Source organism: Dromaius novaehollandiae, chromosome 3, assembly GCF_036370855.1.
Source record: "Dromaius novaehollandiae isolate bDroNov1 chromosome 3, bDroNov1.hap1, whole genome shotgun sequence".
Taxonomy (NCBI): Eukaryota; Metazoa; Chordata; class Aves; order Casuariiformes; family Dromaiidae; genus Dromaius; species Dromaius novaehollandiae.
In genome coordinates, this window is record NC_088100.1 from 18,063,165 (window position 1) to 18,351,522 (window position 288,358).

Consider the following 288,358-nt stretch of genomic DNA (forward strand, 5'->3'; position numbering starts at 1 on the left):
TGTGAACATGAAAGCTCCCGAACTGGCAATCATGCAGTATATCCAATCATTTTAATTATTTCCAAGTAATTTAGCATATCTCTAATTATAATATGAGGTCATCTTGATGCAAAATAATGTCTAATTAGTTGCAATCCCTTTTCAGAGACTTGTAATAGATTCCAGTGGAAAACCTTTTGGCGCCTGTTATTGGGAGCTTTTTATCCTTAATTTACAATTTTTTTTTGTAATTAATTTTTTGAACAAACAGGGCAAATCAATCTATTTCAATTAATTAGCATTTCTTCTTTGGATTCTCAGTGTCCTTACATGTAACTTCTCTTTTTCTTCCCCTTATTTGCATATTGCATGTAACTTCTCTTTTTCTTCCCCTTATTTGAATATTGCTCTAATTCATTCATGTTTTTTTGCAACCAGTGCATAATGATTTCAAGCTATAGGTGGGCAAGAGACTGCAGCGGGAGAAAGGTTGCAGCTCTAGGAAGGATGGTCTGTGGAAAGGTTCTGTTGGCCACCTTCATTTTGTTACAAACATCTTGCCTCAGGCCTGGTAAAGGCAGCAGTAGAGTTTAGCAGCATTGTAGAGCTAAGGTAGGACAGGGTAACAGAATGGTGGAAAGGGATGAGAGGATAAGAGGAAAGAGATAAGAGCAACCACAGAGAGGGAAATTGATAAGCTAATCAATCTGCATTTTTATGTATACATATACATACATACGTACATAAACTGAATATTGTTTCACCTTGACACTTTATAAGAAAGTCCCTGTGAGATCAGATTTGCAAAGAACATCTGGGTAGTATTCACAGAAACATCTCATTTTTATTAGTTGGTGTTTGTACAGCCACTTTCTTTTTCCAGTGTTTATACGTCTGCTCTTTTAACTTACATAGATGTACCATACACTCCATAGCTGGCAGATTTATACTCTAATGTATGCTCTTCCTTTCTCCCCTTGGAGCTGTGAATCTCTCTAACTGTGAGAGTCAACATTGTCCAGTGGTTTGAGCCTTAGGCTGGGAGCCAGGAACTCCTGATGTTTTGTTGTCCTGGTTCCTTTTCTAACTTGTTCTTCTGTGTCTGTCAAGGAGTTGAAACTTTTGTCAGAACAGTGTTGTCTCAGTGTCATGGAAAAGTGGCAAAAAGCTGTTTTTCACGTGGTCTTTGACATGAGACACTTTGGTTTGATCACGGGGGTGCTTGAAAACCAAGGAAACCTATATTAGCAGATGATTTTGTCTTGTCTTATTCTTGTTTTCCTCATCTGTAAGAAGTGCATAACACTACTTACATACCTAACTCCCCAGGCTACTGTGAAGCGTAATTCATATTTGTTATGTACTTTGAAGATAGAAATTGCTAAGGAGTTTTAGCTCCATCAGAAATTGTTTTTCTGTTAAACAAGGTCTTTATTTTTCCTATATCTTACCTCTGTTGATCTCAGCTTGTACTTAATGTATTTGGAATTAAGTCCAATAGGAGAAGTTTAGATTCAGGGACAGAATGACCATGAGGGAGAAGGAGAGTTTTGTGAGATAGTAGATTGCTACTTGGAGATGCAATCTACAATCTCAGTTTGAAGACCAGATCAAGGTGAAATAGTGCTCTGCCCTAATAGATGCATTCATCTAATTTTCTGGTCAATTAAAAATCAGCCCATACAATGCATGAAGACTGGGGAGATTAAATGGAATTTGCAGAAATATCTCAGGGAACAAAAGAATACAAAGAAACTGAGTTTGCTATGTTGAAGCAGTCTGGGCTGTCCTAATAAGAGGCAGTGCGCATTCTGGGAACTTTAGTGTGCTAAATGTATCATGGTATTCATGATTACTTCTACACTAGTAAATAAAATAGGCCAGGGGACTGTTCTCTGGCCCCAAGGCCAGCTGGCATGTCATGGCTTTTGGCCATAAATTCTCCTCCCCCAACCTCCCCCCCCCCCCCCCAACAAGGTGGCCCATCCAAACCATGTATTGGGACTGGTCCCTGACTATTGCTGAATTGTGTCCAGGCATTGTTTGAGAGAGCACTAGTTGCCATGGGACAAATCTGTGCCAAGGACTGCACAGACAGTGTAACAGTGGGGATGATCTTGTGCCGGTACTTTGGCCCATGCCCTGGCCCTGTTTGCCTATTACAGATAGCCCATATGTCTCTGACTCTTAACTGCATCCTGGTGTTCCTTCAGACCTTTTTTCCTTGAATTCTTGGCTTAAATTCATATTTATTTTCATCTCAGAAAAGTAATGCTAGGTTCTGAACCGCCTTCTGGGAGGGGTCAGATCACCAGCCCATCTCTGAGCAGAGGGAAACGTGCAGTCCTTTAGCCTGGTGGAAAGCACAAGGCCATATACCTGGTGGGACAGTGTGCGAAGGATAGAAGGGTCCTTGCCCTGCATCAACAGACTAGTAGTGTATAGGGACCACAGAGCATCAAACCCTTATGAGGAGATGCTTTCACTGTGCTTTCACTGGGAATTCTCTGTGCTGTTATTTCCCAGTCATAGCCAAGCTCTTAGAGTGTAATAACTCTTCCTTTGAAGCAAGGAAGTAGGTCTCAGCTAATCAAATGCCTTCTATATGCACAAGGCAATAGAAGAGTTTGGTAATACTGTAGCTGTGGAAAGTGGGATGGAAAGTGATTATGAAACCTGAATGACTTACTCTAGAAGAACTAATTTCTTCTAATTTGCAAACCTAGAGAGTGTCATGTACATAGTTTGTAGGTTTCTGTGTGTAGTTACACATGCAAGTGTATTTGACAAAACACTGAGAAAATGGGATGATGATCCGAAATTAGAGGCTGACTCAGACAACTGGAATATAATTTGTTAGTGAGTGAAATTAGTAGCAATGAATTTAAGACATAAAATGACTTTATCATATTTCCTACACAGATCTTCTTTTCCAGGAGAAAGAATGTACAGCACATAAAAGCAGCTCAAAATATTACAATAAGTGTAGAGGGATAGTCACTTTAAGCATATGGCAGAAAGAAATCAAAAAGACCCCAAACCTCTATTGCTTTCTAGGAAAGTTCAGATTGTGGCATTCATCATTAAGCTCTCCCAGTTCCAATGAAATGTGGGGAGAGGCCTGAATTTACATCCTTCTTGTCTACTTGTTAAAAAAAGCTTGTCAGTACTGCAGTTTATGGAGCACATATTTAGATTAAGCACACACTTAACTGATCTCCTGCACAGGGCTTCTTTTTCTGACAGAAGTTGATAGCAATTTTTCCATTATCCCCAGCCAATCTTCAGATAATTGTTTGGGGGTGACCCTGGTTTCCAGACAGCACCTGTTGTATGGCAACTTTTGTTTTTCATTAGGAGAAAGGTGTTCTCTTTGACCAGAGAAAAGGGGGCTTTTCAGTTGAGGGCAAAATGTTTAGCAGGCTTTGACAAGTTCTCTTCGGGGGAGTTCTAAATGCCTGGTAAAATGCATAGACTCTTTCTCCTCTATCTGTGCCAATAGAAATCAATTGGTGATCCATATTGATAATAGCAATTGAGAGACAGGTGACTGGAAATTTAGTAGTAATCTTTAATTGATATAGAATAGAATAAACATAAGGAGTCTAATAAGAGCCTGGAAATTTTGTTAAAGGCAAACTGGGCTGGAGTAAGTGTGATGTCTCCAACTGGGACAACTAAAATGTTAAAACCCATCTGGATGCTAGGAACAAAGTTTGGGCTAAGGAAAAATAGAAACCAGTATTCGCTGGCCAGGGAAGCAGATGTAATCATGAAATGATGTTAGGACAGAGAATTATGGTTTCTCTGCAAGTGTGTGCCCTCCAATTCATCTGAAAGATGCCTATCTGTTTTTCCTCCTAAAGTGTGCATACATAAGTAGATTATTTGGACAGATTAGTTTGCTTTCATTTCATGCTTAGAAACCTATATTTTACTGTTGCAAGGAGGCTTTTGACTTGTGGCTGAAAATTGCTGTGGAGACTGTTCCAAAGTAGGTCTGGTGTGTGTATCTGGACTGGAGTTCAGGCGTGGAGATGTATGTGATCTTCAGATTGGAGAGACAGACCCAAGCTGAGAACAGGCACTAGCAGACCTCTGAGATGGAGGGGGCTGCTCTTTCTCACTGGGGCTCCTGTGTGACACCCTTGCAGTACTGGCTGAATCCTTTCTGCTCAGTTGCCTGTTGTGGGAGGAAGAGGAAGAGGGTGGCAAGAACTTGTAAACTGTACAGTGCCCTACACAGATAGGTTGACAGGCCCTCTCCCTGTCCAGTCCCATCTCTAGCATGAGAAATGTCTCTAGTTCTCTCATGTGGTAAATTTTCTTGGCCCTGTTTGCAGTCTGCTTTGGACATCAGACAAACAGCTTGAAACCCCAACTGTGCTCCTCAAAAGTGGATCATTTGAATCCATCCCATTGCGCTGGCTCTACGACCTCGCTGAAGCCAAAGATTGAGATGGAGAGAAGGTGCCAGTAATCTGTCTTTAACTCTCTTTAAAACAGCTGGATTGAGTGCTCCTTTATCAGATGCTATAAGATGTTAAAGCTGGTGGTCCAGCAAATAAGCAGGAAATGTCTGGTGATCACGGAGCAGAATTGGGTTTAAGGCACACAAAATGAAACTCTGAGGAGCTCTTTGGGACTGATGATGTGAGTAGGGAGCAGGCCCAGGTAGTGCAGATGTGCACCCTGCTTCCAGGGGCCATAGAGAAATGCATCCTGCTTCCCTGGCCAGGTGAATGGGTGAGTAGGGAAAGGAACATGGGTCCCTTTCACCCTGGTCTTCCTTTTTTCCTCTTGGAAGAGGAAAAGGCCCTCCACCTGGACAGGACAGGCCCTCTTTTTCTTCAGGAACACATATTCTGTTGATAGGCCTTGTGTAGAATGAGCAAAGATGGGAATGGTTTCTTCTGTCCAAAGGCTAAGAGCAGTCTTGTTATTTATTAAATGAAGTGATGGAAAATATGCCTTTGATATAAACAGCTTAGATCTTCATCCTAATGTAGCCGCTTCTGTATCACACTGTGTGTGATACGGTGTGAGCTTCACACAGTCACCAACCCTTTTCCTTTATTTTGTTGTGTTTTTAAAGCCATTTCAAGTGTGCCTGTGAAGATTTCAAAAATAAATATAAATAATTTTAAAATATGTTTCTGCTGTTCCTCTGCAGAGTGTTCTTGGCAGAGGGCTGAGGAGTTCAGCTACAGCTGTCCAGGCTTGCCAAAGCCAACTGAGCAGCAGGTTCCTCCTGCCTCTCCATCCACCTCCAAGAAGGAAAAAAAAGTCTGTCACACCCTAGACATATTTTGAAGATATTCACAGGAAGATATGGAAAATGGTCTAGAAAGTAGTCTCGGTAGGGAGAGACAGGAGAAGATACGGGCAGTGGGTAAATGGTAAAGGGGACAGGATTTGTCATGGGATGGTAGGAAAAGCTGCAGACGGGATGGATTAAAAACAGTCAAATGAACATTACTGGAGGCTGATGATATTACAAGAGAAATAGCTGCTTGCTGCTGGCTGTGTAGGAGGCTTGTCAGACTTGGGGAAGTAAAAGCATAGTGCTTACATCAACAAGAATTTTTTTTTATGGCATCTGGTCCCGTGCTGCATTTGGGCATGATATTTAGTGACCTACCTACATATGACACATTTGCTGTAGGCAGTTGTGGTTGCTGCAGCTGGCAGGGACAGGGAAACTTAGAGAGGGGAGCACTGGAGCATGTGGCTCCAGTATGGTCCAAACTTGGAATAGGACCAAGCTGGGTACATCAGTGTCAGCACCAGAGGTGTCCCGCCAGCGATTTAAGCTGTGTGAATTTCAATATTCCCACTTGAACATCAGTTCCTGGAAGCCACTGTACTGAAAAGAAAATGTGTATTTGATTATGAGTGAAAAGGAATGCCTGAGCCATCTTTGGCAATTTGAAAAAAAAACAAGGATTTGATCTGGTCTTGTTGTGCAGAAAAGTGAGGCATGGGGAAGCAGAGAGGGAGAACTCCTGTCCTCTCTACCTCCTCAGTAGCTACCTGGGCACAACCTGTAATTGCTGTGCCCACACAAATGCCACAACCTGAAACTGGGCTTGGGCTAAACTGGGCCAAAGGACAATAGTCAGAATGAGGTGTGGTGCAAATAGCGCCCTATCACCCCCTACCCTAAACAAGGCCACAGGAGGCTTCACTGACTGTACAAGGAGTGGAGGTCCACCCTCTCTCTGGGCAATCCCCAGAGGGGAACAGGTGACCTCTATTCCCTCAGCACTGCTTGAGCTAAGCAGGAACATCTTCAGCCTCTACTGCTCATTAAGGTCTTTTGGTCTTTATCAAAAGACAAGGGGTTTTCAGGCTGCAAGAGCCACTTTTGTAAAGCTTTTGCAGTAATGTTTCATCACACTGTGAGCCATATTTGGGATTGCCCAAATCCTTTCTCCCTCACAGATGTTCTTTGGAGCTCGGATGTGGTTTCTTTGGTAGTGATGCTCTGTTCTTTTCCTTGAAACCCAGCTGGCATTTGCCTAATGTGGACAGAGGCCATGGAGTTCTGCAAGTTCATTTCAGATCATCAGATGTCCTGTAAAGGTCTAAAGTACTAATCATTCAATGACTTTGCAAGAACATTTCAAACATGCTGCAGAATTAACAGGTGAGATAAACAAAGAGAGGATCCTTTTTACTATTATGGGTCACAGACTCCCTTTTCTTTCACTGGGCCTAGTGTTTTATTGCAAAAAAATATTGGACTCGATAAACCAGTGGCCTTTCCAGAGAACTTAATATAAAGGGATAATTAATACTGTATTGTAGGGAACAGAGAGAATAGCAGCAATTGTATCCAGTACCTGAGTTATTGGAACATGATTGCATATCCGTGTGAGCCAGGAGAGAAAGACTGTTTTTCCTTTCTGAAGAGGGAAAATTGAAGGGAAACTGTGCCAGAACCTTTCCAGGTTTAGAGAAGTGGAGGAAACACCTGCTACGCCATCAGCATTCTTGTTAACAGTGACTGTACGAGTGACAGAATCTGTCCCTTCCGGAGATGATTCAGACTCAGAAGACTCTTGGTAGTGATGACACAAATGCCTGGTAGTTCCTGAAAGCAGAACTAATGAGCAGTGCCATTCACTTAGCGTATGGTTTGACAACAGATGCACATGTTGGTAATTAAGTATTTGGCTGCAGTACATTATTTTATTTTTGGATTTCTCAAACACACACCCATCACAATCTCTAGACACATTTGCGTGATTTAAAAGTGTTAAACTTATATCATAAGAAAGGTAGAAGAATCAGCATGGGGAAGCTAAAAACAGCTTCTCGGAAGGGCTCAGTAGGCCAGAAATGTGCATAGGTCATCCTGTGTACCCCAAACCCAGGAAACATAGGCTCTGTCTGGCAAAAATATACATAGGGAACAGTCTCATGGACTCCTTGCATGTGTGAAGTCGAGCAGGGCTATGTCTGTGGTTTTAGACCAAATGAGCACACATGTCTTAAAGTAGGTATTTCTTCTACTGCATGCTCACATCCATCACTGGCTTGTGACTCAGCAAAGGCTTGGAATGGCTTTGGTTCATGAACTTAATGAATACCTAAATTTAATTATTGTGGTGCTAGAGAACAGATTCAAGTGCTTCATCTTAGAAGAGATGTTCTGGAATGTTTTATTCTGTTCTTGCATGCCAGTATTAATGTATGTTGACATTTTAATGCTGACCTCAGCTACAAGCTGCAAAATATGTAAATAATGGTGCTTATTGGGGCATCTAGCTCCCAAATTGTGTACCTTTTCTAATTCAGTCCAGATACTCATTAAAACTCTCCCTTGGAGCCCATGCAACTTTGCTCCATATACCAGATGTGTTGGCAGGACAGTAGCTCCAGAAATGATGGAATTGCTTCTCAGCCCATTCTGTCTAGGTTGCTGTGGTGGGTTGTTAAGGGTATGGAGGAGTAAGGGTGCATTGTAAGGACATGATGGAGGAGCACATGATGACTGGGGGGGGGGGGGGGTGAACCTGGCCCAGGAATATTGCATGACATAATGCCTTTCCCTGGAAGTTATCTTACAGGACTGTGGTTTCCTTTTGCATGGAAGTTAAGAGCTGGGCTATGTCGAACTTCTGAACTCAGAGATTTTGAAGGCAGGAGAAGTAGTGAGAAAATCTGTCCCCTGTCCTGATTGTTAGTAACGGAGTACAGAAGAGTCTCAAAATCTATGGGAATGTTCTTGTAAAACCACCTCTGAAGCTTGTAAGTATTTTGAATGCCTGGAATGTTGTCTAGAATTTCCCACCCTTGTTTTACAATTCATAGAAATTCTAAGAATTCATCACCCCTGCCTTTCAAAGGCATAATAGTTCACTGATTGTGCCATCTTTCCATGGAAAGATAAAGCAAGGTGTCCTTTTTTTGCTCTATATTTTTAAGCATGCTTCCAGAGCTAAAATTGTGAGATGCTGTTAGAAAGACACTACTCTACTGACTGAGAGCTGTCTCTGAATATCTTTTGGTGCTCTTTTTTACTGGATGAAAAGTCTGTCTTTGGCCACCAGAAAATGATTATAGCTTTGACTGGTACAGAGGTTAGCTATGCTTAATGAAAAAAGAATTTAAGTCAGCTGAGACTGAGAAGAGCATTTAGGAGGTTGAAGGAGAAAGACAGAAGTGAGAATTCTGAGAAGTCAGATATGACCAGGCAGCTCCACCTACAAACTGTAACCCTCCAGGGCAATCTCAGATTTCTGCTATGTGCTAGCATACAAAACAGATTACATCCTAACATAGACTGCAAGCATGAGAGTACTGAAAATATGTTGCAGGTGTTTGATGGTAAACAGTGTTTATAGCTGCCAGGATGGAAACATTTATGTGCCTGAGTGAGTGCAAGTGTAGGCCAGGCCTCAAACTTTCACCCCATTACCTTTGTATTTCGGTTTTGCTTTGCTGAGTATTAGATGCCCTGTGATTTCATCCTGCCAGTGAATTTAAGAAAGCACTGACAATTTTACTTGAGTGTGTCCTGTGTTAAAAATTCAAATGGTAGAATCACCTGTGAAGTAGTGGGCTAATTTATCACAGCAACAAAAATATACAATAGAAACTGAATGGAAGAGGATGATTTCTGACAGGCATGCCTTTAATTTTTCAAGCAAGTATTTTTTGCTTGGGTGGGTGGTGCATTAGTTATATATACAACGCATGCTTTTAGCTACAGCAAAATGTGAGAAGGCATAATAATAGCTCTTCACATTAAGGCTTCCTCTTTTTTTTTTTTTTTTTTTTTTCAGTTCAGATAGTTTGAGATTTTAGACCATTCGCTTTCTGAGAACTGGGGGAAGTATTTTTAATACCTTTCAGTGTGAGTGGTGACTGGGTTGCCCCTTGCCTAAGATGAAAATAGCACTGAATTTACTAGGGAGTTGAGCCAGAACTTGCAGTGGGCTTGGGCTTGCAGTGCAAGGCTCCTGATTACTGCCTTGCAGTGGTTCCCAGCCAGTCAGGAAGATAAAGAAAACAAACTGATCCACTCCAAATACCACACGAATTCACCTTTGATGACTTAATGTGTGTGAAGGGCTAAATATGCTCTAGTGGTATCTTTATTCATAGAAAAAAAGTGGTATTACTACAGACCTAGCCAAAAAAGCAATGTGTTTACAAACTTTTTGCTTTGCACATAGTGGCTGGCCATACAAGTAGGAAGGGATAAACCTGTCAGTCTCCTCCAGCATGGCTACGTGCAGGGTGGTGGGCAGGGAGGGGACAAGAGGTGTTTACCACAGCCCCAGCACACCCGCTGCCCCTGTGTTTTGTGGGTGGGGTGGAGATTCAGGGAGGAAAGGTTAATGAGCTTGTCCAAGTGATCTTGCATGGCAAACCACTGTGGGAGCATTCTGCCTCTTTGGGATAAACCAGCCCACATTGTTTTTTCACTTTTGGAGAATGCAGTTCTTAACTCCCACCTGTACCAGCCTAGAATCAAAAATACAAGAACATAAAGTGGCTGGCCCAGCCTATCTATCTTTTGATAACGTTCCTTTGATAAAAGTCAATAACATGCCTAGGGAGGAGTATAAGTAAAGGACAAATATAGGAATATTTCCTTCCTTCCTAAGCCACAGAAGTCTTTGCGCCCAGTAGCTTGCGATGGACTTCTGTCTTATGAATTTGTGTAATTGCATTTTGAGTCCATGTAATATTTTAGACTCCACAACAGCCTTTGGCAGGGAGCTCCACTACTTTAACTGCTGGTTCTGTTGAAAAATACCTCTTTCTGTTTGAGCTCTACCTCCTGATTTTTACCTTCAATGTCCCTCATTCATAGTGAACATTTCCGATTCACCTCTTCTAAAAGTCTTCTTGCAAAAAACCTCATATACCCCTTAATTTTCTGTTGTTCTAGGATATGAAATATCTGAACCCACTCATGTGACAAGTGGCAGCTCCCATGTGTTACACCATGTGAACACCATTGCACTAATGAACTTAAGGTAGCTCCTTCCTTGACTGCAGAGCAGCCCTGTAGTTGCTTGTGTTCCTTGTCTCTAAGGGAAATGTGTAGTTGGGCTGGGTGAGGTGCATCTGGCCTCGAGGAGCAGGGAAGAAGCCATGGTCCTGTGCTGCAGGTGTGTGAAGAAGGTGCAGTGATGAGGAAACACAGAGCAGGAGCCATACCACTGAGCATCCTGCCCACTTCAGGAGACTCAATAGGTCTGTAAAATCATCCTATTAACAAAGTATAGCTTTTCTAAATACTGTGAAGGTACAAGCATTTTAAAGACCCCAAACAATTAAAATCCAACACAATGAAATATAAAAAGTGTTGACCCTAAGTAAGTCAGAACTGATTAGAATTCAGGACGCAGGTCTGCAAAGCTTTATTCCTGCCGAGACCCTGTCTCATGTGAGCTGCCCTCTGGAGCCCTGTGGGAAGCCAGGCAGGATGAAAGGTGGAGGGTTGCAAGCAGGCTTTTCCACAGTGCACTGGCTGAGAGTGTTTGAAATTCAGAATGCCCAACTTTTCAGCTTTTTCCCCCCCTTTAATTGGGCAGATGCTTTAAAAAGCAGACATTTCTTTAATTTGTAACTGTTAATTCATTTATAAACTACATGTGCCTCATGAGTGATTATGCTAATGTACTTAAGACTATTTAAACCCTTGCACTGATTACCCTAACCATTTATTTTAACTACATTGTACAAATAAGATGTTATCTTAAAGATGTGTCTAACAAAACTCTGTAATGACAAATATGCTATTTTACTGAATGTAACTATTGGCTTTACTGAATTTAGCCACTTAACACTTTTATTTTTAATGTTACATTTTGCTTAGTATTCAAGTATACTGTATGGTGGGACTAGGCTGGAAAATGCATTGAATGAGAAAAATAACCAGTTAACTTGATATTTCATCCTGTCTCCAGGCAAAAGAATTTTTGGGGTCACGCTCAGCTCATGCACCAGAGGAGCAGACAGGCTGCAGCTCCTCTGAGGCAGGTGAAAGGCACCGGCTCTCTGCAGTGTATTAGTGCAGCGTGGGCCTGGCCCTGCTTTCTGCTCTGAGGTCTGTCAAGTGCTACAGGGCTGCAGACAAACTGCTTCGCCTGCTGGGCCTGGTTTTGCCCGTCTGTACAATGGGGTAATGGAGCTCAGCTACCTTTGACGTTTACAGATGAGAAGTGCTATTCAAGTGATAGGCATTTGTATTAAAGGTATCTGGAGTGATGATTTCTCTGGGCAGCTTTATCCTAAATGTGGCTCAGGCCATTTGGAGCAGGTTTGGTGTGGCTGTTACGGTGCTGAGAGGTCAGTGTCATTGTCTGGTTTCATTTCTCCTCCCACGGTGATCCAGGGTGTACAGAAAGATCTGAGGACCCGTGCTCCCTATGCGCTGCTCGGGAAGGAGCAGCAAGGGTGTTTCGATTGATACATCCTGTATAAAAAACCTGTGACACAACTTTTTATGTGGAAAAGGAGCAAATCTATTTTGCCATCTCTGAGGCCAAATGACAGAGCTATTTGATGTTTTTCTTGGAACATCTTTTAAAATTTTTCTTGAGGAGAATTTAAAATAACCAGTGCTTTGGACAGGTATTGCTAAATAATCACTGCACACCATGAAGTCATCTATCCCTTAGCATAGGGCCATTCTTTCGGGCACGGGGCCGTAGAGCGGAGCAACCTGTCTCCGGCCTGGCCTGCCAGCATTATAATCACATCATTTCTGGGGCAAGGCCCATGTCTCCTCATGGGCTCTGAGAAAGCTGAAGAGCACCAGGGGTTATGAGGGCAAACATTTCTGAATCCCTCATTCCTGGTTGCTTGTTTGGGCTGGTTCATTTAGCTCTGTCAGCAGCAGACATTAGAAACGGTTAACTGAGCTGTGGGCTTTGTGTAAAATAACTCTGAAGGTCAGAGTAAAACACAACATACTTATCTCAACTCATCTGAAAATTACCCTCATCAACAGCGTTGTTTATGCCTGCGAGATAGCCTGTGCACCAATTACGGTTGTCACTTCCTGAGGTGCCATCGGGGTAGGTGTGCAGCGAGGAGACACGGCGGGAGCAGAAGGGGCTTCTGGCAGGGCCCGGAGACTGGGCTGCTGTGGCAGCGGCTCCCCAAGGGGCAGAGGGACAGCAGCTCCTGCCCTGCCCCGTGAGGAGCAGCGCTAGCTCCTCTTGGCACCCTCCAGCCTCATTGTCTGTGCAGCAATCGCAGAATTATCACCATTGCTTTTTTTTTTTTTTGATCTACTGATGTTGCTTATGCTGACGGTGCTGCGTGGAACAAACATATCGAGGCATTTCCTGCCCCAAGATGGCCACTCACAGAGGCACTGCCACTCAGGCAGGGTGCAGAGAGAAAGCTGGCTGGCGCTGTGGTCGTCGCTTCCCTTCGCTACCAGAGTCACATTCAGGCAGCCATCGGGCAGACAGGGGTGCTTCTCCTGCTCGTCCTCCTCTTCAGGGGAAAATTGTGCACTGGAGAGATTGACAGAAGACACAAAAGAAAACAAAATATGGGAAGATAGAGGCTGGGCTGATCATGGAGGGTGGGATGGGAAAAATACAATGATAGAAAAAAAGAGTGAGAGGCAGAAATGAAGCAACGTGAGAAATCAGGGCCTTTAGGGGTGATAGACAATGGCATTTTTGATACTTACATCTTTTCCTGTGCCTGAGAGACAGTAATGTGTTTCTGGGGGGCTCTTCATACCTGGTGCCCTGCTTGGGTACACATGCAGGAAATGGATCTAATCTTGTCCTAAAAATTTGCAACTTGCATTGAGCTATTTTAAGAACTCTGTTGAGCAAAGGAGAGCAAATTCATCCTGGGACCCATCAGTGGCATAAAACTGTAAGTTCTGCACAGTAATGTCAGATAGTACATGTGGGAAAAAAGATCTGAGCTAGACATCTGTATATCTAGCACTATAAAGATACTTTCAAAAACAGGCTGTGAAAGGAGTGTGTAGAAGAAACTACACTACTTTGCTAAAATATGACATTTAGAGGCAGGTTTGCCCAAAGGGACAACTGCTTATACACATGCAATGCTGTCAAGCAGAACCCCTGCACCCGCCCGTTGGGAGCAGTAACACCTGTGCAAGTGGGTGCTGACTTTTGCATACACAGGAGCTGCTCTATGGGTGCATGAGTGCAAGCGCTCCTCCCTGAACATCTGCAGGTGCGGCTGCATGCAAAGAGACAAAGGGAAGTTGAAAGGAGGCAATAGTGTGTACCATGGTACATGGTAAAAAGTCATGAGTCACACTTCAAAATATCAGCAGATTCCAGGTTTTTAGGCTTTTCTCTGCAAACGGCAAGACCAAAGTTTCAAGGACAGCAGATAATAACGCCCAGAAAAGAGGAGTGTGACACTAGCAAAGCATGAGAGCTGAAAACTCTCAAACTTTGCCCCCAGATGTCTCAACAAAGCTGCAACGAAACTGCCCACGGCTTATATTCTATATCACGCTCTATGTCACAGCTGAAATGTAAACCAAGGGATCCTTTTGTTGCCTGTTCATGTAAGAATGAAGAGCGCAGCCCCAGTGCAAAGAGCTGCGTACTTTGTGGTGACACAACTCCCACAAGAATGGCAGCACCAACGCAGGGATACCACACGTCAGCACGGCTTCCTTTGTATGCACGTGTGCAAAGCGCTGTGCAAAACGTGTGTACGAGCTCGGCTTGTCAAGGCATGTCAGGGTTAAGCTGGATGCACAAGGGTTAAGCAGCCATGTCACTGCAAAATAGGTAGCAGTTGCATTTTAGCGTTTATGCATTTAGTGTCATAAGAGATTGATGTTCTCTTAAGTAGAGACACGCAAAAAGCGTGTTGGATCTTTGTATGAATTACATAGCAAACCGAAACCAACTTAACCATTAACACAAAACTATATTGCTTTTTCTTCCATGCCATAAATGGAGTTAAATATCTTACATACTTTCTTAATTAAAAAAATAATATAGAGATTTGCACCTATATGGATTTCTCTGAAAATTTGTTATGATCATGAGTTCACTGTATCCCAGGAAAACTTACTACTGAAAGGCAGATAAAGATATCTAAAAAAGCAAGTAAGTAAGAAAAGCAGGGCCTCATTTATGATTTAATTGTAATCAATGGGAATTGTGCCATTTGCCTTTGGTGGCAAGAGAATCAAAGATGAAATACTGACTGTAGTTTATTTTAGATTGCTGCCTGTCTGAGTTTAGATTTCAGATATCTCCGCAGGGTTCCTTTTCTTTTAGCTGTCTACAATTTATGACAGCAACACATATTTGTGTGAGTCTAAAGGGGGAGATGTCACACAGCAGGAGGATGTGCCTTGGGACCAGGCCTCCAAAGCTGCGTGAATGCAGAGGTGGGAGATTTGAGCAAGTTGTGCTACTTGGTGCTTCCTAAGTAGAGAAAAGGGGAGCTGGAGCCAGCTAAGTGGTCTGGAGACAGAGCAGCCTGCTGGGTGAAGGTCTCAGCAGGTCTTTGGCTAAAAATTGAGCTCTAAGGGTGAGGTACCAGTGGGGAAAACTGTGTGGAAGACCCTGCTGTTGCCAAATCAAGCCTTAATCTCTTGGAAAGGGGGGTGTTACTGCAAACTTGAGGACTGGGTGAAATATCTTCAAAAGGAGGATAAGGAAAAAATAAAGCCTGAAGTCAAACAGGCTTGCAGAAAGCAGGGAAATGGTATCCATCTTGGTCCATGTAACAGTAACAGTTCTTCTCAAATCTGAGTAGCAGTAGTCTTGCTTGCTAGAAAATAGTTATCCTGGGGTGTGAAGGAAAAATAGTAGTCACTTAATCTTTGAGAATAAAAAAAGTATTTACTGAGAAGTCAGCATCTTGTGCAGCCCCCGTGTGCTCTTCATTACTGGTTACTGGGAAGGGACAGTCAGGGATCTGTGCAGGATGATAAGACACTTGGACAAACAGGGAGAAACTAGTGGTGAGCACCAGGTGATCTGAAGAGCAGATAACTTCAATGTAGGAGGGAGAAGAGAAGTGTTAGAATACAAAATCCAAGAAAAAAAAACGTGAATGCTGGGTAGAAATGTCTAAGAGGTCAGGGCACAAAAGTAGGGTTCTTTTGGAGACATATATGGAAACCAAACATGTTGAGCTTTGCAACAGCCTAGTTGGGAATCACTGAAAAAATGAGGTAAGATGCATCTCAGAGAAAAAGTTGTGGTTTACAAAACCTCAAATTCCCTTTCCAGTAGTGCTCCTGCTCCAGGTCATTTTTCCTGACAGGTTGCTGAGACAGGGGGTCAAGGCTGCATTTCCTCTCTGTCCCTTTTTATCTGGTCAGAGGAGAGAAATACATAACATATGATATCCACTCAGCTCTCCTGCAGTCTTGGCAATGGCTAAGATCAAGCTGTTGATCACGCTTTCATTATTCAAGGGAATAGTGGGGATCTTCACCCTCTTCCCCGTATGCACTGTCTCCCACAGATGCATGTTACTGAAGGTTCCTCAGAGCAGACATTATATGACATTATAATAGAAAGCAACTGATAGGCCATTCGCTCTGCTAGAGCAACCAGCTGAAGAGGTAACATAACCTGCTTATGAACAAGGACAAATGCCGAGTGAGATGCTTCTCTCCCAAGAAATTGTGCAGCACTTGCTCTGATACTCTTGGGTCTGGTCCTGCATTTCTTGAATATTCTAGTCTGCAAGTGATGTTGAGAGGAGTTTTGGGCATGTGAGGAATAAAGCTAAGGCTCACCACATAAAAGATTTTAGCAAATTATTGCATGAAACACAAAGGCCACCTGGACTTGTGTCCATGGAGGTTCCAGTGACAGTAACCAAATTAGGTTTTGTTAGGAACTTCTGTAGGAAGGACATTTTTGCTTTGCTAAAAGAAACAATAGGATTCATAGAACTGAATGTTGATGAGACCATTCAAAGCTAAAATAGGAGTAGTTTGTCTCTGTCAATCAATTCAAATAATATCATACTGAAGGTAAAAAACCCAAAAAAATACAAACAAACCAAAGCAAAGTGCAATGTATCAATATTTAATTTGTTAACATTATCTGAATATGTTAAATGCTCTCTACATATCTCTGAGCCACAAATAAATGGATGGGATCAATCCCTCAGTTATCTGTGCTAGGTTCTCCTTCCTCATTTCCAGGTGATTGCATCATGTTGAAAATGTTTGAATGCATGCATTCAGATGCTCTTACTGAAGACTTGAAAGAACAAGAACAATTAGCAGTATGGGACTGTACTATTTACATTATCTATTGTTCAGCCTAAAAATGTAGTTTCTCTTAAAGGTTTTCTTTGAGTGATTTCATGAAACACTTTTGGAGTAAAGTCACACAGGAAAGGAAAGGGCTCAAGAGCAAAAAAGAGATCTCTATGAACTGAAATATAGCTATTCGTTGTGAATCAGAGCCTGAATATTGATTATGACAAATGTATTAACACAGAGGTAAACATGACACGGTTTATTAATATGGGTTGGTGTGATGGGCATGAAATAGAAGTAGTACTTAGCATTTATAAGGTATTATTTTTCTAATGAACTTAAGCAATTTTCTTATGTTAGTTTAAACAGACAACTTCCTTTTTAAAGATAGCTAAACTGAAGTTTATTAAGGCTTAAAGATACATACAGGGTCACAGAGCAAGTCTGAGGGAAAAGCAGCAAAATTTGAAGACCTGACCTCCATTATAATGCTCTAGCATCAGATTACAATCCACAACAGAAAAGAATGCACTAAAAAAAAGAAAAGACAGATGGAGAATGAAAGGAAATGCACATAAGAGTTTGAAATAAATATATGCAGCGGGCGAGAATGAAACTGATAATTGAAACCTTTGCTCACTTTTAAAGAGAATTAAATGTATTTGCTTGCAGTGCATTTGGAGTAACAGGCTACTGAAAGGGATGATAGGGCCTGTGAGAGAAAGTGAAGGGATTTATTGAGGATGTTGCTAAAAGCTGCATTTTTGTCTCCATTTTCAGGAAGGAATAGAGGACAGATGGCAGAAATTTCCCAAGGGAGAAAAGAGAATTACTACAGAAGATCAGGATCAGACCTGAACAGGTGATCATGAAATCGAAATGCCTGAAAACTCAATTTCTCAAGGTCGATATAACCCATACCTAGGTAACAAGCTTTTCAGAATTCTGAAGCAAATGGGACAAAATGAAAAAACAAGAGGTGCTGGAAGATTGGTAAGAGTGTAATGTCACTGGTGACCTAGATGAGAATCAAACTGCAGCAGAGTATTATCAGCTGGGTGGTTTCTATTTTGTGTGTGTTTCTGCACCATAGTCATTGCTGGAGTATCTGAGCACCTTCCAGTAGCATCTGTCATGTGGTGTTAGTTCTCTTAGCCTCTCGTCAGGGGAGAAGTCTGTTCACATTGGAGGACCTTGTTTTGGCAGATATTTGGCTGTTTTTTTGTAAATGTATATATTGTAGTGTATCTGTTGCAAGAGGATAAGCTAAGAAATGTGTCGGAAGTGGAAGGTTTGTAGGTTAGGGAGAGGATGGTGCATTTCACGGTATTGGTTGCTCCTGGAGGAAGTGTGTTTTCACACAAAAGGGCTTTCCACTTGTTACAGAAATCTCTACATTACCTGAGGACTATGGCTCAAAATTTAGGAAAGTAAGGACAGGAGTTATTCTTCCCTCCCCATGGCTGTTGAGCTTATCTGACTTGGCTGCTTTCTGTCCACTTGAAGGGTAAAGACCCTGTTCACTTCAGCCATGACCACCAGACTCCAGCTCTACAGAAGAATGCAGTTCTGTTCCAGTCCCAATCTAACAACCAGATTTTTAGAAATGTCTTGTTTTTAATGTTATGGGAGTGAAATATCTAAGCATCTTTAAAATCTGTGTTGACTTTATTCCAGTTTTGTCCAACTAGCAACTTTATTTGTGCAAGTGTATAGGCTAGTCCCTATGCTTTTGTATCATTTAGATAAATACTCTAGTATGAAAAGAGACAATTGCCATGGGGAGGATGCTGGAAAAGCTGAAGAAGAATGTAGTGAGACAGCTTAAATACTGTGATCTAATTATTCATAGTCAGCATGATTGCGTAAGAAATATTATGTCTAGCAAAGAGAATATATGTGGCTTTGACTTTTCTGGGGAAATAAAAAACTTCAGTGATTGACATTGTGATTACAATTTAACTGAACCTTATAGAACAACTGGATATTACAAATATAAAACAGGATGATCAAGCTTAGTCAGTGCTGAGGAGCAGGTTGCTAGTTTTAGGAAACCTCTTCTAGATGAATGCCCAGTGTGTTATGATCAGAACAGGACCTTTCCTCTCTTTTCTTAGTAAGTGTCAAGGAGACTTACGAAGAGAGACATGAGCTCTAGGAGGTGCTCAAAAAGTGTTTCACCTCCCATTTTGTTGGTAATGACTGTTCCTCTTGCATCTAATCTTTGTATCCAGTCATAACTGAAGAGATGATGGGTTCAGCAGAATCATTCTGCTGGATCCTGATTGGACTGCTCTGAAGGAATTAACGTCCAAAGTAAGTACAATTTTTCAACAACTAAGAAAAAGCAACAAGGATCTTGTGAGATGGAACAAAAAAGTTACTAGCACTGACTACTGAAATGAATTAGAGACACATTTGCACTCCTAGATTTCATATAATCTCTCAAAGTTCACAGAATTTTTTTAACACAGAACATTTTTTTCTGGTATTCAGAAACCTTTTAGAATGCGTGTTGTCCATTACACTTGAGTTACTACTAAGCCTAATTTATAATTATTGAGGGGGTGATGTTACTCTCATCAAAAAGGTACAACTACAGGTGCAAACAGTCACTTGCCCTGCAAGCATGCCTGGTGTTGCCTGCAATAAATGTCTCTCTGAGACAAAGAATAGATGGAAAAGATGGCATGCATAGCTGATATGATTGAAGGTATCTTTGTGCCCAGTTCAGTGAAGAAATTGTTTAGTACTTAACTTTCTTGTGAAAATACTGTTCCTGTAGTAGCACCAGTGTTTCTGTATGTGTAGATAATCTCTCATACAAGCACCAATTGAGGAAGTTTGTTCTGCCTCATGATATGTGTAGGTGCTACCACTTACCTGTGTTGAAAATTACCCTCATATATTTTACATGAGTGTTCAGTTCTCGCCATGGTCATGCTGCTCACCCTTCTAACTTGATCTGTCTTCATTTCTTTAGTGTACCTCACAAGGCAGTGTTTCTAGCTGAAACATTGCCCAAAGGTACTCCCATGCTCAAGATTAGGTTGGGACATTAGGCCCAACTGTGAGCCATGTATGATACACAACGTTCCTAAACTGAGGACTAGCCCTTGCAAGTTTTGCAGTGTGCTTCTGAGCCCCAGTTCTTTCCTGCTTCCAGGTTACTCACAATGTTTAGTGGTTTGCTGTCACCATCCATAGCTCTGTTCACACGGGCCTTCCCCACTCCCTTCCCAGCAGTTCTGAGAAGGAGAGAGTATGCACTCGCTTACCCATCTACGTCCAGATCAAAGGTGTAGGTGGTTCGAATAGGATGTAGGTGGTGGGAGTGTGAGTGTGCGATCACTCACAATCTAGCTGTGTGACAGCTAACCAAGACAGCTTCCTCCTCCCACACACAGGCCCAGCTGAGACGTGCTGTGAATACAATGCAGCATGGATTGCTTTGCTCTTCTCGCTTGCTGTCTAGACGTGCAGCAGGTTCTAAGTCAGGGCGACTTAGCTGAGTGGGTGGCATAGAGAGACATCCACTGTACCAAGTCAGAATGGGAGCGACTTGCATCTGCTTTGCTCCGATCTAACTCCTTACATGAGGAATTAGCTTCCAGTGGTGTTTGGTGGCACTGACAGTTCTTGATGTGTCATCATCTGTGGAGTGAGTTCCATTTGTTCAGACTTATTCCTTACATATATCAAAGTTATCTGTTGGTCTACACCAGCAATGAATTTGTCCCTACGCTTTTGATCCTTCAATTGTTTAAACCATATTCTTATCATCTGAATGATCAGTGTGAGGTCAGCTATGAAGAAGAAAATTCATGCTATCTTTGTTCAATGTAAGGTATTCTGTGTGCTTTAAATCAGCTGTACAAAAAATTGATAGTCTATTTCTTATTCAATGGCAGGATTTAAGGGCAATTTAAAATAATTGATGTCAGTCTGTCTGTTCAGTCTGATGCACAGGTACATGGGGATGAGGAGTGAGATACAGACTGACAGAGCACTATTCTGATTGCTCATATGTGTACAGTTTCTCCTGGGTTAGTTACAGTGTCTGAATTAATGTGTGCTAAGGCTGGATGAATAGACCATGTTATTATATTTACTTGTGCAGTAGTTGAGATCAATGCCCACTGAAATCTCAGCAAGAGTTGAATGAAATTTAATTCTAGTGCAGTCCAAGTTGCTGCTTTCTATGGAGCCCAGTACTGTGGTCCATAACTGGGACACCTCAGTGCACTGGTAATAAAAATAATAAATAACACAGCTACAATTGATAATGGTTTAGTGAGGGTGTGTTGTCTGAATTGGGGCTTAAAAGAAGAGACTCTTACCATGTCTCTTGCCTACCTTTTCTAGGGAATCTAAAAGACCTGTTTTTGCCCTTAACTCTATGTTCTTTTTATGTCTGTGATTCTGAGTACATTGTGTATTATGAAGATCAAATATGCACCTCACTTCTGCACTGCAAACTTCTACTATGGATAGAGTACCAGTTGGGATAATAAATAGGAACTAAATTTACATTATTCTTTTTTCTCTCACCCTTTTTTTTTGTTGCAAGCAATTTACATGTTATACTGTTGGATCCTAAAGCAAAAGGAAATGTGCTTGACGCTAAAATTGGCTTCGTGGCTCCAGTTTTCTCAGCTCTGCACCACCTGCCTCTAATCAAACTGTCCAATTACAGGAAACAATTGTTTTCTTGCTTTCTGTTAAGTGCAGAAATTCATCCACTAAAGGACTTTTTACCAAATGTTGCTTTTAACAAAACCACTTACACAATTTGTTCGAAAAAAATGTACTGATGTTTATGTCCAGGATGCATGTTAGAATTCAAACATATGGTCACCAAGTTCCACACAAGGCCATTCACAAAATAGTAATATTTAGCTTAATTGATTGTAGGCTTTGGAAATCTCTGATACATCGGGAGCAACTTGGTGGACATTGATAGAGTTTCACTATTGGTGGCAAACTGAGAATCAGAGCCTGACCTATAATTATCACATACAGAGACAGCACTGATAATACAGAAAGGAAACTGGTCTCCCTAGATATGCTACCTTAATGTGAGACAATGGCTTCAGGCTGTTTCTGAGCTGCGAATCTCCCAGGTGAAGTCTTGCTGAAGTAGAATGAAGTAGAATAAAAGGCATACGAAAGGAGTAAGATGATCCAGATTTGGTTAACAATGCTTTCCTTGCAAAACTGGATCTCAAGCCAAATTACAGCCTTAACACACTCAGTCCTACAGAGATACATGAGATCACATGGAGAAGTGAATACATAACTTATTCTCTCTCATTTCAGCAAGAATGTTTACTCGTCTTCACCTAACAACTGCTTTTTATCAGCAAAGGCAGAGATTAATAAGGAAAATATTAACAATAGCATCTAAAAATCAGGATTTTATCAGTTATACTAAAAATCATTGATCACATCACAAATTCTGCATGAAATAAAATAGATGAAGTAGGAGTGTAATGATCCTAGTTAAGATGCCTGTATAAAAAGAGATTTAAAACACTGTAAAATTTCCTTGAGAAGCATATGACAGTTATTGGAAATAACTGAATAGTGGAAACATGGGGAACTACTGTTCACTGTCTCATACCATGAGGACGGGGGGGTATTGTATGAAACTGGCAATTGATAAATGCAAAACAGGTAAATGAGTAACTTGTAGGCATTAACTAGTAAGCCATCAGCATGTGAGGTTAATTTCCATAGGAAATCTATATAAAACTACAGCACAATTGACAGCATTGCTACAGCCATGTTTAGAGGGATGATATGCTATAAACTACTTTTTGTTTCCAAAATGTGTTTAATATGTGTCTGTGTATGCACATCCAACTTGTAGCTATTCCTACTGGATCAATAGACTATGATTCTCTCTATTGGATCAATAAGGAGGTGTTTGATATACTCTAGAAAAAGCTTTGGAAATTGGATAGAATGCAGTGTATGAGAATTTGTCCTCATACTTGTGTATGTTTTTTTCCCCCACATTTTGCTATTTTTCTGCCTTTTAAATCGGGATCAAGATGGGAACAATATTGGAGATGTCTGTGTTAGCCGACATGTAGTGTTTAGCAACTTTTTGTTTGTGTGCTGACGTGGGGGTTGGGCAGCATATCACTTTATCCCTGGTATTTCCAAGATTGCTTTAGTCACACTCGAACGGTTAATCTTGCTGCATTTATGTGGATAGCACATTGGTGTATATGATAGGAATAAAAATTCAGCAACTATAGAACAGATCTCCATTGCTTTTAAGAGAGAGTAAAAGGGAAGAGTAACCTAACACAAAGCAAATGTTGCTTGCAGTGCAGTAAAACCCAGACAAAATCTGAAATGCTTTATAAAAACGAAGCCAGCGTGTTTACCAACCATTATTCCTATGGCATGGATGGCTGTTTCATTTTACTGTGTAACTGTTATTTATTACAGTGCCCATCAACATACTAACGTCCATTCTTTATATGATGGGTGCAAATGTGTTTTATATGTATTAGTCAGTGTAAAATACAGGCTTATTTTTCCCCCTTAGTTCCATGACTTGAGAAGACAAGCCAATACCCTGAATGACAAGTGCACAGGTAGAGCAGAAAGTGGGTATGAAGAGATGCAGTAGCACTCTTAGTGTCACAGGTTTTGCCTACATCTGTTTCTGGAAGAAGATATGTGGTTTGGTCTGAAATCTTGGGAGATGCGTGGAAGGGGATTTGGAGAGCAAAGGTAGTCCTGAGTAGTGGAGAGTGTTGCCTGAAGGTTTTTCATATGGGTTAAAAGGAACATATGTATGTATGTGTCTGTGTGTGTGTATATATGTATGTATGTATGTGTAGTTTTTAGAGTTGTAATAAGCGGGGGTGATGGATATGATGGAAGTGGAGGAACAGTAAAGTTAGTGGGTTGTAATGCAAGGGTGTGGGGTTGGGATGAATGACTATAAAACATGTGTCCCAGGGTAGAAATAGGAAATGCTGGAAATTGGCAGAAAAAGGTGTCAAAGAGGGATAATACTCTTATTCTCGCACCTTGTTACTTATTGTAAATTGTTCCTGTTTTGCCTGCTGAAACAGGGAAAGGTTGTCCTCTTATTTCCAAGTTTCCTTTCATATATTCCATTTGGATGGTCACCAGTTGTTGATGTCTCGCTTTTCAGTTTGCAACACAGTCATCCTGCAAGGTGTGTGTGTACCCACATGGGCATGCACAGATGGTTACCACCAGCTCTGCCTTGCCTCCAGTGACCTGACAATCTTTGTGTGCTTGAGTGCACGGTCAGGACTGGGGAATGAAAAAGAAATTGTATGCTCAAAGAAGAAATCAGACCAAGGCTTCCATAGTGAACATTTTCATGTCTTCATCATGAAAAATAGCTTCATATTTTACATAGGGTATCTAAAATTAGTCAGTGCTTTGGCTACAGAACATAGCTGAGGTACAGCAAGGGCCATCAGCTGGTGTTGCCACCTGCAGCAGTGAAGTTTATCGCTGCCTAAGGATAATTTCAAAGCCTCGGGAATTCTGCAGATCCCACAGGAGAGGAAATACTGCAGTAAATTTACAGTTCATTGGTGTTTACACAAGGTCCTTCCTGCCTGGAAAGAGGCGCTCCAAATCCTGTGTGCCTGATAGTGGTGCCACCTTTCCCTGCTGCACAGCGTGGAACGGGCGGTAGACAGTTTGGCGAGCTGGGACAGAGAGCAGTGAAAACCCCAGCCCTGCTCTGAGGATCCCCAGAGGGGGAAGTAAGTCTCTCTCTGCACCCCAGGAAGAGCTTTTCTCTAGACTTTCTGTTATTTCCATTTGTTTCAGGTCTTGGGGTATAAACCTTCCTGTGTACTACACAAATGGGTCTAAATTACACAGACCTATCTGTGCAGGAGGAATATACTCATCAGTATGGTTTCCCACCCTGCCTCTCGCTGTGGGATTTTTCCTGGGCAATACAATTTTTGCATGGAAGAGAGAGGCACATGTGAACGACCCAGATACACCTTCTTTGCTTCGGGCCCTTCATGACTCATCTTACTGCATTTTCGCCACATTTATTACCAACCAAGAACATGTTTTGGTGTGGGTTTTGTAACTCACTTAGCTCCTGTAAGAATAAAATCCCTGAGTCTAAATATGCAAGTTTAACTTTCCACTCCAGAAGAAAAGAGGGAGGGGGGATTTGACTTGTAATTGTCATGCTACTTACTTAGAAATACCCAATATCCTGCAAGAACTGACCCATCATCCAGCAAGCCCAGCAGCCAGTAGGAACCCCCAGATGGCTTCAGAGGCAGATGCAAGAAACTTGACCTTAGATGCAGTGCAGAAAATGGGCTGAGGTGTCTTGATGTTAGCAAAGATCTGCGATGAGATTTTCATCTCCTAATTGCCATACCACCACTGCCAATGACACAACCTTGTAAGAGGCTGTCATAGAAGATGGTGACTGTCCTTTTGAACTAAAAGCAAGAATTATTGGTCAGACATCCCTATGGGAATTTCCCTGTGGGTCAGAACTGTATTTGCTTTTTTATTTAACTGCGTTAGTCAAAATTGCAATGAGCAAATTTAGCCTTTTTATTCTGGTCATGGGGTAAGTACTTTCTAGAAAGAGACATAACCTGAAAGACTATGATACTGGTTACGTGGCTTTTTGAGTGGGCAGCTAAAACATTTTAAGTAACCAAGAACAATAGTAGGGAACATACAATACCTTTTTGTTACGATATTTATTTCATAGAACTGTCTTTAGCTAGTTATTTGTGCTGAAATTCATTACTCGCAGGACTCTCAAATATATTTTATGACTATCTAACAGCTTGTCTGCGTATTGGAACACAACCTCACAAATAGCGACACAGAAGCATTTGCAACATTAATTTGATTAGTATTCTACCAGCTCTGGAGCTTAACTACTGTGAATAGGTGTTGCATAGGCAGTATAGTTTAATGGTTCCTAGGGTATAAAGTCAGGACTCCATAGTCTAGTCTTTCAGCCTCTTACTTGTGGAAAGAGGGTCACAAAATCTTTCAGTCTGCCCAGCTGTAAAATGGCATGAATATATTTAGGTAGCTTAACTAAAATTGGTAGAATGCGCTGGAATATTTGGAAGAAAGTTACTTTATAGTGTAAGTGCAAAGCACGATTACTACAAACATTATTACATTATCAGCAACGTAGCTTACAATGAAAAACCATGACTTTCTGTCTTTTGGGGTAAATTTTTTTTGTTTAAAACATAAGTATTCAAGAAATGTAAAATGGACAAAATAAGGACATAGATGTAAAGCAAATAGCAGTGATGTTAACTTTATTAAAAAGCTTCTTTGTGGTATCAGGCAGGAAGTGAAACTGCTTTCAAACTGCAAATATTTCTCAATCATTTCATGCACCAGCAATCTTTGTAATAGGTTTTCTGTTGGTTTTTGCAAAATGTTCAGATGAGCAGATAAAAGTTCAGACACAAGGGGAAAGGCAGTCACTTTTCTTGGATTTCACTAGCTGTGTAGTTCATTCCATGATTCAAAGTGACCTTAGGAGTATGCCTGCAAGAACAGATGCGCACACTGAAAGTTTGAGCCCAAGCTGCCTTTACAGGGTTATTCCCTTTTACAAACTAGGAAGCCCTTATGCTGGCAGCCGGCTAACTGGCTTTGGGTGTTGACTCATGTTTGGTGACAGAGTTCAATCAGAGAGAGGTGAAGTAGAAACTGCTCCCAGCTATTTTCCCCACCCTCTGCTGGGGGATGCTGCCTTGCCAGGGGGGTGGCTGAGTGAGATGTGTGTCTGCACCCAAGCCAGGACAGCTTTATAGCCGGGGCTATTCGCTTAATACACAAATTCTGCTGCTGACTTCAGGCTGTAAACTCTGCTGACTCCAGAGGGGATACTTGTTCTGCTTAACTGTCCCTGGGATGGTCACTTCCAACAGAGGGACAGAGGAGACAGCTGGCGGTGGTAAATGCTTCATCCATCCCGGTTAAATCTGCCAGTGACTGTGAATCAACACTTTTAGGTTTTGTGCTACTTGGAACTACTTTTCTGGCTCTAAGTATCATGTTATGTTGATCCCAGAGGGTCAAGTACAGAAGTATTGAGCACTTAGAGATACTAAATGCTTTTACTCAGTGAATTAATGGGGCTTGAGAGCACTTGGCAGTAGGACTGCTCAAAAAACTTCCATTAAAACTGTTGTTTGACACAAAAAATAGGGTTTTTTTTTTATTAAAAACTGAAAGCTTGTAAACTGAAACTTCAGCTAGCGTACTCACTGCTGCACCTGGGTCAGACTCAGAAAGCACAAGGACTAAGTGTTAATTAGATATCTCCTGACTCAATAATACTTGCTAAAAAAGCTGCATGTGGGGCATCTAGAAAAGCAGCAGGTGTTGTGGTAGATTTTACTTGTCTAATCTTGTACTTTCTAATCACCATACCCCAGTCTCTACGTCTGTTTAACCAATGAAAGTTTATTCTTGCAGTACAAAAATGGAAAAGTCAAAAGGTAGAAAAAGCACATAACATTTTGAAACTTCCAAGGTAATTTCATTTCACAGTGTTCAGAAGAGATTGAGTCTGAATATTTTTTTGTTTAAAGTTTTCAGTCAAATATTTGTCTAAATTTTGACAAATGAAACTTTTGATAAACTGGAGAAAAAATTAAACTTTTGAAAACATTTGCAAACCTTTACTTTTAGGATATAAACACCTTATTTTTTGTATGAAAAGATATGTTAACAATGTATACCAGGTCTAGACACTGGCCTGGGATTTGAGAGACCTGGATTTGATTCTCTGTGCATTGTATGATTTTAGACATGTCACTCTTTTTCCAGTGCCGTACTTCAGCATCTGTAAAACAGGGGTGATTACCTTGCAGGGGTGTTGTGGAGATCAGTACAGTCGAGAGTGTTATATGCTCAATTACTATGGTTTCCTAGGACAGTGAAACATCTGAGAACTGTACATTGGTTGTTCCCTGGATTTCTGTCCTTGATATTTTGCTTTGCCAAACAGGGAAAAATCACAAAATTCTCAAAAATCATGACAATCTGTTGTTCCTGCTCTGCCTGCTCCAAGGCCCATAAAGTTTTATTAGATTCTTTGCAGTGACTTCATATACTTTGTATTGAATTCTAATAAACTCAGGACCCTTATGGACCAATATATTTATTGTGTGCTGAATGTCCTAACATTATTTAGAGTTCAATCTGAAGACTGATGAGAGCTTGTAAAAGTCTGCATTTTGTTAGACATTAGGTATTTGTTCGATATCCAGAAATTTCACAAGCATGAAGCTAACAGGAATGAAAGCATTTAGCCCTAAAAAGGATTGCTTCATTGCTTGCAAGTCCTGGCCTACAGCATGTGATATGTAGAACTGGAGCTCTGTCACAGGTGAGGTGCATTTATCTACCTTTAGCTGCTTAAAATTTGGGCATCTAGTCTGAGTTAGACATCCAGGCTTCTGTCAGATGAATGGAGAGGCAGAGGAAGCTGCAGAAGGTGATTTGTCCCTTGGGTCTTAGAGAACTTTCTTAAGATGGGCTGAATACACCCATTGGAAATGTCTATCTTTCTATGGACAACTGAGGGAGACTAATTATCTAGAATGCTAATGAAAACTTTTAGTTTGTTAACATTAAGCAGGTGAAGCTCACCTCCATTGTCTTTGTCACAGAAGGGCAAATATCAGTGTTATAGGCAATATCATTCATAGGACAAGACTAAAGGACTAAAAGGAGGGAGTGAAGCTTCTCCAAGGCATGTCGGGAGTCAGTGATTGCAGGCTGTGCTCTGGATGCTTCAGGAACTTTGATTCATTAGCATGAGTGCACTGTTTGTACACTGCAGGGGTGAATGCTGTAGAAATGTTTATAAACAAATGTCAGATAACAGAAGAGCTCTCTGCTTACACAGACTGCAGATCAAGATGCACTGATGATGAGGAGAAGCTGAACAACTTCTACAACTATTGGGAGGAGATGAAAGTGGATGGTGTGTTTTGCACCTGAATGATTTCATCTGCTCCCAATGGTTTGGTTCTCAAAACTGTGTTTGGTGAAGCTGCTTGAGAGTTTTAGGATCTTAGAATCATTCAGCTTGGAAGGGAGGAGACCTCCCACTCAGGAGGTCTCTAGTCTAAATTCCTGCTCAAAGCAAGGCCAGTTAAGAGATCAGGCCAGGTTGTTCAAGGCTTTATTCCATCAGGTCTTGAAAACTTCCAAAGATGGAGACTGCACAACCTCTCTGGGCAACTTTTTCCACTGCTGAGCTTCTACTACTTTTGTTCTGAAAAAGTTTTTCCTTATATCTGATCTGAACCCCTCTTGTTTCAACTTGTGCCTGTTGTCTCTTGTCCTTGCACCATGCATAGCTGTGAAGAAACTGCCTGCATCTCCTTAATAACCTCCTGGTAGGCGCTGTTAGGCTGCTGTTTGGTTCCCCTAAAGCTGTCTCTTCTCCAGGCTGAAAAAAATGCAGTTCCCTCAGCATCTTCTCACAAAGTGAGTGCCTCAGTCCCCTGAAAGTCTTGGTGGCCTTCTGCTGAACTCACTTCAGTTTGTTGACATCCTTCTTCTCTGTCATACTGATTTTCAGGAAGAAAAATGTTTTTTTTTTTTTTTGCAGTATAAAACATTTCCATGGGATATTTCAATTTTCCCTGTAGAAAACCATTTCCAGTTCAATAGAGAGGTCTGTGCAGTCAGTCAATGGGTTGCAGGATGTCTGGCCTTGCTGCCTCTGCAGCGCTGCAGCCACGCTTCGGGCAGATTGTCAGCTGGCATTGCCAAGGAGCTCACTCACTTCCAGGGCAGTTGCAGCATTCCTCTGGAGTTTCCAAAATGAGGTACTGCAGAACTTCAGGGAGAAGAATTTCCAAAAAATGCAACTGTTTCTCCTCAGAACAGGCCTTCCTTTCATTCCTTCCTCCCTCTCCTCCACTGCCCCCGATATAATTCTCTTCGAAACTGAGTTTGCATAAGGTGAAGTCTGAAACTACAAATCCTATTGTTATTCGCCCACAGGATTGTGAGAAATGGACTGGAGACTCTGTCTTCAGTAAGTTGTTTGTTTACCAGAAAAAAAATAAGTGTTTCCCTCTTTAGTGTAGACTTCAGATTCTGAACAATTATTAAATTTTTGCCTTGCCCCTTCCTTCCTTCCTTTTCTCCTTATAGTAGGACCTAAGATTTTGCATCTCTGTCTTAATCTCCTATTTTCAACATGCTAATAATGGATTTTCATGGGATTACAGAGGCTGAAAGCAGAGCATGTTCTGGAGGGGGACATCAGAGTGACAGTAATATAATTTTTTTTATTAATAATTGTTCCATTGTAGATATAATCATATTTTTTTCATGCGGGCAATCCCGGAGTGTCCATTTTTAAACTCCCAGCCTTGTCTCTATACCTATAACATGAGTAACAATGTGATAGCAAAACCAGCTAGCTCTAAGAAGAGAGGTAGCTGGAATAAAAACTTGACTAAGCACAGTATTTTGCTTTCTGGGGAAGCTTGAGGAGGGGCTGTGTTGCTACATTCCCCAGATTTCCTGGTGTATCATGGAAATTGGCCTCCCTTCCTCCTCTCACCTTCCCTGCTCTGTCACTAGGCTAACAGCCATGTGGACTTGGGAGTGATGGTCTGAGACAGGTGACATCATCAGAAAAAAACATACATTTCTGTTTGGTATCGCTTTGTATTAAGAAAATAAGGCACAGAGGCCAGTAAATTTCATTCATCCACAGCAAGTGCCTCACGCTGTGAGGTGAGCCGGTGGACTTCCGTGCCACAGGAGGTTGTAAATGTGAATACCGGGCTGGATTGAAAAGGGCCTAGAAAATGTTATGAGCAGTTGTAACATTTGAAGTAATAAGACAGGCTTAATTAAATCTCATATTTCAGGACATTGGCTAGTCTCTGTAGGGATCAGGAAGGATTTTCCCTTATCCATATACAGCGTTTCATAATTGGCCAGGTGCATTATGGGGTTATTGTCTTTCTCTAAATCCGAGGCAATGAATAAATGCCTCTGCTAGGAGTAGGATACTGGACTCGAGCTGTTGGCCTCATTTGGCATGGCAGATAGTGTGTTCCCTTAAATTTTCAGTTATCTTCCGTGTGATTTTTATTGCGATTCTTACTGTATTTGACATTTTTCCTAATGCCTAGCTCGTGCATGCAGCCAATGGCATGAGAATCTCAGCTTTCACCAGGACACATTTTTAGCATGCCTATGGGTACAGAAAGGTTTGTAAACAACACCAAAACTTCAGAAACAAAGAAAACCTAGGCCATATTCTACTGCATTGTATATTGCACTGGCTGCCAACACTGTCTTTGCTTGTCCCAACTCTGAGCAACTAGGTAATCCATACATTGTCTTGTAATGAAAACAAATGAATAAAATGGCATAATGCTCCTGATCTTTGTGAAGTGGTCTGAGAGATGGTAAGAAGTTGTTTTTATGACTGCATATTCCTAGTGGCTGTGCTAGTTGTGACTGCAAAGTTGTTTCTAGCCTAACACTCAGGTTCACATACTTAGAAGTCTGGAAAACTTTAATCTTTGGGGATGTTGGAGAGGAGAATTGAGGCCCAACGCTAGACATGTATACCTGTGTGTATGTATACCTGCTTAACTTCTACCTGGCATATGATCCAGCTTTCCCGGTGACTCATGTTGCTGTAGGGATCTCCCAACTTCTCAAAGTCCTAATGTTTATGACAGGTCTCATAAGGGAGGCAGGTATCTGAAATGGTGGCTCGGGTGATGTAGGACTGACACATGAAGAGTTGGGACTTGGCTGGGCTGTGCCTCCAGGTGTGTTGTGTTCTCCTAGTGCAAAATGCTGAGTGCACCGGTTGAGAGCTTATCTACCACTGAGTACAAGATGCATCTGTCAGGCACACGTTTCTGGGTAAAGAAACAGAATCTCCTTAGTTCTGTAGCCCCTGCGCTGGGGCAGCTGCCTGTTGTATCCCTCAACCAGTACCAGGGATTGGAAAGGCAGGAGAGTGTGGAAGAGGGTCAGAGAAAACTTGACTAGTCTGTTGTATCTTGCCAAGTTGAATAAAGCATGTTAAAAGCCACCTAATTCCTGTGCTATATTTCTATAGAAAGCAGAAGATTGCTTCAATTAAAAGACCTTTCTTTGAAAGACTTTTCCCTAAAATCCTTCATAAAGGAGCATTTACAAATGATTAAGCTAGTTACTAACTGTCACTGTATCGCTGTTAGTAACTGTCACTGTAACAATGTAATCATTGTTCACACTGAACTAGGGGTAAAAATATATACTAGCCATTTCTTAAATAAAGAAGGACCAATCCCCACCCTGGAGAGCTTACAGTTACTGCCTAGCATATGTCTCCTGTGATGCAAGGAGTATGAGGATGGTCCCCAAAGAGTTTAGTGTGGAAGCTTGTGATAATGTTTTAATAATATGGACTTCATGGAGAAATTCAGCTTTCTTCGCAATAATTAATGCTTGCAAAAGGTTTAATGTGTATTTATTGAGTATGTTGTGATACTGGCACATGAGCAGAATAATAAGGGGATGTGTATGCATGAAGGGGTTCTCACTTGCAAGTTGACTTTTTTTTTAATGCTGAACAATAAGGTTTATTCTAAATTAAAATAAGAAGATGGGTTATTCCTCCAGAGTGATGGCGGTAAAAAATTTAATTTGTGTTGTATTAGATTTCCTCTCACCTGTTTGCAAGACAATGCCATGGTGAAACGTTTAAGTTCTGTGGAGAAATCAAAACCGTACTGTTTGCTTGGTACCTGGAGGTCTTTGTAAAGTGAATTTTAATATATGATTTTTTTTGTGTGTGTGTAATTTGCAGAGGCATGTCTGATGTACATATGCATCTGTGTATTAGACAAATTATTTGCTTATAAGTGAAAGTAAGTGAAGAAAAAACACTAATGAAATCCAGAGCCAGTGCAAAATGGTTTCGGTTTCTTGGACAGGGCACTTTGATGTGAATCATCGTATTTTCACTGTTAGAAAAACCTGAGTGGTTTTACCTCAGGGTAACAAGGGTACGTGTCAACTGTCTAAATATGAAAATGCAGGGAAGGCAACATGCGCTACTCTTACCATGAGGTAAACTCCCTCAGGTCGACCCCAGGCAGCGGTACTACACTCTTCTTGGCAAGTCACCATATGGTAGAACTTGTCGTGCCTCATCTTCACTATTTTTTCACCCTGAGGTAGCTGACGTGCACGTTAGTTACCCTGAGGTAAAAATGCCGCCTCTTTATCAGCAAGCACCAGCCCTTGGATGTGTACGTGCAGGCCAACACCACGTTGCCTTCCCCTGCCCAGGAATGACATTCAGCCTTTACCTTTGCTCGCCCCTTCTCTTTCTTCCTCTCCCATGCTTTTCACTACACAGAGTAAGTCCAGCTTCCATCGTTACTTCATTTTGGCCAGTTTTTGGAGCAAACCTGCCTTGTAAAAATTTTGCAGGCTGTCAGGGGCCAGCTGCTCATTTTCTTGGGCTTTCCCTGAGGCCTCGATACAGCGCCTGGAGGAGTGCACCCCTGTGCGATGCTTCAGTGGCCGCCTCCCGCCAAGCCTTGCAGTGCGAGGCCCTCCGACTGCCGCTGACAGCAGTTTGTGCAGTGAGCAGCCCTTCGAGGAGCCGCTACCCAGTGAAGGATTTACGGAGTGTTTTTGCAGGAAAGAGAGCCTTGTATCAGCAGGGTTTGAGGGGCACAGATAGTAAGGACAGACCTTTTTACTAATTTGACAAAGATGTCATACTACTGGAAGTCACCACTTGGTGCTGCTTCCGTGGCCCCAAGGGCACTGTGGGCACTGAGGGCTCCTCCTATCATCCTTGTTGTCTCCATGCTACTGTCCCATCTACTGCTTCTTCAGAAATTTCAGCCTGCTGCTTCCTTATGCGTGGAGTATCCCCCTTTTCATCTCTGCCAGGAAGGAGAGACTGCCTATGCCTCTTCTCTCTCTCTCTCTCTCTCTTATTTGCTGGAGGTCCATTTTTGTTCCTCTGCTAGGAGCTAGGAATACACTTTTCCTTCCCACCAGTCTTATCTCTCAGATAGAGCAAAAAGAAGTAAATTATTCGGTTGCCCAGATTTTAACTGTAATGGTGAGGGGTGAGGAGCAGAGCTGGTGTAGATAGTGTGTTAATAGCAACTGTTATTTTTCTTTTCAGAGTAAATTGCAGAGGGAAATGAAGTTATTGGTTTGGCTAGTGAGAGGCAAGTGATTTCCTGCATCCTGCACTTTTCTCTTTGGGTGAACAGATTGTCAAAGTCAAATGCTCTGTGAACTTCTCCTGAACATCCAGCTTGCCTGAATATGACATTCAGAAGTTCCCATAATACAGGAAGACAGATGAATGCCCTTGAGCTGCAAGTAAGACCTTGCTTGACTCAGAAAACTAATGTCACTTTCTTGATGTCATTATTGAAGGTAGCATTATACTTCTGTGTATCTGAACATGACAGCAGTTACAGCATGGATAAATGCTTATAATCGGCTGTGATGATGTTTATTTTAGAACTTGAGTGAATCACTGTAAAGCTTCTTGCTGAACGATTTTATCGGCAAGAACTGTTGCCTTGAAGCTATGTAACCTTGCAGAGAAGCGGAAAATGATGTGGCTCTAAGGCATCATGACACCTTAAATACATTCTGTATTCTAGGTATTGAGAACATCTTAGTTTAGCTGGTTTTGATGAGTGTCCTGGGAAACTTTTCTGTGTGCTTGTGAAATACTCTTTTTCACTTCTGTCCTAATTTTCCTTCCCCTTGTGCGAAGTTGTGTTTTCCTACCTCTTCTTTCTCTTCAACTCAAAATGTCTAGTGTTCCCCTTTGAGATATCTCTGCCACCAATCTAAGTTCATGCTATTTTGTTATGTGCATTCCTCTTCTTGAATATTGATCATTGTCTTCTCTTACTATAAAGCTTCAGCAGAAAAGAGCCAGCTAATTCTGATTACCGCTGTTTGACTCGCTAGATGTGACTCTGAGCTCTGTTAAACCTGTCCAAGATCAAACTCTTGATTTGTTTGTGTGTTCAGACTTCTTATCCTCGGTCCTGTGAGTGATCTCTTCATGTGGGTGGCCTGTGTGCTAAAAGGCTGGGCCTTGCATTTTTCTAGCCAAGTCACGTGTGTACCTCTGGAATCTCAGAAATTTTCCACTTGATAGAAGAAGGGGACATCAGAAGCACTGGTATAAATACTTTCAAATATAGGGTGAGAGAATGTTAATATCCTACTTTCCTTCCCACTCTCAGAAAATGCTGGTCTATGAATGTATATGTCTTTGAAATTCCGGTTTGGCATACTAGTATATCTAGGCTTGTTTGGACCAGGGATTACTTGTCCATCAGTGGAAATGGCACTAGGGCATGGATAGCTAAAAGAGGTAACTTTAAACTCTCATCAGTTACATCGGAATTCTTTTTCTTTGGTGAATTTGGAATTGGCCCTTGTATCATGATTAGTGTTTCCTGACTTTTGGATTGCTGTGACAGGACTTCTTCCCCTTAGAAATGGGTATTTTAAAGGTTCAATAGCTCTATGTATTGGACTGAATAATGTGTGGTTTCCTCAGATTATGATCTAACTCACTGTTTCCGACGTAAGTTCAGGCTTATATAGTTAGACACCCTCCTCAGCAAAAACAAAATACCATTTGCAGGTAAGAGAAATAGGAAGATTTCCTTGCCTTTAAGAAGAACATTTTCAGATTTTTCACAAGTCAATAAGAGTTTACAGTTCTGTGAAAAAAACAACTTATATGAAGGCTTCTGTAAGTAATATGATGGGTCAGTAAAGGTCCTCACAGGAGGCAATAAGTGGTGACAAGTATCTGCAGGTGAAAGCCAAGTAGATAAATATAAGGTACTTTGGCACCTGTTTTCTTATCTAACCTTTTAAGATTGTCATTAACAGTTTCCTGTTTATCCTTCAGTTAAAATCTCTGCCTCACCTTGAAGAAGCCGATTGTTCTGTGGGAAGACTCATTATGAACTGCATCTCGCTCCATCCCAGCAAGTGGGCAGTCAGCCTGAGGTTTTATTCCCAGTTCTGGATTGGACTGCTGCTTTATGTAACAAAATGTTGTTGAAGCCTGGTATCTTTGGCCATTAGAACTTACTTGTTTTAAAGCTAAAAGTTGTATGGTTTTCCTTTTTTTTTTTTTTTTTTCCTTCTTTTTTCCTGTTTCTTTTTTGGTCCTGTTTTAAGATTAAAACCATCAGATATCTCATGGGGTTTATGGTTAGCTTATGCTATACAAAATTACACACAGTAAGAAATCTGGGGACTTCTCTCTCTTGCTTCAGTGACTCCAACAGCTTGCCTAGCAGTCCTACAGTGACATGCTGTAAGGGTCAGGGGTTTGGAGCAGAGCCAGAAGTGGTGTTAGGAAGCAGAGTTCCTTATGACTCTGTCAGCTTTCTTTTTTCTTTCTTTCTTTTTCTTTTTTTTTCTTTTTTTTTTTTTTTTGCCCAGCACAGGTAGCAAAAGCAGCATGTCTGAAGGTGTTTCCTTGTCTCTTGTCTTGGCTGCCCACTTTTTTCTCCCCCCGTTCAGGGAGAGTGGGTAAGAGATGTTTGCCTGTGCCCAGCAGCTCTGCAGGTGTCTGTCCCTCTGAAAGAGTCCCAGTGGTGTGGGCGTGCTGGAAAGAAAAATCCCCAGTGACTTCACCCAGCTTGGCTTGTGGTAGTTACTCACAATGAGGTCATTTTTTTTTTTTTTTTAAGCTCTGCATGTTTAATGCTACATCTGGGTTTTTGCATATGAGTGAAACTGCAGCTCTGGGACTGATTCAGGGAGTTTTCTCTGCAGAGTAGTTTTGGTGAGTAAATACAGATAAGAGGAAGCTGGGTTAATCCAATAACTTCTCCCTCAAGGGCAGGTGCAGCAAGGTGGCTCAAGGTACAGAACAGAGGAAATGCCTTGTTGACACAGGTGATCAGAGCAAAGTGGTCAAAATTGATCTAATAGTGTTAGTTTGCAATGCAAAGCCCTGTTGTCTCAAGGCTGCTAATTTCACCTCTCCATAGCATATCTCTGTTCTTTAACCTCCATTTGGTCAGGCATCCTTTTGTGGGTGAGTTCACAGTTCCTCTTCATGATCTTGCAGTAGCTGCATTGCTGCAGTGCAGCCTGGCTTGCGCCATGTTAACCTATGAGAATTATTAAAATAAACTCTGAGTCATACTTGAGCCATACAGGGGATAAGATGGTTATCAAGGTTTATTTTTTCTTATAATTAGGTCTTTTAAACATTGCCTCATTAGATATCTTCTGTAACTGTTGGAAAAGTCCTCAGGGGGCTAGTGGTTGTTTGTTTTCAAGGGAAGTTCATGTAATAAATGGCATACAGAAACTCGCCAGTCTGTGAAGATTTTTTTTTTTAGTGACAATTAACCAGACATTTTTCTTAAATCCTTAGTTCTTGTTCTGAATTCTCTCCAGCCTTTCCACGGTAATTACAGCTCTGGTGTATAGCAAGTAAGAACATAACATTAGTACTGCCCATTCACAAATGGAAGAAGGGAGAACTGCATTAAGAGCCCATCAGATAGGGAGGTAAGAGGCTGCTTAGGTTTGGATGGAGCCCCTTCTGAGTTTGGCAAGCTGGACTGGAGCAACTTGGCCCAGACTGAGCTCTTATTCCTGCAGCACTACTGCATTTTTAATGGCTCTGAGCAACTCCTTCCCATTGTGCCCATGAATGTTTAGCACCCAGGGTTTCAGGCATGGCCAGTCTTTGTCTTCTGCGGTGTTCCTCTGCCCTCTTTGTGTTTAAGGGGCTGCGTGGGAAGTAGGCCTTATGTGCTTTCCATTACTCTGCATTAGCTTGAGCTGTTCCCTCCCTCTCTCCTCCCTTGATCACGTCCCTGGCCCCTGGCTCACTCCCATTTTTCAGTACCTCTACCTGATAACACCTGATAAGTGCTGTTCAGATATGTTTCTGGGAGGTGTAGCAAAATATCCTAGGAGACATAGTTCTTTCTTTAGTCATCCTTTCTTCTAACCTCAGTCAGGAAATCTCACTCTTCAAATTCTGCTTCTCCAGTGGTCACCGCTGTTCTCTCCTCCTCCTGCCTCTGCCTTCACTTCCTCTTCAAAAACAGGAATAACTGGCTTGCTGCTCCCTCTCAGAGCTTGTTGACCATTGGGTGTGTGGGGCACCGCACATGAAGTAGGAACTGCTCTGAAAGAGAAAAAGGGATGTTGCTGATACTCTGAGACATACCTCTGCAGTTCTGCTTCCACTGTCAAATTATCTCTAACTGCCACAAGTTTTAGGTGAGGTGGTTAGATAAAGCTAACTGAATAATATAATCTCTCTAGTGATGGTTTCTACAGTCAAACGTTGCAAGTTTTTTCCATTTGCTTCTTTGTCCTTTTCCCTCTGTAGGCCACTAATGTTTTGTTTGCTAACGGTCAGATATCTGGGAGGTATTGGAAACATTGGTGAATCTGGAATGCTCACAAATTTTAGTGGAAATGACTTTTTGTCTGCAAAGCTGTGCCGAAGGCACATTATTTAATATTTGTCAGTTATTCTCCTCCATTCAAAAATTTCGGTCGTCAGGGACGAGAAGGAAACAGTGTGTGATGTAAGTGATTGGTCTCATGTCAGGAACAACAGGTAAGGAGGAGAGTGACTGTTAGGCTAGGAGTTCTTTCTCTGTATGATATGATGGACTGTTATGTGAACATTTCTGGAAAATAGGGATTGATCTGTGATTAGTCTGCACACAGGAAGAAAAAGGGGTTAATTAACAACAAACATGAAATGTGGAATGAATAATTTGACTAGTTGTTGCCACAGATTAGCTGTATTTTCAGATTCGGAGACCATTTGGAAAGGTTAAAGCTAGGAGGAGTTCTGGAATAGACTGCATCAGCAAACTGGTACATTATTTACTCTGGCAAGGTTTTCAGCGGTAGGGAAAGCTATTCCAGGAGGTGTTAGTCTGGGCATGGTCAGCACTGGCTCAGAGTTTGTATAAAATGCAGATTCAGGAGATTATTGGGCATAGAAACAGACTTTAAGAATTTTAAGGCACCTAAGAATGTTCAGCCTGTTTGATTATTCAATCTGCTGAAACGCTCTGTACTTCTCTCTGGAAAAGGGAAATTGGCTTGTGCTATGGAATGACTAACAAATTGTCTCTAAGGACTGGCCAGTTAGGTAGGAAAAAGTTATTTACCTTAAAAGCACAACATTTTTTTACATTTATTCAAGATACTAATAATAAACCTTCTGTGGAGCTCTGCTGTCTGTTCATAACTGCGGTCATCCCTTCTCCACAATATGACTGCATGTTAGCGTTTGTCATTTCACCCAAACTACTCATTCACTAAAACTAACAATTTGGCTGTCAGATCTCTCATGGGAGGCTTGGACATGAATCTTGGAAGAGGTTTTGGGCCCATGCCACAAGTCATGGGAACTGTGGAAGGAAATTATTATATGCAACATTTGTTTTATAGTAAACTGCATACTGTCCTAGAATCAGGCCCCTGCTTTACGTTCTTAAAAGGCAAGCTGAGGAGTTCTAACTCAGATGAAATTCTCCTTGCAGTTGGGAAATTTGGCTGTCCCGAACATAATCTGGGTTTTCACTTGGCTTCTTTTTTTATGGGTTGTTTTATTCTTATATGGTCTTCCTCTTCAGAGTAAAGCTTATTCTTTCACATTAAAAAGTTGCCTTGATTCCCTGAGTGGCTGGTCAGTTCTCTTTTGGTGTTTATTTCTCCTCTCTTTCTTATAGTTGAAGATATTTGGGTAGCTACCTCACTTCACATTCTGGTCCACGCTCCCCCCGTCCCTGCTAGGGCCGTGTGATGGAAGCAGGAGGCTCTCACAATCTGACAGGGGAGGCAGGGGATCTGTTCATGAACACATTTCACGTACAGAGTAACGTTTGTCCACAGCTCGGTTTAGAGCAAAGGCTTTAGCAGGAGTGCTAGCAGTGCTCGACGCAACTCCGGCACTGCGAGAGAGCGGGGGCTTGGCAGGTTTCCTGTGAGGCAGCAGAGGATGTGTCTCTTAGAGCAAGTGCTTGCAGGAACATGGTGGGGAGCTGTGGGTTAGTTGTTCTTGTTCTGCTTCCTTGTAAATGTGCTCTGAATACGTGGGCAATACCTGGGGTTAGCCCCAAACTGTATGTGGCTGTTCATGCTTTGCTATAGGTGCCATCTGCACATCCATGTTTCATGTAGGATATTTATAAAAATGAAAATCGTGGAGTCTGTGAATGTCAGGGTGGCAGTGACAAATGGTCAGTCTTATTGATATATCCTGAAATTGGAAGATGATCATTTCAATTTTCTGATTTAAAAATACAGTAATTGGGTATAAAAGAATAAAGGAAATGAGAAATAAATGCAAATAAGGGATGGAACATTTCCTTGACCATAGGCCAGCCTCACTCCTTTGCAGCCTGGAAGAGTGTACTTATTCTCCTGGGCTTAGACAAGATAGCATTTGCTAAAGGCTAGATTTTAATACATAGGAGGATGCAGGAGGTGAGGACGTTCAGTGTGTCACATAGAGAAGCCAGCTGAAGAGCCAATGGACTCAGCTCCAACAGAACCCATTTGCCGTGTGGCTGTCCACTGGGAGTAACTCACTGGTGGAAAAAGTAGACTGATAAACCCCGTGCACTGATTTCCAAACTGCAGTAATTTCACTAGCATGCTTAAAAAAAGAAAATCCTTGGCAGAGGGCATCAAATCTTCCAAAGAGATAACAGGTTCAGTCTGCAAAAATGTATTGTCTGCAGTATCTCAGGTAAGATTTCATGTAAGAAAATAGTATGTGGGAAGAAGAATTCTTAAATGAGCCTCATAGAATCAACATGGCATTTTATTACTTTGTAGAGCCTGCTTTTATATGTGAAAAATAATTAAAAGAGGAATACAATTAAGCAGAAGTTAACTAAGGCTGGATATATTCACCATAGGAAGTGATGATATCTTGGGCTTAACAAAAACCAAGCTGTCATGCTCATCCAAATGGTATTCTGGGAAATGTACTGAGCCTAAAAGAGCTAATATTCCATTTGAAAGGAATAAAAGGTACTATTTTGGATTAAATTCTTTGCTGAACAGAGTTGAATGGTGAAACCAAGCTTTTCCATCAAGATATATTAGATAGAATTCATACTCCACCAAATGAGACCTTTACGCTTCCACCTGCATATTATGGCTCTAATAAACACGTTATCAGCTCATGAAAATGATGGCAAACAGGTGACTGGAGGATTTGATAAGTCAGCAGCAAAGATTAACAGATTTTTCTCAGGGAAAAGCTATGAGAGATTCCCTTATTTAAAACAATTGCAGCATGTGAATTTACTGCACTTAAATCATTACTGGCAATTAGTATGTGTCAGAAAGGTTGCAGCTGGCTCCAATTACAGGTAGGGCTTTTAGAAGCTGAACTTAATTGTATGTGTGATAGCAAAAGGCTGAGCAATGCATACCAGCATAATGGAACTCCCAGTGCAGAAAAGAGGGCAAGATGTTATGATCTGGGACTTGATTATTTTAACTAGGCCTAGTCCCTGCCTCCTGGGAAATAGATGTAGGAGAAAATTGCTGGGAATGCAGCAGAGTTCACCTTACTGAGTTTCTCTGAGTGGGGAAGGGCTTAAAACTATGCAATATATGCAATATTTCCCATTCATTTCTCTGCAGTAGGTTTGCCTGATTTATGGTCTTGCAAGTTAGAGCCAAAGCTTGCTGAACAATTCATCCAGCTTGAGGCCTGCTCCTTCCTGTCTCAAAGTGCCCCCATGCAGCTGCAGGCAGGGATTGATTTGGAGGCTGCCTGGGACTTTTGCTGGGGCATTCCTTGTATAATTGCCACATGCAACTAACTCTTTCCCTGCTGCATGTTGGCAGCAGGTTAGACTTTGTGTGGGCTCATTAGCTTACTGCCATCTGCTTGGGATGCTTCTGTGCTAGTCATGTGTCAGGATCACTCTCAGTTGTGTGATGGAGTTACGGCCATGCATCTCCACCCTGGTCATGGACCGAGGGGATCTTTCTTTTTTGTCATTCCAGTTATCTCTCTAGTTGTATGAGTGCATTTCTTGCCATGTGGCAAAATAGTGATGTTTTGAATAGATGACTAGGATGTGTTTGATCATATGGTAGGAAAGGAGATCGTGGTACATTGGCTGCCTTTACCTACTTCCATAAGAATCAATGGGGTCCACCTTGCCAGAGAAATTTGGCTCCAGTGATTCTGAAGTTTCAGTTATGTCATGGATTAGTATCACCTCATGAGCTGTATTGTTCTGGCTAACCCCTGTGCCCTCTTTAAGGAGTCTTGAAAGTGCAGAGGGTAAGTGTTAATATTTCCATTGAAGGACTTTATGCCATATGCTATGTATAAACCTGGTGTGTATCCCTATGCCAAGATGGTGCCCTCAGCTGGAGCCAGAGTTTACTGCTGGCTTGTGGAGGGGCTTGTGTACATTTAGTGGAAGGAGGCAGCAAAGATGCACCTTATTTTCCCTCTCCCTCCCTTTGTGGAATCTCTGCTGGAAGAGAGAGACCAAACCTTCATGATCCATGTACCACTGATTTTTCAGCTTCCTTTCTCCAATGGCAAAGTTGCATCCAGCCTATTACATTTTGAAATATTTTGTTGGACAATTTCATTTGTACTCTACTTTCAGTTGATCTTATTCATGAGCTTTGCTATGACTATATTTGTGTCTCCCTATTCATTAGCCAGCAAGCAACGCCTTTGTGGGCAGAAGGCAGGCCTTCTGCAGCACGCTTGTACTTGGGCTGATGCATGGAGCGCAAGCATCCTATTGATTCTTTGTATTGCTCATAAACCCATGTTTGATCAGCAGAACATCTACCATGAAACTCATTAGGGCTGCTGTTTTGGGAAAGCAGGGTGATGTTTCACATACCATGTGCTAATGTAAAAAGGATGCCATGCTTGTAAAACTAAACTGAAACTTTGTTACAGAAGCATTAAACATTCCAGCAGTGCAAACGCAAATTGACTTTTCAGTAATTCCTCCAAAATCTTCCTTTCTACAACCTTTCTACTTAGCTCCAAGTTCCACAAATGTTGCTATAATGTTGATAATCCATTTTAAATCCCTAGCACTTTCTCTAGGATTTTGAGATGATAATGATTATAATCATAAAGTAATGTCGGGGACCTGGGAAGAGAGAACCTGTGATTTGCAAACTATTCCTACGTTGAAGCACTTTTCTTTGTATCAGCATCAACATAGGTACTTACTGTTGTGTGATCAGCTGGGGTAGTTATTTGAAAAAAAATATTATTTTGTTGTCTGAAGCCTTTGCAAACAAGAACACTGCTGTCTCTCTTGCTGTGATTTGTTCAAAAGAAGCATACCCATTTTGACAGAAATTTATGCTTCTTCTATAAGAAATGATCTGTCATTAATTCAGTAGCTAATGACCTGTTCTGCCCCATTTATTACAGTTCACAGAGTGCCCATAGTATTGTGGGGCCTGCAGTTGGAGTTCCTAGGCAGTACTGCATTGGAAATTAATAATTTCTATGTAGCAGGGGCCCCTCTAGCCTCACATCAACTAGGTGGTTCGCTGTTTGTTACTGTCAATTCCTGAGCTCAGAAGTGCTTACATAGGAGACAGAGAGCCAAAAGAAACTTCAAATATGTTAAAGCAACATATGCTACATCCCTTTTCCCTCCTTTGTCTCTTCTCTCAGTGTCCCAAGATAGAGGCCTGTTGTATGTGCTAGAGGCCGCAGACACGTCGTGTTTGGGGCACTTAGAGCTGTACAGCAAAATGAAGGGGTTGGAGAATTTAAATTCCTTGTTCATGTGTTGCATGAATATCTGAATTCATAGAGAGGGTGATCTGTATTAGCCATTATTGGTGCTAGACTTAATATTTTATTCTGTGTGTTTAACTGTGCACAGAGAGCTGAAATTCAGCATTACTGGGCCCAGGCGTGAGCTGTGGAAAATGGGAAAGGTAATGAACGGTGTTTGTCAGGCATGCATGCCCCTCTCACTGTCTCCCGGAGGCCACCAGAGGGTTAGTGCCCTGCTGTTCGGGGTACAGGAGGGCCATGGCGCTGTCTCGTGGTTGCCTCTCCAAGTGCCCTGTCGGCTTTGTTGCAGCGTTGGACCCCGGAGGGGTGTGAGGTGCCTCTGCTAGACCTCTTGGTGGTAGATTCAGCGTGTTGCCAACTCCATGTAATTCTTGCTGCTCTCCACATGTGCCAGAGCATGGTGGCTCCTTTTATTTTTTTTCAGTGAAAGCAGCGATGCTCCTCTTATCAAGTAATGGCAGGGATGATTTTGCCTTCTCAGAAAGAAAGCATTAGCTTTCTTAATGCAAATTCAAGTGAAGGCAACACTTTTCTCAAAGGAAACTGCAATGGGCTATGCAAGAAAGTTCATGTCATGAGAAAACCAGGCTGCTAATGGGCTGCCCTGCATCTTGCTGGCCACATATTCTGACTCCAAGAACTGTATAGGTGTCTTATAATTATACTTCCATAGTTGAATACCTGCTCACTTTGTAGGAGCACCCTCTATTATAGGTCAATTCACTGTGAAGAACGGAGGTTGCAGATAGATTCCTTTCCTGTAGTGGATTTTTTAATGGAAAAAGGGGAAATTTTTAGAAACTCTGGGGGAAGTAAATCTAACCTCATACATTGGCAATATTCTTTCACGTGGAGGACTCCAGCAATCTGTTCTGTTCTCCTACTGCTCATTCACTAGATGAACATCAAAGCAAAGCAGTACAAGGGACTTTATAACACGTAGTAGCATTGGCTGTGCAGATATGTTGGAGACTTTTGGTGAGATTAGGGGTCCTGGAGGAGGTTTTTGTACTTCTGCTTGCTGCTCTGACTTTGTGTCCTGGGGTATGGCATTTTACCTGTCAGTGCCTCTAAACAGCATGCCATAAAATAGCCATAGGAGTAACAATATCTAGAGGTGTTATGGCATATGAGAACTGCAGACGTGTAAAATTACCTGCAAGTCCTTCAAGGAAAAGCACTCTCTAAATATAAATTATTGTTATTATTATTATTGTCTTTGATTTGAATCCTTTTATGGCCCTGAAAAGTGTATACCAACAAGGAGAGCTTTTTTTCTCTGCAGCAATCCTAGCTCTGTGAAGCTACTCTCAGTTCTAGCGATTCAAAACTCCTTACATGGCCCTTCTTCCTCTCCCTCGCCCACCCCCAATTGAGACTGTTTAAAATAACTTTATTTCTAACAGTTTGCAGCACCTCCGTGATTATAGCTTGTGTGCGAAAAGGAAAAAGCTTTAAAACATGACTTGGCTGGACTGTAATCCTTTCTGAAAAATGAGTGCTCCAGTCACAAGGCACTAGGATGGTGGGGCTCTGCGAACACCACTGGCTATTGCAAAACTGGTTATAAAACTGAAGAGCTAGTAATACTTGAGGTCACTTTATCTTAATGTCTGTTTGTCTTTTCTTTTTTTTTGGCCTCACCAAAGATGGCAGAAACCAATGGGATTCTTATTTGCAAAGAAGCCCCCTGTGCTTTCGTTTTGCTTTTAATAGCCCCATCTTTTGCCCCTTTGTGCCTCAAGCAGTGCTAGCATGGGGTACCCCTAATTGCCCAGGTGGCATTTTGAAAGCCATGGGGTCTCTTTAAAAACTTGTCTAGTGAAAAAGCTGTTTCTTATTTGCCCAGATTTGTTGTCCCCCTGTGTGGGAGGCAGTCCCTATTTTGTTTTCTCCACTGCCATTCTCATCCCCCATATTTCCTTTACAATGTCTTCTCTGTGTTTGGGCATCAATAGCTGGGCTTCACTCTCCTCGGGGCTCCGACTGGTGGGGATTTGCCTTAACAGCCAGCCCTTTCGAAGCAGGGCTTTCTCTAAGACCTCTCTCTCCCTTGGGAGTAGCTGTCAGCCCACACAGCTTGTGCCGAACAAGGGAATATTTGAAGGTTTTACTTAACTCACTTTCACATTTTTTCACAGATTAGTATTTTTTTAAACCCCGTTATGTTGTTTTAATTGAGTCTTGCCACCAAAACAAATGAACATTGTGTCACCACATCTCAGTTCCTTTCATATGACCGCAGCTAGGAGAGTTTGGAGACGGTGCTACCTGCAGAAATGTTGAAACCGATGCTATGTATAATCTTGATGGATTACATTCAAGTTACTCCGTACATAAATCTGGTCACACCAGAACAAGAACTGTGGAAACTATATAGCATTAGTGTATACTCATTACATTCCTCCTTTCACAGCCTCCAGGCTGTCAGGCTGGCAAGGGGGTGGGGAACTTCGAGTAATGAGGAGTTAGATTTAAACATTTTACTAAAAATCATTGCAGTTCTTCATCAAAAGGGCAGTGCCCTTAAAAGCAGTGCCTCTGTCATGTAAAATGGTTGCTAAGAAATAATGACTTCTACATTTCTTGTCTTTTTATCAGTTGCAAAGAAATTTTCCTCATTTTGTAAGTTTATAGAAAATGGAAAGATTTAAAAAACACCTTGCAAACTGCATTTAAAATGTATAGTACAGCCTGTGTTCCCTTTGAAACAAATCTTCTACTGATTTTATCAGGAGCAGTATAAAGCCCTGAAAAGATAAGTAATGTTTTTCTTCCTCATGTGTCACTGAGTTCTTCCCTGAATTGTACCTGTTATATCTATACAAGCATACACTAAGGACTGAATTTGGCCCTACAGTTGACATTTTGCTCATGCAGTTCATGGAAACTTAACTAAAAGTGCCTATCTGGCCCACAAAGTGGGGATGAATACAGAATAGGTAACCATGCAAGGTAGAATATCTCCCTCCATGACTGCAGTGAGGCTGGATTAGAAGATCAGTACCTGGATCGACACTTTCGAACTGCAGTGCCTTGTGTTGGCACTGCACTTTCTCATATTGCTGTCCTTTCTGAGCTGCTGAGCACTGACTCCTCACAGTCCAGCCCTCGGAGGTGGTCAACACCTCTAAAAAATCCTTCTCTCTTTTTTAGATGATTAAGTGTGAATTTAATCATCTAACTTAAGTCCCAAATTTGAAATTTTTGCTGAGAAGCCCTGACTGGTTCAGGAATAAAATGCCATCTTAAGCCTGCTATTTTTCAGAGAAGGATGGTGCATTAACAGCTAGCTCAAAAGGAGGGAATTTCCTTTCCGGGAAGAATGAACAGGCAGGTCTGTTGCTGATCATCAAGTCTGTGGTTTGCTTAACTGTTTTTCATGTGCCGAAGGCACTAGCTGGTGATAGGGATACCAGGTTCCATTGCCAGCAGCATACTGATGGCACTAGGGCATATATCTTATTTCCTACAGCTGCACACACTGCCAGCACCCAGATTTCACAATGCCTGGGACACAACCTCTGGGATGAAGGGGAGTGGCTTCTAACTGAATTCGGGCAATGTCAGAGGCTGCAAGAAGAGGCAGCCTTCTGGAGAAGGGGAAGCCACCAAGCTGCAGAGATCTGTCTCCTGCCTTTCATTTACAAAGCCTGTTGGCCTTGCTGGGCTTATTATTGGCATCAAGTGCCCTAAAATGCCTCTTTTGCAACTCTAGATATTTTTTTGACTTTGCATCTTCCACTTGGCTGGCACTTTGTCATAGTGCTTTGTGTACCTGTTACCTTCAGACTGAGTTACTGCAGTTGAAGATGGGGATGGAAGCAGCTTGTGCAAATACAACACCTTTGTATCCTTGGAAAGATCAGCCACTATCACTCCCAATATCTTAACCTCCCTACTGGCTGCCAGGCTGTTGCTTGTGGTCTGGCTCATCAGTGCATTAGTCACCACCATCCGTGATTCACTATGGCCAAGCCTTCAAGGCCAGATCTTGCTTGTGAAAGCTACTGTTAAATCACGTTTATTCTGTGATGTGTGTGATTCATACATCGGTATTGGCATGCAGTTATGTTTCTGCCTCTGAGCTCAGCCATAGATCGCCTGTCAACATGCTGTTGTTATGTTAATGGTAGGTGCATGGCCTATCTATGTTGCTCATCATTCTGCTGAGGTTTGGTTTTAAGAAATGCTCTCCCTCCCTCACTTTAGCTAAAGCAAAGAACTCTATTGTATGAAAAGAAAGAAAATTTCACAGTCCCTTATAGACCTCAATGTGTAGAAATAAATAATATTTTATGTGCTAAATATCATGAAAAATTCTAGCGTATTCGTAAGCTTCATCTTTTAAAACTTTTGTGTTCCTTGATGCTCAAGTTTTGTATCCAGTCAAGAATAGTTATTTTCACTGCTGAGATGTTTAGGGGCTGCACTTTCTGGTGTGTGCTCTCTCACAGTGATCCACTTCCTTGGGCTCTTAAGCAGTTGGTTTGCTGCAAGGTATTGTAGCTGTTGTTATCCTTGAGAGTAACACACAGGTCATGGCTGATACATAAAACAAAACAGAAACTGTTAACCCCCCACTCAGTTCTGAGAGCTGGTGTTGTTAATCCTTGATCTTCACTGGGTGCTTGCAAACTTTATAGTGGGCTTCAAGGGTAGACTCTCTGGGTTTGTGGTTTTAACTAACAGGCCCCCATGCTATGGGATGCAGGTTGGGATATTGTTAGGACTGGAATTGCTGAACCCTTGTTATAATCCAATCCGGGATCATGTCTAAGATTTCACAGTCAACGTCAGGCTCCCTCAGATCAGGCACCTATGGAAGCCCAGGTTGGCAGCCACTGAAAAGACTGGCCTAGATGTGAAGACTGTTTCCAAGTATTTCTGATCCCTCACACTGACTGTATTCAATTCTGTGATGCTAATGTGGTCTGGGAAACACCTGGGAAACACAAGGCAAACACCTATCATGTTGCAAGACCATATGGGCAGATTCAGCCCTACCTAAATGTGGGGGCTGCACCCTCACAGAGCCTCTGCCATGTCACATCATGGGAATGGTGCTGTATCCCCTTGTGATGAGGAGAATAAAGTCCTTTTGTTGTCCACCCCCCAGTGAAATTGCATCTGTAGGATAGACTGTATTTATTATGTGTATATTGGAAAAACATAAAGAACTGTACGCATTTGTTTTCCATAGCATAACATATAACACTGTCTGGCTAATTGATAGAGTCTGCATGATGCTAGACTCGGTTTGAATTCTGAAATTTCAAGACATGAGAGTTTCTTTTGAATTCATTGAATGAGACAGACTGAATTTTGAACACATTTGAAGTGGTACCTAATTTCGTATCTGACCCCTGCAACATAAACGTGCATGATATGAAGGACATCTAATTTGTGACATGCCTCTGGGTACTTCATTCTGTGGGATAAATTGATAATGAGCTCAGTAGGCACACACAATGTGTTGTGTACCCAAATCAGAACAGATATGCAAGGATGGAAATGATGTTGAAGTGTGCAAAAGTTGAACAGATTCTCAGGCTTTTCCACATAGGCTTGAATGAATCCCTCGAAGCCCTGCCCCTTCTAATTTTAGTGAGAGAGATGGTGCTTTTGGAGGAATTTATAATTGCTGTTGATTTCTCTACTTGGAACTCACGTGACTAGTTTAAACAGCATCACAGTTCTAGTGTTCTTTTGCAAATCTTTGGAGGGCATTAAAGCATTGCAAGATAAATAATGCCTGACCCTGGGGGAGTTGAGACATGGGTTCAAGAAGTCTTATTTAGTCATTGTTTCTGTAACCCAGGGACAGCCACAGTCGTCATGTTCTGCACCTGGAATACTAGCTTGTCCAAGGTATAATATATTCCTTTCCATCTTCATGCCTTTCTATGGATCAGAGAGGAACTACAGGTATGAAGTGCATGTCTTCTCTAAAAAGATGCCTTTGTGTTTCCTGTCACTGCTGTGGTTGCCTGCTTCCCTGTGGGTCCTAGGATGTAGGAAAGGATTGTACTTCTCCAGGAAGTAGAACATCTAGTACTTCCTTTGCACCAGGCTAGGTTATGGAGAAAGTGATGTTAATTGGCTATTACTGTAATATGCTCTGTAATATGCTTAGTGCAAAAGCTGGCGTGTTTCTGAAATGGAAGGATAGTGCAGAAACTCGGTATGATTTTAATTCCCTGGTCTGCCACAGCCTCCCAGTGTGCCCTTAAGCAAGTTAGCTGGTGTCTGTGTGACTCAATTTCTTATTGTACAATTGAAATAAGGACACTTCCCTATCATCTTTGCATGGTAGGGTGAGAAGTGCATTAGAGACTGCAAAACATTTGTAGTCTGCAGTGTTCCAAGCCATATAAATAGCTAAGGTAAGTTTCCATGTTAAAATACATGAATAAACAATCTAACCAGAAGAGACTGACTCCCCCGTGAGGTGTTTCAGCCATTGCTTAGCCTGCCCCCGTGCCAGCATGCGCTACCACCCTGTATGTCACTATTAATAAACATTTCCCTTCCTGAAAGGATTAACTGAAGAAGCATTGCTTTACTCCATCTCTGACAATGCAGATTGGCTAAAATCTCTGGAAATGCTCATCAGAGAGGGTAAGCTTTGAGATGATGATAATACCTCGAAAGGGCCCACTAGTCAGAGGATGCTGCTGGTACTTATGCATTAACTGAAGATGGTCAGGGCTTCTGTACTGTCCTAGATCAACACACTTCATTGTAGTTCTCTGCATACTGCATCTTGCATCAGATCTGTCCTGTTAAATCAACGGAATTATTTAAGTAAATTATTTTTATTAATTTATTATATGAAAAATTTTAGCGCAAATCCCTTTGATGTGTGATATCCTAATCACACCCGCAGGGCATTAGCAGGCACAAGGCACATCTGAGTGTCTCTAATTCCCTAGTGGTGTGATTATATCTCATAATATTCACAACCCCCTGGAGCTTCTTTACTGGTATAAATAAATCAATTATTTAAGTCAAATACTTTGATCATTAGAAGCTGCCAGTGAGTGCTAGAACGCCTGAGCTGTGCAATTCACAAGGAGGGAGCCTGCTTCTCAAAATGCTGAGCAGCCGAGCAGAGTGCTACCAGCACTTCATTTCAATCTGCTTTATAAATTAGATTAGAAGTCAGTTTCCAATACTTCATCCTGGATAGCAAGGAAGGGAGAACTTTACAGGGGTGGAATTATGAGATATTGCTGCCAGCAGATCCTTTTATCATTTAACACTGCTGTCATAGGTTAAATATGAGCTACTGTTCATATTAACTAATAGCTATTATACAGAAAACTGACACAGGGATTCTGGCTAATGCACCATGAACCTGATTCACACACACTGCATCATATTAACTATTATTTGCACATATGGATGGAAAGGAGTTTTGAGTCACTTGGGATATATGGCAAATTAGCATTTTATATCGTATTAATGAAGTGCTAATTGCTCCTTGCAACCTTTTTTTTGTGCAAATTGAATGGGTCCTATTTGCATTGTCATGTAACTGCTGTATTACCTTGCAGCACTTTCATTATGAAGAGGCAGCACACAGTTCATCAAGGAAAAATATTAGTAATTGTGAGATAATTAGTTATGAAACTAATATTGTTTAAAGTAGAGCAGAAATACTGCAGTTGACTTTGGTTTAGCTTGGGAATATTTTTTATTAATAGGTTTTATAAAATAACTTTCATTTTGCATCCATTAAACTGACAAGATCTTTACAAACACAACTCCCTGCTCCAATATTTTCTTCTTCAGTTACTGTGTGGCAGGGTGTTTTGCATCTTCTAATGAAACATAACAAAAAACCTAAATAAGGGAGTTGTTTATTGCTGGCCATTTATCTATAAAATGAATCACAACGCTGGAACCCTTTGAAAGTGTGAAATAGGAAAATACATCTGAAGATGTTGAATTTATGGGTGCCCGTGAGTCTAACCAAACAGCAGCAAAGTCTGTAAAACAATGCAGGAAATGTTGGATATGTTATATAGTCTTAAAAATCATTTGCATTAAAAATCTTATGAACTATCACAGGTGAAATTCTCCGTAAGAGTGAAAGATAGTATGTAATATTTTCAGCCAGGACAGGTATTTGGGGGATAGGGAAGAGGTGGCAAAAACGATGCAGAAAATTGAAGAGGAATTTCCTGCTAACTCAGGGATGTTTTCACGATTGTGGAGTAAACGTGACTAATTTCTGAAGCCTTTATGGAGGAGGTGCCCAGATGAAATGACACAAATCTACATTACAGTATTTAAATGCTTTTGCCAAGGTAAAAGTAAGCTGAACTTAAGGTAGAATGGCCCCTTGCCAGTCATTTCATCCAGATTTAGGGCCTGCATCTTTTCCTTTTCAGTGAAGTACTGGATATGGACAGATTGCAAGTAACAGCCTAAGGCACTATGACAGCTTTACTGCTGTTGCATGGGCAACATGTTGTCTTTGGTTGGGAAATAGGCTGTGGACTTACGGAAATGTATGTTCAAATACATGTTTTCAGATATTTGTGTTATTAAAACAAAGGCTCCTAATGCAGATAGACTAGTATTTTAATTCTCTCTCTTTTTGCAATGTATGCATACAAATTTGTGTAAACATAGACCTATGTATTTATAAAAAAAGGTAGTATGAGCTTCCAAGAAAACTGAATGAAGAAATTGTGCATAATATAGTCTGTCACAGACTATATTCTCAAGTGTCTGCAGGGGAGGGGAATTAGGACTTGCACCTCAAACAGACATCCTGAATGCTTCATCCAGCTGTACAAACAATTGCACCGAATGTTGTCCCAGGTAGGCGTGAAGCAATGTAGCAAGTAAAGACCTTCTTGCTGACTTAGACCTAAGAGTGTTTCCGAACAAGCACAAGCAGCTCAGCATATTTTTCAGACCTGAAGTCTAGATAGGGCCCTATGCAGATTGCTTTGTTTTGCCCTGTATGTAATGCTGGCTTACTTGATGTAAAAAATGTGGATCATCTGGATTTCTGCTATATTCTGTCCACCCAGGGGCCAAACCAGAAATACCTGATTATGATGCTACTTGCATCCAGTCTATTCAGAAGTCAATGAATCTTATAGCGAGCTGGACAAAACTGGCTTTGTGACAGCATCTGCTTTTTCCCTTTGCAAAATGCTTTATACCCTGTCTATATAAGCTTAAAGTTGCTGAAGACCCTATGGGAGAAAATACTTTCCTTGTTTTCTTTTTTTCCTAAAAAATAGCTGGTAGTTCTTTCTATGGCATTTTGGGAGAGTTCAGTGGATGGCTGCAAGAATACAAATATTTTTTGTATAGGTAAAGTCTGAATACATCAGTAAAGTCTCACCTGACAGTGATGCATCAATGATTGCAGTATAAAGCATGGGTCAGGGCTGAATTTTGAATGGAGTTGCTAATTTTCTCAATAAATGTGGACTCTGCTAGGAATCGTTTACCATATGTCTGAAGATGAGCTCCTGGGTGTGGGCAGAAGAAAATGGTGATGTGGCAACCTCAAGGATTTTATGGGTTTATGTAAAACAAACAGCTGAGGTAGCATCAGGAGGTTATCAGAAGCCTGAGGAGATCCAAGAGCAAAGCCGTGGTGGAGAGAGATAGAAGAATCAGACGCACAGACATTCTTCCCTGCTGACAGGTAGGGCTGTGCTGTTATATCCCTCTGCTAGTCCAAACAGGTCCTGGAGAGGAGCTGAGCAGAAAAAGGAACTGCTGGTAAATGAGGAAGGCTGCATCTTGCTTCACAAGCCACTTCCTGTGTTACATGCTCATCTCTTTCCCAGACATTGCTGACAGGAATCCTTGCAGAGCTATGGAGAATTGTACTAGACTATGGAGCTTTGAAGCGCTAGTTAAAAGTGTAGCTGAAGCTACTGTCTACCAGAAGTCAGTGTTCGGTGTCCTGTGAGAACTGAATTCAGCTTCACTACTATTCCCTATGGTTACTTTACCTGCATGAAAAGCTGCCCCAAATATCCTTGACTGGCACATTTGTTTGCTGTTCCTACAGAAAAAAGGGCTTTTGAGTGAGTGGCAGGCAAAGCCAGCGTCTGTTGATGCTGAGAGATGTATCTTTTTTTTTTTTTTTTTTTTTTTTTTTTGTCAAAGAAGAAAGAATGCTGCCTTCTATGGCCTGATGAGTAAGAAGCTTTTCAGACATCTAAAATGAGTAATGTGAAAAATTAATAGTTTGGAGTCCAAAGCAAAGTTTGTGTGACCTCGGAAGGAGAGGGAGAGAGAGAAAGAGTGTCTTGAAGGGAATGAGAAGAATCCAAAAATATTGATTTCAATTTGTCATGGGAGGGAGCAGGAGAAACAACCCATTGGAACAAGTTCCTGAAACTTCCCACTAGCTGGAATGTCTAAGAGCAGAATAAAAACAAACAGTTCTATATGGTTTGCCTTCCCAGAAAAGATTAAGTCCAGTCCTTCTAGTCTTGCACGCTGTTTCTGGCAGCGTCTTGTCCTGCTTGAAACAGCAAAGAGTATAGAACTTTTGGTGTGTTGCTCTGGTACGTGTAGTTTCTGGAGAAAGGTGAAAAACTATAGGGGACATTTGTGCAAGAGTAGGGTTGGCATGCTCACAATCGGAATCCTTCCTTTAGAGAGAAGAGGAGGAGCAGGGTTGCCTTCTTCAAAAGGGCTGTGCTCAGCCTGTGGGGCTGGAAGGGAGAAGGGGGGAGAATTGTGCTTGGTTTGGAAACCAAAGGCAGCACCCTGACTTAGTCAGACTCCAGTGGGGGTTCCCACTTCAGGCAGCCCCCTACCTCTCCCCGAATTTGGAGTCCTTGCTGTAGATTTCACATCATGTCCTGAGCCTACAAGTACTCTGGAGAGGGAGGAATCACATTTTGAACTGCCTGATGTGACTGCATTCTGTGATGTGTGATTTGTGTCAGATCACTGTCTCATGAATGTTGTTCCTGGGTTAGGAGCCTAAATAAATTCTGCCTCAGATAGCCAACCTTTCCATTGATAGAAAAAAGTACAGTGTATGTGTGTGTGCAGCTCCAGCAGGCCAGGGAAGAAGGAAGCCTTGACATTTGGCTTGACTTTTTCCTTTTTAATACAGAGCCCAAGCAAAATCACAGTCTTTGTAGCTCGGCATCTTTGAGAATGGTGGAATGACTGAAATAAGATGATAAATTGAAATTTGGAAATGGAAATGGGTTAAAATCAATGCACCGTAAGGTGACTGGGCTATTAACATGAGATGAACTTTCTTGTGACCTATAAGCATGCAAAGATTGACACCTATACAGGATCAAAGGAGCTTATGAAAGGCTAAAAAGTACATGAGAGGAAATTGAAAATGTGTAGGTTGTCGATCTCAAGAGTGGCTTTTATTAGTTATTGTACATAATAACTATTGTGTCAGAAATGAAAGGGATTAACTCTCACCCAAGGTACTGCACCTGAGCAAACATTGTCTTGCCTGGGTGAAATCTGTGCCAGCACAAAGAGGATCTGGTACCAGGCTATGCACTGCTTAAGTCTCACTTAAGTCTTCAAAATGAAGAATTATGCAGGTGTTTAGTGGTGCAAAAATATAAGGACAAATTTCAACTCATGTGTTACGACAGTGTATGTCTCCAGGGCTTTTAGAGTAATATAGAGTCTCACCAGAACACATCAAAATAGTTGGAAAGTATTTTCTCTGCAGACTGACCACTTTCCAGATTTGGGAGTTTCTCATGTCACTGAACTGAAGCTCTGAAGGGCTATTAGAAAGAAGCATAGAGAAACTGACTGGTTAAGTGGATTTTAACAGTTGAGTGTTTTATTCTCTGCTGTATTTTCCAACGGCTTAAATGCTTTGGTCTATGTGGACAAGCAGGGGAATATTTTGCTGTGGTCAATAGGTTTTTCTGAAAAGTACTGTAAATATGTGACTGAAGTTAATAGTTTGTTGTCGGAAGTGTGAATTGAAAACACTTGAAATTTCAGACTAAAAGTAACACACATTTTCAGGCCAGACAAAGAAAATTCTCAGTCTGAAGGACAAAGGAAATATTTTTCATACTAAATCCTTGTGTCTAGATCTGCTTTTAGCAGATGGCACCCACCTTTCAGTCGCAGTCTTGCATCGGTACCCAGTTTGCACACCTCTTGCTAAATATTTTCCTGTTTGTGGAAGAATGGTGAAATGATTTCACAAGAACACAGACCATTTGCTTGACAGACGTTCCCGTATTTAATTGTCTGTCTTCAGTGATAAGGCATGCCTACGTAATCTGGACTGTAACCACCAGAGGGGAAAGGCCAGAAGCTTGGTAGGATATAATCTTGTACATACAGTATTTTCAGAACCTGTCTTACCTTTTTGGGGAATCCCGTATTCATTACGTTTGACCTTTCTCTTGCCACTAGCTGTGCTCAGGGCAAAGAAATGGGGAACCTCATCATATCTTTCTGTAAAGCTACCTCTCCTGTGTATTAGACCTTTTCCAGTTGTTTGGATACCTTCTTGAGAGGTTTTGGTATTTTTCATGTATATTCCAAGACATTAACATTACTGAAGAGGTGTGAGAGGCTTGGGGGCACTGTCATGTACAGCTGTTCCTTCTGAGAGGATGCTTGCAACTGCTTTGAAAATGTCAATGTTTCTGAGGGGCTTGTGGCACCTCCTACCCTCCCTATAGTTTCCACATCATAAAAATACTTCACTTTCCTAAAAAGCCAGAACTGAGCAATAAGCCATTGCTATGTGGCTGACTTGCTAGATTATAAGTCAGTTTGGGGGATCATTTTGCACTTTTTTCCAGATTTTTTTTCTGAAGTGCTTTGTAGCTCAAATGCATTCTGATCTGATTTTTTTTTTAGAATCAATTGTCCTGTGCTCTCCTCCTTCCCTTTCCATGTTTAATTTGCTCTTACATATATAACTATAAACACTGTATTTCAATATTTTGCATCGATATGTTGTCTGTGTTCTTATCTGAAGTAATTAGTCATCTGAGGAAGTCAAATCAGTGCTGGTTTAGGTAAAAATTCGCAAATCTTTCCACACTGACTTGTATGGTTCCTTACCTGCCTGTCAATGTGGTGTAGAGCACCAGGGGAATGTTCCTCCTGCTGAAAGGAAATCTAATTTAGTAGGTTTTAGTATCGCAATTTCAAGAATCAGCATGTTTACAGTGAGTGGTAAATGTATCAAGCTTGTTGGCTGATAAATTGATCCTATCCTACTCTTGTGTCTTTGGTTATTGTGTTTCTTGTGTTGCCCTGGCCCATGTAGTGATTACAGTGTCAACTGTTTTTGCTCCATGGCCACTGCTGGCAAAACCTTGGGCTTCTGTTTTGCTGCTTTGGATTGCTGATAAGCAATAAACAACGGTCTTCAGAACTGAGAATGAATAGAGCTGATTCTCAAGCCAAAAACCCAATATGCTCCTGTGAAGTGAGGAGGCCTTAGGTGGTGAAGGGGTCCCTTATCCTTCATTTAACACTGCAGAACAATTCATTGTCCTCACAGAATCCCTGTGAGGTTGGCAGTATTACTGTCACCATTTTATAGATGAGGAAATTTTTGGGAGAGCACAATCAAATGACATAATGAGCATCCCTCTAACAATATATGAGATAGCAATATACAGAATTTGGGAATTCTGCCTTGCAATACCTTATGCCTCCTTCCCAAATTTGGCTGCAGACTTTGCATTCTTCTTGATTTCTAACCTAGTCAGAATTGTTCTGTCATCAGCTCCAAATTAAATTCTGTAGGTTATCCCTAATTTCCCAAATAGAAATATTGAAACAACTTTTTTGTCATGTTTGCTAAGTACATGGATGTGAGGGGAGATCTCAGAGGAGTCAGATAACAGATATTAAATCTTGCACCTGCATGGCTCTGACTAAGCACAGAGTAAAGCAAGAACCTTTTTGTGCTAGGTAAGTTTCTAGGGAGTCTGTCCTCTCCATGGTCAACCTCAAATTTTGGAAAGCAGTGTGGTTTTCCTTCAGCATGTTTTTGATACATCAAGGGAAAAGTAAGGGAATATCCATCTCTTAAAGTTTTATTGTTAGCAGGAAGAAGTTGCATTTAGGTTTTTGTTTTGACCAACTTGCTTCCATGTTCATGAAGAGGAAGAGAAAGAAAGAAAGAGGGAAGTCAGAGGATTTCTGTCCTATTTATTTCTAGAAATCACAAGTGAGCTTATTAGTATGGTATTTCTGCTGGACAAAATGCAAGAATGTTTTATCTCATGGAATTTCCCACTTAGGGATGGAACAGTCCTTCATCCTGCTTGGGCTGCCTCAGCTCCCAATATGGATTTAGCAAGTAGGACAAAAATACCGATCAGGACCCAAAAACACAGCTGTTATGGTGGCTTTTCAAAACCTTAAAGGGGAAACTCAAAAATGTCCAGATAAAACTCTTATAAAAATTCTTGCTTACAAAGTAAAGGAGCCTGCATTTTGCCACTGAATTATCAGCTCTTCTTATGGATTTCCATCACAGCAGGTTCTGCCTGTAATATGCTATGAAGTTTGTTTTGTTTTTATTTTGTGTTCACTGAGCCCAAGCAAAAACGTTCTGTGAAGATGTGAGTGCCGTTTTGTTCTTAGAGATTATAGCTTTCAACTTGATGTTGTCTTTTAATGACACTTCTCTTGTTCATCCTTGTGTTGATGCTCTTATGATATAAAATACATTTTCTGAATGAATGGGTATGTTCTGTTTATAATTCAAATTGCCAAAGCCTATTTTCACTAACTTTTTAATTATGTAGTGCTTAGGTCCAGGGTTCATTTTCTTTCAGAAGAACCTTCACAGACCTGTTAAATACCGAGAAACCACTTTTGGTTCAGGAAGTCCCTGAGTCACAAACTGCTGGAAGAAAGCATACTGAGGAAGCACCACTGTAGGCTGGCCCGATTTTGTACCGTTTCCTGTTTGTGCTGGATTACTGCTTGAGGCGCCGTACCTGTAAACATGTTGTAGAGTAATATCCTAGCAGAATGCCCAGATTTTATCTATGTTAGTAAACGGAGCAGGGTCAGGACACAGATTTGAGCAGTGGCATGTAGTGATCTGTGGTGTTTAACTGTTAACACGCTCCATAGCGTGATTTTGCCTGTGCCAGCCAGCACTCTCCCTGATGATGTCTGGATAGGGCTTAGAGTAATAGCATGAGCCAGGGATTGTTCCAGGCAGGCAAGTATGGATGAGGCCTCCTTTTTGGGGGTGAGCAGAAGGAGATAGTTTAGCCATATGATCATGGGCTGTGCCATAAAACCTGTGCTCAGGGCAGGGAATTGGCCCTGTACTGTTTTATTTTCTCTTCCAAAGCAGCCCTGTTGATTTCTGTGCCGCAGTGCCAGGCCCTAAGACAGAATGCATTTACAGCTCTCTGTATACAGGACGTGATACTAATCACTGGCTCTCACAAAAAAATACATCACAGCGAGCTTCAAGAGGATGGTTTATGACCCCAGAACCTTAAGCTGGAATAATGACTCTAATTTATTTATGCACATTTTGACAGCTTGTTATGTTTTATTCCATAAAGCTAAATGTGGTCTGAGCACCTTGGAGTTACTGCTACTAAAGTAATGACACAAGAGAGATCAGGATTTTTGTTTGTGTCTGGGCAGAGGAGATCTTTCCACTTTGCAAAGATTTGAAACTACTTTCCTAGTGTCTGCATGTCTGTTTAAGAAAGGGCAGTAAAACCGAGGAAAGAGGTGACCTAGCTGAATAACTGAGCAGGATCAGATTGGTGTAATCTATATCAACAGTGAATGCTTGGATAACCCAATAACCAGTGACTTTAGTGCGGGACCGGTTACACTCAGATGAGAGCTGTGGAGCTCTGTCTTATAGTAGTGACCTGGAAATACTTCCCTGCTCTCTAATATGACTCAGTTTTTGTTTCAGATCTGCTAAGTGATACAGTTTAGGGCACCCCCTTAGGAGATACTCCATCTCTTCTCTTTCCCCATGAAGGTTCAAAAGGCAGCTAGACCCCTCTTGGTTTGAAATGGTTGTATAATTTATATATGGGATAGTATAATTTATGTACTTGTTGTGTTTCCTGTGTCTAATATTATCAGTTACACTTGATAATACATTTACAGCTAATCTTGGTGTTCATGGAAGCATCGAATAATTTCGGTAGGATATGATTTGGGCAGGTTGGGAGGCTGTCTTGATCAAAGAACTGGCTGGTGGGAACATTGGTGAGGAGGGCTGTGGTTATTTTCACTAATATGTGTTGGTATTTCTGATTCTAGTGTGCTAGATACGTGTGAACGCAGTTCTTTAAAGGCACGTCCAGCAAGAAGAGAACTGATGTGACTGCAAATAAACACTTATTATTGGATTTGGAAGGTTCTGTTCTATATGCTAGCATACTTTCTGTGCTGTATCTAGAGCAAATGAGCAAAAAGAGTTTCAATGAAAACAAAAGAAAGCAACTGTAAAACAAAAGCCCTAGATATTAAATATTTTATGACTTTGAATTTCTCTTCTGCTCTCTACAGCAATGTCTATACTAGTCAACAAAACAGTGCCAGGAAACTTTCCCAAGCACTGCACTGTCTACACTGTTAAATTGCCAGAACAGCCCCTGGATGACTTTTGGCCTGGACCAACTAGGATTTTCCCAAACAGTTTACAGGCACAGTTCAGGAGTTAGCTCCAGCCAGGAATCTGTTCTGAACAGGGTAGTGACTGTCTTGTTTTGGAGGCTAAGAGAGTTACATAGTATGCACAGGGGCAGTCTATAAAAGGTAGCTGTAGTGCACAAGAACCATCCCAGGCACATTCAACTTACTAGTATAGATGTTGTTTATGCAAGCTTGCTTCTAGACCATATATGTTTGAAAGCAGGGAAAAAGAATATATTTGACCTAATCCAGGATATATGAGGATGACAGAAATCATGTTAACACAGACTTTTAATTCCTTGCTGAATATCTTCTCCTGGCTCTAAATAGTAGTAGTACAAGAAAAAATAACAGGGGGAGGACTCAGAACACAAGCAGGAACGGGTAGAGGTCCGCCAGCTCGTGTTCCCTAACCTGAGTGATAGCTGATGTGCCACATCATAAATCTGTGAGGAGGGCTGATCATTGCCTTTGGGCTTTGGTCCTTGTTTTAATACTTTTTTTGTTGTTGTTGTCTTTTTAAAGCTTCCTGTTACCCATTACTCCAAAAGCACAGTTTCCAGGGCCAAGCTTATTTACAAGTCACAAGGAGAACACTAGTTACTGCTCCAGGGTGTTAGTCTGCTGCTGATATAGAAACACTGGTAAGAATGATCAGGTTACCCTTCATTTATTGTTTAACTTCTTAATCAAAGGCTTAACTGGGTTTATATCCCAAGAGAGAGCTGCTGCTGCCCTAGGACTCATTAGTTAAATCATTCACCATAAAATTGTAGTGGCAAAGGTTTCTAATTCGGTTTCCTTGATTCCGTTCTGGTGGGTTAATGACCAAAGTCAGTGTGGCAACTGACTGCCTTGGCAGTCCAAAGAGGGAGATTTTCATGAGCATGGAGAGTAAACTGAATTCCTACCTCTTCTGGGTTGTTCCTTCATAGCAGGGTTTGAGTCTCATTGTATTGTGTATATATCGCAGGGATGTAATTCTCCAGGATTATCAGGATGGCACTCTCATGCAGTTTTGTAGTCACCGTGACCGTTTTCTGGTCACTAAAGTAACATCCTGGAAAAACAGTATGAAAATCATAAGGGTTCTATGAGATCTGAGTGATCTATAGCATTTTAAGTAATTAAATGCTGCTGAAAATGTTAATAAATTATATAATAATTTGAGAGAAAAAAATCATCCTTTAGATATTTAAGAACATGGGCCAAATCTTGGCTAGATGTTTATTCCAGAACAGCCTAAGAGTGCTGCATGCTCCTCTCCTTTCTTTGTGAGAAGACAGAAATTTGTTCCCTTACCCAAAACAATTGCAGCTCCTGTTGCTAGCACAGGCAGGACTTGAAGGTTATTGAAGAAATGAACCCCGGGAGTCTTATGTAAGTTCAGTATACCATAAGTGAACTCCACAATTGTCAATCACAAGTGTTTGTCAATGCTGTTTAGCTCCTAGTCAAAGCCTAAAATATCTAGTTCTTTCTCAGAAGTGGCTAGTTCTGATAGGCTGTGCAGTCTACACTATATATCTATTCTTTGGATCTTGTCTTAGACTATTTCATCTTGTAAAATACATTATTTCATCTCTGGTTGTATGCCTTTTTCAGGCAGGAGACACTAGCAACAAGAGGTAGCTGGTGAAGTTCTTGCCAGCAGGTGTTTCATTTTATTTGGCTGCTATAGAGATTTTTGATGTATTAGAATGATTTTTTTTTTTCTTGTCTAAAGCCAAATGTGAAAATGAATTATGGAGCTGAGGCCTAGCCTACATTAGGAAGTTGTCTTGCTTTAAATTAATTCTCTCTGCAGCCATATGGGGCCTTTGGGTGTTTGGAAAGGCCAACTACCAAATGTTTTCCCATTTTCACACACCATGGACAGGAGTTATTATCTTCATATACCTGCTCCAAATCTGTTTGTTGAGAGAGAGATTCACTCTGCAGGACAATAGGGTGGTTACTTCTCTGGCAGATAAGCAAATATATCATGGCAAACTTAAGAAGTCGTCATCTTTTCTAACTTTTCAGTTAATTTTGTTTTACCCTTAAGACCCACAGTCTCTCTGCTATGAGATATGCCAGTACATATCTCAGGAATGTCATTCTGATCTTTATTAGCCCTTTGAAACCAAACATGCATTGTGTAAGTCCCAGCTTAGTCCTTCAGCTAACAAATAGCTAGCCAGCTAGGTAAAAATAAGTTGCTGTCTAAAGACTTTAGTTTCCAATCCTTCGTAGTACCTATGTTTACGAACCTACAGCCCACAGTCACTTTTAGCATTTTACTGTGTATGGACATATGCAAAAAAGAGATCGTGACTTTGTAATATCTGTATAAGGGGTTGGCACAAGTTTATATAATTTACTTTGGGCTATACGTTGCTAGTTTTTGCACATATGGAACAGCATCTTCCTCTGCAACAATCTGACCTGTATAATGGTATCAGAATCTGGCCTACCAGCTGGAGTGAGCTATTTCGCACTGTATCTGATATTGTTTCTTTTTTATCTGATGAGATAAAGTGCTTTGCTCTGTATCCTGATATCCCATGGCTCTCTTTTTGGAGCTCTGTTCACACATCTTGATCCCATCTGTATTCTTGAAGAGGCCTGTTAGGTGGAAGATGTATCTGTCAAACACATGTAGATTCTGGACAGCAGCCCTTTACGGGTCACGCCTTGAAACATTACTAATTTGATTTCAAAGGGAGCTATTACAAACTGTCTTTTGTGTTGTTAGGCCTCAGGAGAAGGACCTCGGTTGGACACAGTGAAATACTGCATTTGCTATAGCTATGGAGCCGCTTGTTGGAACAGATATAAGAATCAGTCATGTCTTTGTCTTGGAGCTCGGCACCTCTTCAGGAGGAGTCCCCTGATGAGAGAGGGGACGGTTGAATGTGTGTTAAAAGGTCCAGGGGACAGAAACTTAGTGATCCACAGCATCCATCTGATGCTGTCCAAAGCTGTTAAGCAACCTCAGGAAATGAGTAGAAATTTGACTCTTGTTTGGTTATCCTGAGTCCTGAAAGTGGGACGGTGGGTGTAAGAAGCTTGACATACACATCTGTGCACTCTGTGGTAGTGCTTTGAAGCTCCATGTTGTAGCCCGTGGCTTTTTATGAGGCAGTCACGTGCATTTTAAAGACTGAGAATTAGAAACCTTTGTGTTTAAAGTTAAACATGACCATGGCTCGATCATTGAGCCCTCGCTCTTATGGACTTGGTGTGAGAACTATGTGAATGGGAAGAAGTCACCTAGACCCAAGATGCAAGTTCAGGACAGGATGCGGAATACTGAAGTGGCATCTGACAAAAGCAAATAATATGCCGATGCTTCCGTTTTTGTTTGGTCAAGTTTTCAATATAAATTAATCCATTGTCTCAAAGTAGCTCTGATCTTTTTTCTTTTTTAATAACAAACTCTTCTTTACATTTAACAGATTCTGCAACTACATTTAAGAAGATAAATAAATTTGGTTGCGTATAGTAGCTGTGGTTCTTCCCTCACAGCTACTTCAGTATTTAAAGTTAGCTACAGTTGGTCATAGGATCTACAATTTCTGAATACGTTAGACCTATAGTAGTAGCCCGATTGGCATTTATAAACAAATAGCACTTAGGACTTAGTAACACCCTAGCTCAGTGCAGTAGTGTGCCAAAATAAAGGTCATTTTAATTTCACATTATGTCACACAGTTTGGAAGTGACATGTGTTTAATGAGTTTTCTCCAGCAAATGAACGATAGCAAGTATTACACTAATAGGTTTTGATGATATGCCTGAAAAAAAAGGCAAAATCTTTCCAAAAACATTAAACTGATTTTTTTATCAGAGAAAAACCCCCCCAAACCAGAACTCCTGCTCCCAAGCTTCCATAATGACAAAAAATGAGGCTTTTTGGCCCTTTCCGGATGAGAGTTTGCAGAATTTTCACCGTTATTTATTTATAGCATACCCATCACTGAGGAGATTGACTCTGATCCTCCAGGTCTGTTTTCTACACTTCACTCTTTGTCTTTTGTTATTTGTGGCCATGCCTTAACCTTGACCAGATTTGTTTTAGGGACTCTTACCTCTAGTCTACCATTGTCTCCCTTGCCCGTCTATATCTCTCAGGTTGGTAAAATCCTGCTATGTGAAATATGGTTGAGCAGTATTCTTGTAGAAGGTTACGTAATATTACCACAGGATAGATGGCCCTCTAGAGCATAACTGGAACAGAATAAAGTAGGCAGCAATATGCATTATGTCTGGTCTGCCTTGGAAGGTCCCTGACGGGGATAGGAAAGCACAAAGAGAACAGGTTGAGCTTGTCACAAAGGCTGACTGTATCACAAAACTCATGAGAGCAGAATTAAGAGTAAAAAATTAGACCTTATATGCATATGGACCCTGCGATTACGCATGGCAAGACTTGCATGAGTCTTCCTCTTCTCTCATACCAGTCCCTGCTTGTCTTGCCGCTCTCTCCCTGGTGCCCAAGCTGGCTGTGTTTGTTGTCTTGCAGCTGGGTTTATGGTCTCCTTGATCATATCTGGGATTTGTCTCATTCAAAGGCTTAAAGGCATTGCACAAAATCTGTTGCCCCATCTTATTCTTGGGATTTTTGCTTTTGGTGCCAATAGTGGGTTGCATGGCACATTTTTAAGATTTGATAGTTACTTCAGTATGGAGTAGGAAGGAGAACTGCTTTGACTCTCAGAGGTGTAGCTTTTGAGTGTGCAGGAGGGGCAGTGTCACTGAAGCCCCCTGATCCAATGAGGATATGTGAAGATGGTAGGAGGCAGGGCAAACACTGGTGATTGGCTTTCAACTGTTTACCCCTTTCAACTGTTTGCACCAAAGCCTATGCCAGCGAGGCTTTGAAAAAGTTGTTTTTCAATTTTCTCTGTAAAGCTTAGTAGTCAGAGAATGAACTGCCTTTTGGGCCAGTCACCCACCAAGTCCTGTTGTCTCCTTTTTGGTCAATAGTCCATTGAAGTCAAACCTACAGTCAACTGAGAAATAAATCCAAAATGTAAGAAGAATAAAGTGTGCATCCTCCTGTACCTCCTGTCTGCCCCCAGGAAGCAACAGGAATAGGAAGGATTAGAACTGGTTACCTGGCACAATTTGGCGTAGGCTGCAATGCTACAGTGAAGTAGCTATGAAGCTAAAGTCATTCTAATTAATTTCCTTTGGAGACACATTTTTCTGAATGGCACTGCTGGTGTTACACAGCATTCCCTCTTAGGTACACAGACTGCTGAAAGGCTGCTATGTTGTGTGCAAATACTAAATCTTTCTATGTTGTTTAGCTGATCAATTGCTTTTTTGGGGTCATTGGTTATATGACAGTATTTAACAGAGGACAGCTAAGTCCATGTAAAATAATAGTAATTTAAAAAGTAGAAAGAGACCGTCTACTTGCTGCCTTAAACAATGCAATGAAATTGGATAATACGGCCATTCAGCACAACACTAGATTGTTCTTACAATCTGTTTTACAGTGTTTTCCTACCACCCAATAATCAAGCCAAATACAATGTGATACGAGTATTTTTTCGGTACATGGACATGAGCAATTGCATGAACTTCCACAATTACAGTATTTGGCTTATAAACTATTTTAACAAATTTTGATTTGCTTAATTTTTAGTCGTATCAAATTCCGTGGCAGAAGAGAAACATAATGGTTTCAGGAATATTTATGATGCTGTGTTTTTTATTAAACATAGTTTGATGTTTTCATATGAATATCAACCTGAAATTACTATGTTTTGCATGCATATGTCATGCAACCAGGAGATCGCATAAGACAACACAAAACACTGCAGCTTTGTGGCTTTTTGACTGATACAATCCCCCCGCAAAAGGTCAATAGCAAGTGTCTTGTGATCTTTGATAGCAGACTAACACTGCTGTTTTCTATTCCTTCATTATAGATTTCTGTAGAACTGCACATACATTGTATCACTATTTTTAATTGTCCCGGTTATCTGTCACTAAGACGTTCTTCAGATACCCTTTTATAGTCTAGGTGCGCACTGTCATCACGGTGCCTCTGTACTGGTCACTGTGCATGGTCAGCCTACGGCACCGCTACTCTAGGATGTGCACTAGGATGAGGGGTTGAGATAGGTCTGCCCAAGTTGCTGGGATGGATGGATATGCAGACTGCTCCTCCTCCTTGATACAGTCTAGTACAATACCCCCCTGGGACTCCAGCTGTGCTGCAGGTCTGAGGACTCAGGTTGGATTGTAGAAATATAGTAATGCTGAAAGGCTGGCTGGGCTGTCAGAGCCCAATGTCTCTTGTTTCACAAGAGAATTGCATACAGTCTTCAGGCCTTTCATATCTTATGTTTTATCTTGAGACCCAACTGTCTTTGAAAAAACATTAAAAAGGCTTCTGACAAGTATGTAGGTATAATTTTTTTTTTCTGTTAGGAGAGAAAAGTTTCAAACTTTGCATGCTAATTGTTGAAAGAGAGGGCGCAATGTTATATAAACTTGGAGCATGCAAAATGTGAGAGGAATGTGTTCTGTAATGACGCATTTATTTGAATGAATGATCACGATGAAACAATGCACCTTAATTGTTTCTTTTCTTTAGAATAATCTCACAGTCTGAGAAAAATTGATACGATCTCCGTGAAAACTGTCTCCAAACTAGAGTGTCTTAGTGTAAGATTTTTAGCAAAGATTGTATGCAGACAATCATTGGGAAAAATCGTAGTTACTACTTCCTTACTAGCCATGGCTTTGCCAAAACTGAACATACATTGCATCCTCAGAGATCCTATATATACATATAAATGAGTCACAAGTCCAAAGGAAGGAAATTCTCTGACTTACTTGCCTACAAAATATCAATAACAGGAGGAAAAAAAAAAGGTAAATTCTCTCTGGAGTTGCTTTTGACTGATGTTGTTATATAGAACTATTACTGGCACTTTGTTTTCAAAGTTGATAGTTGTTTCTTTAGGGTTCCGATACTTTCTGGCTTGCATAAAATCTCTGTTGTACTCTGGGTGAATCCTATCTCTTCATTACGTTCATCTGAAATTTCAGGATGCTATCTGCTGCCCCGACGCAAATGTGTATCTCCTAATGGAACTTTGCATCCCTGTCAGGTAAAAGGTAGTGCACAGTCTTTTCTGCCTAATATATTTCTAATAGTGGAAGCAATTGTGGCATTAGTAAGCATCTCTCAGAAAGTCATTCAGGTGGTATTGGAGTGTTAGAGGTATTTTTGTTATACAGACTTGGTTTTAGTATGTTATAAAAGCAAAAGGCTCTACTCTAGTATTCAAGGAGGGATAACAGATTAAAAGTTATGTTTGGGATGGGCACTTATCACTACTGAAAATATCTGTGGAATCTCCAGGGAGTCTCCTTAACTCTGCCACATCTGTGTTAAAAGGAATCAATGTCTGTACTGAAGAACTTGGAAGAGTTTCACAGCCATTTCAGTGTGACTTACTGTTTTATCAGTTTTAAAGGGTGCTGTACCTTTTTCAGAAAGGATAGGGTTATGAAAAGTAGGTAAACCATTCTTGCATCCAGGACTAAGAGAAACAGTGGATGAGGAGGAGGAAGGAGACCCATACTGTAAATGTTGTAAGTTTTAGTGCATATAATGGCACAGAGCTGTTGATCCTGGCATGTTGGAGACCTGCTCTCCACTGTCCTGCTCCTTGGGGTCTGGTAATTCAGAGTGACCATATCTCTCTATCTTCTTTGCACAGGTTTAAGTACCCAGAGTGCAAGATAGCAGAGAATTAGATCCAGGTGTGAGATCTGCAAATACTTGGTAGACTCAGTTTTAGATGCAGAAGGTTTCATGGCCCACTGTAAACAAGATCTGCAACACAGTCAGCAGCTGTTCCACTTGCCCCATAGTTTTCTTGGCCAAAATCTTTTTCCTTGTGTCTGAAAGAGCATCTTTAACTGTGAAAAAAGATTTTTAAGATGTCTTATTTGCCTTCAACAGAAAGTTTCTCTATTGGGAGACTGTGGGTCACAAAATGGGAGCTGTGGTTCAGACTTGGTCATGGTGCTCCTAGCCTTTCCTTGCTTGACTACACTATAGCTTGAATTGATCATGGCAAGTAAATTGAAGCTGTTAGTTCATTTAATTGTCGATTCCATGTATGTGCTCTAAGCCAGTCAATGATTTTTTTCTAAAGTGACTGATACTACATCACATAGCTGCTCACGTGGCCATTGGATGCATATTGATGTTGCTAATGGAGTCACCGAGTCAAACTCACATCTAGCAATGTCACAGCTCCCCGGATATTGATCATGATGGCAGTTTGTTCTGCAGCAGTGCCCGGAAAGTCCAGTCGGTATCAGAATCCAATGTACTAATTAGTAGATACGATGACATGGCTTCAGGGCTGAAGAGGCTACATGTAACTTGAAGAAAAACAATGACAAGCAAAAACAATGCTGCTGATGCTGATACAGGATGTACAGGCTAGCTTTACAGTCATTGAGATTCAGCGTCACTTGGAATAACTTAAAAATAGTGAATGTAGTAATGATATTTTAAATACTGAACTTTATAATCATATTTTAATTAAAAGAACTTAATAATGAACCTTGCTGGCTGGCCATTCTGAACCTAGTCAACTTAAATGATTGATTTATTATGGATGAGGCAGTAGAGGAGAATCTTGATGAATGTATGAAAGAAGAGCAGCAACCTTACAAGCTAGTCTAGGGAAAGTCTCATTTGACTGAGTATAGCAACAGTCCCATCAGATCTGAAAGCATCTTGTAGAAAACAGCTGTTAGGTCACTTGTCTACTTCACCCTGAAGATAGGATTTCTCTTTAGCAATATTCTAGTCTAGAGATGTGTTTTCAAGTTATTTTGAAAGCTAACATTAATTTCACCCTATTTCTCCTCCTTTCACTCTCCTGTGCTGCTGTAAATAATCACTCAGCCTCTGGGATGTTTACAACCTTCCAGTATTTGTAGATTTACCACTTCTGATCACTTACAACCTGAGCCATATCTAAACTAGTGACCCAGAGAGGAAAAGCTGTGTATTCCATTACTGACCCTTTGAGACATACATTACCCTTCCTCACCTCCTTTGCATCTAAAGAAAATTATTTTTCTCTATAGGCTCTTTTTCTTCCATGATTGCTCTCTCTTTGTCAAGTACTTTACTTAATAATGTATTTAAGACCTGGTCCTGTGGAGCATACTGATCACCTTCATCAAGGATCAAGAAAGTGGAACAACTTGTAGCATCAGAAAATTATTCCCCCACATGTGCAATTGGATAGGATGGCATAGCTGAGACATCAGAGAATAACTCATTTCTCTTGCAGCAGAGACATTTGATTGTTATTTGCATTGATAATCACTTTTATCATTGTAAGAATTCATCTAGAAAACATGATTCTGTATATAAAGAAAAAAATTCCCATTTCCTGGGGGGAGATCAGTGATGATACTTACTGCTGCTTGAATGATCTGGGATGATGAGTAGTTTGCAGCTCCTTAACAGCGTGTAAGGGAGGCAGAGGAAGGTAGCTGGGTGTGTCAAGGAGAAATGACACAATGCATACCTTTCATATTTACATTGTGTTGGGATCAACTGCAGGGCCAAGAAACAAGAATTTGTTCTTTCTCAGAATAAACAAAGAAAAAAAACCCGTATTCCGTTGGGCCCTACTGGAGAAACACGTAGCTAATGAAGGTGATAACCCTATTGAAATGTTGAGAGTAAGTCCTGTTTCCCTGCTGGTTACTACACTAAAGCAAGACCTTTGCTGGGACCATGCCAACATACAACTCAGCTTTAAAATTTTCAACTCGTAAGAAAGTATCTCATTTTTTTTCTTTTTGAATAATTTTATAGATAGTATTTCCACAGCTCAAACTATAAACTATTTATCAAATGATCTAAAAATGCTACTATATTAATGTATGTAAGAAACGATAGGTATGTTATAGTCTTTAGATACTTACACAGGATGTTACTTTAAAGAGTAAATCTGGTTCTCACAAATCAGAATTACTTTGTAAGAATGATTGTTGTAAGGACTGATAATGTGAATAAGTGTTTTCAGGATCAGATTGCACTCTGTGTTGGAATTTTCTTTGAGTTAATGGTTCCTCCAGCTAGTCATTTACTGACAGGAAAGCCCTCCTTATTGATTATTATTGCATATTAATGGCTCTATCAGATATTTATTTTGCAAGTTTCTTGGTTGATTTTTCTTTATTGATTTCTCCCAGGGGTGGATGAACTGCAGAGGAAGTGGAAATAGCCACTCCTCTTTTGCTAGGTCTGGATATTTAAAAGTATTTTCAAAGTATTAGATCTATTACATGAGCATTTGGGGCAGGCATTTAAATTCCAATAACAGTGGTTGCAGGACTTTTGTAATATTAATGTGAACTCAGAAAACAGCTAGGTGGGCCATGACAAAAAGTACTAATGCGTAAGGAATCACAGAAGGCCAAATTTCCAGTAGAGTTCTAGATACCTGTCTTTAGTGCTGTTCATGCAGAAGTCAAATCTGCGTATGGAGATCGAACTGCATGTTTTCAGTTATCAGCATTGTGTATGCAAATGTAAATTTAGCAGGCATAAGTTTAATAGTCTCCTTTAATTTGGCCATGCCAGTATCTGAGAAGTGATTGGATGGGTTTATTAGTGTTCCATATATAACTTATAACTGCTGTGTCACATTATAAACAAAGCCATTAACTGAAACATATCTACATGTACTGAAATGAGTTTCATTCACTGAGGACACTGGGCACACTGAATGCCTTTTTACTTTGTGTAAAGATAGCAATAAATCTTGCACATTTGCTAATATTTAAATCAAGCTTCAAAGTTAACCCAAATGACTACTTTGATGGAGAAGGAGGCTTTAAGCATTCAACTAAAATTCCTTTTTCTTTGCTTTTTTTTTTTTTTTTTTTTTTTTTTTTTTTTTTTACACGAATACTCCTTTGTTGCAGATTTATTTTTGATAGAGTCCTGTACAAATACCTGGCCTTCCGGAATAAATAGTAGGATTTTAGGGTTGTTGTTTGAAACCAACATAGAAGGATACCTTACATGTCATGGCTATGCTGCCTCACATGCGCTTGGACAAAAAGGACTTGAAATACTGCTGGACCAAACCTGTAACAAAACTATCTGATATTTTGGTGGACATTGTGCATGTGAAGCTACTTTGGAATGGAACTTATAATTCTGGACCTCTTTTCATGAGAGGCTTAATATGAGAAGATTCTTCATAAAACAAATCAGAAGGGAGGACTTCTAACAGTCCATGGAGTTGCATACTTTGCAGGGTTGCTGTTGGGGCAGCACAAGGCTGGATAGCAAATCATAATTTAACCTTATGTGGGTTTACTAGGATTTGCACAAATTGCACTCTGCTGAAGTTGAATCCAAAAAATAATCTGTGGACCAAACAATAACTTCAATGAGAGAGGACGTTCACATAGTGATTTTTCAGCCTTGTCTTGCAGTAATATAAAATGTTGGATGGAAGATATTTATAGAGTTATCATTTTTGCTTGTGGCTCTATCAAATCTGTGTTACAAATCCAACAAATTTAAACTTGATGTAACAATTGTCGACATTAAAAATCTAGTATTTGCTTCTCAGTAATTATGACCCAATTTATAGATACTTTTTTTTGCTCAGAAGACCGTCTGGTATTGAACTATTGGAGAATTCAAACACTTGTTAAGAATATTTGACTTCACAAAGTTCTTTTTCTGGAAGCACTTATTGGAATCACTAGTTTTTACACATCAGACACTACAAATCCAAAATAGACTCTAAAAATAAAGCTACTCATTACCTAGTAAGAACTGTTACAACTGATTATCTTTCTGCCCACACTATGAACTTGAGAAGCCCACTTTTTATACAAGTACTTTCATATGAATTTTCAAACTATAGGCAACATAATTCAAGGCTTGCTGCCTTCATTTGGAAGATTAGGGTGTGCAAAAGCTATTCCTGAGTAAGTTCATGTGTGGACAGTTCTAATTCTGGAAACAAAATGTCTTCTTGTTTCACTTAATATATTTTGAAAATGGAGGTGTTTAGCTTAATCCTTCATTGAACTGGAACAGGTCCACTTATTCCAGTCCACCTGTGAGTTATGCTGGAAAAGGAGTAGCTTTACTGAATAACTACCTGACACTCATTTCAGAAATATTTTTCCCGCTGCTTTGGGTCTGATTCAGATCTCATTTGACATACATTATAGCCTTCCAAATCTCAATTCTAAATTTTGCAACCACCTCATCAAATAAAAAGCTCAGTGTTAAAAGCTTGCAAGACTGAACTCCAAAACTTTATCTAAACTGTGCTGAATGTTTGTGATAGAAATATAACTTAGATTTTGTGGTTTTGATGAATCTCAAGCTATGATAAATTCTTTTTTGACCTTAGGCATGGTAGCTGCATTGTTCTTTAAATATGACAATTATGATGGTCATTAATTGGTGGTAATTTGATGGTAATTAATTGTTTTGGAACGGAGGAAAAGTCAGCACGCGCACAAGTTCCGTCAATCTCTCTTAAGTGGTGCCATGACTTAGAAAAGGTTGCCTGAATCAGGACTTGAGATTGTTAGTTTTAAGGAGCAAGACTTGTATCTCCCTGTGTTTGAGCTGCTCTTAGTGAACTAGAACTGTGATAAGGTTGAGGACTCAAGGCACAGTTGCAAAATATATAAACACTGTTTGGCCACTCAGTAGCCTGGATTCTGACAATTAAAAAGAAAATCCTTGGACATAGTCACTTAGAGAGAATAAATCATTGTTTTTGATTTTTTTTTTTTAATTGAGAACTTCAGGTCCTTACCTAGTTTGTAAAATGGTGGATGAGCATACCTGGGTTGGTCAAATACTCTGTGTATTGGACATTTCAAGGTGCTGTCCTGTTTAAGTTCCAGATCATTACCTTAACAAATAGGAACTTTAACGTAAGCATTGTCAATGAGGAGGAAGAAATTCCACTGCATTGTATGTCTAGAGATAGGAAAAGCTACAGAATGCAAACATAAATTTTTAATTTAACATTCCTTAATTAAAAAAACCCAAAAAACACACACACCAACAATCCCTTCCCCCCGACAAGCTTGCAAAAACTAGGTCTGAATTCCCAGTGGGAATAATGAGCAACAGCAAGAATGAATGCTGGGAGAGAAGAATGCAATTGTATTAGGCTCCATCACAATGGGAGGTAAACCCAAATCATTTATAAAAGGTAAATGCTGGCAGAACATAGGGAGCTTAGAGCACCACACTGCAGGTGTGATTTATGAGGCTGGGGACTGGCTATAAATCAAACCCTTTTGTTTTAAATAGTACTGCTTCAATGCAGGAGATCAGTTTACATGTAGAGGAAATGGTGAAAAAAATGCAGTACATTGCATCCCAAGAATATTAGAGAATCAGATTTACAATGTGACTATCAGTACTACATGCAGGCAATAGATATCTGATGCACAATTTAACGAATGCTCCCCCTGCTTGAACAGAGTGCCCTAATGCAGCAACTCAAGTTTATATTTAAATGTATTATTTTTTTGATCTATTTTATGAGACCAGCTTTTAAAATCATTGCCCTTATGATCAGCAGTGCCTTGGCTATTCTTGCTAACTAGCCAGACCTGTCCTTTTATGTTGCCAAAGGCACTTTCTGTTTCTGTTATTCATATTTTTCCTTAATTATAAAGGTTTATAATTATTTAGCATCTAATTATTTAGCAGCCTTATCCTGTGGCAATGGGTGGACAAAACGATTAATTCCTGAGGACTCAAGTAGGAAGTAGGCATCCTGGAATCTTCTGCATGATAACAGGAAAATACACACCTCTGGCAAAGAAAAGTGCATTTCTCCTTCCATTTTTTGCTAAATAGAGAGACAGACATAAGGAGTTGATCATATTAAATAGAAGGAAATTTAAAGGTAATGGTTTAAAAGCAAAATGATCTTTTCTGCTCTGCTTTCCAGATCTTCCAGGGCTTATCCTGGCTGCATGTTTTGCATTCATTTTGAATGCATACCACTAGAGCAAACTATATGCCTGAAACCACACTGCTGTGTCCTGCAACGTGGGCCACAGAAGCACGTAGAAAAGCTGAGAGAGGACAAAAAGCCTATATTTTGTGAGGAACAGCAGTTATATTAGTTTTCAAAGAAAGTAATAATGAAACAAAAGCTGAGGGCATGCCACTTAAACATATTCTATTCATTTGGTGTAGTGGTATTATATCTGTAATGATGTAGCCATATGAAAGTTGCCTTAAATTCACTGATAAGCAGAGTGCCTTTATGTCAGCAAAGGGCCAAGAGACAGCTTGTATTGCAATGCTTTATCACAATTCAATTACTTTCCAGAGTCCAAAATGCAAATGCTATACAAACACATGAGCACGATTTCCAGGATCTTTCTGAAGCTCTTATATTGCTGTAGCCAGCATTAGCTATTGCTGAAGGCATTAATATCACTTGCTAGTGTGAGGAAAGTATCATTTCACTGAATCATTGATTTTTTTTCTTATTTATTATTATAAAAACACATCTAGTGCCATAAATTTATGGGACACTCTATAAATGTAAAAACATATTCCCTGCCCAGTAGAGCTTGCAGTCTAAATCGGACCAATATATGAAAAGATATATTCATCATGAACACAGGAAAAAAAAAAAAAGAAAAAGAGTGAAACTGTTTTTATCTATTCCTTGAATCAGACCATAGGACAATAGGCTAGACTTTTAAGAGTATTTGGGCTCTTATTTTCCAAATAGCTGTGTGCTTCAATGTCTTAAAAAATATGGTCATTTTACTAGTAAATATAGTGTGAAATCTAATGCTTTTATAAATATCTCCACAAAAAAACAAAAACACACATCTTGTGGGAGAAGAGCAAAGATAGCTTCATGCCTTATGTCTTATGAATCTTCTCCTGGACACTAGAGGCAATTTAGACAGCCTTGAAAGGGGTCTGCCCAAGTTTTGTAGTCCTCTCAGGCTGCAGTGCCATCTGTAATCTTTAAAACGCTCTGTGTCTTAACTGTGTTCCTGAAAACCCTTTCCATCTTAGTTTTTCTTCTAGACATACCCTCCTCTGTCTCATTTCTTTCTCTAAATTGTCCTGGGAGAGAAATACTTTTGTAGGCCAGAACTAGAGTTTTAAAACCTGTTTTGGAAAGCTCTTTTGCCTTTTACAAGAATAAAGATGTCACTCAGGACAACTTATTACAAAAGTCAAGAAAAATTATAATTAAAGCTGATTTAAAGTTTGAATTTCTTTGCCCTTGTAAAGGTTAAATACATGGAAAAATTAAAAAAAAACCCTTTTATATAGCAGAAACAGTAATGAAGGGTTTATGTCTGTAGCCTCCATGAAGAGGAGAGGCTGTGGGTTTTCCTGTGTACAGTCATCAGGAATAGCTGGTAATTACCAAGTTCAAAGCCCATTGTCTTCCCTGTAAAACCAACTGGTTTTCTGGGGTTGTTTCAGAGTGACGTGACGTCTGATCGCTCTGTTCCTTTTATAGGTCGTCTTGATATGCATTGAATCCTGACCTGGGATGGAAAGTAATTTTTGTGAACATATTTACAGAATCATGTGTAATAGATCTAGCAAGGAGTGAAGGCTGGTAATTGTGACTGATGTAGTACCTTGGAGAAAAGAAATCTGAACATTGCTCTCCGAGGAGGCCGAGTGAGGTAATAACGGGTTTCATTGCCCAGTCAAAGCTGACAGGAGGAGAGGCGATTTTGCTTCTCAGTTTGTGCTCAGAGGATGGGAAACAGCATGCATTTTACATGTATGTGGTAGGCAGTAGGGCAGACTACTCAGCGATCTAGGAGGCATTGTGCTATGTTACAAAGGTCTCCTGCAAAGCTGATGTGTATTTTTTCCTATTGCAGGGCAGATATGCTGAATGCCTCTGTGTAAATCTTGAATCCAGGCTTGCCGTGATTTGCTTCCTGTGCAATCTCATTAGGGCAGTGGGTACTCCACTGAGTTAAATTCACAGAAAAAACTTTTTGTATTCTGTGGTTGACAAAGAGAATGTCCTGAATTTATTCTAATGACATGATTTTACTTACAGGTAGGTGTTGGAATGTACAAACCATTTCAAAATGTCTGCTATAGTGGTTGCAAACATGTAATGATCCATCGGAGCCTATATAAACAAGCACTGTAGTCTGTGCAGGCTGTATAAAGAGGAGAATTCATGAATTTTGCTTCTTAAACCATAACTTTCCACATAGGAAGCTCAACTAGGTCACATACGTGTCTGATACAAATCTGATAGCCTGTCTAGTAAGCAGGAGTGGCCCACAGATGTGTATCCACATTCATTATATGTGTTCATACATTTTCTCAGATATTACAGATAGTGTATATCAGAGCCTAAGATCTGACCTTAAAAAGTAGATGTTTTCTGAGATTGTATTCAGCTTCCTTGTGATAAGAATTAGCTTTCCAGCTTAATCAGCATTTACGAATTGATTCAGCAAAGTACTGAAGATGTGCTCAAGGCAATCTCTATTCAGCAAAACTTTTAACTTTAAATACGTGCTTCAGGAATGGAGATTAAAATTAAGTGTGGGTTTATGTGCTTAGCAAATTTGGTCTCAACTCAGTGGGGCTCCAGCTGGGAAAATTAGTCATGATTGTGTGGTTCATAGTGCAAGATTTCTCCATTTGTACTGAGAGAAGGACTGGCACAGAGGGCGTTGCTGGAAACTACAAATACTGGTGAACAGTTAGCAGGAGATTTTAGAACCCTTTGTTAAATAAGAGCTAAACACGTGAATAGGTATAAATTAAGCAGAAGTATTGTTGAACATTAGGATTATAAAAAAAGAAAATTTTTGGAAGACTGACATTTCAGGGTCAAAATTATGTGAAACGTAATTCAGAAAAAGTTTGCAGTAATCTCTAACCCTCGGGGTCCTTTTTATGCCTATAGACAGACATTCCCTTTCTAAGTTGCTTTTCCAAGAATTCTATTTTTGCAAAAATGTAAAGAAGTGAACAAATAGGTAAACACTCCTTTTTTGATATGTTTGACCATTCCTCTGACATTGCACTGTTAGATACAATACAGGCATAAGGAATCAGAATGAATGAGCTTTGGAGATTGCCTTGTTTTTAGATCTTAATATATGTTGGAAATACCATCTTCAGCTGAGCTATTACTACAGTTCTGCAACGTCCATTTCACAAAGACGTTTGCAATCTGAACGCGGGACCTCTTTCACTTCAACCCGTCATTGACAGCAGCAGTATCTCACTTCCTCTCCCACTGTATGCAGACCAGAAACAGCGCTATCTCCTCGCCACTGTAAACTGAAGAACCCAATCATGCTTATCTGCTCTCCAAAATGTGCGCTGTGAGGAATGTCCCACAAAGGGTAACTTCCTGATGTGACTCAAATGCGCCATCATAAGATCAGTGGATGGCTCCTGAATTTGAAAGTGTGCCTTTTTTTAGCATTGATATGAAATATATTCTTTTATAAAAGAAGTTCATTAACTGAACAGTGTTCTTTCACAGCATTGCAGGAATTGGTATTGCAGATAAGAGCGGTTTCTGGTTTGGCGCCTATCTTCCAGTTTGCTAGTGGGTAAAACTGTAGCAAGTTGGCAATGGGAAAGATTCTTTAAAAGCTTTGATTAGGCCTTAATACATGACCTAATTTCTGCCCTTTAACATACCTCTGATAAATTGTTATCATTGTCCAGTGATTTATAAGGTTTGAGATGGGCTGTCCAGTGGGGATGTAACAGGGGTAGCGGACCATGTCCTGGGGGCTGATAGAAGCCCAAAGGAAATTCCATCTGGCCTTTACTCCTTCTTCTTTCTTCCATTTGAGTTGAGCCAGGGATGTTGGAGAGGAGAAGCAAATAAATAGATTAGGAGTGATTCTGCTGGAACTTGCCATTTAAGGCAGAGCAAAAGGCAGCATGAAATATTAAATGCAGGGCAGAATGATTTTGGAGCAGAAGTCTAGATATATGTTTGTAATTATGTGTACATGTATGTTTGTGTAATAGGTGTGAAGGATATAAAACAGAGTAAGCAAACTATTGCAGGAAAGAAGAAGGGGGACATAAAATAAAAAAGTTTGAGAACCCCCTGTCCTAATTATTGTATATGACATTCATTTAAATTTCCAATTAAGTGTGGGCTTGCAAATATCTTATAGACATGGATTCTGCTGATCGGATGCACATTATGGGAAAGAGCACATTTCACTAGTTTTAAATTATTTATTTAATCTCTTTTTTTTAACTTTCATTTATATCTCTTTTTTTTTTTCTGCTAAGCCAGGGAGGAATTTCTTTTCTAAACCTCAGAAATTAGGGATTTTTTCTATTAATTCATCTACCATACCCACTGTTGGTAACATTATGTTTTTTTCCCTATGTGTTGTAATCAGTGTTTGGTCCAGATTAGTTCTAAGTGACATAAGAAATAGAAAACCTACTTTTCAAAACCTGCTTCATAATTTTGTAGACAGTGTATATTCAAGTCACAGTCTCTATCTGTGTAAAATTTGGAAGAAATGTATTGAAGTCAACAAAGCTGTTTTAGTTTAACATAATGTAATAGTAGACTCTGTCCTTGAACTCTATCTATCATTCCAGCACTCGTTAGGCATTCTGGTTTTGTTCATAGTAGGAGCCATCATAAAGAAATTGATTTCTCTCTGCTCACTCATCCAATTTATTATAAGAGAACTCCATGTTCATTTGCCCATTACACAGCATTTTGTGGGGTGAGAAAGAAACAAGCCAAAAGAAGTCGGCAGAAGAAATAGTTGTCATGCTGGGTGAGACTCTGCTCTCATTTATATCGGTATAAATACAGAACAGCTCTACTTCTTTCAGAGTTCATTTGTATTTAGTTGGATGAGACTGGCTGCAGGTTATACTCTGAACCCCAATACCCACCCTCTCTACCCCTATTTGCTGCATTCTCCTAACTTACAGGAGAGACTTCTCGTGATCCTATAGTATGATTTCCATTACTTCTGCTCTTCCCTCCGCTCCTTCCTTGCTAGTTGTGTTCCCCCAGTTGGGCAGTCAAATCGTGTATCCTCCAAGGCTGTTAATGCTGCACTATAAATAGGCTAGGCAGCGATATTGTTGGAGCAAAGCAGTTGGCACACGCCTCTTTTCCCTCCCTGGTGGCAAAGTTGTTCATGACCACAGTGCACCTGGTCTCCGTTATGCGGAGAGCATGACCCTGGGGTTGTTTCTGCATCTGGGTCCCTCCCATGGTTGCACAAAATGTGGTGCCTTTCAATAAGGGCACCGCTATCGGCGTGTTGAATGTCATACAAAGGCAACGACAGACAATGCGAGACCTCTCCTGCCGCATTGCTCTGCTCCGCGAACAAAGCACAGTTCTCGGTGGAGGGAAATTAAAAACTTTCTGCGCAGTTGGCTCAGTTAGAAATTTGCAGTCAGGAATGTGTTAGCTGGTAAATTTGTAAGCTGTGAATAGCACAGAGACTTGACATGACAGTAGATGAAGTGATCCTGTGGTAGTTTTGCTTTTCCTTAATTCCATTCATTGGCTTTCTGTTTAGCCACATCAAATCACCTTCCCACCCACAATTTCAGGGCCTTACAGAAGTTGCCTTCACTTCCATGTCACCTCCCAGTACTGCTTTAACAGCTTCGTGTCTGTCCCCTATGTATAGCTGTATGCTTTCTGTCATTGAGCCCTGGGACAGTTTTTCTGCAGAAAACTGACCTGCTTCTCTATACCAGTAATTCTTTGCTGACTGACCATCTTTTTCTTGCCTTTTCAATTTAGCGTCATTAGGCCTTTAAATCATGAAATAACTTGTTTTGGTTTGTCATGGATGCTGTATATTTATACAAACCCAATTTGGGTGGGCTAAGCTCAGTACTATTCATGCAGTGTTTTGTTTTTGAAAACTGCATGTACAGGATCCCTATAGGCCATTATAAAGGCTCTGAATATATCCTAATTTCAAAGGTGTGAGGACAGCAGCTGAATCGAGTACTTCATGGCATAACCACAGCGAAAATAATTGCAGCAGTCCTTTGCAGCACTTGCAGATATTGTAGAAGTATTCATGCACCTGTGTAATTTGGGGCAGGGTGGGAATCTGTTTGGAAATTCTGGATAATGGTTTTGATTTAATTCATATTGCAGAGACTTTCCCTTTGGAGTGATGATTTGTCCAAGGCTTGGAATGACTCAAGTAAGAGTTTTACACAAATATCAAGCTGTTATTTAAAATGTGTCACAGCATTGGTGAAGCACCTCTGGCTGAGATTTCAAGTTTGTGGTGCACTCTCAAGCTCCATTTCGGCAGGGTCATTAGAAACGTGGGCTCTTCCTTTGGCTTCTCTGGCAATCTTCTAGTAAACAGTCTGTCTGCCTGTTATACCTTCACAGCTGTATTAGCCCCTTCGTCCTCCCCACCAAGCTCCTGATTAACGTAAGCTCATCTTCTCTGAGAACTTCAATCCTACTGGAAATGTGAGTTTACAATTTATTCTGCAGGGATGTGACAGCTGACAGCAAATGGACAATCTTTGCACTCCCGTCACTTTTTGCTGAAATAGCACAAGAAGTACATGCACACATACATGTATACGCATATATGTATACATGCATATTTATGAATACAAAATGCATATTTATGTACAAAAATGTGTATCTTTCTCTCTCTAAAAAGGAGAAAGAAAAAATATAAAAATATAAATACACACACACACACACACACACACACACACACACTCATTGCCTTTTCTTTCCTCTGTTGCCTACCACTCCCAATGGGTCTTTATGCCTATGTCAGTCTTCTAGGGAGTCCGCAGTCCTCATGTGGTGCACAGCTTTGCCTCTGAATCACAGGCTCATTTTGATTTGGTTGCTACTTCCTTCCTTGGCCCACTGCCTGCTCCATCTCTTTGTCTTTATTTCTTTGTTGCTTAGCTTGCTCTCCCTAGCTTCTTAATCTCTGTGATTTTATCAAGGCAAAGTATGCGCTTCTGTAGGATCGTATCAATGCTTCATTTCATCCTTCTGCCTTTAGGAAAATTCCCATGATCTAGCTGCAGCACCCGGTAGAGATAAATTGACTTTTCCTAGATTTCAGCCTTCTCATTACCCTGCCCTGGTGCCCAGTCAACAACCCTTACAAGAGTTTTTTTCAAAGATAGATTTTTTTGGCCCCTCTTCCCTGCTTATTAACAGACTGGATTGAACCAAGATATGGTGAAGACAGCCTGACATAAAAGTGCAAATAATTCCTACAATGAAGCTAGGATTTTTCAGGGTGTATAGATGTGTTCTGCATGACTCCTAAAGGATTTTTGAAAAAAGATTCACCTGGGAGGAATACAAAGCCCCAGACTAAATTAGTAATTCAGAAAAAAGTGTTGAGCTCTCCAGTTACAAAAAAGCCCTCTTAAACAACGCAGCATAGGAACAGTTTTCCCTTTCATGCAGTAAACAGGAGTTTCAGGAGTAGCTCAGTTTCAAATGAGGCGTATTTGACACGCAAACTCAAACTGAAACCTGAGTGGAGTGTTTGTGAATGCACTTGGGTTGAAACTGAAGAAAAGCTTTCCATGAATCACTGTAAACGGAAACCGCTGTGTTAACCTAGATGGGTGCCCTACTTCCCAGCTGAGATGCCTCTTTGTGCTCACTCCCCATGGACTAGCATGAAGCCATTAGAGATAACCTTGAGTAAAGGCCTCTGCCCCAAATACAACACTGGGAAGGATTTGTGATTCACGTGCAAACCACTCTCTGCTTCTTTCTTATGCTGGGTGGAAGATGAGGGAGTTACAAATTCCTGTAAGCTGTGTCCTTCCTTCTCCTTGCCAGCTGCCCTTGGCGCAGTCTTGTCCCCATCCTGCCTATGCTATCCAGACTCTGTGGGCAGCATGTCCCCTTCAAGCCATGGGTTGCAGACCTGACTTAGATGTTCTGGGCCTATATTTCTGGGGGCTGCATGTGTGGTACCTTTTCAAAGGAATTTAAGTTGCATTTAATTTTTTTCCCCTTTTCATTTTTACAGAAAAATAGAAAGGTTACAAAGGTTACAAAATTCCCCCCCTTTTTTTTCTGTCTTTTGTAGTCTATAGTCATTCCCATAAGTGAAGCTGCTGTTGGGCGAAAAGTAAAAGGTGTTTAACAATACACGAAAGCCTCACACTGCTAAGGAAAATGTTACACTTAGTGCTGCAGGTTTATAACACAGCAAAGGATCTTTTCTTCTAAGCCTGTGGCAAATTTTTATTTTTAGGTCACTTTCTACGGTTGTAGAACTATCAGATAACTAGATATGTGTTTCATATCTTCCTATGGTAGATTGTAATTGTTTCTGATGGAGAATTCAGCTATTTTTTTCATGAAACTTGGGGAACTTTTAGACCTTCTGAGTGATTTCACTATTAGTTTAAGTCTGAGCAGATTCCACTATATGTCAGTAGTTTTGATTTGTTGTGATCATTGCACAGCAGCACCAGTGCTGACTGAAGAAAGTAGGAAAAAGTACAAAGACTGGTCAGTGCTAAGATTTGTGGCTGCTTTATTGCTACCCCTCTTGCCCCTGCCAAATCCCATCTGTCTGTATTTGATATCAACTGTCCAGCCTGCTGTTGGTCAAACTCCACCCATGTGGTGTTTTCCAAATATACGTGCTAGAAGAATTAATACTGTGGATATCTCACCATGCAACTCATAGCACCAGCCTCCTACACAGAGAGAAATTGCGACAAAATCAGTGAAAAATCAAAGAATACCAACTTTCACAGAATTACAGAATGGATGAAATAATTGGTCGGAAGGGACCTCTGGAGATTGTCTAGTCCAACCCCTCTGCACAAAGTAGGGTCAGCTAGAGCAGGTAGCTCAGTACTGTGTCCAGTTGGATTCTGAATATGTCCACGGATGGAGACTCCACAACCTCTCTGGGCAACCTCTTCCAGTGTTTGACTCCCCTTTCAGGAAAAGAGTTTTTTCTTATGTTTAAATGGAATTTCCTGTATGTCAATTTGTGCCCTTTGCCTCTTGTCCTGTTACTGGGTACCACTGAGAAGAGTCTTGCTCCTTCCTCTTCCCCCCCTCTCACCCATCAGGTATTTATACTCATTGAGAAGATTCCTTCTGAGCCTTCTCCAGGCTGAAGAGTCCCAGCTCTCTCAGCCTTTCCTTGTATGACAGATGTTCCAGTCCCTTCATCATCTTCATGGCTGGACTCACTACAGTATGTCCATATCTATCTTGTTCTGGGGAGACCAGAATTGGACATAGCACTCCAGGTGGGTCTTGCCAGTGCTGAGCAGAAGGGAATGACCACTTCTCTTGACCTGCTGGCAATGGTCTTCCAGCCAAAGAGGCTGTTGGCCTACTTTGCCACAGGAGCACATTCCTTGCTCATGGTCAGTCTGTTGCCCACTGGCACCCCCAAGTCCTTTTCTGCAAAGATGCTCTTCAGCAGGTCAACGCCCAGCCTGTCCTGGTGCTTGGAGTTTTTCCTCCCCAGGTGCAGGACTTTGCATTTCTCTTCATTGAACTTCATGAGATTCCTGTTGGCCCATTTCTCCAGCCTGTTGAGGTCCCTTCAAATGGGAGCACACCCATCTGGTCTATCAGCCGCTCCTCCCTGTTTTGTATCGTCTGCAAACTTGCTGAGGGTGCACTCTGTCCCAACATCAAGGTCATTAATGAAGATGTTAAACAGTAGAGGGCCCAGTACTGACCTCTGGGGTACAGCAGTTACAACACTTGTGACTGGTCTCCAGCTTGACTTTATGCCACTGATCACAACCCTTCTGAAACTGGCAGTTCAGGCAGTTTCCAGTCTACCTCACTGTACATCTATCTAGTCCGTACTTCATCAGTTTGTCTATGAAAATATTATGGGAGACAGTTGAAAGTCTTACTAAAGTCAAGACTTTTAGGTTTGATCCTGCAAGGAAGATTTTTTCTTTTGTGAGTTATACTACTGTTGTGGTCTGATGTCCTGGACAAATGGCAAAGTCTCTTTCTGTGTCTTTCATAAGGCTGAACCTGAAGTTTGCAAAGCTGTATAGAAAGACAGGGGGAATGATCTTTCACAGAAAATATTTTAATGCTGTCAAGTATGAGTAGTTTACATAATAAGATCGAGAAGTGAGAGTTAGGGCCAGACCATTGATACAAAATATGTAAAATATAAAAATGACATAAAAATATTTAGAAAAACAGAACAGTTTGTTAAAGCTTTTGAAATTTATTGAGCTCAGTGTCCGTGTATGTTAAACAAGTACAGTTTACCTTTAAGAGGAAAGGCTCTGCAGTGGGCATTTAGCTAGATTTGTACACCTACACACTGCAGATGGTTTAGTTTTATAAGAGATGAAACTGCATTTGGTGGAACTGATTAAATATAAAAACACCACCATCTGCCATTTATTCTAATATAAAATGGTTTGGGCAGATGCTGACATCTTTTGAGATGATTGATTCATCTCTGACAAGTGAAGATTCTCGGAGGGTTCCAGCTGCCCACCGCTCACACAATACCCGTGTACAGGAGTAAGCGCCAATCACGGCACTTTGATTTGGATGTAGCAGGTGAACGAAGGGCACTTTAATAACCGGCAGCCTGGAATTTCTAAGTACATTGGTGCTGGGTTTTTTTTCCCCTCTCCTACACTTCTGGCCCACATTTAACTGTAAGAATTTGTTATGCACATTGTATACTGTATTGAAGTACAGCTATCCTAGCACGGTGATAACTGGAAGAGAGTCAATTTCTGGCACAAATAGCTTGCTTTCATTTTTCAGAGTGGGAAACCATCAGATACTCTCTGGATATGCTATTCATTTTAAAATTACTTTTTGCTAAGCATCCATCAGGGTTACATTTAAACTTCCCAGAGTATTATTTATTGAGTATGACACCAAATGCTTTGTAATAACTTAAATAACAGATGTATACCTTGTTTTATTTGATAACATTGACACTCTCTGTACTGCAGTATGCTTTATGGGAGCTCACAGTAGCATGATCTTTTTAAAACATTTTGCTCGAACTTTTCAGAACATGCATGATAAGTTAAGGAAGAATGAATTTAAAAATACTCAGGGCTGGATTGTGATATCCTTACCCACACTAAATAGCAGTTTGCACCAGGAGTAAGTCCTGTTGTAGGCGGTAACTTTAGTGGACTTTGGGTCAGTCTCCAAGTGGGAGTAAGGGCAATACAATTGGGCATCGTGCAATAAGGATGCAGATCAAGTCAATCATAAAGTTGCAAGTATATAAACCACAGGATTTGTTCAAAAGATCTTAAAATAGAATTCTCTCTTTGTGTATGTAAAATGTAATCTCTGACTGTGTCCCCCACTCAAAAGTATCACTTAGAACAGCTTCTTCACTATAAAAAAATCAGTTAAAAAAGGAAAAGGATCTGTTTATATGAAATAACACCCAAAATGTGACAGTTTAGTGTTGTGCTGGCAGAGAAGCGTATGGTATGTATATATAAGTTTGGTCAGAGGGATACTGAAGGCATTGTACTGTCATTTGCTCTAGAATATAGCTGGAGTAACTCCAACAAAGTCTGTAATAACCCTATTGTAAAGGAAAGAAGTTAGTTCTACAGTATGGGTAAGAAAACACTCTGCAGAGTATTTTTTAAATATGGAGAAGAGCTAAAACCTATTCAAAAAAGGATGAATTCTTATCATTGGTACAGAATATTTTCTCCTCACCTGTTGCTGAAGGCAAAGCTATAGATAGTGTCATTTAATTGTTTTAAAGGTAAGGAGAAAAAAAAAGTCAGCAAAATCCTTATCTGGCGTAAATTGGGGTTTGAAGTCAGTGAAGCTAATCTTATTTATGTCGGTTGTACATCTGGGCCAGAGGATTCAGAAATGATATTCCTCATGCCTCTCTTTGTATTAACCCTTTCTTTACTGTTATATTTTTGAATGAATGTGATGTTTCCTTCATTTAAAACCTAAGATTCTTCACATTTACCTCAGCCCTCTTTTTCCCCAGGTACCTTTTCTCCAGGAAAAGGCAATGTCTGGCATCTCGCCTGAGAACAACCTTAGTTGCCCTTCCTAGATACTGGTTTGTAGAAGGCACTGATGAGTGCCTTCCCCTGTGAAACAGGGACTCTCCCATCAGAGAGAGCAACTGTGTTATTTCATCTAATGGTCTGGGAAGCCAGGTTCTTGGAACTGCTTGTGAGGCTGGATTTCTGCTTTGAGAGCGCAATGTTTATGTTGAAATGCAACACCTTAATTTGGATGTTCAGAAGGTTTCATTTGAAACAATGAAACAGAATCTAGAAAATAAGTGTATTTTTGAAGTGGAAAAGAAAATCAGAATCTTAATAAATACACAGTATTTAATATATGGAATGCATAGCTGACTTCAGGGAAAAGACTTTTTTCTCCATTTTGGCTCTCATTTCTTCTGACATAGAAACATAATACAAATCCAAAGTGTCTCATCCAAGAAACAGCCACCAGAACCTTTATAATGCTAATGATCGTACTGTTCTGTAGTGTCTTGCTTCCAGAAGGGTCCCCAAGTGCTATACAAATTACATGTGGCTACATGAATCACTTCCCACACCACTGAATTACAGGCAGCTCCAGGGAGTGGAATGCTTTCTACCGGTGCACAGCAACGTTTTGGGACAGCAAGCAGGCAATGCAAAGGACACAAAATGACAAAATATGAAAAGAAGAAACTAATCAAAATGAAGATTCAAAGATTGCTGAGGAAAAGGTTAAAAACAACTCCGTGTCTTCCTTTGACAATGTCAGCAGGGCTGGTGGTGCATATTGTTGTTGGTATCTGTAGCTGACCTCCAAAATATTTGTCAAGAGAGTTCCCAGGTCTTGGGCCAGGGTATCTGGGCAGGCAACACCACTAGCCTGTGTTTATGGATCAAGACAGAGCAGAGACCCTTTCTCCCTGTATCTCTCCCTCCCATGTGCTGAAGTTTCCACAGAAAGGAAGCCTGGTAGAAGGGTCTTGTGGTACATATGCCCTGGCCAGTTGCTCTGAGGACCACACCAAGGGGCTGTGCTGCCCGGGCAGTTGAGCTGAAGCCAATGAGAATCTCTCAAAGCCCAAAAAACTGCAGAGAGAAAAGTGAAATGGTGTGGTATACTCCGCAGGCTTCCCTCATCTGTCCCAGCGAGGCATACTGAGCACTTTGGTCTCCCCAGTACCTGCGATGCTTTCATCGGGGAGCTGGTCCATGTGGACGGGGTGCTCTCGGTGTGCCTGAAACGGAGGCGAGTTTGGCTTCTGTGCCGCCTGCCACCCTCCCAGCCGTGCAAGTGCCAGCGTTGACTCTTGGAGCTGGAGTAGTGTTAAAATTGTACATTGCTGCCACCGTTGGTGGGAGTGCTCGCCTGGCTGTCAGTGCTTCGTTTAGAGCCAGCTGGAGAAAGGAGAGGAAGGAGGGAGGAAAGAGAGGAGAATTTCCCACAAAAACAGTTCAACAAAAATGAACAGCCTTCCATTATCCCATTTTTTTCCTTTTTTTAAAAAAAAGTTTTGGATTTCTCGTAGAAGTTTAGAAATGGATACCATTTTTTTCTCCTCAGGCTCTTAGGCCTGAAAGTTGAAACATGAAGAAAAAAAAAAAAAAAAAAAAAAAAGACCTTGCCTCATTCTGTCTGATCTTATGTCAGCTGAATTTGACTGATAAAGCTCAAACTTGCAGTAGAACTGAATTTTGAGATTGGGGGTTTTATGTGAGAAGCACTAGATTATTGCAATTACAACTGCTGGTTCCCACCTAAATTTGGTTAAATTGCCATTTGTTATGTTGGAAAGACAGTTTTTCAAAGGGAAACTTGCAATTCAGTCTTGTAAGAAATCATGTTGGGCTAATCATTTCCAGAGCCTGTCTGAATATTGTGGTGGTGACAGTACTGATAGTGAGTGTTTAATAGTTCCTTCACTTGAGAGAGAAGATATGCTAGATAATTAAAAAATCTGTAAACAAAAGCTGAGGTGCAGCTTCCCAGCAGCGTGATACAGAATGACTTTGTGGTGGATGATTAGGCTTCTTGGGAGCAAAATCAATGAAAGCAGCCATAGTCAGCTGTCTTATATATGGTATATGTGGTATAATTTTTCTGTGTGCAGCTGAAGTGTTTTATGGGTGTAGTTGAGGCTGTAGTTATTGTCACATTTTTCTACCTGCTCTACAGTCAACCTTTAGAAAGGTGTCCAATAGATTTGAGTGTGCTCCTGTGGATAAAAGCTTTGTGTGGGGATTTAGATATTCAGGAGAAACGGAAAGGGGCAAAAATCTCCCGGTTTTGTCCCCACGAACTCTCATTGAAACTTCCCAGGTTTCTTCTGTCTTTTCTGCCCACTCTTTCCTTCCCCCTCAGTGCTGCTTATCTGGGGTAAGAATCATGTGTGGAATTTATAAATGCTTCTCTGTTGTGCAAAAGGACTTTGATAGCATGAGATGAATAGCAGGTAACATAATAAGAAAATGTATCTGGCTATAGCTTTGGAAATGTAAATTCTTTTATCAGTCCCCCTGCTAATTGGAATTGCTGTTTGTTGTTTCACATTTAGTGGATTTCATTATATTTTCTTTGGTAATTAGATATTTTAACTCTAAATTAAAAATCCCAGACCCCCACAAAAACTTCATTAAGATGCAGTCAAAGTTGTATATAGATACGACTTTAATTAAAATAATATTGTTAGAATGTGTGGTTAAGGAAAACAAAGCAAACAAATGAACCACAAATATTTGAAATCTGGGAAGAAGGACCCGATCCCATCCTCCCAAGTAAGTCACTGGAAAGATTCCTGCAGTTTTCACTGCGCTCTGAATGAAGGCCATGCCAGACAGAAAGCCAAATCTGAGTGTGCACTTCCAGAAGGTGGCTGAGATGTTGCCCCTTTCCTACTCTAGCCTGGTGTGTGCCCCTGTCAGGTTCTCTTCTCCACTTGCTATATTCAGCTCTAACAGTAGCCAGCTCCCAGCCTGGTGTGGTGGCTACAAATACTCCCTGTCTTGCTCAGATACAATGGAGGAGATGTCAGAAGAGAATTCTTGCATCATTTATCATATGTCTGTATGGAAAAAATCCTTCCAAAAATGTTGTTCCAGGCAGATGGAGAAAGCACTCTATAGACCTGAGGAGTTTTTAAATGGGAGGATGTATGAATTTATCATGCTTCATGGACTTCTTTAAATATACAAGATGGTAAAAATATAAAGAAAAATGTCTTAAAAATAGCCTTGTTCCTATAGAATGATTTTTGAAGGGAAAAACGAATGTGATGCTTCACACTTCTTTGCAGATAGCGAAGAGGAGGCCATAGACCTACTGCTTGCACTTTTAGCACTACTCTAGTGGTGAGAGCCATCCCAAAATGTGTGTTTTGGAAGAAAAAATGAGCTATTTGCTGTCCTTTCTGCATCTGCAGCTTCACTTTTGGAGCTGAGCTCAGAGAGGGCAGAAGGAAAACTATTGCACAAAAGTGTCATTCTTTCTGAGGCTGATTTCTATTTTATTAGCGGAGGGAAGGGGATTATCTGAAAAGCAAGGGTTGTCTTAGTCAGATTTGAGTCCACACTTGTTAGCAACATTAACTTCTGGTCTGTAACAGAGGCTTGGCAGGTAGAGGCAACACAGTCAGGGAGAGCAGTAGGTGTAGAGACCAGTGTGTGAAAACAAGTTCCCTTTGAACAGGAGGAAAAAATCTTGCTCGGTATTTGCTCGCTCATTTACCTCTTTATCCTCTGTGAACTCACACATTTATCAAGCTTTGAAACCAAGTTATTTTTTGAGATGAGTTGCCTTGTGCCTAAAAAATTAGATAAGATGAGAGAAACACCAAAATTCGAATGAATCAAAAGGAATGACATTTTTCTCCAGCTGAAGGTCAGTGCAGAATGCACTGCCATACACCAAATGCATTGCCATGCTCCCAGAATTGGCTTCTTAATTTCTAGTGTCTCCTTGCAACTCAACCTCCTCCCTTTTGTATCACCCCTTCTATTAGTTTAGTAATATGCTGTCATCCTGATTTTTCTTAATTTTGCTTGTGATATTACTTCTCCTTTTCCTCCTCCTATGGGAACAGATTTCTTCTGCCATATGCCCATTTAAACCTAATTGTAGTATCTGAACATCTTGTGTGCTTAGCCGCAGCCTCCCTTGGGGCTCAATTGAGGCAGAGGATGTATGTGACCTTTAAAGCCATGTCAATGTGAGACTCTCTCAGCACATGGGTCTTTAAAGCCTGGATGTCTATGCTTCATACTAACAAATTTGACCAGCCTGTCTTTTTATGAGGATATCATCATTTTGGGCAAATTCCAGATGACTTATTTTAAATCAGCATGTAGAGCACTCTTAAAATCTCAATTTCCCAGGGATCAAGTTTCAGAAGATTAAAATGAACAAATCAAAGCTGTTATTATTTTATTTATTTATTCCAGCAAATTTATAGTAATAACTGCCTGAACATGACTAATTGGCAATTTGTAAAAGGGACTGCTCTCAGTAGCAATGTTTTAAGAACGTGAATGGTGTAACTTTCCTTATTATGACAAATCTTAACAAGTGTGATAAGGTTGTCACAGGAAACAGTGAAAGTCCCCTAAATTGTTGAGTATTAAAGGTTTTTGTATTTGTAACCCAAATAGTCTTTATTTTGCCACTTTATTGCATACATCAGGAATTTGTGATTGTGCTGTGTAAACAGCGGGCTTATAATAATATTGTCATAATAATGCTATACCATACCTAAATCTCATAAAATGTCTTTGGCTCAATGCAAGCCTTTTCACAGACATCCTTGCTTTAGGTCTTTGTCTCATGCCACAGCAGCATCGCTGAGCTTTTGCCTTCCCAGAGCCCTTCTGTCAGTTCAGCATATGAATTCTCAAGACTTCCATGCTCTACTGATGTGGAAGTCCTTAAATATAAAAACTCAGGTGTGTCTCAATACATATAAAACAAAACATTGCATTATAACACTTATCATTATATTATAAAGGTTGACATGTGAGGGTATTTGGGGTCTTTATTTTACTGACTGAAGAGATTGAGAGAAAACAGTGATTCAACAGCAGTGTGTATATTAAATTGGTTTGTATTCTGAAGTAGAAAAGAATGTCAGAATCTAGTTAAAACTGAAGGTACATTCTGGTAACATGAGTATAACATACCTTACACAGGTATTGAAATTAACCCTATAACAAGTATGTAAGCCAGAAAATTCAGTGCTAAAATGACATCTCAATGAAATCAAAATATTTTAGGTTATGAAAATATGCCATTATGATATTCATCCAAAGAATATTAACTTTGTTCTGTCATGCAAGATATGCAATAGGCTTTTGACTGTAATTAGGCATTTTAATATTCATCTTTCCAGGTTAGCTTGGTTAGTTACATTATAAAAAGTAGTTACATGACAGTTTTGTTATTTTCTACTCCTTCTGTTATCATTAAATGAAAACTCCTTATCTAAAAGCCCTCAGCTTTGAAAGAGTTCTAAATAAAGAATTAGTCCCAAATCTAAATTTTGTTGAGTCAATTGTTTTCTGCCAAGAATATGGTAAAGTAGAAATTAATAGCATTTAAACACAAGACAAAACCAACAGCTGGAGTTGGCAAATATTGTAAGCTGGTTTTATTCCTTTTCTTGTTTTAACTCAGTAATAAGGCATGGGGCAGAGTAGTAGCCTTTGCAGTGCAGATTATGAACAAAATCAAATACTAGGGGACTTGTCACTTATGTTAATTTTTAAATCAGCCATCTCTTCCATGATAATCACTTCTGAAACATTATTACAGCATCTCTCTGTCCAGTGAAGAACTCCGCTGATTTTCCTCTCCGGAAGCAATTATTGTGTGGGATTCTCAAGGAGGGGAGTTTTAGAAATGAGCGCATCTTTTGGGAGAGGTAGCTTCTGTAGACTTGTAATGCGAAAATCAAGTTTACATGTTGGCCATTTGCACTGTTGAGTACTCTTAAAGCCTGAGTTCATGGCAACCCCATCAAACTTAAATAAAAGTAGCAGCAAACGCATGACTCCCCACCCCCATTATTTATTTTGCTCTCCTCCTACAAAATCCTTGAGCTCCATCTTTTTTTGTTCTTTCTTATGCACATTAATTCGTAATGAATAGTGTTTCTTATGTACCTTGGAACAATAAACATCTAAGTCTGTGGTATCACAGAGAACAAATAACTGGCAAGACAAATGGATATTACTTCAAGAAAATACCCAGACACAAACTTACCAAACTGCAATTACAGATGATGTATATCTGCGTGTACGGATGAGTGTATCTTATTATCCATGCAACTTTTGAGTCAAAGGTTAGACCACAGAAAAGCCCCCTCGAGAGAGTGGCTTTCCCTTCGGAGCAGGTTGGCAGAGCCTAGCAGAGATGTTAGGCTAAATGAAAGCTGCTCACATGTGGGCAAGGGTCTGACCATTGAATTCAAGTGACAGTGCAGCTAAGTGACTGAGTCTGCATCATACTGTAGGATGCTTGTGGTATTAATACGGGCTCATAGCTGCATTTTGATTTTGTATGCTGTCTATATGATGGACTGTATTCAAATTTTTTCCTTTGGTGATATTAACATAGTTTTATTTGATGCTTAGATCAACAGTATGCTAACTTTTAAATAATGTTATATTCTCTTATACATATATTTTCTGCAGTAAAGAAGGATGATCTACAAGTTCAAAGGCCAGAGAGAAAGATGGTACCTTGTAGCTTGAATTAATGTAAAAACAAGGAAATAGATTTTTAGAGAAGCAAACAGTATGAGCCTGGCCTGAATTGGACCAGGCCCAATATCCTTCTGAGGGAGAAATAAAGGACTTGAACTTTCTCCCACTGAGAGCAATTGCAAACCTGCAGTTGACTATAATAGCTGTGTGTGATTGCGACATAATAAATTTAAGGTCTGAGATAATCAAGGAGGACTGTATAATCTGCTAATGCTTCTGAAAGATGCTCTGGTAAAATGTTAGGCAGGAAGAGCTCTACACTGGGCTGTTAATAGAAGAAATAAGTATAAGCCACTTTCTGTCTTCTTCTGTTGTGCTCAGATATGGCTGATCCTGTGACTCTGATTTTAATTTGACAGCAATTTATAATGATGAAGTTTCATAAAGAAAATCTGTGGAACCGTAACTGTGAATGCTGCGACTGCGAGGGAGGGGAGAGGAGGAGAGGACAGGGAAGGACTTTTGGAAAGATACCTGTTTAATTTTGTGTATTACATAAGAAGACTAGACTGGCCGGAGTAGCCCAAGTTTGGTGTACCCCAGCTTGGGATCCTGTTTTTGAGAGAGACCAGCAGGAGATGCTTACGGATGGTGCGGGAACAGGGCAGTCATTCAGCGTGCAATCCCCACCTCCCGCAATTTACAGCTCAGAGATTTCCTACGAGTAAAGTACTCCCCAATAAAAAGTTACTACTACCCGTTTACCTGTCTTCCTGAAACTCGCCTTGTTCATAGTGTAGCTATTCAAAAACATTCATCGGGCATTTTGTAACGTAAGGTTCACTGAGTTTAACAGAATTTACATAAGAGCTAAAATGCTTTATGATCTGGGTTAAATTAGATAAAAATATTAGTTCTGATCCAAAAAGTCACAGCTGCCAATAAGTATCTTTCCACTGACTTCACTAGGATTTAGTTCAGAACGTCTATTTCCTCTATTATTTCTCAATCGAAAATAAATGTGACTATGCTATTTTTCTTCCTGTTCCTAAACTGGCTGCCTTACAAAGGTGTTGCTGTTACCTTGCTTTTTTTCTTGCCTCATCTCTTCTGTTTATCATCCCCACTTGCATCCTAGCAAAATTTTTGATTTCAGGTTTTAGAAAGGAGACACTTTTTTGTCTTCTGTTTTGAATCCTGTAAAATAATAGTGGTAACAGATTCTAGAACTTTGTCAGTATTTTGTATGAGGGGGCACAAAGACATAGTTTTTCTGCCATGGAAAGCATGTGAAGTATTATATATATGGCAGAATTATCTACCAGCAATAGGAGAATCTTCTGAAGAAAAAAGCCAGAAGTCATTTTAGCAGAGAAATAGGCAGTATTTTTTGCTAAATGGAATTTGTTCAGAAGTCAAGAGTATAACAAGTTTCACTGATGATGGTTAAACTTGTGGGGGGGATAGGTAATGTTTTATAAATTATATAGATTGATATGTAATTTCATGCGCAGTTTGACCAGTGATAGGAGTTTTGCTGTCTTTGTTTTCCTCTTTTCAATTTTGCAGCCTGTGTGTTTCAATTCGCGTGATTTGTGAACATGAATATACATGTCGAGACTCTGGTAAGCAGCTGATGGGTAAGAAAAAGAAAAATGCTTTAGTTTGTTCCAAATAAAGACATTGATGTCCTAAGTTAACTCCGAACTAATGTGCTTTAAGTATCAAAGCTAAAACACACGTGAGGTTGTATGTGCAAGTACTGCTGTGGATGTAATTAGTGTAAATGGGATTTAAGCTATCATATTTCATACAGGCAAGTTCTGTAACCACCTGGCTAGCATGTATATGCTAATCCTTTTCTCCTAATAAGAAGTAGGTTTTACACTGAAATTGAAATGAAAAAAATATAAAATCATATATATAGGGGTGTGTGTGTGTATGTGTGTATATATATATATATATGTATAAAAATAAATCTGCATGCATAAAACCAGATTTTGGTGTTTTGGAAATCAGTTTTTGAATGCTTATTTCTCAATAAATTTGCTGAAAAAAACGTGCTGGATTTATACACTTACTCAGTATATGCATTTGTATGAATCAGGATTTTATTCGCAGACAGAGAGGCTCCAGTGCTTAAGGAAACTACTGACAGCTGAATGTCAAAACCAGTTTCTGGTTAAATGTTATTCTTGGTTGTCTTCAGGAACACGGAGTTTCCAGCCAATATTTTTTTCTACAGTTTTCCTGGTTTGTGCATCATGTTTTCCTTATCCTTCCCTAGACACAGCAAAAATGGGGTCCATTTTATAAGCACAGTAGTCAGCAGATCCTAGAAACGTGAATATTTGTTTTAAGAAGGAAAATATTGCAAGGGAATGATTAAAAATTCCACTTTCAGAAATTAATAACACTTCTATTAGTAACTACAACCTTGAGTTTTTATTGCCCATGGTGTTATAACTAAGCTAAAACTCAGAAACACAGCTAGAGTGTTATTTCTTTGGCGTATTGCTTTGGACCTTTGGGGTATGATATAAGACACAGAGCATTCAGTGCGCTCCAGCAGATTGCTGCTTACTGAATAACCAGGGGAAATAGCTGTAGAATGGAGTCAAGAGGAGCGATGGTCAGAAAAAATTCTGACTAAACAGTTTTTCATTGGCAAATGTCAGATTGCTGTAACCCGAAATTTTCATTGGAATGCATTAACTGTGACAACGCTTGCAAAGAGTTTCTGGTCAAAATGCTCCACCTTCCCCATACTGACCAAGATCCCAGTGGTTGGAGGTAGGGCAAGAAGTTTAGTTCCCAGAAGTACTGGCCGTTTTGTCATGGGTCTCGCAATTTCCCAAATAGAAGCTGTTCTTGTTTGTAAAAATAAACATATCTTGAATCGGGGACAAAAAGACTGACTCCATACCAAAAAGAACTTCATGGGATGTGGAAGATTATGGCTGAGATTCCCGCTCCAATTAATATGTGGTTATTTACACAAAATAAAACTCTTCCAACAAGGAGACTGAACCAGTGACTCAGGCACTCAAATGAGAGGCAGAAGATTAGGGTTTAAGACCCAAACCTGAACCTAAGCCTCTCCTACATATCCTCTAACTACTGGGTTATGGTCGTTCTTACGGTGCACTGCCCTTTTTTTACTTTTGTAAGAAAATTATTAGAAGAATATGACTGTGGTGGTCAGAAATCATTGCGAGCCAGAAGCCTGCGTTGCTTAGTGCCCGGTTTCTAATGTAACAGCATTGTGTGACACAAGCCTCTGCACAGCACAGCTACTCTCATAGAGGCACAGCTCTCCATATCTTTTTTCCCATATTTTCCCAGACATGATAATACTAAGGGATCGAAATCACCAGTACTAGAATACAGCAATAAACCGAGCAACAACAAAAACCTCTTGTAATTTATTCACTAAATTACTGAATAATATTCAGTTCACACTGAGATCGCCTGTGCTGTTGTATGGCCTTGGGGGGCTCTGTGGGTCACCAGCACCCCATTGCTGGAAGACCACTCAACTTGCGGATCTGCCCTACACAGAGCTCAGTTGTTTCCACCTCTAGAGATTGTTGCTTGTCTGAGATCTGCAGCAGGGCGCATTAGGACTTTGAGACATGTTGCCTGCCTGCCAGTGTAGGACTTTTTAGCCAGAGGTGAGCCAAATGAGCGCCATATGCAACACACAGGAGCGGCAGATGCCCAAAAACCACGTTCGTGGCGATCAGAACAGAAACTGGGGATGAAGAAGGCAAATGACTGTGCTAGCAAATGAGAATTACTCTCTTTCCACTTCTTGACATCTTCTTGCAGGCCCGAGATGTTGCCTTTGGTAAGTCAGAGTTTGTAACTCTCAATACCTTCCTGGGCGCATGTGCATATTTTGCTTTTGCAAGACCAGCCCATTCCAGCTTCTAGGAACCAGTTACTGGGAGAGATGGTTACAGCGGTGCTGAGCCAACCTCGTGGTGAGACCCATGGCCAGAGAGTGGGTCACGGGGGTTGTGGGTTCCCCCTTGCCAGCCAGTGATGATGCAGGTATGTGCTGCTCACGCCTCCGGAGAGGCCCCAAGCCTGCAGGTTACAGGCGCCCAGTGTGAGAATAGGACATGCTTTGCCTCTCCTCAGCGTGGGGGGAATTTGGAGGCTCACATGTCCATGCTGCTCCACATAAGGCTTGTAAGTCCTTTGTGTGGCTGGGTCCAAGCGCTGCCTATCGATATATTACCTGGAGTGAAGCTGTGTGCAGCTTGCCTTCCTTCGCTCTGGGGAGGGAGTCTTTTAAGTACCCCTTAACTCAGTCCTAGAGGCTTGGGGTTTTTTTTGTTCCGAGCATTTGCCATCTGAATGGTAAGTGAGCAGCACTGGGCAGTGTGACCCTCTGTTCAGAGGCAGAGCAGCCGAGTCTGGCTTGTGTGGGAGCTGCCGTCAGTTTGGCTTCTGATGCCGAATGGGAATGTTCTTGAATTCCTAATACTGATATCACAGCACCATCAGTTCCTGCCCTGAAAAAGAACCTATTGAAAGGACCCGTGAAAGGATCTCCTTGCAGTGGTTTTATCATACCTATCTGCTGGAGGAAGAGTTTACCCCAGGGGTGTTTCCCCAACGTGCAGTACGCCAAGAAGCCTGTAATTGGCAGAGGCTGGCCGTGAACTCGGTGCTCGTCCGGCAAAACCTTTGCGCAGTGGACATGAAAGTCAACAGAGCAATCCTGGCTTGCTACAGCTGGGGGGGCTGGTCCAGCATCTGTACAGCTTTTCACCCTGGGGCTAGTGTGGGCAGGATGACGCCCCAAGAAAGGAATTACAACTGGAAGTTAGTTCTTCTATTTGGCCGGGGGGGGGGTGGTGAGATGGGGAGGGGGCAGAGACTGTTTGCATTTCATTAGCATTAAGTTTGCCATTTCCAAGGATTGGGAAGAAAAATCTCTTCCCTCTTTGCTAGAATATAGAGTGGTGTTTACTTTCTCATTTTGAAATTTTCCCATCTTGTGTAACAGCTGTGCTAGGGCAGGACTCGCTCTCTACTGAACTGCTGCTTTTTTCCTTTGGCCTTTGTTAAAATTTCTGATAAATAACAGACTGTCTACAGCTGTTCAAATGATGTTGCTTTTTCTAAGTGTCACCTCGGTGTTCATTCCCACCAATGTGGGCTTTGCTTTAGAAGGTAAATAAGGGACAAATGGGGCTTGCTGTTGAGTAAAATTGAACATGTGGGCAGTGGGAAAAGAATCTGAGATGTGAATTGTCCAAGTCTACAGAAGCCATCCACCTCTTACTGTGATGGAGACACTGTGGCATCTTGGCAGCATTTCTGTGTGCAATTTTCTTTAAATAACTGGTGGTTTTTTTGTTTGCTGCAGTTGGTGCTATTTCTCCAAATTTTCTCATTTGAAGGTAATCTGCCTCTAAGAAGCGATTAGCATGATTTGAGCATAGTAGTGTTCACTGGACTTTGAATTTTTGCAGTGGCATTAGCTATCCTAGTACTACTGGGCTGACCACTGTAATAAATAGAAAGAATGTAATATATCTGAATTACTAGTACGCTAATTTATTGTAAAAAGGTAACTTTTCATTATTTATACTACTCTATGGTTTTTTTTTTTTTAGAGGAATTCTCTAAAAACTTTATAAAGTTAGAGTTCTGGTATAAAAGGAATTTATGACCAAAACCTGAAGATTTTCCGTTTCACACACTATATCTCTTCCTTCCATGGCAACAGTTGTTCTGTCCATTTTCTGCTCTTAATTTGTGAATACAGATCCCTCTAAGAAGGAGAAAAGCTGAAGGGCAGAATTTAGTCAGAATTTGAAAAATGGATGAAATAATTTTGAGGAAACAGTATGAATGCAAAGTTTTAGTCTTTGCTTGAAATTAGAAACTGAACTTCTATAGTAATTTTTGAGTGAGGTTAATACTCAGATCAGTTTGATTTATTTCCTATTGCAAATTGCTTATAAAGACAAAAAAATATATATAAATCCGAAGAGAGAAAGAAAAGAGAATGAACGGAAGTAGCTCAACTCTGTCCATTCCACAGCTGAGGACACAAAGTAATAATTGTTGCTTAGCTAAATTATCACACAAAAGAACAGCAAGTCATTCATTTCCACACGAAAAAGCACAGAAATAGGGTTTCTCTAAGACTAATTGGAAGGTTTAAGATGAGAATATCAGTGTTAAGGTTTCTCCTTAAAGGTGTCAGATCAACTTGGGCTGAAACCTGTACTTTCGCACCAGTACAGCTGGTGCAGACCCATTACAATTGTATAAATGGGGAATTGGCCCCATGCTTTAAACAACTTTTTCACAGATATTGTAGGCCAGATCCTCAGTTGCTCTAGCGCTTCTAAAACTCTCTCAAGGCTGTTGAAGTTGCCAAAATATACATTGTATATAAGCCAAAAGTTTTAATGCCATTATAGCACTGGGATCCAACTGGGCTGACCTGCAGCTTCTCCTTGGCATCTTCTGGGAACAAACTGGTGTTTCATTGTACTGGCTCAGTGAAGAGAAAACTCCTCATGGTAATAGGAAACTTCTGCTCTCCTACTGAAAATTATTGATCCAGTAGCCCCAGAATTCCCTGGCTGACTCTTTAAAATACAGGACACTGGCTGAATGGAGCGCTGCAAGGCAGATGGATAGCATTCTGTTGGAAGATAGAAAATTCTGGTTCTTTCGGAAAGACGCTGGATTTGTCAGTTACAGGGAAATCTCAGAAGGGAACTTGAGAATTTGGGGAGCGTGTGCTCCAGGTTTGCTCAACATTTTAAGGCAAGTGTAAATCACTTCTGAGTAAGCTGTGGCAAACAAAATGTTCGTAATTGCAAACTGCTAGCCAATCTTTACACTAGTTTTGCCTGAGCACCACTTAAATTACTACAGCATATTTTATAGACCAAAAAAGTGTGACTAAATAATACCTGCAGCATCAGTAAACTCAGGTGGGAATAAGGAGTTAGATTAAGTCATATTAACTCTTTATGTGTTTTTATTGTGAGAGTAATTGAGTACAATCACTATTTCTTGGATAATAGGAAATAAATCAGGGCCTCTGTCAAAATCTTAGTGATTGGCCACCCCTGGTGCTCTTCACCAGCTCAGCAGAGAGGCCAGGGACCGAATGGCAGTAGGGATTAGACTATGTTCTGGTTTCCTGAGATGGCTCTTTCTCATGAGGGCTATGGACAAAACTGGGGCTAATTGTGGAAATGCACGTTCTGCCGGAGCACAACTGCCTTTGTTCTGTGGATGTGTGAAGACCTACGGGCCACTTTTCAGTTGCAAGTGTTTTAATGGTGATAAACAACGGATTTTATCAGATTCTGAAGTGGCATCAAAAATACACATGCAAATTGTTGATCTTGGTTGATCTCAGGACTTATTTTTCCTGTGACAGCTGGGGCCATCTTAGAAGAAAGCAATGATAACAATGATAAAAGCATTTTTGTAGAGCTTTGTAGTTGGTGAGAGAGGATGTTCAGTTTACCCCAGATAGTAGCCATAACGTGTAAACAGCAAGCCTTGTACATGCTTCTTTCTGAAGTGTGGTTCGGTGAGGCTGACCACTAGTTGCTGCTAATAGAAGTGGGACAGCCACACTCAGAGCGTTGGGCAGATACACATCTAGGTCTCCGCCGCTGGGAGCCAAAAAATGTGGGCAGCAGCTCATTGCATGTATCTTTATCACTGCTGTTTCGTGTTTGCAACTGTTTTACTGCGGCCCTCCATCTGCTAGAAACAGTATTTGTCATTCAATATTTAAAAGTCTTTGAAAATGGTCTTTCACAAGAGAAATAAACTAGGATTCCTAACTTTGTTCTAGCAGAAAGGAACTTACAGAGTTGGAAGATTTTCTAGGTGCATGTGCCGGGGGGAGGGCGGGGTCACTTGAGCATTAGCTTTTCGAGCTGGCACAGTGACCATGTTCAGTCTCGATAGCTTGCACGCTGGCTTGAAAGCAGAAATGCATCCATGAATACCAACACAGGTAGGAATCAGGCAGGGCTTTTTTGTGTCACAGCTAGTGTGAGATTTCATCTTAGAATAGCCGGTGAGAATTTTAAATGCAGAGATATTAGTCTGTATCATGATTATGGTATGTTTCACTTTCATTGCCATGTTTTCTGTTATGAAAGCTTGCATTTATATACCTACAAATGCCAAAGCATTTTAATATTCATTCCTGATGTGTACCCCCTGGGTATAAATATTGTATCTAGAGACTGTTTTTTTTAAACAAATAATGGCGTTTTCCTAATAGGAACAATAGATAGAAAAGATCTACTAGAGCATATAGTCCTCTCCTTTTCCAGCAAAGGGTTCTCGCTTTTGCAGTTGAATCGTAATGTCTGCTTGTGCGTTCAATTCAAAAGCCCCAAGCAGGATTTCTGCAGCCAGATTTAGTACTGAGGGGTTCCTAACTACCATTCCTTTTTTATTTGAATTGTCCTTTTAAGCCATCTTTTAAGAATCCTGATTTAAAAAAAAAAAAGAAACAGCACCCTCTCTGCCAACCCTTTACTACACTGATATTTGTGGAAGAAAAGCTGCAAAAACACTTTATGCAGAGCATATGAAAGGTAAATGATTTTATTTTTTAACCATAATATTTTTACTTTCCTGAAATGTATCTTTTATCTTGGAGGCTCTGTACAAGAAATGGAAATCTGTAATCCTTCCGCTAGCCTTATCTGCAATTGCTTCTAAATTGTCTGCATTTACAGATGTCTCAGTTATAGAACATTGGAATTGTCTATTGGAATGACAGGGTCCATAAAAATACATGAGCACCTGAATATTTTGCCTTTTGTCATATCCTAACACTTTCTCACCTGTCTAGTTTTCCATGCAGGGAATATTCCCGTGAACTTCCCGAGTCCTTCTGCTCTCTGTTTCGCACACAGAATCGATTTTCCTTACCTCTTTGCCTTTCAGTAGCAAGCAGAATGTGCTAAAAATGTCCATGCGTTTGTGTGTGTGTGTGCGTGCGTGTGTCTGTGTGGCATCCGGTGTTTACACGTTCAGTGGACATTTCACTCTCAGCCTTTTCCATCTCTGATGCGTTATGTGGTCAGCTGTGGCTCTGCAAACCTGGCCAGCGCGCTGTGGGAAGGCATGAATAGCCCTTGTTGTGCTAGCACACCTGTGTTCGGCTCACAGCTGTTTGGTTCACAACAGGGTTGCTGTTAGCAGTTATGAAACGTTTTCACACCACCCACCCACTATCCACTGCTTTATAACATTTGCTGGCACTTCTGTCCAGTTTGATTTTTTTTTTTTTTAATTTAAAGGACACCGGGATACTTTATGTATATGAATAATAAGCCAACTTGGCACAACACCTTATTAAAAATATTCCGTCTCTCATGTGTCAAAGATTACTCTTTTTTCTGTCTGTGATAAGTCTGAAACCATAAGGAAAAAATATTTCTGTATATTTTACACTGTGTTTCTTTTTCTAGTTTTTGGATAGTTTTGTGCTGGCCAGAATCTAAACAGACCAGAACATTACTTTCGGTTATTCCACCTATTGCTGGAGACACAGAGTCACCCATTTGTTCTGTTTTTGCATCTTTATGTCCTGATAGCAAGCTCAAGACATAGAGCAATAAAATGTTGCCCATATAGCTAACTTTTTAAACCAACACAACTGGTTGGATGGATAACTCAGCTTCTGAAAGGGAGATGGTTAAAAGCTCACTTTTCCCATAGTCTAGAGGTTGTCAAATCTCTAAATTGGAAAACAGAGATAAAAGAAAAAACAAAATACAAAATGAAGTGGCAAAGTGAAGCAGGTGCTCCATAAGGAGGGGAAAAAAGACAAATTAACTTAATGTAAAAACTGCTTCATTTCTATAGGAGAATGCTATTTAAATTCATAGACTAGGAAGACAGCTGAACTCTTCTGTGTAGTTTTATCAGCTGTGTTTTGTATCTCTCCATGACACAGTATGTGGCTCTTTTCTGAAAGCAGGACAATGTGTTTTGACAGCCCTTGGCAGTGAGAGCAACAGTGAGAAAAGCAAACCAAAGTGATTCAAATTAACACGAGCTGGCTGTTGCAAAGCTGGACCATCCAAAGCATTTCCCATGAATAGAGAACCTTGAATATTGTGAGATGCAGTATAGCCAACTGGGTTAGAAACAGCGAAGAAGGGAGGCTGCTAACGCTGCTCGCCGTTCCACCATCTACAGAAAGCGCTGTGTCCTTTCAATAGACCGCAGTGGCTGTTAACTGTAGGCCTGTTTGACAAGGTGAACACATCCTATACTGATCGCCCTTTAGGACCTGTGGGGAAAACTGCATCAAGCAGAAAAGCAAAGCTCAATTAAAATTGCTGTAGGTAACCTTGACCATTTCCATAAGGGACAGTTCGCATGGGAATTTGTTGCTTTTATAGATCATACATGGGTATCTGTCTGTTTTCTCATTATATGACTGATGATGGCTTTTAATTTTTAAGCATTTTATTGCTGATCAGAAAGAAAAAGATTAGAAAAATTTAATATATATTATTTGATTTTTTAAAGTGTTTCTAATTCAAAGAAGAGACAAAACCTCTTTGGTGCCTAGTAAGCACACCTTAAAATTAAGGGTTCTCTGCTATTTCTACAGCAGTCCCAAGAAAGGCCAGTCCTGCTCCCCTTACTCACAGATTACTGTTAAGAAGAATTCAAAGTGGTCTAGAAAAGAAAAGCTGTAGAACATAAGCCAAAGCTGAAAATCTGTTTTCTTTTGTTCTCTGACTCCACTTCCTCATCTGGTTGTAGATGACGATCATTCCTTTCATATTCCTCTGCTGCTGGGCAGACCATACTGTTTTCTGATATGTACAGTGCTATGATCCATCTCTCTGTTTTGTGTGTCACTAAATTATTTTCTTCCGCTTTCCAACTTCCTAAGCATCTTCCTTTTTAAGATCTTTCATTCTGCTTCTCTTCCGAGTGTCTTCCCCCATCTCATCACCAAATAAATCTTCCCTCAGATAATTCAAAATATCTTTTGTTTCCTTCTCCTTCCCACACCTGCCCACATTTGACTTTTTCTTCTCCTACACCCAGAGCCTTCCCACTCGCATTCCCAGCTGCAAGGCCTCCTCTTCTCCTGTAATAAAACCTACTTTTTTGTTATGGTGGTCTCCTCTCTCTTTCTTTTCCCCCTCTTTCCTGGTATGTTTCTTCACCTTTCGTGAAGCAGTGAAGGAGGAGGAAGGGAGACCCCCCCCTAATATGTAGAGAACATCTACCCTAGCCACACAATATGCTGTTGGTGGAGGACTGGCGAGCAGGATTATGGACCAGGTCATAGCTGTGGGGACTGCTCATTGACATGGGCCAAGCTGCTGCATTCATGTAGAAGGCAGATAACCTTCCTATTGGTATTTCAGCCCCTCATGATCTGTGATAGATTTTACCTGCCCTGTGCCCAGTGAAGCAGGGAATTGTAGATGCAAAAAATTAAGCGATTCGCCCAAGGTCATAATGAAAGTTAATGGGTGAATGAAGCCCAAACCTCCTGGATCCTAATCTGGTGCTCTAGCTATGGAGGCTGTAATAGCAGTAGTGAGGAGGGTGGAAAGTCCAGGCGATGCTTTGCATTCCTTACTTATGGCCAAATATGACACAAATAGAGCCACCCTGTACTCAGCTAGGAGAGGCGGGAGAGGGGGACATAATTCATGCTATTCAGATTCTGCTATTTAGCATTTGCCGATCCCTAATGGGATATTTGCAAAGTATAATATTTTCTAACAGCTGTAAGGACAAGAGAGTCTAAAATTTCTCCCTATACATAATATCCGTGAAATTGCATTGAATATTGTAATGATGTGTTACGCTGCCATTAGCTGCCGCTGAATACCTAATTTGGAAGGTTAATGAAATTGACAAATGTGTGTACTATACGCATATTGTCAGTGCGAGTTAATGGCAACGCTCACATTTTTATTTGTAAAATTATATAAAACCGAAAGTGACAATTATTGTAACTTCATCTTTTCTGGAATACAGCAGAGTGTGCAGTTTGTTTAAATAGGGTTGTATGTGTTTTAAATTTGTATACCATCATATGAAGTCCTTTGCTCATCATGTGATTATATACTTAATTTTTATATGAATGAATGCATGTATTGTGGTCTTTTATAGCATATTGGGCCAATTTTTTGGTTTTTGTGTGTAATCCAGAGCAAAAGATCATAAGTCCTTGTCTTTCTGTTGGCTCAACAGTGTTTGATTACAAAACTGGTGCCAGTTAATTCAAAGAGACATCAGACATTTAAAATGCATTTCCTCAGGCAAGGAAAGTATGCTAGCGTACACTGGAAGAGTACACTCTTGTGTTTTCTGTTAATGATTGAGCTCTCTAAGAGGTCACTTGCAGCTGTTACAGCTTTCAGATATGAATTTTATAAGATCCTCGAAGTTAGGCTCCTAAATATTTCTGTGGCTCTGGCAAGTACTTCTTCAGATCAAGGTCACATTTTTAGATCTGAAGATTCTGACTTCAGACCTTCTTTTGGTCTAAAGCTGTTTGATTAAATAGAACTTCACACAGTGAACGATCCTCCCCGGTCCTGGGGATCTCAGATTCATGTACTGTAAAACAAGGAGAGCCATTTTGATAACTCTCTGTGACATACTACATACTGTAACATGGATAATGTATGGATGTAATGTATGGATGCCTCATCCAAGCCTTGTGAGCTGGAAGAGCGAGGATGGGTGGAGGGAGAGCTACCTTGCCCACTTCCTCTGTTTTTTGATTTTTGGGTGTCTCTTTAACAGTTTGTGGAGTTTCTTCTGAAGGAGCAGGTGTCACAGAGAAGGGCTGCTGCCCTAAGGAGACCTTATGTGTCACTTCCAAGAACAAAGCAGTGTTTCAAACCCACCGCTATATTCAGCCCATGAGTCATGAATCTTTAGATCAATAACCAAAATGTTTTTATATGTGGGGGCAGCCCCAAATAGAGTGAATCAGCGTCGGCAGTTCCGCATTCAGCACAGTTCTGTGAAGTATCTGGTTTCAGATGACTGATCACAAGAGTGGGACAGGGTGATCTAAGCAGAATAAGGAGCTGTTTGTGGGTATAACTGAGTGGAGTTTTCTTTTTGATATTCAGCGCACCTGCTCCTCATTCAGCTTCATGCAGAAGCTATGCTCTTGGGATGTCCCAGATGTGGCGCGCAAGCTCGCAGCAGGTATGGCAGTCTGTGGCATTTATTAGGGGTCACTCAGAGAGAGTGAGGCTTAAGACATTCTTAGTTTTAGATTCGCTTGGGGCTTAATTGTTTGCTTTTTATTATGCAAGATTAATAAATACATGGCAGAAGTTAGTGGAAGAATACCTCTATTCAGATCATTTGTCATGGAGGCCACAGATTCCAATGGTCTGAAACACTAAAGAATAATCAAATGTTTGTCCCTCTCACATTTTATAATAGGGACTTTTTTTTTGCTCTTGCTCCACTCCCAGTGGATGTGTTACATCAAAGTCATAGCAACCCTCTGGGAGAAACTGGGGTCAGTCAGTCACTCCACTGTCATTGTTAGCTCTCATGGTGGCTGGTCTCAGTCAAGGGCCTATAGCCCAAAGGCTCCAATCCCACTTAAATGTTTGCATTAGTTGTGATTGTCAATGTATACATTTATTTGAAATGGTAAGTTTAGTGCCTTAGAAAACTTCACACTGTGATTCGTCTTCATAAGTGGAAGTGTTTTACTCCTCTGTGAATTAATGATTTACTGCTAACTCAGTGAAGTACAAGAGATGTCTGCACCTGGCCCATTGAAGGGACATTTGCATTTGAAGAAGTTAGGCCAGTTAATAGTGCAGGGAAAGGACACTGAAACTGCCTCCTGAGTGGAGGAGGGGAAATGAATTTGAATGAACCTTGAAGCAAACCTTCAAACAGGAGTATGGGGTTACAAGTTCTTCCCCAGCTGCAGGTTCCCTCCCATGCATATGTACCTGGGATGAAGAGTGAACACTAGCTCTGAAACCTTGGCCATGCAGATTAGATGGGCATCTATTGCTTGGCAGCTAGATATAAGATGGGGCAGGGGGAAAGAGAGAGAGAGAGCACTGGGCCTTTTGGATTTGATTTTGGCGCAAATTTTCTTCTCTTTTTGCCAGATGTGTGTTATAAACCTCTGCAACTGCTTTGCTTATTTTGGATTGAGTAAATAAATGTTTTTCTTTGCTTTTGCCTTAACTTGGCTGGAGCTCAAGATAGTTTCAGGTTACTGGCTAACCTACCCTGACAACTGGTATATAGGCACCTACAGCAACATGTAGGTACCCCTCACACTGCTCCCTGATATCCAATGATCAACAGAGTGTGCTGCTTCTGCATGGGACAGTATGGGAGCTGGTAAAATAGGGAGTCTATGCTGAAGTACAGTTTTTGGTGGACCAGGCAAGGCAGAAAGAGTCTTGGGCATACAGATGGGGACTGAGGAGCATGTTGATCCTCCAGGTTCTGGTTCCTCTCCAAGGCTCTTGGAGAGCATGTAAAAAAAAATACTGTGTTTTAACTTTTCTTTGGGAGCTCTGGCTCTTGTATGTTGAAAGATATAATATGATATGATATGATATGATATGATATGATATGATATAATATAATTCTGCTTGACCTGGATTAAAATGCTGAGAGAAATGCTGTGCATATTTGAAAGCAGAAATCTAATCATAATAATGATTTCTTTTAGGAAGCTTGTTCCCATCTTGAGGGTAATTGGTGTGAAGTCCTACCTCCTCAAAGAACACCAACTTTTTCAGCAGGTAAGATGCCACTCCACGCAGGAACCCTCTCTAGTAGAATGCTCCCTTGCTTTTAACAACAAAACATTGTGCTGCAGTAGACATTGGGCAGTTGAATGAAACTGAATAACATGAACAGAAAGCTCTCCTGGTATCTAGGGAACATGACAAAAGTCCCAGCTACGAAGTAAGTGTGGATAATTATTGCTTCATTATAATTTGTTTCGGCATCCAGTGAAAAAATTTGTACTGACTTCGAGAAACACTGAACTGAGCTCAGAGAGAAATAAAATAAAACCCTGGTCATTTAGCCAGTAGAATTTGGAGAATGAAGGTTTAATTTATTTTCTTGTGAAAAACACCAGGTATAAAATACAGAGAATCATATTATACCTTCTCTTTTCCCAGCTTAAGACACACAAATATGAATGTTTAATACCTGAGGCATAAGAAATGTTGCAGAAGAGGCAAAAACTAGAGTTCTCAGTCCTGAGAAGGATGATTACTCTGTTGCTTTTTGAATATATTTGTTTCAGCTGTGAGATCTTCAGCATCTTTTCCTAAAATGTCTATATTAAGCGTAAAAAAAGAAGCGAAGCCATTTCTTTGTATTCTTTTAGTGCAAGCCTTAGCTCTGCCTATGCATCTGTTTCTTAAGTGAGAAGAAAAAGAAACATCCTTGGAACTCAGGAATGAAGAATCCTGATAAAAAGCCGTGGTTTTACCTTTGACTTGCTAACCTTCGATTTTAGATACAAAGAAAGGTAGCACCTGTCACCAGAATAGTTTAACTGAATCAAGGTGATAGAGGCAAAATAACACTGCTTTTGATGTGCATTTGTGACATTGTACATTCTAGGCACAAATTAAAATACTGACTCTACCTCAGGTCAGTGGAAAAATATCTCACTGAGTTCAAGCTATCCAGATTTCTCTGCTAATCTTTAGTTTTCATAACTGATAAACTAGCACTCGGGATACTTAGCTTTGTTTAGACTCTGACAATATGGAAGTTTTCATGCCTTCAGCCATTTCTGACTTTCTTTTCATCCTTTAAAACAACTGTATGTTGAACATGCCACCTGCTTTTTAAAATTCCCTTGATTTCTTCCTGACTAGGTTTGACATAGTCTCCTGTATTCAGCCAGTGGAAATCTCCACTTTTAGTGTGTCTCCACTGTCTGCTCCAAAATGGTCTGGACTATGTAGAAACAACTCTCCATAACCACAGTCAGGTTTTAGCAGTGTCTTTTGAGATCCATTTGTCATCTTTGTTGCACCAGCAGAAAATCATCTTTCTGGATCATATTCAAGGTATTCATGTGCCACGGAGATCAGGAGTAGCATTACCAGGGAGGTAGAGTGGGCTGTCAGCTTTACACTGACATACCCTGATGAGGTGCAAGTCCTTGTCATAGGATAGTATGTCACATCCTATGCTGGCAGCCAGCATATAAATGCTGGAAATAGAAAACTATGTCTGTCCCCGTCTTTTCCTTTTCTCTGTGTGCTTTGTGGTTCTAGCTTGCTGTGCCAGCCTGTGCTGGACTTTTAGTTTGTTATTGTTTCCAAGAGAAATATTGCTGTCTGTGGTGGTAGTTGCCCTGGTAGGAGCAGGTTTTGGCTGGCAGCTCTGTGGGATACAGGCAGCATGAGGGATACGTGCATGTGGGATATTCAGCACCTAGCATCGTAGGATTCCTCTTTTTATTTGGTGAGAGTGCTTGGGTGAGTGAGGCTTACCTGTGGGAGTTGCAAAGTATGTTGCTAAGCCTATTTTTGGTTTTTCTTTTTAAAATCTTCTGAGCCTGTTGCCAAACACACAGGGTTTGTTTTCAGACTCTAACTTCTCAGGTAAAGCTGTCATGTTTATTCTGACTCACTACATCAACACACAAATATGAGACTTTTGTTTATATTTGTTGCTTTTTGTGTATCTTTAAATAGCCTAGAAATATATTTTTCAAGGCTTTATTCATTTCCCAGGTATGAAAAAATGAGGAAAAAAAGACATCAATGTAAAATTTCATCTCAGAAGATGTATTTTGCCTCATGTGGTGTCTATGACGCAGAGTATTATGGTTAAACCTGAGAGAGATCGAGGTTTACATCTTTCTGGCTATAACCTTAGTTTTGAAATCTGCACTCTTTAAATGACCATCACTTGACATCATTAAAAAAAAAATCCACTTTTCTGCAGGGAAGCTATTAGTCATCCTCAAAGCGAGTGTCACCCGCGTAATGCATTTGAGGAACGGTTTGGGGCAGGCTGACTTGTATTCATGAGTTCTGTAATCTGTCATCCACTTCTCAGTACTTCAACTTACAAACATGTTCACAGAATGCAGATGGTGGTTCTCGGCTAGGTTTAACCACAGGCTTATTCTGTTTCACCACATTTTGACCTCTCTGGTGAGGGACGTGTTAATGTGTTTATGAACTGCATATGTATATCTGGCTATAGACTTGTTGAGGTATGCACAGTATAGAAATTGCTTTTATTTTCACACATATTTGGTTTTGGATGTGATCTGGCCGGTCACTTATTCCTGGTTAATTATTTTCATGATGTTAGTTGGTCAGTGTTGTGGAGTGCTGTTTAAAGAAATGTTGACGTTGACCCATCATTTTCAAAAACAGAACTGTGAATTCATGTGGAGTGTTTTAGGGTCATAAAATAATTCAGGTTAGAAGGAACCTTGAGAGATCATTTAGTCCCACCGTGTTGGATTAAACTAGGCAGGCTGAACCAGTTAAGACCCGTGCTGACTGCTACACTCCTCTCCTGGAGGTGCTTGTCCTGCTCCACGATGTCTGAGTACTTAGCAGCCTCTGACTCACCACAGTTTATTGGAATAGACCCCAGTTTATTTTACTAAGGCAAGCTGTAAACTGTGGAAACCAGGCTAGCCTTTCTGCTCTATCTCCTTGTCCTTGGGGATGGGAGAGGAGCAGAGCAGGCAACTGAAGGTCAGGACAGAGCTAGGACAACTGAAACTCTCTGTCATGGCACGTGAGTGGACATCCTCAGTTAAGCTTGTAAATGCGGAGTTTGGGCACCTGCCTCTCAGCTGCACCAAGTCTTCCGTAGATGACCTCGGCAGGTGAGCTCAGCTGTTCTGAAGACAGGAGCAAGCTGATCCTGCTGTCGGTTAAATTAGTACCTGCAAATGGCCATATACCTGGATAAATGATCAAATGTTTTGGGGGGAAATTGTGTAGTGCAACGAGAATGCATGTTCTTTCCTGAGCCATCAGGACTCAGTGCAGCTCCTTAAGCCACTCTCAGGTCTGCAGTGCACAGTAAGGCTGGCATCTCCAGAGGATCCTTGGTCCTCACTGCTTAAAGAGAGATGCTGGTGTTTCCACAGGCTCTTGTAGTTGTCTCCATCATTTTTAACAGCATCATACTGGAACACACTTTTAAGAGCTGCTAATCTGTTGCTGGTTACACTTTTCCCCTGGTGAAAGCTGAGCAGGAGAAAGGCCTTGCTGCCCATCCTCCCTGCCCATCATGGAGCGCCAGACATGGTGCAGTTGTGCTCCACATGCTAGGCTGCTGTGCTGTACAGTGCCCAGCCCCACACAGCATGCTCCCATGCATGCATGTGGGGCAGTTGGACAGAGGGGTGTGAGCAACATCCTCCTCCAAGGGCAGGAATGAGAAGATGCCACCTAGTCCCTGCTTTCTGAACCAACCTGTTTTGTTTTCATTTTCCATTGCCTTAAATTCAAAGGAGGAGAGTGTCCAAGTGGTCAAACAACACCACCAATCCCAAGAACTTATTCAAGGGTTTCAGTTGATTTAGTCTTGAAATGCACTTTCTCACTTGCTTTGATGTGAGACACGCAAAGGTAATGTGCTCCTCTCCCTTTCTGTCATTTTTTTTCCTTGCAACATGTAGAAACTTGTTATCGGTTTCATTGTGCGGATGAAAAACTACGTCTTCAGCAACATCTATAAATGTCACAGGGCTGGGGTTTTTTGAGTGTTTACTGAGAACATATTATGTTTTAGTGTCTCTATCATAAATACCTTTTTGTTAATCTTTCACCCTCACTAAATCTATTACAAGCTTTAATCAACCTTTCTAAGCAGTAGTAAAATGTTATCAGCAGTTGGCAGAGATTGTAAGTGACAGACCCTAATGTTTTCTAATGATTGTCATTATTTAGAAGGTTGTTTGTAGTTTTACAGAAAAATAATTAGATCTACTGCATACATTTGTAGAGAGGTGGAGTGTGCCTCCTCTGATAGTTTACTCCCAAGAAATCTAATTTGTAAATAATTACCTAAAAAAAAAAAAAGCATAAACCAGAGCTGAATCGTAATCCAAGACATATTTAGGTAAATGCATGCTGAAGAGAGCATGTTTTGTGCTAAAAAGACAAGAACTCCCCCAGATGAATAGATTTGGTTTAAATTTTTCACCTGTCATTAACAAAATCTGAAGTCAGAAGTTCCAGAATACATCTTCTTTATTAACTTATCAGTTGTTACACATCTGGATATAGGGTTCATGAAGCTATTATTTTATATTATGCAAGTTATTTTTTCCTTTTAAGAATAAATCAGTATTCTTTCATTTACATGCCATTACTGAAATTTTTTTCTGCAACCGGTGAAGTGTTTCAGATGGGAAGGTGAGATTTTCTTGATCTCCTTAAAATTTAAGACTTTTTTTTTTTTTTCTTTTACACTTAAGAAAAGATTCTGTGAATGCTGCATTCTGGCTGAATATCAGCTTTGATAGATTCAGGCTAGATATATTTCCCTGCCTTCTTATTAGAGCAATTATATTTTAGTTTTTAGCTTGAAGCCCTGCACTGCACTGCTGAATCTGGAAAAGGTGCAGCCCTTAGTTTAGCATAAGCTAAATGTTGGACTTGAGCTCCAGGCGTGATGTTCGGTCATGCCTCTTGTCTCCCATGTGCCATGTGCTCACCATGATACAGTAGCTCCATGGCTCCAGGTTGGGCTGAGTCTCTGAAGCTGGAGAGGCATTTTACTGCACACTTGGTAGGGCCCTTAGGCTTAAAGGGGACCCAGAGGCAGGCATACTCTTGGGCAGCAGCCTCGTGGCATCTCCTTTCCTCCCTCTTGCATTCTTTCATATGATATTACCCCCCACACATGCATATTCATTGAGATAGGGCACTCATGAGGCAGTGTGTCAAGTACTGATGGTGAGTGTATCTACCCCCAGTGAAGGGTCTCCAGATATTTGCCTGTCCCCCCAAACTGAACTCCTCACTCTGCAGCTGAGCCCTTTACTCCGGCTCAGAAGTCGAAGCAGCCTCCTGGAGGACTCCCTTGGCCTGTGCCCTGAAAAGGATGGCTGCACAGCTGCTCTCCAGGGCCAGCTCACAAGTGCTGGCGTAAGACTGTTGTGTTGGTGCAATAGGGGATTGCTGGTCCTTGGGTAGGGAAGCAGAGAGGTGGTCTGTGGATTGATAGATTTGAAAATCATTGGTTTAGTGTAACCAGCACCAGGCAGGGGACATTTTATAGTTTAATGTTGTTTCATGCCCAGTGAATGCTCACTGCTGACCTACTTTTAGAGGGTATAAAAAGTCTGTGAAGGTGTTTAGGTCTCATAGATGTGTATGCATAAGTAGGTGCACACACACACAGAGTCCTTTAGGCTAAGTGAACAGTTGAAGCAGGAGTGTGGACCAAATCAGATTAGTATAACTGAACCGGATCCTAGCTTTTTAATCACTGACTTCATCCAGTCTGCTCTTAAATCTCAAGCTTGCAACTCATTCCCTGAAGACATCCTCTTCTCTGACTTCAGCTAGACTTTCGCTGGGCATGAGGATCAGCCCATGCACTCAGGATGAACTGGAGACTTCTTTTTTTGCAAGTGATTATTTATTTTTGTGTATTTTTTGCAAAGTTTGGTTTATTTCTTGTGGTGGGTATCTGTTGGCTACTGTAGATGTTGACTCTCTTTATTCCTATCATCACCTCTCAAGCATTTCTAGAGTATTATGGTGACTGGTCTTTTTTGCCCCTAGTGATCTCTGTTTCTGCACATCCCAGAAGCTTCCTTGTTTAATATCGCTTACAAAAAAGGATGATATGTTTAGAGAAAAATAATTTAAACTGTTTTTTAGCTATTTAGTAAAAACTAAATGATGTGCTTTTTCCAAGCCAGCTAGGCATTTTTAGCAATTAATTTCTTTTCTCAAACTCTCCATTACCCTGGAGAAGGATGTGCATCCTAAAGATATTATAAAGTAAGCAAAAAACCCAACTTGAAAGGACTGGCAGTGTTTAAAGTTAACATTTGGAGTATATCTGCAAGAAGCAGCAGCAGTGTTTAAATGGGAAATTCCAGACTATAAATTCTTTTTCAGCTAGATTATATGCAGTACAAGTGTTGACTTTCAATTTATACCTTTGATATGACTCATTGAATGTTCTGATTCTTAGTTTATTTGTCCTGTCTTCAGCAAAATGGATTGAATATAGGGTTATCCAACCGTGATGCGTTGTCTCTGTGCCTCAGATGTTATATTGATGAAATCTTAGTGTCTGGCACTATCTAAGAGGAATATAAAAATTTGATTTGGTCTGCAGCCAGTTTTCCTCCCACTCTGGAACGATGATGGAACATCTGGGAGAACGCTGTATTCATTAACCCAAATCCTGAACACTTCACATAATACCTGATCCTGTAAGAATCTGCCTAGTTTTCCATTCTGCATAATTTGTGCTGGATACAACTAGCACATATTCAATCAAAAGACCCTATACCTTTTACATTTTTGAGCCTTTATGTGACATTATGCTTTGTCATAATTGATAATAACAAGATTCCCGTTTGTTGTCTGATTTTAAATGCCAGTTACATGCATGGTGGCCCACTCCATTCTCTCTCCTCCAAAAATTTCTTCTTATTTGTCATTTATATTTTCAGCTGGAGACCTTAGGGTTTTCCCTTGCCCATCCTCTCAGCTGAAGCCATATGCCAAGAGGCCTCTTAACTTTCCTGAGGAAGGATCTTGGAATATCAGACTGGCATCAGTGTGCCACCTTTATTGTTTTTCCTGATTTCATAATCTCCCCTTCTCACAGTGGCAGATGCACACCAGCATTGTGGCTGATCGAATAGCCAGTTTCCTCCTGGGGGTTTGATACTGCACTCTGGCCAGCTGCTATGGGGTATACAAAAGGGATGTAGTTGATACATCCCAAAGTTTGAACACCCTCTGTGACTTTATTGTCTGTGCTTGCCTAAGAAAGGGATTGAGTTTGTCTCACAACCCCAAATCATCTGCATGGATTTGAATATTCATGAGACTGAAATGATGCTAAACTCCTGAACTCTCATTTAACAGTGACTGTCCTAATGAAGAACATGGAAGCTTAGCTGTCTATTTTAGGAAAGGAGGAATAAGGCAGTGGTTAGTGCAGTAACCTGGAACCTTTTCCTCCCTTTACTGTATAGACATACTCTGTGACCTTGGGCAAGTCACATAAGCTGAGATCTGGAAAATAGTTATGCACCTAAATCACTCTGTGGGATTTAGCCACCTGAATAGGAGAAAGATCCAAATTTTCAAGGATCCTAAGATCTTTCAAAGGACCTCATCTCCAAAATGAATGTGGAAGGTCATGGTTTACTCCAGCAGGATGTCATGAGAACAGATGCACCATGTTTGTGTCATGTAAATTGTTCACCTTTGCCAAGTCCAAAGACTGAATCAAAAGGATGTACAAGTATATTCGGTGCAATTATCTGCCTCTTCTGATGATGTTTTAAAAATGTGTCATTTACTTACAGGGTCTAGCAGAGATGGGAGAATGTTTGGGACTGAAACTACAAATTTCTTCTTTGTATTTTATCAATACAGTCTTTAAAGGGTTTAAACTAAAAAAAGCTCAGAAAGATCACTTTTCAAGTCCCTGACACATCAGTATGGCCGAAAGAGTTAAGGCCATTAGTTGGTTGCAGTAAAAATACTTAATATATCATATCTTCAAAGCAGCGTACAAATACTAACTAATTAATCTTCAAAATAGCCTTACCTCCACACCCCACAGTCAACCCTGATTAAAAAGTAAATACTCCTCTTCCACATGCAATCAACGCGCAGGGCTTTATGCACTAAAAAGGTAATTGACTTGTGCTCGTTTATGCTCCTGGTAAACAAGTCAGAGTGGTTCAAAGGGTGCAGAACCAGAGAGAAGGGCAGCAGAGTATTAGGGTAAGGACCAAGGAGTGCGTCCTCCCCAGATGTCATTTACTATAGATATTTTTCTGGGCCTAACTCTCTTTCCACATTGATCTGATAGAGATGGAGCTAGTATTTATGATAAGAGATATTGTGTCTGGCAAGACTGAAACATGATGAAGAGAATCTGTGACTGTGGTGGCACTTTAATACACTCTTTTAGGTACCTAAAAATCCCCCTTGTCATTGCTCAATGTCTTTACTGGTGTGCAGAAATGCACAAGGATTCAGTTCATTCATTTCAGTTCTTTCCTGAGAGCTGGTCTGTTTCTGAATCCAAGGACAAAGTGCAATACTGCAACCAAACTGATGGTTAGTGCAAATAAAGGAAAATTGCTGCACTTTAAAAAGATTCTATGAATTCATCTCAGATAAGGCTGTGTTTCTGAAAACTGACCCTAAGAACAGATTGATGGGAGAAGCTTCATCACAACTGATTTGTCTCAGGCAATTGAGACAGTGACATTTAAAATAAAACTACTTAGGTGACAGCTTATTGGAAACTGTTCTTATCGGACTTGAATATTCGTGGTGCTGAATGAGGTGAAACTGCTGAACTCTTTGAAGCACCCTGTTACTGCATAAGTGAAACTCTTGCAAGAGAATTTGCTACTTTTAAATGCTTTGATAGAGTACAAGTGCACAAAATCACACCGCAATAGCCAAATATTTACATGTGGAAACAGCTCAACAAATAAATGCAGCAAAGTTCAGGGAAGGTGAGTGTCAGGTCTGCAGCCAGCAGCAGGCTCATAGGCTCTGCACATGGCGGAAGAGAGGTCCACGGACCTGTGGCTCAGTGCAGGGGAAGAAGGGAAAGAACATCTCCCAGTCTGCTCGTCTAGGGGATCAGCTACATGATCAAGGTGTTGTGATGAGGTATTACAGTTCAGCTCATCCTTGGTTATAGCGCATAGGCACACTTATCTCCTGAGTCTTAGGCCTTATATGCATTATTGCGAATCAGCTGTTTCGTGGCCATATGTTGTCTGTCTGAGGCCTAAGACTTAGAAGATCCACTTTTCTCTCTTGGTTCACAACAATCTTCCTGCGCGACTACAGTAGGTCACTCTGTCCACTCACCTGCAGCATGTGGGTCACGGTTGTTCTCTACCTGACTCTTTAAGGATGAACGTTTCAGGTGCTGAGATGAATTATGCTTGGGGCTGATATAAATAAGTAGATAGATAGGCTTCAATGGGATTATTGATGTGTACAAAGTTAAAAAAAAGAAGTCTGAAAGGAGGGAGTTGAAATTTGTATAGATGGCATGGCAGGGATGGATATCTGCATCAAGAGATGAAATATACATTTTTATGCGGCAAGTTTAGGCAACAGCATTGGGTGTATGGTGAGCATCGCTTTTGATCCTCCGAGTGGAGACTTTGAATTACCAGTAGAGTAGTCTGCCTTAGCACCTATATCAGTGAAATGTGACAATAGTTGACAGCCCAAAAGGATGCTGATTCTTTGGACAAATAAAGCGTTATATAAATCTTAGTGATAGATCTGAGTGTTAAAGATCACAAAAGCAGATCTGCTAATGAAAAATATTTATAAAAAAGCCTGTGCATTTGGAAGATTTGTTAAGGACTTAAAATATTCTGTCTGAAATTTGGGTGTGGTTGTTTAACAAGGTAAAAAATTATAGATTCTGTACGTGCTTAAACTGAGTTCAGTTTGCAAGATATTACTGGTCTTGCTTTTGAATATTAAAAATCCAGTGTTTGTCGCAAAACCACTTCAGCTCAGTTCGGCACACCTGGGTGCATGCCACAGCAGGATTATCTCTAATCTAATCACTAGGGAAAGTGGTCTTTTCAGGTCAGGACTGAGGTCATGGTTAGACTTTAGATGGAAAATTATGCCTCCTCTTTCTGAAGCATGCTTATTTACAGTATCAGGTGGTATTCACTCATCTCTCCTCATTTCATCACTGAAATGCTAACACTCATTCATCAGTGTCACTGATACTTCATGCATGTGGGGGGGGCACATACTTATATTCTCAAGTAGGTGAACTGACATAGCTGTATCAATTTCAAAGGTAAACCTGTCCTTAATACGTTTAGGTAGTTGTATGCATGTATTTAGGTCAATGGTTTCAGTAGATATTAGGTTTTCATCCATAATAATAATATTGTGTCATTGTATTTAGGTTTTTTATAGTAAAAGAATGAAGCATATGTGTAAGGTTTTAAGCAATTATAAAATGTAAGCCCTTATCTCTGTGCTGAAATTGTAACTGTTCAAACGTCATCGAGTTCCACATACCAAGGAAGCTCCAACTGTATGAATTCATTGTGTGACTGCTTTGCTTTTGGGTTTACATCATACTATAGCCTTATCAGCAAATAATTGATTAAAATGTATCTATTTCACAAGGACAGCATAATTATTAGAAATGAGATGAATATTTTTGGATGAAATACTGGAAACAAGGTGAAAGGCAGCTGAAGGCAATAGCTGTTAAGTCTCTTGATCCTTTCTGTCTCCTTGCTATCATTTTCCTGGATCTGTTATGGTATAGAAATACCCAGAGGCTCTGTCTCTCCCAGCTCCTTCTCCTCCTCCTCCAGAATATTACAACAAAAGTAGGTGTAGTTACTCTATATGCTACCTCTGAGTTCATTTTCTAGACTGCCTTAACAGTCATTAGAGAGAAACTGGCACTGCCAGGGCATGATCAGTGTTACCCTAAGTTTGACATCTAAGTTCAGATGAATCAAGCCTCTGTTCCTCCCTGTAGCCTGTAAAAGGGAGTCTAGATTGCTAGCTCAGGCACAGACATCTACATTATAGATAATCAAAAATAGGGGAGGTGATTTGTGTCCTAATCATTCTGGAGGCACACTGCATGTTTTTCATCTGTTGGGCAACATTTGACTGTAAATGAAGGGAATGAAAGAGCTGTTTTATGCTAATAAATAAATAATAATAATAAAAAAAAAAAAAAAAAGTAAAGAAAAGAAAAAAAAGAAAGAGGGAAACCCCACAGAAAAGCCAGGTGGGGTTACATTGTATCTAAAATACAGCAACCTGAACTTCTCAACAGTGCAGTTGAGCCTGTTTCTACTGCAATCAAAGAGATTTTGTTACTGCATTTGGTGGAGCAAAGGGGCAGAGCTGGGCCCAGTGTTTCCATTTTGGAGCCCTTATTAACCTCATTTCGGGGGAGGTGAAGAGCAGAATGAAGGTGTTGCTGGAGAAACAAAGCCTATATTAAATAGTGCACGTTTATCTTTAGGTTAGTACTGCTCACATATGCTTAAGGGATAATGGGGATGTTGAACTCATGCATTTTCTGGGGCGTAAATCAGCAATGTGACTCTCACATCCTCACTGGGCATCATGCACACCTATTAAACCTAACCCAAGAGTTTTGTAGTCCAGATCACACTCAATATTTTTAAAGCTGGGAAAAAATGATGTTCTTGGTAATGAGGCTTGTGAGTGCACAATAGTTTGAAGGATATTTGATAAATGGAGGCTTGTTTTCTCCCTTCTCCATTCTCTAGGTTCTGTAATTGATTTTCTGCTCACATGCAGCTTGGGTTCATCTGCACCAGTGTCAGCAGTAGGCACTTAGAGCAGCATGGCTGCAGTGCCACTGAAAGCCTTCCTGGGGCTCGTTCCTGACACCGCAACAATGCAATGCACTGAGGCAGGAACTGCTGGCGTTTCAAAGGTGCTCAATTGCCTTAATTTTCATCATCTGTGATCATTTGTTAAAGAAACAAAACAAAACAAACAAAAAAAAAAGTCCCACCATTCTATTTTGCAGCAGGAAAATCTTTGCCCAGTCAAGGCATACGTTCCTGGGGTACTTGGATTAGGAGCTAGCCATGTCTTTGTTTATAGGCACATATACAACTGATATGAATCTCTTTCCACATTTAACACTATTGCTGCTTAAATAGTGTTGCAGAGGAAAGTTCTGTAATCTGGCACAAGTACAGTATGCCTTGTGTTTAAAAATGGGGAAGAGTACCTGTGCTCTACAAGAATATCCTTTACATATTGTCAAAGGGAATTTCTTTAACACATCTTTGTTGTACAAACATATCCTTATTGTACAAGGCATAAATCTGTAGAAGTTTTATAGTCACAGAGTTTTGAATCTGACTAGCACTCAGATCCAAACATTATTAAAGGGAATGATACTTCTTTCTGCAATATGCAAATAGGATGTGGAGCTATTCAGAATGAGGTGTTTCTAAGGCTGAATTCAGTGAGATTAAAAACTAAGCAGACCAGCATTCTGACTGGGAAGCGCAAATGCTATATTCCTAATAAGTATGGCTGTAGCCAGCTGGTGCATTGTAACATGGTGCATTCTTTTTTTCTGTATTTTATGCTATCACTGCATGACAAATGCTTGCACACTGCAGAAATGAGGATCATTCAAATACTTAGCTGCCTTTTACTTGTTTTGATAATTCTATACATATGATTCCTATAAGCTGAGGAAGCATACTTCCAGTGAGATGGCTTCTGTTTTGCCACACCAGTAGTACTTTCTTGTGCACACAGTGACTGAACTGGAAAAACAACTCTTGGTGCAGCTGCTTGATTTTATGCTTTTAATTCATTATATAGAAGAGAAAGTACAGACACAACATAGTAAAACGTGGATCTTAGGCTCACTGAATGTTGATTTCTTTTCAGTTTTTTTTTAGGCTAGCTATGTGCTGGAGAGGATAACCAGGGGAGTAAAACTCAGGTGGAAGAGAAGAGTAGGGAGGTATTTTGTTGCTCCACTCCATCTCCAGCAACATCCTGCTACTGCTGCACAGGACCATTTCATTATGGTGGGATGTTCATTGTCACAGACAGCTAGGCTAACTCTATCTCAGCTGATGGAGGTTTGGCCTGTCACTGGCCCAGGCTTCCTTTTTTAAGCAATGGAGAGGGCTGAGCACCCCTGAAAGAGGGATTTGGGTCTCAGGAGCACTGACTTGCTCCCTAAGGGTGACAATGCCTGGCAAAAGGGGCTGGTGAGAGCAGCAGTACCCTAACGGAAGTGCCTCAGTTTAGAGTCTAAAATTGATGAAGTATGCCCATGTCTCCGTGAATGTGCCTTGCTCCCAGGCTATTCACACATCTTGTTGTGCGCATCTACCACATTTGCAGACACACTGAGAATGTGTTGTTATGTCTGGAGCCCATTTGGACCATGCTCTTCTCAGAGGGATCGGCAGGCGAAGATATGTTAGTTGTTTGCCAGGAGGTGCAGTCCTCTGTATTGAAAGCAGCCTGGGAGCTCTGTTTGCATTTTTAAAGCCTAGGACTTTCCATAGTTGTTTTAAAGGATGAAGGCAGAGATAGTGATACGTGTTTAAGGAACAGTAAGATGTGCTGTGCAGTTATGCAGAAATTTAACTTGACATGCTTATTTCATGTATAAGCACTAAAGATTGCGAGGGAGGATTAAAACATAAAAAACTTATTTCCCATTGGAAAAAGAAAAAATCAGCAAGTGAAACATGTTTCTCAGTGTGAAGCTTTTCATTAAGAGATTGGCATGGTGTGATGTGAAAGAAGAAATCAGGGGTTACAGTGTTTTTCTGACAAATGAGGAGTTTTTTTTTGCTGTGCCACTTGCAACTCGATTTCCCTCTATAAAAGTCAAGGTTTGATTATAGTTTCTGCATTATTATTTATAGTGTAGCAGTTATACATGCCACGTCCTTGGCTGTGGCATTGCAGTTTGCACCATCTATGTCTGCTTCCTAAATTTATTGATCTCATTAGAAGATAAAAATGACAAAGATAGCTCATAATACTTCTGAGAAATGTAAAACCATTAGCAGGTCATTGTCAAAGTTATAACATGTCCTTTTAAGCTGCTTAGCAAACTGGTGGCAGCCTATGATACAGGGATTAACCTGTGCCAGGAGTGACTGAGTGGATCGCATTGGAATGGTTAATATTCAGCCTGCCTACAAAGCTTTGAAGCTGCCTCACAAAATGATACAAAGAAATGATAAACAGAAATACATTAAAAACAAAGGGAACAGAAGTTTTTCTTTGCTGCCCTTTATTTCTGTCTCTGCCATGTAAGAGGCAGAATGGATGTTAGAGCTACAGTCTGAAATTAGAGTTGTTCCTTTAAGTTGGATTTTGCTCCCCAGGCATAGAAGTCTCTTCTGCGTTGCTCTCTGAGTGTAGGGTGACCTTGAGTGAGACCCTAAAGCCAGCTTGTCCTGAAGTGAGAGCTTGAAGACACTGTCCTAAAGCCATGTTTAGGCATATAAGTGTAACAATGACTGTTTCAGAAACACTGGGTACAGTGAAGCCAGCGTTTGATGCCCCTGGAAGCAAGTAGCCCATTGTGTACTGTCCAGGTGCCTATGCTGATACAACAGGCATAACAACCTTTCCTACTTTTTTACAGAGGTCCTATGCAGTTGGGTTATTATTATTATTTTTTAAATTTCTTTCCTTAGAGGAATGTCTGCAGTACTGATTACATGGACTCACTGGACTATTTGGGTTTACAGAGAACATTGTTAAACTGGGGCTGACCAAGTACTGCCTAGATTAGGATATGACGCCCAGATTTCCTCCTTTGGTTCTCAGGGATGAGAGCAGGATGGGCAATTAAGAAGGAGAGGAGGATATGGGAAGAGGATTGATACCTAATAGGTCTCTTCAGTGTCACTCATTCACAAGAGAGGGCAAAGCGTTAGCGTGGTTCAGATACAGTTACTGTCAGATTCCTTTGCTGGTGTGGTGGGCATATACAGGTGGGCTCTGACAAGGGCAGAAGTAAGAAGGAGAGAAGAGAAAGAATAAAAACTCAAGCTCAAGTTTGCTGTTGCTGAGCATCATGTGTGTGACCTGCTTTACACCAGTGCACTATTCTCTTTGGAGAGCATTTCATACACACATTCCAGTGACAAGTAAACAAGCTTTAGGGCAATGATGAATTAGCCCAGACAATAGTTTATGGATTACACCAGAAGACAATGAGGATAATAACATTATTAATCTTTTCATTTATTTATTCCATTTTTTACCTATTCATGACCGTTTGTTTGCTTTATCTATTGGAAAGTGAAAATTATCAGGAAGGGAGCAGGATTGGATGAAACCATACAATCTTGGGTAGGTCATGCATCTATAAATTAGGTGTAATACTACTATATTGTCTACATTACTGAGGTCTTTTTGGGTGAATTAGTGCTTTTCAAATACCTAGAATGCTTCATAAGCATGCTGTGTAATTATTAATGAATACAGGTATTCTCGACCATTAATTGCCATATCATTTTAGTCCAGTCTACTAGCATTTGATTGTAATAGAAACATCGTTTTCTACTTGATTTAACAAAACAATCTTTAAGGTTTAAAGAGATATTTCACAAATCACAGAGCACCAAAATCGTGTAAATGCTGCTATGGGATGTAGTCAATATAGAATTAAAAAGTGGTAATATAATTAAAAAATTTGTGTGAGAAAAGCTGATTCAATTTCATCGAGGATTCTGAGCTTTAAAACAAAATTATTTCATTCTAATTCAGATTGGAAAAAAACATAATGAAATATAAATTTGCACATCAAAGACTAAGTCCTGGAGGCTCTGGCTCTGCAGTTCTTTGCCTTGCCTTTCTCTGTTCCAGTCACTGGATACTGGAAATTCTCAGATTCCTGTCCTAGGAGCAACCTGCCAGGCTGGCCCAATTGACACTGATTTTAATACCATTCCTATGGTTGGTGCTCAAGAGCGAGGGATATTTCCCATGGTTTTCTATCCCAGAACCCTGTAATTCTTTTGCTGTGTGTTCTTACTTCTGAAGGATTAAGGCAAAATCGAAAGGCTGCAGAAAAGAACGGTAAGAACAATTCAAAGTCTGAAAATCCTGCCTGACATTGAAAGATTAAAGCAGCTCAGTGTACTTAGATTATCTGAGAGAAGGTTAAGAGGTGACTTGATCATGGTCTCTAAGTCCCAAGTTGAGAAACAGTTTTCCTTTACATGGGGAGTCTCTAATATAGCAGACAAAGCCATAGCAAGATCCAGTGATTGAATACTTAATCTAGACAAGTTCATACAAGATGTAAGATATATGAGACTAGCTGCTAAGACATTTTTCTTAGGATAGTGTTAGATTCTGTGTCATTTAAAGTTTTTAAGAAAAATATCTTTGCAGAAAGCTGCTCTACCTTGACCAGAAATCCTAGGGTTTATGCAGAAATCCCTGGGTGAAATCCTATGGTATGTGTTGTGCCTGAGGGCTAGCTATAGGATCATAATGATCCTAAATTAGGACTGTATTAATTCTTTAATAAAGAACATTCCTTAACACTACATAAACTCGGCCTATAGAACACATCAGTGTTTGTAGTCTTCTAGCCCTAATGCCAACATTCACAAGCTCTTTAAAACCATTTTGTACCTCTCTGTGCTTAGCCCAAAGAAAGGGAAAGCTAGTTAATATAAAAAGATATTTTTAGCCTTTCTGAAAGCTTCTTATGCCAATCTCTAAAAAGAAACAAGAATATTCTCCAAAAATGCAAATACTCTGTCTAGAAGCAAGAGTATCATTTTCAGTTTAACTGCTTCATCATTATGTACTCCCTATGTATAGTAAGTGCTGTGTGGCAGTTGTTTCTAGGAGACAATCAGGGACTTTTCCAATAACTACATAATTATGTTTCATAATACATGTATTTGTGAGGCATGGGGCTGTACATGTTCAAAGCACTCAGCAGTCATTAACTAATGCTCACAACACCTCTAGGAGAGGGGTAAGATAGTATTATAAAGGGGAGTTGAAGTTGAGGAAGTTGAAATGAGTACCTCAAGACAACACGAACCATTACTAGTGGAGAGAGAAACAGAGATTAGTATCTTCTGATTTCCAAATTGTATGTTCATTCCTCCAAATCAAAATGTTACGTTAGCTATATAGGTGTAGGAACACTATTTTTAGTGTTATGTCCTAAAACTGCAACTCCTGCAATGGTTTTATTGCACCCTTCCACTAATGCAACAGTAATGCTGTGTCAGTCTATCTAATCTGGCAAAATCTGCAACATTAGCTTCTGTAGTTCTTACAAGGACTTGTGCTTACCCGCTGGAGTAGTTCCACTGAAATTAAATCACTGCCTGAAAAGTATGCTTTATTTTAAATAACCGTGAAGAAAAAGTGTTACTACCTATTTTCAAGGTTTACCTTTATGTTACAAATCCATGGCCGTACAATGTGGTAGTAGTGTCCATAGAGGAGCTGGAGCTAAGTTCTTGCTATGTCAAGTGCAGCACTTACTGTGTTAACAGAGGAGTGTCTTATAAGAGGATCTATTTACATAATCAATACAAAGCCAGTAGATGGTCCTCCAGAGTACCATAAATACTATGAAATGGCTTACTTGAGACATGTCTTCCTGAGCTCTGAGAAGAAATTTATGAAGGACTCTCCAAACTGTGTAGAGTCCATTTTGTGTGCGGAAGGGAAGTAGTACTAATCTGCCGTAAAGGAATGTCCTTTCATAAGGGATTTCTTGACCACTGGGCCCAATGCCTTCTCCACTCCTTCACCCTGTATGACTGGCAGACATTTTGCAGTCAATATGTGATCTGTAAGTGCTCTGACAGGGATGCAGAGTCCGACCAGTTAAACCTTATTCATGAATAAAACTCATGCATTCCACACTTGAAGGAGGAACTGATAATCACCCTTCTCATCCAGATATTTCCAGTGCTGTATAATGCTTTCTTATTATGTTTTCTCATGAATTTGCAAAAATGATGGACAATGCAAATTTGAAGGAGCTAGCTGTGGTAGAAAGTAGCCATCTATTCAAAATATGACTTCCTATCTGGACTTATGTTGTCCTTAGTTTTGGGAATTATCACGCTTGGCTTCTGGACTTCCTTGCTCCTAGAGATTGTCACACTACCTTGATGATCAGATAGGCAACTACTGTGGGAGAAATGGAAGGATTGCCATACTGTTACTTCATGGACTATCACAAAGGTATCCTGGTAGTTTTCGGACATGGGTGACCAGATGAATAAGCTCCTACCAGGCCTTCTGAATTTCCATTTTGACCACTCCTGATACTAATCCAAAAAACTAAAAGAAAATTTAAATTCTAATGGGCTGTGTGTGCTTTGAATTAGAAAAGGAAAAATATTTCTAAAAAAAAAGAGACCAAGTTTCCTTTCCTCTTTTTGGTTTCTGGCACAAGACATGCAAATGTTAGAGAGAGAAAATATCCCTCTCAAAAGAAAAAAGCTCAGGGAAGTCAGCAAAAAAAAAAAAAGTTTCTTGAAAAGAAAAAAAAAAGACGTCAGTGTTTCACTACGAGATGAAAAGGAAAGTTGTAAGTGCAGAGAAGGCAGTCACAGATCTGCTTCCTTCTCATTACAGACAATTTCTAGCTTCCATGCCGCCTTGGCTCATCTCAAAGGCAAAGAAAAAAAGACATGAATAGAAGAAGCATCATCAGTGTTGCAGAATCTGATCCTGGCAGGTGGAAGGATGAAGGCCATATGTGATCAATGTGGTCTATAGAGCAAAAGCAGATCATTACTTTCATGAATGAGGTGGGTTATTCTTGTGTTAGTTGGGCAAGAGAAGCAAAGTCATGGTGTAGCAAAACACAAACACTTAATCTGGTAAGATATGTGTATCCTCTGCATTTCCAAATGCTTGTTTAAAGGTTAATCTATATTATGGTTTCACTTTATGGCTTGCCAGTGCAGCTCACTGATTGTACAGTGCTCTCAAAACAATCTGCCATTTGAGAAATCCACTAATAACGGTCAATAGTCAGCATCAGAAATGGTCTGGGAAATGCCCGTTCCCTTCAAAGAGGTATACCAGCACTTTCTGTAGAATGGAAATAGGAATGACAGGAGGGACTTCAGCTTTTCTAAAAAGGTTCATCTAAATTATCAGTTAAACTAATGTCAGTAGCAACTGGACCCCAGATATTAGCTTTCTTCTGAATTCCAACATAGCTCATGAAAGGAAAGTACAAGAACTGAAAGCAGTAGGAGAAAGGACTTTTTCTGCACATTTCCTGCAGTCATTTTTGAAGGGGAATGTAGAGTCAGAATTTGAAAGCTGCATCATGGAAGAGTGGGGCCAGGGTCCATATTGGGAAATGGTATTTAGCCAGAGAGCCATGCTCATAAGGACAGAAATAAGGCAAATGACATAGAATTGCTATCACTCACCACTGTGGCATCATTTCCTAGTTTAAACACTTTGGGTTTTGGGGTATTTTATGAAGAATAATATATCTTGAGGAGAAGCAGACGCTTTTGTGGAAAGCTGACAATAACTGAATGTAAAAAACATTTCTGGCATTTGAGAAATAAGCTATTAATGAGTAGTAACCAGAAGTAGTATAATGAAAGGTTTTCAGCTAGCTGTATTCTTTTTTAACTTCATACCCTGGTTGCTGGATCATAGTTCCTTAGTTTGCGGTGCTGGATATTTGAGCAAGAACCTTTATTTTGTGAACCATATGATCCTAGCTACCATAAGATATATCGATACTGAAGCTATGCAGCATTGCCAATTTGCTTCATGTATATTATGTATCCAGGCAGAGCACTTCATCATCACAGACTGGTTTCCAATATTTATTTCATCTCATTCTCCCAGTTCTCTGCTGCACTGTAAAGACTAATTAAAAGGATAGGAATAAATGTTCAGCTTTTCCCATGGGGGAAGTTCATGAGTAGAATCCCCAAAGATGTGTACTAGGGACTAGTAGTAAAAGACCTGACAGAAGTAGTAGTGAACTAGCACAGCTTACAAAGAATGCAAAGTTATTGGGTAAAATACATGCTGGAAAGAATTGCAGAGAAATGTGATGATACCGACTGTGTGATAAATGGGAGATAAAATTCAATGACAACAAATGCCAAGTGATGTACATGGGGAAAACCAGTGCTAACTTTAGATTACAGTAATGGCTTCTGATCAGGCTTTTACTTGTCAGGAAAGAGATCTTTGGGTAGTAATAGATAGCTTTCTGAAGACATCAACCCAGTGCTTAATATGGATGCGGGCAAGGGAGGCGATCAGAAGTATGGAAAAGCTTCCACAGAAGGAGTGGTTAAAGCCTAGTGATTAGGCAGTGGCTCTTCAGCTTGAAAGGAGGAAAAGGCAGTAATCTCTAAGATCATGACCAGCATGGAGAAAGTGAATAGAGAGTTCAACTCTTCTTGTAACACAAGAACAAGAGGACATCACATGTAATGCTGGATGACAGGTTTGGAACAAATAAACAGTCCATAGCTAAACTGTGGAACTCATTATTTCATGATTTTGTGAGTGCAGAAAGTTTAGACCTGCTCAGAAAGCTATTAAACGGATGCATGGAATACAAATCCACTGAGAACTATTAAAATATCATCTTATCAGAGAGTGTCTGACCACGTAGCATGAAAGGAGGAGCAAGCCAGCTGGGGAACTATGAGTGTGTATCTGCCCTACTCTTTTACTCTTCCCTAGATATCTGCTATTAGCCATTGCTGGAAATGATATATAAGGCAAAAAGGACCCTTGGTCTGACACAATTTCAGGAGTTGAAGGGTGCATTCAAATAGTCTGTTTTGCAATATATACGATACGTGAAATGTATCTGTGCATGTGCATGGTAGCTGATGGTGACTGCTGCTGGGATAGGAATGGGGGGATGTTCACAGCTGTGCAACTGCTTCCCTGCCATGGATTCCCTGTGGTGCCCTTTGGTGCTAATGAAGCTGACAAGAGGGAGGGGAATTTGGAGTTTCCGTGTTTCTTTCTCAGTTCTGGTAAATTTGTGCCAAAAGATATTAAAACTTGTTTCTGTGAAATGGTAAGGAAGACAATATTTTGTGGTTTGGTTACATTTTTCCTTGCTGTACTGACTTAATTTAACCAGTCAGTCAAATTTCATTAGTCCTCATCACTTCTTGACTCACTATGTTATGGTTGATGTTTATTCATGTTCTCCTGATTGTACAACTCATCAGTTCCCTCTCCTTAATGCATTGATATGTAATTCTTCACCAGCATTCAGGGATGGTATTATAAGATGGAGGGGAATGCAGTCTTTTACTCCCTATTGTTTGTTTCTTTCAGAAGTCCTTGCACTGACACAAACAGACTTTCCTTGTGCATGGAAAGAGATAAGGTTGGGGTTTTCTGTTTTGTTTTTTCTTTACCACACATATTTTCCCCACCCACTCCCTCACTCACTTTTATACATGCTCACACACAGATGTACTTGTATACTAGCAGGTTTCAGAGAATTTCACTCAGCTTAGGAGAATGTGACCAATGTCTGGGATGAAATGTTTATATTTTCAGCATCACGAGTCATTTCCACCAATCTTACCATCACAGGTGGGTGTTTCTGGGAAGGGTGCGAAAGCTCCCATCACTCAGCATTTATGACACTGAAATAGCATTAGTGAAAGCAGTGCTATGAAGAGTCGGGGTGCACTGTGTTGTCACAAACTATTTGCTGCCTGTCCAATTTAGTACCATTTTCAGAAGCAGAGAAGTGATTTAGCTAATCAGTGATGCAACCGTCTGTGTTTTTCTGCCTATTCTTTGTTGAAAATATTGGTATGGCTCATAGCTCTGCCTCATTGCTGCATCCTTTGAATATTACTTCTCATGCAGAAATCTGTACATAGATAATTCATATGCTTTTATGAGTAGAGGGATTTTTTTTGAACTTGCTGCATTTTGTTTAAATGTTCTCCCTAAGCTGGATGTCTCCACAGATAGATGAGTGCATCTGCAAGTTTCAAGATGTGCAGTTTCTGTTCTACTCACTTGTGGGTGGGGTGGGATGAGTGTGGTGGGGTGGAAGAAGAAAGGTGAAAGAAGAAATAATCTCCTACATCAATAAAGTTTCTGGTTCCTCACACCAATATATGTTCTTTTACAGGTTCTGCCTCTCACACAGTGACCTCAAGAGAAGCTGTGTGGCATGAAAGGGTTATTATGTGACTGGACACCTTGAGTCAGCTGGGGTAAATTACCGCAGCCTCTTCACTTAGTTATTAGCTAAGTCCTTGTGTTCTGGGAAAATCAGTGGAGCCTGTTTTCACTTGTGGAGTATCTAAGCGATCAAGTTTAAAATGAATCGTTCCAAATAATTTAATCTGCACTTGCAGGTGCCATTAAGGCATTTTTTTACTAAGAGAATTTCTTTATCTCAGAAAAATATCTTTCTCAGTCACAATGGTTTAAATATGGAGTAGCGGGATAGGTTTTGCTCATTAGAAAGCCTGATGCCGAATTCAGTGTTGCCTTCTGCTAAACTTACCTCCTCCAGAATTTAAGGCTTCAAGTTGCAGGGGATACAACATAAGGCCCTGGTTAATTGCAAATAAATAGTGCCAGAAATATGTACAGATGGTACCTGAAGTTCATTGCTGAAGACTATCCAGTAGACTATATATAATTTGCATGACATGTATGTAGAGCAAGCAGGAGAACAACTTTTTGTGGTTTCTCACATTTGTAAAAAAAACAAAACAAAACAAAAAGAGATCATAAATGAACACTCTCAGTCTGTGAAACATCTTATCTGGGAAAACAGCAACCTGTATTTCTATTTATTTACCTTAATTAAATTAATTAATTTAACAAGTCTGAAGATTTCAGCATTTTACAGGATACAGGTGTAAATATCTGGCGAGTAGAGTGTATATATTAAACTACATCTACTTAGCTAGTAAATATTTTCCTGCATTAGTTTGCTCATTCCCAAGCAATCAGTTGTGAACTCCAGTGTTGTAACGGGTCCACAGGGAACATTTGTGCTTTGGTTGGCACTTAGATTATATTCATCAAATGATTTCTTTCCCCCTTCAAGGCTGACATTTCAGAATGTTTTTTTTTTAAAAAGGTTGTGTGCCAACTGCCAAAGTCAATTAATTAAATGGTAAATCTGAAATTTTTAGGGAAAGACTCATTCCATTTTGCTGTGTGACCTTGGAAAAGGGAACATTTAATCCACAGAACACGTGGTTTACCAGAGGGTTCTGATCTGCTTGCATTGCAGGTAATTCCCAAAGACTTTTTGTGAGATCAGGGGTTACCTCAAGGATGGGATTTGACTCCGCTTATTCTTTCTTCTTTTATACTCTATAGTAATGAGAACTACTTTTGAGGACTTGCTATGTTTGATAGCTAAAAGGATTCAGCACTTTGTAGAATGAAAATGTGCAATTTTTTTGGCTCATTTTCCATTTATTTAGAGGACGTTTCTTTTTAGAGTGCAATCCCTGATGAAGATATGACATGCAGTCCCAGAATTTGGGATTCCTATGCTGGCCAAAGAACTTGATCACAGATCCATAAACGATATGGGGAGAAATTCAATAGGTATGAGCATATGGCAATCCTATTCTAAGATAGCCCGAATATTACAAGTCTCCCCAACAGACATGCCTCCCAAGGAGTGTATCTGCCTTCTGTGCTCAAAGGGCAGCCTGGATAGGAAGCTTAGACTGGATCTGTAACCTCTATGTGACTAAAGTTAAGTGATATAAATCTTAACTACTATCATTCCCTATGGGCTTTTCCTTTCGGCATTTATGCTTTTCATATACTTCCAGACCTCTTCCACTCATTGCTTAGTTGTATTACAAGTACTGACCTATTTTACGAACAATATCAAGCCTTTACTTTTCTTCCTCCTACTTCCCATGTCACTTTTTGTACATCTTATTGAACCCCCCATATTGTATTTGAAGTTCCACTCTCATAAGGTGCTTTGAAATGAGTGTAGTGCAGTGACTGCTCTTTAATTATTAGTGGTCTGTCATTATTTTTGTATTTATTTTACGTTTGCTTATATTTGTCCTGCCTGAAGACCACAGGTGTGGATCAGAACCCTGTATTTTTGGGCCCTATATATGCATGGAATGAAAAGAACAGCCTGAAGATGGTATAAAAGACAATAGAAACGGTGAATAGGGCAGTTAGGTTGAGGCAGACAAGATGTGTGAGTTTTTCTTCCTTTGCCATTTGAAATTGTTTCATTGTATGTTGAAGCAATTTCAAATTCAGGATTTGCACCTAATTTTTGGCCTGCCTTTACCCCTTATTTCATGATGTTACTGAAATCGGCTGTTTATTTCTTTGGGAGGAGAAAAGTTGCCTAAACAGAGTTGTTTTCTGCCTAAACAGAGATTTGTTAGGACTTTGGTCTGTAATTTGACAACTTGTGATAACTGAGTGATGGGGGTGGAGGCACTAATGAGCCATCTGTGGTAAGGAGAAGTGGTGAAAACCACTAGTGTAAAGCATGCTAAAAACCAGCCTTCTAGGAATGTAGGCTCTGTATATTAAGTTATAGGAAGGTAGTGCCTCCCAGGGTTCATAACCTTGTACCTTCTCCTACCTCCTTGCTTTAAAAGAATGAAGAAAGTTTCAGGTCTTTATTTCATCAGCCCTGTAGCACAACTTTGAGGGCGGGTGTTTGGTCCTCTACCACCTCTTTGGAGCTTCTCTCACTGTCTGGAAAGAGGCTATTTTGAGGTAAGGACATCGCAGTTTTTCCAGTTGAAATTGTTCCTCCTTATGAAAAAGAATTAGAGATATGTTGGCCCAGAGAGACTGAGAATCACACAGATGTGAGCAGAAGTGGGAGACCTTCTGTTCTGTTCTTCTGCAGCCACTGTTACTGTATTTAATTTGAAGGATATTTGATGTAATACATTAGAAGAATGCCTCCAAGAGTGAAACAAATGAAGGATGCCTAGTTGTGGATAATGCTGGAGGTTAAAAGTATTTCAGACACCCAGCTTGATACTATGAAAAATGAAGTGCTTCTATATATGGCTAGAAGAAGAACCCCTGAGGGGACTTGGGAAACTTTACATTAAACACCTGAAGGACTTCAGATGATGCCAAAATGAAGTAATAGAAGAGAAGTTTAGAGGACTAAATTTTGGTCTAAATCCCATCTGAAGCACCTTAACTCTTGGGTGGGTCTAGCACTTAGCTGATTTGTGTTTAAAATACCTATTTGTAGAATGAATTTATTGATATTTCTTTATCTGAGGGGAATCCTATATGGAGAAGTGTGTCAAGTACTCACTTATTACAATAAAAACCATAAGAATAATAATTACAATAAGTACCATATATCAACCTTAGGTGGATAGAAAAGGTGTTTTAAATGACTTGGAAAAACTAGCAGAGAACAAATCTCATGAATGTTTCTGGATGATTACTGGATTATCAGATTTCCCTTAGTCAGTACCGGGTGGTTATCTATATTGTTTCTGAGCAATAGGCCTGTATCTCCCTGTGAAATGTGAATCCACCTTTCCAAGAGATTATTAAACATGAAAGAACTAAACATCCTAATTTTTTCCCAAAAGTTGTATCTCAGCACTGTCTTCATCAGTAGCCTTGTCTGCAGGAAGTGTAAAGTTTCCTGCTATGATTGTTTGACTGCTGCCAATTATCAGATCTGCTTTTGGCAGCTTTCCCCTCAACCTGCTGATTAGCTAATGTGTGGTTACTAATACAATATGGGAAACTGGTGTAAACTAGGAAGCAAAAGATTTATTAATTTCATGTGCTAAATACTGTTTGTAATATAATTATCAATACTGTGAAAAGAAATACTGGCTTGAGAAATAGTAACGTTTCTATGTCTTCTTGTGAAATGAGGCACAAGAAAACTGTGCAGTAAACAGGCATATTTTCCCCTTGATGCACACACATAATTTTCATTAGATTCATAGATTTTAAAGGCAGAAGAGGGACCATTAGAGCATCTAGTCTAACTACCTGTAACACAGAGGCCATAGAATTTCATCTAGCTACCCCGCACCAGAAAACAAGAGCCGGATCCTGACCTGGATATACAATGGTTTTACTCCACAAAGCCACAATAATATACATTTATAACAGCTGAGAAATTGGCAGTAGACTTAAGTGATAATGGTTTATGGATTCTTTTTGCATAACCCTAAATGAAAGTGGTTACTTATACTTTAATAGCAGTGTTGAAAGAGCTTTGTCAGGAGTGGTTTTTTGCAAAATATTTAAGCTGTAGAAGAAAATATTTAGTTTTTTCCAAACCTTTCCGTGATGATTGTTTCACTGTTTTAATTAAAACTTGTCTCTTTACTTGATCTCCCAAAGAAAAAGCATAATGTTAGCAGAAGAAAAATTTGTTGTTCTTAAATTGCAATCTTTACCAAGATTCTTATTTATAATTAATGCATGCCCTGCTTCTAGGATTTTAGTGGGGTAAGGAGGAACAAAATAATGTAATAAAAGCTTGAACTTTCCCAGAGCCAAAAAGATCTTGAACTCAAAAGTTCAAAGAATAAAAGTCTCAAGAGCTAAAATGTAGAGTCCATAATTTCTTTCATTAGCTTCTATATTTGGCAAAACAAGATGTCTCATCACTCTTTTGTAGCCATCTGTACATGTGTGTGGATGATGTTATTATATTTATAGCAGATACAGCCTTATCATTCAGCTACAGACAGACTTCTACCTGCTCAGAGCTACAGGGTTTAAGAATGCACTCAGACAATGTTGACATAGTCAACGCCATAACATCCTGCAATCTGCACAGAAACTAAGACTTTGTGCACACCAAAGCTGAACAAAAAAACCTTCCTTCCTGCTCCCCTAACATAGACGAGAGTGTTTAAAGGAAAATACCAGTGTGGGGAGAATATCCTTCAGATTCCCCCTGATTCTTAATCAATTTCTATCAGTTCTGTCTCAAGGGAGGAAGCTGAAATAGAGGAAGGCAAAATATTTTGTCTTGTTTGATACAAAAATCTGTAACCGTTACACTGATAGCTCCAGGTAGAATATGTAGAAAGGAAGAAAAGTCACTGCTTATGTGGATAGTAAGCAGAGAGAATCTCCTCTCATATTATTCCCATTCTCAGTGGCTATAAGTCGACTGATGGCTTGGCTGATAAGCTGTTGTTATATTCGCTTAACCCCCCCCCGCCCCGGAAACATACATTTTAATACATTCCCCCTTCTTTACTTTGTGTTTTTCTTCTTCAGAGTTGAAAGTCTATTTCAACATATTGCAGCACATTTTGGTGCCACTGTCACATGGAAAAAGAGCTATAATGATTTACAGCACAAATAAACCTCAGGACACATGCCCTACAGCTCACCTATAAACACCACCCTTTCCTCGCCAACATTTACTTTAAGCGGGAGCCCTGTTAATCTAGAAGAGCCAGCTGCTGGGCACAGACTCTCAGGTCCCTTAGGGAGACAAGGTTACTCATTGCCCTTATGCAGAAGAATTAAAGTCTTCCCCATCCTTTAGCAAATTTTCAGTTACCTCTGTTGTACCTCTATAAGAAAGCTGAGAAAAATTAGCTGTATGTCCATTTTGTGTATGCAGGCAAGAACAACCACATAACAATGTCTGTATTGTTTCTAAATGCCATCTTAAATATTGTCTCTTCATGAGCATCAGCCTGCTAGCTTATATTAGATGCTGTGGTAAAATGGATCCTCAGGAATGAAATGCATACAGTGGGAAGAGGAGCTTGTGAAGGAGAACAGTCCCCTAGAGCAGCCTGCCAGAGTTGGTGACAGGCTGTAGCATGCATGAGGCCACAGCTCAGTCTCCTCCTGCCTCCTTATGGAAGCTTCTGCCCTAAAGATGATGTGTCTTGAACGTGCCAGTAGATCTGCACTGTGATACAAGATAAGACAAGACAAAACTTGAGAACCGTGGCAAACCCAGCCAGGAGACGTTCAGGTTGAGTTTTAACCGTGCGATAGCAGTTGTGGGCAACTTGGTATAATCCTGTGTTTATCACTTGGTTTAGTCCTACATTTCTCAGGCCTTTAGGCTGACTTCCAAGAGACTTTAAAAATATTGTTTCAAAGGGCTTAAGTTAAGCTATTGTTAGAGAAAAATTGGCTAGGTTTTATGGTCTTGCCAAATTGAATTCAGCTTTATGAATGAAACCTGTCATGAAATCTGTATAATATAGTCTCACTAATCAATAAAAAGGCTTCTTCAACCTAGTCATACATAAATATCAGTAATAAAAAATTTGGACAATTGGGAGAGCATTGCATTCACAGAAGCTTTGCACTTTCAATCCGGTGATAAAACATCAGTCTGCATATAGTTCCATCCTGTCATTTGCTTGTGGAGTACTTCCTCCAACACTAAAATTAAAATTGAAAGAACTTTCTCACTTTGGGGGAAAAAAAGCACTATTGAAGAGAGATTCTCACTGGCAAATTAATAGATAAGGTCTGACCAGCTAACTCAAAAGCAAGCGAAAGGTAAAAATTGAATCTCTTTATCACAGCTAAGTCATTTTTCCAAACTGGGGAAGTAATACAGGATAGGATATATGGAATAGATTCTCTTTCAGAAAGTGCTTTTAAACTTTAAAAGATCCATAACTAATACTGGGAACGGTTATAAATGACAACCTTCTCTTTTAGATTATGTTACATTTATTACATTTTAACAGGACTTTATGGAGATTCTCAAGGAATTAAGGTTATATTTATGATAAAAACATGGAGCTGCTTCTAAATAGCATTTTCATCATATTAACCGTTGCCTAGATAACAGGCATATCTCCTCAAGCACCTCTATTCTGGTTTAGCACTACAGCTTGCAAATTAATACAGTCATTATAAGACAGCAAAGCTATATCACTTACCATTTCATTATTGTTCAAATCAAAATCCATATTTTTTCAGTTTTCCCTAGGGTTACAAACTGGATAGGGAAATGTTATCATCTTGCAAAATAATCTCTCAAGACTCCCTCTCTTTGGTGTTAAGAGGAACAGCTAATCATATTACACTAATTTTCATATTAATAGGTCCTGTGCAAAGAGAGAGTTAACACTCTCCTTTTATGTTAAATCCTCCAATGCTGTTTTTTTATATTTTACATATAATTTCTATATATAATTTAATATAGTTTATATATATATTTATATATATTTAATCCACTTGGAGCTAGATTAGCACAAAAGATATCATGTCCTCCTCAATATATGAATCAGGGTCAAATCAATAGCCTACCCTTAAATTTTAAATCAAAATGGCAACCTGTCATCACTAAGAGAGTTAGGTAATGTTTAAGTGAATAACATGAACACATACCATGTTTTAATGGAAAATACAGAGGATAACTTACTGCAGCACAGGAAAACACTCTATAGAGTATCTTGCAAATACTTCATTACTTACAAAAGAAGCTGTGATCCTACAGCATGTGCATCCACTTTAAAATGAGAATCATTTTTAAACCTGAATTCTAGTTTCTGAGGGATTAATACACGCTTTACTTTTGAGATGTTTACTTTTGTAATGTTCTGAAAGCTTCTCATATAATGTAGTACAGTTTTATTTAAACTCCAGAGCTGTAACTTTATACATTAGCATTTTCTGGTATCGTTTTTTTCAAGCTGCTAACCTGAGTAACGTGCTCTGTTCAGAATAACCAGTGTGGTTGTTAATGAGGCCCACGGAGAGGGGCAGGAGCCCTCAAGCACGTCGCTGGGCTAGCAGGGCCAGCTGGCTCCAGGAGCTCCTTGTGGCCGCTGGGCTTGGCCCGCGGAGGAGCTCAGCTCTTCCATGCTGCGCTGCAAGTCAGCCCCTTGGTAAGCCTTCGAGCCTTTCGTACTGCGCTAAGCTCGGCTATCGTAACGATGCCACCTCTCTCCACTACCTTCGTTATCCTCTCCACTCCCAGTCCCAAGGGGTGCGACCAAAATCAATGGAGATTTTGCTGGCTTTGGTGTTTGGGCGCTACTCCCCAATTTGCCTTTCTCCAGCCTGCTCGTAGTGCTGCTGTTTAGACTTGCGTCCTCCGTCCCCCTGCATTCTTCGCACCCCTCATCTTCTCCTACTTTTGTATACTTTCATTCCTAGTCCATCCTACTCCTGCCCCTCTCAAAAACTGCTAGATTGCTTAGGCAGTGAATAAAATGCAGATTAAACGAGTGCTTTCAGCTTCAAGCTAAAATGTGTGGACAGCATAACAAGAGGCCTAGAGGAGCCGCCGAAAAGCAATGCCGTTTTGGGAGAAAAAGCCGTAAAAAAGATTCCCATTAGTTTTGAGGACTCACCATAGTTTGGTGGTAGCACTCCTGGCTGCCTTCATGAGGTCACAGGTCTACTAATAAAATGTGGAAATAATTTTAATTGGTGATACATTTTATCCCTTGTTTAATGAAACTTAAAGCCAGCCACGGTTGGATTCTTTCCTCACTATATTGGTGTAAATATAGATCAATTTTATTCAAACTATGTTCTTCTTGATTTACAGCACTTTAAGAGAAATCAGACTCTGGCACACTCCTGAATTTCAGATATTATACTGTATTTCCATTTATAACCTGACATAATTCCCACACAGCATATGGTATTAATCTGGTGTAAACACCATGTTATGATGCTACCCGAACACATACAGCTGACATGAAAATGTCTTCAAGTACAATATTTCCAGAAGCAATTATGTCTATATGGTTGATAGCTAGCTTGCTATATGAATTTTTGTTTCTTATTCCTGTATACCTGCATGTACACAGGATGAAACATTATGTATGAAAGAGGAATTATTTTTACTGTTTGAAAAGAAAAAATCAGGATGGTCCACTTTTATAGCCTGCCAGGCTTTTCATGCAAAAAACCCACCTCCATATGAACACAATAATTTTGTAATGTTGGAATTTCCTTTGTTTTCCTTAGAGGGTGGATGTGTAGGAGAGTACAAGGAACAGAGTGGCACAAAATGAGACTGTTGACATGTTTGTAAGAGAAAACTGTCAAAAATAAGTTTTAAAGGAAATATTTGATTTCTTAGTCAAGGTAATACTCCTCCTGATATGTAAAAGTCCTGTACATGTACTTCTGCTGGTCAACAAGTAATTCTTGCTCTTCCCTGCTGAGAGGGGAGAGAGCCCAGCCCCTTGTCCAGGTAGATGCATGTGTGAGATGACTGTCAAAAAATTGTCTAACATTGGAGTTGAGCCAATCATTTTGCTAAAAGGAGATAAATGAAAGCATGTCTTTTGGAAAGTAAATGCTTGCTGATGGTAATATTTTTGCTTGAACACTTGCCAGTAGGGCCAGATTCACAGCTGGTGTAAACTTTTTTAGTGCCATTGAGTTAACACCAGTTTGAGATGGAAAATTCATTTATTAGGATTAAGTGCAGCTTTTTAACAGATTATTCGTAGCTACACCTGCTATCCGCACTCTCCATGTTTCCTAGTCCTGTTTTTCTTCCTGAGGATCCTTTCTTAAATACAATCCTAGGACAAACGAAATATGGCCACCTCAGTATCACGTCCTCATAGTGGAATGGAACTGTTCAGCGACCCAGTTCTGCTCTCGTTAGCATCAGTGTAAATCTGAAATGACTTCATTTTAATTACTTCATACTTGCACAACAGTGATTAACAGTAGGTTAGGCTGTTTATGATTTTGTAAAGTGAATATTTCTAGCTCATGCTATAATCCAACATAACATCTTAATTTTAGAAAAGATATAGCTAAACAAATTGCAGCTAGGCAAGTGTAAATCTGGAAGAACTCTACTGAAAATTTACACCAGTGTGACTAAGAACTGAATTTAGCCCATTACGCTGAATTCCTTTTAACGGTTTCTGCATGTTCAAACATCCACCAGAGATTAGATGGAAACCAGCAGACTTGCTGTTATCTGTGATATAAGCGGGACACCAAGGTGAAAGGGTAACGCATTATCACACTCTGCCACCTGGCCCATCCGACACAATTTGAGCAACCATAATTGTATTGATTACTTCTTGTGCTCATGACTAATGACCTCTAGCTGCAATCTTGCATTTTCTAAATCTTTTATATTCTGATTTAATAATAAGATTTGATTAAAAATTGCCATTAGCCAATGCCAACGATTAGTCAGCAGGACTGATGCCGCCAAGTTCCAATGAGTTTCATTATTCTGGAATTAAAAAGGACAGAGAACTTCTCTAGATTAATAATACAATGATTCTGTCTCAATCAGGAATGAAAGAAAGCAACTCTAATATACAAATGTGGCAAAATGTATGGCTATTACTAATAGCTGCCTTTTACAGAGAAGTGTTTGAAGAATTAAAGGGATGTTGTCACAGATGGTAGGGACAGTTTGCATTTACTTTCTATATTTGATTGGAAAGCCAGTGTCAGATGGTGTGTGAAGGGTCATTTTCCTAAAGAAAGCCATTTCCTTTGATGAAGCAAGAACATGGGGATTATTCAGCTTCTCCACCAGCATCCCCATCATGACAAAATTGTGCAAAGTGTATGCAGGCAAAAATGAACTGTGATGATAAAAAAATGAAAAAGGAATTGGTTCAGGTTATTCACCTGCTGAGAATAGTTTAACCTATGAAGACTTTTTTGTTTTAAGGATGAAGTAATATTTGAATGAAAAGACATGTTGTCAGATCTTCCACAGGAAAAAAAAATATGCTTTTTCCCTTCAAGAAGGTAAAATATTTAAATATATACTAATTTTTAGACATATAGCTAAATCCTGCTGGAATGCTGTCAGGTTAAGGATACACTTAAGCATGTACTTAAGAGCTCTGCTGAATCTGAATTGAGGCCTCAATATTGGGTGTGCTTGAGCAGATGCTCTATGGGGGGGAACATCTGCTGTGGGATGCAGTGCTCCCCTGGAACTGGCTGACGTTGAAGTCAATGAGAGCTGAGAGCACTCAGCACCTTTCAGGTTCAGACCTTTAAATAATAAAAGACTCTTGAGGCACAGTAAAAGCATTTCCCCAAGTTGCGCAGGAGCAAGAAAACTATCTATCTATCTTCTCCCACTTTCATCCTCCAGAAACTAAAAACATGTTTCAAACCCAGGCCCTATACAATTTTAGGATATTTGAATAAACAAATACCTCTTTTAATTATTGTGTATATAAAATCTTTTCTCATCTTCAGGAAAGTAATTTTTAAACATACTTTGTTAATAAAGTTTGCTTTTGGCAACTGTTGTTTTCCCTGTTTATTATAAGTGCCTTTAAAATGTTTCCATTAATTAAGGCTGCTTTTATGGACTATATCCATTTAGTAAAATTACAGAAAGAAATGCTGCCGACACATCTGCCTTTGACTTCTGTTTGCCTGAGCATTTTATACCCCTGTGAACAGCACAGTGGGGAAAGAGAGACTGTGAAAGAGAATGATAGAAAGAGGTGAATTCTGTCCAGCAAAACATGGAGGTCAGGAGAAACCCAGCTGATTACATGCTCATGCTTTCCGGGATTTACAAGAGGAGAGTGGAAAGTTGGTTGAACTCTAGTTACAATGTAATAGCCCTCTTAAAAAATAATAACTAAAATCCTCAAAAGGAAACAAAAAATATGTAGAATGTGTATTTGAATATAAGAGATTGTGACTTTGGGGAGCAGGCAAGAAGGAGGTTGCTCTGAACATCTCAGTATTAACTTACAGAGGTTTATACACCCTCAGCTGAAAGCATTACTAGCCAGATTATAATTATAATTACCTTGGCTTCATCTCAGTGTTTATCTGCCATGACACCCACCCAGCCACCTGCCTGCTATTAATTCATTCAACACTAACTTCATCTTTTTTCCTTTTATCTTGTTTTTTTCCTGTTATCCTAACTTTAAAAAATGTGTCTGTTATTAGAAACAAACTAACACAATATTTGTTTGCCCATGACATCATGTGTTCCTTTGTTAAAAAAAAAAAAAAAAACAACCCAGAAATCGTCATATTATAAAAATAACTTGTTTATATTATATAGTGAAAACTGGAAAGATCCAGCATTTGACTCAAACACCAACGATACATCATGCTTATCGCCCCTCGTAAGAAATTTCATCCTTTTTTTTGAATATCTGGCATTATTTCAGGTGAAGAAAAGATTTCTTCTATAGAAGATCATCAGCTGTTCTGAGTTTTTAAGATCCCACGGTGTGTGTGCGATGTGCAAGTGCTGTGTATTTGTTGCTGCTGTCATTACTGAGGTGCTGAAGTTTGTTGTTTGCTCTGACAGAACGCTGAAATGTCCAACTCTCCTGGAAGATGACAGCTTAAAAACGGCGAAACAACAGCAACTGGAAATAACAGCCATTCCCATAGCGCTTAAAGCCTTAGCAGAATTGAAAATGGCACTCTGCTATGCTGTTTATGGGGTAAAAAACTCTCCTTACCAGGATATCTGGGACTGAGAACTGGTACCTACATGCGGATGTCCTTTTGCATGTTCTTTGAACGATAGATTGAAGAACAGGCTGTAATGTGTGACAGTGAGCTAATTATAATAATGGCTCGGGGTCAGGTAATGCCTCACTATTTATCTGACCCGACCACTGTTTATTATACGCCTCGTGTCAACACATTTTTACAGAGTGAAAATTACCAACTAATTAATTTAATTTCAGGATTTAATGCCACCGTAAAGGAAAATGAGCAAGGTTTAGATTGAATAGTGATGTTTCTAGAAGGGAGAATTGTAAACACAGAAGTGAAGAGTCTTTAAAAGCAGCTTGGAGTTGAATGGTGTAAAGGTCTGATCCTGCAGCCATTCATCAAGTGCAGTTCATCAAACTGCACTTAACTTTAAGTATCTGCTCAAGTCTTGTTGAAATCAAAAGCATGTGTTTAAATGCTTTTTGCAGTGAGGTCTCAGACCCTGCTCAAGCAACGTTTCTGACTTCGTGGAGCCTGCTTGCCTGAGGAAGTGTGTCAAGGTGAAGGCCTAATTGCCCATATTCTTTTCTGTACTGTTGATGCTCCGTTTTTCAAAGACGTTTCTGCTCTCTGTCAGTTAAAGTTTGAAAATGTCAGAATGTAAGACATGTTACCCAGACTTCTGCACAGATTTTTGGGGGCACAGTTCAAGCGAGCAAATGAAGGAAGGGACAATTCTGAGGGAGTATTCTTGTTGCTTACTGTATTTCTCAGCTGCCCAGAGTATGCAAGCTGCTGCTTATAGTTGGTTCCTGCTCTGTTTCAGCTAAATGCCTTTGGTACAACTCTCAAAGGCACAACGGCCCATTGTATACATGGAGATAATAATTCCTTGCACTTTTATAATCTTTTTAGCCTGAGGATATTTTGTGACTCCCTGATGCTGGAAGTAGTATTATCTTCCTCACCTTTTGTCCCTTCTGTCCTTTTATTTGTAGGGAAGATCAGTGCTGGGGAAAGTGAGGCAGACGCTTCCCAGCTCCTGGGCTATTTGTTTGCTTTGGCTCCAAGCAGTACTCATGGATGAAACCCCCAAGGGCTGCATCTCTCTTTCCCAGAAGAGAGCCCTGGTGTGTCCCTGCTAGGTCATCGTTCTGGGTGACTGAAGGACCAGGGATCCCAAGCGCACTGCAGGGGGCATCTGCTGAACTGTTTTGCTGCAGGTTAAGTTTCTTGAGATACAAGAAATCTGTGGCAGAGCTTACAAGACAACCCACGTCTTAGCTGTTCTCCTTGGACCTTAGCTAATCACTGATTGCTGGATTTTTATGGTAGACTTTAAAATGGGAGTGGGGTGGAGGCACCGCACGCAGGAATCTCTAATTTTAGATCGAATGGTTTTAATGGTAAATTCAGGAAATATTTAGTTAGGGTACAATTTTCAGAACACAAGTATCAGTCTGAAGCTTTTATCCAGCTCTGCACTGATTTTGTACTGTGTGGCTAGCCCAGCTTTGTCTTCAAAGTCATCTTTTGTGTCAGACAACAATCACTGCAAGGGAAATACGTACAGCTATAGCTTTCACCAAGACATCAAGAGCTTTAAGTCTGGGGATTGGGGTGGCAATGCATAGGTCTTATGATCCTTCTCATCTCATTGGAAAAGGTCACAGAAGTCATCAGATTGACTGCAGAACATTCCCTCAGAGCAATGCACCTTTTGTACATTGGAGCCGCTACTATTTTTGAAGCTGTGGTCCATGTGGAGCACAAATCATACTTTAACATGTATATCAATGCATTAGAAATACCCTAGGGGGACAGAGAGAGGCTTTCTGTTCAGTGCAGTATTTACTCAAAAATTTCTAGCTTAGAGTAATGTAAAATAGGCAAGAAAAGCCATTGATGGATTTTATTTCTTCTTTCCAAAAGCCAGTCAAGGACAAGGTATGGAGATTCTTGACTGTAGTTGATGAATGTGTTTTTTCCTTTAAGGAGGAAATAGTAAGAAAAAGATCAGTGAAATGGATGACTGTGGATTCTTTTTACATTACGAAAGACATTAGGCAGCCTGAAGGGGGCTAAAATGGTCTGGAAGAAGCAAAACTGAACCTGTGGCAATGGAAATGTTTACCTAATCTTGTCTGTAGGGACAGCACAGTAGACCATGGACTATGTGCTCTAGAAGAGAACTTTGAATGTGCCCCATGTCCTCTGCTTCTACCACACTGGCTTTGCATAAAATGTGTGCCCCTAAAATGATCAGCTTGTGCAAAGTGAAGTATAAAGGATTTTAGATAGCATCTATTACCCTTGTTCAACAAGAATCTGCCTAATAGGCAAATGTACTAATGTACACTTGCTAGAAATAGAAAATATCCCTTCATTTTTCTTATGTGAGTTATAACTGGTAAAAATATAGAATTGGAGATGCTGACAAAGTTGTTACTTCTACATTCTTAAGGAACAATTTCCAATCACAAATGTTTTCATCTTCACCAGTGCCCGGTGGAAACACCTGATGAAGAGGTAGATCAACCGTTATCCTGCAGGGGACTTTGTTATGTCCCACACCAGGTTTTCTAGCAAGAATTCCCTGTTACAGAACTGTACCTAGCCTTGAGTTTCTGCCCTTGGCCCCTGGGTGATGAAACAATTATAATACTGCTAGCAATGAGTGGTGCCACGGACACATGTCCATCTAGCAGTGCATGTGAAGAAAAATGAAACTTCATAGAGACCTGATTTTGTAATGATGTATTCATATCCATATTCACCATGAAAGACCCTCAAGAACGACCAATTAGTTCAAATACCTTTTTCTTGATTACTGGACAACTACCATAAAGATATTTCCTAAGGGTCAATAAGGCTTTGTTACTAGGCTTGTCTGACCATCGATATGTGAACACTCAGAGTTATGAATAAATCTGATACGGAAGAACCCCCCCCCACACACACACAAATAAATTATCTTTAATGCCTAAAAGATGCTCACTCTAGTATTCAGCTACAGAACTATGAACTTTCTTTATGGAATTTAAAGTTAATTTAACTACTTTTGGTATCTATGAACACAGAAACCAGGAAAAAAAAGAAAAAAATTGCCTCTTCTGTCTTCTGTGTTTTTTCCACAGGCTCAAAATGGTACCACGGGTAGGTCACCTAATCAGTCAATAATTCAATAGTAATACCATTTTTTACTTCCACTTTTGTTTGTCTTGTTTGAATTGAGAGCTTCTGGGAAGCAGGAACCTTTTCTTGTGACGATTTTGGAAGACACACCAGAGGAACTGTCTGGTATGAACCTTCAGGCATGACTGGAATAGTAACAAATAGTAGCAAATGATTTTTAGTCACTGGTTTTCTTCATTGTTTTAAGCTATGTGAAAATGTATAGGAAAAAATCATGCTAAAATGACACGCTACTGGAAATGGATCCAGACTAAGATCAGCCAAGGCTGTGCTGGGTACTTCTTAATTAACTCAATGAAGCATACGCAATGAATAAAAATCTAACTTTTGCAAGGCAAATAAGCTAGGACTTTTATGGATGCCAATAAAATGAATGCTGTCTGGGAGATAGTCATTAGCTGAGTGGAAGATGTCTGTAGAGGCTGTGGTCTAGAAAGCTGGTGAATTTAATGGCACGGGCATGGAGGATTGTGTAATACAGTGAGTGGAGCTGGTAAAAAGAAAAAGAGTAGCACTTTTTCGGTATGAATATGTTTCATCTAACCAGCAGTAAATTGCATGAACTGTTATGGTCTCCTGGTCTACATTAACCAAGGTCTGACTAGCGTTAGCAGCTCTCCACATTCATTTGCCAAATAGCAAGACTGTGATGCTGTTCCTCACAAACTAAGAGGCACATAAGCTAACTTTGGTAGGATGCTTACTCTGTGTGTGTGTCTCTGTGTGTGTGTGTGTGTGTGTAGAAGTAAAGAAAAAGATTTGTAAACCAGCAAATTCTCAGGTATTTCTAACAACCCTTTTCTGCTATTTGCGATTTTATGTTTAAAAAAGAAAAATGGAAGCACTCACCTGTTTGGCTGTGGTTTGTTCCTACTCCACAGCATTTTCCTGGCTGTTCTGAAGTCTCTTCATCCTGTGAGAAACAGAGGAAGAGGAAGGAAGGGAGGACTGAAGTTTCAGAAGAATGAAAAAGATTAGCAGAAGCAGAAAAATGGTGGCCTGGTGAAGAGCAGTGAGCATATATATGCCTCAGTGTCACTTCAGAGTCACGTGTGTCCCTGCTCTTTGGTCAGACTGTGAGGAGGCTGGTTACCTACCCTGTACTGGGTGTCTTTTAGAAACTCCCATGGTCTCCAGGAGATATGTGATGACTAAAGCTATTTCTCTAGGGGATAGCTGCCTTTCTGTATTTACTGGCTGTTCAGCTGATATATGAGAGAATGTGTTCTAGTGGTTAGGCAGTTATTGTGCTGAAATAATAATTACTCTAGTTCTTGTTGCTTCTTTCTTGCTCATAGATTTTCTTGTACTTTGCAGAGGGTGGAACATTTTAACTTCTCTTTTACGGATTTGTTGAAGGTAAGGTAGCAGAGCCAAGCCAACATCCCATGAATTCCAGTCTATCACCATCTCCAGTGGCTTGCATTGCTCCCCAGTTACTGGCCTAGGTGCTGATCCAGATTGCTTTGGTCGTGTTTTAGATCAACAAGTGTCTGCTGCCCTGCAGCCTTCGTTGTTTCCAGCTGTCTGGTGCCTCATATCTCTTGGGAGAAGGGGGATGCTGGTTTGGCATACCATTGTATAACCACCCATTTTGTCTCCAGATATAACAGAAAAAGGCTGGAGAAAGCAGAGGAAGATCAAGCAAGTTCTAAATATCAGTTACTGATCACTGATAGATGTGATGTGTTTAATGTTGGGGTACCCCTAGACACAAAGATCACAGGATAAACATTCAAAGGTAAAAGGCATTATGGTACCAGAATAGTCCAGAAAGCAATGAGAAATAATAACCTAATTGATTTTATGTTTTTTTTTAGTCTGGTAGATTCTTTTATATATGAACAATTCCTGACAGAATTTGGGTACTGTTAAGAAACTAAAAATGCATTCTAGTCTGGATGACGCAAATGGCTTGTATTCGTTTCCAGATGAAATGTGCAGAGCTGTAGAACAGTTAAACGGATATTAAGAACTTCTCTCAGTTAATACCTAGAAGGTTTTGTGCCTAGGCTGTCAAGTGATCTTTTAAAATTATATGTTGTTCTTTTGATGCCAAAGCAGTGGCTGGTTCAGCTTAAACTTTGCATCACAGAAACATGAATATTATGTATTTGAGAAGAAGAGAATGAAGCACATGGTAACACCTGACTCGACATTGCAAAACTCTGGCCATTTCCCTTCTGCAACTCATAGCTGTTCTATTATCTGTAATCAGAGTGCTAAGATGAATACTTGTTTTTTTCTGGGCTAATACATTTTGATGACAATTGTATATTATTCCGAAAAACTAGAGAGAATGTTTTAGTCACTATAGCTACTGGAGGCCAGATTTAGAAGCTGCTACTGAAATTGTACTGTGCACATGAGTAACTGCTCTTTTGGTGTGAGTCAGATGCTAACTGTTTAGCTCTGATAACCCTAATATTTACAATTTCAGAGTCTTTCTGGGTTCCATTATTTTTACACTGACACATACAAAACCTCTCAAATAAATCTTGACTGCAGACATAATGGACAGTATTCCTCCTGCCTGCAATTGGTATCCAAATTGACTTCTATGCTTACTATTTCCCACTGACTGAACAGAGAATCAGGATGTGGCAGTAGTAAGTAGCATGTAGCCTCAGTTACTCTTTTAAAGTTACATGCTCTGGAAACTGTAGTATTTGAAAATATTTTGATGATAGGCTACTTGAATATGGTTTGTTGCCCCCTCATAAAAGTGGAAATGAACCTACATCAAAACTATGGGATTAGAGCTGCCATATTTGAAAGAATTTTTGGAAAAGGACACTACAAATATGACTAATTAGATTTTATCATGAAGAATTAAAAGAATAAAAGAAACTCTTATCCAGTTTTCTCTAATACAGTCATTTCTCCAGAACACTGATTTCAGAAGAAAAGGTTATCCTTCTTCCCTTTCCTCAGCCTATGAGGATTTCATATTCATTGTTATTAATAGCTAAAGAATCAGTGCAAATAAGAGCTGTCTCCCTGCATCTACTGGGGTATAAACACTTGTCCTCTTCTCCATCCTGCAGGTCACTCTACTCTAAAAGAGGCAATGGTAAATTTAACAGCCAAGGTGGTATGATTAGAAGACTAAACACAGGTATACAAAAATATTACAAACAACCATGATTTTAACAAAGGCTAATTTTCTGATAAAACTGAAAATGAAAGGAAAATTACACTTCTGCAGCTGGAACACAAGCATCACTCAGAACATGACATGTGCTGATTACACAAACAACAGTATTTCCTCTTTCTTCAGCCTCTTCTTTTCATCTTAGCTGGAGGCGAAAAAAATAGCCATAATTGACATGCAGGGAATGAGAAGATCTTTCAAATCCTTTTGACCAGATACATGCAGTATCATTCAAGCCCAAATTTTGTTTATGTGAAAGGTCTTGCTGAAGTCAGTAAGGGAGATTTTCAGTGGGGGCCTTTGCAAGGCAGGCAGAACGGATAAGATATTAGAACACAGCCTTTTGAACAAAATCTCTCTCTAGCAGAAATTCACATGAAACATGCAAAAACACACAAAGTTTGTCTGGAAAGAGAGGATTTTCTTTGACTTCTAGAGTCCACTTTGCCTTCTTGGTAAGGTGAGACATTCTGGTGATGATGTGTTTTTTTTTTTTTTAAGCAAATAAACCCTGTTCTGTATTCTTAAAAACTTTTGCTTCTTAATGAAACCCTTGAATGAATATTGCTTCTCTTGTTTCTCTCAGAGACATTGACCATGTTCTTTGAATGATACTTGAAACAACAGTCCTAGCTGTTGCAACCACAATGGTCTGCAGCATAAAAGTTGAGATAAGTATATAAAAAAAGGTATTGTCTTTTACTAGGACAAGTGACTTAGGAAAAGACGATTGGACTTCCAGAAACAAAGTCAGTCCAATGGTTTCTTAGGCCATGACTGGAGCTTCTGCGTGCTGTAACTTTGCAGCACAATAATAGTCCAGGATGCTTCCAGATTAGTTAGGATATTGCACAGATTTCATTTTGCATAACTGCACCAGTACCTAGAGGGCCTTAATGCCTTCAGAGAGCACAAGCTTAGATAGCCTCAGAGACTGAAGAACTTTTTTTATTAACCCCTTTAGTCAGGAGCTCTGCAAGCTCCTCACTGCTGTCCTGCCAGTTGGCTTTGCCATCATTTAGCAATGCCTCTTTATAATGCACAGAGCATCTCCTCCGACCTCACTGCTGAGACCACTAACTTTCTGGTGTTGTCCATAGCCACTTGCCTATTGCTTATTGCAGACCATGTATTTGTTTCAGATCAGTCAATAATATGAAAGTGAATAAATTTTCACAAAGCTAGATTTAAAATGTTAACATCCAGAGAGGTGCTAAATAGCCAGTTACTAATCCTTTATCTTCAAGCTCCCCTTTTATCTTCATTCTATTCTAACGTGCTTTGAGAGTTACTATGAGCACTATATGAATTCAGTATCATTTTTTGCCCCAGGATTACTAGCTGTATCTACAATTTTACCCAAGAAACTAATGCTGTTACATTTCACACAGACTACCATGTTGCTCTCTAATGGTTCATGATTAGTTTGACTAAGATATGAACCAGTATCTAATAACTATCATGAACCTTTCAAACATTGAAAGTTTTCTGTCCTTAACCAGTCAATGATTTTCTTGTTAAGAAAATGTAAGTAAGTTCTTTAAGGTTTCTTTTTAAATGTAAATAAATTATAAAACTTTTTGTCCTTTCAGATGTTACGGCTATTCATGAATGGTTTGAATTAGTGAACACATTATCCCTCAAAAAGGAAGAATTACACTTTAGTTATCAACACAGATTTAAAAATAATTGGGACTAAAGTGTCCTTCTTATTTAGTACCTCTGGGGATACATCTGTAGCTTGACCTCACCATGTCTTTTTCTATATTGAGCTAGTTTTGATGTTTTAATAGGCACAATATTACAACTTCACACTGTGACATAATATTATGCCTTCAAATACGTACACATAGGCAACACAAGGGAATGTTTGTTATCTTCCCCATGTAAGAACAAGTGCAATATAAGATAAAAATGGAAAAAAAATGCTTAAGTAGTAAAATATGTTTCCTTCATCCTGGTTTTCCTGATGAGGTTAAAGGAAAAATACACAAGTTGTTTGTTTATTAGGTTTCCAAGCTGCCAATATGTACGGTAGAGAGAGAGAGCGAAAAAAAAATCAAACTTCTGACAGGTGCAGACAGAGAGAGCTCTGAGGCAAACTCTGATTCTCCAGGGTGTTTAAAAAATTTTCCTTTTGCCAGACCCCAAAATAAATGTCATTCGCTGTGTCCAAGAAAATAAACAGTTCTGTTGACTTGCCAACTCTCAGGGCTTGTCTTGGAGTTTTATGAGATACATGTAGCTGAAATTCAGATTTTTTTTTTTTATCATAGATACTGGACTGAAATGATACAATAGTGGGAGAAGCATAATGTTGCATTTTGGAAAACAAATACTTTTGACTTATGGGAGTGGATTAACATGAACTATTCCAGTCACGCTTGAACAAACATGTCTCGTTTTTTGTTTTGTCCCCTGTCCTCTCACATGGTACTATTTCCTGTCTTCCAGTCCCTCCCTAGCTATTCCTTGCTTTCAAATAACTGCCATTAAAAATTCCAGTCCAGACAAAACTATCTAAAAATGGGGAAAATATTATAAGGAATGGAGTCATGTGAATGTTGGGGGGAGATGGGTGGAGGAGAAGTGAATCTGACAGTTACCTACATGAGAAATAGCCATAACACTGCCATGATGTATGTCCTGGTCATCTACGGCTTAGCTGTACCCCTATGAGGAGCCCTAGGTTTGGTTATGGTGGGTTGCATAGTCTTTGACAACATGTTCTCTAGCGGTAGCTAGTGCTGTGAAGGGACGTTCTGCTTCATTTTGGAGCAGTAGTAGTGTCTCAGCTACAGTTTGGTGGAGCCTATTCTGCTCCTGTTGTCTGACCCTGCACATACAGTATGGCTCAGGGACCTTCCAGATGGCCACCCTCATCCCATTTGCCTCAACTGCCATCCTAGTAAGACCATATTTGTACCCATTGTGTTTGAAAGCTCAGTTTTAAGGCGGTAATCCTGGTTCTATCACAAAGTCTCATAAATTAAATTGAAATCAGTCACATTTATGGCTGGTTGTTAAAAAGCTGTAAGTGTTATGAATTTATGACACTGTGCTCATATTCAGCTGTTCACTGCTTCTGCTTCTAGGTCTTTTCTCCTATGTGGGATAAAATTTATATTTGTGGGTGAGATCATTATAAATCTTTTATGTACCACAAGTGCAATTTTAAATGTTTGCAGGCATGGAGAACTGTGCCCATGAGATATCAACTATATTTCATGGGTTATTGCTTCATAGAACTGACAAAAATGAGCTTTGCAACCAGTATACACTCACACATACTTCTTAAGTTTACACATTTGACCTTTAAAAGCTGGTAGACAGTATGAAATGCATGACTTCTTAGGAAATAAAATACTACATGGTTTGTATTTTACTTGGATGTCAGTTCCCTGTGTTCATATTTTTATTTTTTTTTCTTCAGTAAAACATGTTCTCAGAAGATGTGCCCATACCAGTTCTTGAAGGCTTCTTGCTGAGTTCAGTTCAACCTGGACAAGTTCCTCTGCAGTGAGTATAGTGTACATACACCCTCTGTACGTATTAGTGATGAAACCCAGGCCAGCAATGAATAGACATCGTGTAAGTGTGTTGGTGAGATCTGAAGCCTTCACACTGAGCTTTCCTATCACAAATATTGGAGATGATGTATGCAAATTTTGAAAGAGATACAGAAGAATATTTTCAAAAAAAGTTTTTGTTTTTTTTTTCTCATGTGATAAAAAGATGGTACTAGAACTGGGTGACCTGTTAATAGAAGATAAGGTATACAGAGCTAGGTTGTAGGTGTGGCCTTAAATGAACACTTGGAAGAAGAATGATTTAATGGAAAGCACACTGGGCTGGAAGCTGTGAAGCCTGAGGTTTCCCACCATTGCAACTTGCCTACTGGGTCAGTTCACCTCTCTGTGACTGACATAGACATGGATTTAGCAGGCGAGGAGATGCTGAAGGGATTTCTTTCCTCTCTCTGTTTGCCTGATTGCCACTTTCCTGCCACACACTACATGGATACAGGTTCTCTTCTGCTACATCTGTGCAGTGTTGGGGTCATGTCTCCATGACATGGTACATCAGCTCCATCTTGTTATTCATCTCACCTGCCCATTTCAGACAAGAAAGTCTTGTATGCTTACTGCTTTTGGTATCCAGTGGAAGTGTAAACAGCAATAATACTTTGCTTAGGTCCTTGTGCTGCCAAAGCTCTGAAGTTTCTTCTTGTTTCATTTATGAATTTCAGTTATATTATATTGGATATTTGGTAATTTCCATGTTACTTTCCTCTGTTTAACATTTTATGCAATCTGTTTACCATTTGTGAACCTTTTCATGCAAGGCTCTACATGTCAGCTGCTTTTGTATGTGAATGATTAAGTAGGGCACATATTGTTGTTTCTGTCCCCTGATTTGGGTAACTGAAATTTTTGATGAGGAGAAGAGATTTCAAGATGGCAGTGAGAATGTTACCTCCAACAACATTAGCACAAATGTGCTTGTAAATGTTTCAATGCACATGTGCTTCCTTTGAACGTTTTAGCAGCATAACTATTGAATATTCACAAAGCACAAAATCATTTCATTCATGCTTTCTATTTTAACAAATAGGCACAATCCTCTTTTATGCAACATTCATCCAACTTCATAGTATGCATCAAAATATATTCGGATTGTTTATGATTGATGTGGTCATCCTCTTATGATTCCTCTGGGCTAGATAGAAATAGAAATGTAGGGCAGGAGTCTCCATTGCTGTGCAGCTGCTTTTCACTGCACCGTCAGCATAAAAGAACTCTAAAGCTGGATGATCTGGCTCAGCATAAATGTAATTCTGCAATGATGAGCTGCTGTGGGGCGCTTACATTTCTCTTCCTTCATCTTGTTGGGATAACATCAAAAGGATGTATGGCTGAAGGAAGAAGGGAATGGGGAAGACAACATAGTTTCCCAGTCATACTCCTTCATGCTGACCATTGGTTGTGATGTTAGTTGACAGTGTCTTATGTCTAAGCACTAACTGGAACAGCTCTTGAGCATTTCTGATATAATAGAAGGCAAATGGCCCATTGACAGACCAGCAGCAGGTTTAATGGGGGTTCAGATACAGCCAGTCAGTCACATTTAGACACTTTAGGTCCATAGGGCTGTATTCTAAAACGTATATAGGTGTCTGAAGGTTCATATAGGCACCCAATGCAATTTTTCAAAAGGGTTTTGACTGAAGACACAGATTTCTGAAAAACAACAAGGTTTAAGCAATTTATTCAACTATACCTGATTTTTGGGAGTGACTTAGGAACCTAATTTGCACTTTTTAGTGAAGCTTTAATTCTTAGTTTTTCATTGTTCAAAATGGCACTTACCTGAGGGATTTAGACTGCTAAGGACCTTAGGTGCTTCTGAAAATGTTGACCTCCAAAGCGAAGGCCTCTTTGTATCTGTTTGTAGCTTTGATCTGTGCTGTCCGCAAATGTCAAGATCCCAGGATCTGTTTGCTTTCTATTTTGTGAACGGTTACATGTAAAAGGGATATAAATACTGGATTGGTTTCTAGAGGGAAGCTCAGCAAGAATGGAGGAAAGAAGCAATGTTGCAGCACACACTTCAGCAGAAGAAATCTGTCTGATTTTATTGGATGTATCTTTCAGTAACTTTAATGTGTCTAAAGGAAATGGATATTGCAAGAATTTTTTGTGCTTCCTGACTCTGAATATTTTGCATTAATTAGTTTTGTCTCTTTATAGTTCTCTTGGTCGGTAGAACCGGAATCCTTAACTAAAAAGTAATTAAGCCTTTAATGTGACTGTGAAGATTCATGCAAACACACAGACAAGCATTGCTTTCCTTAATCAGAGTAACCTCAGTTACTTATTCTTTTTTATATAGTCTTTTAATCCATCTAATGTTCTCCAAGGCAAGCTCTCTAGTGTTTGTGTACCCAGGGAATTGTGCAAAGCAGACTGAGTTTGCTGCAGCTTTTATTCACTTCTGAAAAAAAAAAATCACAATCCATTTAATCTGACAAATGAAACCTTTGATTACATGTTACCTGCACAATACTGCTTTCTCTTGTTAAGGCAGAGAAGGAAATAGATGCAGAAATGTGTCTGCTATATTTCCAAGTTAGCAATCTGCTGAAGGAAACCATGATCCTGACAGGTGCAAGTACTGGGCTCTCGGGCTTATGGAGTCTCCTGAGCCTCTGAAAGGTTTCTCACCTCACTGATCCAAAATAAACTTCAGTGCTTAGGAAAAATCAAAACAAGCAAAATGTTTTATGTAGCACAGTATGATACAGAAGCAAAGAACAGGAGGAGAGAGAGGAAAAAAACGGTTATTTCTACATTTTGGCCATGAATTGCAATTTCTCCATAACTCATCTTTTGGAGTTGGCCTTTCCTGGGATGTCTCCAGTACTGGATGCAGCAATAGAAGTGTTATTGTTTAGCTATATCACTAGTAGTTACTTAAAATAGCTATTTTTCTCTCTAATACATAATTTAACAGTTTGCATAAAGAGTATTGTGGAGACTAACCACCTTTCATTGTCTTTAGTTTAAGGACAGCTGCAGATTTGGGTTCTTGACCAGTTCTTGAGATTTTTTCCACTATACGTCTCATACAGTTTTAAAAAATGTCAGGAAGAAATATACTGTGAAATGGAGAGATATATCATGCATACAGTTATATCAGCTGAGGTGCAGCCTATCTGGCTGGAAGGCAAATCATTCTGTACATATCTCTCATCTTCAGGTGCTAGGAATAGCAGTGTTTGAGTGCTTTTAGCTACCAGTGGAGTAAAAAAAGGTTTTTTTTAAAAAGCACCATTTCCCTATTTACCTTTAAAGTACAATCTCTGATCACCATCTTCTGCCTAAAATAAGTGCCTTCAGCACAATCCTCAGCCTCAGCCATCAGGTTTCAGCTGCGGTTCCACAAAGATGTAAATAAGAGCTGGTAGAGTCCCTGTATTTGCCGAGGTTTCTTTTCTTTCGGTCCAGGCACTGTAAAATAGTAATAATAGAAGCAGTCTCTTTGTCTGGAAGGGGTTCTGGGATGTCAGCTGAGCCCTGGGTGTGCCTCTAAAATTAACTGTGGGACAGATATATAAACACTTATGCCATATATATACAGGTATATGTGATAAACTAGAGCAATCTTTATGTGACTATTTCAGGAGGAAATATGACTGTTTCAGAGGCAAAACCAATGAGGATCATGCAAGAAAGGAATATAACAGAGCATCTTTCCATCCCAGATAGACTAAATTATTGCTGAACGCGGAGGTTAATGTTCACTCTGAATTGGGGCCTGCACAGCTGGGAATCTTAGTGCTGTTTGATCTGCCCTTTCAAGCTCTGATGATCCCACTAAATTGCATTTAATGGACATAGGGCTGAAGTACAAAAAATGAGAGGGCTTGTTATAAAACAATAGAGACAACTTAGCTCACATGCACACCTGTTCTTTGTACTTCATGAAAGACTTTGTCCTGCAGTGGGGGAAATATTTTCCGAAGCACTCTTTTGGCATTGTTTGCCTGAGTTGCAGAAGCGCGGCTGCCGTTTTCCAGCAGTCGGGTTTGCGCTTGCTGCAGTGGAGGATGAATGTTATAAGAGAGTCATTTGTACTTGACTAGTCACATCAGAACAGGATGTTGCACACCTGCACACTCCATTGAGAGGAAGAAAAACTATTCTGAATAATTATTAGCCAGATATATTTGAGTTAAATCAACAGATTTCACCGTTGCAGGCTACTGAGGGCTCACACAGTTGCAGTAACTTCACAGAAACACCCTCTCCCCTTCCCTTGTCTTTAAAGATGACACTCAAAATTTGACCCAGCTGAAAAATGGGGATTTTATGTTGATGCTGGTTTTGGCAGTTTTCTGAAAAAGTCATGGGGAGGAGCAAACTGAAAAATATATCTTTTTATTTCATTGAAAATTTTTTACTAGCTCTAATTTCCTGTTGGTTTCAAATGAGTATGAGAAATATTTCCTTTTTTCCTGAAATGATTGAATGTGATTTCCATCTTTTCAACTTTAGATTTATATATCTATTAATCTGTTCCTTACTAATCTAATCTGTGTGCCCAAGATTGCTCATGCGATCCAGTTGCTGGGCCTGGTCTTCTTTAAATTCTGGTAATAAAAGCAGTCCTTGACAAACCACTATAATCCTAAAATCAATATGGTGCTCTATAAATCTGGAAAGGAAGAAGGCATTTAGTTGCCAGAAAAAAAATGGTCAGCATCTGACTCAACTATATTGAGTCAGAATATAGAAATAAAATGGGTTACATATAAATTTTCTCCTCCTTTTTATGTATAATTTAGATAATGTTATTTAGTCTGAAAATAACTGTCTGAAAACTATGCCCATAAACTATATGTCTATTTTCTCGGTATACAAAAAACATGCAAGATGTGCAGTGGCAGTATAGACCTCTTCATACTGATATGCTGATCGCTTTCAATCCCACCCTCAAATGTTTACCTAAAAGGGGAGCTGCAAGGCTGATTTTCTGTGAGATCCACACTCCTCCCTATGACTCATCTATTGATTTCACTAAGATTATGAATGGAATTGTGGAGAACTGTTTAAAAGATGTGTCCTATGGTAACTTGCTTGGTATTGCAGACAGTTCAGGAAAATTATTGAGACTGGCTATCAAAAAGGCCTTTTTTTCTCTGGTATTGTTGCCATGTGATAACAATAATTTTGGGAGACTTGAGGAATGCTGGCAGTCTCTGTTGCTAGGAAATGTGTGATAGCGTTGCATAAAGACTACTACAGAACAGGTCTATACTTATATATTTTAAGCCCACAACGGGCCGTTATGATCATTACTTTTGAGTTTTTGCACATCTTCCCTCCCTTCCTGACTTCTCCTCCTAAATTTACCTGAATTAGTTCCTACTTCACATCTATGAGTTGTGCGTGAGTTAGGATACCAGATAGGTGCCTGCGGCCTGAGAAACCTGTGGGTTGACTATAACGAGACTCTCTCTACTGGCCCATCTGAGATTGGAGTTTTGCAGCTACTATTCAGAGTGAGTCATCTGACTACTGGAGATGGCCAAGAGCAGAATGGTTTCCATTAGGGTCCATTGGCTGTATGGAAACATGAGAATAAAGAAGAGTGCTACTGAACTTTGAATTGCAGGTCCTTACCACTCCGGAGGAGCTCCAAGGTCTTTCTCTCTCTGCTTCAAGAAAAAAGAACATTGCCCTAAGTGGTGGAATGTTTCTTCTGGGAAACTGATAGGAACTGTGGTTAGAAAATAGCCAACAAAGGTGAAATGAGAATACAGAATTGTAGGGTAAGAGCAATTAGCTCAGCTACCGTAGGGAGGAAATTTAATTAGATGATTCAGGGAAAAGCAATTTAGGTTGTTTCTTTTTTTTTTTTTTCTTTTCTTTTTTTTTTAAATCAATGTATTAACCCTGGATTAGTAAGCGGGAAGAGCAAGAATGCACAGGAAAGGATGTCTGTAACAGGCAAGTGTGTCATTCTCTCTGGTGGCTGATTTTGAGGCAGACTGAAGCTGGCAAGCTGACAAAATTGGAAGGAGAAGGCTAATTTAAAAAAGAGATAGTGCTGTTATTTTTGATTGTATTCCAGATGTCCGCAGATCATGGATTTAGTCTGGCCTATCTAACTTTGAAATCTGGATTGAGATCCAAATCGCTGCTGAATTTATGCTTTACTGAAGGAAAGAGATTAATCCAGACCACTGATCACTTCAGAGTATTTGCTGCAGAGAAAGTCCAGGTGTGTTTACTTTATTCTTTTGCCTATTAATCTTTACCTAATTTTTCCAAATAATCTACTCTTAAAGGTGGTCAGCTATCATGATTATAAGAACAATAAGATAGTGTAGATTGATGTTTTCTGAATACTTGTCTGCAAGACAGCCTGTTGGGTTCATAGTTGTCCCCAGATCCCTGTAAGCAATTGAGAGTTTTCTACTGAAAGTTTTCTGACAAATGTGTGGAGCGGTCTGAGAGAAATGTGGACTGTCGACAGTGGGCCATTGGGCCAAAAGCTTTGGAAAACATTTCATCTTATTTTTTTTCTCACTAGGAAAGCTCTTTGAGCTGCCATTTTTGTTTTCGTTGTTGCATCTAGTAACGTAATATGAAAATGGCCTCAAAAGCTTCTGAAGCGAGAAATGGTAGAGTTGACTTTGTGGAGCTATGTGTTTTGTCTTAAGAATCTTCTCATCTCATTTCATATAATGAATGTTTCAGGATGGAGTTCCCTCCAAATTAGAACAGGAAGCCTGTGCAATGGCTGTAGTGGGGTTGGCCTGAGAGCTTGCACTGAGTCCAGAGCAGTGGCACCTCTGGAAGGTGCCTTCACAGAAAGGACTGGGAATTACAGAAAGCTAGAAGTCTGTAATGAACTGCTACAACTTGTGCTTTCTATTCTATAATAGTAGAATAATAAGCAAAAATACAATTACAACAAATGCATGTAACTTCATGTAAACAGTCTGAGTTAGTATAATGATGGTAGTTATGGGGAGTCCACTGTTAATATTATCTAATTATGAAGAATGTGGAAGTACTAATCTGGGTACTGAGTCCAAGGTACTGTACAATAATTTTAATAAAAGAGGAGGCGTGGGCTGCTCATTGGGGAACAGGGTGGTCTTGGTGTTATGCACATCCCTGCGTAGATTTAACGTGTGACTTTCACTAGCCATTGAGGTCAACATTTTTAAACACAGATAAAGTGCTTACGTCCATGTTTTACCATTTAATAGAAGTGGCTTGATTTTCAGAGGTTCTGAGTCTCCCCTACCTCCTAATTTCAGTGCAAATCATGATTACTTGCAACTGAGGTGAATTTGGCAGCTGGGACTGTAATTACCCTTCATCCTACCCACTCAGTGCAATTGATGTGAGTGGTGTTCTGGGTGTTTATTGAACAGAATTTCACTCTTGGCTGAGCTCTTGTGCCTGATGTTTTCAAAGGCACCTATAGGGAATTAATGCCCAAATCCTACTGAAAATCAGTAGGGTCTTGGTGGTTTTTCACCTTGGATTCCTTTGAAAAAGTCAGTCTAGATTTGCTGACTTTGACCATAAAGTTAGACAATGGAAATTGGTCTCACCCCTGCAAGAAATCTTTGTCAGGTCTTACTCAGAGCCCAGAGATGAAATATTTCTCTGCAACTCACAGAGCAGTGATGTCGTATTAATGATGATAACATAACTATGATGTGATTTACTCTTAATCAAGAGAAGAAACAAAGTTTATTAGCCTAACTACAGAAGCCTGTATTATGCTAATGCATTTCCACCAAGCAGTGGGAAGAAAATTTTATTCCATTACCTCTTCCATTTCTACTGTGAAGGAATGAGATTTCATGTTTACCCAGAAGCGGGAAAATCCCTAATCCATAAAGAACTCATCATTTTTTAGGATTGATTTAACATGAAAGGATTGCTGGGGAAGAATTAAAGGCCGGTAGCTCCATCTTTTCATCACCACAGGTCTGGTGTGGTGCATGGTCTGAGTCATCTGATGGTGTAGGGGCTGCTGCTGCGCAGTCAACTTCATGGGAAGAGATGTGGAAACAGGAACAGCTGCTCCCTGCTAATGGTCTATGTGTAGTTTCCTTCTCATTCTTCACCTGAATGGCAGACATCTTTGCCTTCCATGCCATAGGGATCCTTAATTCAAGGATTGAGCTTGATTTGCCCCTAAGGGATCAGCTACCTCAGACTGCTGTGTGGAAGCCTACATAAAAGCTGCTATCACAGGGCAGTTCATGCAGGGTAGCTTGTCACCCAGCTGCCTGTTTATATGCTTGTGCACCATGGTAATGTGAGGTAACCCAAGGTAGCTAACTTTTAAGGAGACAAAGCAATGTCTGGATCTGAAATCTCTTAAAGAAGAAAAAGTTTCTTTGCATTGCTTTAAATATGATAGGTGCCTTTTACAGTGTGAATAGCATTAATATCTATATTTAGTTTAGTATCTACAATAAATCTGATTCTGAAACATAAATCTAAAGAGTGGCTGTTTCTTTTTGTTGGAAGGACTAGCCATGATAGTTCTGTTTCTTTCTTAGGGCATTCTTCAGCTTTCTTTGCAAAACTTTTAGTTTCCTATGAAGGGTTTTGTCTGTGTTTGCATCTATTGCTGGATCTTGTACAAACTTGGAAGTACTTTCACAATATGCCAGCAGTCATTTTCCTTTCAGTTCTGTCCATTTCTAGAAGAAAGAAAGAAAGTTGGCATGCTGTGGGCCTTGAATACAGTATGTTTCCTCTTGTCATATTGTTCCAGCAGTCAGGCAAAGATCACACATTTTTTTCCCCTCAGATGGCTATAAAACATTTTACTTTAGAAGTTTTCAGGTAACTATATGTCACTAAACCAACACACAAGCAGTGTGATTTATCACAAAGAATAGAGCTGCCTCAAAAGTGTTCATGAGTCGGTGAACATTTAGGGCTGGATCTAAAAATGTTGCATGTGAGAAAAAAAAGGAGAGTATTTAATAGAAGCTTCAGGCTTTAATCTCTTTCAGGTTTACAGACATGCTAGCATATGGATTCACATGTGTCTGCCATGTGGTGGAGTTTGTACCTCTCAGAATCCAAAGCAAATAACATTTTAAGCTTTCCTTTTAGGGGAGAAAAGGGACAAAACATTCACATACTAATAGCTGATATAGCTGAAGAGAAAAAAGCTCAGTCTACTTTGTCCATGTAAATAGAGATATCAAAAGCTTCAGCCTGGGCTGTTTAGACCCGTAAGGACTCCCATGCAGCAGTACTGAAGAAGGACAGGTAAGACCAGGTAACTCTTGCATGTGAAAACTCCAGGGAAGGAGATCTGGAACATGAGAGCTGAAGGCTGAAAGGCTGCGGGCTGCTGCATCGTTGCAATCTGCTGTGACAAGGGGAAGACAGGTGTCTGGAATCGCCCATTGCTCCGAACGCGTGGCGCGGCCCAGGCAGGCATGCTGCACCAGCTGGAGAAGGCATCCACGGCCCTGTGCAGAGTTATCCTAAGCATCCTCCCTGAGACTGCGCAGGGCTGAGCTCCGTTAACTTAGGGCAGAGAGTAAATGGCAAATCCTAGTCTGATACGTATATAAATATAGCCGTCAGCTCAGAGCAGGTGGACGCTCTGGCTTTCAGGCGGGACAGGCTTGAAGGGTCTGATTGCAGGATTGGTTGTCCTTTATTAAGAATTTTATTTAGATCTATGTTTTGTAATGCTTTATTATTTAAATATTCCTTGTGTATATTAGAAAAAGAAAATAAACAAAAGACATACTTCAGTGTGTTCTTATAGCATATCAGATATAGAAAATGAGCCTCATTTGATTACTCTCCACTATTCAAAAAATCCCAGGCAGTATATTTGTTCCAAAACAAATTAACCCTTAGGGATCTTTTTTTGATTATAATATCCAGGGTGTTCCTATATATACAGCAGAAGGGTCATTAAAAATAAATCAGGTTCTTCATAATGGAATCATTTCATTAAGTACAAGAGCTAAACAGCATTTGCTAGTTGAAGGACAAAACGTTCTGTCAAACTGGAGATTTAGAACTGTCTAATCAAACGCACAGCGAGACTCCTTTCTCCTCCTTGCTCTCATGGAGACAAAAGCTAGCTAGCTGCCAGGAGGTAGACAGGAGGTATATTTAAAACAACAATAACTTTGGGTGCAATGGTTCGGTGGGTGACCACACCACTAGTCCACTTCAGTTGCATGACAGCTGCCTGTAGCCAGCGACACACTTAAAGGTATAGATAGATGCAGTCTCACGGCTAGACCCTGCAGACAGCCACATTCTTCCAGTCTTGTGCTATAGTCAGCTCACTTTCAGCGGCTTACATTGTAATCAACTACATTCTTATATTAATATGTTATAGCCCTTCCTTCTCCGGGCTGTATGTTGCACTATCAAAGTCACTTGCTCTAGTCAATCAGACGGCCAGAGCCTGGTAGGTGTACGGAGGGGACAGACAGAAGTTTTCACTGTGAGAGAAGCACATATGCTGCAGGCCACTGTAACATTGTAACCTCATGCTATTACCAGACCCCTGTCCTTTAAAGTATAATATGTGATCAGATGGCATAACCATATGCTGGCTTCCATATGTTTTCCCTGAAGTCACTCTGCTATCAAGGACTATGTTGTCAAGTCCCAGAGGCCTTTTCTCCATCCAATAAGCCTGAATATCACACTTGATTTGTTGCTTGTCCCTGAGGTATGGCTCCCTTAGTCACCTATATACTGATGGCTGCGTAGACTTTGCCTAATGAGCAGCTGTGGCCTCTTAAAGTTTCTCAAGACTTCTGTGTTAACCTCCTTCCCCTCTATCCTGTACCCCATTTCCCCAAATTTTGTTTTAATTACAGGACCTGTCAATGAAAGGAGAAAATGGACAATTGCCTTTTCTAGGTAAAAATAAGTGAATGGCCAGAAAGGGGAGGAGCTACAAACTTCACTGGCTTGCAGATTTTAATGAGCCTGTTAGTATGTGGAAATGCCTGACCTCTGAGTGTGCAGAGTGCTGACAAGTGGGTATCATTCATTAGGCTGTCTGGCTTTATATAGCAAGACATGGCCTACAAAAGCTAAGAGTTTTAGAATAAAGCAGTTCTTTTTTTTCCCCACGCAGGTATTTATAAACTTGTGGTGGATTGTCTTTCAGACTGGAAGGGCTTCGGACAGGCTTGTGTCTTCTTCTATGTGTGCATAACAACTTACTCACTCTAATCCCTTCGAGAAGAACTCGCAAAAGCCAAATGTCTATCAGAGACAGCAATTATGATCTCAAGGCATATCAGATATTGTCTGGGATGCTGCTGTCCTGAAACTGGTCTATTATAAGGGCAGCAGGAATATCAGAGAATTGCTGGAAATAATATTGGTCCATTTGTCTGTTTTTAATTCACCTCCCACTTGTGCTGTGAGCTATTATTGTTCTGTCAACCATCACCCTATTTTCATTTATGTTGCACTTAGGTCATCACTTCTTACTTCTTTTGAGATGTCAATAATAGTAATTTGCAGTACCTTGGCCATTCCTTTCTGTGGACAACACTGTGCACCCCAGTGGACTCATTTCGATTATCAGTTTTTCAGGACAAGAATTTTATCTATGTTTTATTCTCCAGTTAGCATCAGGCATACTTTTCATGATTACCATGTAAATAGCAATTACTGAAACTAAAAGGTGACTTAATAGCTCTTTGAGTCAGTAATACACCTGTGGCCTATCATGGACACTATGCTGGAAAAACTGTCTTGTGAATTTGATGACAAGACAAGGCCATCATCAATTACGTTCATTTAAGGCTCCAGTGATATTTCTTATGGGAATGGAGGTGCAGTGCCAGTATTCTGATCAAATTCCAGTGCAAGCAATTGTAATCTGGTTTCCAAAACTCTTCCTGTAGCTTCAATAACATTATTATTCTGTGTCCTTATTATTATTCTGTATCTTTTCTGAAGCTGTTGGTTAAGAACTGTTGTTAAACAATAGATGCCTGTGAATAAAGTCAAGCCTTGAGTAGTGAGTTAGTTTTTAGAGAACCTGCTGATCCATTGGAGTTGAAAGGTGTTATCTAATTGTAAGCTCATTGTCATAAATAAAGTAACTAACTTAGTCAAAGTCTCCCCTTATTTACAGATGATGTAGCTTCACTGAAATTACTGTAGTTGCATGTAGCACAAACAAGAGTAGAATCTGGTTCATTAATTCTAATTCTGTTCTGGCTGGACAAACAGACGATGCGCCCAGACAGAATTGTCATTGCATATAAAAGAAGTGCTTTACATACTTTCAAAGTATCATTAAGACACTTATTTGGGCTGCAGACTAGGAGCATCTCGGAACACAACCCCGATGACATTGCAGCTGTTGCGCTTGGGCATTAAAAAGAGTCTTTCCTTTCATTGTAATCATTTAAAAATTACCAGTCATGTGCGGACTCTAAGAGCCTGACCCTCAACCCATGTGAGTCAGGATGGGAATCAGGACATGTCTTTCCATTGGAGTGTGCATGCTTTGGATCACTGCATGGATTTTGAGCGCCCTGCCACTGACACCAGGTAGTGACTGTCAGTGGGTTCAAATATTTACTGAAATAATCCTAAGTAGTTAGTGTCTGAGGACTGCTCTCATGATAGAAAGCACAGTATAGGTGTGAAAAGGGGCTTTTTGTACACTTCTATTAGTGTAATGTTAGGATTCCTTCTCTTAAGAGAAACGAGACAACTGTTTCACACTGTTTGTTAGCACTGGGACAACTGCCCCCACAGCCTTCCCCTCTGCAAGAGCCGTTTGAATCTGCAGGAATAACGTAAAGGTTAATCTGTGATTCAATAAAATGTATGTGTGTGTGTGTGTGTGTGTTTGTGTGTGTGTGTGTGTGTGTGTGTGTGTGTGTGTGTGCGCGTGCATGTGTGTGTGTGCTGGAGGGGTAACAACTCTCTTCCTGCAAACAGCAATTCTGTATGAGCGTAATCTTATCTTATGTTACTCTCCCAGCAGCATTCCCTTGCGCTGTGCTTGTATCTGTCGTTAAGCATTGACTCCTTCCACAACTTTGTCAGCCCTGTCTTTGTTGGGAGGAGGGAGGGAGGGGAGGTCCCGATCTAACATTGCTCCAACTCAATGTTGCATAACTGCTGAATGTGGCTGAGAGCCGTGCTGTTCCCGGCATCACAGCCCTGACTGCAGTAAAGCCCCAGGAAAGACGCTTCACACTCTGTCTTTATGTGTGGGCTTTTGCTTAAAGGATGTAGTACAGTGCAAAGAAATTCCTAAATTGTCAAAAAGTTGCTTGGGTTTTATGTAATCCTATGCTGTTTCCACTGGATTTTATTGTGCAGGCCTATATAATGAATTAATGCTGTGGAGAAGCATGTTAAAGGAAGGCTATTCATATGTTCATGATGTAGGTTCATGCAGGACTTCACGTCAGATGGCAGAGTGGTAGCAATAGCTCAGTTACAATAGATAATAAATCCTCAGGTTTATGCAGTAGCAAAAGTTTCTGCCTTATGTGCCCCATTGGCACTTGTCATAGAATCATGGGAAAAGTCAGTGTCCTCAGGAGGTCATTCAGTCTGACCTCCGCTTCACCATTTTGTTTGCCATGTACTACAGAAAGCACATTCACAACAGCAGAGTGGATCGGAGGTAGCTTCAGCATCTGTTTGCAGTGGTGAGATTTTGTCTCCCACAGTGACGTTTGGCAGTACGTTTGTGGGCAGTGGGTTAGTTATCCTGCAGGAACTGGTTGTCTTTAAAAGAGCCACACCACGTATCTGGGAATGGTCGAACATCTAGAGGACAGACTGGATATAAATGTATGCACAGAAGCCTACCAGTAATGTGGAAAAGAGACTGGGATTATTCTAGGGACAAGTTCTTCATAATGAAAAGTGATACTTTAAGAAGTGAAAGACAGTGCCTACAAAAATGATTCCATTTCTAACCTGCCTTCATGCAGCTGGATTTTCTTCTGAGATATTCATCTGCCTGGATGAACTATTTCAGTTCTATCTGTGCAAATTTGCAAAAAATTTTCTGTGTTTGATAAGGGTGAAAAAGTACCCTTCACTGTGGGAAATAAAATATAAGCATTGTGAAGAAAAATCCGTAAGTAAGCGTTATTGTGAGAAAAATTGACCTTTCAATCTTCTAGTTTGTCATGGGTGTAAGATTTATTAAGTGTCATAGAAAAAATGTTCTAAGTCCATAGATACTTCATATGACATCATGAACACACTTCTGAGCTAATTGGTGCAAATAATTTCCATTCACCTCTATTACATGCACAGTTTTTTTTTTTTTTCTGATTTCCTTTCTTTCCTCTTTGTCATTTTTCAAATGAGACAACACTTGTAGGAGCTATCTTGAGAACGCTGGAAAACATAGATAATGCTGGGCATGTGAGTCTAAGACCAGGCTGGTTACCAGTGTGATTTGGGGGCAAAGCAGTGAATTGAGGAATCTAATATTGCCTATGCCAATGAGCTCTTCTGTGGTCTTCAGTTCTTTGTTGGTCAGTTCTGTCTCCTTTTGGGTAGAATGCACTAAGATCTACAGATAAATGCTATCCAAAAGCAAAATTTTATCTTCATTGCTAAAAATCCCTGAAACACTAAATAATAAGTAATACGAGGTTATAAGTATGAGCCTAAGCACTTAAAATTTAGTATGCTTGAATCTGGTAGCATTTAGCTTGAACTAGAACTTCAGTACTTTCTTGTAGGATAATAGGCATTAAAAAGAATTCTAGTGAAGAATACGAGTTCCCCAGGTAGTGACCAGCATGGGCATGCATAACATGTAATACTGATGGTTTTTGAGCTCCTTATGCCTCACCTTTAACAACAGTAATTTGTTCCAGACAACCAACCACTATTTCTCTCTTTGTTTTTCACAAAGGCACAGTTGGAATATGAGTGGTACTGAGAAGAGTAGAGACACTAAATTGCAGCCACACTGTACTTGAAGAAGTCGTTCTTGTTTCAGTTTCAAGGGTTCTACTGTTAGGCACAGATTTGGTCTTTCCTCACCATAACATTAAAAATGATTTTCAGTAAAGAAATGTGACCCTGAGATAATTAAATAGACATTTATATCAAAGGAAAGAATCCTATAGCAGCCTGCTTATTAAATGCATAATGCTTTTGTGGTTCTTCCTTTTGGATTTTTTTTATCATGGGAAAATTTCATCTGAAGCAAACTGAAAAGTATGAAGCAAAGATTTGTATAATTTATTTTCTGGGCTGCATGCAGGTATGATGGTGTTGGGGCCACATATCTGTGTGACGAAGAGGCTGAACTGCACTAACTGTTGTTAACGGGAAAAAAAGATGGCTAGACCCTCTTCCCCCATAAATCCTCCTATGGTTCTCTTTGGTGACAACAAAGGTGACCACTGCTGCTTCTATGGAGTGGCTTAATGTATGGCTGTCTTTACATAGTATTGGTCTTGCTGGAGACAGCAAAAGGCTTTCTTCTGCAACTGGAAGTGCCTTCCATGTGCAAATATAATCTGATCAAGGACATATGCCTGCAGAGGCCTGTTGTTTTTTGTCTAGTGTGCCTGCTTACTGATTTAAAGTCAAATTCTGCAACTGTATATCAGTGCAATCCCATTGTCTCCAGAGATCAAGAACAGTTTGGGTCTGGCACAGAAAAGGTCTACCACAAACCATGTAATTCCTGCGTGTGTATGATGCGCGACTTATAACCTTGTTCTCTGCAGAGTAAGTGGTTTGTACATCTCTTGTGGAGACATAGTAAAGAATTCCAGCACTGCAGCTGAACTTCATTCTATTTAAATTGCCCTCCTGCGTTTACAAACAACTGAATCCCCCTTGCCCACTTCTGTATAAACAATGATTGCGGTATAAATAACCTTGAATAGTTTGTAGGCTAAGTCTGTGGTGGGATGAGTGAAAGGTCAGAAAGAGGCTGAGAGATAGCACTATCCAAATAGGATAAAGAACGTCTACCACAAAAGCTGTATGTTTTAAAAAAATCCCATTATGCACTGGTGTAAACTACCCTTCACTGAAGAAGAGAGCAATATGTGAATTCCAAGTCTGGGTTGTGGATTTATAGGCTTTCCAGTTAGGAGCTATTTTTTGAAATGTCAGTCTATGATTTTTTTTTCAATCAAAGTGGTTTTAAAGAGTTTGAAACCCAAATTCTAAGTAGCATTTTCTCTTGTATTCTAAACATCTGTATAGTTTACTAGGAATGTCATCTCATTTTGGCATTTCATCTTATTTTTCATGTGAAGCTTGAAAGCAATGGAGAACCACTGTTTCTACTCAGTGCAACTGCTGGAGTCTAAGGATTTCCTAAAATCACTAGTAGAACATAATCCTAATCTGGAAGTTATTTCTTTCTCTCTCTCTCTCTCTCTCTCCCTCTCCCTCTCCCTCTCTCCCCCCCCCCCCTTTTTTTTAAATTTCCCTATAGGAGCAAGGGTACAAGAGAGAGAAAAAACAGGGTAAGACATATTCATGATTTGTGCCCTGTTACATTCTGTGCAACGTACACAGGGAAACAAACTTGTGATTTATGCTTATGATAGAAAGAAGTGCAGAAATTGTCTGCCGCTTCAGTTCTGCTAGCAGTTTCCTAAAGAATTTTTTCTTAAGACAAAATTGTTATACTTGGAAAAACAGCTGATTTGTAGTAAAAATTACTGTAGTATTACCAACTGTGCTTCCTGAGTAGACGTCTACATTCTTTGTCATACCTTTCTCCTTTAGTTGAGGTAACAGTAAAGAAAGAAGGAGGATATTATTTTTACATTATTGCTAATTTAAAGCTGGGAAGCCTCATTAGAACAAGTCCAGTTCTGTCAGAAGTAGAAAGTCCTATACAGGCAGTGCATGGAAGTGTGAGGCTTCACTTTATTACACAAAGACTAGACAAGGCTCAGAAACTTATCAGAAATGGATATGAAAACTGGCTTTACTGTGTCCTTTGTAGTGCCTCCAGTTTAAGTACAGACAGTTTCTTGAAACACAGGACATAAACCACATGATATCTGCAAAACATGTCAACAGTTTTATATAGTTTTGTGTGTTTATGCATGCATTTTGTGGACAGCTAGAAGAATCACATGTAGGATATTGAATCCCAAAGTTCCTAGCTGATCAAACTAAAGATATTACCTCTCCTTAAAGCTGGGCTTATTGAGTAGTTTGATGTCTTATTATGTGTGGAATTCGACGTGTGACCTACTGGCCCACTCCTCCCTCCTCCGCACTGTTGAGGTGTTACATTGCATTATACTGCCTTGTCTTCATTTTAAAAAGAGAGGAAGAGCCCTCAGCACTTCTCAGGCGCTCGGGTTCTCACACAACCAGGTGGGAACACCTCCTGTTGAATGTGCGGCGCGGGAGCCGAGGTCCTGGGGACGGCTATCCCCTCATGAATCATTCATAGGGGTGAGCTGCCATGATGAATGGTTAGCTGTGAATGACGCATAGCATTAAGAGAAAATAAATGCATTTCAGTCTAATTTCATTTTTCTGCCCCAGAGATGGGGCAGAGCCCCAAGTGTCTCAGTGGCAGGGTATCTTCAGTGATGGAGGAATCTTGAAGTCCCAGCCACCAACTCCTGATGAACCCACAGGTCTTCTCCAGATCTTTCCAAGTAGGAGGAGGTGAAACAGCAAAGATGACAGGATAAAACATTAGGTGCAGGCTGGGCAATAGGAACATTTGTTCATGCCTTTAACTTTTGCTGTATTCCCCAAATTTGGACAATTCATGAACAATTAAATGGGTCACTATATTCTGGCCAGCTGGGGAATGCCAAGTCACATGTTATTGTTTCTGCTCTTTGACTGGCTGCCTTCTATAGCTAATCAACACAGTGTCATTTTGAAATTCACATCTGGGAACTCTTTGAGCTAAATATGCACTTTTCATAAGCTCTGGCAACTGTAAAGCTCCAAATGCTTGAATATTCAAGGAAAATAAACACACACATGAGAAGAACACGGCAAAATGGAAATCTGTGTCAAGCGTGAAAGAACGCTTAGGATATCTTTTGCCCTGTGCTCCCTGCCCTCTACTCAGCAGTATGGTGAGTAGATGTCAGAGATGTGTGCCCCTTACGTAAGATGTGTTTGCAATGCCCCTGAACTTTTGGCATCCGTTCAGAATGTAGTGAACTGGATTGTGCCAGTTTAAATATATCTGGTCATTTTCCAAGACTGCTCAGCTGTCTACCTTTCAGAGCCCTAGCTGGCACCTCAATAAACTCAATCTGCATTTCTATGTTTGCTAAAGCCACTGGGCTCTCTAGTGGGAAGCTGGATATTATTACAGTTAGAGCATGGAACCGGGAAATGTGAGATCTGGAGTCCTTTTCAATGGCTGATACAACTTACTGTAAACTTCAGGAAAGATTCCTCTGTGCTTCAGTGTTTAGAGCAGATTCTCAGACCTCAGTCTAGTGAAGCACACTTTTAATCCATATGAGTAGTCACATGGAGTTTAGGGGAGTGAGACTTTGATGTCTCTCAAGTTCAGCCTTCTGGCTGTATTTCATAATATCTAGGGATACTGAGGCACAAGGGAGCTTGAAGACTATTAGGCAGGTTGATATAGGGATAGGTCTAAATGGCGCATTTCAGATTTCTAATCTGCAGTCGTTGATATTGTTTGCCATTACTCACACCAGAAACAAGAAGTTCCTTGTGAGCGAAAAAAGCTTTTCAGAAACAGCTGCTGACTAGATCAGCACTAATTCCCTATTTTGCCGAGTGGACTACATGAAAGCATCACGACTCTTTGCTTATATCTATTTTTTCTCTTTTTATTATTAGTCGGTGTGGCAGTACGGAGACATGCCTGAGGACGGTGACAGGACTGGTCTTCTATGATGCAAACTATGCAGCTATAGGCAGTCATAAAGGCCACTGTCTCTAAAATTTCTCTGTCCTATGGAAAATAACTGAAATTCCAACCTGCTGTGAGAATCTCCAGTTTTGTTCTTTCACTCTCCTTGAAAGGAATATAAATAAAGTTTCTATTATTAATAATGATATTAATAATCATTAAGTACAAGACAAACATAGACAGTCATTGCATCAATAGAAATCTCGGATTAAGGCCAAATTCCTTGCCACAACTGAATCGAAGTGCCAGTCATGCGCTGACCCCATGGCAGAATACATTCTGAAATTAAGCTGAATAACTTAGTTTCTAGCTTCTGGTGGATCATCCTTGTATATGGCAAAAAGGGCAAAGCAGAAGGGAGGGAGGAAAGATTAAAAAGAGCAGTGCAGTTATTTGGGGATTCTGCATTTAGGAAGAAAAGGACACTATTTGGCAGCATGATGTGCCACCAGGTTGGTTCCAGCTAATGATCATTGTGTGAATTGAGCTGTAAGGAGAGCTGCCCATTGACCAGCATTGATTGCTGTCACCGACAGGTGCTAATGTTCAGAGGGCAGATCACAGCTGCTTGCACAGGGTTCCCATTATCCTTTGCCGGGTATTGATTCTCCCTGTGGGATGTTTCCTTCCTAGCTGTGTTAATTTTCAGAGCACATATTTGCATTGGTCTGTGCTGAGAGGGATAGTCAGAGATGCCTTGGCTACATTTAATGGCCTTACCGCCTCCCCTTTCACCCCCCAGTCCCTTGAGTCTGCAGAGACCATGGCTTTTGGGATGCAAGTTTCCTTTAATTATGGTGCACATTAAGGGACAGGGTCTATGAAGAATATCATTACCACTCCTGTAATTGCTTCAGGTGCACTCAAAAATTAATCAGAAAGTACACAATGGGTTTTTTGTTTTGGTGTGGGTTTTATTTTGAATCCTTTCTTAGCCTGAAGACTTAGTTGCCTATTTGCAGGGCTCACACAAGTGTAGCATGGGATGGGAAAGTTGTTCATGAGGTTGCCAGGGCAGGGATTGTTGTTTCCCTTCCATGCTATTTTGGCGCCGCACACAATTGATTAACTGATGGACCTCAGTTACCATCATCCAAAATGGTAGTATTAGACATACATTTTGCATTGGTATAAGTATCTTTTAGGGTTCAGTGAATATATGGATTTGTCTATTGGTATGTGTCTGCATGGTGCCTAGAGCTGTGTTGGGATCTTGCAGTCTTCTGGTACTACGTAAAGTTAGTTATAAAAGTGGTGTCTTAGCTCTCTACTTTAATAAGTCAAAGCAGCCTAAAAACAGAGTTTTTGCAGAGAAGTGAGGTAGTGTTAGTAGTTAACAGCAAAAATATTCAATCACTGAAGCTTTTACCTAGTTTTGGCAGGTATAATTACCTTAGTGCAAACGCTGCCTCTGCATATGAAGAAATGTTATTAATTTTGTCTCTGTTACATGGAAATGGAACAACTAATTTAGATTCACTGAACAAAGTATACCTTCACACAGATAAATGGATCCTAATTTTATACTCCTTCCTTAAGGCATCTTCATTTCTATGGTCTGAGTAGAAAGAAAGAAAGAAAGGGTACATCTGAAGCTAGTTAGCCCTAGGGCTGAAATGCTTAGATTGTGGTGTTTCTGTAATCAATAACACCCAAAAGATGGATGTAATTATCTTCAGCTCCCTAGTTTAATTGACCAGGTAGTCATTTATAGCTGAATAGCCTTCAGCATGGGACCAAGACTTGGATTAAATTCTCTGGAACCTACCCCAACATTTGTGATCTCCTTGTGGAGACAGGAAATGTGGCATTACTATGAAAAATAGCTCTTCTTCAAGCCCCAAAGTATCAAAATGGCTCCCTCATGCTGGAAGTATGGACCCCAAATATCATATTCCAATACAGGACACTTTCTTGTTTTCCTAGGGCAGGTTTCCTTTTACTATATGTTCATAGCTATGGGATGATGAAGTCTACAGACATGAATGTCAGAGTGTCCTTTTTAACCCTGGCATGTTCACAGTGCACCTTCCAAAAATGAAGCCAGGGTGAGTGGACTAAAAAAGGATGAGAAAATACAAAGAATAATATATATAGCTATATATATGTTTGGTAAAAGCAGGTAGGGGATTTCAGCAGCATCTAAACAGATAACTAAGGGCTGTGTTCCTCATTTCAGTTGCTTTACCTCTAACGCACAAGGGTTTCTGCTCATCTTGAGTGCAAGGACTGCAATCGCCTCTGTGGCTGCTGGAGTGAGCAGCTTGTGCTGCAGTGCATGCAGTGTTGAAAGAGCGGTCCTAATCGTCGGTTGCAGCACATCAGCTCGTTTAGGCAGCTGTGGTGATGCAAGTGTGGACAAGGCTACAAGTCATCTCATTAACTGATAACTGCTGTATGCCATTGGAGAGTGCAGACTTAAGCTACCCCTGAAATGAAAAAAGCCAGCTGTTTAAGATCAGCTGGGACATCTAATTTAAAAAGTAAAAGAAAAAAAAGAAAATCCTAGCCCAAGACAGTTAATAGAGAGAGAGTCTGAGTCTGCTCCTGCTTAAGCCTGGATAACTCAAGAGAAACTGCACAAAAATTAGCATAGTGAAGCCAAAGTAAACGCAGTGATCAGAATCTGTGCCCAAGAGAGAGAGCATATGTGAGTTTTGTATGAAGAAGGGTGCTGGGAAGGGAAATTTTGGTAGGCAATGGATAAAGACCAGGAATATTTAGTAACCACTTATTGCAATGCTCCTGTACCTTCTTAGAATCAGGAATGTGAAAAATTTTCCCATTATTTATAGACAGTAATGATACGTTGAACAGCCGTTCTCTGTTGGAACATTCCAGTTTTCTTTACTAGATTTCTTTGTGGGCCTGATTCTTCTTCACACTGCAGGGGTACAAATCTGGTCCCACTCATTTGGGAGCTATGGCATTGCATCAATGTAAACAAAGCAAAAGGGAGAAACTTAGACTTTATGGTTGGGAAGGAGCTTCATGAGTTAAAAAAGAATTATTGGGGGGGATTAGAAATGAAAAAATAAATTAGAGAGAAAAGACTTAAAAGAGGCAGGTGAAGCTGAGAGACAGAGCTTTATTGAAGGGGGTGGTGAGATAGTGTGCTGTGTAAGACAGGAGTTAGCTGAAAGAGAAGAAAATAATTAAATTCAAATAGAAAGCTAATTAAAAAAATAAGAAGGAGAAAAGAATATATTAAAAATGAAAAAAGGAAATAGAGGGGAATATGAAATACAAAAATGTAAGCACTGAGAGGTAGGAGATGAAGAAAAATATCTTTATCTAAAGCAATTGAACAAAATAAAAAAGCAGCACCATTTTTATAAAAGTCTTTACCTTTAGATTGACAGCTACCCTAAAAGATCTCCAAGAAAAGCAATTCAATTCAAATTTGACTCTAGTTAATTAAGGCACCAAAGTAGATTACTGATTTGGGCAGCAATTCAATGCAGTTGTAGTGGAGTTGTCAATCAGTACAACTGCAATCCAAATTAGATACCAAGAAAAAAAAAAGAAGAAAAATAAATAGCTTGATCTTGCTGCTGTAGAAGTTATTAACAAAACTCTCATTGACTTCCATGGGACAGGAAGAAGCTTTAGTAAAGAAAAAGCCATTATCAAGAAAGAGAGCAAAGGACAGAGGTTAAAATGAAAGAGATGATTTGGGTTACAAGTCATGACGTGAAGATGGGTAATGACAACTTCCTTTGTCCCAGGCCCCTGCTCGTTTCTGGCCTGTTTTGCCACACTGCCCCTGTGTCAAGTGAACAGATGAGGATGGGGCTGTATTTTCTCTCTCTTCTCCTGGAAGCAACCATCATGGATAGGCTAGGAAGGAACAAATTACTTCTTTCCAGAGCTTGGCACACACAGGAAAGGGTATTGACACTATTTCAGAGTGACACTGAACTTCCCAGGGCTGCTCTCAGGGCTGCTCTGAAGATGGTGCAGCTTACTCACCACATGTTCCTTCAGTCTTCTCCCAAAGATGCATTAATCCTTAATGAATAAAGGGACTGAACGTTGCAAATCCCTATGCACATAAATTATCATGCGTGAACTGAAATGGAAATATTCACCTATAAAACATGTCAGATATTGTTGTCCATACTGGCTGCAGCAGTCATGGGTCTGGAAAGCAGCCTTTAGCCAGGAGGATGGATGCTGCTCAGGGCTCAGGCTGTCGCAGGGGGTTGCCAAAAGCAAGTCATGCCTTCTGCACGTGCAGCAGTTCCACCCGGGGAATTAAGTCACTCTTTTTCTAATGCCCAAAGGTGCTGTGAGAATAAACCTGTGACACCGAGGGATAAGAAGATGGAAGCTAATACAGACCTGGCCAGAGTGATAAACAAGGCCACTTGAACCTGTGGCACAGCCACACTGTAAAGTAAATATCTGTAAGTGCCTTCAGAACAAATCTTGTTCTTGGGCAAATGGCTATAATATGGGCTATGTCTCAAAACTTCCTACATGTTACTGTCTAGCTGCAGCTGCAAGACTCTGCTGTCTGGCCCCTGCTAGCCAGGGAAAGTGGGGACATGCTGCGTGCGCAGCACAGGTACAGGGTTGCGGGAGGCAGCACGCTGATCTGGGGGGGATGCACAGGTGTAATTCAGGGTGGTATATAGCTTGATGAGTTTAAGAGCCTTGGTTAATGACATCATTACCATACTACACAAACTCCCATGGAAATTAATGGTATTTCACATAATAAAAATACTGTGCATATAATCAGTTATGTAGAACATTAATGTACCTTCAAAAAGTCATAAAAAACAGAAAGTCAATTTCTTCTCTGTAGTTATATCTGAAGTGAGGGCTCATAATAGAAGCACCAGCACACCTAAAGATGGAAGTCTTCATCTTCTGTGGTTTTCAGTTGTTCCTCGGGTTTTATAATCCACTGTTAGAGATTTTAAAATAAGAATTCTTTCCTCTCTGTTTTGTTTTTGGTTTTTTACCTGTCAAAATCTGTTTCCCCTTTGGTTTCTCTAATACAACAGAAGACAACATAAATGTGATGCTAGCAATGAAGTATTTTTGTTGTAGACTGAGCTGGACCCCTCCCCCCTGAAATGAAATATTTGTGCTCATCCAAAATAGCATTTCTTTTTTTGTCCTCTCTACTAAACAAAACACCAACTTTTAACCAAAGCTAAACATTTTTTCCCGGAAATCACCACTGGCCATGAGGGTACCAAGTTGAGCTGTCTGGTTTACATGGTATGCATTCAGGAAGTTGTGGATATATTTACTAATGCCTTTTCAGAGGATCTGCTAAAGTTTTCTGAACTCTTCTACTCCTCATTTACTGACACAAGATAAAAGTAATAAATCCTATACTAATTTCTTAGTCTTTTTCCTTAACTCGCTGGTATGTCATCGAGGCTGGAAGCAGGTCCTCTGAAATGGCTTTAGTTCTTGCCCCTGCTCCTTTTGGTTTGTTTTCTGAATGAGTCAGTGTTTCCACATCTTGAACTGATCCATTAATTAAGCCAAGTCCTCCTCATTACATGAATATGCTTGTTTCTTGGTCCTGTCAGTTTTTGTGAGTCTTCTCCCTCACTTCTTCTGTCTGTGTCTCTAAAGCCACTTCTTCCTTTCTTGGGATTTTTCTGTTCCTCATTTCTCCTGGCAGACAAGTAGTTAAGCTGGGTTCATCAGTGAATCTCTTAAACTAAAGTTGGTCAAATCATTGTTACTAAGATTACATGTTCCTCAGCGTCCCTCATCTAGGGGAGAAGAGCTGAGGTGAATTCACAGAAACATTTCACAGCACAGCAATTTTCCTTGTAACTTCATCAGTGACCAGAATTAGTCAGTTGTATGGAGACAGATTCACCAACTCAACACAGGAGGCACCATTAAAACACTGTTTGTCACCTTCTCAGCAGACATTTTGCTTAACAGAAAACTGAGAACTTTACTGCTGAAAATGAGAGAAGCTGATGTCAGAAGAAATGGGGACTTGCAGAAGTATAAAATGACAGATACAACTAACTACATGAAGATTGCATGCTGGGAAGCTGCCATCACATCATTCCTGTGATGGAATCAGTGGTCCTAAATAGCTGAGGTATTACATGCGTGTGCCCTATAGCCTTACAAGGTAATTCATTCCTGACAGACACAGATGGAGGAGAAAAAGGTTATGCTTCTTCAGAATCCAAAGGAAGGAAGACAGGAATTGCAGAACTTGCAATTTAGTGCCTAGAAGTGCTCCTAGCAGAGTAGCTAGCGATCTACTGCATTTTGAGCCAAATGCTCTGAAGAAGGACTATTCAATTATTCTATTTTCAGTTCTATAATCTTCACCCCAGATAACCCGCATTTGTATAAGGTCAGAGGCAGAGGCAGGAAGGGTATTTCAATGGAGAGAGAAAACAGGCCATGGGGGATTGAGGGGAAGGGGTTTACTGCAGGAATTGAAACAGTCAATGGAGATTGAGAAACTACTGAGAGAGGAAGAATCCGAGTTAAACTTCCCCTTGCATTACTTACATATATGTATATATATAATATATGTATATAATATACACTGTCATTATGGCACAGGATTATTTTATTTTATAAATAATCTTCAGCATATATTCATGAAAATAGAATATTTTTTTACCAAACTTTTGGCTGAGCTCTGCTGAGTAGGAGGCAGTGCTCTGCAGCTGCTCCCCAAGCGACGAGGAGACTGGTAAGGATTATAAGATATCCCCAAGGAATCTGGAAAATGCCATGCATCTAGGACCTCACTAAGGTTGTGGTGAAATGTACTTGCATTCCAGTTCTGAAAGCAAGCCTATGATTACGGAGCCTCCTCCAAAGTATATGCATCAAGTCTCTTCCGGGGTTGTGTCCAAAACTCAAATCCTAACTCTGCAACTAAAGAAACAAATTCCTGTTCCCCAGGGAATATTTGGCAGGTGTTTTCTGACAGTGTTAAGAACTGGGCTATGGCTGGTTTCAAATAAAATTGAGTTCTTGCAAATGGGGACATGAAACTTTCTGTATCCATCTAGGAGGAACAAACTCTCTTGTTCTGAGCAAGAGCATATTGATGCTCAGTTTTTGTTAACATCAATGACACATTAGGTGTCCATGTCTGAGTTGAACCACATAAGGAAGCTTCTAATTCCTTCTGTAGGGAATGCATTAGGCAACTGAGTTTTGCACTTGTTATCAAGATGAAGGTCACTTTGATTAACACCTTTGATTTTAAATTAAATTGTACATTCTTTATTCCTTTAATCTTTCTGCACATAAAGCTCACCATAGGTTAAATTTGGGTTTCTCGATTTTTTTCTTTTGTGTTTTTTATTCTGGGATTCACTCATAACTGTTTTTTAATCAGCAAAGTATTGCTAATTTTGCTACTCAGGCTTAGATCAGTCACAAGATTTCCCATTGTTTTACTTCCTTTTTATCCCCTCAGGTCCCAAACAAGTCTTATAAGTGACACACTTACTGTTTAACTAATTTCATAGTCTGCTCTTCCTGAATTCACTGAAAACTTTAAAAATGATCAAGTGCATCAGAGCTTATGCTTGATAGAGGTACAATTATCTTCTATTGCTTAATTTTTCAGTAGCACCTGTTGCTTTCGGAAACCAGAAAAACTATTGTTTGGGAGTCACTTGTTTTCATGTTTCTGAGTGATTTTCAGCTCTATGGGAATTCTTAGCTTTGCTGTTCTTCTTTCAGATTGATTTCTCATCTCTCCTATTGCCTTGTGGTAGTCGTCAGTAAGAGCTTTGGGCCCAAGGTGCTTTAAGCAACTCTTTTATTCAGACACAGGATAGCAAGTGCTTCTGGTTAACAGAAGATATGCCCCAAAGATATCCTTTTGCCTGAGTTTTCCTGTGTCTGGATGTAAAAGTACAAAGTTCCAGGTATGCTGGGGCTCTTAAGAGTGAGAAAAGTTTGCTGCCCATGAGGCTGGTAAAGGTTGGGAAGTCAAGGAAACTCAGTAAAGTAAAGGAAATTGTAGTAATCTGACTGAACTGTGGCCCTGTACTGTTAGCCGTGAGGTCACATCAGTCTGTTCCCAGCTTCCACCTAGCCCATGTATTTCATCAGGAGCTATGAGAAATGCCAACGATGCTGTTTTTTAAAAGGAAAGAAAGAAGTGCAGGCAGGACTTACTCTCAAGGCTGAAAAATGTGCAAGAAGTTCTCAGAATCCTTTAAATCAAGCTATAACCATGATAACACCATTCATCATAGCAGCCCCCCGCCAAACCAACCCCTTTAAACACAACTCTTCCTGCTGTATAAAGTCTTTCAATGAAAGATTTTATTACTGCTGTCTGTACTATTTTTCCAGGGTGCTACCATAATAGAAATCAACACAGAGAAATCGGCAATAATCACACATGTTTCATATTGGTTCCCATGTGGAAAACATTTCAAAGGTGTCAGTGCCTGGAAAACCTGATGGTTTCGTTGAATACCAGAATGAAACTCCAAGGCAAACCCTGAGGAGAGATTAACACTTGGAAGTATAAAATTCAGGTAGTAATGAGAAGCCAGGTGTTCACTGTCAAGGATTCCAAGTTTCCCTAATTACAGGCGAGTATCTGACTTTAACTGCCTCTCTCAGGTGAGCCAGTAATCCTTTGTTGACAAAGATTTATAAAGAGAAAAAAATAACAATAGGAGAAGAAAAAGAAATATGCCTCTGTTTGTTGCTGGAGAAGATATTACACAGGCAGTCCTATTTCTAACTAAATTAAGATGAGAGAGGGAGTTGGAAGTCATGTTGCACCCACAGTGATCATTCTGCAAATTGCAATATGGATCTAGAATTTCATGTTAATTACATTTTATTTGAAAAGTGCTGCACTACACAGTATTTTCCACAGCAGTGGAGGATTGATTCTGCTCTCAATTATGGAGGTGTAAAGTGGAGTATTTCCAGTGGAGCTAATGAAGTTAGAGTATTTTAACACTGAAATGAGGAAGATTACAATAAGGCCCTAGAGCCTGCAATATTGCTACTGCACTTAATGATCATTACTGCAGAATGCTGTAGTCTGGTAATTATTTTGTTCATACAGGTAGAAAGATACACAAAACTCACATTAATGTATCTGTAAGTAAAATAGTAAAAAAATTTCTAACCTAATCCTGTCTCTCCAAATTGTACCATGTATTCCTTTTTGTGTCTATTGTGGTTTTGTGTAAAAAGGAGTGTATTCACATTTTGAGGAGGGTGATTTAAAAGACTGAATGGGAAGCTGAGCATCAAAGCAATGAAACCGTGCCTTCTGTTTCATTAATCCTGCAGACTGCTCTGATGCCTATTGCTATTATGTGGACAGTCCATTACTTCTGCTGGTTTGCAGGAATGTTTTGATCCAGACCTTAAAGTATGACAACTCAGTCTGTGTATGGCTAGGCAGAACCCCTTTCCAACTCTTGGCTCACCCATTGCATCTTCATGTGCAAGCCCAGGCTCGGGCATTGCTTTCCTGAGCTCCATGCAGGAGTGTATTTAGGGCTGTAAAACGGGCTTGAGTTCTAGCTCCTGCGAAATTGGATGGAGCAGGCACAGGTGAGACCAAAAGTGTGACAGCCCAGGACAACAGCAGATATCCTGAGCTCCGCTCTCCCTGAGCAGGTCTGGACACAGGAGCTGCATCTATGCTAGTAAACTGACCAGGGTTGGGAAAAACCCAGCCCACTGCTCAAGTATTGGTATGTGGTTGTTCACACTCTTAAAATGTTATCACAGTCACTGTAGTGGGTTTAATTAGCATGTTTTCTCCCATAAAACACCTGTGGATGGATGGAAACATAGCATACACTGAGAACTATTCTGGAAAAGGCAGAGGCAGTGTGACCATCCTGTTTTGGGGGACATGAGAGTGTATGAAGGCGGACTGGGCCATGACATTTGGCTTCAGAGCCTAAAAACAATCTCTAGTCCATTCTGTGCATTAGCACAGAAGTAGCCAGCGTACAGATGCAGCTGCACAGGAGCAACTGTGAGGCTGGATGAGGGATAAGTTGCCACCAATCCATTTAACTTTCTACTTGAAGCCCTGTAGGGCCAAGTCTGGGAACCAACCGGGGGGTAACCCAGTGGCTATTGCTGAGGAGCTGAACTATGCGCTTTAGGGCACAGTGATATGCCAAATGGATGCTCTGTGTCTGGCAGCACCATCCAGCTAACTCACCACCTGGGTGACTCTGAGCTGCCAACACATATGTCCTTTCTGGGAGGCCCCAACCTTAGGGAGCAGGGGAGGTGTAGGCAGCCCAAGGGCAACATCAGTGTGAGTTGGTGGTCTCAGGAGATGGGCTTCGCCGTGTTCCTGGGACTGGCCAGGTCAGGTACAAGCTCAGTGTAGCCTTCAAGTAAGTGATATGAAGGAAAGTGGCTGGGTTAGGGCATCCAGCATTTTAATTCTACTTAACTCATACTGTATTTTATTTTGACATAGCCTAAGCGTATATCCAGTGCCAATCTCCTTGTTATTGCAACTACCTGTTGTATATATATTCCCCTTAATAACATTTATTAAAATGGCCATTTTTTGTGAATGCAGATCTTAAAAACTCCCATGCCAGCCTGTCTATCCAGTTAGGTGACTCAAGCTTAACATCTATGGATGTAATCAATTTGAACATATGATGGTATATCAGTGACAACAAGAAAACAGATCATTTGAAAAGACATTATTAAAAGATTCCTCTTTTCTGCTGGACCGCCGCTTTCAGCAATACTGCGGTCCAGGTACATGCAGATTTAATAACAACTCTACCATTGGCTACATTTGAAGATGGACTTTTTCAAAGGCAAAAGGGGTGTGAAGGTCCCCAAATCAACGCAGTGGGGGATGGGAGGTTGTCTTTTTGTGTCTTGTAGGCCTTTGAAAATTTCCTTCCTTCAAACTTTACACTGGTGCTGGCAAGTCCAGAACATTGTTCAGTGGCTGTGCATTAATGGTACACTTTTGCCATTCTGCGTTTGGCGGTGTTGAATTGGTGCTGAATTGTTTGTCACAATATTACTCCTAATGCCTTTTAAAAATTAGTATGTGTTGGCTGCTTCCTCTTCTTGTGTCAACTGCCCCTCTTTGGAGGGGATGCAGGAGGAGGTGGACTAAGACGGCCTCTGCAATCAGCTTTGGTGGGTCGGACAGGGACAGAACCAGTTTTACACCATAGGGGTTGCTCCTCTTTGCATTTCACAGAACAGAAGTGTGTTTCTTCCTCTCTCTCAAAACAGAAATACAACACAAAACCTCATTAGGGAGAAAGTTCTACTTTTTTCTAGTTAGACACTTGTCTTCAGGAAGGATATCACAGGTCAGCTCAGAGGCAAGAGCTGGAAAAGGCACACTACACATATTCGTCATGTAATCTATCTCCTAGGATGTGCAACTTGAAAAGAGTTTGTATGTTGCAGTAATACGTCCTTCTGTTGATCTTCCAGGCAGAGACTTCATGTATCATGTTGATAAATTGGGCAATCCATGGGACCAGTTCCACTCCTCCCAAGGTGAGAGGGAGTTGTCTGGTACCTGATACTAAAGCTATAGAATTATTCAGATTGACTAACATAGCTGAGCGTATGCCAGACTTGTTTTATTTTCCCTGTCGGATAGCTTGGGGAGTTATGTAGCCTACGGGTGATGAGGTTTCAGGAGCAGACAAAAGGTGGTAACATCACTTGATTAGCAGCACTCCCAGTGGCATGCATAGTTCAGGACCTGCAAAATGGGTGTAGTTGTATAACTTGGTGACCAGCCCAACTGCAGGTGCATGTGGCACAGAGGGCAGGGAAAACAAAATCTGCCTTGCTTTGCTGGAGCTATTGCTCAAGGTTTATCATGTTTAGTATTTGTCCTTGAGGGTTGCTTAAGGCATTGCCGTAACATAAACAACTATTAATAATGATTCAGCAGCTATGTTACGTGGTGTGAAAGGAAAACAAAACCAAATAAGGCTAATCTTTCGCAGTACTCTCTCAGTTTCCTATAGGCACTGGTACCTATCTTCCAGTTATAAAATAATTAAATCTCACTACATTCTAGTGGTGAAGGACTTGCTCCTAACACACGCCAAGGCTCCAGTCCTCAGCTGCCTAATATTTTTCGGGATCTGGATCCGGGTATTAGGATCTCATTTTACCAAAATGGCTTTTGATTTTTCCTGTTTCAGTTCTTGAATACTCAAACAAAATCACTTCAAAGCCTGTTGTTCCATGTTAGTGCAATAAGCTCCACGCAGACACCTGGGCTCTGCCTCACAGTGCCTTCCTTGCATTTGCCTCTCACATTTGTGGAGCAACACAGTGACCTTTTCCTCCTCTGGGGTCCAAAACTCAGTGCTGAGCAGTGTGTCAAAGGACCTGCTGACCAGCGCACTTCTCTTTGTGGAGCTTGGCTGCAGCGCTGCTCTGAGTCCCTGTTTACCATCTCTCGGGGCTCACATGGAGCCACCATCTCACGTGGTGATACATTCCTCAGTGCAGCCCACTGCTGCGATTTCTCCCCCAGAACTTGACATCTGCACCAGAAGCCTTCCCCCTGTGGTCATACAAGTACAGTATTGGAGAAGCTGTCACATATGAGGGGTTTGCTCCTTCATTGATGGGTAATGTGCTGTAATGGATGGAGCTGTTCCAAAATTAATGGACACTGCTGCTCAGCAGGGTTTAGCAAGGGTTTAGCATCCTAGCTTGGTGTTTGGGAATGGGAGGGTGAGTCACTACAGAGGGGAAGGCAGTAGGGCGGTGGTGTGAGGGTGATTCTGATGCCCCAGCTCCTTTCTGCCCTGGCTTCTCTCTACTCAGGGCTGCTTTTACACCCACTGGTGTGGTTTTTTGTTTCTTTTGCTATTGCTAGTGTCCTCTTGCCATGGACATGCCTCTAGGTCTAAAAGCTCTCCATGTGTAGCTGAGTCTGACCAAAAAACACGGTCAGGTTTGATTCTGTTCTATCAGAAAACAAGAAGGAGTTAACCCAAGTGCTGTCTTCATCATAAATACATGGAGACACTTGGAGACAGAGTCAGCTAAGTCAGTAATCCATCTTGAATTCAGCCTGGTGATGTGGAGAGTAAAGAGCACATGGCCAAGAAAAATGCACTGTGTATATCAAAACACAGACGGAAGAAATTAGGTAAAGAAAAGATGCTGAACATAAAAAGAAGCACACAAGAAAATAGAAGCAAAGATAACAAAAATAAACAGCAAGAGGCAGATTCAGACTCTCTCTCTCCCATTAGAGATGACTTAACTGACATGAGTTGTCTCACTGGGAAGGTATGCAGGCAGGTGCAACTCAGGATCTGTCCAAATGTGGCCTACCCAAGGTGAACATTTGAACATAGAAGTGAATAACTGTGTTTTGTACCTGAATTAGTAATTGCGAGGGACTGATTCCAACATGCCTTAGGGATTTAGCCATGGAAATCCCACTGACCTTCCGTAGTGCTTATGCACCTACATTCCTTAGGTGCTTTAGAAAATCTGTGTATACTGGGCTCAAAGGAAAAGTTCACTATTATTATTATAATGTGACTATGATTTTAAGATCTTGTTATGCACTCAATTTTATACAAATTTATGCAGTAGTATTTATCAGGTCAGTGTTGCTGCTATCAGAGTGTAGAGTTCAAAAGGGTGTGAATTATTGAGACCTAACATCGTACTTTAAATTATGTCTTTTTATACTCACATGAGAGTGTCCCTTCTGAGTCACATCTGGTCTTCGTGCTGTTTACAAACTGCTCAAAAAAGCTGAGCTGAGTTAGTTCAGTATGTCAAACAGAGGAATAGAATTTAGCTCTATTCTTAAACCATGATTATTTATGAAGCAGGCATGTTGGCCAACAAAAAGAATGAAAGCTGACAGGCATGAAAATAACCAGGCTGCTAGTACATCAGTTTTGCTTGTGGTGGTCCCATCAGGAGCTTGAAGAGGACTTAGGTACATTGTGAAACAAAGGATATGTAGTTAGCACACATGACCAGTTGTGGGGTTCCTTAACACTACAAATCCCATCTGCTGGTGTGGCTGCAAAATGAGAGAAGCTACAAGGGGCTGGTGTGTGTGTGTCTGTGTGTGTGTGTGTCTGTGTGTGTGTGTGTTTGTGGTCTGTGCACATGTAACTGTCAGCACTGAGTGTGGGCTGCTGCACCTATTTATCAGATTAACCTACAAATGCACAAGTATAAGAAGGCATGTAACTATTTGGAATATGCATGTATTTAATGCACACCCAAAAATACATTAAAGGAATGTAATTAAAGTTGCAATATGACACATTCAGAAAGTGTGAATCTGTCAATATCAAGATAGCCACATAGCCTTAATTTAGTGGCCTACCTATAGGAATAGGTACTACAAGAACTGTTACATGATCACATATCTTTTTTTCCAAAGAATGCCTACCTCATTCAACTAATAGCATGGACAGAGAGTACTGAATGAGACAGATGATCAATACTTATTTTTAGCCTTGTTTTCTTAAGAAATGAGTCTTCTGTTGTTATGTGCCAGCCATTCCTCTCCCTAATGACTTTAAGTCTGTTGGGCAGTCTAATCTAAATTTGACACAGGAGTAGGCTTCTCTAAAAGATGAAGTTCCTAGAATGATTGTGGAAATTGGAAGTGGAGCTGAAGAAAGAGATGCAAATTGGCATCTCTGAGTGAGCTAACTAGTTTATTAGACACCTGAGAATCCACAGGGGCTCACTCACAGTAAAGGATGTTCTGTTAATTCTGCTGTTCATGGTCTGTTTGGGTTTGTCACTCATAGTGGTCCTTATACTCTGTTTCCAACAGCAGGCATGCACCAGATAAAGAATTTTCGCTGCATCGTGGACTTTGGCAGCTGTTACTCTTTCAAGGGAGTACCTTGCGAACACTGAGTAAGCTTTACAGCAGTAAAAAAAGAGATGACTTATTATCTGCATTTTATGGGAGAGGATCTAGATGCACAGGGCCACCAATTTTGGATAGTCATTTGTCTAAAATGGGACAGATCTAGATTTTTCTGATGCCCCATGCACTGCTAACTCTCAAATGGAGCTGAAACAACTCAGAAACACTGACAGTGCCATCCATCCTGTGGACTGCATGAAGCATGTTTTGTAGTACTGCTTTGTGCACCTCTGTGCTGTATGAGTATGTTTATTGCAGAACATATGCTGTTTTGTGTGAGTTACCTCACTCCTTGTAAACCTACTTGACTTAACATAATGCAGTAGGCCCAGGTGAAGCTGGAAACTGAAGAAATAGGGAATGTATTACTACATTTTCAACACAGAGTGGAAATTGTGGAAAGGTGAGAATCTTGGCACCACTCTTACACTGGGAGCATGAAGAACAGCTTACTCCACTTAATAGCAAGCTACAATGAGAAACAGTTTGTCAGTTGTCTATTTTTCACAGTCTCTCTCGCTCTCTCTCCCATTCCCCTTTCTCAGGCACATGTTCCTGAAGCCCTACAAACTCCTTGTTTTCCAAGATCCATCTCACAATGCCAAGGCAGACTGATGGAGTAAAGTAGAAATTTGCTATTTGGCCCTCGTGTTTCTCCTACCTTCTTTTTTTTTTCTTTTATTTTTTTTCCCCATGGCAAAGAATCTTTGGGCTAAATATTTCTCAGGCCTCTCTAATGGGCCTGTCTAAAGGGGAAAGGAATAGGAAAATTTTTGCAAAGATGTAAACAGGAGGGTATTTATGAAAGTAGAAATGCAGTTGAACAAAAGGATCAGTCTGGAACACCTTGCTGACATGATCATCTCCTTGATGTCAAAGGTTCCTCATTTGTGGAAGACTTTATAGAATCAGGACACAAAATATGTAACATATTTTGACTACTTCTAGTAAACTTGTCATCTCAAAATTATTTGAGGTTTATAAAGTAATTTCTAATTGCTCTAATTCACTTACATATAACATGGGGTCATTTATAATATCTATTAAGAGATATATAATATATATAAAATCTTGATCTAAATAGGCAGTTGAAAGCTGAAGTGTGGAGCCTGTTTGTCCTATTCCTTATACAGGAAAAAATCTGGTACATGTTTCTTTATTAGTTGTATAGTATACTATCAGGTAAAGACTCGAACCAACAACCGTGTATAAAGTTTTACTCTCTATAAAGTGGGAAAAAGGAGAAAGAAGACTGCAAATATTTTGCTGATATGATGAGAAAACTATAACTCTCCTTATAAAGCTAATGTTGTGCTATTTCAGTTTTTAGATATGTATAATAATACGCTGTGAAAATGAAGGTGCTTCCTCCCATAGTGCACTATTCTTGATAAAATAGAATTTATGTGAAATATTTTATACAATTTCATAAAATTAATCCAAGAGCAAAACTGCATGATCTTGTATGGCAACATAACTTTGTATTCATGGCTGCTGTTTTTTTTTAAAGCAGAAAAATAATGTGGGTTGATGCAGTGTCCTAACACAATAGGGGCTAATGAATAGAGCTTGCTGCACTCAAGAGACTGCAGTTCAATTACTAGTGGTGCCAATCAAGTCAGAAATATTAACCATGGTAACAGCAGATTTGAGTTGCATGGAATGAGGCAGTGGCTTCTTGGGGAAGATCGCCTTTTGGGAGGGAAGGGGATGCTTACAGCAAGAGTCGCAGAAGGTTGGAGAACGATGCTTTGTGGACAAGGAGGGCAACATTCAGCTCATGCTGCAGGGAACCCTGTGCTGTTTGGGTATGTTTGAAGTGCATCTGAGAGGTCATAACTAATAAGTGTGACTAGCTATGGGGCCTGTGCTGTGTGCATATCCTATAGAACTGTATTTGCTACAGATACATGTATGTATTACACAGGGAGTGTACTATATACTAATATAGTACAATACACTAGTTAATTAGTCATGCGAAAGAGGAATTTCAGTGCAGGTTAGGTCCTAAGCAGTAGTAAAATGTTGCTGGAGAAAGTGTGACTATGCTGAAGATGAGGGTTTTTTTTAATGAGGATTTACTTAGTTTAGCGTGTTTGTTCTGTTGGCCGCTGATCGGAGTGATGATCCCTTGATTTGATGCAATTATTAGTGTCATGAACAGGAAGCAGCTGGTGTCCTGTTCAGAAAACAATCTCAGTTTTTATTGCAGGGAACAATATTGAAAAACAGTGTGTGTGTGTGTGTGTGTGTGAGGGGTCTAGTCCTAAAAATTGTGGTAGTTTAGATACTTTCCCTTTTTCATTGACCAGCCACTACCACAATGTCAGTGTAGGTTTATCCCTCTTCACAGAATGCTTTTATGGTGATTGTCCTTTGGAATATGGAGAAAATCAGCTATAGCTCTGAAATGGCTATTTTGCACCTGTCTCCTGCCTCTCCTTCTCTTCCAGCTGGTGAGCATGCCTAGCTGCGCAGTGCTTTTCCCTTTCTCTTATTCATGAAGGAATGGCGCGTCTTCTTGGTCAGCGTCATTGAAATGTTTCCTATTCTTTGCACTCTGTGGGCTTAAAAAAGCCAGCTGTTACCAATGGTTACTATGCAGTGGTATCTTAGCTCCAGTGCTTCTTCAGACTTTGATAAAAACAATAATTTAGGACAGGTTCGTTAAACTGGAGGAACAGGAGCTGATAAGTGAATTTGAATGTGTCTGCAAAGCTAATAAAAATAATGTGTACTTAATGACTTTTTCTGAGGATTTTGAAATGTGCAGCAAACATCATATATGTTTCATGATATTTCTGTAAGGCAAGCAGTTTTAGAGCCTGGATAGGAAAGCTGAATCACAGAGGTCCATCTTGTCTAGTTCTGGCATCCGAAATGTAGTCATCCCAGTCTAGTCTCATCACCTTAGGCCTCTCTTATAGTCACAGATTAGGCAATTTCAAGGAGTGATTCATCTCAACTATCTTAGAACCTGTTCCAGGATGAGAGGACTGGAGGTCTCTGCTGCCCAGCAATGGCCCGCAGGTAGACTTCGACAACTGATGTTTGGACCCTAAAGTCAGATGAGATGGAGTGATTTGACCAACGTATCCTGGTAAGTTAGGAAAAACAACAGCACAGGAAGTGAGGACAGGCAAAGCCATCTAGCAGCTGAGGCTGTTCTGGCTGCTAGGGGGTTGAGTTTTGATCCCACTTTTATCACTACTGTCTATTTGACTTGAGACAGAGTGACCTTCCATCATTTCCTCCATTTTATGCCTTCTCCTCCCACACTTTGTCTGTTTTGAGTGCTGAACTTCAGAGTGTGGGAGACAGTCCACCTTTCTCCCTAATGAAGATTAAATCTCTGTGTCTCACTCCTGGTTGAAAACATGAGCCAACTGGTTAACATATCCTGGTAAAAAGTGCTCTTAAATCATTGCTGTTTCAATTGCTTAAGTGACTAAGCTATCAGTGGAGGAAGGATGAGGAGGCACTTGTCATGTGTCTTAGACTAATGCCCTCACTACTAGGCTAAATTGTGATTTGCTCACTAGATTGATGAATAACCAATTATTGTGAAACAACACCATAACAGGTTGAGAAGTTAGTGCTTAGACTGATTGACAGTCTGTTGTCAAGACATTTGCTTGAGAAATACAAGAACCACATTCAGATCATGTTATGACTGGTTCAGAATAGTACCTGAAACCAAGGTAGTCTATAGTCTCAGGAATCACTGGGTTCCTGGGCTAATTTCTTGTCAACTCTTGGAATATTGAAATAACACCAATGAGTGTCTGAATATGCTGAATGCCTCAGTGTAGTTCACTGTCTAGAGCACTGTCTCTGGAAAGAAGTGGTTTGGTTTCAACCTGTGTCTAGTGAAAGACAGAACTGAACCAGTCTCGTGTGTTTGGGCAGAGCTGTAATTACTGGGAGAGAGTACAAAATCGGAGTGATAGCAGCAGCATCAGGATCTAGATCTCAAATCCTTATTTTGCTCATTCAGTGCAAATTCAGGAGTAGTCTGGGGATTACTGAAATTATACCTTTTGGCAAGTATTCCGTATTATTTCACCTAGTCTTGTTTTGTTGTGTAATCTGCCCACAGCACCTATCCAGTTTCTATCAATGGCTGCTTTAGTAGGCAATGTGTGAAAATAAAGGGAAGAAAAAGAATTGGAAAATATGCACCTTCAGCTCTGTTGACTTTAGTGGAATATGCTGGATTATCCAATATTTCTATTCTTTCAGTGTCTATGTTTTCTTCTTTGATGAATTTTTGCCAATTAATCTCAGCCATTTTGGCAGAACCATAACTGTGCCATTCTCTATGGTAAAAGTTTCTAATAATCTGCAAATGAAGAGTCACTGTCTCCAAATTTTTCTTCTTTCCCTCCAACAAACACACTTACTGTAACTGTGTTCTGGAACCCTTCTCCTTCCTTGATTAGAAGTGTAGGAAAGGAAACCTGTTTAATCTTCATTCTCATGCTTTCCTGATTCACCTGGATGCTCTTGGGAATTTACAGGAAAACAGTAAGTCGGAAGAAAATTACTGCCCAAGTTTTATGCAAAGTTTTAGGATAAATGAGGTTCCACAGTTATTATCCCTTGCCATTGCCTCTCTTCAGCTCCTGTCTGCCATATGAAGAAATGTACTGCCTTAGTAGCAAAGTATTTATGGTAGAATATGGATTTAATAACAGAGTAAGTTTTATTTCTGAATATCATTCAACTAACTAATGTTAACTAATGTTAGTTGAATGATACCCAGGCCAGATCTACTAACAACAGTATATCTTTCATTTTTTTAACAGTATTGCAATCTCTATAAAAAGAGAAAACATCTCCATACCAAAAATAATCCCAACAGCCCAACCAAACAAATAAAAATTGAGGGCCTTTAGTCTAATATAAGCCTCAAAGATTGTTCTTCATTCTTTTTCTTTTTAGAAAGGTTAGCACAATAGCTTCCCTTCAGAAAACATTTCCCGTCAAAGAATATGAGCTACTTAGTTATTTCCTTGTCTAAAACCAAAATACATGATGTCCAATACTATTTTGCTGGTCCTTTTAAACGATTGCAAGCAATCAATAATGCATGTCCTTGCAAAAGGACAGACCCTCTGTAGCTTCTTTCCTTGCATATCAACATGAGTTTTCTCACTGCCTTGTGTCTGAGTTGTCACTTACATTAAAGTCATGTTAGAATGGCAGTAATAAGCTGTGCTTGGTGGAAATAGTCAAGATTTCCTGCCCTATGGGGCTCAATTATTCTTTTAATTTCATCATGAAGTTTTCATGGATGACAGTGAATTCTGTGGTATGAACAAAAAGCAACATGGGCTTCAATGAGATTTTAAACTGTAAGTACCAAGCCTGGTTGAGCCTGGGCCCTCCGCTGGCCCAGGGAAGAAAGAATTACTGTCTGGAAATCGGTATAAAGAACCTAGAGGGACTATGAGGCACAGGCAGATAAGGAATGTGGAAATGGGATGCATCTTACTGCAGTGACAGTAATTAAGCCACTTATGGGCTTCATTTTTGCAGGTTTAGTGTTTTATAGGGTCTATGTCTTACCAGGCCTCGGGTTGACACAGAATTTTATGTCCAGTCTACTGCAGAAGGGCTAATAACAGAAGACATGACATTGCAGCCAAAAAGAGGAAAACTATATAGCAAAGGACAGCTAAGACATACTTAGAATTTGAAGAGCAAGATACTGACTGCTCCCATTACCATGGTAATCATATACATTAACATAATGTAAGTTTCAGTGCCATAGTTGTTCCTATTTAATAGCTAAAAATGGAATAGCACAGAATCACAGAATGGTTGAGGTTGGAAGGGACCTCTGGAGATCATCTAGTCCAACCCCCCTGCTTATGCACAGTCACCTAGAGCACATTGCCCAGGACCCTGTCCAGACAGCTTTTGAATATCTCTAGAGAAGGAGACTCCACAAGCTCTCTGGGCAACCTCTGCCAGTGCTCAGTCACCCTCACAGTAAAGAAGGTTTTCCTCATGTTCAGATGGAACTGCCTGTGGTTCAGTTTGTGCCCATTGCCTCTTGTCCTGTCACTGGGCACCACTGAGAAGAGTCTGGCTCCATCCTCTTTACACCCTCCCTTCAGATACTTATACACATTGATAAGATCCCCTCTCAGTCTTCTCTTCTCCAGGCTAAACAGGCCGAGCTTTCTTAGCCTGTCCTCATATGCGAGATGCTCCAGTCCCCTGAGGCCCAGAATTGGACACAATACTCTAGATGTGGCCTCAGCAGGGCTGAGCAGAGAGGGAGGATCACCTCCCTCGACCTGCTGGCAATGCTCTGCCTAATGCACCCCAGGATGGTGTTGGCCTTTGCCACCAAGGCACACTGCTGGCTCATGGTCAACTTGTTGTCCACCAGGACTCCCAGGTCCTTCTCTGCAGAGCTGCTTTCCAGCAGGTCAACCTCCAGCCTGTACTGGTGCCTGGGGTTATTGCTCCCTAGGAGCAGGACCCTGCACTTGCCTTTGTTGAACTTCATGCGGTTCCTCTCCGTCCATCTCTCCAGCCTGTTGAGGTCTCTCTGAATGGCAGCACAGCCATCTGGTGCCGCCCCCCCAGTAGGGTGAACACTGCTAGCTACAGGCCTCCAACTAGACATATATGTAAGACATAAAGGGTGGTGGACTGGGTAATGGAGAACAGCTCTTAGTACAAACAATAAATGCAATCAGAGATCTGTGTGCACATAAATCTTCCTGAAACAAAATATAACCTCGATACCAAGGAGAAGATTCCTGAATGCCATTATCCTATTTAACGCATGGGGTTAATCAGGCTCCTATTTTGTTATGTTTTTTGACCAAGTGTTGATCTTTCCAAAGCAATGGAACCATGACTTTGGCCTCAGAACCACTCCAGAATGGTGAACTGAAGACTTCTGCAGCTGCTTAAGTATGAAACTGGGGTAAATGGCAGGACAATGAATGCGGCAGATTTAAGTTTTAGAAAAGACATGTGGCTTCCATTATTATTGTTTGTATAACAGTCCTGCATTTTCTTCACAATTTTACCGATGTGTTAAATTTCAGCCGTTTGCCCTGTCAGTTTTTCTGGTACACGGTACATCATTTTCTCTAAGATGCATAAGTGGTGGTGATTAGTGGTGCGTGATGAATGGAAAGGGAAGATTTACTTTAAAAGGAAGACTCATACTTGAGTTCTATATGTGAAAACGAAATGTAGACACTCTATTATAAATTATATGTTGCTATAGTTGCTGCTTCATGTTATGCTGAAGCACCACAGCCCAGACAACATTCAACACGTGCAATGGCCGTAAGTTATTAAAGTAGAAGCAGACACCCATATATCAGAGTGTCAGCATCACTAACACCCAGTCAATTAATCTCTAGCAGTTGCTGGTACTAGTTAGATTACTCTAGAAGTGTGTGTGCAGTCCCTCTCTTTGAGGAGGAAGTCGATGTACATATGAGCTTTCTGATGTAAAGGCAAAAAATAGGGACTGTACTTTAAAGGTACCAGCAATGATGCTGGAATGCCTCGGCTCTCATTTGGCTTGCTGAGTTTAAAGCGGTCACTTTTGAAGTGCTTTTTAGCTATGCCATCAGGAACTTTTAGTGACTCTCTGCAAAGGAAGAATACACCATGATATGGTTTTCAAGTCCTTGGAGAAGAACAAAAGGCAAAAAAGGTATAAATTCCCTGTGACTATTGTTTTCCTTCAAGGTGCAAGGCTCTGGCTGTGAAGAGCAAGTGGTCACCAGCCTACTCAGACTGGAATGTCAGAGGTGAGAGGGACACTGGTCTTAGCTTAGGTCAGTACAATGGAGCAGGTTTAGGCATGTAAATGGCTGCTAAATTGTGTTTAGCCATTCCGAAAGGTCTGCTGTAGTTACAAGTATTATGAGAACAACTATCACTTAGCTTTTCTAAAACTCTGGATGGCTGGTCTGATGTAGCTGCAAACTCTTGATCTACTTCTTGCAGACAGTGGGACTAACAATCACAATCTACCTTTTGAAATACAGATATGGAACCAAAACAATAGGCTTATAGCATAGAACTATTATGAATTTATTTTCTGAAAATTGCTTCTTTATATTTGAAGAAATTTTGAATTTCTTCAGTGACAGTAGAAGCAGAATAGCTCAGCATTGTAGTGAGGCAACATATATGCTTAACTATCTCTTTCATATAGTTTTTTTTTGTTCCTTTGTTTAAAGTTTTTTCTGTATTTTCAGGCATATCATTTAAAGAACTTGCTTTGCAAAGGCTAAGACTTTTTCCCAGATGCAGGCAAGACCAAGTTGAAACAGCAAGTCAGTTGAGTAACAGCAGTTTTAGTGAATGAAATACAAGTCTAAAGAAAAGCATTTCCCACTGGCTAGCCTGAAAATAGAAAAGGTTACTGAGCAACTTGGAAAAGCTGATTAAACCTTTCAGGGGTTAAAATATAATATCAAAATAAGATAACAGAGTAGTGTTTTATATTATGACGGATAAAAACATGTGAATTAAATAACGCATACTTGTATCCCCATTGGATTGTTGAGTTACTTCACTATAGCATAGTGTTATTTATTTATTTGTTCCAACAGCAATTTAGATATTTGAAAAGTGAGAGTGACACAGTTGCAGGTTAACACATTGAAGCATTTCTACCTTGTGCCTAGAAAAGGGGGAGCACCTCAGTGGTTCCAAAGGAAGAAGACATAGGAAATGGAATGGCAAGATTGATACAGACAAACAAACAAAGAGAGACGCCAAGCTTTGATGGGCTAAATTCAGTACTGAAAGGTAGATAAGTCTTAGCAAGATTTTTGAAGCCTCAGACAGGAAATATATTTATTACCTTGCCTTGCCTTATCTTCTCTTTCTCTTGTCTTGCCTTGCCTTTCCTTGCCTTGCCTTGCCTTCACTTTTCTTCCCACTAGGCAGTTTAGGAGAGGATGGAAACATAAAATCTAGATTATCTGAGCAAAAGATGGGTCTGTATGTGCAAAGCTGCACTTTAAATTTATTGCATTGAAAGAGACAGACTCGGAATGCGACAAGGAGCAAGCCTCCCCTCCCAGGAGGTTTGAATAACTTGGAACAAATGAGGAGAAGCATCCCAGGACATAGAAGCTGTCTGCTTGGTGCTCCCTAAGCACAGGAAAAATCTAAAGCTGCTTCTCCTTAGCTGAAGTTGGTGAGAAATTGAAGCAATAAGACCTACTTTTCTGTAGGTAACTGCTTCCTCTGACATAACTGTTTCCAGCCATGACGAGGAACAAATGATGGCAGTTATGTGTACTGCAAGTCTGTAGTTTTCTATGGGCCAATGACCAGTGGTCATCAGTGAAGTCATGGTAGGTGGTCTTCACTTGAAATCTAGAACTATATTAAGAATTACTTTCAGTATTGCTTCAAATAGAAGTTAGATTATAAGAATGTACAGTCATTTTGATTAATCTGAGTGATGGCCTGTTAATCCTAAAAGTTTGAAAACCAACTGCTGAAGGGCACTATGTCCCAAAGAAGTGCTGCAGTCCACATCCGGAAGATGACTGGTACAAATGATGGTACAATTGAAAGTTTATGCTGGTTTGGGTTAAAAAGCTCACCAATACCAAGAAATGGGAGGAAGGGGAAGGTTCTGTTTCAGGATTCTTGGATGTGGAAGTAAAGTAAAAGAGAGAGAAGACAGAGTTAGAACTACAGCAAAAGAGGATCAAGACCCAGCATCTGAAGAACTGAATACTACTAATAATACCATGTCATCCTGAAAAAATTCTGTCACCTTTGGCATCCAGGCAATTAGTCAGCTTTTCTGGCAAAGTAATATTATTGTACTACTTTTCAGGAACGAGCTAGACTTATGGTGTCAGCATTCATTTTCTAGAACAACTAGCTGAATACTCATGTCACCTCCTTTTTTCCTTTTCTTTCTCAGAAACACCAACATTTCCTAGATGAAGTTGAATATGCATCATGAAGTATGTTCTGCATTCTTGTATCTCATTTTCTGCCCTTGAGACAAAATCCACTGTAAGGCTCTGTATATTAGATATATTTATGTAGTTAGATATGAATATTGGAAAACACTCACGATTAGTATTACCTGGGCTTCACACTTGAGAACAGAGACCTCCACCAGTAAGGAAAAGAAAACACTGCAGAAAAAAAGAAACTTTTGCTGTCCTCTTTTTTTTAAAGGGTAGATGATAGAAATCATGTTGATGAGCAGTTGCTCCAACAAATAGGTTTACTGATAAGACTTTTGATAAGGTTCTTGTAACCATGAAGAAAGAATAAAAACCCTAGCTCTCCAAGAAGGGGGTTTTCATTATGTCAGTGAATGGGGATTCTGTGCCCTTTTCCTTCAGCCTTTAAAATTACCAGCAGCTCTGTTAATAATAAGAAAAAATAAATCTAATATATTCAGCATTTGTGATAAACTAAGTTTAGGTTTAAAATGAGTAATTCCTTGCAATTAGAGACAATAAAAAGATGTGTAGAATGGTTAAACTACCATGCACACCGCTTTAATATGGCTCCATGAAAGACACATTTGCCTAGCTAAACACTTAACTAGATTGACGATGAAACTGAGATGTCTTGCAATCAGGCATTATTTGCGCAGGCAATTCTTGTTGTACTGTACATAGCTAGAGAGTTGCTTTAAATACAATAAATAAAAGTAAAATCTTACACAAGGCAGCACAGCTTAGTAATTGCTGTTTTGGAGCTCACGTCGCTGCAGTTATTTAGCTCAGCATTTCATCTCCAGCTGCAGCACAATTTTTGCCAAATATAGATAAATGAAGTTAAAGTTATTGGCAACCACTAGTTCTGTATCCCTGTTTCGAGTTCATAGATTTCATAGGAATGGCCTTCCTTTATTTTTGTAGCAAGCGATTGTTTTGAACTCTGAACTTCTTCATGCTGCAATACAGCATAGTGTTTTCAGTTCTACTTTATCAGGCAGATACTGGTAAACAGAGAGAATGAACAGGTTCCCTGTTCGAAAAATATACCACGTGAAATGTGAGGGAGGAACAAGCTAAGAAACTGAACCTCACCCAGCATATGTTAGGAGTTTAATGTAATCTTGATACTGAATCTGCAGACAGTGTCTTTCAGCGCTGGATGTCTCCCCGCACAGAGCGCTAGTTTCATCGCTTTCTGTCTTGCACGAGATGGCCTGGTAGCAGGGTTTGCTGCAGACAGACCCTCTTGCTGCGACATATGGACAGACGACTTACTGGTTTCTTTAGATCTTCTGAAGAGAGCCCTTCCATCTCACAGAATCTGACAAATGAGACATGAATGCATGATACATATGTAATATTGTACCTGTTCTAAGTCACTATAGAAATGTTTATTATTAAATAAACTCAAGATCTGCAAAATTTAGAGAGACATTCCTGTTTCTTCAGATTTGTTCCATTCAATTTCTATCTTGCTCTCACACACTCTTCAGATGTTCAGTTTTACAGCTATTTTGTGTTTATCTGTAAACAAGTAAGAGGCATCAGGAGATGCTGGTGTTTCCCACTGGCCCACGTGGCTGCTCTCCCTTTGATCTATGGACCCTTCTGTTAAAACGCCATCTGGAAAGAGACTTACTCTCTAGAAAGCAAACTCGCAGAACTTCTATTTTGAATAGATATGCATGGTAAAGCACATACCAAGAACTGTTGTGAAATGGTCTAGATATGGAAAGGAGAAAATACTTGCTTTTTATGACCAGCCTGCAGTTTCTTTCCACAGACCTTCCATATTAATAAGAATGTGCAAATCTTTTGTCATATGCTGCTTTTACAGTGACAGCTTCATTTGGGACAATGGCTTCTTTTGGTAAGCTCTAAAATTACACTGGGAAAATGTATTAAGTTTGCCAGGAAGATTTCAAAGGGGAACCATTTTTTCAGGATTAGAGCAGGGAACTGTTTAGGCTGTGAAATTTGCCTGATTCATGCAAAAACTGACTGGTTTTGGCCAAAGCAAAAATCTTCTTTTTGTGATTTCTCATCAGCTTCACTGACACTGTGAGTTTCATTTCACAGATCCTATGTCATCCTTTTTTCCAAAACAAAACTTGGAAGGTTTAATGAAATAATAGCCTTCTAATTGGAAAAAAAACCCAAACCCAAAATACATTGATAACAGAGCAGCAGCTGAAGAGCAGATATTTTTATTTGCCTGCCTGCATATTATGAAACAGGACAAGTATAGTTCTCTAGGTAACACAGAAAGATTTTTCAATGGATGTTATGAAATGGTCCAGTTTTCAAACTGCAGTTATTTCAATATTACTTTGGAGAAGTTCAGCTAACAACTTCTCTGGAGCCCAATTCATTGGCTCTTTTGAAATCCATTCGGTCTCACAGCTTAGGGTATATAACTTCCTCCCATGCTATGAATATAGTATTTGCTCTTAGAATGCGATTTCTCATTGAAAAGGCTGAAGTATATCACAAGTAGACTGAACTAGGAATGATGGGTTTTTTCATGTAAGAAATGTCAGTGAAAACAATATTTTTCACTTTTGAAAAAAGTTTTATTACAAAATATATATATATATAAACTCCTTGAAAGTTGTCTTATGGGAAAATAGGTACCACTTCCTGCAGAGAAAAAGAAAAATATTTCTGCTTCACTGAAAGGCAGAGCAATATATTTTCAACACAAAATTTGAGATTAGCTAAATTAGGACTATTATTTAAGCCTCACACTCCCGTTGTAATGTGTGCTTTATGTGTATTTTACAAATGAGTAGAGAGAGCTGTTACTACCTGTCTACGTCCTAAGGTGAATCAGTGCATGTGGCACAGAAACAGAGATTTCACATCTCCATCTCCTGCTCACAGTACTGAAACAGTTGAAAGTAGTACGCTATTGTACGAAGAAGGGAACGAAATGGGAGCCTTTGCCAGTATGACCCTTTTTTCTCATGACAGCAATAAGTAATAACGAATAATAGTTTTGATGGTCCAGGTAGTTTCCATAGGATTTTACAATAGATTCCCTGTTACAAGTGTTGGTGAAGCTTTTCAGCAATGGACTCAGAGAGCATTTTTCTGAATGTTTTATATGAGCATAACTCCAACAAATGCAGTTAGCTCTGGTTAATACCAATAAAGGAGATATGCATCAGCCCCACTGCTCTGTACTGAAGAGGAGCTATTTCTTAGGGCTAGATGACTGTCTCTGGTTCCTACTGTCTCTCGCTGACTGAAGTTTACTGCATCAAATAACTCTACTTTTTCAGGCTACTTGTGTGTGTATGTTGTTGACTACCTGGCCTAGGTTATATTTTGGTCTGTCCAAGTGTGGTCAGTGTTTGTTAAAGCGCGTGTTAGGCCAGCCTAACCCAGGTCTCTGTAGAGACCTGCACATGGTCAGGCACATTCTGCGGCCTTATGGTTTGAGGGTGAAATTACTAGTTTTACAGTCAAATGTAACCAGCTCTCATTCTGGTAATTTTCCTCATAATTGATTAACCTGACGAGAAGGCTGATCTGCTCTCATCAGCTGCATGGTTCGAAAGTGGAGAGGAAAAACAGAGCCTTTCTGATACGGTGGCTGCATTCCTGCTGTGTATCCCTCCCAGCGAGTGGTTCACCACAGTCTCCTGTTTGTACACAGAGTGCTGCCCTCCCCCTTGGAACAACATAACAACAACATGATGTGAAAATAAAGCAAAAAACTCCCAGGAATGTTCCCCTCCGAAGCACACGTGCACATACAAAAGCACACGAGTGGGCTCACACACATGCTTAGGCGAACACACGCGTGTACACATGCACAAACTCACATGCTCTCACATTTGGCTCTGTAGCCACCTTGGTTAAATAATGTCAATAGCAGAAAATCTTACGGTGCTGACACTTCCTTTGGCTGTAAAATATTTACTGTTCCTTTAAAACTGTGAATAATAATAAAAAAAGCTAGTCTGTATACTGAACAAGGAGTAAAAAAAAAAATCCTTTTCTTATTAGAAAACACTTGAAACTTATCATGTGCAGCAGATGGGAGTAGAAAATGCAGCTTGAAGACAGTTATATAAATATATCCTTGATGTCTGTTTTGCTTTTCAATTTGCAGTGAAAAGTACAAAGGTAGAGTAGAGCGCCAGTCAGGGCTGCACTGTGTCTCTTGATATCCATTCCAGATGTTGGCTAGACTTCGTGGAGCCAGGCTTATGGCACTGAGGCTGGAGCTAGTTGTCTTTTCCTCCAGGTGTGATGCTTCATGCTGATCCCCCCACATGCTAGCCCGTCTTATCCAAACACGCTAAGCTCTGTGACAGGCATCTACCACCTTTTTGACCAAAATTCACCTCCCTCCCCCCTGCCACCTCCACCGTTTTCCACCCACCCCGACTTCTTTCAGCTTGATGGGCTCTGCAGACAAGCCCACTTGTCCCTGCCTATCATTCTGTCACTTCAAAAGCAAGTCCCCCTAAAAAAATGAGCTCTGACGTGGTTCTCAAATAATGCTAGTCAGTTAGTAGCTGCTTTGAATATTCCTCTTTGTGTTTTGAGAGTGTCTGGAGGTACTATTTGACACCGAGTATGTCTGCCAAGCCTCTAATGGTAGTTCTCTGTTTGTGCATGCTTGTAAAGGATTTTACACTGTAATATTTTAACTCCCTGATTAAACATTGCTAAGCACAGAAGTATATCATAAATCTTGCAGGCGCCAACTCCATTTATCTGAATGTTAGTTACTGTCTACGGTGGGTAAACAAATTACAGCACAGTTTATTACAATATATGGGGCCACGATGTAGCTCTATTAATATCTTGTACCCCCTGGAAATATATTGTTGGCTCACAGTCTGAATTTTCTCTCCTGAGCAATTAAAAACAAATTCTGAATGGAGGGTGGGAGGGTGCGTGTGAGAGGGAGGGGGAAGCATCAGACACTTTCAAGGGGAAACTTGCTGGGAGAAACAATAATGAGCTGCAATATCAAATTACTACTATCCTGGGTTTGAGGTCAGTACATATTGAGCTAGTTGTAAGATATTAAAGTAGAAACTTTTCTACTTTGGAACTTATTAATGCTGCTAAAGCTGCCAGCAAAACATCTAGAAAGCATTTGAGTTGGAGAGGGCAAAAACAAAGGAGAATGTTAACAAGCAAAAGCATCAGAGTTTCTTGCTTTCGCAGCTACACGAAGCGCATTTGCAAAGATCATTCTCATTAATGCTAGCAGGTTTGAGGCACACAAATCCTCCACTTGTTGATAGGAGATGAGCACTAAAGAAGCTGGAATATTTCTGAAGCCACCTACAAAAATAAATAGTCACTTTTATTTTTTTATCAGTTTGCTTAGCCTACGCAAATAATCCCAGTTATGTGGATTTATTGCAATCAATGGAAGCTTTATTTTCACAGAAGTTTCTGAAAGTGCAGAATAAATGACTGATTAAAGTAGGAAATTGAGCCTGTTTCAATTCTACTGGAAGGCTTGTAGGAGGACTAGCTCAGTCCCATTTTAGATGGTTTATAATATGTTTCAACACAGAACTAGAAGCCAGGACAGAAGAGCTATAAGTTTTAAGAAAATTCACGGCAACTATTAAAAATAATTAAACTTATAAAAAACTGGAACAGGATCAAGATCAAAATAGCATGTGTAAATCCCCTTACTTTTAACATTAGAAAAGCATCACTGCTGCTTATCCTGGTGCATGGAGTTGTGGCTAATAGGCCAGCTATTTCTGGAGCTATACCTGTTGGACTTTACGTACAGTGGTACAATCCAGGCTTTAACGATAGTGGTAAAAGAGACTAAAAAAAGTAAGGAATAGTTGCTCCTCTATTCCTCACTGATGCCTGCAGGGGGGCTGGCACTGAAGCCTCTGATGCAAACTGACAATTCTGAAATCATGTTCAGTGGGAGCAGGCGCTGCACGTGTGCTATCTCCCTTCCAGGAAACCACAAAACACCAACATTTTACAGACTGGAAAAGAGTTCATTACTTCCAAGGGCAGGGCAGGATAATGTTCCGATGTTCTTAGCTGGGCTCCAGCGGCCAATAACACAAACACTATCCTTCATAAAAAGCGATCTGGGCTTGGTAAAAATAGAAATTCAAATATTTTGAAAGTTTCTGCATATTGTCAATACTGTAAATCATCATATGAGATTGTACAGCGATTAGTGAAAATATATCCTCAACGAATAAAATTAGACCCATGGAAATTTAGCTAAGCTGTTCATTTTTATATCCAAAAAAGAAGTAAAGCAAAATTCATTCATTGCTGGCCTTTTCCTACTTGTCAATAGATTTAGGCCAGGGCTGAACCTGGTTATGAAGGTCTTAAAGAAATGCAAGCGGTATGTTTGTGTTAGTTTGTCAAGATCTTGTTTATATACATGTTCATTGCTTGATTCAACAATGTGCTCAGCATTCTGGCCTGATCCAGCAAAGCATTTAATCACATGTGTAGGCATGTAGGCGATTTCTTTCACAGCAGTTAAACTATTTATGTGCTTAATGCTGAGCAACTTGAAGGGCCAAGCCTGCAATGGAATTATTTTTTTAAAAATGCCATGCAGGAAAAGCAATGCAGTTCAAAAAGGTACGGTCAGGGCATGTACCACCTTGTTACTGCAAAGAGAGCCCGAAGGTGCCGAACCCTGCTTGCTCATGCTTCAATTGACTTCATGCACGTAAAGGGCTCCAAGTATCTCTGACAAGGTGTTTAGGATACATCTCTTGATCACCAAGGTGGAAGATTCAAATAATATGTCTTGATTTCTAAAAGAACAGGAACATTTTAGGAATACTATCTGATTCTGCACCCTGAAATATTTTGTGTAATCAAATCAATACTTCAGAACATGTTGTGATCCTGGAAGGACTCACCCTATGCTATCTTGTGAAGTAGGGGAGTTTTGTCAGAGGGATGCCAAATAAACCAAAGTGTAATTTCCTGTGGTTGAACATTTGCACCTCAACTGGAACTGATTAGGAAGGTTTAAATCTAATAACTGGAAAAAGAGGGGCAGGAAGGGTCACAAGCTTGCAGAAGTTTTTTGGAGAAGTCAGTTAACTGCGATCTCATGAGAGGACCCTATGGAGACATCAAAAGATCTTTTGGCAAAAGCTGAGAGCTGGAAGAGCAGGATAGGAAAGGGGGCGGGGTAATGAACCTTTTAGAGCTGGAACTACAGAGATCAGCAAAACAGGGTAGTTAAGTGCAGGAAAAAGCTCAGGGCAGGACAATGAGAGAAAGTTTGCCTGCTGGCTTCGCACTGGAAGAGTGAAAAAGCAGAAGATAGTAGAACAGCTAGTGTGTTGACCTCCCCAAGACGCTCTCCGTAGTAGGCTATGAAGAGACACTGAAGGGCTTGCCTCTTGACTGGTCCTGGAGAGAGGATGGAAAACTTCATGGTAGAGAGTCCAAGGTGAGCAGGAAAAGATGGCCAAAGGAAGGCCTTCAATGCCTTTTAAAATAAGAAAGCTGAAATGGAACAACGGATAACAACAAAATGTGCTGCCACTGGGGATATTGTATTGAAGTACAGTTTGGATTTATGGGTGAGAAGGACATAGAGAACATGGATTTGTGTTGAGGCTTCAATAGCTGTCTTGCACTACTAAAGAAAATGAAAAGACTGAGTTAGAATGGCTTAATCCCATGACATCTGATAAAGAAATTTGGAAACAATAAAAAAGGGAAAAGGCGAATGGTAGTCCTGCCAGACTGATCCATTGTGACATAGATTATTTATTCTTTTCACTCCATTTTCAGAGATGGGTAGGAGAGCCTTTTAAGGATCTGATCCATCTGGAAAATTTCAAGTTTGGGTGCTGTTTGTGCTGTGGAAAATTGACCTTATTCCATTTTTGCAGACTCAATGACAAAGGACAAGTTTACCAAAGACCCCAAGAGGTTTGAATGCCTTCCTCAACCTTGGATGATTCTATTACTCTTTACACAGTGTTCTGTGGCGTAATCATGGACTGGTGAGCATGATTAGGATTGTCAGAAGGGATTGTAATGTTTATTGGTACTATAATATTAAACTCTATTCTATGTACTGGGTTTTTGTAACTATTCCACAAATATGTTTACTGGCAAAAATATTTCCATGCACATTCTGTAGTAATCATTTCAAAAGCAATTGTCAAATTCACAACTGTTAGTATTTGCAATGAAAATCGTAATACTTGCATCCAATCAGGACACAAAACCCAGTAACACAGGATCTAATGTTCAACCCCAGTTTATATGACTTGTGAGTTTTCAAACACCCTGATAGTTTTAGATCTCTCTCAAAACAAAATCACACTGGAAGTAGTGTGAATCTGACCCAAAACCAATGTTGGTTTTTGCTTAGTCAGGAATGGGGTTTTGGATCAGGCTTTAGAGCATACGTACAATTTGAAAGATACATTCATTAATCTTTTCATACTACTTTCTTGGAGGCTTTCTGGAGCCATGGTGAGTTTTGAGATAAGGAGAATTAGATGAAGTAATAGGTAAAAGTTACCTCAAGTGTAGTGGCCTGCATGGTAGAAAGCATGGAAATGCTCATGAGAGAAGGAAATGAGCCTATAGTCTGGACCGCAGATGTAGTGACCAGTTAAATTCATGAACAGAAAGTCAGTCAAGCAGTACCAAGCACAAAGTTACAACATCTGGCTATGAAGTCACTTATCTACACATCACTAGAAGCTGGAATGATATAGCAGGCAAAATATCATATTGTTTTCATACTATTCACAGTTTCCTTATACATCTACTTTTGGCTGCTGTTTAAAGATAGATACATGCTAGATGGACCTTTGGTTTGACCTTTGTGCTGTTGTTCTCAAGGTCAGTCATAGGAATTCCCGGTTATGCAGATCTTCACAGATCTCCACAATTATTAGGACAATCTCTACAATTCATGAAACTCAGCACTAGCTTTAAAAAATTTAAAGATTAGCTTGAATACATTGCTTGCTTGCTGGGAATACTTTCCTCAGCTCTACATTTTACTATGAATTCATTCTTTGTCTTTGTAAAGAATTTTCTACAGACAAATTTCTTTTGTGACTTTTAATGCTTAGGCTCCTCCTGTATCTTCCAGGATCTGTAAGTGTAGGTTTCCCCACTAGATGAATTAAATCTGCATTCATTTTTTTTCTAATTTCAGGAATTTAAATGAAGTTTCTATGTTGTGAACTATGCCACCTAAGTACTGCTCCTGTCGAATGCTAAAAAAGAGACATGTTGATTGCATGATTCAGCTCTCCAGGGTTTTAGTAACCCTCCAGAGAAGACTGTCTTTTTTCTCCTCTAAGGTACAGGGCAACCCAGGAAATACTGGGGTTCTAACTTAGATGACTTAATCAAATGGTTAAAGTTAGCACAGAGGAATCGGGGATCATGTGATTCCCTTTCAGCTCTGCACTTTTGGATTGAAAGCAGCTGGGAGGGGGTTAGAGATTCCTGGTTCACGTCTGTAGTGATAGTGGAGAGGGGTTATAGAGCAGCAGTGGATGCATCTGCCTGTTCAGGGAAGTTGCAGGCAAAATGCCTCAGGCAGCAGTGGTGGAGAGCGCTGTAAAATCCTTGTTAAACTGATGCTATGTAGTATAGTGTGAGGTGTCCCCAGTGCCTGAAACGAGACTGAGGGAGCAGTGTATGTACTCTCAATCTCTCCGGTTTCTATGTGGCCATGAAATGCCACAAGATGCCCTAGCAAGTCTCCCTGCTACACTCAGGGAGTCTGCATACTGCATGGATCCCAGCTGCATGCTTTAGAGAAGGTCAAAAAGGCTCCTGTACATATTGTACCTTCGCAATATGCTCATAAGCAGCCAAAATGTAGGCCTGTGTGAAGAGTGCCAGTTGCAAAAGGGAGACTGCATGGCAAGATTACTCTCATGACTAGAACAAGGGGAACTGGTGTGCTAAGAAAAGGATGCGTAGCTGCAGGCTGGAAGAGAGATGAACTGATTTACTAGGATTGTGAGTCTGTGTCTGTCACAGCCCTGATAAAGCTCAGTCCTCTTTGTACACTCTAAGCTGCTGTATTTGGGTAATATTACAAGATACATAAATGTTTTAAGCTTTCTTATGTCTGAGTAATATTCAGGCTCTCTTTATGGCAGAGTTCCTTGATGTGGTTTTTATCTACTATTGTTTCATGGAAGCAAGACTCCTACGGTCCATCGTCTCCTCCCCTACTTCTCCACACACATCTTTCCCCAGAACTCCACATTCTGGTCAGCATAGACTTACAGTTTCCCAGCTCAAAGACATGTATTAGTTGAGATGAACAGAAGCATAGACTTTACAAGGGTTGCAAAAACAATCATGTCTTACTTCAGCTAGCCTAAGAAGTAAACATCTTTGGACAAAACATTTCCTTCCACATTCAGTCCCCTGCTCCAGTTTCCTCATTACCTTGGAACAGTTTTTGTTCTTATGTCAAAATTTTCTGGGTTCTCCATGACACTTTTCCAGTTTCAAGCCTGAATCACTGAGCAAGCGGTCTGCCCCCTCTTTCTTTCCTCTAAAGTTATCTCAGAAGAAACAACTTTTATAAGCCCCTTTCCTATACCTCAGGTGATCTTTAGGTCAGTCTTATCAGGTGATCTACTTCTTGCTAACTAATCAATAGTTAAATCGTGACCATTCCTGGAATCAGACTTGAAATAATCATTTGCTCTGGACAGTTGCTGTCTTTTATCCAAGTGTGCTCCATTTAAGTAGAGGACCAGCAAAGTTTAATGGCTTACTATTTTTAGCCGTGAGCCAGGTGCAAAGAACTTTTCTGTCACCTACTGTGGGTTTTATATCAACATGGAAGCAAAGGATCAGAAAGAAGGAGCTGAATGTTGAATTTCTGCTGGAATTTGCATCTTGACAGATGTCCACATGGAAGGTCCCAGTGTCAAGGAGAAATCATCAGGAGAGAAATTCCCAAAACTGTCTCAATCTGAAATGCTGTTTAACCATAAGTCTCATTATAATTATCAGTGGTAGGATGCATTTGTTCCAGATTTGAATTGATAGAATATATTCATTTTGAAAGGATAATCTTACAGAAATCTAAATTTTCTGCCTAAGCTTGTAACGCAACTGTCTCTGCTAGTGATCTGAAGTCAGTCACTCGCTCTCTGATGCAAGCACAGCCTCAGAAAATGATGCCTAGGACTGAACACAGTGATGTCCTGTGACTCCACTATATCCTCATTGCTGGCAGCATCTGCAGGACTCTATCTAGCTCAATATCCATTAGCCCAGAATAGGACTGGTTCCTTTCTAACCAGCAGTATCAGAGATCAAGTCTGAAGTCCGTTGCAGAACTGGTATCTTTGGCTTCACAGGACCATTATTGTTATTTATTTATCTGTGGTAAGAATCCCAACATTTCAAGCTAAAAATATTTTGGGGTGAGATAGGAATGGTTTCCAAATTCAGTTATGAATTACACGATCGTTACATGCCTGATACTTGAATGCATGCAAAGCATAAACCCAAGCTGGATGGACACTCCATGGGCATGACTGGTTTGGAGTTCATGTCTTCTCATACAAGATTTGAAAAGAATGAACTTTAGAAATTTTAGTTCAGCAAGTCCAAATCCTGAAAAATATTTCATCTAGGATTATAGTGGAAACACATTGAGTGAAGAGACCAGCTAATTGTTATCACTGTCATTCTTATGTAAGAAATGCCTTCAGCTGCCTATGTGAATGGAATTAGAACATAAATTCTTGACAACTTTAACACATGCTACCTGAATTCCCATCTGCTTAGCTTAAGAACAAAAAAGGGGGTTCATTAATGTAGTATTGAATAAATTAGTTGCTCTGCTATATGTGCTAAAAGGCATTACGATATTTAGTGCTGCTTTTTTTTTGACTATTTCTTAAAAAGCCTGCTGTATTTTTCATATGAAAACCAAATAGAAAATTGGATCTGCTTCTAACAAAAGAAATTCTTGTTTTGAAGTTGCAGAGTGGTGGCTGACCACTCATACACATGGGCTGACTAGAAATGTTGCTTAGAAACACCACGTTATCAAAGAGAACCCAACATCAGGTTGGAGTGTTTCCCAGACAGCCGGTTAGTGGTGATAATTTGCAATGGAAAATTCTAATATCTGTTCCAACACTTCTTTATTTTCTAGATCTTCTTACTTTTCCCTCTTCAGATTATTTGTCATTTCACTTTACACTTTTGTTCAGACCTTTGATTTGGAAGATAATATAGAGGTATGTAAGCTCTTTTTTTTCAGACTGGTAAGTGAACAGCTCCAGCAAGTATTAAGAAAATGTTCAGCATAGTTAAATATATGAAAAATCCATGGTGAAGGAACTGCAGTGTAAATTAATATTATTGACATGGGGACTGACTTAGCTCGCTTTAAATGTATTATTTTCTCTGTATCCCTAAACACTAACCACTTATCTTGGACTTTTGGTTCTAAGGATCATAAAATAATTCACAAATTCTATGCAAAACCAGGAATTATCTTACCTACCCAAACATTGCAATCATCTCCTGATTTTACATTTTCAAACAGGAAGCAAAGAAGTTGTTCAAGTAGAGAAAATAAAGAACTGTGTTTGTGTTGTGGTGTGAAAGTAGGAAGATTCAACAGGCTTTGGATCCAAGCACATTGGATTCCAAGCAATTTCCTGTTGGGCTGGACTGTTGTCAGCTCCTCTGGCCTGTGCCAGGACCCACAGCATCTAGCATTGCATCCACCAAGGTTGGGAACAGAAGGAAATGGGTCGCATTGGGACATATGGAGAGAGGAAGTCTCTGAACCAGCTGGGTCTTAGACTGTTTAAGTCTTATAGATATTGACAACTTGAATTATATTTTATGAAAAAGACTTTATCAATTCAGCAGAGTGGCTTCTAGCCCCAAACTGAGCCCTTTGTACTGACTCAGGGGGAGGAGTGCCATCTACTGAGTCTCCCACATAAGTTCGCACTTCATCTGCCAGGGTTTGTCTGAAGGTCTTCAGGGGAAGTGCCCAGCCAGAGTACAGCAACTTCTCTTTTTTTTAAGAAGAATCCTTTTTATCAAGGATATATATGGCAAGCTGTTGGACTTCCCCAGCGGCCCTTCTCACTGCTCAGCCTAAGTCCCTTTTAGGTCTTTCCCTACTTGTACTTTTTCTTTTAATTCAAGTTGAAAAGTGCCATAGTAGAATCAAAGCTGGTTCCTTGATTAAAAGAGGTGGCAAGACTCAGAGACTTTTATACCTCTCTCCTATCTTAAAATAGGGCACTTCTCTTCCTTAAAGCTGCTACAGAATCATGGACAGACAGACCTCAGCCCTTTCCTAGCCCTTTCTTCGCATTTCAAGTTTATTTTGAGGAACAAAATAGCAGTTTAAGTTTAACTGGCAACTGGAAATGTCAAGAATGTCAGTACTGTGGGGGGAGGTGAGTTTAAGGGATTGCAGGCCCTGTGTTCAATACATTGTATTTTCAAGATCACACAAGGGCATGCATTTCCCCATCGCTATAAGACTACTGCCAGTTGCAGTATAATAAGCATAAACTGAAATGTTTAGGTTACGTACAATATAAATGTCCCCTGCCAGAGATATTCTTCCTGTGGGAAGGTGAAAATGATTTGTGAAAACAGCGAGTAGAAAACGTAGATGGCAACAGAATGTGAGAGAGATGCTGCAGAAAGATAGTAGAAAAATGTAGATCCACATTTAAGATTCTTGTATATTCTAAATTACCCAAATGCCGCTGATATAGTCTGTATCATGGATTAAGGTATATTAATGTTCCAAAAGGAAATAAGAGGAGGTGAGTTACCTGAATGAGAACAGATAACAGGCAGTATCTCAGCATGGAGCAGGAGCCTACATGTCTCAGAGCTATCCTTGGAGCTCGCGCACTGATTCTGGTGTTCACATGGTGAGTCCCACAGCCACAGGGTAAAATTAAACCCTTTTACAGATCTTTTACTGCTGTTATTGCCCACGTGGCTCTCATAACCTCTTGTAGAGATGGCAACATGGCCAGTCACTGCACCGGGATGCCATCCTGTCCTTGGCGGTGGAGCTCAGGTCTAGAGGTGAGGAGCAACGCTGACCTCATTCAGTGCCTGCCTGCCTGCAGTCAGGTACATGTTGCTCCTGTGAGCTAAAGGTCACCTACAGGCATCACAGAATGAGACCGCAATTGCAACAGGGCTGATGTTTTCCTGGTCTGAATGAGGCCTGGATGAGGCTTGAGAGGAGAAGATTTTGCTATATAGTAACATACACATTCACACCTCCATCCAGACAGAGCTAAGCTGGGTCCAGCCTGGCTTCATGACTGCACGAAGCATGGCAGAATCAGCGCTGTGTTGGTTTTGCACGAGTAGGTATGCCAGCTTGCGTGGTAAGAGTTTTGTATTTCCTCCTTTAGATCAAGCCTGGATGCCTTTATAGTGCTGTACTGCAGCTATTGCTATCAGCTTAGCGCAGTATTAGTTCAGGTGACACTGTCCTGAGCTTGATGGCATGCTCTGACTATGCCTTATGTCATACCAAAGAGAGGTTATCCAGGCAGGGAAGAGGAAGCATCATATGCACTTTAGAGGGCCATTGATCCAGCTCAGGTTCAGGCTTTTGCCTCTTACCACAGGGAATTTCCAATGAATCTTTGAATTCAAAACTTCAAGTGAAAAGAAAAAAACAGCAACTCCACCCCCTTCAAATCCCAGACTCTTAAACTAATGTACAAGTGCAGGGGAAATAATTTATATCTGTGTTGATATCAATTGATATCATCAGGAAGATGCCAATCAGAGATGAAGAGGTAAAGAGTCAATCTGATGCTAGTCTGATTCACAATGAATAGTTTGTCTGACTCAGCCCTGGGCATGGCGATACAGTGACTGGGGATGCACCAGCTACAGCCCTGCGCTTATCATGACTCTGGCCCCATCCGCTGGCCTTAAGTAGCTGCCTGCCACTGTTGCAGATTGATTTATCTGTGATGAGCATTAGAACTGCTGTCAAGGAAGTGTTTAGGCATTTGGGTTTTTTTTTTCAAGTATCTTAATAATTTTTTGTGCTTCTTAACACATTATGGCGTATTCGTAAAGTTGGAGAAACAAAGAAGCCCAGCGTACAATTGTCAGTGCATTCTTTTGAGAGGGCCTGAATTCCTCTGGGATCTCAGCTTAGGCTGTACTTATATACATGTGCACATGGAAATAAATATATACATACACATATATGTGTGTGTGTAGACACACACATATGTACGTGCAAATTTTGGACTTAATGTAATTAATGAAGGTTTTCCATTGACGTCAGCAGGTGAGGATATGGCTTTAGACTCTGTCTAGTCTTTGTGCTCATTAATGTTGATTTTTTTTTTTTTTGAGACTTAAACTGCGTGTTCCATATACACCCAAGCTTTTGTGCATCTAATGTATTTTTGTTTGCAACAACATGTACAAATTTCATCCTGTATTGAGTAGAAGCTGCTTGCTGAAAGAATACTTGAGGAGAGCCCTTGCCCCCCCAAAATCAAGAAAGAGCTAAGATATTTTGATACTTGGGGTTGTGACGTATTCCAGAAATGCCTTTTTTTTCTGAAAAAAATTCAGTGCTAACCTGGGAGCTTTGTTTTATGTACAATCTTACCAATTGTTTACATTCATAGAATACGGGTCATTGCAAATATACCTTTGATCTGAAGCAGGCCAGATTTTTCTTAAACCATTTACATTTTTCAGGGAAATCATAGTCTTTTTACTCCAGGGGTGTAATTTAAATAAAAATTTTTTTTTCAACTTTCATTTCATTTCTTTTCATTTCAATTTTCATTTTCAAGTAAATGACTGAAAAAATGTTAGTTTCCATTAGAAAGGTTAAAGATTTGTGAATTTCTTAGCAATGCAAAAAAACCCTTGTTTCTCCTGTGAACTTGCTCATGAATTATAGAAATAATATTCTAAGAATAATTCTTTTTGAAATAATTTACAAGTAATTTAGGATGTAAAATCTTTGAATATAAATTATCATTGGTGTTTAAGTAAGTGCTGCTGTGTCATAATTTTAATTCTAAAATACCAGTGCCTGAATAGGACATTGTTCTTGCAAGAAATCACTAGATGGTGCTATTATACATAGTCTGCCAAGCTGTTTTTCTGCGTTTGAGCAAATGTTCAGTCTTGAGAAGACATACATAGAGACTGCTACTTTATTAGAGGGGCTTATAGGAGCAACAGTGGCACTTGCTTTACGCTGCTCTTATGTCCTAAAGTTTTTAGACAAGGTTGCTTGCAGCCAGCCAGGCTTTAGTGTTGGATAAAGCATTCTAAAAGAAGAGACATGCAGCAACTGTATTCAGTTCAGCCTTTACTCTTTTAGTGTTCGTGCATATATAGAATATGTCACTTACTTAGAATATTCCAGACTGTTCCTGACTTTTGTTTCTTAATCACTAGGATACTGACCTATGAAATCCTTGAGATGGTACTGCTTAGCAAAGGGGAATATTGGTATCAGAATGAGACACTGACGCCCTTTCTAATTAAGCTGAATTGTGTATTGTAGACACATACACTCCAAATGGACTGTCAAGGGATGCGTGTCTTTCCTCTCAATGGATATTAAATTAAGCACACAGGAGACAGCAGGCATGTGCAGACACTTTTCCTTTCCGTAGTGGAGCGGCTGGGGGAAGAGCTGGAGCCCTGGTGCCAGTTCCCTCGGGCACCAGCTTGTGCCACTGTGGAAACCAGATGTGCAAGTAACGAGACTGCAAGAATGACCCAGAGCTGGGTGGGTAGACAGAATGAGAGAAACATGACATTTTCCTCCAAAACTTGGATCCCAACTCAGACTTTCTTAAACTAGATGTTCCTTTGCTCTGAAATGCTCTTGTACAATGTGTATAGCATTTAGATAGAGGATAATTATTTACTGCTATGTTTGGTTATGTGCTTGGCTGTCATGAATGAGGTCTGTGCAATGGATTTGCCAAAGATCATGTTGGTAACCAGGATAGGTCCATAGGACAGTCGTTTTGATTGTAGATCTGGGGCACAGGGGAGAGACAAAGAATTTTAGCACTGTAAATGGAAGGGCTGAAAAGGCAGGAAGCACCATATTTAAGGACTTAAATTAAATTAAGCTGCTTAATTCAGGCCCGTTGCATACATTAATTATGACAGCCTGTAACAGAGCTCACTAGAAACCAAAATGCGTTTCTTACATATTTTTGAAGAGAAATTTTGGTTCCAGTGTACAAAAATATCCCAATTTCAGAATCTTATAGGAAATCTGTTTACAACTGAAACATGCCTTCTTTCCAGTAGATTTTAATCAAAACTTAAATGATCTGATGGACCATTTTTAACTACAGAGTAGTATCTTTTTTTATATATATATAGCACAGTTACCTCTGCTCTTTATTTACACAAGTATGTAAATACATATAAAGATATTTTTTTTCCCCTCTTTTGCTTCTGGATCACTGTCCTATTTAGTGCATGGTATAGGGTAGGCACTTGCAGTAGGAGTTTTGGGGCAAATATGTTCTCTAGGGCCTTGTCTTACAAGTATTCACAGAGAAAGAGTCAGGGATTTGCAAGAAGAGGAAGAACGGTTTGATGGTTCAGGAAGTGGAATATCGTGCTATTTTACTCTTTGAGTATGGCTCTCCATAGAGCTTTTTTGTGTTAATGCAAACATTACTTAAACCTATAGTTTTACACATAGCTGCTGTTCGTGCCTTGTGTTTAAGAAAGAAGAAATGCTGACTGCTAACAGCTACAACTAATGCCAATTGTTGCTGTGTTTTGGATACATGATCACTAAAACATCAGTCATTCTGAGACATCTGGTTCTAGATGTCTCATACTAGTATCTTCAATTGGTGAACTCTTCTATAAAATTTAGCTTTGATCTCTCATTTATTCTTAACCTATAAAGTAAGTATAGGAATAAAGATAGCAATAACAATAGTAGCAATAACAATTGTAATACCTAATTTTCTAGAGTTGTCAGGCAGATACATTTACTCATGTTTGGGAGTAATTCAGTTACTGTGGTGACAGGTTGGACAAAATGCCCAGAAGGGAATTAATGATGCTGTACTCAGCACATGAGTTAGTACCATACACACTGTAATGTAGATTCAGAATTATATGTTCTTTATGAATACATGAAAAATCTAAATATAAAATATTCCAGGGATAGTATTGTTTTAATGTTTCTGTCTAAAATCAATTTTCATAACAAATCTTGTTTTCTATTCAAAGAAAAACTTTCAAGAAAAACAGTTGTCCATCTTTGTGTGAAAAAATAAAACCAAAAAACTTTGGACTGAGAAGGAAAAGATCCTGCTTTTTTCTTTAGATAGAAGAGAAAAATCTCCCTAGCCCTTTGAGATCCTGAGATTTCTAGCTTATTGAAGGAAAGTAAAGAAAAAAGTTTCAGGCATGACTCCTCTCCCCACACACCTTATTCATTTTTTTCCAGATGCCTGTAATGGAGAGTAAAAATGAGGAGAGGAAAGATGTGGTTATCTACCTCTGTGAAATGGGGCTGGCTGGTTCCAGACTTCTTTCATTTTTGTCCTTCCATTTTGATAACACTTACACATTAATTTGTATTTCACACAGGCCCCAGAGACCTGCAATAATGATTTGACTGCATATGTGCAGCTGATGGGTGGTTCTTTTTTTGTGAGATGCCTTGCTTGCTCCATACAAAGTAAATGCTGTTCAAATAAATGCTTGTATTGAAGTTTTGAAGTTACACTATGAGTGGTAACAACTGGGACAGAGACAGCAACTGGAATGAATGCTGAAAATTTCATGCTCTCATTGCTATTGTTATTTGAGACCACGCTTCCAGAGGTTGGAGCTTATTAGTCAAAATATTAAGGACTACACTGTGTTGTTGGGAATAACTCTAATCTGTTGAAGGCGTAGGCTTAGGGGGGCGTTACTTTTCAGAGAGACAGTTCTGAGGTGTTACATCTGTCTCCTGATTTGTACTAGCTTCTAGTAGTAGTAATTGATTGCTGGCCTTTATATACACGAATAACTGTACACATATGGTTAGCTGTTCTGGCATGTCAGTGAAAAATGGATCCACTACTTGTCTGTATGCTCCACAAAGGGAATGTGGAGTGTAGTCATATTACAAAATACTCTGCATCTGGAGTTAAGGCAATAGTTGCTCACAAAGGGGTGGAAGTCACACAATGGGCTACTTTTCGGTAATTACTCTTGAGTTATTTAGGCCCCAAGTGCACATAAAATGAATTAAAAGAAATAAATTTGAGTTGAAGGTATTATATCCCCCTCCTCTTAATTTCAGTGGAAACCTTTAAAAAATCCTGGCACCCTGCTGCTTTGGAGAAACAAACCTAACAGCACTGAGCTAATATACATGAACCAGAAAGTGAGATTGGCTGGTTTCAGTTCTGTCACAGGCTGAAAGCTCTAACAAAAAAGTAGATGAAAATAGAGCACAAAGAACGTAACCGAGAAACATGAAAGATTTCAAAATGCTTCCCTATCGTGGCTTTAATAACAATAAGATAGGTAGGAATTAACTTTGTTTTCTTTTTTCTTTTGGAAATCTTGATTTGTATCTTTCTCTAAAAAAATGCCTGCCCTGATGAGCTGTGTACTAATATTTTTTGCCTACTGCCTTATTTCTTCTTATATCACATAATCTATCTTAAGTGTGTTTTTTACTCAGATTATAAACCTTTTGTGGCAACAGCTTTGATTCTTAGTCATCAGTAAAATGTTCAGTGCTATGTAGATAATACATATTTAGAAAAAGATTTTGTAAACAATATTTGCTTGCTGGAGTAAGTGTTACACTGGTGTAACAATATCCTTCTAGATGACTGATTATAAAATTTCAGATATACTTTCATCCTATGTTTCATTGTATGTCTGAAGTATACATATTTGACACCATAACTGCAAAGGCAATGCATGAAAGTGCTGCCTGACTGGTAAAAGTGAACTGGCATAATTCCAGAAGTGTGACTTTGATGTGTGTGTAGCTGAATGTGCAAGCCTACTCTACAAAGAAACTCTATGAAAATCACTCTAGGCTCTTATTGTGCCTCAGTAAGTCCAGATCACTTTCCTTGGGGCTTGAAAATCAAATTAGTTTTTTTAGGTCATAATTTACCATCAGTAGTGAAAATGCAGACCCACATATGCCAGCAGTATAGCTGATATCCATATCCAAATGTGGTCTCAAGGATGGCCCCAGCTTGACAGAAGACCACCCCGTTCCCCTTAGATTCTTCCTCATTTAATCATGTCTTTACTGTTAGAACAAACTTTATGTTGTTGTCCTATATGTATTTCTGGTTATGTCTCTGTGCCTTCTTTCGAGCAGCCCTTTACAGTGAGAAAGTCATGTTTACTTTTGAGACATTCATTTCTATTCTGAAAGGTATTTTTCCACAAACCTACAATAAATGGCCAGGAACTGATGAAATCTGTAATTTCTGATGAAAGGAAGAATCTCTGAGTTACTACCTCATCCTACCATTGTCTCCTTTGCCCTTTCTTGGCATTTATTCCCTCTTTTTTATTCATGAATGATATTTATCCTGTCCTGTCAAACACAAGATTATATGGATTTTCTGGGGAGGAATTTTAGCTTTACTTGACTATGTAGTGATCAGTGTATTTTTATATATGTAACATAAAATTGCATAGAAATGAAAATCTATAGCATTTCTTTTCACTAAGGCCCTCATTTGGTATGAATGAACTTTTAAATTTGGGTCATGGTAGATGTGACAAAGCGAGAGCTCAATATGGAGCTACTGGAGACTGCAGCTTCTCTGTCATATTCTGCCTTTCGCTATCGTCCCGGTGCCCTGTTGGCCAGCTGCAGAGTGAGTGGTGCTCTTCTCTCCTGCTTATTTTCAGTTCTTTGAGGAAATTCATAACTAAAGGTAAATTCTTTATTTAAGCTGCAGTTGTGGTTAGCTAATTTGTGAAGAGGAGTAAGAAAAAAACCCTTTTGTTTCTTCAGAGCCCAGTTAAAGAATTTTCTGCAGAACACTGAAAACAATTGAGTTACTGTGGACTTTTGTAAATACCACTAATAGCTTTTGAAAGTTTTGCTGTCTTTTTTCATTCTATCCACAAGGCCAGTGCAAAAAATTGCTTGAAGTAGAATTCCCAACAAAAACTAGGTTCATCTCATCTCAGCTGAGATTTCATTTCCAGCACAGAAGTCAGTTTGCTTTTGTAACTTCACAGTTCTTCTGGCTGAGGTGGGACTGAGCTGTAAATGTGAACCCACAGATTCTGAATCGAATCATGGAAATTGCACTGAGTTATACGGGGATTTTGAATCAAAAGAGATGTATATTTTCATGAGTTAGACTGAAGAATAGCTCCTGGGAATTAGTCCACTCTTTTCTCTTCCTTTTCTTCGTGTGTAAGTGGTAGGTTCTTGAATAGGATTTTGAATAAGAATTAGGTATCCAAATTTAGCCTTCTAAAGTGACTATCCAATGTAAAAGATTGTTGACTCTACCCAGTGAGGTGCATCTTGCAGGCTAATTGTAAGCATACAGCCCCAGGAAGTCAGCCCATCTGCAGCTTGTACTGGCTTCAGACAGGGGCAGCTCGGGATTTTGTGTTCTGGATTCCCTTGAAACCCTGGAAATCAGGGTTCAGAGACAACTGCCTGGGTCTGAATGGCGCTGCATCACTTGGGACAGGCTTATATATTTAGTTTTAGTATTACCTTTTCCACAGCTAAAAGCAAATTGACTTTAATAAATAGAAAGCCATGACACCCATGGAGCTGGGGTGCCAGTGAGGCACAGACATGGCCAGTTTTCTCAAGTGAAGCTCCAGCATTGATAAGTTAGGAAACACTGCTTTCCATGTTGTAACGCATAAGAACCATGAGTCATTATCCTTTTATGGTGTTCATCTGTACAGTATTGTGATTTCACAGTATACACTAGAAGGTTAGGGTTAGGAAAATAATAACATTGAAATAACTTGATTTGATCAGGACAAACCTAAAGATAAATCTTATGAATTTGAAAGAAAGGAGTTTCAAAGCTAATGTTTTTATTTGAATTAGAATCCCCTCAGATTTTGGGCAGAGGTGTTTATATACATTAAATATGATTGATGGCTGATGCTCAACAAATTACAAAAGGAGAATGGACTAGCTTCTGTGGGCTCTTTTTTAACAGAAATATGGATTCTCTAGCACCAGAAAATAGATTGATTTCTGCAGGGTAGGTTTTGTGTTTTTTATTCCTGCTTATCTTGTCAGAGCATTTCCTGGCATTGGTGATGAAACTCTTGCCTTAAAACCTCAATGGAAAGTCTCTCGCTTCCCTTACAGGTAGAAAAAACGGTAGCTTCTAGGGCTGGACTGTGATTAAGGACATTTTTCTCCCACTTCAAATTGACCAAAATAACTACAGCCTACTACACATGAAGCCTCAAGGTCTTTGCTTCCCAGTAAATTAAATAACATCAGAGTACAAACCCAGGCATCAGAACTCAGTTGTCTATACTGTCAGATTGTTAGGTTGGCCACAGGCTTGGTATCCACCTGAGCTAACTGGCACTCTCCCAAACACTTCCCAGACAGGAATGGGGAGCTGGCATGGACCATGGACTTTAGTCACTAAGCAGTTGAGATGCAACCACCTTGCTTTGGAGAGTAAGAGAGCTGAACTGGACACAGGCCATTACATGTCAGTTGTCCTCAGTGCTAAAGAAAAGTTTTGGGCACGTATAGTTTTCAGTGATATTAGTTGAGCTGAAGCGTAGAACTTACCTCCTGTATTGAAACTGTTCTTGGATACCTTGATGAGGTTTGATTTGCCTGACAGCTCACCTCTGATGTGTATCCTGTACTATGGCATTGGCTTGAAAGAAAATACATGACCAGCATCTATTTGTACCACAGCAAATAGCTACACTGCACATAGAAAGAGCTGCCTGAGCTAATGTCAACCCTAAATGGTAAATCTACATTATATAGTATGCCAAACTGCAAGGCAATATAGCTGTATTTATACTGGACTGCACACAGGTTAAGTTGTTTTTCGGCTACACTTCCGGTTCTTTATTTTTTTTTCATATGTTGTTGTCTCAGGTATGCCTATACTTATGACATAGACACCCTTTAACCATTACTCTAATGTAAATCTATCAAAGCACTGTTTCTGTGAGGGCAGGTACTCAAGGGATCACATGGCACATGGTGGTTTAACGGCAAGGCTTTTACTGATTTTATAGAGGGCGATTAAATGAGACTTTGATGCCTACTGCATGAAAGATGCCATATACAGGAAGTCAGGGTTGTATTCTTCCTGATGTGATTCTTTCTGAATCAACTGTAGACTATAACTGATTACAAGTAAAAGCTTAATGAATCAGGCATACTGACATCTCTTTGGAGGGCAATATTTGGTTCCTGTTTATCTGATGTTAACAGTGCATTCTCAAATAAAGCCCTGCATACAGAAACATTCAAGCTTTGGGCTTAGGACTTTGGGTTAGACTCAGATCTGAATGTTATACTCGTTTCATCCCACGCAATGTCAAATTAAAGCTCAAAGTCCAAGCACTTGCATACTTCGCAGGATTATAGAGTGAGGCCTGAACTTTGCAGTTCAGGCCCGTCTCTAGTTAAGAATATAGTTTGTTTAGGGAATGTTGTGTATGAAATCACTCTTGGAATATGACAAAAAATCAGAAGAAAATGATATTATTTGAAATACAAACTGGGCAAGAAATAAATTGTTCCTGACCTGTTTCTATTAAGGAGCTCAAACTTGATTAATTCTTGGCCTGGATGTGCTCTTACCTCCAGCAATTACATGCCACTATTACAGTGATTATTTTATAAAAGCTAATAAACACTATCTGGAGTTAATATTTGCTCCTGAGGAAAGTTTGCCAAGAGCTTAGAAGAAGTTTACAGAAGATTTTGCCCATTAGGTTTGTGTACAACATTTGAAATGCCAAAATCCTTTTCGCATCATTAATCACAAAAATGCAATGTAAAAACAGTTGTACCTAATAAAGCTGTAATATGATACAAAAATAGGCAAACCCTCAGGAATTTAACACAATAGGTCAAACATTGTCCATTCCAAATGAGTTCCAGTAATGCCACTATTGACTCGGCTTTGAATAGTCTTCTGCTCTTTTGAAACAAATACATATAGATAAAATAGGATTTTATTTTCTACAGTACAGATGCAGCTGTTATTAATCTTCTCTTTCACAAAGGATACTTGCTAATGCAGTCCAGGAAAGCTGTTTTGTCCAACTTGCCACAACTTCTTCCTTGTCCTCTAAAGCTTAAAGCTTGCTCTGTCTTGAAGTCAGTGGGGTTCTGGCTGCCCCTCACTCATGAGTTCGTTATGTGTAGGGGTCACTAGGGGTTGAGACTCTCTGGACACTGGGAAAAAGGAACTGTTTCTCCAGATTTCTGATCATGGTTCAGATCAAGCGTTCTGTAGGACTCAGCGTTGTCATGCTATGGTACTGCCAGAAATGGGAGCCAGGTGGGGGGGGAATGGGGGGGAGAGGGAGATGGGCTGCATTTGAGAAGTATCATGTCCCTGCAGTTTGATCCCCACACAGCTGTTCCAAAAAGCCTGGAACTTCAAATCTTGGAAGGGAAGTGGCATTTCATCCAGTGAGCCAATTTGGGGAGCACAGGAGCATTCTTAGTTTCTTAATACAAAGTTGCAGGAAGGCTGATGCTGTCCAAATCCTACCCATAAACACTTCACAATAAGTCATGGAGGAGGTACAGTACCAGATAAGTAATTTGCATTGGATGTGTAATGTATAACTGAAGGGCTTGGTCATGGTCTTGGATCCTTTGACTTCTAACTACTAGTTGAAATTCAACTCAGGTTGAAAGTATTATTTTCTGTGTTAATTAACACCTAGGAGTCTACAATTGGGGCTAGAACTTCATTTTGTGGGTAGCCAACATACAAGAAAAGAACAGAAGGATGTTCCCTTTCACAACAGAATTAGAACTGAAATATGTGGAAGAAAGACAGAAAAAGGGTACAAGATGCCAGATGATTACACGTACACTACTAAACAGTGCCAAGGCTTATTTTTCTGGCCCTGAGGCTGACTGGCACAATTTAGCCATCTCCATATTTAAATTCTCTTACCTCCAAAACAGGGTGGCTACCTCCAAACCTCTTACTGGGAAACATCACTGGCCCATGCTAGCTCCCAAATGTGCCTGAGCATTGCTCTGAGGGAATGGGAAGCAGCTTCTGCTGAAGTCACACTTGGGACTGCTTTGGAAGTTGGACAATAGGGTCAAAGGAGGTTTGGCTCCTTGGCTCATGCTCTGGCACTGCTGACTTGGATAAGAATTACCCAATGAAACAGTGAGACAGTACTAGTAGCGCTGGTGGTACTGGCAATACTAGTAGGACTGACAGTGATCTTGGCACACCCACCTCCTAACCGAATATGTTGTTCACTGTGGTAAATATGAACATTTTTGGAGGGGTAAGGCATCACTCCCCTGCCTCTTCCTGCATGAGGTTCAGCTGTGGCCTTCAGAGCTTAGTGGAATATTGCCTGTCCTGATCATTTATTATTACCTACCCTATTTTTCCATTTTACATGGACTTGTCTATTAAACCAAACATGCTTAAGAATGAAAGCTGTACAAGTTTATTTTAGCCAGGCAATGGGTTAAGCTCTTCAGTAGAAGGTTGGAAAAGCATTTACACAAAGCAAGAAAAAAAAAACCTTATAAATTCCATTGTAGAATACATATGTAATAAAATTTGTTGTTGTTTGTCTAGTCCTGCCCATCTTAAGCTGTGTCTCAGCTGTTCACCTTGTGGTCTGAATGTTTACTTTCAAAGCAGGATCTTTTCAGATTTTTTTCAGAATCTAGACTTAAAAGCAGTTTAGGGGCCTGATGGGCTTTGCTCCTGAGCTCATCCTTCTCTTTTAAGATGACAGCCTTTCTACCCTTTTCTTTCTCCCTATCTCTTCCTTTTTTAATTAAATTTCCTCACAGTTAGTCAACAGCAACATATTTTGATAACTCACAGTTCTTCTTAGCCAATGGCAATGTAATTTTGACAGCTCATAAGCCAAATTTGGTTTTAAGAGTTATTTTGGCTTGGCTATCTGTCATGCTTAGTTTCTGACTCTCCCTGAACCTCACCTTCTCCAAATCTGTTGCTGAAGCCTTAATCAGCTCATTTTTCTCTGTTGAGGATAGTTTAAAAACTGTCTTCACAGTATTTCCTGAGTTATATATGATAAAAATTATTATTTTTGCAGCACTGCTGTTACTTCCGCAGTTTAGATTTTGGAGACCACATACGACACATTAATAATGCAGATGATAGTATGTTAACAAAGTGAATTGTCCAAATTATTTCCTTCCACGCTTTTTGTCTGCCGTAAGGTTTTCTTTCATCTCAGGAAAGATGGGGAAGACTGGACCCCTTTCATTCTGTTACTGACTACAAGAAATCAGGAGCAATGCTGCATTGCCAGATTCTTGTTACCCGCAGGAAGAAGGAAGTGGAAGCCTCTTGCTTGGCTGAGCTGCAGTTGATACAGGCAGCCACAACTCTCATCCCGTTTGTTTTTGCAGTTGGAGATATCAGTTCTGAGGAGCTCTATGGCTCTCCTCTGCTGATAAACATGAGAAACTTGATGTATGGGAAAATGGGACTTGATGATAACTTGACACTTTCACACCTTGAGAATCAAGCGCAGATCTGTCAGAGACACATGCTATCAATATGCTGATGAAACATATCCCACACAGAGCACATTGCAACCATAGTTAGGAGGCTTCATATTCTTTTACTGCACAAGTTATTCTTTTATCCAGCCAGCACTGAAGTGCATCAAAGAGTTCTATAATAAGGTTGTGACCACATCACAAGGACAACATGGAGCAGATGATCTGACATGTGAGAATACGACAACACCTAAAACCTCTTGCCATGTAGCTGACCCTCAGACAGCCCTAACTTATGGTATCGACACTGACATCTTCCCACACACCCTACCACCATTTCAATCGTAATAGTCTGCAGAGCTCTTCCTTTGTAGCTTTGTGGTTATGATGAAACCTTTAGCCTACCCCATGTGCACTCATGGATCTGTATTACTTGTTTAGCAGAAAGGCTGTTCAGTAGTCACCAGTAACTGATGCTCACCAGCAGTTATTTAAATTCAGATGTCAGCCACAATGAAAAGCAACTGACTGATAGAAGACTGCTTCATTGTAATTCCCCCAATTTTAACATTTAACATTCCTTTGTGGAGTTGCATTTTGGTCTGGAACAGTTCAGTAATGTGAGTTGATAGCAAACTGGGGGTGAGCCAGAAAGTCAGTGCTTAACCCAGAACTAGTACCTCTGGGAGTGAAGACTTCAAGGATCAGATGTTCTGCATTTACATTGCTTCCAAGTTCATATGGGGGGAGGGGGAAAGATGATGGAAGCCATCAATAAGTTTATTTTGAATTTCTTATTCAACATTTCTTTTTCCATACCTTATCCAGTTGCGGATATCACACAAAACCTAGGGCTGTGTTCTTAACCTCACAAGCTGCAGACTAAAAAGTTAATGAAATGCAGTTCTAATTTTAGAAATCAGTTCATTTGGGGTCTGGCTGGCTGGGACAATGGTGCTGGGAAGCTACAACTGGAACAAACCTGGAACAGACAACAGTGATGATTTTTGTTTTCTCTGTGTGAGACTTGAGATTTCAGCGCTGCCAAATTTCACGCATTCCTGGATTTTATCTAAGTGTCACACACTCAGCCAGGCTTCAGGGACTGATGGTGCTGGTCATCAGGAGATTGTTGTGTGGCTCCTGCTCAGTCATATCTGAGATATGGTCACCATCATGTTTTTTAAGAGCACCCATTCCTGAAGGCAATAGAAGGCATTATTTTCTTTGAGGTTTTACTTTACTGACTGCATTGTGGGCAACATAGATCTCACATTCTCACTGAGACTTACTCCTTTTTTCCTCATAATTTTAAACCAGAAAGCATTTGATACTGAAAGGACATGCTTGTTTTTAGTGTATGGAATAACAGAGAAAGAATATTCTTGTTTTGCATAATACATTTCTCTATTCTGTCCCTTGCACTGTGCAGTTCTGAGGATGAATAAATATTGCCCTGTTTGTTATTTGTATTGTTGTGGCACCTAAGAGTACCAGTTCTTGACTCCACTATGTTTGACTTCACAGACAGGATAGGAAGATGATCTCTTTCTCAAAGAGCTTCCAATTGAGATATAAGGCAAGAGGCAATGGGTGGATACAGATGGGGAAACCCAGAGAAATGTGAATAAAATACTGGTCTGCATGATGGGGAGGAGAAGACAACAGTAAGGGAATACCACAGCTTACCCACTGCTTAACCACCATCAAGTCTGGTTTTAAGGAATGTAATGAAGTAAGTTGGGGATGTTTGCTGGGAGACGCTTTCAAGTTAAAGGGCAGTACAAATCAGGAGTTAGAACACCTGTGTAATCCCATCATTGAGCTTCAGATTGTTTTTCTAACATGACAACACTTTCTGAAATACATGGTCTTGCAACCAAGAAAACGCTTTAGAACTTGTATAGTAGAATGAAAGCAGATATTCACTTTGCTCACTTGTGTCTCTGACTCAGAGGCACTCCTTATCATCAATGGACAAAGGAAAGGTCTTCTACAGAGGCAAAGCACCCCTGCTGAATGTGTAAAACCAATCTGAAGTAGACAGTGTGAATAACCCTTGGAAGAACTCATTTTAAAAAGGTACTGACAAATACTGAACTCTCTTCAGTATATATTTCTCTTTCAAATTCTTATAGAAATACCTCACCAGAATACTTATAATCCATCCAAAGGTATAAAAATAGCATGAAATAACAGCAAATTCTAAGTCAAATTAAACTACTTAGTTTACCTGGAATATATTAATAAGATGCCACATGATTTTAGCAAAGTTATTCTTCTACTTATATCACTCCTTCTTCTGTTCATAGCTTTTTTTTTTTTAGATTATATATAGGCGCCTGCTCTCTGCTGTCTTATTTCAGGCATCTATTTTGGCTGATTTAAATGTGAAGAAGGAAAAAAAGTCATAGAAATTCCTGTAAACAAAATCTCGTTCTTGAAAAATGATGTGTCATGTATAGTTTAATTTAATCTTTGTGTGGTTTTCTTTGGCATGTTGCTCACGCTTGGGTTTCATATGGTATATCAAAGCAGTTTAGTTTACAAACCCACTTGTTGGGATACAATTGCTTATAAAAATTCTAAGAAAACACGGAAAAAGAGCAAGTTTGCAGTCTTGAGAGAAGTAAGTGACAAAGATGTTTTTAAGAACAGATGAGGCTGGGTTTGTTAAGCACATACACTGTGAAAAGGCCTTAGACAGTAATTTTATATTATAATAGATTGTCTTTTTTTCCTTCTGCCAATACTCGTTTATTTGGCTTCTCCATCTTTTAGTGTCTATCTATGGAGATGTTAGGTCACACCTCGTACATAGGGAAGATGTCACACTTTTGAAATTGTCTTTGTATTTATGTTGTCAGCTTTTTTTTGCACCCAAGAGCTTGGTAATCTGTTATGTTGGAGAAATGAGGGCTTGTTTTTATGGTGGCTTTCAAGCAATACCCGCTGAAATATATGGCCTTTGTATATGAAAAAGGCAGTTTACACTGCTGTGTAGCAAAGACCGTATTTTCTTACATTTAGGAACAAAGACATGTCAGGCTTTATTGAGCGCATCACTAACTATATAACTAGCATTAAACACTCTATTTGCAACTGTTGCTGTGTATTTTGTGTGTGATTATCACCCCTAGATCTGCATCCTATAAAAAGATATTTCTGTTTGCTTAATTATAAAGCTCTTTATGAACAGGCTCATCTGTAAATAGCTTGGTGCAGCTGAAATAGAAATATAATTATAATGAAGGCAGATGTTTCTGAGATACTTCTCATGAAACTTGTTCTGAATATACAAAGGAGGAAGGCTTTTCTAAATGGTGGGACTTAGGCTCTCAGCCAAATGTGATAGGGGGCTTCACTAGGGGTACAAAATATTATTATTATTATTATTATCCATAATCATCTTCTTCTTAACACCATATACAGTTGCCATCTTCCAGTATAAGTATCTTTCTTCCTGAACCTTGTAGGGGCAAAGAAGTAACTTTTGTATCTTACTTCTATGGACTAACTTCCAGGAAATGCTGTACTTTTTCTTCCCCAATACTTCACTTTGCAGATCTCTGAAACTCATGAAGTTTAGGTTGCGTTCTGAGGTTTTCGGTGTTTGTGAAGCTTAAATCAAATTTTTGCTCCAGACTTTGGTAGAGAGAAGTTTTGAATGGAGCCATGAAGTTTTGGGTCATTTGGATGTAAGTATTGCTCTTCTAGTCTGCCCCCTTGTCTCATCATATAAATCATTTAAATCCTCTCAGTGAAACAATGAGACAATAATCTTACTGGTGATAGTATTTTTTACTTCATTGCACAAAAACTTATAAAACCACTTAATCATGCTTCCAATGGAATGATATTTTTTAGAAAAACTCATCTTTCAGGCAAAACATGGGATTCCTTCAGCCTCCATCCCTTTCAACACTAGCAGTAAATGCGAGCGCTACAGTGGCTTGCTGATAACAATTGATCTCAGCCTGCAGTCCTCTCTTCAGTAAACTTACTGTCCTGACCATCTCTTGATTATGCAGCTTCAGTAACTCACCAGCTGAGTCAGTCGCTGTCCAAGAATGTGACCCAGCTAGATATAGCCTCCTGGTGGGCTTGTGAAAGAGAAACAGCCAGTTTAGTCCTGGATGAACCACAAACTAATTTACGCAGTGGAATCCAAGCTTCCAGCCCAAGTAACTCTTCAGTTAGCAGTTAGTACTGCCAGTCTGCCCGTCACCTTCTTTCTCATTTTGTCTGTTCCCAGTCAGTGTGACTGAACAAGGGAATATAAAATTTGGCTACCTTAAAATGTGGAAAGGAAGAGAGTGCAAAGCAAAACAAATTGTTAAAGATGATTTGAATTGAGCCAATAACACTCATGATAACCCTGTTGTGATTATTTTTCAAGCATAAACTTATGCTTCTTATTGCAGTTTGCAAAAACTGAATTCTTGTTTTTTTTTACTACGAGGTATAAGGGGCTTGATTTAAAAGCAATCCATTGATTTTAAAGAATTGTAGATCAGGTTTTGAATGTGACTTTGGAGAACCTAGTAATTCATTTTACTTCCCTCCTTTGGTGGCAAACTAGCTGCCTAATGGTGGCCTCATCTAGATGTATAGAACGGATATGCATATGTACGTGTAGATGTACAGAATGGATATGTATAGAATGGAAGGTATATGCCTTTCTTGAAGGCATTACACCTCTTAGCATAAGAAAGCTGAATCCAGTTCACTGTGATTCTTCCTGAGATGTAAACAACTGTACTTCCTTCTGCTCTCTTGTGCTGAACAATTTTGTTGTGTTAACACAAGCTTCATCTGCAATGCCATGACCTGCTTCCTGTGGTTACCTTTGTATAGTCCACTGCCACTGCTCAGGGTTTTGGAAGACATTTTCATTGCTACTGTATGTCCAATATATGTCTGTGGCAAGAGAAACTGAGTTTAAGAACAAACCATAATTCTCATTTTAAATGTTAGATCAAAGGCTGCTCCTGTGAAAAACACACTGGACAGAGATTTCCTAGTTCATCTGATTAATTTAGCTTTGTATTTATAGTATTCTTTAATGGAACAACAACAACAACAACAACAACAACAACAACAACAACAACAACAACAACAACAACAACAAAATCTGCTCTTTCAATATATATGTGTCACTTCCATTAACGATAACAGAGATTATGTATGCACTGAAGATGAGAATGAAGCTCTCAGACTGTACATACTTCTGCCTGAGGCCAGGCCTTGGGGCCTAACAAATCAGCCTGGCTTTCTCATCTCTTCTGACCCCAAGGGACTCCAAGTAACTTGACTACACATAGGAGAGGGAAAAACACAAGAAAGAAAGGCACTGGATTTAGCCAGAAGAGAAGTATTCACCAGTCACTGAAATATAGGAACTGAGATTAAACTTAGTGGAGCACCTGATGACAAAGAAACACAGACTATTAATGAAATGAATAATGCTTTTCAGTTTAATGTAGAATGAATACACTGTGTAAGTAAGGCCATGACAAAAATTTGTGCATCAAGAATCATACACTCTTGGGAAATAAAGATTAATTACCTTATTGTTATTCTTTTATGAATGGGAAACTGAGGCACAGAGATATGATTTTCTTGAGGTCTCTCTCTGTTCTCTCACATACATACACACACACACACACACACACTCACACACACACTCACGCATGCAGAGCCTCTAAGGAAGACTGGAAGATTTCATAACCTTTGGCTACTCCTCCTGTGCATAAGTCCATTTTTCTACATGTGCTCTAAATTTATGAACTACACTTCCCCTTAGGTTTCCATATTGATAAAAGTGCCATCCACAGTCTTTCCTACCTTACTAGCCATGAGAAGTATTTACTATGAAGCTTCCTTTCCAACTGTAACATGTATGATGACCATGCTTGTCATTATTAAAAAGAAACAACTCCAACAATATTACAAAGTGTTACACAGAATCGCCATCTTTAATCTTGAGGACTGCTGCTAATAGTCTGCCAAGCCTGTGGTAATCATTTAACCTACCAGTTGTAAGGAGTATCTGCAGCACTTCTTTGCATCCCCACCCTCACCTCTTTGCCCACTCTTCATTGTCCTTGTCAACTCTTTTCCTCCCAGGAGGACATCTACTGAAAATTGTATCCTTATAGAACAAAGGAGTTAAAGGCTTTTGACTCCTTCTTGTAACCATTTAAAGACTAGCCTGTTTCCTTAGCAGTGAATAAAGTATTTGGTATTTGAATTTGGACATTCATGAGAAGTGTCTGAAAGAGAAATATTAGGTATTATTCACATTTTCCCCCACATTTGCCTGACAGCCAGACATTCCTGCATTCATTATCTCTTTTGCTCTGCTAAATCACAAATATAATTTGTTTTAGTCTATTGTGTTGATTAAAAAAAAAAAGAAATAAACCTTGACCTAGTTGTTTTACAGTTTGCTACAGACTCAGGTATAGGACTACAGGTATAGGATGATAACCTAATATATTAATTTTGAAGAAAACCTAAGTGTGCTTGACTTCTTAAAATGTTTAGCTGTCATATTTGGTTCCAGTTTCACATATTCCTACCTTGCTGGTTATGATGGCTAAACAGAAATGGAAGCCCTGAAGTGCTTCAGAAAAGTCTTTCATGAGTTTATCAATCATCCCAGTTTTGAGAAACGTGAAATTATGAGAATTTTTTGAAATCCATATAAAATCCAGGTGACACTATAAACACACTGGTAAGTCTGTGGTCTGATTCACTATTTCTTTATCTAAGTAGATATTCCTGATAGGCATAACTGCTATTGTGGGTCACACACTGCTTTATGACTTAGAGCAAGCTGCCCAGGAGAGTCAGGTATTTGATCTGCTCACAGTCAGGAGGCAGTAGCCGGCTGGTCAGTCAGGTGGCCAGCTAGCAATGCCAGCATCTCCTGGACAGCTAATCACCACATATGCAGCCTGGGACCAGCTGCAGCCGGTATTAGCTCTTACCTAGCCAAAACATACCCTTATGGGTCACAAGATGGATCTGGAATGAGATGAAGCATGGTAGGGGAGCTAATAAAATTATAATGTGGCCTTAGACAGGGTATATGGGATGGTGGGGATGCTGTGGATGGAGAATGAGTATCTCCAGTACTGATAAATTGAAGACTTTAATATCTTGACTACTTTTTTTTTTTTTTTTGGTATCACTGACTTAGACAAATATCAAAGAGTAGATACCATCTTCATATACTCAGTGTACATTATCTGGGTTGGAAGAGTGATGATCTAAGTCATAGGTTTTGCTTTGTTTTGCTTCACCCCCCCCCAATAAATAACTGAACATTTTAAAACAAGAGAATAACAAATGATGAACAACAAACTCTTCAGCAGTTCTGGAGAAGGTGATTCATGCAAAATTATATCAAACTGATTTGTGAACATTTTTAGGAATACCCAGCAGATACCTAAATCATGTAAATAACAAACTTGCTCCCCCAATTCCTACTGCATTGGGTAATTTTGTTTGGAAATTGGTTGTTTTTTCCGGATTTGTAATCCACTGTATCCAAAATAAAATCTGAACTTCAGTTGTAAACTTTGTGGACCTCATTGTCTTTATATCGGTGCTTCTTTGTGCCAGTTTTACAATATAAAGCAGACAAAAGTTTCAAAGGATTTAGATTATGCTGTCAGAATTGGATAAAGAAGCATGAGGGTAACTTACAAATTAGGCCCATGTTTTGGAGTCAACTTTTACCCAAAATGTAAAAAAGAAAAGGAGGAGCAGTCTTCTGTGAAGAGTGCTTTCTTTTGCCATACATAAAAGAAAACCCTAGAAACACTGGCTGTATAATAGTATAATAATTATTATATTATAATATATATTAGGTTGTATGTATTATATTGTATAATAGTATAATTTTTATACTGTAATTTGTATAATATTCCAGGTGCTGGTGAATCTATACAAAATCAGATTTTTACTACAGTAAAGCAAGTATGGCAGGAATATTTGTCTGAAATCTGGCTGAAAAGATACGTCCTGTAAAGAAAACTGTTTCACCTAGAAATTTTGAGCTACAGTAGCACACTTTTGCACTCGTAGGACATTTCAAGGAGATAGGATCTGGACCACAGCCTTCAGTGGTAATGGGCAGAGCATCTGGGAAGGGGGAAAATCAAAGAGCTTTTATAATGTGGGATCAGGAGGATTGGAACAGCTGGGGAGGGTCAGCCAGGTTATGACATTTGGGGCAACTGTTGGGTAGGGAGCTCTTCGGTTAGGAAGGATGAGAGTTATGGCAGCTGGAACTGAGTTGGCATTGAGACTTATGATCAGGAGGAATTGGGAACAGTATAGCATCTGGAAGCTGATCAGGCAAGGGGCGTATATCATCTGGGGGATCGGGAAGTACACAACAGCTGGGAAGGGTCAAGCAAATACCCAATACACATGGAACTGAACAGCAGGGCCTGGTGCCACATACAGCTTCTCACATTGCTTCTTTATGTACTGCTGCTTTCTACCTTTCTGTAAATTTCCCTTAACTCATGTACAAAATGTGTCTTTGTGCAAAAACACAGAGGTAGAAATAAAAAATGAATTTCTACTAGGAAAAAAGGTCTGGATAGCCCTTCCGGACTACAAGGTGGCTTTTTAAAGTCCATGTAATTCTAATTATTGGCTATTGAAAGATTTTCCCCTGCGAACCCTATTGTACCCTCTGCCTTTCTGGATGAAGATTTTTACGAAGCTTTCTCCAGGAGCTTAATTAGCTAGAGGAGATGCTGATTAGTGTTATACAGCACCTTCTCCACCAATATAAGCTCAACATGTGGAAACCCAACTCTTGGCAGTGTCACTCAGTGAAGCTGAGTTGACTTCACTGCAGACACCACTGGCACTGTTATTCTAGATATCTCAGGGAGGACTAGTGCCATGTATCCAGCTTGGTCGACAACAGCTCTGGCTGAACTGGTGTTTTGTCTGTTACTCAACAATTTATTTATTTGGTGCTCTCCCTGCCTCAGGCATTTCTCTTTTTTATTGTGCTATTAGTTACTTCAGGCATAATTGTACATTTTGGCAATTTTTTCCTAGTATTTCTATTTCCTATTTAAGGTTTATTGTTTCTTATCTTCTTGACCTTCACCTGTACCTTGTCTGTACTGACCACTCTGTCCATTAATAAATGAGTTCCTTGAAAGGCCTAATTCTTTACAGAAGTATGCCAATGTGGGAAATAATGTCATATCCATCAGTCAGAAGTGACAAACATGCATAGTGTGGAGGCTAACTGATGTTTTACCTCTAGAAAAACCTGGAGTACTCACTTGTGTTTTCCATAGCTGCTCATATTATTTTTTCTTCTATAGGATCTTATTGCTTTCCAGACATGCTGTGCCTTGTCTTTGCCAATTGTTGCCATCTGTCCTGATGACATAGTGATGGAGGTTGAGTGTGTTGCTGAGCTTCTTAATAATGTCACAGTGTCATTTTGTGTTATCTCTGTTGCTCTGCTGCTGTTGTCTTCCTTCATTGTTTCTCTTTCACAATGCGTATACTCAAGGCAGTCAAAAAAAATGCCCTCTGGATTTAAGTTCTTCTCTTCTTCCCACCATATCTAATATCTCATCTGTTCTCTACAGCTGCTTTCTGTGTTCTGTATTTATTCCAATCATATTCTATACAGTAGAAAGTGCTGCTTGTAGGACAGATTTTTTTAATTTCCTCTTGGCATTCAGTAACACTCTATTAAGTGGCTGTGTTTACACTGCAGTTGTCAATGATCTTTTCCGGGTCCTCTGCTCATTAAGCACTAAATTCAACTTTCCTGGCTAGCAGTGTTTTGAACGTTTCATGTGGCAATATGGAGCCGGTCCCACAGGGAATGGTTTCCTCTTACCAGACTGCTCCCTCCACGTGCTATGCTCCCTGTTGGGTTTATCTAACTATGTCATCTCTATGAAGGATACTTGAAGCAAGCTGTTGTCTCTTTCTTAGTTGCATACAGGTTGCCAGGGAGCCTGGGGGACCCACCATCTGACATTCATAGTGCTCGGCTTCTATCCGAATATGTCTGAGAATCCCACTGAAGCGTGGGATGACAAGTTCCCTCTTTCCTTTTACAGAATTGCTTCTTGTCCACAACTAAGGTAATAAAATGTTTCTGCCAACTTGTTGTTGTGCTAACGTTCAGATCAATATCAATCATTACAGAATTATTAAAAGGGGCTTAAAATAATTTTTCAGGGGCACCTTATAAGTGACTTTGTTTTACACATGGAGATCATGAAATCTGAAAATCCCTGGTGACTTAAGTCAAAAAGAAAGTACAGCAAGAGCAGCAATTACTCAGGCTTTCCTTCTCTGCCTCTGTATTATGCTTCAACTTTGATCTAGGTAGACCACATCCAGGAGTGGGAGAAAATTCATTGTATGTTCTTGTTCATTTGTTAGCTTGTCTACTAAGATGGGTGCCAATTAATGCCAGCTATAACAGTGGTTGGGAGATGTGGACCATTCACCAGGAATTTGACAGAGCCACATTTCATTTCAAAAAGGTCACTGAACAAACATCAGAATGGTAATAATTTTCAGTCTCTCCTGAACTGGGACAGATTCAAACTTGATTTGATAGACTAGACACTGCTAAGGATAGTGAAGGTAAACCCTGGGTTAAAAATTATATCAGAGAGGTAACATGGAAACAAATATGGGGACAGAGAAACCTTAACATAAAATCTTTAATTATCTTTATGAAAAAAAGAAAAGTTTGACAAACAAAGAGCCTAACAAAGAAGGTTTGGGTTTATAGTCATTGTTGATGCATGGTGGAAGGGCAAAAACCAATACGCTATGGTAATTCCTGGTATCCCAGAGGCAGAACTGAGGTCATGTAAATAGCAGAGTCCCATCATAAAAAAGTACCATGTTTTAGAACTGGTATGAAAAAAAACCAAATCTCAAATACAATGTTGAAGGTTGTAATGTATTGATAGGTTTATACTACCAAGTCTTATGCTTCCTCCCCTCACTGCATTTGACTCTTGTTTCTTCTCATGTGACAGGTTGATTGTTGTCTTTTGTTCTCTGCCGGGTTCTCCCCATCTATTTCAGCTTAATTTTGCCAGCTTGTTCTTCCTTCCTTCATTCCTTCATTGTCTTCTACTCTACACCCTCACTGACATTGACTTTCATACTGACACACTTTCGTGACCCTTCTAATGCCTTAGCTACCTATTTCTTGCTTCAGCTCCTCATTCAACCCTCACCTTTGGTATAACTCTCCAGCTTGCCACAGGAGTCACATGATTTGGTCTTCAAGGGTTATTTTCTTTATGCCTCTGATCACAGGCAAGAGGCTGTTAGAGAATCCCCCTGCACTGACTACCTCCTGGTCTTACCTCAGCATGATTCTTCACCCTTTCCACCCATGTAACATCATTTATGGTGGCATTAGTATTGATGTCTTCTCTTCGGCTTTCAAAAAAACCTAAGTGCAGATCAGTTAGTGTGCTATAGGTAAAGTAAGTTAGCAAGCATGAATTATGAACTGCTCAAGAAATAGCAGCTGTTGAGCTTGTGTGCACAGCGAGGTTTGTCTGCTGCTGATCAATAAAAATCGGAGTCAGTAGCCATGCTACCAGACAGACCATCTGTGGCTAGTGTGCCAGAAGCTTGCTGACCGGGATAGACACTGCTGGCTTGAAGGAGGATGGGGACAGTTTATATCGGTGTAATCCCAAAATGAGGGATATGAGTGAATGTTTAAATGCCTGTGATTACTAGCTGGCAAACTGTGGGCAAAGTTACTGCCTGGCCCAGGTCTCAGGGAGGAAGGTCCTGGAAGTCTGACAATAGAATATTGGGACTAATTTTGTTATGCCATGCTTCATGTTTATATGATAAAGTAACATGGATAACAAAACGAGGATTATTGCTAAGGAAATTTGGTAGAAGGGGACCAAATAGGAGGAGAGGGACAGAACTTTTGTCTTCTCTTGTTTAAAAAAACTAAAAATAGTGCTGGTTCTACTTTCCCTCTGAGAGCAGGGAATTTGAGATACAGGTGAAAGATTCTCTTTGGGTTTTTCAAAATACTGCTGGGAGAATGGAAACTGGGTCACAATGAAAAGTTGCTCAGTATCAGTCTTCCCCAAGAAGAAGGAAAACTGAAGCTGGTAGAGGACTGTCAGTCTGATGGTACTGAGCAGAAGGAAGAGAAATTTCCAGTTGGGCATGAAACAGCTGCTGGAGAAGTCTAGGCAGAAAGGATGAAGGGAGGTTCCCATTAGGTTATGATTTTAGGAGGTCATTGGATTAATATGCCAACACAGTAATGAAACTGAGACAGCAGGGTCATGCATCAGATCTCCTCAGGAGCCATGGAGATCACTATAAGTCAGAAAAGATTTCATCTTGTTCCAAGACAACACTTACTCATGTCACAAAGATGCAGGGCTGTATGAAATCAAACTCTGATGGTGCCCGGGCTTCTCACAGCTGTAACAATGAGAAGAGTTGGAGTGACTTGTGTCCTGGTAGTTAGGGGGAAGATTCATGAATTTTGGTGTCTTCACTGACTCTCTTTCTGGAATAACAAAGGAAAAAAATTAGATTCAACAACAATAACCAAGTGACAGTGTTTGTAAAGATTCATCTGGTCTTTCATCTGTTTACTGAATGAAGTATGACATTTCAAATTGTATGAAGCAGCATTAGGTCTTCTATGTAGCAATATTGTGTGAGAACTTTTTTTTTGAGAAGGGAGATAGGGTTACTTCACTCTTTACCCTTCTTTGCCTTTGGGTTTCCTAACTATACTTATCTACACTGTCACATTGCCAAAACTCAGTGCTAGGTTACCTGCAAGATATAAGTCCTCTATATTCCTCTGGTAATGGTGTTGAAAAATTATATGAGACTGTGTCTGGTAAAAATCTGATGAAATTAAAAATATGCTGTCTGCTGTCATCTTCTCAGCTAAACAAATCTACTTGTCCAACTCATTGAATCTCTAGTGTGCAGGCCTGACAACCTTTTGGCCCTGCTAACTCTAGTCTGCAGACCATGTTCTACTGCAGTCTCCAGTTCTTTCTCCACAAAGTATCTGTCATATTTTTTTCCAGTGGAAGATTGATAAAATAAAATGCTACCCCCCACATCCCTTTGACTTTCTTCCCTTGAAATTCTCGGCTTTTTCTCCTTGTCAGAGAAGCAGCAGTTCCTCGCCTTCAAAATTCCATTTGCCCAGTGAAAAGCTCCATTCCCTATCCTTGCTTCTGTCAAGCCTGTTTGCCCTTGACTCTGCTTGAGAACCTTGTGTTAACATCTCCTATTTAAAACAATTCACCCATGATCCCATTTCGCTTTCTAGTGATTACCCCACTTTCAATTTTACCCCTGCATATGCTGTGTCCAGTTACTCAGTTTCTCCTCCCAAAACCGAGCATAGCTGACTTCATTTTTGTTTCTGTCCCTTTAATTCAGCTGAAGTTACTCTTGCCAAAATCTTAAATGCCCTCTTCTCAGCCAAATCTCATGCTCATTATCCTGTTCTCATTCTCTCAATCCTGACAGCTGTCTTTGACATAATCAACTATGCTCTTCTTAAAATCCCGTCATCCCCTGGCTTCTGAGGTGTCAACATCTGTTGATTTTTCCTTTGACATTTCCGATAATTCTGAGTCTTTCCTTTCATAGTTCCTTCTCACTGATCGATAGTTCCTTCTCCTTAATAACTCAGTCCTTTTTTTGCTATTCTCCTTTCTTGCTATATTGCACCTGTGAGTAATATATGCAAAACCAATTCAACTTCTGTTTCTTTGCAGATGACTGAAAGATAGAGCTCTGCTTCAGATTTCTCTCCTTTTGTACCAACATAAATCCCAGCTATTAGAACTTGTCTTTGTGAATGTCTACAAGTCATTTTAAAGGCCAGCCTGAGTAAAACCAAATTCTAACTCTTTAACTATCCACATCATTTTTTTCTCAGTCGCTATGGACATTGTCCTTCACTGATATAATTCAGAATTGTCTCTCACTTAGACACATTCTTCTGTCTAGGCTATGGCTAGATCTTGCAGATACTTTTCTGGCACATCTTTAAGATATGTTCTTTCCTGTTGTTCCATACTGCTAAAATTATCATCTAGACTCTTTTCTTTACATCTCAATGCTCAATTAAATGTCATGTCTTTCTCTCTTCCCTTCACAGATACAATTTTGGCCCTCTAATATCTATCCTCCCTTTGCTGCTGTAAAAGACATTTTCATAGATTGTTGGTTTGACTATGTCAAGCTCACTGTGTATCCATTCAGTGGTTGCCCTTTTTTTCTGTTGAATCAGTCACTGTCTGGATCTTCAAAACCCTTCTCAGCTTTTCCCTACTCTATTGAGTGGTGAGATGTTGATTCCTGACCTCAGTTAGCTTGATGTTAATTCCTGTTATGCTACTGTTTGATTTTTTTTTTCATGTTTTCTCCTAAGGACTTTGTACACAGAAGAAACAGTGCTATTTCCTTAGCCTCCTCCAAAATTTCTCTTTAAAACGTTCCTCTTCCAAGAAACCTACAAGAAACATAGGAATAATTTGGCAGCTTGTGTGGGATACACCTCATCCAATGTTAGTGATTCTGATATAGAAGCTACATCTGAGGTAGTTGTCCTGACTCCCTTTATAGCCAAGACAGCCAGGTGGAGTCTCATCCTGGAGTTGACATGAATTTCTCTATATTGACAGTAAAGAGAAGCTAGATACTGTACTGATGTGACAGATATATAAAACCCAGTGAATATACATAGGATTAGCTTCTTATGCTAATTGATTTTTATCTCATTATTTTCTGATATTGTTATTCAGCGGATAGCATTTTTTTTCCCTGTGGATTGTCAGTTCTAGAGTAGGAACCTTCTATTTTTCAATCCTTGTTTAACACATAATCCACCATGACTTACTTTCATAGGTTCCACAATAATATATACGATAAATAATAACCATATTAATGATCCTATTGAGCTCAAAACAGAGAGCTCATATAGGCAACTTGACATATTCATCCTTCTTATGAAGCACTTGTAGAAATACTCAGTAATTTCATTTGCTCATATATATGCTGGACAAATGTTTTCACGGAATAAATATTAACAAAGCATTTTGTTGTTACTTTAAAGCATTTCTTTTGTGTTGGGTAATATGGTAGTAAAATGCTTCTGTTGATTTGATTCTAACAAATAAGCAAGTTAAGTCAAGAGGCAAATTAGGTGGGAAAGCCACAGGATTACCGAAACCACAATCTAGTTAAGCTCATCAGCCGAAGAAACCCTATAGTCAGAAACAAATAATTTACTGTATTTGAATGCAGAGCACAGTCTACTTAAGTATATTTCACTAGAGTCACAGAAAAGTCCTTAGAAGAATAATAATAATACAAAAAAAAAAAAACCCAAAAAAACACAAAAAAACAAAGCCAGAGGGAGAAAAACCAAGAAAGGAAATAAAAATAATAAACAGTAAAAGAAAGGAAAACAATTAATCTTAAACACACAAGAAGAAAGAAATATTATTTCCACTGAACTAGCCTGACAATTTGTTCAGTCTGATATAGCAGTTACTGTGCTAATTTAAATGCATTAACCAAATGCCCCAAGTGGCTGATGCAATGCTGTAGTTAATTCTACATAGTGTGAGGTCTTCTCACTTGCACCAACATATTACATTTGCACAAGTCATATTTTATGTCATTCTATATTGGAACCACAGGAGTGGTTTTTATCAAACTGGAAATGGAAATGTGAGCAAAACACATCTATTTTACCAGCTAGCAGAGTATATGTTCCCAGAAACATAGCATCCATCTGTCCTTCTTGTACTCTTACTGTATCTGATATCAACTTGGGTAGATAAATAGTTATCTTGAAGTGTTTTTTCATAGTCTTAGATGTGTAAATTTTTAATTAGCTCTAATAATTGCCTTTTCTTGATTGTTTCTATGAACCATGATGTATAGCATATAGTCTTTATAAATCACATCTAAAGTGAAAATTTCAAAATCTGCCAATTATAATGGGTTACATTTATTACAAGCTGAACTGCAATTTTCTTTCTACAGGCAGAAGTGCACCTTGGATAAAAAGCTAGTTACACAGCAACTGCCACATCTAATGTCAAAAGATAAGAAATACTAGGGCTGCAGACCTTTCATAATGATTTGTCTTAGTACAATCTGTAACAGCATGGTTAGCATCACAAATCATACTAACATGGGTATGATCTCTTCAGGGAAAAAAATGGGTGTGTTCCCAAGAAAAATACTTCTGTCTTTTTGCTTTGGCCTTTAACCTTCTCCTTTCCAGCAGTGTTCAACTGAATACTCATCCTTCCTCCTCTGCTCCAGGCACATGGACTGCTGAGAGACTGCTGAAGAATCACACCTTCGCAGCACAGAGAGGCACAAGAATGTGTTGCAGGGACACCATGGGTACGGAGAATTGTTTTTTAAGGTGAAGTTGCTGAGGAAAAGAAGGTTAGTGAAAATATAGCGTTATGATGAACCATGTTTTAGTTGGATTCCAAATGCTTCATGGCTTTCCTTGGAGCAACGCGTGTTCATTGAAAGGGACAGGAATCTTTAGACCTATGCTACATCCTGTAGACACTTACATAGGTGTACACAGAGAACTAAAATTTTTTCAGTTCCTGTGAACTGTGATAAAATGCTGTGAAAGTTGATGCTGAAAATGCAGTGGTGAATGGAATGGGAATAAGTGGGAACCAGCGCTCAGAAGACCTTTGCATTGGACCCAGTGCACCTAATCTGTGTACCTAAAATGTAGGCAGTCTCCCAATAGCAAGTGCCTCTGTGCCCTACCTGGTCAACAAAGGAAGAAATAGATCTTGTCCATTTATGTGCCCACTGTTTAGTGGCTTTCAAGGGATATTACATCTCTTCATTGGCTACAGGGGGAACTGAGGCTCTCACTTCACAACATATCTAAAATAGTGGTAAAAATTAGGCACCTTGTACTGCTTTCACCTACCAGATAGCCTGGTTACAGCAGTCAATGTCAAATCCTAAATCTGCCTATGTCGGCGGTGAAAATATGTTTGTGGTGATATTTCAGTGTTTCTTTATACTGTAATAACTACATGCATCATAAAAAGGGACATACCAGACACAACTTCCATGGCTCAGGCAGAGTGTCAATTGATGCCTTACTGATCTTTTTGGAGTCAAGTCTAAGGGCAATCATGCTAACTTTTTGTCTTTCAGATGCCTTTGATATCTTGCCTCTCTTTAATCCCTGTAACTTCAAAATTTATAGCTGCCTCTAGTCTCATTCTATTAGTTGTCACTTTATACCAGGGAAAAAATGGGCGGTTATACTGGTGCCATGTGTGCAACTCAAGTTTCTCATGGTGCCAGAGCAGGAATTTGGTTTGATGAATTGTGGTTGCAGGGCTATGACAACTCTGCTTACAGGAGGAAAGAGTAATACATATGGATATTACTCTCTGCATGACTATGACTCTCCAGTCAGCACATGAAAATGAAGGTCCTGTATAGGCTTATGCGAATTAGTTTGCTCTCCACCCTGAAAAAAATCATTTTCCAAGCCTCAGTTAAATGAAATAAAAGCAATGTAGTCTTGAAGAAAGCCCTGAGCCAGTCCTTAAGGATTTAAACATTGCTTATGTTTTCTGAGAGCTCAGATTGTTAGCAGATACTATTATGTAATAATCGATGGTTCCTTCTCTACAAGAGAATGGAAAAGGATGGATTGCCAAAAAGGAAAAAAAAACAAAAACAAAAAACAGAAAGAAGCCAGTGTCTGAGCTTTTGTGGTAAATATGTTTATTAGCGTAAGAGCCGCTCTGCTGGTTCCAGCAGGTCTCAGGAAATGATTTAGGTTTTCTTCTTTATTTGATGAACATTAGACAATTATGTTAACAAAACAGTGTGCCTAATCGTGTACCACACCCTACTGGACTCAGTGTTTCTTGTACGTAACAAGAAAAGTTCAGTCTGTAAAGCCGTGCAGGAACACAGTTTTTGCCTGTGTTCTTCTGGAAATGATAGTTTTTGCAATTGCAAGTTTCAAACCGAAAGCTCTTCTGGAGATTTAACACAGATGAGGAAACTGATATTGTGCGTTCGCTAATGACACATATGCACACAGCTTGACCAAAATACAGGTTGCAAAAACAGATGTTTAAGTCTGTTAGTGGGTTGTATGCAACGGCATACTGGGTGTGATCTGGGTTTACATGTGTTTTTAATATATGAGTCTGTACAAACTGATTCCAATGAATGCACATCATGTGGAAGATAATGCTTTAGTGCTTTAGTTGAAGAAATGTGGTTTTTTTAGTTAAAAAGAATAAAATATTGCTCTTCATCAGACTCTACTTTGTTTATTTGACATCTATTTCAGTTGGTTTAATGAGAAAAGAGAGACGGGTCAATTGTCCTTCATATACTGAAGATTCTTTTACAGATTCAATTTTTTATTAGCTGGAAACATAAGTTACTTTTATCACCAAAATTTTTATGTGGCTGAACAAACCTGCCTTTATAAAATGGACATAACCTTTTAGGGCTTTTAATGATAATTGTCTGTAAATTAGCCCATTCTTTTTAAAACGACCCTGAACATGTGATGAATTTTCTTTTTTCCAAAAAAGAAAATTCCATTTCTGCTTAGTGTGATTCTGAATGTTAAGTAATTCAGATCAGTTATTCACTGCTAACTGTAAGCTTGTGGGACAGGAAACAATCTGTGTTTTTTATAGTGCCTATGTATGTGAATGAATCCTCTAGGCATAACTGCAATACCAGTAATAATATAAGGAAGTGATAACACTGTGAGCCACCCCCATGTCATCGAAACGTGTTGAAGGCATCTTGAAGCTGTAAGCAGAAGGCAGGTTCTGCACTGGACATAGTATTGCTGTAGAAAAAGGCAGTCGGGAGACTTAGCTTGACAGATGATCCCGCTTTGGAATAGGTCCTTTTGCTGCTCTGATTTTTTTCTTCTCTTTTCTCTGTCTGTTTAGTTCTTTATGTGTGGTTGTTTGCAGGGGGCCTAGTACAATGGTGTTCAATTTTTGTTGAAGTTCCTTGGTCATAATAAAGTAATAATTACCAAAGGGAGGAGAAGGATTGTGTGTGACATACAAGTAAAACACTGTGATCTTCCTTGTGCAAATGGAATATGTTTTCCTTTGTAGAAAGATGACTACTCATATGGACTTGCAATTGCCATGTAATGAAGTTGTGCCTGAAGACATGTCACGTGAACACATTTGAGCAGTACAAAAGAAAAGTTAATAGGAAAATGAGAGAAAGAAAGATATTACCTGGAAGGATTTCAGCTGTTTTGTAGAAAGGTCCAGTGAACAAATGCTCACCTAAATGAGACAAATCTATCAGTATGACTGAAAACAGAATTACCAAAGAATATAGCTGTTACAGTCTGTAGGACTTTAGAAATGGAGACTATAAAGGTTTCTTATTGTACCCTACATTTATAGGAGATGTCAGTTAATCGAAAACTAATACACATGCTAAATGACAAACTTAATTTTTGTCTTAATTTGCAGGAAAAATAGAAAAGGTTGTTTGGGAAAAATTTATATATATATATATATGTATATATATATATGCTATGGTGCCTATAATCAGCCATGCATCCTTTTGGCAGTCACAATGAAAAAAACTTGGAGGCTGTTGCAAACTCTCAGGGACCTAAAAATATACTGAGTAAAATACAGAAACATCTAAAGAGTTTGTCTTGAACCATGTGCATTATTTGTATCATAGCTTCCAATATCTCCAAATTAGGATCATGCCCCAGTTATGCTAGATACTGTACAAAAAACCGCAGGAGAACAAGTCCTTTACAAAAAGTAGCTCAGTGATAAGAGTTTTATAACCCTTCCACACCATTCCCCACCGTCCTATCAACTGTAGCTTCCAGGAGGAGCCATTTTACTTAAGCTGTGCTTGATGTTAAGTGCCCGATATTGTGGAACAAAGTTGGATATTGCCAGTTTTGCTGTGTCTCTACTAGGAAACTAAGCAGGGCCAGGGCTGATGTTCATACTGCTAAACTGTGCAGCCTCGGTCAGATTGCCTACTGACAATGATCCCTGGCCCACGCTGTGCCCCAAACCACAGCTGGGAATTGCCTAATGGGGGGGTGACAATTAGGCATGGGCCAAAATTGTTCCAGGGATGTGGCAGCACTTTGAAAATACGGATAACTGTTTGTGTCTGTGGTTCTGTTTAATTTACTGTTGTGGATGTGGCAAAGTGTTGGAGGCATCGCCCTACTCTGAGCCCGCTCCTGCACCACATGGGTGGCAGCATGAACCATGCTGTGTGGTGTTTGCAGCCTTGGGCCTTACCTCCTCCCCCATCCTCCCTTCAGGAAGTCTGCTTGTGATAGAAAAATATCGATGATAGATTCAGGAAGGAGTTATGTCTCTGCTAGTGAAACCCTGGGTATGAACCTAGGAGCTCAGAATTGCCAAAGAAGAATATGTAGACAAGTGGACACAAGGGTTTAGTGGCTTGACATTACCTGTACGTCATGGATGTTGAATTATGCTTGTATTGTGCTTACCAAGAATGCTCCCAAGGGTGGAGTCATGCTCCCTCTGCACTGTGCTTTCGTACCAGAGGAGACCTGTGCACAGGCCATATTCCCCTGCTACCCCCACTTGAGGCTCTAGGGAGAGGAAATTTGATAGAAAGAAGTCATGTTGACCTCTAACTAGGTTTCATGATCAAAACAATCAGGATGCGAAAGCTGCAGGGCACATTGTGGGGTCCCCATAGTAAGGTCTTGGCCCTACAAGCATGGCATCCAGAGATAATTATCCTCCAGTTACAGTTAGCCAGTGGTAATGTGTTAATGTGACATCATTAATGAGATGTCTCAAATTAAAGGTTGAGAGGAAGTGGATGTTGTCAGTGAACCAAGTTTTCAGCCCTCAGATTACAGTATTTCTAAATGTTTCTGAACATTGCTAGAGGCAATCTATGTACTTGCTTAAAAATAATTATATTTTAAAAATATTGAACATCCTGCAGTGCCTTTGTCAACAGTAACTGAAGAGATGAACCAAAAACATGCCTATGTACCACTTGAGTCAATCTAAACCAAATTTTATATATGGAAGCCCTAATTAAGCTTAACATAGCTCCAGACTTAGAGGCAGAGTTCCAGAAAACATTACTAATTTGTTTCCATGTTTTGTACAGGCTATTGCTATGGAGAACCAGGACTGTGATTTCAAGTGACTTAAGTTCTCATTTGGAACTTCTCTTAATACTAATCTGTTTCTATCCTCCTACTTCAACAGCATCATTTAATCAGTAATCCATGAGTATTCCTTGTGATATATCTTTTTCTCAATATATTTTTATTTTTCCTATTGCTAGAATGTAGCAAATCTGGTAAGATATCTTAGGTGCAAACCCAGGAATATTACCATTGCAAAAAAAATCACAACAGGCCATAAAAGTGGTTCAGTAATACACTGAGAAGTGGGTTAGAGTATTTTCCCACTTCGGTATCATTCTATGCAGGTATTTAGAAAACACTAAATAGTTCTCTGAAAAAATTCTCACTGTTCTGATGTGTAAGTTATTCATGATATGATCACTTGCATTATTTTCTGTGTATGATTCATGGTGGTTCATTTCATTTGTGTGGTATTGTTTTTTGATTTGGGAATGAGCTTTTGCAAATAGATGATTAAAGAATCATGAATATTACACTTTCCGTTTAAGATCTGTATGCCAGGGACTGTCTTTTCTGGTTGTGCTAGTCTTTCCCTTTGTCAAGACATCCCTGTTACTGCTATAATAAAAAAGCCCTAATATAGCGCTGTATGTTTGACTGATGACTAAACCATAATCTTTAATTTAGGCAGCTAGTGACTGGTCAGCTGAATCACTCTCCAAGCTCTATTGTCAAAGATATGATTAGGTTCTCTAAACATAGGTCCCTAGTAGCAGCTGAGATGCCTTGTTTCATCTCATCTTTGCGCTTGGGGATGTCGGATGTGCTTCAGTTCTTCTGAAGTCTTAACTGGATTCATGGGAGCCTTTAAAATGGCATTGGTTGTCTCTGCCTAAGTGACTTAGTCAATCCCTAGGTTTCCATTGATTTTACAGGGAATTCAGACATCTAGTGCACTGCACATAAAAACATGTAAGTTTAAACGTTTATTCTCAAACTGAATCTTCCTTTCTCTTTTTCCCCCACTCACACCCCTGTCAGGAGAAATACAGAGACGCTGTCTGAGCATCAGGGATGGTAATAGGAAAGCCAAAGTCCATCTGGAGTTGAATCGGGTGAGGGACATGAAAGGCAATAAATATCAGCAGAAAAAGGAAGACAAAGGAAAGTGTGGGCTGAGGTCTTTACTGGTAAGACTGGTCTTCAGGAATCCCAGGCCCTGGAAACCAGTGGGAAAGTCCAGAGCAAGGAAGACTTGACTTCAGTGGAGGAGCATCAGGTTAGGGAACATTTAAACAAACTGGATATACATGAGTCCATAGAACCTGATGGGCTACACCCCGGGGTGCACCCATAGGTGCTGAAGGAGCTAGCTGATATCATTGCAAGGCCACTCTTGATTATCCTTGATAGGTCATGGTGATTGAGATAAGTTCTTGAGAAGTGGAAGAAAGCAAATGTCACTCCTCACTGGAGGCTAGTAAATAGTGGTATATTAGCAGTGGATCAGTACTGGGGCCTGTATTGCTTAACATGTTCATTATGGACCTGGACAATGGGCAGCATGCCCTTACTAAGTTTGTAGATAATACAGAACTGGGAGGAGCAGTTGATACACCAGACAGCTGTGGTGGCATCCAGAAGAACCTTGACAGCCTGGAGAAATGGGCCAACAGGACACTCTTGAAGTTCAGTGAAGGGAAATGCAAAGCCTTGCACCTGGAGAGAAATAACTTCACGCACCAGTACGGGCTGAGGGCTGACTGGCTGGAGAACAGCTCTGCAGAAAAGGCCCTCGTGGTCGTGGTGGACAAATTGACCATGAGCCACCAATGTGCCCTTGCAGCAAAGAAGGCCAACAGCCTCTTCAGCTGCATTAGGCACAGTGTACCCAGCAGGTCGAGGGAGGTTATCCTTCCCCTCTACTTAGCACTGGTGAGGCCAAATCTGGAGTGCTGTGTCCAGTGCTGGGCTCCCCAGTACAGGAGAAATAGACATACGGGAACCAGTCCGGTGAAGGTCTACGATGATGATGAAAGGATTGAAGCATGTGTCATATAAGCAGAGGCAGAGAGAGCTGGGATTTTTTATCCTGGAGAAGAAAAGGCTCAGGGGGGATCTTATCAATGTGTATAAATATCCAACGGAAGGGTGTAAAGCAGCATAGCCAGCTTCTTCTCAGTGGTATTGAGTGAAATGATAAGAGGCAACAGGAACAAACTGAAGATCGGAAATTCCATTTAAACCTAGGAAAAAACCTTTTACTGTAAGCATGATCAAACACTGGAACAGGTCACCATGGCAGGTTATGGAGTCTCCATCCTTAGAGATATTCAAAACCCAACTGAACAATGTCCTGAGAAACCTGTTCTAGCTGACCCTGCTTTGAGCAGGAGGTTTGGACTAGGTGGTCTGCAGAGATCCCTTACAACCTCAGTGATTCTGTGATTCTGCATAGCTGATTTAGGTGAGAATCCTACCAATCAAGGATGAGATCTGTTCCTTTTTGTGATATTGATGCTTTATCCCTGAAAAAAAATACTGTACATCTTGCAGTTCTCACATAGTTTCTATAATCCTATTGAAGGGCCTGAGATTGCCAGTTTAAAATTTACCTCTTTAGGGCTCTATGATAGACACAGCATGTGCACATAGAGAGGCTATGTCTATGGTAGCAAATTAATCGTGCTGTTCTCTGGCACTGAGGCAAACTGGAATGAAATGATCGGCATCCACACTGCTCAGGTCTCCTACCTACCAAAGCAAGATGGCCCTAACCCAACTGCCTACTGAAGTAGTCCTTGGCCAGTGCTGGCTTCTGCACCGTGCCCAGGAACTGTCTGGGATAAGGCTTGTTGGCCTGGGCTAGAAGTGTGCTGGGGATCATTTTGACAGTTTAACCATATAAGTGATCAATTGCCAGTGCTTGGGAATGTTTCCCAGCACTGTATAATTTGTAAGTATAGATCTGGCCATGCAGTCCTGTGGTGTGTTTTTAAATACTGGTTTTCTTTACCTGGTAAAGGATAAAATTGTATAGATTTGGTAAAAAAAAACAGAAAAACAAAAAAACCCTTATGCTCATTTCCTTGCTACAGGCCAACTTTTTCATAGTCTGGATCATGCTTTGGGTTTATGCTGGAGCCTTCTTGGATGCCAGGATCCTTTCCCTACATGAGTTCTCTTTAGAATCATGGAAGCTTTTCTCTCTGGACCAGGACAGTTTGTCTTGAATTTGGCTGGCCTGTGAATGAAATCATGCTCCCTTGCCCCCCAGTGAATGACTGAATTCCCTTCTTTTCCTGTCTTCTGCCTGGAAACTTCCTGTATATATGTGTTTTATATGTATCCCTGATGATGCCATGGCTTCTTTGTTTTGCCTCTGGTAATTCTTCACTCTCAGAGTTCTTTTCTTGCCAGTGAACCAGTGTCCTGATTTAGGTTTTCTCCTTTGCATACTAACTATCTCATGAATATAGCCATTAATTGCCTTCCATTGTACTCAGTCTGTTGGATATTTTCTAGAACAGCAGTTCCCAATCTTTTTTAAACCAGGGAGAATGTAACCTTTTTTAAGAAAATCCAAAGATGTCTGAACCTTTTCAAAAAACAGCCATGGACCATCTTATGCAGTAATACCATAACAGTTTTTATTTGCAAACAAAAAACAATTAAGCTAAAATGAACATCCATTCATTACTTAGGTTTTCTTCCATTTTTTTGTTTGTCTGGATGAAACTTTGTTTGTAAGTTTTTTCCAACCCTTATTCCCTCCCCAAATTCGCAGATTCCCCTCAAATTCACAATTACTTTGTGAACTACCTTCTGGTATCTTGTGAACAACCACTGACCAAAGACTGGAGAAAACTTTGTTAGAATAGTTGGGATTAAAATGAAGAATTCCACATATGAAAGGGGTGTTGAACTCTGTAACACTGACCAGAACGTTGTACATGAGCACAGAACCGGATGGCTAAAGATATTTTGGGGTTTCAAGGTGCAAATAAGTACCTATGGGACTGTTTAAAAAGAAGAAAGAAAGGAAAAGGAAAAGGAAAAGATGAAGACAAAGACAAAGAAAAAAGAGAAAAAGAAAAAGGTAAAATGGAAAAAGAAGGGAGAGTTCACAATAAAAAAAAATATTCCTTTTACACAGTTATCTAAATAGGATCTATACTTTTTGTTTGTGCATCTCCCTATATATAATGCATTTGTATGGATAGGCAAACATTTACATGCAGGACTGAAAAAGTGGTAAGCGCAAACTTGGTGTTTCAGGCAGTTTTTCAAAAATTTGATTTGTCATGGTTACCAACAGTAGCTTTGAACAAATTTTACTTTCTCCAGGTTCTAGATTAAATTTTCCTTGAAAAAATTTTGTTTGTGAATACTTGTTTGCATTATGGCCACTGCTGGATGTAAACATATTTATGGCCTTTGTGGCAATGTGGATGTCCTAGGCAAGGCATTTAAAGCACCTAAAGATTTAAAAGGGCCTCACGTTTTCTCCTTAGTTTTATGTTAGCTCAAAAGTTTCTATTTGTGTTTCTCTCATCCTTTAATTTCCAATCTCTTTTTCTAGGGATCAAGTTTTGCTGGTTTGTGTACAACTTTGAGATCACTAAGCATGAGGCTGATAACCTTTAGAATTTCCTTAATGTGTAAAACATGGGATGTTGCATTCCAGTCTTAAGCTGGATACTCTTGGGGGGTGAGAGTCCTCACCTACTCCCAGTCTGCTGAAAATATATGATTTTTGTGTTATTCATGGGGATGAAGTTTGGGAACTCAGCAGATTTTCTGAGATGTAGGATGTGGGAGATGAGATGCTATTGTTTAATAGCTGTGGATAGTCCTATGTGATGTTGCTTCAAACATGTTCACTGACCTACCTGGTCAGAGAAGTGAAGTTACTGAGTAACCATGGTGTGAATAAGTACAGGAAGCCAGCAGATCAAAGAGCTAACTACTGCTTAGAAAGCTCTTCTCAGGAGAGTAAGGGGTGGGAAATGGGGTCAGTCCTTAGATGCTGACCCTGTTGAGGGCAGACAGTGATGGAAGAGGAGGGATCCTCTGGTGAAGAAAACCTTTTTTTCTTTTTCTTGTAGGCTCTGCTCAGTATGCCTCTTTATTCTCCACTCAAGTTAAAACTTGTGTTGTGCCACCAGCATCGTCAGGGTTTATATGCCTAATCTATTTTCAGTTTTGATATTGTTTATTCTGGTACCAGCAAGCTTGGTGTCAACTCCTGAAGTACGTAACTGCCTAAATGTGTGCTCCCCACAGAGGAGCTTCTCTACAAAGCGCTGTGGTTATGCACAAAGACAGAACAGTCTCTCCTCTTTCTAGGTTCACATACCCTCAGACTTGTACTCTCTTTTCTCCGTGTACTCCCTGTAATAATGGTGAAAAGGTCCAAGAAAAGGAGCACGGTGTAAAGTCAGAGAATCTGTCAGTAAACCCCCAGTATAGCTGCACAAAATGATCAGCAGCTGTAACCCAATTAAATGCAGCAATTTAACAGTACACTACTGCTCACCAGAGGGTATGTACTGATATACTCTGAGTACTCAGCCAAACCGTTTTGTACCAATTCTTGCAAACTTCTCCTTAGGAATCTTTAACATTTGGCTAGAGCTCCTCAAACACAAAGGGAAGATGAGAGGGAAGAGAAAAAGCACAAGAGCAGAGCGCAGGGAGAGCCAATTAGTAAGTAAATCCACTCTGTCTCTTGAACATAAAGTAATAGCTTCACAGGTGTGCACAGAAAAAGTTGCAGTTACAACATAACTAGAAGGTTAACTATTTAAAAGGTCATCTCAAGGAACATTCATATTAGTGTAGCCTTTCTTCTTCATTTCAAAGCTCCTGCTGCTCGTTTATGAGGCCAAAGTGAGGAATCAAGCTAGTCCTCATTTAATGTGATCATTTTAATAGCTAAGCCATTTCTGCACTTCTTTGCTTTTATGGACAGCGTGGCTCCAGTCTGTGCTGATCTGAATGCTCTTTTGCTTACTGGTATATGTGTGCTGTAAAAGCCACCATTTAGCTATCAACGAGTAGGGCGAGGAAAAAACTTGCCCAAAGAACTCTATTACAAAGCTGAGGTTCTACGTTTCCCAACAGAGCATTCAGTATTAGGCATACTCGGTAACATTTTTAATCTGAGAAACAGTTCTTGAGGCAAAAATTTTGATTATGTGAAGGCAAAGAAGAAAAGCATCATGCATTAGTGTTTTATAGCACATCTTACCCAGAGTTACATACTGTGATTTTTGCCCTACTTGTCAGCCAGACTATTAATCTTAGGAAAGCCCAGCATGAAATTTGAAAAGCAGGATACCTACCTTTCCCAGTCAGTATTAGTGAAGAAGACCATTTGAAGCCATCTATCTGCTTTCCACATGTCTCCTGCTAGAATCACCCACTGGCAGCCATCTTGCAAATGATAACATAGGACTCAGAGGGTCATGTAATAGTTGTGCAAATTACAAATGTCTTCAAAAGAAGACAGATCATATTCTTCTGGGCTTACTGTCCCTTAGCATATACTGTCCAGGAGTGCAATTCTCTGCAAAGAGAAATCTTCTCTCTGTTTTTATGTGGCCCTCTGAGTCCCATGTTATTGTTTGCAAGATGGCAGATCCCTGTAGATCTCTGTTACTTCATTCTGACTGTCTGAGACAGAGGCAAACTAGTAACATCTTAAAACTTGTCAGAGCCTTGATTGCATCAGTAGTGCTTGGTTGTGACTTAATTGACACCCTCTATGGCATTCTGAACACCACTTGGACTAGCAGCCACAGCCATAAGTCTGAGGAGGTGAAACACCAGCAGATAGAGGTTTCTCTCCTGAATTTTGTTAGTTGAGAGTGGCCTTGTTCTAGAATCACTCATTTCTGTAAATAAATCACATAACACTCACTTCACAATAAACTGGTATTTACCAGCCCGAGGTTATCAACACTATGGTTTTTCCTGCTTTTTTTATCTCCATATGGTAAAACCCCAGTATAAATTTTATTTTATCCTTTACAGACCTCTGTTTCAGTTCATTTTAAGTGACTAATTTGCCTAAATAGCCTTCAGTTTGCCTTGGAACTTTTTCAGCTGAACATGGTAAGAGAATAAAAGAATGTATACGATCTATTTAAATAATTGCCCCTTAACATCTCTAAAACTATGCAGAATATTTTTCTAAGCAGCAATAATGCCCAGTACTCATTTTCTGCCTATTTTTGTCCTTTGTCCTCCTTTCTGTAACCGAGCCCACTGTCATCTGGTAGAAATATTTACCAGTTGGATCTGAATTGGCCTGGTAACAGTGAGAACACATCTGGAGTCTAGACTCAGCGGCTCTATGGGCAGGGTCATATCTCTGCGCTCCATCAGCCCCAGCGCCTATTTCTGTTTACATAGGTGGTGTGCGGCATCATCTGTTTGAGCTGTCAGACGCCACCAGCCCCCAGCCCCCCGCGCCCCCAGCCCGCCAGCCCCGGGGGATGCCCCCTCCCCATCGCCCTGACCTGCCGCCGCCCCACCGCTATCAGCTGGAGACGGGAAGCGGGGGACCGCTGCGCACGCCACGGGGAGGAGGGGAGCAAAGCTCCCAGACCTGGGCGGTGCAGCGCTCTCAACCCGGCGAAGCCTCGCTTCGGTCCTGTCAGACTCAGTTTAACGGGGTACATTTGGCCGACAGAGCAGGAGCTGAGTGGCAGGATAATCTCTCCGTACATGGGGAACTGTGCTCTGAATCCTTTAAAAACTCTGTTGTTCTGTGTTTTTTCGTTTTTCCTAATTAAAACTGTGTGCTTAAACCCGTTGGACTTCCACATTAGAGAGTGAATGAGAGTATTTTTCTGAATACTGCTTTTAACCTCAAAGAAGGGACTGAAATAAGCTTAGAAAATGTATTGTGATACAAAATACAGTCATAAGAGGCTGCTCTGACAAGAATTTTTGTCCCATAACAACCCAGGGGTACCTGAATTTCTGTAATGTGTGAGACGGTTTCTTTATATATGTGCGTGTACATAGATGAGTTATAATGCTTTGGGATCAAAAGCATTATACAGGAACACCTCGTTATTGCCTCTATAAAACTGCCTGATGGGGTTTTCTTTTCATGGCTCTTGTCAAAAGGGACCAGTCCCAAAGAGCAGGAACTTTTCTGTGAGATTGATTGTACGTACAAAGATCACAAGTCAGTGTGATGCCCACCTCTTAAGTCAGCTAAGGAGCTGCACAATATGCCTCCAGGGCTAAAATCATGAGGTGGCGTGTACAACTTGAGCTAATTGCTCAGGCCACTGGTGAGGGGAAGGCAAAACATTATATCTTCTGTGGACTGGCACAGCACAGCACTTACAACACACCCTTAACAATGAGTTGTAGTATATTGCTGTTGCTCTTAAAATGACAGGCAAATATTTGTAAGTTCAAAATAGTGACATATCTGTGTTTCATTTCACAGTGTGGAAGCAAGTCCTATAAATGCTAAGAGGAATTCTGATCACAGAGAAAAATATTAGACCAATTTATACAATCACGTTTATCAGTAAACATCGTCTATTCTGTGTGTATATTTGGAGCTAATCTGCTTGAATGGGAGCATAAACAATTTTGTTGAAGGGGAGGAGTGTGATAGACAGCCTTCTGGTTTTTACATCATCAACAAAATGGAAAACTAGGTTTTAATTGCTGGGATAAATTCTGCCATCATTACTGAGATTTGTACGATCTTCTTGAATGTAATGGAATTACATAAGCGTTAATGAGTTAAAAGAGGGCTTGCAAAATATTCTGCTATTGGTGATGTGGCATAAATCAAAAATAATTCATCTTGACTCTCAGTCTGCAGAGGAGTTGGCAGAGTAGGCAATATTTATGTTTTTTTCAAAGATACATTTTTTCTTGTAAACTCTGAGTAAAATTTTGAAACGTGAGTAGTGTTGGCTCCATTTGGCACATGTTGGAGACAATGTTAATACATCTTTTAACTTTAATTGGAGCACAGCTTAGCTAACGCTAAGTATTTTGAAAATGCCATAACATCACTTTAAAACAACCACTTTTCAAAATATATTGTTTTCAAGAAAATGACTCTGTTTTCAAAGCTGAGGATCAAAAATGATCAGGTCTACACGAGACTTTTCCTTTCAAACACTGATTTGTAGCCACCAATGAAACAAAGCTAGTTAAAGTCTCTGCAAAAGAGAAACTTTAATTCATATATCACGGCTCTTGGATATAATATTTTCATGAATAAAAACAATAAAAATCACTCCCATTATGATACAAAAGATTAGTTTGAAAAAATATAATATCCAGAAATTACTTGAGCATGTTTTTATCCTACACCACATCACCACAATATTTCCACCAATTTTCATGATTATTCCACTTGGGTGCATTAAAGAGACTCTGAAAAATTACAGAAAGTAAAAGTAGAGTAGTTAGAATGTATTTTTTTAAATTAATACACATGTGACTTTACTTGATATATGATATAATGTATAGCTAACAGAAGGACTAAGCTTCAGTTCACAAAACTTGTCTGTGATAACAATCTCAGATTATTATTAAATACTAAGAAAGACTTATTCCCAAAGAGAATTTTAATATTGCTAAAAATATTGCCAGAAGAGAATAGAAAAACTTTGGTTGTCACCCAAAAGCAAGGAGGCGTACATTTGGATCTGATCTTTTAACTTGGTCATCTATGTTCATCTGGCCACTGCAAATTTCATTAATAGCATCACTAGTAAAGCTAATGCAGTGGCATCTGACCAGCAGTGCGCAGTGGATGTAGAGCTATCAGTCCACTCATTCTCATCTTCCTCTTCTATTTATTCTTATTGCTGGTAGTAAGTATGAAAAGTTTTCCGGATCAAAGCCAGCTCTTTCATTTTTTAATTCCTCTAGGACTTACGTCCTCCCTGCATTCCTAGATGTTACAAATAACATTAAATTTGCTTTTGTTTTAAAACCACTAACTTTGGAATCTTTACTTTTCCTTCCCCTTGTCCTATGATAGACAAACTCAGAGAACTAAGAGACATTCTGTGATTTTTGGACAACACATTGAACAGAGGTAGTAGAAGATCATACTAGATGCAGCATCTCTCAGAATCTTCTCAGGGGGTGGGAAAATATATTTTACAATGTGCAAAGGCAAATTTTTCAAAAATCTCATAGTCAGATTCCTTGTGCTTGAGTCTGAAAATGGGGCCAAATTTTCTAAAGTACTCACGGACCTCAGCAATTCCCATTGCAACACTTGCAGACAGAATTCTTAAAAAGGTTGGTACCTAGGGTGCAACTAGTATTGAAAGTCTTGCAATTTTCTTTTTTATTCAGAAGGAAACTAAGATATTTAGAAATCTTACACCAAGGACCTACTTGAAAATCATATATTGGATTTTTGAGTAGCAATTAAAACTTATCTTGCTTGCCTTATAACTTCCTCGGAAGAGTATCTCTTTGGAAAGTATGGGGTTAGAACTCTCTTATAAAAGTTGAGATGGCATGAAATTGCTAAAATAGAAAGACTAAACCAGAATATTTCCTTAGAACTAACCGCTTTGTTGCGGAGCTGCTCAGTCAAGGGAGGGGAATCCTTAGGATCTGAAAAAGCAAGCTCAGTAGTACATCTGTAGCTCTCTCAAGTGTTTGGAGGGCATTCAGGTGACACAGCATGAATGGATAGAGACTCTGCTTTGAGGTTCAGGTGTTCTGCTGACATAGCCGATTGCCTTCAGTTAAGTTATTCCATCAAAGAACTTGGCCTGATGTTCTAACCCCAGTTTTATACCAATGTGATTTTTTTTCATGGAAGGTGGGCAACATGGAGATGAACCACACAATGGCACGGTTTAGTAGTGGAGGAGCTAGCACTGATTTGTATGAAAAGTGTTTAGCTTTTAGTAAAAAGAATTAGAATAAAAAATCTAACAAAATTTTAACCCTTAAGAATGGCAGTCAGTAGTCAGATTTCACAAAGTTTAATGGTCTCATTTGATCAAAATCAACAGAATCCAAAGTAATTATGTTGCATGGTGAGAAAGAGTAACAGTGACTTACTAACTTGATGGTCATGGCCTAGTGGGGGCTCTTATTTTTAGGCCACTATTGCAAATCTGGCTCAGATAACAAGGATGAAAAAACATAGCTGTGTGAGAGTTGTTTACTCTCAGACATGAAATGAGTCAGAGATCTTAGTCAAATTCCTATGGGTAATTCTCTGTGTATTAAACTTTACCACCAAAACGGACAACACATGACTTGGCATCCTTCCCACAGTCTAAGCATATGCACAGCAACAATATTAGCATGGTTAACTCATAGAAATAACCAATGTATTCTCACTTTTTGCTTAGCCTGGCAAAAGTGGAGAGAAGCTTGAAGTCAATATGCTTCCCCAAAGACTTCAGATTACATTGTTATTCTGACAATTTTTACTGTGTCTAAATTCATGTAGTGAAGAGGGGATTGTGAAGATGGTGGATGTTGCCATAATTTTGGCCTGTTATGGGAAGTATGGAACCAGATGTGGAGGATAATGTAGGAAAGGAACACTAAAGGAGTATAAACACATGGTGAATAAAATAAGACCTTTCTGTCTCATATTTATGAAGAAGTCACATGTAAGAAAATGAACTTCTAAGAACCCACTGTGAGCAATGAAATAGGAGAGTCTGAAAGAATGAGTCTGGGACTGATCCTATTAAATAAACTCCAGTGTCAAAGAGCATCGTGGGATGTATTGCTCAAGAACAATAAATCCTATCACAAAGATTTCTGCTGCTAAGATTTACTATCTACAGTATGCTGCATGTACTGCTGGATCAGCTCTAGCCTGCAGGCTGGCTGATAGTTCTTTGAAAACTAGGATTTTTCTGGTCATAATTTCCACAGAAAAGTTCCACTTTCCATCAAAGACATTTGAAATTCATTACTTTTCAATCAACCTTTCACTTGGCTGTTTTCCCTTAATGTGCCCTCTGCAGCAGTTGCACTTCCACTGGTAAAGGTCTCCGGTTCACTGTCCTTGCTCTCTACCTAAATAATCCACAAATTGTGATTTAATTCAGATGAGCATAATATTAGCTTATTATGAATTATGGGTGTTTATACCACTACAGTATGCAAAAAATATCTAATTCTGCCAAACACATTACCTCTTAAAGTAAGAAGAGTTTGATCTGATTTCAGACAAGTTCTTCACAAAATTCAGTAAGAATTCAGATCATGAGGGAAGCCTTGTTTTATATGCATGCAGCTGTTGCTATAGGGACTAAAAAGGTACTTCTGTTACCTGAAGGTCAAAATGAACCCACAGAATTTTTAGTTCCACTGATAATGATGGCAAAAGAGAGATCTTGACTTTGCATTTCTTGGCTCATCTCAGATTTCTTTAACTCTCTGTATTCTGATGGAAGAATGTTATGTGTGGTAGAAATTCTTTTTTGAAATAGTATGGCAATTATTACAAAGTTATATTCATTTTAGAAATGAATTACCATCTAACATATGTTCATTCAAGGTTCTGAGTTGAACACGGTAGTAAATATGCTGCATGAAGACTAGTCATGAAAATAAAGGAAAAAAAAGATCTGGACATAATTATTTAGTTCAGTTTTGACTTTCCTTAGTAACTACAAATAGCAAGATACAAAACATCCAAATTAACATAATCTACAGGTTTTGTTATGTTGTACAAAATTACGATAATTAAAAAAAATCTGAACCTTGCAATAGATGCAAAAGACAAGTCAATAATATAGGACACATGTCACAGCAATATTCACACTTGAACTCTTAATGGAATTTCACCTTGAAACTGTTATCAGTTATTTGCTTTGTACTGACAGAACAAAATAAGCTCCTCATGGTTTCTAGAGACTTTATCCAGAAATGAATTAGGCATGAATGTCTCTTAGAACTTAGAGGAAAAAGAAAAAAAACCCAGCATTTATCCTTAAAATTTTCCTGGACAAAATAAAAAATAAAAAAGGCCTAATCTCTGCAGATGAGCAGGAAGGAGAGGACCCCCAAATAAGCAAGAGACAAAATCTTTTGTTCTGTCATTTTAAAGACAGAGATGTCATTCATCACAGAGAGCCACACAAATACAGAAGAGAGAGAAAGATGTAAATGCTGAATACAGAGCAAACCTCCTGGTTTAGAAACTATTCTTGCAACAGCAAACGAGAATCAATATTATGTAGTCTCTCTCTCATATGTGTAAAAATTGTTTTGATGACAGGAAATTGGATTGCAAGCCAGCTGGAGAATAATGAAGTTATTTCTTTCAAAGGTATGTAAAATCCTAAGTGCAATGATCATTAAGTCAAATACAATATTAGCTTCCAAGTTTGTTCTTGTTAGGCTAAAAAATACTTTCTTAGATATTACTTAAGTCTCATGACATCAACCATACTAAAATCTGACCTTGCTTCAAAAAATCCTGGCTTCTGCCATCAGTAGGAGCTTTGTTAGTGACAGCACAGGGTCCAGATGTATCAGAGAAAAGATCTGGAGTGTAATGGTCAGTCTCGAAATGGCAGATTCTGATTGTATTAAAACTTTGTGACTTCATAGGACCTCCTAGCTCTTGGGTCTGGTGTGCACCATGCCCATATCCTCACTCCACATTGCAAGGAGTCCCAAGCAAGGATCATGTCCTATGCTGCATCCTGAAGGCGGTTGGAGGAGAGGTCTGACCAGAGCTCCCACCCAAAGAATAGCAGGCCTAAGGCTGCAAAGCCACGCAGTTTGGAAGCCTGAGTCAATACTGGTGGTGGGAGCTTTGCTCATTCTGATCCACCACAGTGGAGGCCAAGCTGCTATTACTGTGCATACAGAGCCGCTGTTAATGTATGCTCGACAGCAGGGCTGTCGTGGTACCATGGGTGCTCTGCTCTCCCAGTATTCTTGTGTCTCCTCAACTGAGTAATGGGCTGGGAGGTACCAATGTGGGCTTGGCTGTCCAGCAACTTCTGAAAAAAGAGCAGTTTCTAAGAAAAACACCTCCTCCTCTGTCCTCCCACCTTGCCCCATGCTGTCTATAGGACTCTATGCAGTGTCATCAGTCCTTCCCTTGCTTCTATAAGCAAATTCTGAGGTGTTAAAGTAAATTATCTTTATTCTTGATTTTTTTTGTTGCCTCTTGCCTCACATTCTCTAGAGATTTTACTGTTCTTCCTGAGCCTGTCTACTACTGGACCAGTTAGCGGGAAGAGACAGGATTTGTTCAGAAGCGGCAAGTAGGAATGATTTTTTCATGCTTTGTCCTGTTCAGCAACTTGCTACGACCAATCTGCAGAAGACTGAGAAGTCTCTGCTTCCCTTCCTAAAACAAACTGCTCATGCTTGTTATTATACCAACTTGTAGTAGGCATATGCTACACTACATTACAGCACAAGTGAAGAACTGAGAATTTTGGTCATTGATTTGAATGACAAAAATATAAATAAACAATTGAAACAGAGGGTAGGATTTGGTCTGAGGGGATTTTCATCTGACAAAAACTCTGAAAGTCTTTGTAAGGAGCCAGATATTCAACTTACCAAAAGTATGATAAACATAGAACATACAAACGTATTTTGTTATGAGAACTGGCCAAGTGGAGTAAATTAACAGTAGTAGGCTTTTAAAATTGGGGTTTTACCCAGGGTCATCTGATGATGTAGGTGTATTTGAATTATAATCTTTTGCAATTGTTTTCAATTGAATGTGGACATCGTGACTATTCCTTTAGCTAAACCAATGGTTTTAATACAAACTCTTTAATCTATTAGTATTTCAAAAGTCCTTTCTTCACAGTAATAAAACATGTAACTGACAACATGACTTTGTAGAGTGAGCCCTATTAAAATTTACCAGCACAACAGAGGACACAAATACTTTGAGCTTACTACGTTGGTTAATGTATACTTCTGTTGCAGCTTATTTGTTGCTCCCTATGCTCTGCAGTAAATGCTTCCTGTAATACCTATGATCTGCCTTTTCACATTCAGAAACAGCTCTTTTTTTGAAAGTGGGAATTTTTCCCTAATATTAAACATTTTAATGTCTTAAGCATGTATATATGTAATATATGCTAAAGAGTCCAGCAAAATTTTTGGCTAGAGCTTTAGTATGTGTGCTTCTGGGTAAACTTCATTTTAAACTCATTGTGAACAGACAAGAATGCTTCAGTAAGTCTTACACTTGCTGTTTTCTTCAGCTATTTGGTTATGACTTTCTTCATATCTATGGCAAGTGCTGCTTGGCCAGCCTGATAAAACTAGGAACTCAAACTGGTTGTCCACTGAATATGGACAAGGAACAGATTTCAAAGTCTATACTAATGTCCCATTATACAAGTTTAACTTTGGGCAACTAGAAACATTTCTAGAAAAGGGTTGGTCTCACTATGTTTTTTCTATCTTCATCCTTTCTAATAGTATCAGTGAATGTTATCTGTGAACTCATCTTTTGGTAAACCACATAATTTCATACCATAAATATAACATTACTTGAAAATATAGTAAATATAATCAACTTTAGTCTTAAATATAATTTTTAATTATTTGTAACTTGCTATTGTATAATGCAATGCATAGAGGATGATAAATCTCTGAAATAGAATGTCTTTGAATATTTTTTCCAGAGGTAAAAGGCTAATACCTTAAAGTGTGTGCCTCAGCCCTCCAAACAGTCATATATTTTTGAATGATCTGAAATGTTTGATTAACCTTTTTTCCATTCTTTTGGCTTTTACAAGTTTCTGTACTCCTGGTTTCTGTCTGAGACTAGAAACCTAAGTAGCAAAACACCACGACAAAGACTGTGCTTGAGATATTTCAGGCCTGATTTAGAGCAGGAAGTATTTAGATTCTTTTAAGATTTCCAGTTAAATTTGCAAACACAAGAGCATTCAGATAAACATCCAAACTGATTGGCACTTTTCTGAACTGGACCCAAATATGAAAACTTTAAAATTTACCCCCATACAGCCAATAAAGAACTCTATTTGTAGGACAACTCTGTATTGGTACCACATAATCAATAAAACTCCATTATAATAAATGTTGAATTAGACTAGCTCAATTTCATCATTTCTAAGCATTGCTTGTGGGAGGCAGGCCTTATATTGGCGTAAAGAAACAATAGACTGCATACTGAAACCTTTTAAGAAATATACTTATGAGAATTCTGGAAAAAAGAGTTGACATATTTATGTACAAACATCTATAATAGATTGGGCCCTTAAAATACACATCAACATTCGACATTTGTAGTATAACAAGATTACATTGTTTTGGATCATTACTGTATATTTTCACTAAGATAGAAACAAATAACTTTTTCAAAGCAAGTGAATGATCATAAACATTGGCTGTTTATCACGCTATGGTATTCATCTTTCTCATAGCATTTGCCTTGTTTCCTAGGCAAAGAATGGTAGGTATTGCAAAAAGTATAGTGCGATAAAGTGCCTCCTTTAAACACATATATGAAAATGACTTGTGCATGGCTCAGCTTTTTTGCGCAACTCCAGATCCCACTCAAATCAAGGCACTTCAATTCTTACTATCATTTTAGCATTTTGATTTGGAAGGGTTGATGTTTGTTTTTCAGGGAGTAGCTGAAATAAGGCATACCTTGGCTAAGCAGGTGTTTTGTTAAATGCGCACAGAAATATTATTTATTAAACCAAAACAGTTTTCTTGACAGAAAAAACAAATTTGGAAGGCGAAAGAAAATAGTCAGTGATTGTATCATAAAGCCCTAATCCAGAATTTACCAATTCAATGGGTCAGGACTTTGGAACAGGCTATAAGTGCAATCTTTCTTGTTTAGACTGGGACCACTTAACTAACTGGAGAGACTGTTAAGTAAGGTTGGAAAGGCAATACTGGTGATCATATATGGTTAATTTCTATCAATATATATGGAAAGACAAAAACTCATCTGTCCAAACAGATCATAAGCCTGCTGAAGTTTATTTAAACTATTTTACCTTTACTTTCACTTGGAATACAATTTTTAATGTTGAAACAGAAAGTATACAATTGCCACATGGAATGCTAAATGGTAAGAAATTAATAAATACATGCAGATTCTGTTGGCAGAGTAGCAAAGAGTTCTCTACTTTCTGAATGTAGGAATGATAAATGCAAAATGAAGATATCAAAGCTTCAAAATGATTAGAATTTTAGAGCAAAAATGAGATGCTGAAAAATTATGCTAGATGATGGAGAAGACTAGGTAAAAAAAAAAAAAAAAACATTGCCCAATGGGGATGTCTATGCAGCTCATTTATTTACCCTGAAAACATGCCAGATCTCTGGTTTAAGAAATTTTGGCTACCAAACTGCTAAACCTCACATATCTAAGAGATTAAGTTATAAAATGAAATAACTGATCTCTGAAACTTAGAAAAAGTCTTTCAGTGTAGGAATATGATGTCACACCCTGATCTCATTGTAAAAGTACTGCTTACTAAACAGTTGGATCTGAATTTGAGGTGCTCATGCCCTTCAGTGTCGAAGTAAAAGTCAAGCATGGAAAAGTATCATCTGCTCCAGCTACCTTAATGTCAAAGAATACACCATGAAACAAAAAAGGCCCCTCTTTTCCTTTTTAAATCTCACTCAGCCTACAAGCACTGACTGGAGCAGGATTAAAAAATATTATTCTTAATCTAAAAGCTATGCTTTTGGAAAAGTCACTCAAGTCTCAGAATGGCACAGCTCCCAAAGCAAGTTCCACGCTGGAAAACATATCCAACAAGTCCGACTGTATATCCAGCTAGCCCGAGCTGTGGGACCCTTGTTGGATGTGTCAACAGTAGCATTTTAGTTTGGATGAGGAATCAGCTTTTGAAGTAAACCTCCGAGACATCTCCATTTACTGTGTTTTGATTCACATCAAGTAAGGGACTTAAGAGTACATGAGTTAGACTCTTTGGATAAAACTGAAAGTGCTCCAACCACTAATGGGTATTCAGTCCAGAGAACCAGACTTGAGGTACTCCAGAATACAAAGCCTCTGAAATGCCTATTGTGTGGTTGTCAGCTGCTCTGCACCAACTGTTTTGCTTTACAGATCTGCTCTTCTTGGTTCATATATTTGCTAATGTAGATACAGCTATTCACAACTATCACAGCAGTAGCACCAAAGGCTCACAGCTTCACAGCTGAATAAATCTCTTCTTTGAAAGATTGCCTAGAAGAAACAGAGAAAAGCCAAGATTCTGATGATTTCTACTAGAGAAACAAAGGCGGCTGTGTATTTCCTTCTTAATACCTAAAACACCACTGGGATCTTCATAGAAAGTTATGTGTATGGTCACGGGACGAGGATGTGATGGTCAATGGCTGTGATGGTGGTGTCTAACAGCCTGAGAGGAGTAAAGAACAGAGACTGAAGACCCTGGACTCCAACAGAGGAGACATCTGCTTGTCCAGGGAGCTAGTAGGTGGGATCCCATGGGAGGCTGCCCTGAGGAGCAAAGGAACCTTTTAAAGCTAGTTGATCTAAAGACAACCACCTCAAAACACAAGAACAACCCACCCTGATATACAAGAAAATAGGAGACTGGCTTGACTGAAAGGGGAACTTCTGAATGAGCTCAGAAGTGAAGAGTGTGGGAAGTGGAAGCAGGAACAGGCAACCAAGGAGGACTATAGAATAGCCCAGGTACTCAGGCACTGGATTAAAAATCACAGAATCACAGAATGGTTGAGGTTGGAAGGGACCTCTGGAGATCATCTAGTCCAACCCCCCTCTCATGCACAGTCACCTAGAGCATGTTACACAGGATCACATCCAAGCCAGTTTTGAGTATCTCCAGAGAAGGAGACTCCACAAGCTCTCTGGGCAACCCGTGCCAGTGCTCAGTCACCCTCACAATAAAGAAGGTTTTCCTCATGTTCAGATGGAACTGCCTGTGGTTCAGTTTGTATCTGTTGCCTCTTATCCTGTCACTGGGCACCACTGAGAAGAGTCTGGCTCCATTCTCTTTACACCCTCCCTTCAGATACTTATACACATTGATAAGATCCCCTCTCAGTCTTCTCTTCTCCAGGCTAAACAGGCCCAGCTCTCTCAGCCTTTCCTCATATGCAAGATGCTGCAGTCTCCTGATCGTCTTCGTAGCCCTCCGCTGGACTGTCTCCAGTAGTTCCACGTCTCTCTTGTACTGGGGAGCCCAGAATTGGACACAGTACTTCACATGCAGCCTCAGCAGGGCTGAGTAGAGGGGGAGGATCACCTCCCTCGACCTGCTGGCAATGCTCTGCCTAATGCACCCCAGGATGGTGTTGGCCTTCTTTGCCACCAAGGCACACTGCTGGCTCATGGTCAACTTGTTGTCCACCAGGACTCCCAGGTCCTTCTCTGCAGAGCTGCTTTCCAGCAGGTCAACCTCCAGCCTGTACCGGTGCCTGGGGTTACTGATCCCTGGATGCAAGATCCTGCATGTGCCTTTGTTGAACTTCATGAGGTTCCTCTCTGTCCATCTCTCCAGCCTGTCGAGGTCTCTCTGAATGGCAGCACAGCCATCTGGTGTATCAGCCACTCCTCCCAGTTTTGTATCATCAGCAAACTTGGAGGCTGAGGGTGCACTCTGTCCTTCCATCCAGGTCATTGATAAATAAGGTGAACAAGACTGGACCCAGTATTGAGCCCTGAGGGACACTGCTAGCTACAGGCTTCCAACGAGACTTTGTGCCACTGAGCACAACCCTCTGAGCTCTGCCATTCAGCCAGTTCTCAATCCACCTCACTGTCCACTCATCTAGCCCACAATTCCTGAGCTTGCCTCTGAGGATGTTATGGGAGACAGTGTCAAAAGCCTTGCTGAAGTTAAGGTAGACAACATCCACCGCTCTCCCTTCATCTACCCAGCCAGTCATTCCATTATAGAAGGCTATCAGGTTGGTTAAGCATGATTTCCCCTTTGTGAATCCATGCTGACTACTCCTGATCATCTTCTTTTCCTCCACATGCTTTAGAGATAACATCCAGGATGAGCTGTTCCATCACCTTTCCAGGGATGGAGATGAGGCTGACTGGCCTGTAGGTCCCTGTAGTTCCTCCTTCTTGCCCTGTTTGAAGACTGGAATGACACTGGCTTTCTCCCAGTCCTCAGGCACCTCCCCTGTTCTCCATGTCCTTTCAAAGATGATTGAGAGTGGTCTAGCAATGACATCGGCCAGCTCCCTCAGCACTCGTGGGTGCATCCCATCAGGGCCCATGGATTTGTGGATGTCAGGTTTTTCTAATTGATCTCTAACCCAATCCTCCTTGAGCAAGGGAAAGTTTTCCTTTCTCTGGACTTTCTCCCTGGTCTCCAGGAGCTGGTCTTAGCAGTAAAGACTGAAGCAAAGAAGGCATTCAGTAACTCTGCCTTCTCTGTATCCTTTGCCACCAGGGCACCCACACCATTCAGCAGCGGGCCCACATTTTCCCTAGTCTTCCTTTTGTTAGGGATGTATTTGAAGAAGCCCTTCTTGCTGTCCTTGACATTGCTTGCCAGATTTAATTCCAAACGGGCCTTAGCCTTCCTCGTTGCACCCCTGCATACTCTGACAATGTTCCTATATTCCTCCCAAGTGGCCTGTCCCTTTTTCCACATTCTGTATACTTCCTTCTTCTGTTTGAGTTTTGCCAGGAGCTCCTTGCTCATCCATGCAAGCCTCCTGCCCCCTTTGCTTGACTTCTTACTCATAGGGATGCACCAATCTTCAGTTTGGAGGAAACGTCAGACCTTGGAAAGTTGAACCTGGTGAGGGATATGAAGGTCAATGTGAAGGGTTTCTACCGGGCCTCTCATTGGTGAAGGAAACACCAGGAAAAATGTAGGCCTGCTGACAAACAGGATAAGCAACCTAGTGCAAAGGACAAGGAAAAAGATGGGGTTCTCAGAGCCTCTTTGTCTTGTCTTTACAGACAACGTATTTTCTCAGGCCTCCCAGATCTCCATGCCAAATAAAACAAATTGTGGAAGGGAGGAACTACTTGGAGTAAAGGAAGAGGATCAACTTTGGGACTATTTAGATGAGCTGAACATATAAATATACAAGTCCATGTAAGCTGATAAGATGCATCCAAATGTGGTAAGGGAGCTGACATTCCTCAGAGTTTGATACCAGGACTGGCAAAGTCCTCATCATGGGACTGAATGTACCCTCAGCCAGTCTGAGGGCAACAGCAGACTAGAGGAGAGAGACTGATAAACTGGAGGACTGCCATCCAGAGCGACCTCAACAGGCTTGAGGAACAGGAACCTCATGAAGTTCACCAAAGACAAGTACAAAGTCCTACATTAGGAAAAAGCTAAACAGGCGCACCAGTACAAATCAGAGACTGTCTGTCTGGTTAGAAGATCTGCAAAAAAGTACCTGGGGGTCCCTGTGGACATCAGTTTAAATGGTGTCAGTAATGTGCCCATGCAGAGAAGAAAGCTAAATACAGCCTGGGCTGTGTGAGCAAGAACCTGGTGGTCCATCACTACCGCTGATGGAGGAATACCGTGAGTGCTTATTTTTATTCAGAGCTTTTTGGGACATTCCTTGCTTCTTTGAAGATATATTTAGTTATCATGTCAGATCATGTATTCATAGATAACAATCTGCATGTGGTACAGATGATAGATTTATTCAAGAGTTTTCAATATGTACCCATAAATGAATGATCTTGCTTCATGTTGACAATTTGATTAAATCTTAAAGCACTTGATGAAGCATCCAATTGTGCTCATGGAAAGTTGTTCTATGTTCTGTCCCTCTGTTAAAAGCAACCTACATAAGTGAAGGGACTTCTGGAACCCTTCAGATATCAACTACACATTATCTTTCAGAAGAAAGAGGCTGTGACTTGTGCTAACTTTATACTCCTTTCGAAGGGATTCCACATTAATAGAATGAATGATATTTCCATTCTCTTCGATAGATCCGAAGCTCACAAAGGAACCTTTTAAAGCTAGCTTTTAAATCAAAGGTGAATGCTTTCAATACCTGAAGAGGCTTAACTTACAATCTGCTGAGAAGAAGGGATTTCTGAGCACTCTCAGTTTCTTTGTTTTGTTCTGATCAGAAGCAAGTGCTTAAATAAAAAAGGACATTTATTTCTGAAGGAATGCTATAAGAAATAGTAAAAGAATCAATATTTTTGAAAAGGAGATTCTTTCACTCAGAAACTTACAAAAATTACTGTGCATAATTTCAAAACTAGCACTGGATTTAGAATAATATGAAAGTACAAACTACAAGACATAGAATATAGATCAAGCTGTTGAAAATGGGCCACAATACTTGATGAACTAACTTTTGTCTATTTATACTTTTAATTTCTTGCAAAACTACTGGCAGACTTTGGGACCAGTAGTATTGAGCCAAGTTCCCAACTGCTGCTACATCTTTCTTTTAAGAAACTTTAGTCATAAGTAAAATGAACCAATGAATCTGCATGGGAAGCCAGAGGTACTGTTAAGGGTTTGTTTTTTTTTTAGAAGCAAAGAAATTTTAAAGAAGGAGGATGGCTGTAAACACTGAAGTTAATACAGCCATTCTTGTGCCGAAGTTAGGCACACGTTTAAGCTTTTTGCTGGCTCTGTGCCGCTGAGCACTATTGTTCGGTTATATACCTTCAAGGAAACGAAATGCAGTGATGAAAATTTCTCCTTTACACTGCTGAATATAAGAAATGAACTAAGACTGCCTACTCCTGAACAGATGTTAATTGGCTGTTCTTTTCACAAGAGTCAAACTTGAGCAAATACCAAATTTCCAAATCCAGCTGAAAGGCAAAAGAAACAGAAATGTTATGAGAGACGTAGAAAACTGCTGTCCAGGCTGGTAGCCAGGCCACCTGAGACCAAACAAGAACAGCTGGAAGCCAGCAAAAATCATTACTGCCTCAGTAGAGCCACAGTCATGTACTGTAGAAATGGAGAATGAACGGTATTGGAGGATTCAGTGAGATGTACTTGAATTACTAGAGATATCCCAGATAACTCTTAGAACGGGAGAAAAAGTTAAAAACCTGATTTTTTTAAAATGAGGCAAGAATAAGGCAAACTATATCCTTTTCAGAATCTTCTTTATAAATACCAGCAGCACTGAAATGACCAATACAAATTGCTTCCAGCTGAGACTGCAGCCTTTTCATATCTGAGTCGTGAGCATCCTAGCAAGGTATGCAGTGAACTGAAATTACTCCTTGTAATTGCAATGGCAAAATATTATGTTAGCTCAGAAATATATAATCTCTTAGGTGACTTATGGCATGACAGCAAATGATGCCATCTAAAAATGGTTAAGTTATAGAATGGAATTGAAAGGGTTACATTTTAATATTGAGACTACTGTACCAATGGTGCCACCAAGACTTTGATCATAGCGATGTGGGCTGAACATTTTTCAGAAGCCTGAGCGGGATTGTAATCAGCAAAGTGATTATACAATTAATAAAAGAAATTCCTCCCTTTTTATTTTTAAAAATGCTTTATTTTAAAATTCTTTATCGTTACTGATATAGACTGAGGTCAGGCTCTACCTAATGCCACTTGAAGACTATAAAGATAGGATTCATCTTACTGAATGTTAGACATCCACATTTGCATTTGACTAGTGACCTCAGACTCCTCTTCTAATTAAAGGAGGACACAGGACAGTTCATCTAGTCTGGTTTAGCATCTATTTTTGGCTGAGGTGGATCATGTCAGAAATGCCTGTATTTTTACACTGGCATACTGTCTGTCTGTCTATCTATTGTTCTGTCTACCTATGTATCAGTCACCAATTCAGTGATATATACATGCATTAAACTGCTGTATCATGTGATAAAAGCTATTTCCATTGGATTTAGACAACCAGCTCTTAGGCACATTGTGCATTATAGATGCTTACATTTGGCCAGACAAATGCCACTCCAGTTGTCTAAATCTTAATGAAAAATTCAGCTTACTTCATCTAATATAATTTACATAATTCAATTAACACATTACCCTAGGGCGCCCAAACCTGTGTGTACTTTTTCCACTTTCCAAGGCCCTAAGCAGATGCAGCTACCTTTGTCTCTTTGTATAGTGTCTTTGATTAACCACATGAACATATTTTATCATCTGGGATGAAATTCATGAAGGCAGGGAAATATACTGTTGTCAGTCAAAGCCTCTCAACCTAACTGAAAGAGCTCTTGGTGCTGTAGTCAATGGATATGGGATTGTGGGAATAAGTGGTGAAACCTTTTTTTGCTTTTGTATTCCTGCTGAAATGTCCATTGTATTTCACTGAAAGTAAAAATGACACATTTCAAAGGCACTGGATTGTCCAATGAAATACAACAATCCACAGCATGTTAACACAATTTTTTTCTTTTCATATTGCCCCAAACTCCAAGAAAAGACATTGTTTTCAAAAAATAATAATAATCATTCTCAGCAGTTTCTAAGTAATGCAGTCTCCTTGTATTTCAGGCTTTTAATTTTGTTTTGTTTCTTCCACTGAGGAGATGGAAAAACCCCTAGATCAATTCAAATTCACTTTTCAAATGTGCTCACTTCCCAAGCAGAAACAAATTATCCCCATCTTTGTGAGATTTAATTGCTTTTACTCCAGAAAAGCACTCCTTCTGAACAGAGGAATGAAGCAAAAGAAGAAATGGTAAGAATCGGGAAAGAATGAGTGGTTTTGAACTGTTCTTTCCCTCTCCTCGATTAATGCAGGGTTACTTGTCAATTAATATGTAGCAATTTGCACATCACGAGGAACCCAGTACTTCCCTTGTTAAAATTAGGAGCTGAAATCTCAGTTTGTTCACCTAGAGAGTTCCAAAAGGAGGTGCTTTTACAGAAGAAAAAAAGAGAGAGAAAAAAAGAAAGAAAAAGAAAGACAGGTAAAGAAAGAAAGGAAAAAAAAGAAAGAAAGAAAAGAAAGACAGAGAAAGAAAAAATTGGATCTAATTTGCAATATTTCTGAAGCAGTAGATCCGGCATGAAATAATTGGCCAATCATGTGTAACATAAAGGAGTTCAAAGTAGTAAGATTCGGTAAGGTCACAGCCATGATTTTATTTTCTTTTTTTCAAATGAGATATTGTTCTTGAAAGGGATGCTGAACTATGGTAGTCAGTGTTAGGAAGGGAAACATCTTGTTTACAAATGTCAGCCAGCAATTAGCGTCATTTAAAGAGTGGAACCGCAACTGCTGCTTTTTGTTAGCTTTGAAAACCCCATCCCTTTCTTGTGGCCATGTTTTAAGAGGCAAAGTAGACAGCAAGACTCTGAAACCAGTTCATAAATAGTTGATTTCATATTTTAAAATCTTGCCTATAACTGTCACCCCCCTCGCATGGATCACAGATGGTGAAGAACTAATTTGTTACTGTTTGATAACGGCTTTTATGTATCAAAGCTCTTATTTACTACTCTGTGGGGGGAAATGACAGACTAAAAGCAATTATGTGTTTTTCTTTCAGTTTTTCTTTAACCACTATGCTCTTTGGCTTTTTTTCCCCCCACTCCTGACATGTTTCTTGTTTGAAATATAGCATTGTGAATCTTTTACATATGTTAGTTCTCATTTAACCCTCTTTCTGGGTTTTCAAGAATGCATCTGGCCAGGCAGATCAACTGTAATCTTTCATGATTGTTTATAATGGCCCAGTGATAAGTAATAACACTCAGGGGTGTCTCCCGGTAACAGCGTATTACATTTCAGTATTAAAAATGCAAATTGGGATTTTGCTTTTGAAGATTGTCAGGAAAATGTTTCAAGGAGGTAGAATAGCTACCAGGATGCCTGAAACTTAAATATCACCCTCTCCCCCCCACCATGGGCCTTCTGCTTATAGGTTTTCTGAAGGACTCCCCCTCCCTCCTGCCCCTTCCTCACAAATAAATACGTGAAGAGAGTTTTCTCTGTATGTGATTTTAAGAAATTGATGTTACATCTTTGGCCCTGGAAAGTCATGAACTCCTGAGTCTTTCATTTTTTTTCTCACTGGCGATATGTGTCTTGGAATCATTTTGCTATGGATTGTACTTGGCAGAGTTGTGCTGCAGCAGAGCTACTGAGGCTGGAGAATAGTTTGTGCACATATCTTTATTTTGAACAAACAAAAGAGTTTCCAGTTTGGAAATCAGCATGACTGATTCTGTATTAATGCTTTATTTGTTGGTGAACTTCCTAAATGTAAATCAGGGGGCCTGCTCATGCGCTGAAAGCTTAGGGTGTGTGTGAACACCGTGGTGAATTTGGTCTGTATTGTAGAATTTGCCCTGTTAAATTGAGGGTTAAAGTTAAAGGCAAAAGAATGGTATTATAGATAGGAAACTTCAATATAGCATTGCAATATCATAATTATGGTTATAAGCTGAAGGCAACATTGCCTGTCCCCACTGGAATCAATAAGAATTTTCCCACTGACTTAAATGAAAGAAGAAGTAAGTCACCATGGAAAAACCCATGGAAAGATTACAAGCTTTTGTTTGTCTCATTATATCCTTTAAATTAAAAGAGAGCCTCCTGGCTCTCTCTGCCTGTTTCACCCTCTTTTTCTTCTTCCATAGTATGCCCACACTGGCATTAGGTGGTGCCTATTAACATCCGTGGCACTGCTTGTGGAAAAATAGACTGCTCAACATAAGGAAGGAAGGACAGAAAATTGTCCCCAGATAAATTTATATAGAGCATATACTTCCGTAGTCTCTGGAGCCTACTTTTTAACCAAAGCTTAGACTACCAGGAAGAAAAATGAAGATAATGTGGGAAAACAGAAAAAAAGCAAGACAAAAGACAAAGGAATTTAAGAAGTTAGTATGCCCATTTAAAGATGAAACATCATAATACAACCCTCCTTACAACCAAAATATAGGAGTAGCGCTTATTTTCAAACTTTAATACCAGAAACCTTCAATATAATCCATAAATCACTTCCTTATGTTTTTGAATAAATCTTCTCTGCCCTGTATTTTACAAATTTCTTTCTCAAGACACAGCCAGCAGTAAGGTCAGCAATCCTTCCCTCCTCTTGTTTGACTCTCTCAGGGTGAAATTCACCTCTGGCAGTTATCAAGTACAAGACCTGTGTCACCGAACTCCTGCCTAAGCCAACTGATTTCCAGTGAGAGCTATATTTAGGCTATTCAGGTCCACTGTGTCTGGATATGGCAATGAAATAGCTGAAGCACACTCTATCAGACCCCATTTGAAAATGCTGGCCCAAGTGTGCCTGTCATTTCTGCTGTATTTCAGACTCTCCATCATTTTGATAATTATACAGCTTGGAAACTTTTTTTCTTTTTATAGTCTTTGAAAGTATAATGAAATCTTCAGTGCTGCCAACCCAAACCATCCAAAAATCTTGAATCAGGCTTGAAATAATCATGAGATTGGCCTGAAAATCATGCAATTGAATGTACTTGGCTTCTTTTATTTGCCTTCTGTCTTTTTTAGTGTTTAGGGTGCAATAGGGTCACATTTGCAGGGTTTCCTCTGCATGTGTGTGGGCCAGAAATGCAATCTTTTTATAAGACTACTGAAATTCCTTGGGTATTCACATGACTCCAGGAGCTGGGATTTAATAGGAAAAAAAGTCACTGTAGTTGGGCTTATGATAAAATTGGAAGCCTTGGCAATACAGAGCGTTTCACATTCAAAGTTTGTTTATAAGGGGAATATAGTTCCATGGAGGGAGAGAACAGACTTCCCTTCTGTTCTCTTCTGACATGAGAGAAATTCCTCACAAAGGGTGAACTTCACTTTGCAAAGCCAGCACAAGGCCTATTCAGCATCTGAAGTGATGCATAGACCTGGCTGTGTCTCCCTTTACATGAATTTACTTCACGCTGCATTAAGAGAAGCTGCAGAAGTCATTGTAGTTGATATAGTTTAATATTCACAAGGAAGAAAGAATTTCTTTATAAAACTTCCCATTATCAAGAATTTGGAAGCAAGGTCCAACAAGGAGGGCATACAGGACTGAACAACCCTGTGAAAGAGAATGGAGGAGGCACTTGAAGCAGGAAGAGCTGGGAATGTAAGCATATAGGCCTTTTGGAATAGTTAAAGGTAGGAATCCAAAAACAGGACAAGTATGGGGGCGAGAAGTTAGAGGCATGACTGGAGAGGCAGGTGGGAACATCATCTGGAAAAGCAAGCAAGCAATGAGCAAAAACATTCCTCCAGCTTCCTACTTTCTTACTTCTGCCATATCTGCAGCTCTGACACATACAACTGTGGGACATAAAGCTTTGCATGGAAGGCTACATTAAATGCATTTTGCATTAAAGCTGGGAATCATCTGATCAGTTATAGATACCTACACTATGACAAACTTAAAGTGGGATTCTCCACATTGACCATGACACTGTAGGAATCTTTATGTAGACTAGTCCCTTGGTAAACAGTGGAAATGAATAGGAACTTCTGGAAAGTGATTCATCTTATCCTCAAACAGACATTAAAATAAACCCAACAAACTGCACATTACAAATGCCTATTTATTTCCATTGGCTATGTAGGAATCTCAGGGTGATGGATTTTAAGAAGATTAGTTCTTATGCAAACTATTGGCAACGCAGAATCCTGAAGTTGAGTAAGCATTTTTCATGTTTTGTTTAAGAAAAATCTTAGCTGACATCTTTTTGAGCAATTCAGAATATGACTATAAATGTTCTTGGTGCAGCAGTGTATGTGTATGTGCACATGCACAGTGTGTTTGGATAATTTTCATTTATGCTAATGTCTAAATTGGGAGGTGGCAAGAGTAGGAAGTTTATTACTGCTCCTGGAGAAGACTGGCATTGAATGAGACTGAACTGCATAAAGTGGGAGATAAAGATATGGCTTTGAGCCACTTATACTGTATGATAAATGTCTGGTTATTGTACAGTGGTGGTGCACTGAGATCCTAATGTCCAAACCGGTCCTAATGCCCTAATGTATCAGACCAGTTTGTAGTCCTTTCAAATCATTTGGCTGCAGTTTTGCTTTTCTTCTGTGACTAGTGACACCTTTAAGTAATGCACCATTAGCGTCTCTTATCCCAGTTGTGTCTGCCTTAAAAATTGGCAGAGTGTTTTCACTCAAAAGGTATCAGAATCAATTTAAGTACAGGATTTAGAGCATGCCAAGCCAAGTACTCTTTGCCAGCAATTTGACATCCTGAACAAATAAGGTTTGAATTCCTCCTCTGAAACAGGAAAAGGATCATTTAGTCTGTTTGATATCATTTAGAGTAGGATAGTTTTATTTTTTTGATGCAGCAGTAGTGTCAAGTGTTGTTTCTGACAGATTCATTGAAGTGATGGTTCTATATTAAACATACAATTTCAGACACAGCTCAAATATATTCACTATATCTGTGAAATTTAAGGTATGGCAATAGTTTGTGATAGGTACATTGCAAATGCAGCATGAAATAAATGATAGCCAATGATTCTCAGGGCAAGGCTTTTCCAGGACAAGTAACACAAAGGTTAAGAACAGGGACCAGAGAGATTACACACAAAGGAGCAGATCCACATAAAGACACAGGCATTTATTTGCTAATTTAGACATGGAAGTAAAACTTTACATTCTCAGTCTCTGCCTTCCTCCTTCGCCCTGTTTCAGCTGTTGCCCAGCTTTGCAGACACACAGTTTCAGTCAGTAAAATTTCCTGGATGCTTTAATTTCTGCCACAGAGTGTAATAAAATACTGTCAGTGCCTGCTGTCCTAAACAACTAACCTCAGAAGGCTTCTACATGCAAAATCCATGAAAGTTAGGTAAGCTGAGCACGTGCATGCTGAGCAGTGGGACAAGAGAGAGAGACTCTCAGCAGGGAGATACTTCCTTACACCTGAAAGAAGTGTCATTTTATTAATGTGGCAATGCACCCAAGGTAATGGGCACCACTTCTCAAATAAGCTAATCTGCTTTAAGCACAGCATCACACCGGTTTGTAATTATTCCAGTCTGGAATTAGGTCAGTTATAGCGACCTTGGGTAGTTATGTCGAGAACTCCTCCAGGAGGCAATGTGGATGCTCTTGGTGTCCAAGCTCAGTGAGTGACCAAAGCACTAGTGAGGAATTAACAAGCATGGGCAGGGGATGGCACAGACTGGGCCAAGCTCCTCTCCTAATGCTCTGAGCCCACTATAGGGAACCAGTTATGGATTGCATGCCATTTAGCACCTGGTCTTTACCGGATGCTGTGCTTAAACCTATACATCCTGCCTACATGGCTGTACAGCAAGGTGGTACCACAAGCAGTGCTGTCCAGCAATATGGAGTGGAGATACAGGAGTTCGGGATGACAGGACCAGAATTTTTGCTTATACATGTGTATGCAAGATTGTGTTCCCTTCTCTCCCTCTGACCCTTGATTTGTATTTCAAAATGATTTACTGAAATCCCAGAGTGGAATGGTAGCATTTTTCAATCTCAGTTGGCAGACTTAAAACACTTCTCATTCATGGTCAAGCTGAGCCATTGTTCAGAAAAAAACATATAACATTTTCTGTCTCATGGCTGCAGCAGCATAATGTTTATAAGGAGCTTTAGCTATTCTCTGCTTGTTATTGCTTTTTTAAAAAAGATTTTCCTTTCTTCCTTTTTACAGAGCAGTTGCTAAAATAATAATAATAACAATAATAATACCCCCTTCTGTTTGACTTCTGAGGCTCCTCAATTCATATGCCTTTCTCATTGAGGCTGGGATTTTTGTGAGGGAACCTTCACCTTTGTCTAACTATGTATCTGTTGAGGTAATTGGAAGCTAAGGTAAGTCAATATGGAAAGCTTCAAAAGAGCTCATCTAGGAAATATGAATTTACTTTAAAAAGGGGCTACGAATTCTATTGCTTTGGGATTTAGGTGAAGAAGTATCTGTTTCCTTTTTGTATATTTTTGCTGATCGAGCTTATGTGATTGACACTTGCTTTAGCTAGAGAAATGATCATGTAATAGAAATCCACAGTACACAGGCAAACTAACTTTAGCACTCTCACAGTTCATATAGACTCCATATAAAATCCCCTTAATTTGTATTCAGTCTGAAAGCATCTAACAAGAATGAAATATTAATCAGAAATCACAAATAATACCAACTGTTTATTGCCAGAGATAAGCTGAAATACCACACTTAGCACAAACACTGTGTAAGCCGTGACATATTAAGTATGCTAAATACTGAGTTTATACCTTCCATGTTGTACTTAACATGTCCTGCTTCTTTAGCTATATGGATTCATTTGCGGTAAGGGCAAAATATATGCGGGATAGTCCCTACAAAATAATAGTCATTTATGGCTTCTTGTTTGTTCTCACATGCAAAAATATAATAAAATTTCTGAGAAAAATGGAACAAATACATTAATGTTCCTGTTGTGCTTTTATCAACTGTTAATTTGATAAATGAGTGTTTCAAGACCTAGCTCAGGCTTTTGCTGCTATGGATCTGCTGTGCCGTATGTTATTATTTGGGCTAGTAATGGTGATGCAGGGCTCATTTTCTGTCTCTTGTATCAATGTAACTTTCTGAGCTTGTTCTGCACTATTGATAAAAGCATTCCTCTTTTTTTCTCTTGGCTTTCTACCAATTAAAAGTGGTCTTCTCAAATGTTGCCATGCTGCATTGCTGCTTGATGTTTATTTGCTCTATCATCAGCACAACAAAGGAAAAGGCAGCTTTATTTTGCTGTATGTTGTGTAATGCAAACCTGAGTTACTGTATATCCCTTAACAGCCCATCATTAATTTCCCTTGCATGCTGTTTCCAGGTTTCATGTATTGCTGGCTGTTGCGATAGTATGTAAAGCATCAGCTGCTGTTTCACAGCTTGGATTTTAAGGTGTCCACAAGGAGAGATCAAAAGCTGAAATTCTAATATTGCCTTTAATGGAAGAACTATTACCCAAACAAGCAGGATGTAGATTTCTTTCCTAGCAGAATGCTGCTATGGCATTCTCACACTAATAACCTTGCAGCATTCAGGACTCTGGAAATGTTTGCCAGTCCTGAGAAACAATTATTTATTTTATACTTATTTTTTCTGCTGAGGAAAAAAATAGCATGGCTAGTTGAAATCAAATTTGTTCAGTTCTTACAAGGCCCTCATCAAATTAGTACATGGGTGTAGCACGTAAAACAACGTGATAGACATTGGACATTTGTAGTAGGCAGAGTCTGAGCTAACAGCCCAGAAGAGTATGAGTGTATGAGAAACTGACTTGTGTGGAAAGCTAAAATCTGATAACTAAAGTTATAGATTGGGACCAGTTTCTGTACTCACCTAATGTTCTTCCCAAATTGCTAAGTGTCTTTAGCACAGAATCACAGAATCACAGAATGGTTGAGGTTGAAAGCGACCATCAAAGATCATCTAGTCCAAACTCACTGCTCATGCACGGCCACCTAGAGCAGGTTGCCCAGGACCTTGTCCAGATGGCTTTTGAATATCTCCAAGGAAGCAGACTCCAAGACCTCTCTAGGCAACCTATTCCAATGCTCAGTCAATCAGTAGCAGTTGCTCTGGAAGGTAATGTGACTCTCTGATTTGACTAAGAGACTCAAACCCCACTTCCTTTTGCCCAGCTTTGGAAAGTATTAAATAGTCCAATTGAAATTTGGAAGACTGACATATCATGAGAGTCTAACCTTTTATTCTGTAAAAGATTGCCTTGTCTAGAAAGCTACCAAGACACTTGTTTTTCAGATGGAAAACAAGGAGAAGTGTTAGAGAGAAGGAAACCTTTTTTTAAATATAAAAGAATCTCACTCCCTGAAAATAAGAATAGAATGTATTGTTACTGTTTGATCAAAAAAAATATGATCTGTCTTCTTCCATGGTTGAAGGTATAGAATCTAGTGCTTGAAAGAAAGCCTAGAATTCTTTTTATTCAGTCTTCCTTAGTGTTGTTTACATTCTAGAATAAAGATAATCATACAGATAATTATGAGTCTGCTTCTAGAAGACCCCTGAAACAAAATTTGATTCCACATTTAAACATTCAGTGCCTTTTAGGAAAAGACCATATAAAGCTGCATGTATGTTTTTAAGACTACAATTTCCTGTGCCTATTTATGAAAAGACTTGGCTGAGAATCTTTGCAGATTAGAGTTTGTCATTTAAAAGCAAAATTATGTAACTCTCCAAAGCTGTCGTGAAGAACCAATCACCAGTAAAGTGGGTTAGCATGATGGGTTTCAGAAGATAGATGATTAATACAACCATTCATTAAGTAGAAGGAATGAAATCAAAAGAGGAGCCTGGAAGTAAGGAAACTGGTAGGGGGAAAACAGAGGTGCAGGACAGTTCAAAAAGACATTCTCTTCAACCACTTACTGCATAAATATTGTTCTTTTGTGTTAAATTATTGCCTCTTCTGCTGTCGCAGCTTGAAGTTGCTTTAAATCTCTTTACCTTGTTGAACCCAATCCGAACATCGCCACCTATTCTAGAGAGTATATCTATGGAGTATAATGGGATTTTAACTTAATCACAATAAAGCCTGGAAGAATTAAGGAGCTTGACACTACAGTGAAGTTTACCACATACCAGGTACAGAGATAGCCGACTTTCCTTGTGTGTAAGACAGAATGTCTCTTGACGTTTTTATATAGATGCCTCACTTGTAAAAGGACTGTTTTCCCCCAGAAAACCTTTTCATTTGCTTCAAAATGACTCATTTTCAGAAAAATCCAAAAGTTGCAAGAAAAAAAAATCCAAGTTGCAAATTTCATGCAAGACTTACTGGATCTTTTTAGCTTTTAAACTTGATGCACAGGGGAATGTATGTGATGGGATAGAAATCTGGGTCACAGCATGAAAGTCCTGTTTTTGTATTCATAAAAAACAAACTTCATATACCAGAGGAAGGAGGTGTGAAGTAGTAAAAAAGAGAAAAAGAAAACCAGTCTAAAATATTCCCAGCTCTTCATTTATCTGAGAAATATACTGACATCTTTTAAGATGTGATATTATATCCTATGACCATTTTTGAAGGAAAAATCCTCAGCACCATGATAATCACTGCTTTAACTTATTTTCTAAAGATGAATTAGTGAAACATTTCTAGTTTTTCTGTATTTTTTTTGTATTAGAATGGTCCAAGACCCTGTTCTTGAGAAGTTCTTAAGTGGGCACGGAATTATATAGCAAAGCGGGACACAAACACTGAATGAATCCTTATATATCCAGATGTAGTCAAGAGCTATAGGAATGATGATATGAAAATAAAGCATTTTTGGTGTTGTAATTTGATCCTGATAACTTCAAATCTTTTAGCTCTAGAGTTCCTCATTGTCTATAAACAAATTAATACAAGAAGCATATCTGAATTATTATACCTGAAAAAAGAAATACGCAGGTACATATTTATTAAAAAATATATAATTTGTATGCTTCCTGCAGAGCAAACCAAATGTTGGAACAATTACGGTGGATTCTGAATTGCCACAGAGGATTATTTTGATGATTTTAACTTATGTACTAAAGATGACTACTAGGTCAGTTCAAGATCTCGCACTGTGGAATAAACTCTTCTTGGTTTCTAACTGAGCCTACATATTATAGATGCAGCTAAAAACGCCAGTTTGAGATAAATCTCTGGTGCTTCAATCTGAGGATGACCAGAAAACTAGAAATATTTCTTAAAGAAAGTATACTTCAAATACAGCATTTGTAGTTGTTAAAAACTGGGAATCTTTTAGGCAGCAATGGGGAGGTAATTTTTTCTTATACAATTCTGTTTCAGAAAGATGTGGAAATACAGTGTGCTTTGAAGAAGAACATGTCAGTGTTTACGTGAACTGCTGTTCTGGGGCTCAGGGATTTTCTCTATCATAAAATTATTTAATAATAACCTAGAAATAACCCAATAAACAGTGAAAAGGTGCAGTTTTAGGATGCTTTCAAGAGAAAAAGTAGAAATAAGGAAACATAGTTACCACTAGAACTCATTGAAAAGTTTGCTAAACTTGCTTATACCTTTTGACAAGGAATTCCACTAGCCAGTACTGAAATTGCATCCAAAGGATGAATAATGCACGAGAAGGTACAGGATTATGTCAGTCTTTTAGTTACTTTCCTTATGCTGTTTGTTCTTAACTAGTTACTTTCCTTGGGCACACTTTTGCTGTGCCAGGACGGAGTGGTATAAGCCGTTGCAAGGCAGCTTCAGTACTATCTAACTGACTAAGAGAAGGAATGGATTCTTTCTGCTTGCTCCCAGTAAAGATTCACAGTGTTCAGCTTATTTGAGAGCTTGCACCTCGACTTATTGCCTTCTTTCAAAAAATTTTCCCCAAAACTGAAGATTACTGTTGGTGATTAGTGACAGAAAGAAAGCATTTTCCATATGTAGTGGCCATAAATATTCATATTTACAGAGGAGAAATGGGTCAGCTTCCTCCACATTGTCCCAAAGATATACATAACCCCAAAAGGGAGGAATACCATGCCTTAATATCACCTAAGGAAATGGTATTTCCAGGAATTGATGAAAGAATTGTATCTTCCTAAACCTCTTGGGCATACTTCTCCCCTTGGACGGAGGCTGTGTCCAAATGGCATAATTGTGCCCTCATTGTTTTCATATCATAAAATTCCCTCAATAATAAAACATCAGTAGAATTCCAGCTGAATGTGCTAATCCCTGAGAGAGACAACTTCTCTCTAGTATAATACAGTCAGATGGAAAAAAAGATTCATTGATAAAAGCCACATGTTTACCCAGTGGCAGAATAGTTAGATGTTGATACTGGTTTGCAACAGTGGTGCATGATGATTTGCAAATTAATTATACACTCGGATTGCCGGAGATAGAATGTCAGCGTTTCATGGGATTTGCATGAATGCTGATTTAGGCTTCAAATCAGCACTTATGCTCACGCTAAACTTGAAGCACCTACTTTAGTCCTAAGTGAAAAGTCAGGGCCTAAACTATATTGTGTATTTCATTTGGAACTAATAAAATGTAATACAAAAAAGGAACATTTGAATCAGTTTATTATACAGTATTTGACCCTACCTACTCTACTAAAACTTTGCATTCTTTCTCCAGCGGTGCCGTATGGGAACACAAGACTGCAATTGTGCCCCAAGAGCATGACAGCAGTCCTCATAATAGTTTCTTCAGTCTTTTTGCTTTCTAAAATGATGCTGCCATATGTGCTGTTATATTTAAGCAGCAGATGCTGTGAACTCACAAAGTTGAGGAATGCTGAAGTATGATACCATTTGAAAACAGGTTTTCTAGGGAAAGCTGACTTCTTGCAAGGCTTTGGATTTATTTCAGGCATTTAATTACTAATTACAACAGGCCATATAGAATACATTTATACCACTAACTGGTTCTGTCTTGGGGCACCTAATATATGGGTTATCTAGCTTTCACACTATCTTGCTCTTCCCACAGCTACAAAGCTGCAACAATCTCTACTTGCAACAATGCTAATGCTTTTATTTTTAAAAGGAGCTGGGAATGGGTCTCATTTCCGCTGCCTTTCTTAACCAGAATTTGAGTTAAGGGTGATATTGCACCATAAACCAGGGTCATAATATCAGGCCAGTAGACCTAAATATGCATATTGCAAATAGCGTGTTAGCATATTAAGATTACTTCACTTTTCATTGCTAACTGTTTTTAAATTCCTATGCCTAAAAGTTAAACAAGCAAACTCATGGTCCATTCTCAACTACTCTGATATTGGTGGAAGTTCTCCTGTTGGACTCATGGGGAGTCAAATCGGTTCCTAGCATATGCGTATCAAATACATGCTTTAGGATGTGAAAGAGGATGAGATAGAGGTATGGAAGAAAAGGAGCCCCAGAACAGCATTTCTAATATAGGGGTTAGCCTCTGTCTTTATGAGCAGTTGTTTTTGGAAAACAATCAAGAGGACCTGGGGACTGAAGTAAATAAAAGCATTCTTCTAGCACTGATGACTCGGGTCCAGTTTAACTTCAGGTGTTACCTTACTGGGCTTACAGAATTGAAATACTGGGCTCTATAAAGTCTGTTAGTTCTTTTCCATACTTGGCCAGCTCTATGAGTAACTGCAAATAGGTCAAGTTGCCACTGTGTCTTGTACTCATCTGTAGCAATTCTTGAACTTTAGGGAAAAAGGACTCTGGTTTGGAAGGAAATCCATAGGAAAAAAATGTCTGAGTATTAGAAAGTCCTTCATCTTCTTTGTATCCTTGCACACATAGATAATGTATACTGCAGTTTGGGTCTCCTCTCCTCTGAGGTCTGTCAATTAACACTCCAATCAAGAAGTGCATCAGTGGAAGTAAAAGTCTAACTTTCTCACAGTCAACTTACAAAAGTTAATTTTCTTCACATGGAATTTTATTATCATTTTTCCTTCTCCTTCCTTCCCTCCCTTCACCTCTCCATTTCTTTTTTGCAGCTTCACCCACTCTTTCATCTTCTTTTCTTTCACTTCACGGTGGTTCAAACATGGCAGATGTCTTAGACATATTTGACAATGATGCAAATTATTGTTCTTGCAGCAAATTTTTGTGTCTATCAGTTCCACAATAAAAGAAAAATTTAAAAACCAGTCCTATTGCAGTCGCTTCCAACAGTAAGGTATTGGCACCCAGATCACATTGGGTAATGGAGTATTCTAATGAAACTGCCAGTACTGGAATGAAAAATGCCACCGTTCATTCCAAAAAGCCATTGGATCAACATACTCAGTTTGGTTGCCACCTAGGGATCATAAAAACAGACATATATGCCTTTTCCTAGTTTGCTTCCTCCCTCATTGTGTTTCCTGCTTTCTCATTTACCTGCCATTTCTGGGATTCATTTTTATTAAATAGTCCTCTGCTCATCTTTCTTTTATTGTTGGTCTCTGCAGCTCCTCTATGGCATAGCAAATTCAGCACCACTGGAAGAAATGTTGATTCCAGTCACCTGTCAGTGTTTAATTAGAAGTTCTTGGCTGAGGTAACTATTAGTAGGATTTCAATCCTTTCAGCTCTAGGTACCACTGATTAGTGCTGACAGTGTTCTCCCATCTAAGAGCTCTGCATGGTGCCCCTTTCTTGCTTAAGTTTTCCAAAGAAGAAGAGTGAAAGAGAGATGGTGATGAAGCCTCTTCCTCCTCCTAGGAAGGATTCTCTGGCATGGCTGGGATGCACTGGTAGTGTGTTATGGTAAAGAGATAATTTCCAATTAAGGTGTTTAAGGTTCACAATATCATAAAGGAAAATGACAATTGCATGGGAGAGGGGGGATCCCATACTATGCTTTCTGGGGCTCTAGACTCCTTTGTACTGGGAGAAACATTCGTTATACTCCATTCAGTTCAGAAAGTTTGTGTCTCAGCTGCAGTCCTGTTAATAGATGTAGGGTCACCTGGTCTGAGAGAAGAAATGCTTAAGCTTCCTTGTTTTGTAAGCTTTCAAAGAAAGGTGGAGATGACGAGGAGGGAGGGAATGAAAAAGTGTTGGCTTTACTGAATTGGTTGCTGGATTAAGCCATTTGGAGAAGAAGGATGAATCTATAAAACTGAGATTTAGATTTTTACAAGTTCAAGCAAGGATGTCTCCCATCTCCACTTCTGATTTGAGTCCCTCTCTGTAATAAAAAGAATTGGGCTTAGAATGAAGTTAGGGAACTTTACTCAGCATTACTGATAAAATTTCCAAAGAACTCCCCACTGAAAAAACCCTTCACTTTTCTAAAAAATAGACTATATAAGTATGTGAGGTAAGTTTTGAGAGCACTGAATTTTTAGTATTTCTGATTTCTGAACGGAAGATCTGAAATTGCTGAAACACTTCTATAGCTTGCTTTTCTTTCCAAACCAGGAGTGTTGCCCTAGTAAATGACAAAATCCAGATAGAGTGTGGGAGCAGCAGGATCCCAAATTAAACAACTGGGAGGTTGATAAATGCTTCCAGTAGCAGATTTAACTACAGATGGAATCGTTTGACCATTCGACACGCCACAGTCCACTTGTTGGGGGCTTCCGAACATCTCTCTGCAACATTAACTTCATAAAAACTTCCATCAAAGAGCCCCCACCAGAGTCACAGTACCTTTTTTTAGAGTATTTTCAAGCAGCAGAACTAAACATTAAAAGATTCTGCCCTTCCTTCCTTGACATCTTTCTGATAGTAAATTAGAATCAGATGGAAGGTATCATTATTTCCACAAAGATTATCATGCAAATGAATTCCTTTACAATATTTTTTTCAAAATATCCTTTTAAAAATGTATATGCAGTTGGCCAATAAACTCAAAGACAGGGAACTTTTGTTCCAGGCTGAAGTATCTCTAATTGTATTGCTGTCCTTGGCCAGAGAATATTCTTCACTAACCAGCACCTTTAACAAGCAGTTTATTAATAGCCTGGACACCTGATAATTTTGTTCTGCATTTGTTTTTGCTCCTTTCCAGGTTGCTTTTTTTTTCTTTATTTCTTTTCTGCTCTTTCTTTTTTTTTTTAAGTACTGTACTTCACAGTGACAGAATAATTATATATCTGGCATTAGGAAAATAAATCTGCAAGAAATTAGTGTATTTTGATTCCAAGAGTCTCTAAGCACAGGAGATGATGTATTTTTAAGCCACGTTTTTTGAGAAGCAGAGTTTTAGGCATAAACAGGTGGTTCCCCTGCCTTGTTTGTCTGTTAGCACTGAGGAAAGGCTGTCAATGCTCTCCAGTGAATCTGTTCATTGAGAATATGCCTTACCAGGGTGAATTTTGTGAACTGAAAATTTAACAGAGATGTGGGATTGAATAGATATGGCTGAATGTAATTAGAGATACAGGAGACGACTGAGATGTGTTTGTTTATTTAGGGTAATATTCATTTATTAGCATTTGCTAGCTGATTCCCAACCAATATAATTTAGCAAGGTTTATGACAAACTGCCTACCTGATGTAATTGCTAAAGTAGACACAATATTATAATTTTATCCTTTAACTTGTGTGTTCTGCATTGTATTGGATTTAGGAACTTCTGCTGCTCATCTTCTCTATCGCTTTTTGCAATTTGTAACCAAATGCCTCTGAGAAATTGCAGCATGGCGACCCAGAGAGTGGTTGCATTTCCTTATGAGCAATTTACTTGCTTTTATGTCTTTTTAGAAGGGTGAAAGCCAGATATCTTGCAGCTTTCTTCTTCATTCATAGACCCTTGGAAATTTTCTCAGGATCAAGTAACATTGACATTGTATCCAAATTCTATCTATCCAGCATCTTATTCATCATCCAAGTGTTCAGTTTTGTTTTCTAACCTATACTGAGGTAGAAACTTATTTTGCTATAGCAAAGGTGGTACCCCTTGGTACCTAACCTGCTCTCAGCTAGCCTTTTAAGATGTATCCTCTTTGTGTTTCCATTTGTTTCTCATTACATGAGTTTGATCTTTGTTGTCATTCTCAGTGGCTGTTGAGACAGACTCTAGGTGTAGAGGTGTAGATGTGGTGCCCCTGCTGAAGAGCCAGGAGAGGTACTATGTTTGGTTATGCACAGATCATATTTGGGGTGTAGGACAAGGCTCTCTATCAAGCACTGCCATATCCACATCAGCCATAATATGTTTTATATGTATATACATAATATGTGTATTTTAGCAAATTTTAGTGTTGCTCAAAAGAAAAGAAGTGGTAGCAGAAAACAACATCTCATCATTTCACCAATTTCAGAAGAATGAACCTCATGATGATGGTCATACCTCATAATTACAGAGCTCCTTTAGTCTGGGGCTCCCAACATATACTGTGAATAGCCATAGCCTAGTCATCATAGTTAAAAGAATGCCAGGATGCTCATTTTAGAAACACAAAATAAGAGAAGCCAGAAGGTCATGGCTGATATTTTAAAGATGACTAAAAGATTTAGGAACCCAATCCGCTTTGAAATTGAATGACATTTCAACTCCTAAACACTTTTTCTGTTCTGAATGACACAAGATCATACAGGCTAGCCTGCCTGTGGTGGAAGTAGTGTATCTTGACCTCATGTTTCCTATCCTTATACTTTGACCACAAGAAATAGTCTTCCTGACTGCATTAATCCACCAAGGTAAATCCTTGCTTCCTTCCTAAAGGAAAAGAAAACAGAACTACCTAATACAGAAATACTCCTAAGCAATTTTCTGCTTATTATTTATTTGAATGTCCTCCTGATGGGTGACTATGCCTTTGCTAGTGGCACTCAAAGAGCCAAAAGAAACATATGTTGTGAAAAGTACCTTTAGCAAAACAGACAGATGGATAGGTAACACTTTAAAACAGGGTGGCCAATGATTAGCAATTCATTTGGTATTCATTGCGATAACATTAATTGTGATGAATAAATTACATTTAGCATCACTTAGAATTTTGTGAAAGGCTTGTTTGCCTTTTTGGTGGCTTTGTGAAAAGGGAAAAATAAAGCACTCTTCTATTTTTTCCATTTTGGGCTGTTTTGCCATCTCAGAAAATAGTTTATTTAAAACTAGATTCTATGTGAGAAAGCCAGAAGTTGTACATCAATGCTTTAAATTCTTAAACACTTCTAAGGTTATTATTATCTGTAAGTAAAATTTCACTCAGATCATGCTTTGAAGTTTTTTTTTTTTTTTACAGAAATTGCAAAAATTTTAAACTGTTCATTTTTCTGGTTCACCACTCCTATTCAGTTAAATACACCACAGAAGTGAAAAAATATACGCATTGCTCGTAAGCTGTAAACAGTCAGTAGATTGTGTTCCGTTGATTACAGACAGTTTATATTGGCTGGATGGGGCTTTAGCTGTCAGCACGTAAAGAGAGAAATGGACAAAAGAGGCTCTGAGAGCAGATGTTGACACTGGAAGCTCAAATTCTGGGATCCTCAGCCTGTGGATGTGGAAGCCCAGCTGGGAGAAAGAGACAGGCTGCATTCATAGAGCCTCTCTGGGATCCCTGCCCCATGCAGGTATCCAGCCATTGAGAGGCAGGAAGATGAAAGGCTGCTTCACAGATGTCACCTGCTGAGGGTTCAGCAGCCTGTCCAGAAATGTCATGTTTGGCAGCTGGTGTAGGATCCCTCCCACCAGCATTGGCGCACATATTCTCACAGTATTCCAGGAAAGATGCTTACACGGGGGCTTCCTAATGAGACGACATTAAAGAGAATTTTTGGCTTCTGCCTGTAACAGCACATTGACATTAACCTAGCTGTCCATTCATTACACAGTTCTACTGAAGATCAGTCACTCCAGCAAAATGAATTTTAGGCATAAGTACTGAGCCAAATTACCCTGGAAAATTGTCTAGGTGGCTATCACTTCTAGTTCTGTTAAACTGATTCTGCATTCCTTTGTTTCTGTGCAAGTTTCTGAAACCGCTCTAAATGCCAGTGTTATAGACTCAGTCGAGGTACTTGGCCCCCAAATCAGCAGAAAATGCAAAATTCTGGAGGATAAATGGCACCCAGACATGGCACACAGAAACTCATGGGTCCTATTATCTCTTAAGTAATAATAAATGACCTCATCAAAACGCATATTTAGAGCATTGGCAGAAGAGATCAGAAAGTATTGGTAAGACAGATGAAAAAGAGGTGATAAGACTTTGGCAGAAGGATCGAAGATCTAAGCAGTAAGGTGCTAAAAGAAAGCACAAGAACATTGCTACTTAATAAGTTTGGAGAGTTTTTTTTTTTTTTTTTTATGTTTGCCCTTTTTCTCACCATGGGCTCTAAGGTTAAAGTGAATAGCACATGCTTCATACTTTGCCTGTTGGGCTTCTTCTAGTCTGCTTACAATAAACAACGAGTTCTTCCCATATTGCATACTGGCTCAGAGAAGTTCCAGGACTTGAAACCTCTCTCACAAATCAATTAAATTCTTTTAGATTTAGAAGTATTTGGATGTATTACCTAAATGTATGGTATCTATACTAGGTATTTGGGTGACAAGCAACTGAAAAAATTACCCAGAATGGTCAAATTTCTCATTAAATTTGTCAATACTCCACAAGCTTCACTTTGTCTGTTCTTTCTGTATTTGATGTAGTATAAGGAGTGGTCTCGCTTTTAGCAAGTGAGATTTTTGCTGTGGAATCTGTCTAGTAGTGTATAGCTTCTTAATAACAAACACTCAAAGTTATCAAAATGCCACTGAGTCCCAGTAGAGGACTTTCATCATCTTTATGTTTCTCCACAACTGCAGTAGAGGTTACTGTTTTGGTGCTTCCCAAGAAGAGTGGTTGCACATTGGGCCAGACTAGGAGCTGCTCCACAGGACTTAGGGCATGAGGGCATCTGAAGATACCAAATGGAAGAACTGACAGTAAGAATTTGTTTATTAGTTACGTTAAATGGTTCAAACTAAAATCCTGTTTAGAGACAATATTATTCTTAGCTGTGGTGTGTGACATTTGAGAGCATCAAGGTCGTTTTGACACCTCCGTTGTTTTTCAAAAGGTAAGCAGAAAAAATGAGTAAAAAAATTGTAATGAAGGAATTAAGAGAAGGAAGCAAACACGTACTGGACAACAAGATCTTAAACAAATTCACATCATTCATCAGTTAGAAAAGCTTACAGTATAAAGGTCATGAGCTGTGAATGGCCAATTAATATCAAATAAAACTCCACTGATTATTAAAGTTATTGATAGCTCTCAAATTAAAATGCAATCATTTCATTCTTTTTAAAGTGACTGGGAGGATGTTCCAGTGTGGGACAGTCCAAACTGAGATACCTTAAAAAAATTCTAATTTTGAGAGGGCAGAAGGTCCAGCATTTTTTTTTAGATTGAATTTTTAAGGTGAAAATATGACAAAGGGAAATCTATAGTTCCAAGGATGTTCATGACATTGGGACATCTGAAGGATAATAAAACCCTAAATTAAAAGAGATATCATAGACAGAACCAGGAAAAAACCCTTAGGTCCCAACTCTTTTTAAAGCATGTTTAGTATTTTTCCTACCCTCTTTGTGAAAAAATGTAGTTGGAATAAAGTTGGAATCTTCTCTTTATGAGAAATTCATGAAATGACCCATGAAATATTAAAAATACATATCCATGAATTTTGATGTTTTTATGAAAGTATTTTTTTCTTTTAAATACAGTATTGCATTCTCTACCACCAAGTTAGACTTCCATCTAGTTGAGAGGGAGATTTTAATTAAAGAACATAAAATTTAAACAGTTCAGAAAATGTCAACATGGGTTCCTATTTTCAGCCCAACACAGATGATAGAACGAGAGGGCATAAATGAAAATTAAAGAAAAACAAATTCAGAACAGATGTCAGGAAGCATTTTTTTCAAGCAGCGAATCATAAATGTGTGGAATGGCTTACTAGGCAAGATAGTTAAGGCAAAAACGCGGAGGTCATTAAAGAAACAATTAGAAGACATCATGGTGTAGATAGAAAAGGGAATGAGACATCATGAGCTAAATGGCCTCTACTCACTCCAAGAGTGTCTGATGTTCTCAAGAAATCTGGACACTGCTAGAGGCCTTTTGGGCTCCAGGCTAGGTACCAGTTAGAAATTAAC

At 39.8% G+C, this 288,358-nt stretch overlaps 2 long non-coding RNA genes across 5 annotated transcripts; both read left to right on the forward strand.

The window, feature by feature from the left end:
- The first annotated feature begins 17,486 nt into the window (after positions 1–17,486).
- Positions 17,487–126,876, forward strand: LOC135327814 (uncharacterized). Its single transcript, XR_010388199.1, has 3 exons — positions 17,487–17,561; positions 107,753–107,825; positions 126,432–126,876. It is a non-coding gene; the product is annotated as an uncharacterized LOC135327814 (long non-coding RNA).
- A 14,902-nt stretch (positions 126,877–141,778) lies between these two features.
- LOC135327813 (uncharacterized) lies at positions 141,779–239,143 on the forward strand. Of its 4 annotated transcripts, XR_010388196.1 has the most exons (7): positions 141,779–142,216; positions 142,703–146,768; positions 147,014–147,150; positions 148,457–148,527; positions 151,997–152,082; positions 232,625–232,776; positions 239,021–239,143. It is a non-coding gene; the product is annotated as an uncharacterized LOC135327813 (long non-coding RNA). The 4 variants fall into 4 exon arrangements; XR_010388194.1 differs by having other exon boundaries at positions 142,703–147,150; XR_010388198.1 differs by lacking the exon at positions 232,625–232,776 and having other exon boundaries at positions 142,703–147,150.
- Positions 239,144–288,358: the final 49,215 nt, after the last annotated feature.